We start from the raw sequence: 288,358 nt of genomic DNA on the forward strand, positions 1-288,358 counted from the left end.
GATGTATGGTTTTTAAATCGCGCGAATACAAATCAATCCGTTTGATTTTTAAATCACGTGAATTTGAATCGTGATATTTAAATCATGTGAATACGAATTGCGATGTATAACTTTTAAATCAAGTAAATACGAAAATCAATGTTTATATTAAAATTGCGATTTTTTATTTTATATATTAAAACGCGTAAATAAAAATTGCGATATCTTAATTTAAAACAAAAAAAAAAAAAAAAAAATCGCGTAAGAACTAATTGCTAAGTGTAGGTTTGACTAGGGATGTAACAAATAAAGTTGTGAAGTTAAAAAAAAAAAAAATATCCTCTTAATTCTTAAAACAAAACTTTAATGCTAACATTAATATTTTTCGGAAAAAAAAAATATCTATAAAACATTATAACAACATCTATCAAAAACGCTTTCAAAAATACAGTGTTGTCATAAAAACTGAAGCTTATGCACAAAAGTTAAACAAAAAAAAATAAAAATTCTCTTAATTTTTGAAAGAAAAATTTAAAGCTTAACACTTTTTCGCATATACAGTTTTTTAAGTAGCGCATTTTCAAAATAAAGTAATAAAAACTACTAAAAAAACATTAAAGTTTTCGAAAAAGCTACATAGAAACCGAAACAATAATCGTTCTTAATTTTTAAACGAAAGATTTAACGCTAAATATCTTAAATTAACTTTTCCACATTGCAGTAGTTTTAGGAAAAAGAATAACTTTCATTAGAAACGCTCTTTAAAAAATGCTGCTGTAATAAAAATTAATTAAAAAAATATCAAAAGACAAATAGAAAAAAAAAATTGTTCTTAGTTATGAAATATAATTTTAACCTTGAGAATCAGTTTACTAGTTAGTTATCAGTTTTACCTTACAAGTTACAATGAAGCCTATTAAAACCGCGCTCTGTTAACATACTTCGCTTTAGTTAGAACAAAAAAAAAAACAAAATAGTTCTCCATTTTTAAAACATAGAAGTGTTGAAAAATAGAAATTGACATTTTAGATTATTCTTTATTTGGAAGCTCTGATTTTGATTTCGACAGAGATGGACAGTGCTGATTAAAATGCATTACAAATGGGGTTTAATAAAGCTTCTCTGTATCCAAGGGAATCGTTTACCCTTCAGAATAAAATTGCATGTCTGAAGATCTTCAGAAGTTGACGCCGTGTTTATAGACTGCATTGCACACAGAGTCTGACTAAGGCAGGGGCCCCAACTCAAATAGTAAGTTTATTTTCGTTTCCTTCTTTAATGAACTTTTTTTAAACAAAATATCAGTACAGTGTTATGTTAGTTTTGTCATTAATCTATCGTATGAACACCAACAATTTATAATTCGTAAACCCATGGCTTTCTAGGACGGAATTCAGCTAAATTTGTGCAATACGTTGGAAAAATTTGGTCAATCAAAAGCCTGTATTTTTACATATCGCAAAATGCGATATGTTTACAAAAATACGGGCTTCTGATTGGCTTAATTGAGCTATCGTAATTGCGAAAATTTAGCTGAATTCAGCCCTAATGTCAGCAAGGATATGAAATTTTTTGCAGCTAGATGACAAAATCAACAATCAGTTATCCAATTGTTGACCGTTTTATGCATCTTTAATTCAGTTAATGGAAATCTAATAACAGTTAGATACTGTTTAAATTTATCATGAATAGAATCTGTGTACCTCCATCGTCACATATCATCAGCATTGGCACGACAGCCCTTTGTGAGCCTGGGCCTTCCTCAGAAGCTTTTCCCATTCTGCCCTTCTCCCAGCAATTGTTTTCCAGTTCTTTACTTTTAGGATGGCAAAATCCTCATCCACACAGTCCTTCCAGCTCTTTTTGGAGGGGGTTGCATTAGAGACTCTCAATGCTGTTCGTTCTGGGCTCATTCTCACTACATGCCCGGCCCATCTCATTCTACTTAATTTAATAGATTTAATGATATCATCGCCATCAAAGATTCTATATATTTCAAAATTATATCTTCTCCTCCAGTTGTCGTTATCGAGTATAGGGCCAAATATGGTTCGTAGGACCTTCACCATCGTCACATAAATACGACGAAATACGAATCAAAAATAGCGTCTGCAATACCGGACTAGCGGTGAAATTTTTTTCTTAAATCCCTTTTTATGACTGCTCACATACCTTCGATCTTATTGACCAGATTCAAAAGTAAACTAACCAGCCGGTATCCAACGTAGAACTGACGGATCTCTGAAATTACATATACCGTTGAACATTTAAAAATAACGCTAAAATCTATACCATCAGAATCACGATTGGGTTTCAACATCGCCCAGCTTGGCGATCGACCGCGATCACAACTTGGCGAGAATCAAGGGGCACCCTCAAATATAGTTTACCCAAGAAACGGCTGTGGAACGTCAAAGAAGGATGGAACATGACCGAATTTCGACAAGCAATTCTAGAGCCCAAGAAGATTAGAAGAGGATCGTGTCTCAACTAGCATAGCTAGGGCTCGAGAAACACCTGAGGAACGTCAAAGAAGATTTGAAGAGGATCGTGTCTCCACTAGCAGTGCTAGAACCCGAGAAACACCTGAGGAACGTCAAAGAAGATTAGAAGAGGTTCGTGTCTCAATTAGCAGTGCTAGGGCCCAAGGATATGAAGACAAACTTGCAGGACAGGAACACTTTAATTGTCCACTAATCTTTAGATTTCCTGCTATGTTTTAAAAAACCTTATTTGTGAAAACCTTTAGCGTGGAGGACAGCTGGACGCCTTAGGCGGCTAGTAAATAATAAATTATTTATATGAAAATGTAAAACAATGTTATTTTAAGACTTCACATTTTCTAATCATAACATTTTTGTCTAATTTCACTGATTAACTAGCATATTTAAGGTTAAGCCATGGAACCATAAGCGAAGGTTTTTTTTTTTAATGGAAGGAGTGTACAATATAAATATGGCAATTAATGTTTTTTTTCTCTTATCAGATGTTTTTTTTTTTTTTTTAATGAACAACAAATTAACAGAAATAGGGAATTTAATTGTTATATTTTTATTTTTTGTCATAATCAGTTGTAATTATTTGTATTGAGCTCTTTAATTAATTTATAATATTGCGAGAATATTATTTTACGTGATCAGCACGCGTTGTCAGAAGCTTTTTTAATTTTGCTGTTATGTTAGCAAAAAAAAAGTTATTATCTTTTCAAATAACAGCTTCCTTTAGTTTAATTTCTAATAATGAGTGATATTTATTTCTAAATTGTGTTGTTATCCTTTTCAGAGCAACATTTTTCTAACTATATCATGTTTGAAAACTTTAAAACTGAACAGCTAACTAATTTACTGAAACTGCGTTTCATTAAATTAGTTAAGTTGTCTTTACTTTTGTTTCATCTCATTTAACTGCGAATAACATAAGTATTTTGTAATTACTTTGTATTTCTAATCTACTCATAAATGCAAGATTATTAAAATTATAATTGTTATGGTTTTTGTGCAAATTTTTGATTATGCAGATTCAAGATTTGTCACAGGCATTGTTTCCCCTACATAAGCTTCTGCCAATAACTATATTTTTCAAAAGTATGAAGAACTTGTATGACTGACAAAAAAGTGTTATTTTAAATTTAGTATTTGGTGTACTGGTTTCAAACATGAAGATTGAGTTTATTGAAGCTTTGATAATTCAGATCTGATTTAAGGAAGCTATTTTTGCAAGATTACCTGCTCTACATTGTTCTAAAAAGAAATTATAGTAGTGAATAGTTTATTTATAAATTAAAATTCTATAAGTGTGCATCAATATAAAAACTACAAACACAACATTTTGGTAACCAACAAAGTCATTATACACTATATACATATCAGTAATTAGTAACATACAGGTAGTATAAATACTAGTCATTAAGGCACTGCAAAGCATTAAAAAGTACAGGCATCTGAGGTAAACATCTGAAATAGAAAGAAAATCATATTAGCAGGTATAAAATTAGGTTAAAAAAACAACAACATATAAGTGGTGGCTATTCAAATTCAGGAGTGCACAGCTTAATAACTTTTGTTTCAATGAGAAGATTCTTTGGTTTACTGTGTTAAGCCTCCTACACATACTATATACACGCTTAAAGTATGATTTTTCAGAGAAATGTGGTTTAACTGATCTGGACTTTAGTTTTGCTCAAATATATTCATATCTAGCGTCATATTGACATATTTTAATTGTAGACTCTGTCTTTACTTTTTGCGTATTTCGCAATATCTCAAGAACTGTTTAAGCGAATTGAAATTTATTTTTGCATACGGTTATAATCCGTTTATACAAAGATAATTCCAAGGTAAGTTATGCAACTTTTTATACCATTTTAAAGAATGCAATTTTTAATTGCAAAATACTAAATTTGAGCAAAATCGGTCTAATAGTTTCTGAGAAATTGTATTTATAAATATACAACTTTTTTAAAATTTGATTTCTTAGTAACTATTCCACCAATTTTGCTCACATTTTGTATTTGGCCGTATAAAAAGTGCCTTCTTTAAAATTATGTAAAAAGTTGAACGGATATCACATTTGATGAAAATTGTGAAGCTTTTTATATGGTGTGTTGTTGACTGAATAAAAATGTCTGCAAAAACTAAAGAAGTGCAAATGATACCATAGCTGGTAAAACGGAATCATAACCAGTAAAAACCTTTGCATAAGGTCTTTGGAATTCCACACTAGTCTTCTTCACACTAGTTAACAGCAATTTGTTACAAATATTAAAATTTTTTTGTTTGCTTGTCTAGTGTTCCCAATCAATTGTCTCATGGGAAATGATCTACTATAGTAAATTGCAGATTGTAAAGTTGTTTGTGGAGATTCTTTCCTTATTACACAAACAGACTCAAGCTCTAAAAACATCTAGGTTAGCAATGATCTTTTCAGTGAGGGTAACCCCATTAAAAAAAATAACCAATAATTGTTAGGTTTTTTAAAACATTTTTGAGTTAGACACATTAAATGTTGGAGAATTCTGAAACTTTATAGGATAGAAATCTGTTCAATAAAAAAAATTGCATCTACATTTATTTTTTCATTAAAAGATAGAATGCCAAAGAAATCTTCCAGCATATAATTATGAATACTAAAGGAAACAAGTAATTGTAATAAAAATGAACTAACTTGCTACACTTTTTCGACATAATTTCCTGGAAATATTCCAAATATTCCTGTGCGTACGGATGTCCCCACATACCATCCGTCATCACACATTTCAACTACATAAACAGTGTCACCTTCTGCAAGTTCCAGCTCATCTGTGTTTTGCGGTGAGTAACTATAGATGGCTCTATACCTATAAGGTGGAATATTCTTATTTCTAATTCATAAATTATATACAGTAGACACTCAATATAATGACTCAAGGTCGTTATATTATGAGTACACAAAACTACTGAAGAAAGTTATTTAAAATAATTCAGGACTTAACATGCAATACCAAAAAAAAACAACTATGAAACGGATAAAATAATTGACAAAAATATTATTTCAATGCCCACCCAATTACACACCATATTAGGTGGGCAAACCTTGATTTAGTACGGAGAATGAAAGAACATTCATGCCTTGACTGGGATTTGAACCCAGGACTTTTCTGAGAAGAGGTCAGCTCCCTGACCATGACACAGTCCGGCAAAACTTACGAAGTACAGGCTTTAATAGATACTGGCAGTTCTTGTTATTTTCTTAAGATGTCAGTTGCTCAGAAGCTTCAACCTGCTGTCAATGAATTATATGGTTTTGGAAATCAAAAGGGACCTTCAATGACCACTATCAGAAAAATTGAAGTCAATAGTGTAAAAAACAATGAGTAAAAGGAGTAAGTGTTCTGATCTTCTTATGGGATGAACTAGCTTGATCAACCATACATTACTTTTGCCAGAATTGGGAAAAGATTTCATATCGAATATCAGAAGGAAGAACCCTTTAAGAATTTATTAATTGAAGAAAAAGTAGATTGAATCTGCCTTAAAGTTCTTGAAGCAATTGAATTCAATCAAGCAGAGGATATTGAAAATGGGCTAATTGGTTGGTTACTGCAAGAAAAAAATGGAAAAACATTCATTCCTTTGGCAAATATCGGACCCAAAAATTTCAGACTTTAAAGAGGTATAATGTGTTGGAAGAGCGGAAGTGGTTGAATTGTGCTCAGTTGTAGAAGTTAAAGAAAAGATCTCAAGTTCATTTAGCTGTAATAATTTTAAAGAAAAAGCTCTCATTAAATTGTGCGACATGAAGATTGACTTAAATACTGGAGCTGAACAGAAGCAAGAATTGTTTCAACTATTGAATGAGTATAGATATTGTTTCGCAATGAACATTTCAGAGCTAAGTTGCACTAACTTAATGGAAATGGATATTAGAGAAGTTGAAAGGTCAAAGCTCATTAGTATGAAATCATAAAAAAAAAGAATGCTCCTGATGCAACAGCTATTAAAGAAATTGTGTCCAAAACAAGATCATCTTATGCAAGTCCTGTCATACTAGTGAAGAAGAAAACTAATGAGAACAGACATCTAAACAGTCAAACTATAAAAGATAAGTTTCCATTATCTACAATTGATGATTCATCGGCGCAATTACATGACTGCAGTTATTTTACAACTTAAGACTTGGTCCACAATTATCTACAAACACCCCTAACTGAAAAAGCAAAGCTAAAAACAGCCTTTATAAGCCCAGATGAAACTGGAAAGTTCAAGAGGATGATTTATGTAACGTGCATTAGGTCCATTGTACAGTTCACAAAATAAATAAAAAAACCGACCACTCAGAATAACTTTTGATCTAAAATTATTGGATTTCCAGGTTTTAAGACTCAATCTTAAAAGTTTGAGGGGGTGACCTCAAATATGCTAATTAACTAGTAGAGACGCTATTTAAGTTACAAAATCAGATAAAAAAAAAAACGTATTTTTTTCTGAATAAACATGCCTTGAACAAAGAATTTGGTTTTCTGACCCCCAAAATATAGGGGGTAGCCGCAATCTGTAAAATATAGTTCTCATAGCTTGGACCCCTTAATGTTAATTTTCTTTCTCGTGTATTTCGCTATATCTCAAGAACTATTCAAGCGAATTAAAAAAATTTTGCATCAATTTAAAGAACGTAATTTTCTATCTGAAAATACAAAATTTGAGCAAAATGGGTAGTTCATGAGAAATTTAATTTCTAAAATAAGGTTTCTTTAAAATTCGATTTCTCAGAAACTATTCAATCGATTTTGCTCAAATTTTGTATTTTGCCATGTAAAATTACATTCTTTAAAATGAGGTAAAAAAATTTATACCATATAATTCACAATTGTTTCGACCATTATTAAATAAAATAATGATAAATATTTATTTAAAGTTATATTTTTCATGGTGGATAAACGAGTTTTATAGTTACGTGCAAGCACTTTTCAATTCACTTAAAAAGATCTTAAGGTGGGACAAAATAGGCAAAGAATAAATTTATCATTAAGTGGTCCAAACTTTGGACCACTCTCCGGCCCAAACTATGGAGACCATTCTCCCAGATTGCGGCAACCCCATATCAATCAGAATTGTGAATCCATCGTAAAAAAAGTGTGTCAATTCAGAGAAAGTATGTTTTTATGTCTGATTTTGTAACCCAAAAAAAGGAACCTACCATTCTGAGAACTTTTTTCAACAATTGACACAGGTCGATATGCTCAACAAACTTGATATAAAAGAAAGGTAAAATATTATTCCTAAGGAAAACAAATTGTAATAAAACTGTTCTATTCAAAAATAAAGTTTTGAGCAAGCACAATCTGTATCTACTTTATGTTTTGTACATTTAAGAGGCACTATTTGCTAACAAAATTATTTAGTTACTTACATAACAGGTTCAATCAGATTGCTGCTTTTCTTCCCTCTACTTTGCATGTTGCTTCTTCCATTAGTTACCTATGAAATTTTTATAAAATTTCATTTGCTTATTTTTTTTTAAATATTGCATAAGAAATGTTTTGACACAAACTATAGTAAATTAGGTTCATATAAAGATTAGCCAGTACCTTTTATATCATATATAGCTAGTTTTTTAATATAGTTCATTTAATTATATCAGTTTTTATTAAAATGTATTTTAATATTTCCTTTTTAAAAATGAAAAGTTTAGATTTAAGATACTAAAAAAAAATAATTTATAAATTTTTTTTATGAATTTAAATTGAAATTCATAAATTATTTTATGTTTTACACATGAAATCCAAATTGGTAAAATCTTAAGCAACAAAATATCTTTATAGTTTCACAACAAAAAGATTAAGAGAGAAACTTACAACAGCAGAAGTTGAATGGATGGGAGAAATTTGTGATGAAGATGGAGTGACTGTTTTTAAGATTCCTTCTCTTGAAGTAGGTCTGCTTCTGAAACAATGGAATGAATACAAATTTAAACTACTTTTCTAGAAATACAATAGGTACACTTCAAAGAAATCTTTCTCAAAATGGAGTCTGGCCTTCTAAGTACAAGGAGAATGCACTTGGAATGTCCTCCAATCTGAGCATATGAAAGATCGAAAGAATTATATAACAAAAAAAGATAAGAAAAGAAAAGTATTTGTAGCAAAATTGCAGAATTGTTTACTGCTCAGATTCAATTTCAACTAATTAAAACATAGTGTAAAGTGCAAAAAAAAAGAGAACACCTTAATAATTTTTTATCTTGATAAGAACAGCGTCTACCCTTATTAATTAGCTTTTTTAAGGCTAGACTCCCAAACCTTTAAGATTAACACTAGAAAGACAGGGCTTGTGTGTTTGCTTTTCAGAATTAAAGGTTCAGTAATTCACAAAGAAAAAAAATTAAAAGCAGTTTAATTTTTGAACTTTTCATAAATATAACTATACAAGTTGTTATCTCATAGGAGCATAAATATTGAAACTTATACCTATGATGACAGCCTCTAAGGAATTTTGAAATATTATGGAAAAATTAATTTGTTTCACGGATTTACTGTGACACATTTTTCTAGTATTAAAATATAGTTTTAGATACTACATTAATTTTATAGAAAGAAGAAAGCGGGAAGAAGGAGCTTGATTGCAGATTGTTCGTGTTTTTTGAATTTATCCTGCAACTATGTTCTGCGCTCGGTATGTTTCATTAAGAAAAATCAGCTAAACAATGAAACCAACTGATGCAGGTGTGAGAACACTCTTAAAAAGAAAATTTATTGTTAGGGAAAGAATTCATACATGGAATACATGTCCAGATTGAAAAAAAAATGGTTTACAGTAAATGTGGTTATTGAATGATACAGAAATTGTATAAAAAGATTAATTACATTGCATCACTGTCATAAATTTCAAGTTTCATCAATTGAAAAAGAGTGTTTTATTTTATTTTATTTTGTTTAAAATTATTTTCTGCATAAACTGGAAACTCAATTATCCAAACAATGAAAATATAGGAACAGGAATACCAAACAATTAACACATTTGATGAAAAGGATATAATGTTTTGTTTAATCAGACCACATAAGTTGTTAACCAAATAAAAAAGATAAAAAATTTTATTCATGGAGTCTTTACTATATCTTTACTAAATGATAGTGTAGCATGTTTATTTGAGTTTAGACACATAACTGGTCTAAACTAAAAATGCCTCTTTAGACTGTCTATGAAAATGGCGATTTTTGATCATTCAAGTGTTATGTTTTATTATGTGAAAACTTGATCATTAGATAAAAAGTTATTAAGATGCTCGCCTTTTTGTGTGCACTGTATGACCTTTATTAATCATTGTTTTAAAAGGTGGCAAAATGTTAAATAGTGTCAGCACATGAGTTTTTATGAGGAGAAAAATACTAGATATTAAACACTAAAGAATTAAAATAATATTTAAAACCACACATTAAATCTTTGCAACTCTTTTAAGTTTAACCTGTTACATTGATTTAATAAATATTTAAAAACAGAAATAAATCAATATATTAGAAAGTAGAAAAAATTTTATGGTCTAAAAATGATTAGAAATTATACTTATAAGTGCATTCTATGTTGTAAAGAGAGAATTCTCTAACATCAACAAAATTAGAATTTATGTGATCATTTTTTTTAATCATTATTCTCATTATAAGCTTTTATTATTTTACATATGTTTAATTCAAATCATATAATTTAGTAGGCAAAGGTAATGGATTCTATAAGAAAATCAAGAACATTTAGTGAAATTTGTAAATGTAGTTTCAATTTGAGAATTACAAAATTATTCCCGATATATTTTTTTCACCCATATATTTCCTTTTTATTGAAAATTTTATTAGCAGCATAAAACATCGACATTATTGTGACTTTAGCGGCAAATTTAAAACATTTTCAAAATCATGTCAATCCTGCTTATGATAAGGAATGAATATTAGTTTAATAAAATAGATAAATTAAATTTGGCACTAGAAAAAAAAAACATTTACAAAAAAATAACGAAAGAGATAAAGAATATTATGTTCCACAAAATTTTCTAATTAATAGCATCATATGCTAATAGTTTTATTTCATAAGCATAATAAAACTAAGCTGGAGAATTCGGGTTGTTATTTGACTATGGTGCATGCCCTAGTTGTACAATTCAACCATTTTCAATATTAAGATAGTACAATTCAAGTATTGTCAATATTAAGATTATTAATCTTAATTTAAAAAAAAAAGCACTGGATATTAGACACAATGAAGAATCTAAAAATAACGACAAAAGTGATCACTAAAATCAGAATAAAGATTGAAAAAGTAGTCAGAAAACTTACCCTGATGAACTAATTAGCGAATTGGGAGAAGACAAAGGTGTTCCTAAAAAACAATAAGGATAATTAATTTTAAAAATCAAATAACAGTATGAACCATAAAAAAAATTGAGACATAATTTCAGTGAGATAGAAATAATAAAATTAAATTCTGTTTCTTTTTATGACTTTGCACATCATAAATCTAATAATGCAAGATTGGATCCGAAATTATATTTTAACGTTGACAGTGTTAGAAGAAAAAAACTGTCAAGTCACTTTTCTCGAAATCTATCGTGAAGCACTTACATTGATTTTTCAGCAGTATAGGCTTTGTATAATTAGTTTTAAAATACAACTTTTAGGCATGTTACAGGGTTGCCACAGCAAAAAAGGAACAAAAATAGTTGCTTTTAGTAACCTCAAGAAGGAAAATAGTTGCCTAAAACTACTAAAATAGTTGCTTGAACAGGGTCAAAAATTTAACAAAAATAGTAGCCAAATAACTAAAATTATAGCTTTTTTGTCATATACTATGATTAGGATTTTGTGACGTCAGAAATTTTAAAACGTGATACATCGCAATATAGCGATGTATCGCAATTTAGCATATGTTCAAAAATTACCTATGACAAATCTTTAACTCAATCAAAAATAAATAAAACGAAATAAATCTATTACAAAAGAAAATACTAATTCTAAACATATTCCACTATGACATCAATATCAATGCTTAATATTTTCAATTAAAATAATAAAGAAGTCAAAGTAAAAGCAAACCCAAATTTTATTTCATTCTTAAATTGAAAATGATTTATTAGTTTAAAAATAGCACTATAACAAAATATTTTACATGCTTGCATTAAAAATTAAAAGAAAAAAAAAACAAAAGTAGAAAACAAACCAAAGAAATGTTCACTTTAGAAAAAAAAATTTTTTTTAAAATTATTTGTTGAAAAAAAATCATGCTTTTGAAACATCATTGGATCCTCTGTTATATTTAAAATAATAAAAAGTAGTAATGACTAATGGTCCAATTCTGTACTTAATAAATGTAAAAATATTTTTTCTTTATTATTTTCTTTTTTGAAAATAAAATCGACTAAAGATTTGTTTGTTTAAAAATGATACTGACTATCTAAAAAATTATAAAACAAACAAGTATTGAAAGAATTTTAATACAAATTAAAAAAAATAAATACTTTAAGTACTAATGTTAAATTATTAAAGAGCGTCAAAACATTACTAAACTCTTTATTTAATTTTTAAAAAAATGATTTGTTTTAACTGCACTACGCACATGGTAGGCGGCTATAAGTACGTGTTAGGGAGGGGACTGAAAAGTAATGTTCATTTTTGCGAAAAAACTTCGCTAAGAGTAAAAAAGTCTCCCAATAGTCGCCTATTCCTGAAAATAGTTGCTTTTTTTTGCCTTTTCAGGCAAAAAAAGTCGCCATAGTCTCCTAAGGCCGAAAATAATAGCAAATAGTTGCATTTTAGTAGTCTGTGGCAACCCTGATGTTACAATTTTTCAACGATTTCCCAATTTCAGGACCATTTTGAAAATATATGAGCCTTTTTAACCTAGGAAAATTGTGAAAAAATATTTGTAAAAAAAAAAGTGCTACTTAATCCAATTTCAGCCCTGTTAGTTGTTGGGCAAAGAATTCATAAGTTTTAACAAATATCATAAAATTAGTTGCATATCACATACACAGGTTATTAAGACATAAATTACTTTTTTCAAGTGGCTCTTGCAGGACTTGTAAATAAGAAGCAGGTACAATTCCTTTTCTGTTTTGCAATTTGGCTTCATACCAGTTGGAGTCTACTCTTCTCAACAAAGTTATCATGTCATGCTAATAAATTTAAATAAAAAAGCTGTTTTTAGAGGGCAAATTAGTATGAACACCATTCATGTTCAAACAGAAATGTATTGCATCAGGTTTAAAGGCAAATTCATTATACAGTCTAAGTTCTTTAGTATGCTCCTCAATTACAATGACCTTTCCATTATAAATTAAAACAAAAGTAGATGAAAAATTAGCAATTTCGAATTATATTAATATCAAACAAGCTAATATAGGCTATATTTAAAAAAATTGTAATAAATTTTTCATACACATTTTCAAGAGAAACTTTATTTAAAATGAACATAATGTAAGAAAAATTAATTGAGGCTATATCAAGTTGATTTTTATAGTTAAATTCAAAATAAAAAAAAGTCTTAAACATCATAGAAGTTTCAAAATAAATGTTTCAAATGTCACATTTATTTATTTTGTTAATTACATAAATTTTAAATTCATGTACTTTTATTGGCTTTGTTTGAATGAATGAAACAGATTACGATTCTAAAAAAAACATTTCTTCAGTTTCTACCATTTGTCAACAGGAAATAAAAACGACCTAACTGAATTTTACAGTCACTTCGTGATCTGATCTTTAAACTTAATTCGTTCATCCATTGTGATATAACATACTATTTTCATTTCATGCGTAATTTTAATTTTGTTCTTAACATTGTCACCGGGAAGAAAAAAAATTCAAATTTTTTTTTCTGAGATTAAGACTATTAAAGCCTTACCTTTTTCACAGAAAGTTCAATAGAAGTGTGGGCAGTAAAATCATAGAGAACTTTACCCATTCCCTCAAATGAAGATTGAGGAAGAGATGCATGTTCTGGTGGTACAACCTTAAAATAAAAAGAACATTACACAATGAAATTAGGGGATCATTATTAATAGGAAAACTATAAGCAAATGCTATTAAAAGTTAGGGGATCATTATTAATAGGAAAACTATAAGCAAATGCTATTAAAAGTTACATTGTTCAATGTTTTGAACATTTAGAGTGCAGTTTCCCCTTCCCCCAATTATACTTCAGTTTAGACCAGTCACGATCTATTCCTATTTGTTGTAAAACTTTTCATTACACAACTTCAGTTCTAAGTCTTTACAGTTGGTGTTTTAAAAATAGGTAAGTTAAATTTTTTTTAGATATCTGAAGCTTTAATAGTTGTGAGATTTAAATTCCTAGAATTATATTTTAATAAATTGATTTGTATCACTGCATCATTTTGCTGCACGCTCAAAATTGGTTACATACAGAATATGCTTTGTTACATAGCCTAGTGCAAGATATTTTTCCCACCCATTAACATGAATGAAGGTGCTTCTTTAGAAGAGGAAACATTTTTTGTTTTTTTTTCTAAATGTGAACGCAATGTAGAATCAGTTAAGAGTTTAAGACAATTTCAGTTAGTCAATCAGTTTAAGAACATTTAATTAAAAAAAATTTTTTAATTGTATCTTTTGTGCAGTAAAAGTTTTTATTTGTTCAAATAAACAACAGCAAATAATAATAAAGAGCAAAAATGAAAAATAAATAAATGCAAGAGCTAAAATTTAGTAAAGCACAGCAGCAATATTAGAACATCATTGATAGACATGTACAATAAGCAATTATCTGAATGTGTGAAATATGTAAAAATATATATATATATATATATATATATATATATATATATATATATATATATATATATATATATATATATATATATATATATATATATATATATATATATTGCATCCAAATTATATAATAAGGATAAACTTCTTGTTCTTGGAGTAAAAAAATTGATGAGAAACAAATCAGTGCAAGCATTCTAGGAAAATAACTATGTAACAATTCAAATAAAATTTTATGCATTCAAAAACACTATTTCAGTGCTATAATTCTTAAAAAAATACTTTCAAGTGGACCACACTAGGAGATTTCTTTGCAGTTCAGTATGCAGCTGTTCACATTTTATTATAATTTTAAATATAGACTAAATAAATTTATACTAGTCAACTATAAATATGTGAACATTAAAAAAATAATTTCCAACTACATACCTGCCAACTAATAATCCTTTCGAGAAAGATTTTTCGCAGTGGTAGTAAAACAGGATTTGAATTACAAGTTTAGGAAGTATATATGTTGAAATTTGAAAATGCTAATGTCGAGTATCATGACAATATTGCATATCAATATATATGCTTAAATTTTTAAAAATTAGTGGTTGTCAAAAAGATAATAAATTTAGTTTATAAATGCAAAGAATATATAGAAAGCATACATTTTACTACCACTTTAAATATAGAAATAAAATTTTACGCCAACTGCGTAAAAGTTGGCAGGTATGCAACTATTTACAGAAATGTTTTGATTAATCATTACCTCAATATAGCTGATAGGAAATATTCCAACAATTCCTTGCTTTTCCCCTTCATACCAATTTTTATCCAACTGTCGTAATATTAGAACATTATCCCCTTTTTTCAGGGAAACTTCTCTGTAAAAAAAAAGTGATATCTAATTGATTATTTATAGCAACACATTAAAAAAAAAAAAAAAAACGCCATATGAATTTAGCAAAATTTTTTATTGAACTAAGTCCTACTAAGAAAACTCACAGGTTGATTTAAATTACAATGTAAAATTACTTTAATCTTTCTTAGCAGTTTTTACTGAATTTTTTTACCTTTCTATTTCTGTAGTGCTACATTCTCTAGTGGGTACTTAAATTTTCATTAGGAATGTCTTTACCACTTGAGCCACTGCAATTTTTGATAATAAAAAAGGATTTATTAGTTTATTCTTTCTCATGCTTTATTTTATTAAAAAAGTTTAAATATTTTGCTCTGTATAAAAAAAGAAAAAGTTGAAATGTGACATAAAAAGGGATATAATTTTAATAACTGGAATGTAACAACTGCTTGAAATCTTTAATGAAACTTGTCAGAGCTGTTCAAATGCTGAAAAAAAATGTTTCCAAAATATCAAAATGCAAAAAAATTATTGTACAAAAACTTTCTCTAGAGGTAATCTTGCCATAATTTATTTTTAGTTTTTTTTTTACTATTTGAAACTTCATGGTTCACTTATCTTTCTCTAAATATTACTGATATAGACGAAAGAGAATTTGACATGAAAGGTTTCTTCTCTTACGAAGTCAAAATAAATATATCATTGAAAAAATACATACTTGGGTGATTCTGGCCTGAAATCAAAGAGAGCTCGAGCAGGTATTTTCAAATCAGGTGATCTACAAGGTGATTTTAAAATTGAACGTGTAGGAGACGACAATTGACTGGATCTATGGAAAGAAAAAAAAACATGGTAACAATACAAAACAGTTTAATAGGCAGTATTGATAAAATCAAACTAAAGTACTCAGAATCTGAGAAATATTTTTTAAACAGTAACCTTAGGTAGAAATTTTATAATTTGAAATACTTTTTTAAAATTCATCAAAAACCTCTTTTATTTGAAGGATTGCAAATATGAAGATAAATTTAAAAGTGAGATTCACCAATTTGCATTTTTGCACAGCATAAAAAAAATGTAAAAAAATTAGTTTTAAAATTAAATTTAAAACTAGTATTATTTTATAAGAACTAAAAGCTAAAAAGGAAGATTTATAAGGTTTTACAATTCATTTGAACAAGGTTGAACAACTACCTCTATATAAACCCTGTTTGAAGTTGTTTATTTTGTTAAGCTGGTAGCACTTCCTGGATTGCTGGAAACGCTACCAGCTTAGCATAAGTTGTGATGTTACAACAACAAAAGTTGAAGATGTTACAACAATAAAAGTTGAAGATGTTACAGTTTAAATTAAATAATAAGCAAAGCTGTATACAGACATATACAATCAAGTTCAATAGTTTGATCAACTTAAGGTAATTTTCAAAAAGAGGAAATTTATAATAACCTTAAAAAAAAAAGATTACAAATTAATATTTTAATTTCAATAAAAAAATCTACATTTTCAAAATTTCCTATTAAAAATTGGAGATTGAAATGGACTACAGGTGGTGTAGAGCTGAACTCTCTACCTATGGCAACACTTCACATGCTTACACCATTAGCATGTGGAAAGTCACAGGAGAAGGAAGTACGTTTGTTTAAGTCTTTATTTTCAAATAGATTAAGGAATTTTAAGTTTAGAAACCAAAAACTATGTTGAACACAGTTCTAAAAGAAAGCATCATGGAAATCTAAGAAAATATTTTTTGATAGTTAAAGACCAAAAATATTAAGTAAGAGGATAATATTCAACTGTAACTTGATTGATGGGGTAAAATTTTTCTTAATTTTGTGTCTGGTTATGGTATATGGTATGGCGAATATGGTCTTTCCTTAAAATTAGTTGCTCTACATCTTTAGCCTCTATTATTTGAGCTAATAACAAAACTTTTCTGTGCTATTTATTCCAATACAAAGATAACAAAATTAATTTTCAAGCAAAGATAACATTTACAAAGCGCAGTAAAATACAAAATAATAATTAAAATTTTCATCTTTAAAAATACGAATAAGATCTATTTGTTTTAAGAGAAGTAAAGCAATAGTACAAATGAAAGGTAAACTTACGATGGGGATAATCTTTGATGCAGTTCCGAGTGAATTACTTGTCTCATTTGGATTTCGTATGCACCATTCTGTTGCTAAAAAAGTATAAAATTAACTATGTTTTATGATATATATATCATAAAACATATATATCATAAAGACATTTATTGTATTTTATTAATTTCTAAATAAATGCAACATATAAATATAATTTGTATAAGAAATAAAATGCATTTATAATAATAGAAATAAATGAATAATTTGTATAAATATGAATGTAGTATTCGGAAAGGCATTTAAACCGTTAACTGTTAGAGGCAAATTACAAGAAAGTTGTTTTAAAAACAGAGAACTTGAGGTTATTTTTCAACTTGCTAATTCTAAAAAGACATCAAAGATTAAAAATGTGATTAAAAATAATGTTTTAAATATATGAATTATAAAATACCAACATTAAATTGTAAAATATTATAAATAAGTTATGTAAGTTCAATGTAAGTAAGTAATAAGTTATGTAAGTAATTGAACTTAAAACCTATGATTTAAAAATAAGCAAAATTTAAGTTTCTACTACTACCAATAATATAATTTATAAATTTATCAAACTATAACAAATTCATGCAGTCACTCAAAAAATATCCTACTTGGCAAAGTCCATTTTCATTCACAATAGCATATTCAGATGGTAAGGTCAAAGGTCTTGTACCTAGATTGTTTTTTTTAAAAAAAAATTAAAAAATTAAGATTTATGCAAAGAGAAAAGGAAAAAAAACTTTCTAGTATAAACCCAGACAAATACATAAGTTTAATATATTTACCTTGAGTTGGTACAGTTGGGCCATTGTAGTTTAAAGGTGGGTGTGGTAAAGGTCCAATGGATGGTTCTAAAAATTAAATAATGAGTAAGTAAAAAAACTAAAATACAAAACTTTTGATCCAAGTTTCAATAAATTGAGAATTTTTTTTAATTATGTATATAATCTAAAAAAGCTTTTAACAAGACGAAACTAGAAAATGTTAATTTCTAGCTTGTTACTTCGAAGGCCAACTCTTACAGAGGAAGAAGAGGTTTGGTTTTTTAAAATCCTTTTATGTATTATATTATTCTTATATATATCACCAATAAAAATATAGATGAATGATATTAAATTTTTTAACACTGCTTAAAAAAATCAAATGGCAAATATCACAAATTAGAAACGAGACTAATTACCAGAATGAATTACAATTTATTACATAAATTTAACTCATTAGTTAAAAAGAACAATGCCCATGCTGTTAGTAAAGCATATCTAATTTATCATAATATTATTTTTAAAATATCATGTCTGCAATAAATACAATTATAGAACACGTGATTAGAAAACAATTCTGTATTCATTTTAATATTTAATTTTTTGTTACATGCTTTTACAAAACTTTTGGCTACAAAAAACCATTAAAGTTCCTCACATGGTCAACTAAAAACGGGGGTTTAGCTTGATTTCTGATACTTTTCCATGAACTTAGTGAAATTCTAATACACAACATTAAAAATATCCTGAAATTTTTTTTAACATGTAAATCATATAGAATGCTATGATTATTAATGATATGATTGGTGATATATAGATTTATTTCAATACTGTGTTGTGTAACGCTCTGATGGCACAGTTGGCTAAGGAAGCGCTCACACTACTGGCTGGAGAGCTGGGGGTAGTGAGATTGAACCTAGCAGTCGACCAAACAACCTTCGTGTATATGCAGCAAGATGCACATTAAATTTGTTGTGGCTGAAAGTCCTTTCGTTGCTTGTGGAAGTTTGGAGAGAAGGATTCCAGTTCAGGTCATCCGACCGGGGTCAAAATTACGTGATAATCTGCCCAGTGCCTTAAAAAAATGGGGATATGTGCTTGGCTATGGTTGGGTGATGTGTGTTGTATCACAATGCTTTATAAAACAGACTAGAGAATTAAAACTAAAATGGAACAAAAGAAACATGAATACAATACAGGACTTCAACAGGGAATACTCTGCATGCAGTCATGTGAAAGCTTTTCAGTGAAGAGCAGCTTAACAAAAAGAATATAGGGTAGAATCAGAGACACAAAAGAGGTCAACTTGACAAATTTCACTGTATAGTAAGAAGGTTTATATACCTTGGATCTTTTCTGGAGCAGGTTTCCCTAAGCCGCACTGGGGAACTTCCCCTCCATGTTGGATTTCATTGTACCACTTTTTTTGCTGATTGGCGGAAGGCGGATCTGGTTGCACTAACTTTTTTGTATAGTGATTATCTTGTTCATAACCATTTTTGAACTCACTGAAAAAGAGTTGAATTAAAAGGATTACAAAACATTCTGCAATGTTGTAGTGTTTCCTTTAAATATATTAATTTATTGCTACTTACTAGGAAGGTTTAGGAACATTCATGGGTGGCAGGTATCTTTTAGAACCCTAAACATAAATACACAAATAAAAGTATTCATAATTAATATATTTCAGATTGTAATTCAACAATAAATAAATAACTGGACTCATTTCGAACAAGTAAAGGAACCACAATATTTGCTCCTTACAACCAATTGCTTGTAAAAAAATTGGTTTGAGTATGAGTAAAAATAATTATGACTTCATACATACTATTAAAATAAGAAATAAAGGATTTACTTAATTTATTTTTTATTCACGTTCAGTGCAAAAGATAGTTAATTTGCTTTAAGTCATGAGTTATGAAATTGTTCTTTCGATAAGCCCAAGAAACATCATCAATATTAAAAATAAAAAAATTCCTCAATTCAAAAAATATCAAAAAGGAATTTTTTAAAAAAGCGATTAGCTGAGTTGGAGATGAGGAATTTAAAGAAAAAAAAATCTGAATCACAAAAACAATGCTCGCTAAAAGCGGGATTTGCTTGTTAAAAGGTAGCAATACTCCAATAGACTTAAAAATTGGTACAAACCAAGTATTTCCGTTTTCTTTGTTAAATCTTTGTTCTCGTTTAATCAAAGCTCATTGCACTGAACTTCAGAAAATGCAATAAACTAAGCATTTAATTTTTAGAGGGTTCCTTTATGCCTTTCTTTGGGTTAAATTTAGGAAACAAAATTGTATCTAAACTTTTTAAAATTTTAATTATGCTCCTTTCTTACAATAAAATTTGATCCTTAATTTTTTCAATAAATTTCTGATCATCCATGCTCTGTTATCAGGATGAACTTTGGCAAATTGCAATGGAAGACGCATCAAATATTTTCTTAACAGGATATTTTGTTTCACAATATTTTATATGAGTGAAATCCTGTTTCTTAATATTTTGATTCTGTACCCATCCTATTTTGTTAATACAAGATCCACTATACTGGTTATCACAAATTATAGAAAAAATTACCTTTACTTAAAAAGTTATATACACAGAATTTACCGAAATTGGCGCACATTATAGTGCATAAAATATCATAAAAAGTATTAACCAAACAATTATGATCCTTCTGAAATTAGCGTATGAAATGTGTCAGTTTGGAATATAAAAAGTATCTTAAGTATGATCATCTTTTCATCTTTAGCAGTTTTGCAATATTTGTTGCTCTACAATTCGTTTCTTTAAATTATTGTTAAAGACATGTACTGACAAAACATTGTTAGAAAACAGCACCAAACCTACAAATTAAGAATTGCTTTAAAAGTCATGGGTGATATTTTCTTAGCATTTCTTAATTGTGGGTGTCACTCTACTCCGTTCCATGTAGTTTACTGTAATATCACAGTAAAGATCAAAATAAATAAATAAAGATTTTAGCTATTATATTATATTAGTTAAATGAAAACTATGAATGTGATTTCTCCCTTTAAAAACTAGAGGTCGATTTATTGGAAGGTGTTTATTGAATGCCTATTAAATATTATATCAAATTATGTGTTGTTCTACTTAACGATAACATAAAAATATTTATATATACTTTTCAAAATAAAAATCTCTTTATGCCTTTCAGAATAAAAAATATTTTATGAAACATAAAATAACAGTTACCTTACTGGTAAAAAAATTTTAACAAATGAATGATTACTCAAACATGGGTACTAAGTTAATAATGATATTTTATAACTCACATAAGTAATTTCATCATCCGTAACAGAAGAATGTCCTGGTTCATAGTCCTCTATTAATCTAGGACGCACATTGTATGTTTCTATAGACGATTTAGCAGAGGGTGGATAACCATACCCAAAACTAAAATAAAATGAGTGTGTTGCTATATTATAATATATATAAGGGAACACATTACAATGCAAAATGTATTTAGTGAACAGTAAATTTAAAGTAATCAATTATTTTTTTGTTTAAAATGTAGTCTAGGGGTGCACAACCTTTCTGAATGAATATATACAATATAAACATTGGTATTTTAGGCACAATTCCTTTTATCAGTTAACTTAGTAATATATTTGCATTGAATTCTTTTAAATATTCATTCAAGTCCTTAAGAATACCAAACTGATATTCCTAAAAAAAAATCAATCTCTTTAATTAAAAAATAGATTTACAGGAAAAAAAATATAAAGGTTGGGAAAAAGTTACCGTTTTCGTACCACATCATGTAACAGAAAAGTAAATATTGAAATAAATTAACTGTATGTTTATGAATGAAAATAAAAATAAATATTTCATTAAGGAATATAAATGCTAATTAATGGGAATTAATTTATAATATTGAAATAAAAGCATCATGATTTTGAAAAACACATGGAAATTCGACAATAACTGCCAAAAACACAAACTAAAAGTCACTTAGATTAACAATAAAATGCACACAAATAAAGAGCTTTAAAAGTGATTACTAGAATTTGAAATTCAATTCATTGCAATTATGAGAAAATATATAGAATATTGAGAGTTGACAAAAATGTTGAGTTTTAAAACTTTGGAAATTTCTAAGGATAATCACAAAAAAGGCAGTAAAAACTACATTGATTTAGATTTTGAGTGTCTAAAACTTATATGTGCAATTCAAAATTTTCAATTATTTTTATTTTCGAAAAAACAAAAACATATATAATTGTTTATTTTTATGTTCAGGTACTGCCCATAATGTAGTCCTTCATATTAGATACGATTAAACAGGGTGCATAGTCAAATATTTCAACAAAAAATAAGCACCTTTTAAGCACTCAAAAAATACTTTCAAGCGCTATATATATGCTAACAAAATTCGACACAATTTTCAAAGACTTTACATGATTATGATAAAATAACTAGTTTCTGACAAAGAACTTTTTTATTGATTATATTAGCCACCATAAAACGATGGAAAGATTTTTCGGTTCAGTATCAGAGGGTGGAAAATAAAGTATGAAATTGAGAATATCTTACAAAATACAGCAGAGTTGCACACGAGAGTGCTAGAATCTCAACGAACCCAGCTCATCCAACGCACATGCAGACTCACAAACATTTCATAAAACATCTAAAATGATTACTGCTTTCATGTGCTTAGGATCAACGGTCTGCGAAATAGATTGTGGTTGAAGGAATCGTGAAAGCGTTGAATAGAACAATATGAAAACCTTGCTTTTGCCACAATATGTGGTGAAAATCGACATGGTAAAGAAAAAAATCTTAATTTTGGAATTAAGGCCTTTTTAAAATACCCCAATGAAAAAAGCACCTTTAAAGGCTTTTAAAAAATGAAAATAAGCACTTTTCAAAAATGCTACACACCATGTTAAATACATATTAAGAGAGTTTCTTCAAAAAAGAAAAATTAAGAAATATTAATATAAGCTTATAGTTATAGTATATTAAAATGTCACAAATATTTATTTATATAAATTAAAATAATAGAATTAATAATATCAAAGATCTTAAAAAAAGTATATTAATCACGAACATTTGCTGTAATTTTAAAGATTACAATTATGACATGTTTTAAGTTCATCTATATTCAAAAATTAAAAATTCATCATACACAAAATATTCCTTTCAATACAGTATAAGAGAGGAAGATTTTTTATTGCAAAATATTTCAAAGTTTAATGATGAGAAAACTATTTCAGAAATGCACAACCGGAAAAACATTTTAACAAATCATTAATTTAATTTCATTGGAAATAAATATTAAAGTCCCTATTAAATAACATACACATACTTACAACTATCAATATATCTAAAAAGTTTTAATTTTTAAGATATAATGCTTACTTATTGTTGTTGAACTTGGAATCATTATTGTTACTGGAACGGTTGTCAAGAGTGGATGATTTCTTTCTCATAATTTTATCTAAAAATAAAATTTATATTTTAATATAATTAGGAAGTTTAAATATATAAAATTAGGAAGTTTAAATATATAAAATAAACTAAGTCTAAGGTGTATTATACCTTTTTTATTAGATTCAGGTTCAGAACTGTATCCAATAATGTACTCCTGTGGATCTATGAAAAAATGAATTCTTTTATCATAATATAATTATAAATAAAAATAGTTATGATGCAAATAAATTGAATTAACAGTGTTTTAAATTATAATCTTTAGTCCAAAAAAAAAAATTCGTCAAAATAAATACACACATAATTTATTATGGGGAACAGTAGGTTTCCCTTTGGTGGACCCAAGGTAATAACAAATCTATTTCTTCTTTAATGAAGGCAATTTCTACATCATGCTTCCCTTGGACTAATATGTTTTAGGCTACTGACTCTATCGACACATCTATACTAAAACTGCATTTTGTGTGAATGTTTGGAACTGTCCTGCCTCACAAGACACTTTTTGGCTCTCCATCCTATTTTGGATACATATCTCTCTTCATTATAGGATTGCAAGGCTTAATAAAACAAATATAAGGACATAATTGTCACAAATGCTATTAAAAAATAGTTCAAAAATGTAATATGAAATATGATCGATAACATAGTGGTCTCTTTCTGAGTTGCTAGTATATGTTTACGTAACATTGATTAACAACAGTGGAGTATGGTGAAAAAGGACATTTTGGGATAAAGGGAAGGAAAAATATTGATAAAACTGTGTGTCATCATTTATGGACTTAGAGTGAAGCAGTAAACAGGTAAAACATTATAATTGTTATTAAATATATTGAAATCGACTGTTTACTGATTTGTTATCTTACAGCAGCCATTCTTTTTACTATTTTCTTAAAAAAGGCTTTTTGAGCTGTGTTCATTTTCTTAAATAAGTATTTCAAGCTTTTTCCATTTTTATTTGAAATACCATAATAAAAACTCACAAATGTTCAATTTATTTTTATTTCAATTGCTTTTTGATACAACACATGTGTAAATCTTTTTTTTCAATCACTAGTGGGCTAAGTCACCTGTTCGCTTACCTATTTAGATCTATTGGTGAACAGAAGTAATTTTCTAAGTAATTAATTTTTAAAATATCATTTGTAACATTGTATTGTTCAAGTAAATTTGACGAGTTCACAATCGTTATTTAATATTTTCGCTTACCAAACTGAAGGATATATTAAATATTATTTTTGTTTGTAACTCATTGTGCATGAAGCTGATCATTAAGTTCTAAATCATTTAACAGATATCTTTACATTGTGCATGAAGCTGATCATTAAGTTCTAAATCATTTAACAGATATCTTTAACTGTAATTTATAACAGTATATTTAATAACCCTTGTTGAACAGCTGACCCAATTTTTGGATTTACGGCTACTAATGTTCCACTCTGTAGCCTTGTAATTCTGAACCCAATCCAGGAAGATAAGGGATCTCCTGGGTCAAGTACCTGGAGAAATTTGCCTCCGTGAAGGACTTTTTGATAGAACTAACCCGCATTTGCGTTACATGGAGAGGAAGACAACGGGAACCTCTCACGGATAGACTGACAGCAAGGGTACTCTAATCCATGATCCGTCCAGCACTGAGTACCTATATTTTACGTCAGCATTGCAGTCAGTACAACCCAGATGCGGGAATTGTACTGAACAGCTATTGCTGAGATTCGAGCCCGGTTCACCTTATTGGATGGCAAATGCTCTATCCCCTGAGCTTGCACAAAAGTAATAATTGTAGAACTGTTAATAAGATTAGACCACCTTACTAAATTATTTTATCTTAAAATGTAGAGCAGAATTACATTATAATAATAAAAAAAAAACAATTCTCTTAGCTTTAAACTCTTGAATTAAAATCATAATAATAGCAGTACAGGAAAATAACAGTTAATTAGGGATCTAAATTTTTTTTTATAGAAAACAATACCTTTACAACTTTTATCAATATTATGCTGATGATGAACAGAACAATATGGAAATGAATGAGGGAAAACTGAATCCTAATAAATGATTTTCCAGCTAATAAAAATGCACAGACAACAATGGAAAACTGTGACACCATCATTAGATTTTTATATATAGTAAGAAACATTTTCATCAATTTTAACAAGATAATTGAAAACAAGTGTATAGTGGAAGAAATTCTGTAAAGTTCTGTACAAATGTATAACATACCATTGGAACTATCTGCTTTATGCAAAGATTTATACATAGTCTTGTACCAGTTGTGCATATTTTCTTTCTTTACACTCTAAAAAAGTAGTAAACAAGTTGAGTTTCATTTATTTTTAAATAGTTATTATTAAATTAAATCTTTAAAATAAAGTAGTTTTACAAAATATATTATTATTTAAGAAAATATTTATTTACATGTCTGGATGCATTTAGAAAAAACTGAAAGTACTTCCTAAATACATTAGTCTACATCATTTCACCAGACAAAACACAAATGCTTAATTTAAATAAATATGAGATGAGCAACAAAAAGAAAATCATTTAGAAATAACTCAAGTAATAACAATGGAAACAAAATTAATTAACTACATAACTCCACACAATTATATGAAATGTTAAAAAAATTTACACAAACAATATTTTTTAAAAATCTCTTGCTTTTCTTACAACTATAACTTTCATTGTTCGCAAAAGTTTAATATGTTCAGGAGTTACTAATTCAAATTTAAATGCCGCTGAAAAATTAAAAGATGTTCCAAACCTTAGTTAGATACCAAATTCTTAAAAAGGTTAATCATGCATACAATAGTGATATTTTTTAAGAAATATATGGAATAAATAGATAATTCACAGAAAAAAATAATTTAGAATGTAAAATTAATTAAATAGGCTGCCATCAAGCATCAAAGCTAAAGATTGTTTTTTTTTTTTTTTTAAATAACTAAGTAAATTGGCTGAAATCAAGAATCCAAACTAATTTTTTACACATATTTAATATTTAAAAAAAGAATAAATATTTAAAATTTAAAAGTAATTTTATCCAAAATATTCCCTTCAAACAAAAAAACGTACATTTCTAGGTGCAATTGGAATACCGTCTTCAGTCGGACCGATACCTTCATACTTGGGTGGAGCTGGAATGAATCTAGTTGTCGATGTTGTTTCTTTCAAAACTTCCTTTACGGGAAGAGCATAGTACTTATCTGTATGCACTTTATCTCCATCTATAGTTGTTCTCTTATCGATTAAAACAGCACCAGGAGGAGGTGGTTCATCTAAGATAAAAGAAACAACAAAATATATCTAAGCTTTGATGTAAAAAGACATAACTATCACTAAGTTTAAAACTAGATATTTTTACTTACAGCAAAATTATTTATGTTAAATACTGAACCAAGTGTGCAATTGTATGAGAGTTAGATGCGTTATGAGGGTTATAAGTTCGACTATTCTCACTTTAGTCTTTGTGACAAAGATAAGTAAATTTACAGTTTAATAATTGCAAAATGATTAAGTTACACACATTTTTCATAAAATGCTACATAATAATATAAAATCACAGGATTACTTTACATAATAAAAGATTCCCACTTATAGTATTAAGCCCTTAATTAGGAATAATGTTAATTACATCATAATAATAGTAGAGAATAATACTAAGAAAGTATGATAAAGAACTAATACAACTGGGCACACTTTTGTAATCATTGCCTAAAACAATAATGTTTCTATCAAATTGCAGTCAACATGCCAAAATACTTGGGTATGAGACTCATCTTTAATAAAGTTTTTGCATTCTTAACTTAAATAATGAAAAACAATAAAAGTTATAAAATTAGTCTTAGCACTTTTTTTTCTTTTTTTAAAAAAAGGAACAAATCTGATGATCTGAAAGATTTCTTTTTTGTAAGATTGAAATAATTTTTCTACTGTTTATATTAGATACACATTCATTATTTTTTTTTGACTAAATGTGTTAATTCTAGATCATATTTGTTGTTTTTATATTACATTATAATATTACATTTGTATCCACCATTTTTAGTGCAAAAAAAAAAACAGATTTCAATAGCTTAGAATTCATTGCCTTTCGTCAAATCGCCAAATAAATTTGAGAAATTTAAAAATAAATTTTTATTTTCTCTAAAAAATACAGAAAAATTATTACATATAATGTTTTTGAATACATGCAATTACTTAATAAAAAAAAGATCAAAGAAATCATCCCATAAAGATCACTTACGGGTAATAATGGTATTTGAAGGTTCTGCAGAACCATTATGGTAATTGTCATTTTTTCCATTCACTAAGGAAGGACTCTTCATTCTTTCATCTGGACTAAAACCATTACTATCAGCCTTAAAATAACAAGAAACATTTTAGGACACCCAATAAATATTGAAAAATAAAAAATATGTTGTTCTATAATGTCCATTAATCAAATTCTAAGATATGGAAAACTATAAATTTTTTAAAATTATTTTCTCACATAATTATTAGAATACAATTATACAATCAGCATAATCAGAAGGATTACACATTTGTCTGGTTGTAGATTTATAAATATATATAAAATATTTGTTAAATCAGAGAAAATTGATTTTAATGCTAAAATTTTTGTCTGAATGGTAATGATACAGAAACAAAAATGTATTTTAAAATCTATATTTACACTATTAAATTATCTTTATAAAGAATCATTTAAATAATTTTATTTTGCTAAATTTTTGAAAAAAATCAAGAGATGATATTACTCATTTATTTAAATCTAAATGGCATTGACTTTTCAATGGCATTAAGTTATTCAATTAAAACTGGAGAATATAAAATAACACTTTTAAAAAGAAAGGTTTCCAGAAGCATTCTTAGCGGTGTGAAAGAAAATGGCAAAGACATTTTAACACAGAAATGTTCAGAGCTGTTATAAGAGTCTGATATCATCAAGCGAATTAAAAATAAGTTAATAAACTGGGCTGCTCATAAACATCAGAATGGACGAAAAACTCCAGTGAAGAAATTTTTTGTATTAAAGCTTTACACTAGTTAAAAAAGAAAAAGGCCAAAACAATGATGTCTCAACGCTGTGGTATCAGACTTTAGAGTGTTTGAGATAAGAGATTGGTAGTCCGTGTCAAGAAAAAAAAAGAAAAAAGGTTATCCTAGAAGAATCTTCAGAAGAAGGTCTTGAGCAATGAATATATAAAGGAGAAAAAGTCCAGTTATTAATATGTAACAAGCAGGAAGAATTCCTTGGTATGGTATGCTATACCAGAAAAATTACTTAAGGGAGAGTAACAAACTCAGATTTAACTGAGCATCATATGTAATAAGATCAACAGTAGGTACTAATAAGTAAATTGAGAGCCACGATTGCTCAGGGGATAGAGCATTGGCCATCCAATGAGATGAACCGGGTTCGAATTCCAGTCGATACGAATTCCGCATCCGGCAGGCACCAACCACAGTGCTGATGTGAAATATCCTCAGTGGTAGACGGATCATGGGTTAGAGTCCCCTTGCCGTCAGGCTAACCATGGGAGGTTCTTGCGGTCTTCCTCTTCATGTAGCGCAAATGTGGGTTACCTCCATCAAAAAGTCCTCCAGGAAGGCAAATTTCTGCTAATATTCGATCCAGGAGTTCCCTAGTCTTCTAGATTGGATTCAAAATTACAAGGCTACGGAGTGGAACATTAATAGTCATAAACCCATAAAATTGGGTTGGCTGTTCAACGATAGTTAAAAAAAAATGCAAATTGAGGGAGCCGGGATAGCCTGGTTGGTAGGGCATTGGGCCCATGTAAGAGGTCATGGGTTTGATCCCCGCCAGCCGAAGAGTTAAGTCCTCCATGTCCTATAACAAATCAGACCTCTGGGGGAACTGATACAGGAGTTTGTTGTCTGGGTCAGTTCAAAACTACAAGCCAACAGAGTTGACCATTAGTAGTCGTAAACCCAAAATTGGGTCAGCTGTTCAACGACGGTTGCAAAATAAGCAAATTGAGAGTCATGATTTATGTCACCAGAACAGTTTATCGGTCATGTGCATTACCTCATGCAAACATACATTTTATTCTTTCATTTTATATCAAAACGGACTGGTAGATAGAGATGATACGACATTGATATAAATAAATTCTTAAAGAAATATCTTAATAATACAGTTCGATTAATAAGTGGTTCGAAAATGCAACAACAGACCAAACATAAATAAAAAGAGAAAACATTTCTTATTCTCCCAACCATAGCAGTGCTTGGGGGTGAGGTGAGTGTAAATCCATTTTAAGAAGCGTCTCTGTTTCTGTGACCTATATGTTGCTTTTTCTGTTATACTCAGAGGATAGTAGTAACCTGCGAGAAAACGGTTTTCATTACGCCTATGGAAGCTAGCCATTTGAACATTCTTTGCCTGTCACGCCTAATATGATTATCAGAATTTGAAAGTAGTTCAGAACAAAAGAAGCAATAGAAAATCCAAAATTTGACATTAATATCCAAAAGGGTGAGGTCTCTTAGAGATTTAAGAGTAGGATGAATAAAGGATCAAATGAAAAGCTTTTCAATATTAAATAATAATTAAATATGCAAGGAGGAGTAATTTAGTTTAAAAAAAATTACATTTAAATGAATTAAGTACAAAATTGATGCTTTAGTTCAGGAACAAAAAATGTGAAGAAAGATCAGAGCTAGTTGTCACAAAAATACTAATACAAAAACAGTCAAAATTACTGAGTTTGATGCAGTTTTCATAAAGGAGATTGCCAAACTGTATGATTAAATTTACGTAAAATCAAACATTTAAAAAATATTTTCACCTTTTCTCAATTAAATTATTTATATAATTTTAAAAGGATATCTTATGTACAAATTAATAAAAATACATCATTTATTATTTATTTTTAAACCAAATGTGTGTGTATATATATATATATATATATATATATATATATATATATATATATATATATATATATATATATATATATATATATATATATATAGAATAAATATTTATATTCAATTAAAATTAATGACTTAAGCAAGAATTCAACTAAGCTAAATAATAAGATGATTTACATCAATAAATTTATACTGTGGAACAGTAAAACTTTTGAATTGACTTAGTCTAGGCAATGTAATGCATTTTGCAACAAATAGCCTTAGTATTACTAACATCAGATTTGAACATGCAAAAATTAATTTTAGCTTGAATAAAAAAAGAAGTCTAATTTGTTGTTGTTAAAAAAATTAATAGTAAATAAGGATAATTTAAAACTCTTGCACAATATTTCTGATGGTTATCAATAAATAAGTAACAGAACATTATCTTTTTTCAGTTTAATAGTTTAACATAAGTTCATTTAACTTTAAGAAATAATTAAAAATATTATTATGTTAAGCTTATATGTTAAGTTCCTAAAACCAACAAATATTTATTGGGATACAAATTAAAGCTGTTTTTAAAGTTTGAAAAAGTAAACCTTTCAATTCTTTAATATTTAACAATAATTTTACAATTTCTAAGTTTTAAATAAAAAATACCCACAATATAAAAGTTAATTAATGCAGAAAACTTAGAGCAGCAAATACTGCATAGAAACTTAGTATGTTCTGCAGCTGTAAGGTAAATTAATCAAGGGGCCTTAACCTGCGCAGAAATAGTATTTACAAAATAGAATATTTAATTGAATATTTTTTCAAAAAATAAAATCATTTTCACCATATTATATTTTACAGAGACTAATAGAGTATATTAAAGCATCAAAAATTTTAAATTTAACTACATAACAAGTAGGGCGGAAATAGGAGTTCTTTTCAATTTAAGAAACAAATTTAGTAACAAAAAGTTCAAATTTAAAAAAGAACTACTGCAAATTAAAGTATAATTAAAAGAATTTGAAAAATTTACTTTTCTTTATCTTTCAAAAGCTTTTTATTTCACAGCAACTAAACTTGAAAGTTACTTTTTTGTAAAAATGCAAAGTGAAAATAAATAAATGTATACACGAATTACATGGGAATGTTACATATAATGAATATTTATAAATATATAATATAAATTAGATAGGATTATTAAATAAATATGTATTTAAAGTTACATATAATAATAAAATAGTTACCTTATAGATTTTACTATTCAAAGGTGAATGGCTTCTGAATCCATCATTACTTTCGTATCTTTTATCTACAAAACGAACAAAATATAAAGTAAAGAAACACAGCATTTTAAAAGTAATTTCTAAGCTAGTCTAAGAATTTAACAAGACACAAATTCACAAGAATATATATACATATTTTCTCAATATTTTAATTTATATATATAGTTACCCTGCACTTTAGATTTATCTTCAAAAATTTCTAGCAAAAAAATATACAACTAAAAACACTAAACCTGCTGAATTAAATAAAAATAAGGCATTATAACTCTCTAAATATATTAAACGAGATTTTCAAGAATTCACATATTGTGTGCCTAAACATTCAAATAAGATTTTACAATATTTTGTGAATAAAATAGAGCTAAATACATAAGATTCATTATTGCGCATAAAAAAAAAAAACCAAAAAAGTGTTTACTACAAAAAATTTATACCAATTGGAAGTATAAAAGCTTCCGGCTACCTATTTTTGTACGATCCTAGAACCATAATAATTTAAGATCAATCATAGACTTGTATTTTGTGACGTAATATAGTTAGTCCTGGACTTCAGCGTTAAGTAGGGATCGTTAACAATATAAAGCTAAGCACAAATAGCGCTAGGCTGTTGTTGTTGCTGTTCATTTACGTCGCAATAGAGCTGCGCAATGGGCTATTGGCGACGGTCTGGAAAACATCCTTGAGAATGATCCGAAGACATGCCATCACAATTTTGATCCTCTGCAGAGGGGATGGCACCCCCGCTTCGGTAGCCCGACGACCTGCACTCGAAGTCGAGCGCTTTACGGTAGAACAGTTTAACGAGGACCAATACCGCACAGCGCACACCCTCGGTTCCCACGCAGGCTGATCCAAGTGGTCACCCACCCGCACACTGACCGCAGCCAGTGATGCTTGACTTCGGTGATCTGTTGGGAACCGTGTCTTAACGATCAGTCCACTGCGGGACTGGTAGCGTTAGGGGGTTAAAATTCACAGTAAGATTTCCAGGTTACAACTTCCGACTATTTTTTTCGTATAAGCTTGAAAAAACACGCCATGGAATTACACATGTAGTGTTCACAATAATTACGCGTTCTTTTAATTTAACTTTCAATGAAACAAATAACAAATATATTCGGAAAACCTCGCAACCCAAGCATGCTATGGATGCTACCCAAAAAATAACAAGCGACTATATTTCATACAATTATAGCCAAATAAGGGATAACACTCAAAACTACCTTTACACTTTATATTGTGATATTAATTTTCGTAAACTTGTTTTCGGCTCACGACCTGTTAGAATTTTTAAATTAGAGAAAACTTACGAATAGTTAAATTTCGGGTAAATATGATTAAAAATCACAATAATAAAACTTCTTAGAATATCATTCGCGTGCAGGTCGTCGGGCTACCGAAGCGGGGGTGCCATCCCCTCTGCAGAGAATCAAAATTGTGATGGTATGTCTTCGGATCATCCTCAGGGATGTTTCCCAGACCGTCGCCAATAGCCCATTGTGCAGCTCTAGTGCGACGTAAATGAACAACAACAACAACAACATCTTAGAATATCAAGCCTGTTCACACATCGGCTCGTAAGATTAACATAAGCGGAAGGATACACCGAAGTTTTTTTAAAATTTCAACCATCCATATAAACTATTCTAATATGCGGATTTGTAGGTCATAAGCAGTCAAATCATTTTTATTAAATTTTCTTTATTATTTAAAGAACAATTAAACTATTATTCTATTTTATTATAAAAGTAAGAATAAAATATATATGACGCCAGAAAATACTAATTGTAGTGTAAATATCAGTACGATAATACGATTTCAATTCACTAGTATATAAGCCAAGTTAACTCGATTCCATCATAGGGTACTTTTTGATAGATGAAGGATGACATTGCTAATAACACTTTCCCCACATTGGTGACCCGAACGTGATTTGAACACGCCAACCTCGACGTAACATCCACTTCGACTATAATAAGTGAACTTCGATCGATGGTCCACATTGAACAGTTGACTTGCTATTTGCGACATTGATAGATGAATCGAGCTGTTACTTTTCCATTTCGATCACACACAACGAAGCCTGTCGACGGCTAATAGCATAACAGGAGCGGCCAAGCACATAATCGTAATCTTAATATAGTTCTCACCATAAGCAATAAAAAAAAATCCGGTGACCTTAATACAGATATCCCGGCCTCTCATGAAAACAGCAATGAATCAATTAGTGGAAATTATTCATCCATCGAATTTTATTCCAGATAAACTGGTGGGGGCGTAATGTAGTGTAACTACCAGTACAATAATACAATTCTAATTCACAAGTATATAAGGCAAGTTGACTCAATTTTATCTTGGGGTACCTTTTAAAAATAAAGGCTGACATTGTCGATGATACTTTCTCCACGCAAATATTTTTAAACACAATTACTTCAAAACAGTGTTTTGGTCAAGAAGTTTTTTTAGTTGATTTTTTTCAATTTCTTAAAATATTTAATTTTTTCTACATTTATTTCCATCTTGAGAACAGTTCAGATTTACATTAAACATTGAATGCGTAAGCCAAACATTAAAAAAATGAAGTTAAATAATAAATGTGGCAATCATATAGGATATTATATTAATATTCCGTAACGATATGGTTAAGAAATATTATATTTTCAAAAACAAAGCAAAAAAATAAACAAACAAAGCATTAAAATTACATAAACGTTGTCGATTTTTGAGGCAGTTTCGGCAACTTTAAATTGTTTTTCTATTTAATAAATTTAATCATTAACTGCTTTAATTCGAAGTCGGAGGCCGAAAGAATTAATATTTTATTTCTGGTGCTTTTTCAAAAAAGACATCCATATTGTTAAGATAACAGTGAAGGAGTATTTGGTGGCGAAAGACATAAAATTGGGTTCTTATAAACGTTTTAAACACGAATTTGGAAAAGGATGAATGGAAACCAACTGTTCTGTTCCCATTAAGAGCAATGACGCATAAACTTTGGTGATCAGCCAAAAGAAACACTCTGGTTATCTTTACACCTTTCCTTTCCAAATGATGATAGGTAGTTATTGCAAAGAAAGTCGGAGGAGACAGTTAACAAAAGCTTTGAAGGAAATGGTTAATCAATATAATTGGCTACTACAACGTTTGCCTTTGTAAACTCAAGAGTTAAATAGCGAACACAACGTTATAAAACAGAACATAATAATAATATTTCCTTACTATGAGTACGTACATCTTTACTAGCATAAATATTTGTTTATATTATTTTAACTACGTGAAAAAACATAAATTTTTCTTTGTAGTCTTCGATTTTATTACAGGTAAATCAGCCAATAAATTAGAATTTTCTATGTAAAAATACAAAAGTACTCATTGTATTTCTACATGAAAATTCACTTTTAATGTAGCACATTTTTAAGGTAAATGTATTTATAACATGATCCCTATTTTTTCTTTATTTTTTTAAGCTTGTAAAGTTTTTTTAAAATTATTTGGAGGAAGAGGATGGAATTAAAAAATTTAACATTAGGTAATTCGTCAGACAATTATAATCGTTTATCCCTTAGAAATAAATGCTTTTAGGACTGCTTCACAGCTCAGAAAAATGCAGCTACAGAGTTAAAATTTGGTGTACTAAAAGGACGACGTTCTTAGGTTTCTTATGACATCAAATTAATTTTTTTAATAGTTTGAAAATTCATACTTGTTTAAAAAATATTGCACTTTTAATAGGTTTCATTCATGAAATTTTTTTTTTTAAAACTTTAAATAATGAATTACAGTGCATTTTGCTTTGCTGCCCGAAAAGTATAACAATTACGAGCGTATAGCAATCACGATAAGTATAACAATTATTAAATTATTGACGAAAAGAATAGCAATTGATAAGATGTATAGAAAAATCTAAGAGAAGTACGTTGGAATAAAAAATTTTAAAATTTGTTTTCGATTCGAGACTTATATTGGAGAATACGAGACTGATTATTTGTTAAACCTGTGGCAAATAATAATATATTGCGTGTGCAGCTCTGTAGTTCCAAAAAATGTTATAAGAGAGTTGAAATTTAATGTACTGTATGAAAACACCACGCGTTTTCATTCAGCATATTTTTAAGATTTTCATAAAATTCTAAAATTTAAGAAGGATATTGTACTTTTGAATTGTTTTACTGCATATTTTTTCTTCCTTTTATAGACTAAATAATATCAGTTTATTCATTGTAACCAGAGTAAAGGGGAGGGGGAACACGAAAAAACCAGCCTAGAAAAAAGTTTAAAAAAAAAAAATAAAATAAATAAATAAATAAAATTCTTTATTTATAACGACCAATTCTAGCCATTGATTCCAAATTTAATCTAGGAACTTGTCCAATTTGTTGCGTATTGTGTTGTGATAAATTAATCATAAACAAATAATACTTTTTCAACTAACGATTTTTTTAAAAATAAAAGGTATTAAAATTATACACTTCATAATTTTTTGTGTTAAGATCAGTACTTTAACATAAGATTAACACTATGAGAGGCTATTGTTGATTGATATATTATATAAAATAATATTATATAAAATAATATTATAAAAGATTAGCAATTATTTTTTTTCCTCCAGTGCTTTTTCTATTTAATATTAGGACAACAGAATTCATTAAATGTTAAAACGTCAATAAAGCTGGGCAATAATTCGTTTTTAAATTTTTATTCTTTAAATAGTCGGAGTTGAAGATATTTTTTTAGTTAATAGTTAGTTCCTGTAGGTAAAACAAGAAAGAAATTATTTAGATAGTTATTTACAATTAAGTAAAATAAATAGTACTGGAATAAATATTATAATTGAAATGAAATTACTGATCACAAACATAACGAATCACATTTGAACATTTTTGAGCCTATGTTTAATCCAAACTAATAAAGAACAAAGAAAATCATTAGGACTATAAAAAATAAAACTTATTAATACATATTGTTAAATATTTACATAGCAATATATATTAATAAGTTTCATTTACTGCGCATAAGCTGCAAGCATATAGAACTCATAAAATAAGTTAAAAATATAGAGAAAAAATGGAAAATAATTAAGATAAATGAAAACAGAATAAGAAAAAATTATTAAAATAAAATATTTTCAAAAATATTTAAAAAAAGAAGTTTTATTAAAAAAATATTAAAAAGCTGGAAAAGAAAATAATGAGACGATATAATCTCGTCATCAGCTCACACAATTATATCCGCAAAAAGGAGTGCTTTCTAATATTGTATTAATATAGTCAAACAAAAGATATCAATATAATAGTGTGAGGAGCAGTAAAAGAAAATTGAAACGAAAATAGAACATATTAAGTAAAAAATAAACGAAGCAAAAGATAACAAGTAAAAAACTGAAAATAAAATGTAAGAAATATACAGAACAAAGCATTAAATATATTAACACTTTGGCTCCCTATTTCTTCGATCGATTGTTATGTTATACGGGTGATTCTCACGAAATATGACATTACACAGTCCCTTGCTCCAAGATCTAATATTATAATACTAAAAGATCTGTTTTTTTTTAAAAATTTTTTTTATAAATTGCATTGCTGTTAGCATTTTAAAATGACTTTGCACTAGCATTGACTGTTTTGTATAGTTAAAAAATTTAATTGAGCTTCAAAATGTCATTTTTCTGGCATGTCCCAAATAATGTTTCCAATAATAACTAGCTTCAAAACTTCCCATACATTTTTCAAAATCTATTTTTTTTTATCTTATCCCATGTAAGCATTTCTAGAATACACTCAGAGGGTATTGTTTACTAAAACTTCGTTTAAAATAATTTTTTCTGTCAATAATTTGTTTGTCCCGAGAAAATCTGTCGTTTTCTTGACTACTTTTATTTAGTGGTTTATAACCAAAATAGATAGAGCCAGCAATCAATATCTTATGTTAATAGATTGATTAGATACCCTCCTCTATGAACATGTCTTGTTGAATGCATAAAGAACCAATTTTCTGGTTCAAAATCTATTTCAAAAATTTTTTTTCAAGGTGAGTAGGTTTTTGTGTTTTTTCATTTTCCTGGCTTATTGAAATCATTAATAACATAAACTATATAGATTTATCTAAGTTATTTTAAGAAATCCTGTTGTTTTCTGCAGAATATAAACGTCTTAAACCAAAATATTAAATTAAAGTAAAGTTATATGCTATAAAATGGAGAATTTGTCATTATCCTGGCTGTCATTTACTTGGCTTATGAATGCCAGGACATTGAAGTGTTACCAGAATTTTTTTTTAACTGCTATTACTGTAAGGAGGGAAAGCAAATCTTAACCTAATACCAAGTTTATGTATGATTGTAATATGCTTGGATGTAATCAAAGTTATTTCTTTATTTAATGATTGATTATTATACGCAATTTTATTCTGTACATATCAGCAACAAATTTTTTTTCTTTCTTTCTACAGTGGATAAAAATAATTATTTTAAGCAGTTTATGGTCCATTTAACATAAAGGCTTAAGTTGAGTTACTTACTATTAACTTAAAATGACTGTTTTTTAAACTTCTAAGCTAATATGTCATTTTCCTGGCATTCAAGATTTGGTGAATTTCCATTTTATTTTTTTTCTCGAGCAAATGTCTATAAACTACGCTGCTGCCTGTAAGATATTAATAAATGTAACTAAAGAAGTATACAAAAAATTTTTAGATTATTTTGAAAACTTTAAATTTGAAAAAAATTTTTGGTCCGAATTGTCATGTTTAAAAAGAATCACCCATGCACAAAATGAAATTTTAAGCAAAGTGCCTTTTATTTTAATCGCACGTAAATAAATAAAAACATATTAATTTGGAATAACTAACTATATTAGCACATTTTGCAGTGATTTGGTGATGGTCTCAGGAACTCGGACATTTAAACTGTGGCGGAGAAGAAGATAGAATTAAAGTCATCTCAAGCAAAGAAACAAGTAAAAACTATGTCAGCAAAAATAATTGCTATAGAAAACGTCATCTTAAACGGATATTAGAAAAGGGGCTATTTTTGGGGTTGGTGAATGAACGAACGGAATGGCTGCATCAAGTGCGCTGCTGACAGACGTTTAGGAACTCTGAGAATTCTATTTAAGGGTGCTGCGTAATCTTTTTCTTTTTTATATAAAAGAAAAAGTAAGGTTATTTCACTAAGCGTTTAACATCCATCAAAGAAGAGGTTAAGAATACGGGGTGGAGCGGCACTATTTTACTAAATTTGAGTTACTAACTGTTCCACAAGTCACAAATGACAAAAATGTTCTAAATAATGGCGTTAAATGGTTGCTTAAAATATAGAATCTAGATGGAAAGTCATTTCATTGCGCTTAAAACTTGTTTTTACTGAAAAAAAAAAAGAAAAAGAAACATTAGAGGGAACGAGGTTATACGTCTGAAATAAAAGAGATAATCCTTTTAGAGTTCAGCCACGATTCATATGTATTAAAGAAAATAATATATACAATATTGTTTGTAAAAAAAATAAACTGTAATACAATACTAATTAATAAATTGGCAAAGTATGCAAATGATACATATTTTGAAAAAAATGTTAAGGGACTTTTTTCCTCTGGACGAAGGAAACGTAAGGGCAAGCAAAATATCACGATTTCTTTTTTAAAAAAATTAGATTTTTATGTTTATGTTACTTTTGCCAATTAAAGCTCTGATAAGATATATTAACAAGGCTTAATATTATTTAAAAACATGTAATTACAATTATAGTGATTAATATTTTTAACTTAAAATGTTTAAAATTATTACAAATTAATCACTGAAATCATATATATTTTTTTCCAAGCTCAATCCCGTATGAATTTGTAAAGACAAATACCCAATTTGTCAGTAAGACATCAAATAAAGAAAGCTGAGGAAACATAAGGAATCAATTAGTCTAAATTTCTCTTGAAAGAACAAGTATTTCTTCGTTATTTATAAACACAAACAAGGTATAAGTTTAAAAAGTTGTACTTGTATTTGGTATGTGAGTATAATTGAAATATGTTCATTAAACAGATAATTATTTTAAATACAGCTAATGGAAAGTTATGATTTATGAATTTCTCATTTTGTTTTTTTACATTAGGTCTTAATTTTTTTAGCTTATTTTGACCATTAAACAATAATTTACATACATTTTATCCCATTTCATTACTTCACGAAAAAAAAGTTTTATATTAATGAAATCAGACTTTAAAAAAACCACAATCATTAGTGTGTATTTATAAATAATACCTTATAAAATATTTTTGACTCTATGATTTATTTATTTTAAACCAAGTGATTTAAATCAATGATTTTTAAAAAAAAATGTCGAGTGATTTAAAACGCGATTTAAATACGGGCTTAAACCATGCCAACCCTAGTTAAGGCATGTGATGAGTTATACTATCCCAGTTAAATTTTTTCTCTTTAGCTTATCATTTAAAGATTAATTACTTTTCATAAATTGTGAAAAATGTTTATTAAATTGAAAAAAAATAATAACAAGCAGTTTGTTCGTTCGAATTCAGGATTTGTTATTTGGAACAAATTTCTTGCAACTATCACTTAAGAATGTCAATAGATTTCGGAAGAAATTCGACGTTTTCCTGCCACTTGAAGTTAATTAGGAAATAATTAATAATTACAATTACTTAAACAAAAATTTATTATTTTATAATTTGGGTTTTAATATCACAAGTATAAACAATACGGAATACACTTGACATCACTTAGTAAATGTTATTTATAATCATAAAAAAACTTTTTCATATGACACTGAAAAATAGTGCACTTATAATTAAACGATTAACGGAAAAAAGGGACAATGATAAGGGAAATCTCTAATAAGCATTCTAAAACAAAATTTTAAAAAAAAATTCGATAGCCTTGCTTATTTTTAAAGGATAAATAAAATTACTTTCACATTTGAAATTATTAAAATATAAGTTGAATACGGAATTGCTTAATAAATATTAAAACAAACAATTTATTTTCGGGAAATTATGAAATACTGTTTTCCAGTTAAAATTTTAAAAGAACCGAATATTTGATAACATTATGTAAAGATTGATAAAATTTAAAGGAAAATAACACTTGAAAATAATTTGTCTCTCTTTATTGAAAAATCATAATAGCCGTTGCCGGTATCCGATGTTTTGGTGCTCAACTTAACGTTACATTTAGTTATAACATTGCTGAGTTATGACATTGATTGTTATAACATTGTTTATTAACGTTACATTACATTGCTGAGTAAAAATTATAAGACTTAGAAATCTGAAAAGACTTAAATATGTTGAAAGATTTAGAGTAAGTACGACAGAATAATTAAATTTAATATTCCATAATTAGTTCGAAAATCAATAATTGTTAAGTTCGTAACAATTACGACGTGGGCCACTTACAGCGGCTGAAATACAACTGCAGAGATGAAATTAGACATGTTAAAAGGGCCATTTTTATTTGCGAGCTTTACGCAAGTTTTTGAAGAAAAAAAAACCCCAGTTAGTTCGAAAGTTACAGCAATTTTAAGTGCTTTTTTCGCTTTTCTCTCCCTCTCAGTTTCTGTTTTAAATAATGATTATTTATTTAGCCATTGTTTTAGGAAAATTTATTTATATCTCTCACGACATTTTTATTTTTTAGGCTAGCGCAAGAGTTGATGTCGGAAGTAACAAAAAGAAAGTAAAATATCAGATGTACACAGATAAAAATATTAATATTGAAATTTTTAATAATTAGAAAAAAACTAAATACAAGACAAATAGTTTGTTATTTGAATTGTTATAATGATATTAAATATTATTTATGATATTAAATAACGTTAGCGAGTGAAATTTATTCTCATTTATTTTTTCTAATTGAGTCATACACTTTACATTTCATGTTATCCAGGCTAATTTTTTTCAAGTGCAGTTTTTTTTAAAATTTCAAATCCAGGTAAACATCCGTTACATTACGATTAACATATTAACAAAATGTTCTTACATAAAACTATTATTATGTATTTTATAATCAAAATATTCTTTGCCTTTGGGGAAAATATTGACTTTTAAGGAAAAAAAACGAAGGTGAAGTAATCAAGCTGTTAATAGTTACAAATAATAATACTTGAGCTAATTGTTAAATATTATTCTATCGTATACCCTGTACATTTTTTAATACACATTTTCATCATTTCTAAATTCCATAGCTAATATTTTAGCGCACTAAAATGTAACACTCATAATAGAGGTTGATTGTGACAAAATTAGTTGGTACTAATAATTTAACATTGAAACAGATTTTCTAATAATCACGATTTCTATAATCTACATTTATTTCTTGAGTAAAACAGTTCTTATTCAAGAGATATTTTCTAAGTGTCGTCCTTCAAAAATAATCATTATAATTTCCTCCCTCTAGTTTCTGTTTAAAGCTACAAAGATTTGATACAAAATGGATTTATAAGAAACAATTTCTGTCAACGATTTATATTTTACTATTTGTAAAACTTACTGAATAAAAATTGTGAAAAGAACAACTACACATTTCTTAAAAATGAAACAAATTTTAAAAGGCTGAAATTGGATTTTTGGTGATATATAGACCATTAAACATTGCTTTTGTAAATTTTTAATTAAGAATTAAAAATTTACAAGATAGTTTTAGCAGAAATATCTAGTTCTAGTGAAACTAGAAACATATGCTGAAGAAAGGAAATCTTAATCATACAACGATAAAAATTATTCTGAGGAAAGGTTTATCACAACAAAGAAAGAATTTAAAAAATGATAACTTAGCTTGAATTACCAAATTCATTCAGTTTTTAACACTTCTAACGTTATCTATGACTGAAATTTTATTTAAGTATTTGAATTTGTTCTGAAAAAAATATATATATGTATTTTTTTTAAAAAAAACTTACCCTCCGTTGATTTAAGATCAGGTAACTCGATAACAGGTTCACTCATAGAACGCATTGCAACACCAGAACTTTTGGGAATCATCGTTGAAGTTGATTGCTTTTCAAACTTTTTTTCAAGTTCTAACACGACGGGCGTTTTAGGGGACGGTCTTATTTCTATTGAATGAGCAATGGGCTTTGATAGATGGGCTTGCCGATCTTGAATTTGAGATTCCAATGAACATGAACCATCACTGATTTTCCATCCAGATTTATTTACTTTTGATGATGGCGAAAAAGGTGGTGGGGGAGGTGGAGGTGGGGGACATATATCTTCAGGTTGTTTGTTATGTGCTGGGAAGTCTTCTCTAGCTGAAGACTGATTTTCTGTTGCTTCCGCAGTATCTGCTAGTTTGTCCAGTGAGGGTGGCTGCAAGACTATGGTGAGTTCCGTACGGTGCTGAACTTCATTCTTAGAATTTGCTGCAGGATCTTCCTTCATAAAAATGGTGTTTCCATTCGGGGTGGCATCAATTGAAGTACGGGATGAATCAGAGCAAAACTTATTGGCTGTTATTTCTGAAAGTTCTGCTGTGAAGACACTATTTTGGACTTGAGATGGCTTCAAACAGTGAGCAAAGTCGCAATTTCCAACTTGTTTATCTTTCGAAGTTACATCTGGAGATTTTTGAGATGGAATGACTTGGGATGCAGGATCCGGAGAATATCGGGGAGCTGATGATTTTGCGCTAATTTCAGCCAGAAACGGACTATTTAGTAGTTTTGAAGGACGTATACAGTTTGTAAAGTCACAGTTTTGAATTTTAGATGAATCATCAGAGCTTAAGTTATGAGTGTTAGTTGAAAGAGGAGAGTTACTTCCGTTGTTAGTATTGGTTATTTCATTAGAAGGCTTTGCAACTTTTGGAGTTGCATCAGAGCTTTGAGATTTAATATCTGGAAAAAGAAAAGATTCTTTAAGATAATTGTTATTAATAGGAGTGAGTATGATAGGTGACTTACCACGTGGATCCAGAACAGTATCTGTAGAAGAATAGTTGTTAGTATTATTCATGTTAAGAGTAGCATTAATATAATTTTGATGACGAGGGGTAGGCAGTTCGGTATAATTTTCAATTTCAGGTTCTTCAAATTTCGATAGGGTGGCAGTATATTTTTTGCTTTGCTTTACCTTTTTCCGAGCATCATTAAAATCAAAGTGTTCCTCTAAACCCCCTACTGTGTTAGGACTGGAGGGCATAATTTCATCAACGCTCTCACCACTAAGTAATCTATCTAGAATTACTCTCCGTATATTCGGTGCAGCAGTAACACCAGAGTTATCAAACTGCGGTTGCGTATTTCCAAGATCATCCATGACGTCCTCACTATATAAACTTCGAATTATTTCTTCTTCCAATTGATCCAAGTTTTCGCAAGAATCGAATTTACTTGCTCTCTCGAGACAAGACTCAAAGTCAGATCTAGGATTGCTCCTCATACTGCTGCGCGAACTGGATCTAGACAACATACTTTCGTTGGGATCTTCAAAACTGGAAGACACAACAGATAACCTAGGATCAATGATTTCACTTTCTGTGGTCTCAGAAGAGTTTTCAAAAAAGGAAGGTAAAGTTGGCAGTTGAACAGTTTTTACTGGCTCGCCCGTGTTTTCTTTATCATAAACGTTTTCAGATTCAGCAGTAATTTCGACATCTAATTTTGCTGAGGCCGATGACGTTGGGATGTAACTCTTTTCCCCTAAATCCAAAAGTTTATTTCCACTTTCATCTTGTACGAGTGTAGGTGTTTGTTTATTTTGAGATCCTCCATCTGCTGTCTCAGCTTCAATATTTATCTTTAAATGTTCTTCGTTGAGGTTTTTATTAACGCTTGAAGGTGCATCGTTTACGTTCGTAGAATATTCGTCTGTAATTCGTTCTGGATTGTCATCTGAGTTTACATCATTTTCTGGAATAGGTGCAAGAAAGTCTTGTTTAAGAGCATCGAGAGCGGTTTTAAGATCCGGTGAAACGTAATTAACTTTTGGAGGCGTTTGAGGGACACTATCTGGCGAAACTTTTAAATCAACATTATCAGGTTCTTCTGGTAAAATATCCAAATTTCGGAGCAATGCTTCAAATTCTTTATCGATATTTCTAGGTATGGATAATTCAGTTGTTGTAGCAGATGAATAAGTTTTGGGAATAGGTGAATAAGTTTTTGGAACAGGTGAATCAAACTTTGAATCGTTGAGGTCAAAATGCACAGTCTTAGCTTTACTTGGTTTAGGCGAATCAGTTCTGTCAATCTTCAAAACAGAGGTTGGACTATTAGAAGATCGAATTATATTATCTTTAGTTTCACTATTCGATTTTAATATCTTAACGGCATCTTTTTCGCGGTTGTGCGATATTTTAGGATTTGATTCAATGGAATTTTTTAAATCTGAGCCGGACTTTTGCGATTCATCAATTGTATCAACAGAATTTGAAGGAACACTTTTAGGATCAGCTGAATGCACAAGAGCGGAAGTTTCGTTTACAGATAAGGGCAACTGAGAAGCTGAATGCTGTAAACAACTTCCATCAGTCAAACTCTTTTCTTCCTTCAGTAATTTTGCTGACGTCGGTTTAGGAGAAGAATCAGCTGTGGCAAAAGGCGTGGCATATTTTAAGAGCTTAGAAGAATCCAACGGAGCGACGAAGGAATTTTTAGAACTTTTGTTTTCATCTGATACAAGTCCAGGAGGTTTCGAAGCAACAGAAGATGGAGACCATCTGGAGGAATAACTACCATAAGGTGAAAGAGAAAACGTGGGCCTCGTAACAAGCGGTTTTTTGTAATTGCAAGCATCATCCCACTCATTAGAACAGGTCTGGACCGGTACATCGACCGTGGAGGCGTTTTGGGTCTGAACCCCGACCTCGTCATAAAACCGCTGGTTGTCATCTGTCTGCACGTACGAATCTTGCCTTTGGGCGATTTTAGATTCTTTTTTTCGACGTTTGGAAGGCGAGAGCGAAGGTATAGATGATGAAGAAAAGAAAGGTCGCAGAGAAAAAGAGGTCTTTGGTTTCAAAGTGAAGAAACGAGGTGTTTTCTTTTCATTACCCAACCCGGTGAGCCGGTCTACTGACCCAGCGGCACTTGGAAGCGTGGCTGAAGATGACGCTGATGACAAATCTTGTTTTTTGATGGATGCGTCCACTTCAGAATGACTCACATACATGCTATGCCTTTGAGACGGGAGTTCATTATCAAAGGGTGTATCCACATAAAAACGAGATCGACTGGAAGCCATCGCTTTTTTCATCAATCAATTATTTTATTTCCATTTGACAATAATATCTATTCATTTGAACTTTCCTACAGAGACTTTTCACTGAGCACAAACATTCAACGAAATCCATTTAAAAGGTTCCAACAATTAAATTGCAAAGTAATTTTCGTAGAAAAAGCTTTAAAGTTAAAAGAAATAATCATTCATGAATGAATGTAATTAATATAATAATGTATTCAATGCAAATATTTTTTCTAAAGCGGGCGCTCCAGAGAAATTTGAAAAAAACATGTTTCGGTGAAGGAAAGTCTGATATACATCCTTCGGATGTTACCCGTCTCAAAGATCTGATCCTTTCGGTTGTCCCTTTGCTCCCCATCCTCCAAAATCTTTGTTCGAGATGTGTAAGAGCGGTATTTCGGGATCACGGGCCACGTGATTTCTTGCGGTAATGACAGCAGAAAGAGCCAAATGGGAATCAACATTTTCAATGCGGCTCTTCTCTTCTTCTGTAGTTATTTTCCGATTCGGTTTTTATTTATCAAGTTTATTTTCTGCTTTGGGTCGGGCGTTCTGCTGATGTAGACATTGCAAAAAAGGTTTAATCGACGAGGGTAGCAAAAAGTGAATGATCGTTTAAAAATGTTATTATTTCATTTATTTTTTATTTTTAAAGCGCGTTTTGCATTTTTGTTATTATAAATACATATAGCACTATTTTAGAGATATTCGTATTTGAAAATTAGATTAAAATGCAAATTTAGTTAATGTAAATAATAAAGGGAAGCATTTTTGAAAAAGTCGATTATCGACCCAAGGGGTCAAGGACGTTCAAAATTTCGTGAATTATTTTAGCAAATGTGATTAGCATTGCGCACTAGCCATTTTACTTCACAGACAAATTTTTCAGCCATATCTTTGAATTTGGGACACAGGGGATGATGATAGCCATCGCTGCGGTGGGTGATATTAAACAAATTCCAGTTGTAAATTAAGAATTTCTAAAATTAGAAGAAACCTTTGTCTCCTATATTCTATACGCATTGTCAGTAAAAGAAATGGGATTCAAAGTCGGTAGCTTAACTCTGAACTTTCAATAAATATGTTTGCACAGTTGCAGAACCATTCGATAAGAAAAGCCGAACAGATATCATCAAATTACAAGATTGTTAAGTGATTAAGCATGAAATTATGACAAATATTGATACGCAGAACAATTTAATTAAACTTTCATTTTAACGAAAATTTGGTTTTGGAAATTATGGATCAAAAGATTAATTACTTATCATTATTCAACTAAATCAACAGCTCAATCAAATAAATATTTCAATAAATCAACTACAAGCTTAGAAACTTTCAAATGTAATTCATTAAGTCAGGGATAAGTTATAATAGAACTAATCATCATAAAAGTCTTTTGTGTAATATTTTTGTTTACATAATTATCACAAGATCAAAAACATATTCGCTTCTTTTAACCTAAGGAAATAACGAAATTTAACCAACCCATGTCAGAATCGAGCAATTTTTTTAAAATTCCGATATTGACTCCTGTTAAATAATAAAAATTATAAATTAACGTTTTTTCTTTGAAGTAATAATTAAAAGTTTAGTTGGATGCGTTTAGAAACCACTGCTTAGCTATTTTAAGATATTGTGAGCGGCCGTAAAATGATAGAGTCATGAAAATAGAAATAAAATTTTATGTGTGGTTTTCATCTGAATTAAGTTTTACATATCTTTGAATTTTTTTAAGAGTATCGAAAATACAACCTCTAATTCTTAGAACAAAACTTTAATGCTAAAAATAATATTTTCCGGAAAAAATATTACATTAAAAAGAGACATTAAAAGAGAATATGTCTATCAAAAACATTGTTAAAAATGTAACGCTATCATAAAAACGCCTATAAAAAACAAACGTTATATACAAGAGCAAAACAGAAAAAATAAAAATTGATATTAAATTTTGAAAGAAAATCTTAAAGCTAAACATTTCAGTTTTTCAGTTACCGTATTTTCAAGAAAAAAGCAAAGATTAAAATCAAATAGAAACCATTTTAATTGCAGCGTTATAATAAAAACGTCTAATAGCTTTTGAAAAAGGTAAAGCTAGATAGAAACCAAAACAAAAATCGTCCTTAATTTTTAAATGAAAGATTTAACGCTAAAAATATAAACTTAACTTTTGTCACATAGCCGTATTTTCAGAAAAAAAATTACCAAAAAAGAATAACGTTCATTAGAAACGCTCTTTAAAAAATGCTGTCATAATAAAAACATTGATGATAAAGAAGAGTTAGTTAAAAAAAATCAAAAGAGAAACAGAAAAAAAAATGTTCTTAGTTCTTAAATTTAACTTTAACGTAGAGAATCGCAGTATTCTAGGTTACTTGTTATCTGCCTTACCGTACAAGAAATAAGTGGCAATAAAAGAATAAAGTCTATTGAAAATACTCAGTTAATATGCTTTGCTTTAGTTAAAACAGTTAAAAAAAACATGCAAAAATGAAACAAAAAAAATTTTCTCCACTTTTAAAACATAAAGTGATGAAAAAACGATGAATTGACTTGCCTAAATGTAATTAAAAAACAAAAAATCAGCATTACAAAACTGATGGTTTAGTATAAAGTAGTCTAGTTTTTATTCTTCGAATTTCACTCTTCCATGTGTCTTTCAGAACTTAAAAAATATGCGTAAAAACTGTTTCTAATAATGTATGGTAAAAATTACGATTTTAAATTATTCTTTATTAAATCTATAAAAATTTCCCCCAAAAAACCTTGGTCGGAAAATAATTTTCCAAATAATACTCAACAAATCATAGGATAGAATCTGATGGGGTATCTAGGTGAGAATTTTGTGGTTTTTAGTCCAGTTAACATAACTGTTAACTAGTATAACTGAGCCATTGTGGTTATTGTATTGACCCCTTCCAATCGAATCCCAACGATAACTGGTCGATACGAATTCTGCTCCCGTGTTGCTCCGACCATAGTGCCGACGTAAAATATCCTTAGAGATAAACGGCTTATGGGTTAGAATCCCTTTGCGATTGGAATAACCATGGGAGGTTTTTCTTGGTTTTCCACTTCGTGAAACGTAAATGCGTCTTAGCTCCATCGAAAAATCCTCCGCAAAGGCTGCTTCTAATGCTTGATCCAGGAATTACTTTGTCGTTTGGGTTGGATTCAAAATTAAGAGGCTACGGAGTTGAACATTGGTAGTTGTAAACCCAAAAATGGGTTGGCTGCTCAACGCCAGTTGTAAAATAAAATAAAATGATTTTAACTAAAAAAGGAAAGAAGCTAAATTTCCCCCGATGCGAGACTGGCGTTTCCTTGTCTCCTGATTAATTGAATTATAAAATAGTTACAAATTTTAACTTGAAACCCATTATCATGATAAGTTGTATGTCGACAAAGTTGAAATATAGAAACTATTCATTTGTGTAAGTACTTTTAGATGAATTTAAACTTTTTCTTCTCAATTTTAAAATTTTTGAAATTTTCTTTAAGTTTTAAATTTGGCAAGTTCAGTTACAAATAGTAATTATACGAAAATTTCAAATTAGTTAATGCATCTGTAAAAAGTGATTAATTTTGTAATAAAAAAAGGTAAAAAATTAGTTAGCAATTTAAAACATTCACAATATTATTTAATGCATCATTCATTTAAAAAAAATCAACAAACGTCAATGGAACAAACAGTTAAAAAAAAAAAAAATAGTCAAAACATCATTCATTAAATAAGAAGTTCAGCATTTGTCAATGCGTCGGTCATTTTTTTTAAAAGTACAAAGTTATTCTATAAGTTCTCGGAGTATGTTTCAGAGAGTTAACAAAATATCTAATTTGTATCTGCTATAGTGCTGTTTATTATTTTCACTTTATTATTATTATTCTGAATAGCAATTTAAAACTCATATCGTAGTTCGATAATGTTTTGTTCTCCGACGAAGTACAGTGAAACCTACAGGAACGACCACCTCTGTATAGCGAACACCTCTTTTTACGACCATTTTTGGGTGTCACGGAATTTTTTCCATAGACTCTGTGTTGAAGAAAACCTTTCGGAGAGATCAACAAAACCTTTCCTAGCAACCGGGCCAATATCCGCATCAGATGCGGAAAAGATCAAATAAGGAGACTCGAAAAAATATCAAAATAAAAATATTAACAAAACAAATTTAGAGAGTTCTTTTTGAAGATCTCTGAAAGAGATTGACAACCTCATATTACAGTCAGAGTGCATTAAAGACGATTCCATCAATGATTTAGTTTTAGAGTTAAAAGTTAAATTAGAAAAAAAATGTTATTTAAGAAAAAACTAAGCATTTCAAACAAACCTCTCATTTTTTTAAAGTAAATTAATTTTTATGATATAAAACTAAATGCAAACTTACACAAAAAACGTAATTGTTTATTTATTTAAATTAATTCTATCATTCACATAATTATATCAGTAGGGGTCATTTTTATTGACGCTGAATTTTATTCATCGACCCGGTTTCATGAAGCCAACACAAGTGACATTTCTGCACCAAGAAAATGACACTGAGGAAAATTAAAATCGCTTGTGGAAAATCATGTACTTTCGATAACATTCTGAAGTCTATGGAGGTCGGCAGCAGCAGTCGATGCGGAATTATTATTGTTTGCAAAATGATTCGAAAAAAAAATTTATCAAACGTTTAAGTCGTCTAAAATCTGGGTTCTCTTTAAAAACAAAAATAAAGGGAGGGGGGAACTAATAGTATTTGAATTTAAAAAAAAGCAAGTATTTTGAAAATTTCCAAACTCCGTTGACGCATAACTTTTCTGACGTTTCGAGTTATTTCCGTTCGTAAACACTGTCTGAAGAAGTACAGAGAAGCAGTCATAAATTTTCGTCTTAACCTCCATAAGTAGACTGGCACAAGCCCAGCCTTTATTTTTTTTCAACCCACCAAATTTAATGCAGGTTTAGAGACAATATATATTAAGTGGGCTTTTGTTATTACACGGTTTCTGATAAACATTAGTTTTCTTTTAAAATGCGCCTAAGAAAAATTAAACAAGTGAGAAAACATCTTGTTCTGTCTTTATTACTTAACATGTCAGATTACAAACGCTTACGAAGATGTAATAAGAAGAAATTGGTGTTTATTTTATTCGAAAGTGTGCTGAAAGCGAAAAAAAATTTAACAAAACAAAATGTTTTTTTTGGTATATTTTCTCATATAATGAAAGTAATATTGAAAGTTTAAAAATTCACGTAATATTAATTTGTTAAATTAGTATTTATTAAACACTTTTATAATATTGTAACATTTAAAATGAAATTAGTTATTCAAAAGTTATATTTTAATGATGGACCGAAATTTTAATTAAAGATTTGATAATAATATTGGTTGTTTAATATAGTTTGACTATTAAACCTTATTTTAAAAACATTTTGTAAAGGCAAGTTAATTGAAAGATAAATTAAATATTAAGTTTGAAAGGAATTTTCAAATTGCTTAAACTTGTATTATTTAAAATAAGGAATAAAATAAATTTTTCCTGGGCTCACGTTAAAAAACTGTAAGATATTCAATTATTGTCAATGATGATCTTTTGAAAGTAAAGGACTTTTATGATGATTGCATTTGCTTACTATGAAGCACTTCATCGCTTAATTTAATCAAACCCCATTATGAGACAATCATGAAGTAGAAAAATATAAATTGATATACATTATAATTTTGAATTTTCTTTTTTAATTTGAATGAATAAAATATACCGTATATTTCAAAATCACTTCAACGCGAGTAACAAACGCACGAACAAAAATTTTGATACGAAAATATTATTATTTTTTTAAAAGGTCAATAATATGCTTTTAAAAATAAAAGTAAACAAGTTAATAATAATAATAAAAAAAAAACCAAGAGCTACCTAAACAAATAAAACAAAACAGTGAAAAAGTTTGAAAACGTAATATCGAATTAAATACATAAGTTAAAAATAAATAAATAAATAGTCACCTTAGTAACGGTAAGTATTAAATGATTCACATACGCTTTTTATTTACTATTTGACATGGGGTTGAATTCTAGATTTCCTCTCCCCAAAATAACAAAGATTTAGATGGCCGTAAAAATTCTTCTTATATTTTTTTCCTTCTGAGTTCGAAAATTTATGTGCTCAAAATACATATTGAATTAAGATTTTTTTTTAAATAAAAAAAAATGCATTTAAGAACACTTATTTTCGTCCTTTATTTTGAAGAGAAGTAACTAATTTTGTACCGTCAATAAGAAGTTATCAAACTTAACTATTGATTAATTGTTTTATTAGCCTATCCATTGTCTAGCAGCATATGAAGGTCTCATTGAGATCTTGTTCTTTTCCCCTTACGTATGTGACAGAAGGAAATCTTTGTTATGGGACTTGAGTAGGATTTTTCAGAGGGGCGGAACTGATAGACCCCGACTAATAATTCACTTTATAACATGCGGTACAGACATTTGTGTAGGATTGAAATATTATAATTAATTTTTTAATCCCACTCATTATGCAGATGGCAAGATAAGGGCATTTACATGCTTAAAGGTGCGCAATGACACCAGTGTAGAACAACGTATTTTTTCTCTCTCAATAGTTTAGTAGTACAATATCATTTTATTGTATACACGCGTATATCCGGATTGTATACACGTGCCAATTTTATTTTATTAAGATAGTTAGTAAAACTTTAATTTCTGACTTTTAATGTAATTTATGTTAAGAGCGGAAAAAAAGTGAACAACCTAAATAACTTTTTGTCAAATGATCGTATTTTCACAAACCGAATCTCAATCCGAATGGTTTAAGGGCATTAACTATAAATGTGATGTAATGACGATATTTTACGTTACGGAAGCAGACACAAAAGTGTACTTTCTCTGAATAAATAAAATTTTTTTCCAAGGATTTGGATATTTGACCCTCAATATAAGGGGGTGGGTGGAGAAATCTGGATGAAAGGATCCCATTGTTTAGACCAGTGGTAGGAGAAACTACATTATTTTTGTAGTTTACTGCAACTACAGCTACAAATGTAGTTAACTACAACTACTTTTTTTTAAATGTAGTGACTACAAACTACTTTAGAATTGTTGTAACCACTTCACTACTTTAAAAAGACGAATTTACATTAAATGTAAGGGAATAATTAATAAATATTTATTTATGTTTACACATGAGAAAGTTAGTTATTCCAAAATATATTTTATTTTTGAATTTATTCATTTAACCTTCAACTTCTTATGCTTTTCTCGAAAGAGAATATTTAAGAAATGTGAAATTATTAAATACTTGCCATTTCTTAAAATTGTTTAATGCTTTTATATTTACTCTAAGAAATTAAGCACCTCGAAAATACGCTCCTTTCCTTTGAAATAACATGTATGCTTCACGAGTATACACATTCGCATGCGAAAGTGTCACCAAAGTGATTAATTACATATTTTTCGTAATGGTTAGTTTAAATATGTAATGGCTAGTTTAATATGTAATGGCTAATTTAAATACATGATACGTGATTTTAAATACGCAATTTCTGTTAAAGCTCAGCTACAGCTACGGGGCCATTTTCATTGCATCCATTGACAGAATAACGAAAATTTGTACCCATCAAATTCGAAACATTAGTTTCGTTAGAGCCTTGTTTCTTTACTAAACTATCGTTAAAAGTAGTTTCTAGGTAGGGTAAACCAACCAGTGAAGGAACATTACCCAGTGAAGGAACATTTCATATATATTGATTAAAAATAAGAATTTGAAAGTTTTTCTTTATATTGATTGGCAACAGTAGCTTAGTCATCATTAATAGAAGTCATCTAGCAATGTTTTGGATTACCTGGTCAAATAGACTTCTCTGAAAAAATTTTTGAATTTGTTATTATCTCTGCAACACCTTGTTTCTTTGAAAAAATTATAAGGTGAGTGTTTGTATTAATATGTTTGAAGTGGAATTAATTGCATGTAATAGTTTTATTTTTCTCACTGTGAAAAAGAGAATTCAAAATATAGTTATTGAAGTTACGTTTTATTTTTTTGAAGCATTTTTTTTAAAGCATAATAAAGTACTGAGATAAGGGGGTGTTTATTCACTGGATAAACAAACGATGAAAAATCAGTGAAAGAACAAGCGTTCCTTTCCTGGGTTTTTTTCTAAGTTAATGAAAATAAAGGATAAACTTTAATTTTCTTGTACCTTTAGTGATGTTCCGCATCAAAAGTATGTTAAAAATATGAAAAACAACTTTTAGCCAGTGAGGGAACAGGCATGTTCCTTTACTGGGCATAGATTTCCTAGTGAATGAACAGTATGTGTTAATATGTTGACACTTTAATTTTCAATTCATGATTACAAAAAAAAGTTAACATTTTCCGAGTATTTATATGTTGTAATTTCAAGAATAGGCTTATTTTTTAAATATTTGTATGGCTTATAAATTCATAAAGAGCATCAAAAATAACCAAAATTAAGTGTTCCTTTACTGAGTGTTCCTTCACTGGTAAGAACTGTTCCTTCACTAGGTCTTCTTACTACTCGTTATTTGAACCTCCAAAACTTTAAAACAATATTATGTAAGTTCTCAACACTTTTTTTACTTAATTTGCAATTAGTAACAAATATGTTGACACTGTCATTTAACTAAAATTACGAATTTTGAAATTAATATGATTTTTTAAAAGGCAAGCGAAGCTTAAGTGTTCCTTCACTAGTTAGTTTACCCTATCTCTACAAACTACTCCTTTTTTTGTATCGTACTACTTACTACACTACTTTCTTAACGCAGCTCACTACTTGAAATTTCAGCTCGATACAGTTTTAATTTAAAAACTAGTACTTTTGAAGCTTATTACTACTGGAAAGAATAATTCACATTTTATGTTTTTTGATCTAAATTAACTTATTTTTCATTTGATACCTTCCTGAAAACTCTGCTTTTTACAAATTTACATGAGTATTCAGTGCTGAGCTTGAACAAAAATAACTATGATTTTAGTTTTTTAGTCATTAGTTTGAGTAATAATTATAAATAAAATAATTTTCACCATTTTAATTATTTTAGTTATAATATTGTTTTTAAATAATGTTAAGCATTATTTAGACATTTTTTTCTGATTCGCAAATGAAAAATAATAATAAATAAATTTAAAAATCTGATTTAAATAAAAAAATTTTAATTTAAATCAATTTTTTGATTTTTTAAAAAAATCCTTTAATTAAATAATCTGATAGAATTTGACATATATTAATAAAAAACATTTAATTAAATTTTACGTCAAATATGTTTTTCAGAATGTCTATAATTTAATGTCTTTGTTGTTATCGTTCTAAAGTGGGAAGATAAAACATAGCATAAATCTTTGACATAATATTCAAGGATAATAAAAGAAAAACCGGTTTCAACACCCACAAAATATAACCACAAGAGGGCTCATTTTTGTTTATTCGTTACACTTGATCACACAACTGACAATTATGATGCATTTAATAAACAATCAGATAAAACATAATTATTAATTACAAATACTAACAGGGCGTATATATTGAGCAATTGTAATTTTTTTCTGACAATACATAACTAAAAAAATGGACTGGTATTGAATTATAATGTATAAACAAAATATTACAAATTAATGGTGCAAAAAATATTACCATTAATGGACGGTTTTGGAGAAAATATTACTAAGTCATCTAATAATATCCTTAAACTGTTTGATCGCTAAAATGTTTTTATGGCTTCAATTTGATTCGGTTAAAAGATCCTGTTTATGAGTTACAAATTTAAATTTATCTATAAAAGAAATTGGAAGATTTGAATGCATAGCAGAATGAGAGTTTAAAAATATTCCATGAATCTTATTTATGTATTTCACTATTGCTAAAAAAATTTCACACATCTTTTTTTAAAATTTTATTTTAAAAATGAATTCAAATTATAAAAAAATAGGAACTATCTTTCTCATAGTTTTAATTCCTTTAACCAAGGTTAACATATTAGTATTACTTGTCAGAAATTATTAATAGATACTGTTTTGATAATAATAGAGAGTATATAGTGAGTTGATATTATAATTATGAATGTACATAATTGTTACAAAATCTAAACTTGTATTTATACAGTCCATTTCTTAAATAAACAAATAAGAGTCATTGAAATGTGTGTTCTAATTTAGGGTTTTTGCTTGTTTATAGAAACTTTCTGTACAATTAATTATTTAATAATTTGTGTTCTGAACTGAACTAAAAAAAATATTATTATGAGACATACGTATATGAGATCCAATCATTGATTAAATCTGTTGCTTGTGACATAATCGACAAATTAAAGTCTGATTTTCTTCAGAATTTGCTAATTACATGCAGTTTTCAAACAGTTTCATGTCAAACTATAGACCGTTTTATCAAAATTATATTTAAATAAATATATAAAAAAATATATAAATAAATAGAGAAAGGCTGATATTAAAGTGTGAAAATATTTTCCTCCTTTCGATGAAAAACAATTCAAAAATTAATTATTCATTTAATCATTTATTAATCTATACATATAATAATATAAAGAATTCGTAGGTACATCGGATCGCAGTTATATCGTAGGCTCCAAAAATACGATATTATAAAAATACAATTGTAAACAAATTACGAAGCTCGATATTTCAATTATATTTTTAATTCAGAGACATTTAAGACGGAATTTTCTCATTAGGTTAGCGATAGCTATTGTTTGTAAAGTAAATTATAAACGATTCAGTCTTGTCATATATTTTAAAATATAACATCCATGACGTTTGCTAGCTTATAGCTCTAATAAAAAAAGTCGTTTATTGCGCTTTGTGTCATACTTTATGATCTTTTATTCGATATGACAGGTAATCTGAATGTTCAATATGAACGTTGTGGCATAGGTGAACTATGTGATCAAATTAGTATTGATAAGGTTACCTGAAACCATGAGTTTATTTTGCTTATAGTTTTGCTTTTAAAATGTGTTACTATAAAAATAAATAATTTCAAATCAATTGCAATACGAATTTAAAAAAAAGATTTGAACTGAAAATCAAAATTAATGAAGAAATGGTACTAATTCGTTGAGAAAAAACGCAAATGGTAATTAACTTTGGTAATACTTAGTAATTGAAGTAAAAGAAAAAGCTATGCACAAAAAGGAAATTTAATGGAGAAATGATACTTATTCGTTGAAGGGCGTGTAAAAAAACTGCACCTATTATTGATGTCGATGATGTTTAATTAACTTTCGAAATAGGTACTAATTGAAATAAAAAATAACTTATACTAAAACGCGGAATTAATGGAGAAAATGTACTTATTTGTTATGGGGAACCGTAAGAAGTCGCCTTACCATTACTGACTCTAATGATGCTTAGTTTTTAAAATATACCAAATATACTTTTATATTGATACAAAGTATTTTATTAGTAAATTTGGTGCTTCTTATACAGCTACATCAAACTGTAAATTTTTTTGACAAATGCTGAGGAAATAGGTTTTTGCGGCCCCTCGAAGATATAAGTACAGGAGGAAGTAGTTTGATAGTGGTAAATTTTAAATATGAATAGTTGCCTAGAGCAACAGCATTATGACAGATGATACGGAATACAAATAATCTTTATTTTAATTGGATGAACGACTAAATACGTGTTTTGCTTCATATGATAACGTGAAGCCATTGAGAAAGGTTACAAATAATAATAAATAAATAAAAAAAAAACACTGAAATTATTTCAGTTTTATTATTTTGTCGGTATTTGCTTTACAGTTTTCTTCATAATTTTGTAGAGTTGTTTAGTATTGATTTATAGATTCTTTCTTTTTCGTGTTGTTTAGTATTGATTTATAGATCCCGTATGAAGAACGAATATTCAACAAGTAAATAAATAAAAACTCACCTATGACAGAAGAGTCATTAAACACCAATCGCTTTTTAACATCGTTCAAGTTTCTATAGTCAATATGCTTCGGATTTCTGAAAATAAAATTACAATAAAATTTTTATAGAAAATAAATTATGATTATGCTAGAATACGAACAAAAGTGAAAATAAAATTGGTTTAAATAGGGACAGCATTGTAGAATTTCTAAGACATTGATTTTTTTTCTTAAATTTTATATATTTTGACAATATGTACAATAAGTGCAAAATAAAAAACGGACCACCCTTAATAACTTTTGATCCTAATGATCGAATTTTCACGTTCTAGGACTCAATCTAAATTATTATTTTTTTATTATTTTATTTAATAATAATGGTCGAAAAATTTTTAATAGTAAGGTATAAAATTTTTCACATCATTTTTAAGAATTCAATTAAAAATGTCAAAATACATAAAATGAGCGAAATCGGTCGAATAGTTTCTGAGAAATCGAATTTCGAAGAAGTCGTATTTTTAAAATTCAATTTTTGATTCGTCTAATTTTACACAAATTTTGTAATTTGCCACGTTAAAATACATTCTTTAAGATTATGTAAAAAACTGCATACCTTGCAATTCAAACTTTATTCGACTATAAAATAAACTAATATGAAATAGCAAACACTTGAAATAAACTAATATTAAATAGTAAACTAATAATAAAATAAACTAATATGAAATAGTAAACGCTAAAAGTTGTTTTTGCATGGAATTATCTTTGATTAAATTAGTTTTATAATTGCACGCAAATTTTTTTTAAATTCGATTAAAAATTTTCCGAGTGTGGCAAAATAAGCAAAAAATAAAATTAACATAAAGGGGTCCAAACTTTGGACCGCTTTTCTTATCAAACTAAGGGGACCCTATTTCCGAAATTGCGGCTACCCCCCATAATTTGGGGGTCAGAAATCCGAATCCATGGAGAAAAAAAAAGGTATGTTTATGCAGAGAAAGTACGTTTTTGTGTCTGATCTCGTATTTTGAAATATCGTATGCACTAATTAATTAACATATTTGAGGTCATCCCTTTGAACCTTTAAGATTGAGTCCTAGAACGTGAAGATCAAAAGTTATTCAGGGTGGTCCATTTATTTTTTTGCGCACTGTTCATTGTCGTAATCCATAAATTGAAACCCTCAAAAAATGATAAGAACACCTATTTATTACATCCTTTGCTAAGATTTTATTAAAATATTCAATTTCGAACTTAAACATAGTAAAAATATCTACCTTATCGAACTTGAAGTGAAATTTGATGTTTGACTTTTAGTGGCAATTTAACTGAATGCTAGTTTTGGTTTTTTTAGAGTATGGTTTGAGTTTAGAGTATGGCCCGCATAAGCTATAATTTAAAAGATTTATTAATAAGAATAAATTATTTAGCGATTCCATTTACTCAGTATTTTACTTTAAAAAGAATATTGATTGTTTGGATATTGTCGGTATTTCTTGCTGAATTTAGTCTTCTATATGTACCAAAACATTACAATTTTTTAAAAATAAATAGTAATTTGTAATTTTATTAGATATTTATTTTTGAAAAATTGTTGGGTGACCTGAAATTTGAAGTGAAGTGAATTATAAACCCAATAACATGAGCTATTAATTCTCCAAGTGAAGTTTGAACACTAAAAATAGTTTTATTCGTGTCATTTCTCGTTAATTCTCATTGAGAAAAGAATAAAAAAAGACTGAAAATACCGTTCCACTTCTAATGTAAGGTGAGTTCCTGTTTCTTTGATGATGTTTTGTACATCCATTTGTGAGAGATGGTCAGTAAAGACGCCATTAATCATTCTCAAGTAATCTCCTTCTTTTAGACCCTGATGGAAGGCTTTACTGCCGGGATTAACCTACAAACATCAATAACTGTTAGTCATAGTGTGTTAGACTTTTTAAGAACAAGATTATACAACAGGATCACTATTGTATATGCAGTTACATACAATTATTATTTCATAAGTAATTCTATTTAATTGTTACAAAACGACAGCAAATTTTTATTTTTATTTTTTTTATTGTATTTATATTTATTAACTAGTTTCGTCTTATTTGAATCTGAAAATAAGCATGGATCTAAATGCTTTATCAGTGATGTTTCCCTCAAATTAAACTCTTAATGTAATCCGAATTAAATTAAATGAGCGCATCGTTAATTAAAGTAAGTTTTCAGGTCGGAGACATATAAAAGCACCGGATCCTTTTTTTTTTAATATTCGATTTAGAATTTTTTTTCGAAACTTAAAATTTTTGAATGTACATTCTTGGATATGGAATTTTTTTACTTAAGAAAAACTGTGTTGAAAATCAGGATTTAAAATTTTATTAATAAAAAAAAACTATTAACGCTAAAAAATGCGACCGAAACTACATAGTGCTCGAATTGAATGACATGCCGTCAAAATTATAAATGAACAGATAAAATATAGGCAAAAATATAGAATTGCACAAAAAGAGACAGTGAACTAAACGTAACACAAGAACGAATATTTTAAAATAGAGTGCGATTGGACAAAAAGGACATTCAATTGATGGATCATTTGATAAAAACAAAAGTCTAATTATATGTGTTAATTATTTTCCTAAATCATTTAAATTATATTCCAATTTATATCCCTTTATTTTTATTAAGGTTTAATTATTATAAGGTAGATTGTTTTTCCCCCCAAGAATCCCGGAAAGAAAAGCACCCAAAAAATACACAAAAAAGTACTTGGAATTAAAATACTAGATAAAAAAACTCTTCAACTATAAGATAATTTTAACACACGATCAAGTTTGGGACATTGAACCCGAATTTAATGAATCCAAATTTTATTATTCGAAGGTAAATATTTTTTAAGAAATTAATTACTAGAGAATGTTTAATTTGAAGTTGAGTGAATGGAACTTGTCATACTTTATACATTTTATTGCAAATATATACATAATATATAGTAGTAGTATATATATTAGATTCTAAATAATCTATCAATTAAAAATAGTTTCACTGGGGGTTCATCTTTTGATAAGCTAAAAATAGTAACAAAAATGATAAAGTATTTAAAGATAAAAAAATTTTTTTTGAAAAATAATTTGTTGAGAAATTTTTTTTTTGTCTAACGATTATATCTCAAGCGATAAGTGTAATTAGTAAAATTTAAAATAATTTTAAAATTGATTAAGAGTCCTAATCACTTTATTAAATTATATGAAATGGGTTTCTTTCCGTATACTTTAAATTAATCTAATGAATTTACTGTAATTATTTTAAAAATTAATTTCATTCGAATAATTAGATTATATTCCGGCTCAACGACTTGAATTTTACAAGGTTGTCAAATTCATATAATTATTAGTTGCTCAGGACAGGAAAATAAACAGAGAACTGAAACTTGTATCTCTGTTGTGAATAAATATATAGGGTTAGCAACACTCTATCAGATTCTAACTTCTTAACACAAATCAATTCAAATAATTTTTGTTTTAATATGGACTCCTCTTTCATTACCTTAACACAGAACCATTAAGTGTTGTAAATACGCGTCGGGTTGCAGTCAGGACGGCGACAAAATGCACTACGCTAACACTTTTTATTAGCATCTGGAATCTTTCACGGAACTAATAAAATAGGTCCCACCGGGGTATGGCAGAGGAGAACGATATATTTGACCCAGGGGTTATCGAAGTAAGAGGGGTGATACAGAGAGTATTTTTTACCGTCACTTTTATTATGAGTCATATTTCTTAAGTGAAGTAACTAGGAGATGAAAATTATTAGTTTCCTTTTTAGAATCAACACATTAAAAGGAAAGAAAAGCAATGTTAAGTCTAGTGACACTCGGAGTGTGTAGAATACACTCATTAAAATGTTCACTTTTCAAATTTTTTGAATGTCCTTCGCAAGTCAGCGGATGTTTAGAGGTTTTTATTACTAGAACTACAGCAATTTATGTTATTAGAAAATAAATTTGGAATTTTAACACGTTGGAAGCCATGGGGGTGACCGGCGAAGCCAAGATTATCAGAAACACAAAATCCGAGTAAATTTTTATTTTTTTAAATATTATTATCGCTACTAAAATGGTTTGAAGAAATTAATGCAATATAGAACACACAAAAATAGTTTTGTTTACATACACAGAGATGCCAACTTGCTCCGGACAGCGAATAAATATTTTCAAGTGATAGTTTATTAATTGTGATTCTTGGTTTGATAAATTCAAATTAGTAGATTTTTATCCACCAATAATTCTAAACAATTCGCAGGCTTATATAATTCACCACTTTTTTTCAGATATGTCATGCTACACCTTTAAAAAAACTAGCAAAATCTGTCTAATATTCGCAAATTTAGTTCGTAGTTATTTACCGTGTGGCCAGACGGGCAAGCCATGTAAAATTAGTGTGGCATTCAACGTGTTACTAAAATGGCATATATAATTCGAATAACTTTAGACTTTCAATTATTTGTCTGTTTTTCATTCAAACATTTTAAAACATGGAAGTATATATATATATATATATATATATATATATATATATATATATATATATATATATATATATATATGTAATAACAGGGCTCCAACCCTGTTATCAGTGTTGTATTTAGCTTGAAATAATTGCAGTCTTAAGCCATCATACGTTCTAAACAGGTTTATTTAAATGAAGGCTGGTATTGCTAACAGTTCACGTCCACACTCCCTATGGGAGGGGCATGGACAAGACTCCGGACAATTCCGGCACAGCTTATCAGGATCACATAATGATGAAAAGGCCACGCAAAACTATGCGTTCTTACGTTTTATACCAACACAGATTTGAGGTAAAAAGGCACACTGTCGTACATTCCTTGTAACCTTACGCATTAAGGAAAATCATTTCTGCTTCCTTATATGGAAGTGAAAAAGGGAACGATTCTAAAAATAACTCTTCCTTTGAAATATAAATCTATTTATATTTCAATGGTATGTTTTCAGCCTTGAATTCCCAAAATAGAATCTCTCTACGCTTATTCTTTAACAAAGACATTTTATGAAAACGAAAGAGATTTAATTCTTTTATTAATACAAAACAAAAGTATTAACTTTTTATATATATATATGTATATATATATATTGCGGATATAATGAGAAGATGGGCTGATGAAGAGATTATATCTTTTTTTTCCGGTTTTTTAAATAAAATTTCATCCTTTTTTTTTCTTTTTTTTAAAACTGTTGTTTGTTATTTTTTTACTTATTATTCCCCCCCCCCTTTTTTTTCCATATGTCTATAATTTTTCTTTGTTTTATTCTACATTTTGAACTTATCTAATGAGTTCTGTTTACTTGCAGCTTAAGCGCAATAAATGAAACTTATTGTTTTTTTTTAACTTTCTTCGTGTTTTCTTGTATTTATTTATTTATTATATATATATATATATACATATATTGCGAGTTAATACTTACACATTTCCTCTATTTTTTGTTGTTAAAATAGAGCAGTTTTTATGCGTTTAAATACAAAAACAAATAGAATATGTAAACAGTTAAAAACCACGAGGTAATAGTCTGTCCAATTCAAGATTGTAAATTGCTTTTACTATTCTAAATAAGTGGGGAAAAAAACAAGAAAGAAAATCTATACTACATTTTTTCGATTCCATTTATTTTAATATTACTGTTACCGTGAATGACTGAAATTAAGAGAATGTCGACTTTCACCGGTGAATGTCAACAATCACATAATCGCTTTGGTGAATGTCCAAAATATTTGTTATATCCGATTTGATAGTAATTTATTCGTTGTTATTATTATCTTTATTCGATATTTTAATATCTGCTGGGGATAGATGAGGAGAAACATCAGTGTTTGGAGTATCGGGCAGGGGCACTGAACCTTAAAAAAAGCATTAATGAAGGTCATACCAGGCAGTGGCACTTAACTAGACCTAGTATATATTTCGGACATGTACCAAAGTGACTATGTGATTGTCAACATTCACAGGTGGAAGTCAACAACCACCAATTTCTGTCATTCACAGAAACATAACCACGTTTCCTTTTTTAAGGACTTTTCAAGTTTTTTATAATTTTCCTTAAAAATATTTTACAAGTTATTTTCTTCATTTGCTAAGTTATAATATAAAATGTCATTTCAAATAAAATTTTTCTTTACTCTTCCCCTCCTAATCGTACAAACATAAACTGAAATCAATATTTACATAATAATGTCTTAAATAATTCCCGAGGATTCGGGAAAAATTTTAATAGAGTATAAGTTGGAGTCAAGTTTTTGAAAAATGCCGGAGTCTTAAAAAATTTAATTTTTTTAAACTACTGATTCTACTGCAATGTTTACTAAACTATCAGATGAAAATAATTATTTTTTCGACACAATATTGCTTCCTATTTAATCATGTGAATCTTGCTGTGAAATTAGCCATAGAAATGCAAGAAAGATATTCACATTTGTTAATATGTTTGTCAGTAAATAGACACGAAGACCTTTCGGTATAGTAGAAATGATAACAAAGAAAATCAGATGATTATCAAAAGAATAAAAAATAAAAGGGGGTCAATTGTGGGCGGCGAAACTAAACGAGTAGGTTAAGGATAGGCCGAAATCCCTTGCGCACCGATGTTGTGACCAAATTTGTCTTCTTGATCTCAAAAGCGTCGTCGTTCAGGTAAGCACTCCAATGTGGGCGCTTCCCAGGGGATGGTGAGCATTTATAGATTATGGGCAATTAAACAGTGATATTTATAAGGTCACTGACACACAATTGTTAAAATTAGCCACTTGGTTTAACATCTAAAATTTATCTACAAATTGTTTTTGAACAGTGATGTTCGTATGAACTTCCCCGCATTTTACGTAAATTAACTCTTATTTAAACAAAAGCGATTTCACAAATTACCCATATTTTATATTTGAGAATTTATTTTATATTGCAAAGTGATATTTATTTTTAAACAAAATTGTTATGCGTTATTTTACAAATGAGTTTATTTTCATCAAATTTTCATTTGATATACATTCAATAACTTAAAGGTGTGATAATGGAAGTATATCATTGCAAAAATATTTTACTACTAATATGACAAAATAATAATTCTTTTCCACTACCATCTAATCTAAAAAATATTACGTTAAAGATTATATATATATATATATATATATATATATATATATATATATATATATATATATATATATATATATATATATATATATATATATATATAATATATATATATATATATATATAATATATATATATATATATATATAATATATATATATATATATATATATATATATATATATATATATATATATATATATATATATATATATATATATATATATATACTGAAATACTTAAACAACAGAAAACAGGTTTTGAGTTTTAAAATCATAAACACTGGGTATAGATAAAATAGCAATTGATACATCTTTATCTTGTAAACTAGTATCTACTATTTATTTTATAAATCTTAACCATAAAAGAAATCTGCATTCAAAGCAAAAATAGAGCAAAACATTTTCCAGTGTTACACTATCATGCTACATAAATTTTCAACTAAGAAGAGCTAAATTTATGTATAAAATGAAAGCTGTATTTATTATAAAAGTAATTTTAAACATACAATACCAGGTGAGTTCTTAAGTTTAATAGCTATTGATAAAATACGTGAATTTTGTCTGAGTTTTTCGTTTGAATGGGAAACAAAAAGTTAAAAGGATTTTACGACTTTCTCTAAAAGTAAAGTGGCTTTGAAAATCAATTCAAGGTCATTTCCCCCATAAAATGCGTTAACAACTTCGAAATGCTCTGAAATATTTTGGGAAATAGGGAAAGTAGATCTCAAAGAAAATTTTGTTAAATAGAAAATTCACTTCGCTATTTGGAAGTTATTTTAAGAAGTAATTTCCAAAATGTTCTTAGTTCCTCGAAAAAAATCGGAAAATAGAGAAATTCGCAAAATGGAAGTTCGTTAAATAGAAGTCGGACTGTGTGTATATGTATAAATATATATATATATATATATATATATATATATATATATATATATATATATATATATATATATATATATATATATGGATCATTCTCACAAAAACAGTCATTTTCATGTCCCCAGTATATTTTATGTTTGTTTTACAACTTACGAAAAAAATTTTTTCAGGGAAAGTGTCCTTCAGAATGCAAGCTAACAAAAGAATAAAAATAAAATTATCAATTTTTATTTTTTATTAATTTTAGGTAATAAAAATATACCAATATGTCATTCCCTCACTTGTCCCCACTGCTGATTTAAAAAAAGAAAAAAATTGTTTCTGAAATAAAAATTTTTTTTTTACAAATTTGTGTTTTTTAATTGAGAATATTGAAATATAGAATTCAGAAAATAAATTTTAAATTTAATTTCTGATAAAAATATTAACACAGCACTATTTTAAACTTTGTCCCCAGTGTTTCGCGTCATTCCCTCACAACAATGTTCTTATCACCTGCAATCATCTTAGAATAAAAATATTTTAATAAAAACTTCAGAAGTTAACAACTGACATCATAGAACAAAATTGCAGTATGTTTCCATCTTCAACTTAAAGAAGCTTTGCTGTGGAATAAATTTGAATGAATCAAACCAGGTAAAATTTTTTACATTTGTCATTCCCTCATGTCGTTTTTTAGAGTAAAATAAAATACAACTTCATCGAGAAAGTGGATAATTATATGTTGCTTTCTTGTATGAATATAATTGTATGTGATTGACTTCAGAAATTAATAAAGCCTAACTGTTATTTTTAAATTTTATTGAATTCGTCATTCCCTCACTAGTGTATAAAGTGAGGGAATGACGCTGAAGTGAGGGAATGATTCAAGATGAGTATATTATTAAATTTTTTTTTGTTCAATCATGCCAGCCAATTTTATTTCCCAAACCTGTAAAAACTATTAAATATATAAGACTAAATTATAATAAATATTAGATATACTTAGTATGTTATCATTTTCAAACTTTAGGTAGATGTAACTTAGATAAAAACATGTATTAAAATAAAATATCATTCCCTCACTATTAGTGTCAGTCCCTCACTTTTTAAATAGTGAAAATAATTAATTTACTTATTAATTAATTTGAAAAATAAATTAATAAATTAATAAATTGATTTATTAAACTAATTAATTTATTTATTAAATTAATTAATTATTATAAATTAATAATTATAAATTAATTATTTAAAAAATTAATTAATTTAAATATTAAGTATAATTTATAGGATATATACTTTCTTTATAATGCTATTAAATATTTCTATTAATATAGAAAGTTTCAGAGCTTTTTATTCACTTTACGTTTTTGGGATTTTATGAACTGAAAAATGACAGTTTTCGTGAGAATGACCCATATACAGGACATAGTACTTACAACATATATAGTATTGTAAATGGTACCTGTTATAAATCGAGCATTCTGTCAACGAACCTCACGCTATTTTTGTTTATCTTGTAGAGTTGCACTTATGTAATCTGGCGACTTCTTTCTTGTATATCTGAGTTTATCATTTTTTTAATCGTTCTTTTTTCTTTCTTTCTAAGTTCATATTAAATACTAATTTAAAATAACCGTCACCCTTATTTTGCTAATGATAACAACAGTACCACCTTGTAAACCCGGACAGCAAGAACAAAATAAAATTTGCGGAAAACCCCAGATTATTTTGAGCATTATTTTAAAAAGTTCAAAAACTACATAGAGAATTGCTCGAAACTTTTTACGTTTTTATGATATTCAAATAAAACTTATTTCATTAGTTGGCAAGTGCAATTCATTACATAATTATTTAAAAAAAAAAAAAAAAAAAAATTCGCGCTAGCGCAGTACATAAAAAACTTCTTTAAATATGCGTAATTTATAAGCGAATCTTTTTTGAATTTTAAAACAAAATTGTTGTATTTAATTTTAAATTGCTCCAAAAATTTAGTTCAATTTTACTGAATATTTTTTTAAGTTATAGCAAAAACACGTAAGACAAAAAAATTAGTCTTCATAAAAATGTCCATATCTCTATAAATATTTGAGCTAGAATTACGAAATTTCATACAAATTTTACAAATAACAATTAAAGTAATCGATACAAGCTACAAGCTTATTGCTTTATTTTCTAGCATAGGGTGCTTAAAAATACTAGTTTTCGTTCGTAATTTATTGTCACCCCTAAAACCTCTAAACATTATTGCAAAGTATGAAAAATTGTATGAGCTAAGCAACTCCAAAGTTACAAATTAGTCCTCTTGAGTATTTCTTGTTGAAAAGTGTTTAAAAAAATTTAAAAAAGTGAAAGGTTCTCTACCATTCTAATTCCAAAGGTTCTAACTATAACTAGGATTTAGTCATTTTATGAACTTAATGAATTTATTTTTTGAATTAACAAATATGAATAAAAAAGTATCAAAATTCGAGTATCAGTTTTTTTTTGTTAACTGCATTTATTTCATATTTATTTGCGTAAAATTAAAAAACATGACCTTCTTATGTAAATTAGTTCAGTGAATTTCCCCTCTCAAATACCCTGTAAGAAATAGTTAAAAGCGACAAAAGTCATTAACTTTAGTTAGTCTGAAAAAAAATTCATATTGTTTTCAGCTATCGTCATTTAAAAGGTTTTATGAATGGTATTTTTATTTACAAAGTAGTTTTTCATTGAAACAAAATGGATGGGATAGTACATTTAATAACGCATATTTTAATATAATCATTTTAATATAATCATTTTAATTAATAATGTATATTTATTTCTCAAATTAAATGATTATAAAAATTGCTTTTCTGAGTGAGTCTTAATATAGTCAGTGAAAAATGTTTAGAAGGGGGAAAAAAACGTGATTTAATTAATCAGGATGATAGTTTATGAGTAGACGTTCTCCAGCAATCAAGTTAGGAAGCATTTATTCACTCAAAAGTATGGTTCAACCTATTAAGGTTTTAACAAATTTGAGCGATATTAAGGTTCATCAATCTCCAAAACTTCTAACAGTGTCATGCGAATTACTAGAAAATGTGTTTAAGTTGAGGTTGACATCAATTAATAAACTAATCCCTAAATTACGAAGTAGAAAGTGAATTCAAATTTAAAACGCATTTTTTTTTTCAATTTAAAACAACGAATAAAGTGTAAAAAATCTAAAGCACCCGCATGATGATAAGCAACAGGATGGGAAATTTGGTATAACTTACAAAGGCTAGGCGTAGTTAGATATTTGGCGAGGGGGGGGGGATAAATATATCATCTTCAGTCACGATCTGAAGAAAAAACTGAAAACGCGGAAATGTTTCAGACAGAGAGACCATAAATGTAGATAGTGATATAAAAATGGTTATTTATTATATGGTGAGACAAAAAAAAAGAGAGAAAGTTTCGTGAGATTCGCTCAGGTAAATTCAAAAAAAGAGAAGAAGCACCATATTTAAATCGTTCGACTGTAAAATTAATTTTAAAGCAGTCGCAAAAAAGAAGGTAAAATCAAAAATGAATCTTATTTATTGAGGAGAATAGTTGAGTTAGAACGAACAGCAACCATTTGCCACTCTAAAATGGTTTTTAAAAATAAATAAATAATTTAAAATATTCATATCAATGCACAAAAATTATTAATTGCCTAGAGATCGTTAATGTAGGGCTATCCAAAGTTGTTCTTCAAGCATGTATAAGTTAAAAAAATTATAAAATAAGTTAAATTGTGGTTTTCAAAAAAGAACTGTTATAAACGTCGAGATTGAAGAAATACAGATATATAACATATACTGTATACTTATAGATATACATATTTACTTATAGATATATAACATATTATATAGCTATATAATACAATGCAGAAAAATAAATATATATAGAATACAGCAATATAATTCCTCATTCTTGAATTTAGTAATTTTATTTTGAATTGAAAATTTTAGTTATAAATACTGATGGAATTCTAATGAATGCACATTCTTTTCAAAATAAATTGTTATTGAAAAATAAAATATTTTTTAAAATTTCATTATAATTTTTTTTCAATGGCATCTTCTTAAATAATTTCATATAAATAATCAAAATATTAAATAAATTATGGAATATTATTTGGACATAAATAGAATTACTTCCTTTCAAAAATCATTATTGATTAAAAAAAAAAAAAAAGTCCTAACTCACAAAACCCTAGGGTTCACAGAATATAGTTTGGGAATCCCTGTTTAGAGAGTGTATAAAGGAATTATAGTTTCATACTAATTTTAATTTTAATACTTTTTTTTTGTAAAAAACAAATTTTCTTGATTTTTTTTTTAAAAAATTGACATTGAATATTAAATTGATAGGATGGATTGAAATGAATGTAATTGTAATTTTCAGAATTATATGTTCATTTCATTATAAGAACCAATTGACTTTATTTTTAAACATGGCTAAAAGCCTCGAGCACTTTATTCCAATTTTTTACATTGAATTTTATTCTAGTTATCTTCTTTTTATTATTCCATTCTATCGCCAGGCTGTATGAAGTTCAAAGTAAAAGAAAAAGTTCTTACAAGTTCTATTAATTTAGAAATGATTGTGTTGAAACTATAAAATATTTCAAAATATTATTTTTTCAAATTTAACTATTGTTTCATCACTTACAATATATTTTGAATAAGAATAATTTAATTTTCTTTTTTGATGCCGTGAAAAGTTAACAATAATAATATTATACTTCTAATTGAAAAAAAATAGAAATAATCTCATTGTTTTTATAAAAGCCATCATAAATTTAAAGAAAAAAATGAGCACATCGTGATTGTTTTCATGAAAAATAAAAATAATTTAAAACGTTAGTATACTAACATTAAGTAAGGTGTGATTCTCAAAGTTGCTACTAGATGGCAGCACTAAAGACATACGGCGGTTCCACTTTTTCAACCATTAAGCTTTAAATTTTATCAGATGCTTCTCCCACTGTTAACGTTCAGAAGAAAAACGACAAGATAATATCTATATGTATTCATGCACGAAACAAAAAATATTAGATAATTTATTTATTTTTATTTCTTTGAACTATCTATTAAGTATTAAGATCGTCGATCTATTAAGTATTCCTATTAAGTATTAATGATGATTATAAATGGTTATAGGTGTTTTTAAAACATTAGCTTACTTTTGGGAAATTTTAATAAACTGATATAGAGCCGCATTCCTATATGTCTTTTTTTTTTTTTTTTTTTTTAAATTCTACTTCTATTATGACACTTTCAAGAGTGTATTGGAGCACCATTCATTCACTGGTTAATCAATTAAATAATTATTTTTCCTCGTGAATTTCGCAGTTTCTATAAATTAAACGTAAAAAACTATTTAAGGAATAGATAGTTTATTTTTGAATCTTTAAATAAAAGTTCTGTGTACAGGATATGCTGCTGCAGCACGAAAATTACAAAATACCCAAGCATCAAGCTGTATAATTTAGCATAAATTATGCTATGACTACAAATTTAAATAGAAAATATTTCAAAATGCAATTAATTTATGCCAAGATTACTTAGAGTTACGGAGAACTCATCCTCAATTATTAGTTTGCATCTTGATATTTTGGAAAACGTTTTTTCAGCATTTGAAACTTCATGGTTTATTCTAGGTTCACCTGAACACAACTTTTGTTGAAATTTCATAATAGCAATGGAGGGGAAACAGAATTTGCATTGTAAAAACATGCAGAGAGATGTAGTGGGCAAAATAAAAAAACGGACCACCCAGATTAACTTTTGATTTAATGATCGTATTCTAAAGTTCTATGATTCAGTCTTAGGTATTATTGGGTGACCTCAAATATGCTAATTAATTAGCGCAGACGATATTTTAAGTTACGAAATCAGACACAAAAACGCACTTTATCTGAATAAACATACTTTTTTTTGTGACGGATTCTGATTTCTGACCCCCAAAATATAGGGGACAGCCGCAACCTGGGAAATATGGTCCCCGCAGTTTGGTCCAAACTATGGGCATCCAAAGTTTGGACCCCTTAATGTTAATTTTATTTTTTGCGTATTTCACCATATCTCGAGAAATTTTTAAGCGAATTGAAATTCTTTTTTACAAACAACTAAAAAATTCATTTATCCGAAGATAATTCAATGAAAAATATAACTTTAATTAAATATTCATTATTTTATTTAATATTGGTTGAAAATATTTTGAATTGTAAGGTCTAACATTTTTAATAGTATGATATAAAACCTTTTACATCATTTTGAAGAATGGAATTTTACAGGGCAAAATACAAATCGGGTGATTACTTCTTGAGAAATCGAATTTTAAAAATACGGCTTCTTAAAAATTCGATTTCTCAGGAACTATTCGACCGACTTCGCTGAAATTTTGCATTCAGCCATGTAAAATTACATGCTTCAAAATGATGCGAAAGATTTCACACCTTACTATTCAAAATATTTTCAACTATTATTAAATAAAATAAGAAATATTTATTAAAAGTTATATTCCTCATGGATTTCTCTTTGGATAACGAATTTTATAGTTGTGTGCAAAAATTTTTCAGTTCGCGTAAAAAGTTCTCGAGATATCGTGAAAGATTTAAAAAATAAAATTAACATTAAGAGGTCGAAACATTGGACCATTCTCCTGATCAAAAACTATGGGGACCATATTTCCCTGATTGCAGCTCCCCCCTTTATTTTGGGGTTCAGGAATCTAAATCCGTCGTAAAAAAGTATGTTTATACAGAGAAAGTACGTTTTCGTAATTTAAAATATCGTCTGCACTAATTAATTAGCATATTTGAGATCACCCCGTCCAACCATTAAGATTGAATCCTAGAACTTGAAGATCCGATCAAAAAAAAAAAAAAAAAAAAAAAGCCTACGCTTTTCGATTTCTTAGACGTATGACAAGCAGTGTACACATGTAGAGATATTTAATTTTCTGTACATCTAATTATGTTTCTAAATTTTATGAATTTGTCAAAGAAAATAAATAATTAAAAATAAAAATCAATCAAGATTATTTTTTCTATAGTATACGATTTTCTAGTTTATTTTAAAAAATTTAATGGTAACATACGAAATATATATAGCTTATAGCGCTATGCATGAGTTAAAAAGTTATACAGTTTCTATAAAACACACTGGTATTCGGACGATAAATTTTACATGAAAACATCGTAAGCTTCAATGTAATACGGCTCTTACAGTAATTTATAGCTCATGTCGGAGAATATCTCATCAAAAACACATTTAAATAGACAGCTAATCTTAACAGAAAAAAGTAAAGAGTTCTCATCATATATCAATCAGAATTAAAACAATAGACAATGAATTTGTCAAAAATCTGACTAGATAGTTACAACTTCTCTCTCAAGGGAATATCGGGATATGATCGTAAAGCAACGACGGAACAATAATTTCTTGAATATCAGTTTTCATCATTCGAAATACTGACTGGCCTTCGCGGATGGGCGGAGGTTTCATAGCGTAGGTGTGTGTGTTCTTAAGCATAATCTTCCTTTTGTCCGATGTTTTTTTTTTCAATGTCAAGGAGATGGATAATCTCAAGGTTGCCATGAGGATAGGAAAATCGCCAAAGTGATCGCCAAATGTTCATTGTTTCATTTTTCATCCCGAAAAGCTGATGTAGGCGTTAATGACCTAATAAAAATGAATTTCCTGTTCCGTTTCGATTAATTTGTTGTAATTGATAAAAAGGTAAAGCAGGTATGTGTTAGTGACAGAAAGAAGGATGTGAATGACAAAAAAATGAAATGAGTAAGAAATAGCTCACTTTGTGAGTCAAGTTATAAATATAAAATTTGAAAACTGTTATAAAAAATTCGATAGTAAAAACAATATTGAATCAAAATTTGCTATTGGTCAGTGGATCAGAACCAAATTTTTTATATTAAATTTATAACGGCTCATTAAAAGGCTAATATTAAATTTATTCTATAAATAAATTTTTAAATTAAATTTATAGAAAGTAATTTTTAACGTGTGGCCACTTTTTAGACAATTTTTGACAAAAAAAAAAAAAAAAAAAAAAACTGTTGAATTCATTAATGTAAAGCATTTCTCAAAACATAGTAAACACAATAGAGCTCAAATCTGAAATGAAGAAAATTTTTCTTGACCTTTCCAAGTAAAGACTCTGTGAGATGTAACTATTGTGTAAAACTTTTTCTACTAATATATGTAACATCTCAGTAAAAATTATAATGGAATCTTCATTCTAAGGAAAGATTATTTAAATTGTCTTTAGTAACATTTTAATGGATTATAACTGAATTTGAGATCGTTACCTAAATTATGGCAAATTAAGATAAACTCGGAACGAAGGTATTATATATAGGTATTATAAATATATACGGCATTATATATTATAAGTCGCACGCAATTTTATCCACTGCAAGAAAGGGGCGATTGTCAGACAATTTTTAAACCATCAGTTTTTTATATTTAGTCACGCTGTAGCCTGTATATTTTTCATTTAGACTATTTCAGATATTCAAGATAGCGCAACATATTTATTATTATAGCATTGACTTCATTAAGTATGAAATAAGATTTCCCCTTATTGAGTAATAACTTAAAGCGTAATCTTTCGCTTTTAAGAAAATAAATTAATTTTCCTATTAAGGGCTCTTGGATCAGGAAGAAGTAATTAGAAAAGTGTACCGAATCAAACCGGTTCTTAAGGTGAGGAAAGTTTTAATCAATAAAAATTCAATCCTCGTTTGCTTCATTTGCATATCGATAAAGATACAAAATATGGAGCATAAAAAGAAAATGAAAAAATTTTTGAAACATTTCATATTAAATATAAATTTTAAGCTCGAAATAATAATATTTTTTGAAAATAAAACGTTTAGGTATTTTACTTTATTTATCATGTTCCAATATAATTACGTAATTACATGAAAATACATATCTTTTTTCACAAATCTAAATATACATTCATTACTTAAGATGAAAACTACACTTCCACTACTTAAACACTGAGCTTTTGATACGTGTGCCTTACGTACACAGAGCCTTTGATACACGCGGATATTAAAAATGAAATCACAACAAAATACGTTTTTAAAGATATTTAAATGGTATACGTGGTGTTATTTTTCTTAATAAAATAATTCTAGGATGTTATCTTTTTTCTTCAAATAAATATCAAGTAATATATTAAAGAGCCGAAATCGCCATGTATAAAATTAGTCAATAAAAAAATTATTAAAAAAACTTAAAATATTAGCCTGAAATATTAACATGTCATCATCAGTCAAAAGAAAATGAATGGATAGGACTGAACAAGTGTAAGGCCATATACAGGTTTAAAAAAAAAAGGTTTAACCGAAAAATTTATGAATAATTTTTCTAATTTATATTGTCATGTATATGTTACTGTGAATGACCGAAATTGGTGGTTGTTGACTTTAACCGGCGAATATTGATAACCACATAGTCGCTTTGGTAAATGTCTTAAATATATAATCTAGTTCAGTGCCACTGACCGGTATGCATTTGCCCGGTACTCTGAACATTGATCTATCCTCTCCTAATCTATCCTCTGCGGATATTAAAATATCGAATAAATATAATAATATCAACGATTAAATTAATATCAAATCGGATATAACAAATATTTCGGACATTCTCCAAAGCGACTATGAGATTGTTGACATTCATCGGTGAAAGTCTACATTTTCTTGATTTTGGTCATCACGGTAACATATACAATCAATAACTTTATGCTTATGAAATGAGAGGAAGCAGTACTAAGTTTGTCTATAATTTGAGAAATCTGATAGATTTCTTATTATGTTGTTTGATACCTTTAAGATTTTTTATACATAAAATATACTTTCATTAATAATACTGTTTTATGAAAACTATAAAGTTAATAGTTAGACATAGTGCTTTTTTGTTGTTGTTTAAAATGACGTGGACCAATCTTCCTCAGATTAAGTTAATGATTAATACGAAATTCAACGACATAAACAGAAATAAAAGATTGAATCGCTTTAAAATGTCAGCTTCAAAATGGCTCATGTCTCCTACGGGCTTTGAAAAGAAATTTAAATTTTGATGAAGTTAAAGGCAGAATAAATGATGAAATAAAATTTACAAAAAAGTTCTTTACGGTGAGCAAAAAAAAAAAAAAAAAAAAAAAAGAACACCTCTCAAAAGAAAATTTGTGCATGTAAGAACTTAAATTATTTAGATCATAATTAAATGAAAAGCTTCATACATATAAGTTAAAAGTTTGCGGTTTTCTTAAAGAGATGTATGGCAAAAAGTGAAACTAACGATGATGGGGTCCAAACTTATGTATTCTCTATAGACCAATCCTTGGCGTATTCCTCACGTATTGTTTGGCCAAGGACCAATCTATTGGAGCCCCTTTTCCAGATTACGTCTGCCATTCGCCCATATTTTGAGGGTCAAAAATCCCTATTCGACGAAATAACATATGGTTATAACATTATGGTTAATGAAAGTACATTTTTGCTCCTGATTTTGTAACTTAAAATATCATTTGCACACATTGATTAGCGTAGTTAAGACATATATTGATTAGCAAATATATAGCTTGAAAATATTATAGCTAAAAGATATTATAGCCCACGAGATTGTATCTCAGAACGTTAGAACCCAATATTTAGAACAAAAGTCATTCTGGTTATCTGAGTACTGCACATATGTAATACGCACAAGAGAAATATTGACTTTTATCTGAGATATAAAAATGTACTATCTCTGTAGACACACAGCACGTGTCGTTAGGTGCTGTAGATTGAAGAAGAAATAAATAATTTTTTTTTATCTTGTCATCTTGTTTATCTTGTCATATATATTTAAACAAATATTTATAAATAATTAAGCAAAAATATTACTCGAATGATTCTTAAACAATTATTTAAATTATTACTTATCACAAACATCATTCCTACATATGTGAGTTGTGTCAGTGGCGTAGCGAGGGGGGAGCAAGGGGGGGCATCATCCCCCGGGCGCTACTCACAAAGGGGCGCCAAATAGTCAGCAAAACAAAAAAAATTGTTGGATAATTTTTATTTTTATTATAATTTATTTCTGCAAAAAATATTTTAAATTTAGTGCCAGTGAAATATAATAAATGTTAATTCGTAAAAAAAAAAGGAACACTAATCAAACTGTAATAATATATTCATAATAGAAATGACACGTCTTTTCTAATGGCTGGCTGACTCGACCTGTATCTGTCAGCACTTCCTTATGGCATCTACGCTGTGTGGTTACATATATTATCTCCAAATATTTGCACTGTACAAAAATCGTTTGTATGTTTGTACAGTGTATAATACAGATTTCAATGGAATAGAACTCTTTATCGAAGAATGTGACTGTAAAATGTTACTCCTTTGTAGAAAAGAAATTGAACTTAAAACTCCATTAGAATTTCTTACTTTTATAATCCCGTATGGAGAAGATGTTTTTCCAAACCTGAGAGTGGCACTTCAAATACTCCTGACTATGTCAGTATCAATTGCTAACTGCGAATGGTCATTCAGCAAATTAAAATTAATTTTGACATATCTACGATCAACGGTGGGACAAGATCACCTAAGTGACCTGGCATTTTTAAGTGTGGAAAGAGAAAAATTTGAAATGATCAACTTTGATGATATTATTGATAAATTTGCTTCATCAAAAGCGGAAAATTTACACATAGTAATTAGTTTTATAATTGTATTATAATCATATTATTAAATATATGTATCTCCTTAGAGATAATAAATATTTACTTTTTTATTGTTTTAAAACTGCGTGTTTTTAAAATATTTCTTTATAAATATGTAAAATAAATAATAGGTATCTTATGAACTAATTCTAGATGATCATATACATTTCAAAGTCTAGTCTTGTTTTCTCAACTACATTTTTTGTCTCAAATTTAATGCCTAACTTGAGCCTATGACTTTATTAATTCTACTTTATTTATTTATTACTTTGCGAGTATATTTTACTTATAATATTAGATGGATTTCGAATGGGGGGCGCTAAAAAGGTATTGTGCCCCGGGCGCGAGTTAAGCTCGCTACGGCACTGAGTTGTGTCGTTGGCTGAAATAAGAAGATAGCAAATAAGTAATTTGTACTAACATACATCTCAATTCTTTAATCAAATTAGTCCCGCAAATAAAAGGAAAATACGACGAACCAATATGAAGTATGATGTCAGAAGTGCTCCAGTTAAGAAAAGATAATTATGACATTTAATTGCAATTCTCGCCTACTAACTCATTGAAAATTCTAAAGAAGCCGTGAGCGTATTTGGCTATCTAAATAGAAGGTCACTACCAAGTCTCTTTTTACAGCAAATATACGTAAGTATATCACGAAAAGTTTAGGGTAACAAAAAGGATATTCAATTTGGAGAAGCGGGTTAACTGTCGGATGTGCTTGTACTTTATGTCTTGATGTAGAGTTGATAAGTTCAAATAAACCCACGACATACGTTGAACAAGGAAGTCAAATTCTTACGGACACAAAATGTTCTTACAAATCACAAAGATTTTAAAGATTTTTAAGTAATCTGCTGAATAAGCAATTGAAACCAGAACATGTATCTTATGTATACTAAAAAGAATATGCAGAAAGAGCGAATATGCATTTTCTAGCTTGGTACCAGAGGTATGAACCTTTTTTAAAGGATTGATCTAATCTTTTTGAGGAAAATGATTGCTCCTCTAGGAACAACTCTTGAACTATAGATGAATTCGAAAAATGTTTGTATAATAAGCAAATTATAATAATAATTTGACTTCATTAAAAAGAACTGAATGGTTCAAGGGCAAATATGCTAATTAATTAGTGCATACGATATTTTAAATTACAAAATTAGACGGAAAATGAGCCTCTGAAAAAACATATTTTTTCGATTCGTCATTTGCTTGGATATGAATATACGGATTATTCTTATTAGGTGCATCATAAAATAGATTTGATTGTATTGACGAGCAGAGTTAGACAAAATGAAAGACTTTCTGCCAGCACAAAATCTCTATTAATAAACTTTCAGCATGCTCTTGTAAGTGGTTTCAATCCTTTCGTTGCCACCTCATTTTGGCAAAATTCGTTTGAAAAATCAAGTTTTTTTTTAATGTTTAGTTTTCATAGAACTCTATATTGATTCATACCACAGGGATGAATTTGGCAAAAATCCAAGAAAGTTGAAAATAAAAATACAAAAATGTTATGTGCAAGAAACACACTTTAAATCATTCATAAAAAAACAGAAATTTAAGCAAGAAAAAAATGTTTGTAGAAAACATTTATCTACAGAAAATTACCAGCGTTTTAATAAAAATATCTTTATCATATAAAAATATCAAATATCTATATCATAATTTTATCTATTTATTTAAATTATGAATCACGCGAACACGAATCTCGACATTTAATTTTAAAAGTCGCGTTAATTCGAATCTCAATGTTAAAATTTTAAAATGGCGTGAATACGATTCTCGATGTTTGATTTTAAAATAGCGAGAAATCCGACGTTTAATTTTAAAATCGCATTAGATACGAATCTCGATGTTTGATTTTAAAATCACGTAAATACGAATCTCGATGTTAGATTTTAACATTGAATACGAATCTCAATGTTTGATTTTAACATCGCGTGAATACGAATCTCGATGCTTGGTTTTAACACTGCGTGAATACGAATCCCAATGATCGAACGATTTAATAAAAATATCGATCTGAGACTTTATTTATTTAAAATGTGTGAATATGAATCTAAAGTAGTAATTATTAAATCACGCGAATACGAATCTCGATGTTAGATTTTAAAATCGTGAGAATGCGAATTCCGATGCATAATTCTTAAGTCACGTGAACACGAATCATACCAGTGGCTTTAAAATCGCGTGAATACGAATCGCGATATTTGATATAAAACCGTGAAAAAGTTAGGGCATTGACGGATACTCGCATCTAAGTTTTTCTGTAATTGAAAAGTATTTCATTCTTAATCATGAAATAAGCAATGTTTTTTAAATAACAAGAGACAGCCCTAGCAGCAAAATAACTTGGGTTCAAATGCCCGTTATTTCTCAGATCTTTCAGATCTTAGATCTCTCTTTAGACCTTTATAGAAATGTCCGATTCAACTGATATTTTACAGCCAGTTTACAACCAATATCGGCCTTATATAGAATTGCCAGATTCACCCGAAATTTTGTAATTATTATTCAGCCAATATATGTCTTATATTGGATCTATATAGGCCGATTTTGGCCCTATATAGGACATATGTTAAAAAAATTTGAACAACCCAATATCAGTGCATGTTCATATAAGACCCATATTGAGCCAATTATTAGCCCAATTGGGGCCAAGGTGAAATTGTTGCCAAGGAGCATTCATGTTATACTTAATATAGAATTAAATGCAGCGAGGAAAAAGTTAAATTTTATAAAAAGGATTATAACTATAAAAATCACGTTTTCAATATTTATCAGTATTATTTGTTTTATTTTTAAGGTATGAGTAATATTTCATTGGTGCGAAATTTTAAAACAATAAAAATAATACGTCATTGAAATATTTCATCACTTAGATTCTTTTTTTTCAACATTTTACAATAGCTTAGATACTAGAGCAAAAGTCAAATTTCATTTAGATTTCTAATGCTATTATCTAACGGATTAATAGAGTCACATAAAATGTATCTTAAATTCTCTCTTTATTATGTATAGTGCAAGCATAAGTCAAGCAAATTCGAAACGATTATGGAAAACCAAACTCGTTTTTTTACGATTTTAAATGTAATAAATAAAAGAAGAAATAATGAACAATTCTAACTAATCCAACTTGAGAATATAAAATTGAAACTCGAAATTGAATAAATTACGTTAGAGAGGAAAAAAGAACAAAATTAATTCTTAATAACCTAACTTGAGGGTATCATCTTGCAATTTAAATATAATAAATTGAAAAGGAAATGACGAAAAAAATTAATATTTAATGACATAACTTGTAAGTAACAACTAGAAACATAAAAACTTAAGTTCCTTTAATCTAAGAGATCTTTTCTTTTCGTTAGCTCTTGTAGAATCTATCTTAAGAAACCGACAAGTCTTAAAGAACAGAATTAAAAACTACAGGACTTTAAATGAAAGGAACTGCGGTTGAAGGTTTTATATATTTTTTCTTTTTACTAAGATCTGCTATCAGCACAATTATGGGCACCCATCAACGTTAAATTAACTGTGAAGCAATGGAGAAAGAGAAAGCCTTCGACCTAATGATACTAAGTAAGCGGAACGTTCCTAAAAGAGGCATAATCAATACCACTCTCTGTTGTTTAATGGGTATTTTCTTTGTTGTACTATATTATTACATTGGAAGCCGTAAAAACAGTTGTTCTTCTTGTTTTAGGACTTGAAAAAACAGTCTTGTCATATAATAAGAACGGTGTTTAGCGTATCACAATTTAAAAAATATTGAGGAAAATAAAATTGAATTTTAAGTCGATATCTTTGGAATTACTGAAATCTTACAAATAAAAAGTTTTTAATTATCATCTTTAACAGTAATTTGAAAAAACAAAAAAAACTTTGAAAATTAAAAAGGTAAAAAAAAAATACTGATGTAGTAAAGGCTTGATCCTTGCTTCAAACCTTTAGTTCAAATTTGACTATAGCAACAAAACCTTGGATGACATTTAAAATACTAAAGTGGTTTGTAGAACCGAATAAAAAGGATTAATGTAAAGATAAGTTAATGTTAGTCTTTGCATTGGTAAAAATAAATATGCAAATATTTTGAGCAAAAAAGTAGTGAAAAAAATCATTTAAAAATATTTTATGATTTTTCATTTTAATGAACTTCATTAACACTAGAATGATGTTAAAATTAAGTGAGAGTTTTTTAAAAGAATTACAAAAAATTTTTATCATAGAAAAGCTTTATATAAAGTGCAAAAAGTAGTCCGCTATTACGACAAGTTTCCAAATCATCGTCAAAGTGGTAATACTTATAAAAAAATAATAATTATAACGAGTTAAAAATTACAAGCCTTCCAGTAATGAGACATTTCCATGCATTTTTCTGTAGTATAATCAGGCAAACTTACACTAATTTTTTTATTATTGTCATTTTAATATTAAATATGTGCAGTTACTTATAACAACAAGCCCTCTATAACAACAATTCCATCTGTTATTTTTAACTATCGTTATAACTGATTTCTTCTCAGAGAGGAGTGTAACTGTTTTTTCTTCGAATATTGAACAAATACAATTCTGCAGTTAAATATATTAAACTACATCTTACAATATCTTGATGAATACAGACTGAAATATTTTTTTTATCATGTTCAAAAGTTTGCGAAAATATTAAAAAAAAAAAAAAAGGAAGGAAAAGAAAGATATTGAGACACGTATCAATTTCACAATTGAAAAATAATCTTCTTTGGTGTTCTAAGAAACACTTCAATGCTTTTAAAATGGATCACACTTGCTAATAATTTAAAAGATCCGAGGTGTGACAATTTTCAACAGCCATTTAAAAAGATGATGGCTTTTCTAAATTCTTTAGTGTTCTAAAAAAACGCAAAATGTTCGAAAACAAGTGACGTAAGATAAGAAGCAATTGAAGAGCGTTTTACTGGAAACATAAGATAAATGTGAATCTATAATTAATCATTAATTATTATTATTCTGTCAACCCTATAAAGTGGGTAAAAGAAGCTTCCATAATGACCTTGAGCGTAAAATGAAATTGCTTTTCCTGATGGTGCGTCGCAATTGTTTATTATGTAGCTAGGACTTGATTATTATTTGAAAATTCTTGGCATTAAATTACCCCACGCAATAAAAGGCCTTTTTGAGTGTTACGCGAACATCCTGGAAGTGGCTAGTCAAGCCGTTATGTTTTTCTTCTTCTTCTTCTTCTTCAAAATAATAACAACATAATATGACCATATGATGTACAATTTTAATCATAAAATATTGTTTTGATTATCAATAAGAACAAGTTCTTATGTAATTATCGGAGAGTTCGACATAATTATAAATTTAACTTGTTTCTTTTTAACGGAAAAATTAACATTAACTCTGTGCTTTCTGGAACTGTTGCGTAGTTATATTGGAAAATAAATAAATGAATAATTAAGGAAATAAATAAAAACTTGAAATTTTGAAGGTTCGTAATATTTGGAATTCATTAAACTGTATTGACTCTGTGCTTTCTGGAACTGTTGCATAGTTATAATGGAAAATAAATAAATAAAAACTTGAAATTTGGAAGGTTTGTAATATACGGAATTCAACAAAATAAATAAATAAAAATTAATGAAATTAAAACTCGCAGCATAATTTATCCGATAAAATACAGTTTAATTCTTAAAATGTGGAACAAAATAAAAAAAAAGTTCTGGTGTGTGAGAAATAAAGTATTGTTTTTAGAATTTCATTTTTAAATAAAAAAAGTTATTGGATTCTATACGTTATTTTATAAGGAAAATGTTTTACTTTTTCACTAAATTCACATTGTAAAATACAATGAATTCTTCCAGTAGTTTTACGGTAATTTTCATCCGCAGTGTATTCGTACTGTGAAAGGCATTGACTTTTAGAAACAAAACCTTTCAACTCAACAGTGAGATTTAAAGTTAGAAATTCAATTTAAGGTGCAAAAACAAAAATTTCCAAAAAATATTTTGTAATTCTACAAAATTTAATCGAATAAAATATTTAGTCATGATAAACGCAAATGGTATTTATTGACAAAAAATTACACCACATCTATTCCATTAAAATGTGTTTAAAATATGAAATTAACAGCTTTCGGTCACGATATTATTACGTAAATGAAAAAAAAAAACATATATAAAATGATATATTTTGCTCACTAAAAATAAAGTAAAGAATGTAAATATTGACTAATAATTTCTTTTCGTGTAAATTCCAAGGTCACATTTGAATATTCTGTTTGCATTCCAGGCATAGTATATACTCGTCTATGCGTAGGTACAGAAGCATATTTTAGATGTCATGAACAAGGCACGACAAGAAGATTATTCAGCGTGGGCAATCTACAATCACGCAATCTATTCGTTACACCTGCACACATAGAATAGGAGGAATAATTTAAACACAAAATTTACTACAATCTGGTATTTACCGGTTAAAAAGAAGTCACTTGTGTCATTTGATTCTAGAAATTGCACACTTTAATACTTGTAAGCTCATGTATCGATTTAGTCGAACATAAATTAAATCAGATCAGTATATCTTGAAATATACATAATGGTAATTATTTATCAATATACAAAAAGCAAACAAACATGCATTTTTAATGATATCTGAAAATCTGAAACTGTAAAATAACGATAAAATGTTATAATTTTTGTTTAAACTCTTTAAGATTAAAAGGCAGCACACAGAAGTTAGAAAACCTTGGTTCTGAGTCAGCTCGTTTATGAGTTTTTAAGAAGCCGCAAAAATATTTTTAGAAAGCAGTTCTATTCCTCATAATATATAATTAGCAACATTCACATGTGTTCTTTAACATCTCTTGTAGCAGAAAATAAAGGAATTTCAATTTAATACTTGCACGCCAATGACATTCCTTTGCAAGATAAGAGACATCTTATATATTGATGTGGCAACTAAGCCATTTTTGTTAACATTATGCAAATCGTTAAAAGTCTATGTTTTGTTCTATTGGAATCCATGCTTTGTTTTTAAATTCTTTTTGCTTTTCATCAAGGACTAAAGGCGACAAAGGTTGCTCGTATATGTATGGAGGGGGTGCACCAAGATCATAGAACCGTTCCAGATGGGTATGCCACGTTTAGAAAATTTTAACGAAGACATACAGAGATACAACCCTGAATAACTTTTGATCTAATGATCGGATCTTCACGTTCTAAGTCTCAATCATAATGGTTTAAAGGGGTTACCTCAAATATGCCAATTAATTAATGCAGACGAGATTTTAAGGTATGAATCAGGCATAAGAACGTACTATCTTTGAAAAAGCATACATTTTTTTTGACGGACTCGGATTCCTGACCCCCAAAATATAGGGGTAACCACAATCTAGGAAATATGGTCCTATTGGTTCAGTCAGAAGAGCGATCCAAAGTTCGGTACCCCTAATGTTAATTTTAGTTTTTGCGTATTTCGTCATATCTTGAGAAACTTTTAAGCAAATTGAAAGGTTTTTGCACTCAGTTATAAAATTCGTTTATCCAAAGAGAATTCCACACAAAAATAAATTTCAGTAAACATTTATTATTTTATTTAATAATGTAGAAACATTTTGACTTGTAGTTTTTTAGATAATTTTAAAGTGTCTAATTTCACATGGCAAAATACAAAATTTGAACGAAATCGGTTGAGTAGCTCCTGAGAAATCGAATTTTAAATAAACTACTTTTTTTAAAATCCGATTATCCAAAAGAGCACATTCTACAATCTTCGTAATTGTAGGATGTGCTCTTGACGTCCATTTGTGAATGACGCCATTTGTTTTACCAAACAATATGGGAAAATTTTTAAAGCTTTTAATTGCAATTTGATTTAAATAATATAAATTTTGAACTATTATCAATTCGCAACTATTAACAATTCGAATACTTCGCATTATAAATTAATAGCGTTTTACTTTGTGTAGTGTTCAATGTATGCTTGATTTTAAATACTTAGTACAATAAACTTAATATTTGGCACTTAAATCTAATAGTTAAATTTAATACTTATTACTTCATTTGAATATTTGCTTATTACCAAAATTAATAGAGCGCCATTGACGTCAATAGTACGGCGATTTTTTTTATTTCTCACCTAAATGAATTGTTACCCTTTTTCCATTAATTTTTCTCCTTAGTACGTAGTTCATTTTTTTAAAATTTCATTTTTAAGTAGTAGTTTATTTTTTTTATATTTCAAATACCGTTGATTTTAAACAGATTTATATAAATTTTTTTTGTTGTAATTATACATTAGCATAATTAAAAAAAATTTTTTTTGGTGGCGTAGTGCATTCATGCTACCACGCTTACGCTACGTTGATTATTGACAACAGTTCATCTGACAAAACGAAAAATAAAATTATTAAATATCTAAAAACATACGAAAAATTTCTTTTTTGATTAATGAAAGCTAAAAGGTAACAAACGTCACTGACACTGCCATTAAAATCGTCTCCAGTTTCACTTATATCAATGGCGCTAGCTCAAAACCAATGAGAAAATTCCACTTATTAAATGTCTTTGATGAAGATCTAAGTGACATTTTCGAGCATTATTTAGGATCTGCGGCTAAAATTGTCCCTTTCACCATGAGTCCAAATTTCAGCACGCTAGCGCAAACGATTCACGTAGTTATTAAAGAGGCACACACAAACTCTTAATTTTATTATTATAGTAGATAAAACAAGAAAGTGTTAGTGAAAAAGTGTTAATTTAAAAAGTTTTGCACTTTTTTTTGAAGATGCAGAAACTTTTAACATGTTCTACACTGAGTTAACTAATCAAAGCTTCACAAATGCAGACACAAAATACTCATTTAAATACGCATAGAGAACAAAAACGCGATGTCTATAACCTAAATAAGCAGTAGCAGAAGAAATGAGAGCAGAACAGCTGTCAAAATAAAGAATTACTGTTTATAAGAGGACCAAACCACACGAAGTAGACGGCAAATCGAATGTTGAATGCTTTCTCTGTGAGTCACGTCGCAGCAGTGTTCGATTGCTCGCTCACGCTGACATTGAAAAGCGAATTAGATCTTCATTTCCCCCCAGACAGTATATTTCTTTATGGTTATTCTTATGCAATATCTTTCTTCATTAAAGCAAATGGATTCTCATGAAACTAGAAGGCACCGTTAGAATGAAGTAACCTTAAGCAAATCGCTCTAGTCCAGGTGTAAGACCATTTTAAAAGATTTTCGGTTGAGTCCTTATTTGAAATGTTCGACTTTCTCGGGATTCCCAACTTATACTCAATTGAAATTTCTCAGAATCTCAGGAAAGCTTTAAGATTAGTATTAGGTCATTGTTCATTTCTAATTATATGCTTCTTTTTTTACTGACTATTGAAGTAAAACTCAGTTTTTTTTATAATTACACTTTGAATTACAACATATAAATTTAAAAAAAATTAAGAAAATAAATTAATAAATAAATAAGAAATAAATTAAAAAATATATAATATTTATAAAAAATGCTGAAATAGTGCAAAACTTTTTATTAGGAAAAGAACATTGCACACAATCATATATATATATAAGTAACCTATCACAAAGATATTGTTTAGTATAGTAGTCAACCATTAGAAATGATACCTTTAATTTATTCGGCTGTTTATTTTAAATTTAACTTGATAACTTTGTTAAATGAATTTGGTTTATGAATTATACATTAAAAATAAATTTTAATTAATTATATATTAATCTCGATTTTCAATAGTTTCGATGATTTTCTGTGTTCTTTTTAAACTGTTAAGTGAATAATAAGCTTAAAACCCTTCACATGTGTAGAATTAAGTTTATGATAAGTAATAATTTAAATAATTGTTTAAAAATTATTCGAGTAATATTTTTGCTTAAATAATTGTAAATATTTGTTTAACTTTTTATCAAAAGATACCTTTTTATTTATTTATTTCTTCTTCAATCTACAGAACCTAACTTTCAACTCACAGGATTCGGAGTGAGAGCAAATTTTTCTGATTTTAGCGAAAAATGTCTTTGAATCCGATTTCACAACCTGATTTTTCGAAATTGTTTTTTTCACCAACAATTTATAATATTCAGATGTAATTAAAATTACAATATTTGTTTTCCAAAAATGTCATTTTTAATCGCTATTCTTTTCGAGAATATCAATGAAAAATAAGACGCAGTTGGTGGAATGGAAAAAAATAAAATAAAAATATTCAACTCAAAAATTGATTATTCGTTTTTATTTATTTATAATTTATACAGAATTTACCATGGAAAAAAATATAATGGATCAGGATCCATTTTTCATTCATTGATATATTACCAATGAAATTTGAATATTAAAACTAAATTGTTTCTTTTCCTTATTCAGAATTTAGAAAACGCATCAGCAACGTGATATTTAATTTAGTTTTGAGAAGAACGCTACATTTCAACTATTATTTAATTATGCGTAAGTTTATTGAAAACACATTGAAAAATTAAAATAAAAAAAACTCTTAATTTAGAAAAAAAAAAAAATACTGTGCGGTATGAGACGCAGTTGACTACCTTTTAAAAATCTGAAACAAAATTCTATTATTAATTAAGTATTACAGTTAATGTATTGAAAAAGTTATTTTCATTGTCATCTCATTCAGACAAAATTAAAAAATTTCAAATTAAAATTTAAAAAAAAAGCTTAATTTAAAAAAAAATAAATTCTGTGCAGCAGATATGAGACGCAGTTTACAACCTTTTAAAAATCTGGATCAAAATTATTTTATTAATTAAGTATTACAGTTAATGTGTTGAAAAAGGCATAGAAGAAATTAAATAATTAAAAAAATTCACCATGTTTCTTTAGTTAGATAAACACATATTTCTAAATTTCTCGGAAAATTTTTTCCCTTCAAATTTCAAAAAGGGGACACAGCGCCTCCTATATATCCTGATTCCTCCTATATTATAATATTGCTATCTGAAGAAAGGGTTGGATTTACCAAGTAAATATTTAAAGTATTTTCTATAGATTACAAAAATCATTCAACACATTTCAAAACTAACATTTCATTCAGGAAAAACATACTAAATATCGAACTCGACATAAAACCGAATTATCATAATAATAAGTGCCTTTTTTTCAGGAAATTTAAAAATTTTCTACGTTTCCAATATTTTAAAATAAATAAATTTGAAATATGAAAACAAGCATGATTAAAATTGCATTACTATTCACTATATTGTATTGAAATGTATTACTTTTTACTATATTGTATTGAAATGTATTACTATTCACTATATTGATTGTATTGAAATATACATGAAATATACCTCACTCATTTTCAATTTAATTTTTTTTAACTAGTTTCATATCTCGTTTTCAGTCACTTTGGTTTATTTATCCGTGTTAATAACAAATTATAAACATTTGAAACAATGATTCTGGTTCAATTACAACAATTCGGTTCCAATTTACTATAAAATTTAGCTTTCAGAAATCTGTTCAAGATGTGCATAAATTGAAGTAGAGAAAAATGAGATAAAAAAAAAAGAGAAGCCATTTCTAATATATTTATTTTTATAGAAGGCATATTTTCTTTATTTTTGAGAATATAAATATGCTTTATGAGATCCCAAGGAAGGTTATGTGAATTTTAAAAAGTGGATGTTGTAAATATGTAAGAATCTTAATAATGGCGACATCTACGACAACGAAGGTTGTCGAATTACATACAATATAAGTTTAGCAATGCTTTGTATGTTTATGTATGGTTACAATGACAGGAAGGGTGAAGATTTTAGTCATTGCTTTTATTTTACGCAATAATATGGCGTCACTCATTTCATGACAATTTCCGAAATGTTCTAGGAAATATGCTTCATTGACTTCCTTTAAAATAAAGAAATGGTAGTAATATATTCCTAAAATGCTGTTACTGTTTACTGTCCTTACGTTTTTATTTGCAATAAAATCGGAGCGTAATACATTTTTGTCAACAAATTTTGGGTAATAGTTAATATGACAGTTATGTCATTTAAATTCCACCCTTTAAACTTGTGAAACTTTAACTTGTGATCACTTTAAATTGTTTCACTTTTAAAAACAAGATTCTTTAACGTTGGAGTTTTATTTTAAATTCATTTTAACCGTAATAGTTGTAAATGGTTTCGAAACCGTAAAAGTAAAAAATGTTCTTTACCGTAAATTTTACGGTTAATTGGATGAGCAGACTACTGCTGCCGGAATTTTAATAATCGAACAGTGTAAGAAAGGCGTTAAAGATAAAGAAAAGTTCCAGACAGATAAATTGTAATTCTGAAATACTCGAATTTTCTTCAAATACAAGGCTTATGAAGCTTTGAAAATTAGTGTGTTTTTCTTCAATTAGCTTCGTCAATAGATTAAAAAATATTCATGCTCCATCAAATTTAAAAAATACTAAAATCAATAAAAAATATTTGCAGACAAATAAGTTTCAATTACAAGGAATACACACACAAAGCTAGCTAAAAAAAAGCATGACATAAATATGCCAAAATATATTATTGTTGTAAATTGACGAAAAAAATCGTCAAGTAATGTAGACAAAATATTGTTTACGTGGGAAACACTCAAGTTGAAGGGCTTATTTGTTAATCGAGAACAATGGGTCTAATTAAGGATTTATTAAAGTTTCGTGTTGTAATACACAAGATGCTTGAAATCATGTGTTCATTGGATGCGAAAATAATGTAGGAGCAATTAGAGAAAAGTTTCGTAAGGCAAGTTTCTTTTACAGCGGATAGAATCATGGATAAAATCGCCAAGGAAATTTCTTTCAACTCTAATGAAAGAAACTATTTTTTCAAAAAGAAATATTGAATATTAACACAATCTTTTTTAAACAATTAATAATTGTAGTTTATATAATAGTATTAATTTCCAAGCTATTTAATATGTACTTAGCAGGGCCCAAGCTAAAGAATTCTCATTAGCCAAATTATTATTAGCTGGTAAAGGACAAATTATTAGCCAGTAAATTAGCCAAATATCAAAAGTATTAGTCAAATTTTACAATTCTTAACCAAAGGAAAATCTTAAAAAATTTTTTTTGATTGATTTTTCACAGAGAAAACTTCAAATTAAAATACAAATTTACTATTAATTGAATTATTTAATAAATGCAAATTCAAATCAAGAGTCATTTTGCAGTTGGGGAGGAGTAAAGGAGCAATGAATGAACGAGGAGAGGATGAAAATTGTAGATGTTTTTAGGATGAATAAGGATTTTAAACAAATTTAATAACGAAGTATTTAGGTATTAAAATATTGCAGAGAAAGATTAAAGTTGGAAATAATTTTTTACCGTAGAATATTTTTTTCCATTTCTACTGGAATTTTCATAAAAAATGAAAATAAAATTTGGATTTAGGTATTTATGAATGTATATCTTTCCAATTATTTGCCAATCCAATGATTATATCCTTCTTTGCAACTAACGAAGGAGTTGGTTCCAGGATACGATATCATCCTCAATTGTATCGTAACTTGTTGCATGATAATTTAACTTCAGAATTTAAATTATTATTTTAATTAATTTATTTATTTCATTGCTTTTTTTATACTTAATTGAAAAAGGTTTGTAGACTGAATAGATTTCCTCAACATAATCTTAATATATTCATATTTGCTTGTAATCCCAACGTAGTTACTCAAAGACAATAACCAATTTGATACAAAACAAATTTTGCACGGGTAATTAAATCCAATCTAGAAACTATATCCAATAAAGTTTATGTTGATAAAAATTAAAACCTGTTTATTAAAATTCATAAAACTTATAAAATAAATCCCGATACAGCCAGGATCCAAGCAATTTTATTTTTATAAAGAGAATATCTTCGAAATTTTTGAAAATCCATTCTCTTTAGCTAAATATCTTGCTTTGTTTCAGATTATAAAAGTTTTTAGACAGTCCAAAAAATCTTTGCAAAGGGAATAATATGAATTTGAAATTCTTAGTGAAATTTAGTTTTGTAAAACCAAATTTTAAGAAGATGTCATTTAGGAACTTCCGGTTAAACACTTTTTTAAATTTCTCTCAGTAATTTCAGTCGTTTTTTCCCCCATGCACCCGAAAAAATAATCTACAGATACTGCGATAATCTGCATGCTCACGATGTGCTTAGTTTTTCATCTATGCTACTCAAACAATGAAACTAGGAAGTTTTTAAATATGTTAACTTCATTTAACTCGTTAACAAACAACAAAAACAAAAGCAAATTGCTAATAACTATAAGTTGACTGCTAATAATTAACAATTTATTGTTTTTAAAAATTCCTGATAAATAAAAAATATTGTATCATGCTGAAAAAGTCATTTTGTTACACACACACAAAAAAAAACAATTTTTTTCTTTTACAGCTGTTACATAATTTATCAACATTTAGAGGAAACTAAGTACAAACAATTGAAATTCTACAATTTAAAAGACAGAAAAAATTAATAAAGTTCATTTTATGCTGTGTGTGACCGAAATCCAAATGAAATAGATAATAGTGAATGCATAGCATAATGAGTACATCAAAATTATTTCCTGTTTAAGGCAATGACACAAGAAAAAAAGAAAACCTCAACCATAAGCCCCGAAGATATGGGATTTGCTTCACTTGATCGGGTATACCTCCATTAAGATAACAAAAACAAAAAATTGTTTTTTTGAGTAAGCCGATGGCAGACAATTGGTGAAATATGAACGACTACATTTCAAATTTCATCCCATTTATTTTATTCAAAAATGTGAGAGCATAACATGCAGTGTGTAAAATAAAATAGATAACACCTTGATAATTTTTGATTTAGTCTTTAGATTTTCACATACTCAGATGTAATCTAAAATGATTCGAAGGTCTTATGCTAATTTAATTGCTTAGAATGATGAAATTACACACAAATAACTCTCTTTGTAAAAACAAAGTTTTTTTTAAAAAAAAAGAAAAAGAATTTTGGTTCTTATTACACTCAAAGTATGAAGAGTAGCAGAAAACTGGAACATAAGATCACAATAGGTCAGACCAACTGAAATGGTCAACTTATTTTGGAAAAAGTGCCCCTGCCTGAAGAACATTGATAATGAGTGCCATTACCAACATTTATAATGATAAAAGGAAGAGTTAGTGAGTGTCTCTCCAGAATCGTCGTGAAATTTGAATAGCCAGTGGAAGGATTAATTTTTGCTCCCGATCTTACAAATTGTTCAAACATTTCGATTAGATCGTTTTAGCGAGACATTTGAAAAATTATTTTTTCTTTTGGTTCAGCATTAGGCATTGTTATAAATTAAATTAAATTGCAAACGATCCGATCTTTTCAAATATTAAAAATATATAATATTTTTCTTAGCTTTCTAGCTCACTTTAATTAAAAAAAGGGAGTTTAGTGCACGTTATTATTTTTATTATTAATTATTTTCTTTAGTCGTTATGTCACATGAATTCAATGATTTACGTGGATGGCAAGTAAGGGCTACATTATCATCAAAGTCCTCTGAAACCATGGTTATATTTTGTTAATATGTAACGCTTTTGAAACATGTTTCTAAGAAATTAAATAATTTTTAGCTTAATAAATTTAAATTTAAAAAAATTGTCAATAAAAAATACATAATTGTAAATAATTTAAATTTGAAAATAATTTATAATTTAATTTAAATTAATTGTAAATAAAAAAATAATTTGTAAATAAAAAGCCATTATAGACATCACTCTTTTGCTCTCTTTGCGTATTTAAATGAGTATTTTGTGTCTGCATTCGTGATGCTTTGGAAAAAAAAAACTATAGTATGTGAAATACTATAGTATTATAATATGTAAAAATGTTTATACCGATTATAGAATTTTTATGCAAAGTTTATTTTTACGCAAGTCTTCGGGAGTTGTGGTGAAAATTTAAAAAATTATAATATTGATGTAAAAAAATTACTAACTCAGGTTTTAACATTAGGTTTAACATTTTTAAAAGATTAGTCAGTTTTAAGCATAAAATGATAATGAATAACTTGAATCATTTTATTAAATAGTTATTATCATTTTATTAAATAGTTATATACGCTATTTAATTACATTGGTTTTTGAGCTTCTAGTTGTTTCACCAGGACTAGTTCTTAAGGATGACAGTAAATATATTGTGTTTTAGATTCACATCTTGAATGATATGTGATTTTTTTTATGTTTATAAACAAAATTATTTGTTCACAACTGAGTGTTGATCCAAAAACATCTGAAAGTTACTTCGTTTCAATTCGGAACATCAATAGTTGGTACAACGTCCTGAAGATGATACTATTATTATTATTTTTCTAATAAGTAGCTTAATAAAAAAAAAATTTAAAAAAAACAATATAAAAAATTGTTCCATCTCCACCACAGAGTCAGATAAAATGAAAATCTTTCTACAAACACAAAAGCTGAGTTAAAAAACGTGCATTCATTAACTCGAGTAACTAGTTTCAATCCTTTTGGCGCAACCTGATTTTGGAGGAATTTCGTTTGAAAATTCCGAATTTTTAAAATTTTTTTTAAAAAATCTTTATAAAACTCTACGTTGTTTTCTACCACATGGATAAGTTAGGGAAAAAATTAAAAAAGCCGAAAATCACGCGAATACGAGTCTCAATGTTCAATTTTAAAATTGCGTGAATGTCGATGTTTGAGTTTAACGTCGCATGGATACGAATCGCAATGTTTCATTTTAAAATCGCGTCCATACGAATTCAGATGTATTATTTTAAAATCGCGTTAATACGAATCTCGATGTTCGATTTTAACGTCAAGTGAATACGAATCTCGATGATTAATTTCAACATCGCGTGAATACGAATCTCAATGTTTGATCTCTAAACCGCGTGAATACTAATCTCATAGTTTGATTTTAAAAACAGGGGTCCTGGATGGTTGCGCCGATGATGGAGGTGTCTTGATTTAGTTATGATAAATATTCAATTTTATTAATGATTTCGATATTTTATCTAATTATTTTGTGTTAAAATCTTATCACTGCTCCAAGCTCTAAGTTTTGGAGTGTCTACACTTGGTGAGTTGAATTACAAACGTGTTGTAGCTCATCTGTCAATGCGTGTATATTATATATTAGATGGAGCCCGAAATGGAGATAATAAATAAACAGCTGACTTTGATTGATTGATGATTGCTATTTATCCCAATTGATTGAAGAGGAACTGGATCAGTAGATGTTGAATCAATTACTTGCAACCGCGTTAAATCTGAACTGAGGGATCAATTTGAGCTTTGCGTTGATTTTTTGAATAGCCAAGAGACTACTGATTTTCGACTGTTTTTTAATTTCTGATTAAATTTCTGAAACTTTTGATTTTTTTCCAAATTTTTGAATTGTAGGGCCATTGCCAAATGCGTTGAAGGCGGAATTGGATCATGATAAGACAGATATCTTAGATGCTTCGGGATGTTTCCCATATTGCTTTTCTGATTTTAAAAACACACGGCAATGCAAATCTCAATGTTTCATTTTAAAATCGCGTGAATACGAATCCCAATGTTTGATTTTAAAATCAAGTGAATACGAATTCCGATGCATAATTTTTAAGTCACTTGAACACGAATACTAGCGGCATTTAATTCGAGTGAATACGAAACGCGATATTTGATTAAAAAATCGTGAAAAGCGAAACAGGAATCGCGATGTGCGATTTTAAATGACGTGAATATAATTTAAAATTGCGTTTGTATAGGTAGGAAAAACGATTTTTTTTCTCGGGAATTAGGAAAAGATAAAATTTTTGTTTGAAGAGCTGGATAGTTTTTTTATTTATTTCTTAGTAAAAATTTTCAGCGACGGTGAAAATGTTTCAGCGAGCGGTGTTCGCATATATTATAGTGGTAGGTGCGACGGCCATCTATGTTTTAATCAAAATAGCGGCTGAATGTTTGGATCCCTTTCTGACAATTGTTTTGTTATTGCATAGTTTGCCTTATTACAATGGAACTATTTAAGTGATTGCGTATTTCGCTATAACTTTATAGAACAAGTGAATTAAACACTTTTTGCACATAATTATGAGAACTCTTTCCTTCAAAAATAATTTAAACAAATTCTAAATTTTTTAAAGTCATTCATTATTTTTTATTACTTCAGTTAATAACGGTTGGAAACATTTTTGTATTGTAAAGTATACCTCATTTTAAACTATTTAATTTTGTTAATTTCAAGATATAAATAAAAGATAAATAAATTGAACTTCAGGGAAATGAACTTTTGAATAGAATGGAACTCAAAGCAATTCTACTTTCAAAATAATCAACATTAAAGGTTTTTGCTCTCACTTAAGGATAGTCATTGCTCATCAAGAACTTTATAAGAATTTGTTCCCCTTTTTCTTAATGGATGCGCAAGAAGGGAAGGAAGTTCTCTGACCAATCCGCTTACTTGGACGAAAGTGAGAGTGATTGAGGAAATGAATGAAGAGCATGTTTGGGGTCATTCATATGTTTTTTATTTATGTATGGAACGCGAAATGCATCGAATGCAAACAGAAATTATTTTTACTCAAACTTAATCTCTTCTCAGAAAGAATTATTTAAATTCTATGGTACAGGGGATAATGGTTAGCTATTCTTTTTTTTTAATATTATATCCGGCATTGAGGAGTAGAACCATTTTTGGGTATACAGCCATCAATATTCATATCTGATGCCTAGTAATTTTGAATCTAACTCAGAAGACAAGGGAACTCCTAAAAAAGCATATGGACAAACTGGCCTTTGTGAAAAACTTTTTGATGGAACTAATTCAGACTTGCGTTAAATCAGGGGTCTGTCCAGACATTTTGTGAAAGGTCCGTTTTTGTAAAATTGTGAAACAATTACTCGTAATTTGTGAATATAAAATTCACGTTAAGTCACATTCTTTCAATCAGGGTCCGTTTTATGAGAATTTGTGCAAATAGGGTCCGTTATTGCAAAAAAAAACGTTTCAAGGAGTTTTTAAATTTTAAAGACATATAAGATTAGCTGAATTCAATTTTAAAAAATAAACAGCAATTGCAGCTATTGAATTAGCGATTGCAACATACAAATATTTGGTATTTAGCCTATACTGTTGAACGCAGAATATTCATTTCGGACGAATAAAGGAAGAAGCGTCTGCCGAAGACAAAATTTAGTTCGTTTACATCTGTCCTTCTCCCCCCCCCCCTCCTCCCTTCCTGGGAAGGGTTTATTCGATTAACAAAACAATAATGAAGATAAACAAATTTGTGAAGGGTCCGATTAAAAGATAAATTATTTTGAGAAGGGTCCGTTTTTAAGTTAAAATACTTCGTGAAGGGTCCGTTTTTATGAAAAGATATTTTGTGAAGGGTCCGTTAACGGACCCAAATTTCATCTAATAATACTTGGAAGGATACTTCCAAGGATACTTGGAAATGACATTTGAAACAAAAATTTTTTAGAAATCTCCTATATATCCGTTATAAATTTCAGTGAAACAACATAACAGTTTTAAGTAACTTATTTCAACATAAATTCTAAAAATGAATAAAAAGCAAAGAGAGAGATCAGAAAATGAGAAAAAGCTTAGCTTACCGATATCCGTTTATAAAATGCATTTATTACAACGTTGATGTGTTTGTTCATTATGAAGATAAAATTTAAAATTCATCATTAAAAAATAAAATTTAGCTTCGAATTATTACTGAACCTGCGTCAATGAGTTAGGCAATTTAAACAAAAATATTGCCAACTCAGTTTGTTTATGTAAACTGTTTGTTTATGTAAACTTTTCATTTTTCCCAACTTAAGCTTAGATTGATTCAACATTTTGTTGTCCACCAGAAAAACATTTTTTTTTCTTGAAGTTTTTAGGCTGCCTACTCACTCGATATTTTAGTTTTAAAATTTTTGTTGCCAACGGGAAAAAGAAATTTAATAAAACGTTTGATAACAATATACCTACATACATTTTTGAAGCCAAAGGGAAAGAGAAATTTAAAACGTTTGATAACAATATACCTACATACACACGCATCAGTGTTTTATGTAATCCAGATAGATTGTTACTTACAAAGGAATAGAATTAATCCTAAGGCATTTTCCGATGTGAAAGTCCATCGAACTTTAAGTTTTCCTGCACTTTCAGAAAAATCGTTTTAACGCAGAGCCATAATATCTGAAATTTATTTTAATTTCATAAATCGACTTACAAAAACTGTTCAACCGAGTTCAAAAATATTGCTTTTCACGATTCTTCATGACAACCTAATAGAGAAGGATCGACAGCATTAAAAGCGACTCATTACATGGGATACCCCTAATATGAAAACTTATGAGCAGCGCGCAAAATAAGAAAGCATCCTAAATAACTTCTGATCTAAATTATCGGATTTTTACGTATTCAATCTAAGGGCATAACATCAAATATGCAAATTAATTAGAGCAAACTATATTTTAAGATACGATATCAGAAAAGAAAATGTTCCATTTCTGAATAAAAATATCCTTTCTTCGAGGTATTCCGATTTTTGATCCTCAAAATATAGAGGATAGCCGCAATCCTGAAAATGAGGCCCCTATAGTTTTGTCGCGACAGCGCTCAAAGTTTGGTGGGCCTCTAAATGTTAGTTTTATTTTTGCATATTTCGCTATGTCTCGAGAACTTTTTAACCTGATCAAAACATTTTGCTCACATTTGTAAAATTCGTTCATCAAAGGATAACTTCATGAAAAAATATTTTTTAATAACTATTATTATTTGTGAATATTTTATTCAATAATAGTCGAAACAATTTTGAATTGTAAGGAATACAATTTTTGGCACCATTCTATAGAATGTAAATTTAAACGAAAAATTACGAAATTTGAACGAAATCGGTAGAATTGCTCTTGAGAAATCAAATTTTAAATGCACGACTTTTTTAAAATTTGATAACTCAGAAACTATTAGACCGCTTCGATTGCTTGTGAATTTTCGTTCGCTTGTCGAGGTTTTCCTGCTACAATAATTACGGAAAATAATAGAAAGACTTTTAACTAGTTAATTATTTTGACTAAGGAGTCTACAAACGTTGCGTGATACTTACGCTCGATGCCAGATTATATTTAGGTTCCTTCGGAATTGAAATTTAAAAAAAAAAAAATGCCCGTAGGTGGCTAAGAGTTATACATTTCGAGTTGGTCCTTTTCTGTGATGTTTTTTTTTTTTTTTTTTTTTTTTTTTTTTTTTTTTATAGTTTCTCGCGGGCCGCTACCCGGAAATTGCCAAGATTTGGCGATTTTTTTCCAGCAGACCACGATAAGGAAATCTCCCCCTGATGCTTCATTTAATCTATCCTCAGCAGATATTAAAATATCGAATAAATATAATAATACCAACGTATAAATTAATATCAAAATCAGATTTAACAAAAATTTCGGACATTCACCAAAGCGACTAGGTGAATGTTAAAAATTCACCTGTGAAAGTCGACATTCTCTTGATTTCGATCATTCACTGTAACATAAACATACCACTAAAAAAAACTCAATTGCCATTAATATTTTAATCTTTGGTTCTTGATGATTTTACATTCGGAAAATATTACTCAAAAAATATTATTTAAGAGTGTTAAATTTATTTTTGTTTCAAAAATAAACAAACCAAATATATAATACGTATCATACAAGACTATTAAAAACAAAAATATTTGTTTAAATGATTACAAAAGTAGTTTAAATGAAATACAAAAAAAAAAAAAAAAAAAAAATTTCAAAATTTAAGACTGAATAAATATAAATAAAAGTACATCCGGGTAGTCATCCCTAATTTTCTGATTTTATTTCTAAGAAATCTAAGTTCAATTAAATGATAAAAATGTCAATACTCAATAAAAATAACAATTTATGATAAGTAGTTTAAGATTCCTAATTTATAATAATATTTTATGTTCTTAATTTAGGTTATTTTATGTAAGCAAATCTTTTCGCTGCTCCTCTTAAACTTTAATGCAGCAAGAAAAAAAAAAGTTTTAAGCATGAAGATGATGAAAAAAAAAAAAAAAACATTGAATAACTTGAATTAAAAGGATGGTGTCAAAATGTATTAAAAAAATAATACGTTTTATTAATTAGTATTTCTTAAGGACTATATGTGAATTAGAAGGTTAAAAAAATTGGCTAAAACTATACATTGTTAAAAAAAATTTTTAATTAAGAATTTCTTGTTGCATGAATAAAAAAAGACAACCTTGCATTTTTATTTAAGCGACAAAAAATATTTTATTAAAAAATCTTTTAACCCTTTAAAAAATAGTTTTCATATAAATAAACCCAAATTTTTTCATGTAGACAAAATACTTATTAATTTTTACAAATAGTGACTTTTTCCAATTTTACAGTAAATATTTTGTTACAATTCAAGTTCTCCTATCTTACTGTATGAGCAACGGTTTAATAATTAGTATCATGCAATTATTATAAATTGATCAATTTAAATTTTTTTCATTAACAAATAAAGAAATACCTTTCAGAGGATTAAAAAAATATAAGGCATGCTATAAACTAATATTGGGGTTGAATAATTATTAGAAGGCTTAGGGGCCACGACCGTATGCTTGAAACCGTGTTTCGAGAGAACTTTAGAAAATAAATATATCTTAAACGTCTTAACGACTTAAACATATCTTAAATGACTTTAAATAAAATGTTCCTTTCTCTGCCATTTAAAAGCATGTTAGTTAAAATATTTGTTGAATAAAGTTTTCTTTCAGCAATAAACTTTCCACAGCTTATTTATTTTAATATGTTACATTTTTTTATGACAGTCACTAAGCCATTAATGTTTGTATTTTGATTCCGAAATCAAATCAGATAAGAGTATTCTGGAGTACAGTGTTTCACCAAAAATGGGAGACAGCAATGAAATTTTTAAACCAACGAACCTAACATATTGACGTATATTTATTTATTTATTCATTATGAAAATTCAACCTATGAAACATTTTTTACAAACCTAAAATTCCTTTTTAAACTAAAAATGCGATCATCATGTAAACGTAAAAAATTATCATTCGATTTTCAAGAACACGAAATTAATTTAAATTTCATCTCGTAAGACAATGATTTGATCAAGCGTATTCAGATCAAAATATCAGTAAAAGTAGGTTGATAGCGAAAAAAAAATTTTTTTATGGTAATTTTATTTATGTATAGATGAAATAAAATATTTTAATACAAAATTGGTCGAAAATACGAACAATAAAACTAAATTTGTAAATAAATGCCATTCAAAAGTTTGCAGAGAATCACCTCATTTTTTAATAGTACGAATCTTATTAATAATTAGGAGTAATAAATTAATTACTTACAATTAATGAAAAATATTAAAAAAAACAAGTTAGTTTTGAAGGAAGTTTTTTTAAAACAAGAAAGAAAAACTCACTTTTGATAGTCGCAAAGGCTGACCAGTTCCTCTTCCTCCTTGTATTCGAAAACCCCAGGGCGAACCCCCAACAAGAGTGACAAATATTAAAGGCATGTTCAAATTTTCATGGAAAAAAAACAATGAAAAATCACTAATATATTAGATGTCTAAATGCACGTGTTACATATGAGTGACATGCGCACTCTCTGATAGTTCCTTACGATTTGAAAGTTAGTAAACAAACACACCGCGAACGATGAGAAAAAATAGGAAGCAATTAGGGAGAGAAAAATCCCTTTTTTAGTAGCCTAAATTCGAGAAACTCGCCAAACCTGATGCAAACGTAAGTGCACGCGGAACACGCCCAAACATTACAGCAAAACGGAGCCGCGTTCTTTTCTTTCTTTTCCGTTTTTAGTGTTTTATATTATGAAATTCACACAAGGTTAGATGTTCACGTGACTTTGATATGTGGGCGTATTTTAAAGAGTTAAGCGTGACGCAATGATTGAGTAGAAAAATTTTACGTCTGTTTCGTACAGTGATAATGCTTGCGCCATCTATCGTAAGGCTTTTAAGAATTACTTTTAAAAATTTTTAAAAAAAATTTAATTTTAACTAAGTAACTCTTTTTCTTCTTCAAATTATTTTTATTTATTTTTTTTAAACTTTCTACGGCAAAAATTATTCTGGGACTCTCCGAAACTATCACCATTTTTAATTTTGTAGCCTGCACCTCTAACTTTTGATCAGTTTTAAATTATTACAATTGTAAAAAAAGGAACAATATTGCAGGTTTGCTTACTGAAAGGCTGTTTTCAGGCACATGATAAAATTTTCACAAACTTTATAATTGCTTACTGAAAGAACTTTTCAGGCGCATGATAAAATTTTCACAAACTTTAGAATTGTTTTCAAACCAATCAAGTTAAGAAACATCTTTTAAAAAATATAATAATAATATTTTTTTTTTTAAAAATTCGATAAAAAAATTTCGTAAGTATATAAGTATTTTCGATTAACCGAACCGAATTGTGTTTGACTGAGTCTTGTTATATATATATATATATATATATTCGTGAATTCCCTTTGAAAAACTTAGAGTAAACCAGGAAAATTCTAATGCTCAAATATTTTTTCTTCTTCAAAATATGAAAATGATATAATCCAGTAATAATTTCAAAATTTAACTTTGTAAAATTTTTTTTCAGCATTTGAAATTTAACGGTTTACTCGAAGTTTATCTGACTAAAACTTTTCTCTATAATATATATTTTCTTTCCTTTATCTTTTTCTTTTTTTTAAAAATTACCAATAGAAGTAAAACAGCCATAAAAAAGAAGAAAAAATTGAATATAATCTTATGTGGTATAGAGTCGCTCTCTTAAGTGACGTAGCGTAGCAACCGTGTATTGTGTTAAAAATACTACGAGCAAGATTAGACTACACAAAATTCAAAATTAAAATACTTTTTATTTAAATTTTAAAAGAATCAATAGAAAAGTGAAGATATTAAACTCCTACCTCTTATACGCTGAATGATTTATAATTTTTAAAAATAAAACAAGCACAACGAAATTAAAAAAGGAAAAGGTGTTTAGCACAAACAGAGAGAAAGAAAAATAAACTTCGCTCCATATCACTGTCGGATATGGGTAAACGATAAACTGTAAAAATTAAATTTTATATATAGTGTAATATTAAAGATAAAATGAGTTTAAAATTAATTATATTAATATTTGCAAACCATGTTAGTATTTAAATTATTACATTTATTCTTAATAATGAGATAATTTGTCAGGTGGGCGGTATTTTATTTATTCTTATACATGAACTATTTATGTACTTTCTTTATAATTATTAATATTTTTATTGATCCTGCAAATAATTTCAGAAGTTTTTTTGAAAAATTATTTACACGCCTCTAAAAGTAGGAGAAGTTTTCTAATATTGGGGTAATCTTCATAGGTATCAATGTAGTATCGTTGTGAGAAAATTCGATAAATGAGTGAATCATAATAAATTTTATTTTTTTCATGATATTGATTTGTTCATTCAACAGCAAATTTTCTAGCTTCTTCCATTGGTGAATAAATTTCTTCTGACAAAGCGTGTATAAATTTGACAGTGCCAAACATTAAACGAGTTGGTGGAAATTAAGTAACAGAGTGTGGAGTAAAATTATATTCTTCAGTTTATTAAATAATTTAGGCAAAGGAAATTCTTTTTGAAGAATCATTAATTTTACATTTTAAACGTGTAAAATGATTTGTCCTAATCGTTCAACTTTTCCATTAGTTTTCGGTCTGTGGGTGATAGTTACTAATTGTTTGATTTAACTATTTAAGAAATTTAAGAAATGGGAATAAGTAAATGCTGAAGGAATGCTTCTTTCAGGAATTCAAAAAATTTGGTACTAAGAGTCGATATAAGTTTCTGTTCTTATTGACTGAGATGCAAAAGACCACTTTTATCGAGTGTGAGGATGAATTATTAAGATAAAATATCTTTTAGTGGAATTATTATAAATAAAACCACCTTATCAATTGGAATTATTTCAACTGGTTTGTCGAATTGTCGGCATTGTCGAAAGTAAACCAAATTACTTTTGTCTAGGTTTTTTATTTCTCTGACAAGTATGGTAATGTATATTAAAATTTGTGCTACATAAAGTAATATTTTCCCAATTATAAAAAGGAGTATGTAAATTAATTATTATTATTATTTTTTTTTTTGAATTCCTGGCTGACCAAATTTCTTATAAATAAATTTAAGTAATTTATGTCTTAAAGAATATGGAACAACAATTTTGGTTTTACCCTGGTTAAGCCTTTTTACCTTGGTTAATTCCTTCCCCTTGGTTAACGCTTTTTTGGTCAACCCTTTTTACATTAACATAAATTATTATTAGTTTCAACAGAATTTCCCGTTAAGTTTTCATTTTATTGGGACTCGCGAATTTAGTTTAACGGCAAAATATGTGAAAAATTGATTTTATTATTAATATCAATATTATTACTTATATTATCAAGAATATCCCAGCGACAACATGTCAGCATCAAAGTTTAAGGCGCCTTTTTTGTAATTTATGTCATAATCATACGTACTAAAATCAAACAGCAGAATAGCTTTCCTTTTAAATTTTAAAGTGAAAACAATGCTGAATTTTAATGTCAAAATAATGGGGAATTTATTACCAAATAAATAGTGAGGAACGTGTTTTATGCATCAACAATAACAAGACATTCCAATTTGGTGATAGCATAATTTTTTTCAGATTCCCCTTAAGAATGCTATTAGATGTAAGACACCTGAAACATTTCGCTGTTTCAATATTGCTCTAATACAATTTTAACTTGCATACATTCCAATACCATTTGCAATGAAAAAGAAAATATTTGGGGATAGACTTATTACCTGTGCAGATAGCAATGTTAGAGGTCAAACTCAAAACAAAAAATCCTCCTATAACTTATCAAATATTATTTTATTCGAAAATAAAAAATATTTATACTATATACAATGTATAAGTTCTACTAGCTTAGTGAAAACAATTGTCAAACATAATAATTAATCAAACATACCAACTTAGCAAATTGAAGATGAATTGTTCCTACCATATTTTGTATTAGTAATAAGCAATTCATTCGAATTTATTATAGCAACAATCTATTCCAATTCTAGAAGAGCAACCAAGGAAGGATGACAAAGCTAATGACAAAATATTCGAAGTGAGAACCAAAAGAGCCCATGGTGGAATACCTTAAACTAGCAACATCGCCATTTTAGCATGATTAAATATAAATAATTAAAATTCTGAAATAGTTCTTTTAATACACAAATATCATTTCAATATATGAACTATTAGTTTTATAGACTCGTGTTAGGTCTTATTCAGTTCAAAGTAAAAGAAGAAAAAAAAACACTTCGGAAACAATACCTCACTTCTTTCGATAGCAATGTCAGATGCGTTAATAAGAACAGGTAAATAGGCGCAACCCCTTCTTGCCGAAATTAAACTCATGTACCATTTTACCGCTTACTGAGAGCAGGTTACTAAAACACTTTGCCGCTGGTTATATATTCTATTTTTGTATTTACGAGTTTTGATGATATTTAAGTTGCCCTTACTGTACGACAATAAATTCCGAATCGTTACCTGATTTCACTGTTTTTCAAAGTTTATTTCATTGATTTATATTATTTTACAAGCATTTTAAGGTATTCTTCCAAGGTATTCCATTCGCAAAACGATGCTATCATTTTTTTCATGTATTACGATACTTTTAGTAAAAGCGGCACCATATTATGGAAATAGAAAATCGAATGTAACAAAGTGCACAAACAAAAAAACCTTTAGAATTGATTCCGAAAAAAATTGACCCTAGATTTATTAAAACTAATTGTATAAGAACTTCTAGAATAAACTTTTGAAATGTTACAGAGTTCAGATATTATATTTCTTTTATAAAACGTACATACTACATTTGCAATGTACATTCTACTGCGTACATTTGTTATTTTTAATTGTTTTTCTTATCTAATGTAACTCTGAAAAAGTTAACTCGAAACTTTTAAATTATTTAAAAAACTGTCACAGCAAAATGAACTTTTGTTTAAAATATATTGTAAATAAGTAAGACTATAAATTAAGCCATGCGTAATGAAATTGCACCAGAAAGAAATTTATCAAAATGAAAGCTAATAAGTTTTACCACGAACAGAAATTATTCATTTAATTCGTTGAGTCTTTTGGCTACAGCGGCTACCAAAGCTGCACCTCTCCCGCTTCCATCTTCCGATAACATCAACTCAAATTCATATTTAGGATCAACGAGTTCCTTAATCTTGTCTTCCATCTTCGATTTAAACAAAGGATGATACCGATAAACAGATCCATCCACGCCAATGGTTGTAAAATTCTGTTTTCTCTTATTTAATATAGTTGCTACACCAGCAGATACCAAATGAGCAGCTCTAGTAGATACCAAACAACAGACAAGTTGTGCAATTGAGCAATCTTTCTCAGAAGGTTCCTTTATACCCATTTTCATGAGAATTTCTTCTGTTGCCTGTTCACCTCTAACGTCATGTTCAATAAAAGAAAGGTACTTTGTTTTGAAGGCATATTCTTCGGACAATTTTTCAGTGACGATGCCATTGTTAAATTCACCTTCATTGGCTAGTTTGATAATAATTCTCCGCACAAGTTCACCCATGTACATTCCAGATATCATTTTTTCAAACAACTGTTCTCCAGGGTTTATGGATGCCTCATCTACCTCTTGATCAAATGGAGTACGCAAAAAATCAATGCAGCCATTGTCGCCAAATGCTCCCCATTCGCAATTGATGATGACTTGCCGTGGTTCTTCTGTGTCTTCTTTCCATTTTTCAACGTTTTCCAAATTTTCCATGTAGCAAGCGTTTGTACCGGTGCCGATAATGACACCGACTCTACAATTTTCATTTCTATGGGCACATGACATAAGAGTACCAGTTGTATCGTTCACAACTGCTATAATGTCGATATTAACGTCCCCTCGCCTACTAATCGCATCGCGAAGCAATTGCACCACGTTTTTCCCTTCAACACCGGGACACCGAAATCCCTTTGTCCAGCGAATTAGAAATGCCTCTGTTAGGCCTTTTTGCACACATGGAAAGCTAAATGTAAATCCTAAAGGTAAAACTTCTCTGTCCAACTTGTATTTTGTTACGAATTCAGCTAAGCAATTAGCGATGCTGTCAAACAGAGCTTTACCTGGTCCTGTCATTGTCGATTCTGTTAACTCAAAAACTTCGTGAGTCGTTTTGAAGTTTCTTCCCTCTAATTCGATAAATAAAATTCGAAACGTACTCCCTCCTAAATCTAATGCAAGAAATTTTCCTTCTTCCTGTCCGTTTGGTATATCTCTCACGAAACTCGGCAACATTTTTACACTCGAACTTTTATCTTTAGATAATCCTTTATTGAATTCATCGAGCAAGATGTCTGATACTCTTTTAAGCGTTTCAGTGGAAATTTCAAAACCGTGCATAACTTCATGGACCCTTTCTCGAAAATCACTCATTCCTTTGAGTTATGTAAATAGAATATAGTTTAAAGGGAAACCAAAACAACTAAGACTTTTTAATGTTTATTGATTGTAATGGAAAGTGTTTTTGTTGTGTCTTAAGTAGCTGCTTTTGTCTCTATTGTTATAAAGTTGCAAACCATAATTCCTTCGGTTACCATCGGCAGATATTTTTTCTACTGTAAAGTTATCTCAGCTCGTGTAAAACTTTATTACATGACCTTCAGGAACGACCTGAAGTTGCGATATTACTATTTTATAATAGGTTTTGGCGGAGTACAGTACAGTATTATGTGCAACGAGAAGAGCGAAGGAGGCAATCGCTAAATGGAGCGAGCATTCACTATTATTTTAAATTTTTTTACCCCAGAAGAATTCATTTACATATAGCGAGTTTAAAATATGGATTTAGATTATTATAAATGCATATCTTTAAAATGTTTAATTAAATCGGCCCCTCGAATGATTACTCTACTCTTTTTTGTGACATCTAAACAAAGAGTAATCCACACACCTCTGTACGCCACACATTTATGTACGCCATTATGTCACACATTATATATGTCACAAATGTACGTAGAAAATCTCTTTTTAGACACTATAAATTCCGATGTACGCCATTATGTCACACATTATATATGTCACAAATATACGTAGAAAATCTCTTTTTAGACACTATAAATTCCGTCCCCCCCGAGTCGCTATTTAATTAATAGTTTTAAATATTTTTTTGCTTTCTTTTATGAAAGAGTATCTTTGTAAATAAAATAGGTGACTCATTTTTACGCAATTTTCCCCAGTCCTCCTCTTCCCGCCTTGCATAGTTCGGGCAAATTTTGCTTTTTCCATACCAATACGTTTCAATAAAAAGTTGCATTATACTTGCGTGGGGATCAGCAAGATTTGTTGATACCATGGTAACAGGGAAGAGAAAGTTGTGGAAAGAAGAGAAATCATGTAGCGTTGAGACTATTCTACTAACAGTATAATTCATGAGAGTATAAAATCATAATTGTTCCTCACCTAACATCTGTCACAATAATTTTTATATTTATTTCTTGGAACAAATATCATAATATAATGCAATTTCCTTTTTTTAAGTCTTCCACCTTTTACTTTGCTAAATTGTCACTTAGTACACTAACTGCTTTTTTCTTCGTTATTATTTACCATTTCAGTTGTCACATTCATCATTAAAAATTAAAATAGTTCGAAAATTAATCTTACCAAAAGAAAAGTTGACTATTCAACTCGTGTTGATCAAGATTTACCACAAACACAATTTTTCTAACCATATGACAATTAGTAAGTTTCATTTCATTTTATTAATTGACGTTGGCCTAGCAAAATTTAAATTTATAGAAACACGTTTTAAAGTATAAATGTGAACAATAAGAACATGCGTTTTCATATTTTTCTCAAAACCAAATTGGTTGATTTCATTCATCTCTAAATTATTCATGTTAATTTTATTTGTAATTATTTTTGGCAAACAAAAACATTGCAGAAATCTAACGCAGGTAACCAAGGATAAATAATAATTAAAAGCATGCGTTAAAAATTCCATTTTCTGTTAAATAGAGATCCGGGTTAAAATCCCAGCGATGGTTGGCCGATACGAATTCCGCATCCGGCTCGCACCGACTTCAGTGCTAACGTAAAATATTCTCAACTATAGATGAATCATCGGTTGGTGTCCCCTTGCCATCAGGCTAACCGTGTGAATATTTCGTGGTTTTCCTCTTCACGTAACTCAAATGCGGGTTAGTTCTATCAGAAAAGTCATCCAGGAAAGCAAATTTCTTCCAATACTTGATGTAAGAGTTCCCTTTTCTGCTGGATTGGGTTCAAAATTACAAGGTTACGGAACTAAACATTAGTAGTCGTAAACCCAAAATTGGGGCGGCTTTTCAACGACGTTTATAAAAACAAACATTTTGTTTTAAATGTATAGGTAAGAGAACGAGTGACGAGAATGTGAGCTAAATAATTATTTGAATTTATTTAAAAATATTAAATGAAGACAATATGTAATAATTAAGTAAATTAATGACATTAAAATAATAAATTGAATTTATTTAAATCAGGATATTGTTTTGCAAACTTTTTATACCACGTTTCCTTAAAAATAAAAAAAAAAAATAAAGAAATGGGTTTAATAATTTTATATAATATTATGGGGTTAACTTATACCGTGAACGATCGCAATCAAGAGAATGTCAACTTCCACCAGTGAATGTTAACAATCAACTATTTATTATCAAAATAGTTTACTCAGTTCACAGAAGCTGCATTTTTTTAAAAATATCTTTTTAATAGTTTCGTATAAAATGTTTTGCTTTTTATTTCGCGGTTATTGGTAATAAGAAAATACTTGTATAACATAATTTAGCTTAAAAAGGCGAAAAAACATATTGAGTGCAAAAATAATTCATAATATTGCAAATTTCACTGGGTAATATGTAACAATTTGAAGGAAACAACTTTGTTTGTTCGAGATAATCTCTTGTTTTTCTTAGTTTAATGTCGATCTTATTGGTATAAATCTCGAAATTCGATTATTTTACAGAAACTTTTAAGTATAATAATTACTTAAAGAAATTAATTCTTTAAGGAATGAATGTCGAATGTCAGTAATATAAAATGTTTACTTCGATTATTCATAAAACTTTATTTTTCACCGAAATGTAACAAACTATTGTAGATATTAAGAATTTAGTTTCTATATAAATTTTCAATGAAAAGTGTGCATTTTAAATTATGCATCGGGTGTTTATCTTTTTATAAATGATTATATAAATTAGTGATATAATGAAATTCATTTATCTTACAAAAAGAAACAGAGGGTATGACTTTAGTGTTTCCATGCTCTAACAGATGGCGATAGCAAACTTAAGACACGAAAACTCGTTGCTAAGCAACACGTCTTTGGGATCTCTAGGATCTACTAGTAAATAACAACTGAACATGATTGTTCCAATGGGGGTTTCGTAATGGTAGAGAATGGCCGAGTCACGGACTGAAGAGGTGCAAGATCGGAGTTTGTCCGATGAGGAACAGCATTCTTCTACATCACGCCATAAATCCAAGCCCCACTCCCCTCTCAGACGGGGCTTGACTAAAGTCTCGAAGTGGGTACAGGTCGCTCGAAAAGCGTTAGTGAATAGTTCCGGGGACAATACAATGGGGCACGTGGTCTCTACTTCATGCGATTCGAGTCAGGATACTTCCAAAAACGCAAAGGATGCACCGAATTGGAATTTATCTATTCCTGAGTTGTTAAATGAGATTGAGAGATTGAAGACTGAGCTTGAGGAGAAGGATGTTATTATTGCTGATTTGAAAAATGAAGTTATGCAAATGAAGGTAAGTTGAAATAGGATTAGAACGGAATGGGCAATATAATGATAAGCTATATATTTAAACTTTTCCAGAAAGCGGATTTTTATTATTTTTTTTATTTTTTTGTAGACAATGAGATATTCGAGTCTTTTGTGTTGTTATAAATTGGAATATAAAGCATCTGTTTGGAAACAATACGAAAGAACAGTTGGTTGTAAAATGTTACGCATTTCTTAACATTGTCTAAGACTTTCCATTGATCTAAAAATGTGCATATATACATTGCTTGTTATAAAAAAACTTCCTATCATCGTAACGTGAATACAGTTTTTGTTTTTAAATTTCTTCTGATGAAGCTAAACTCAACAACTATATTCCCCTCTAATTTTTACTTGAAACAGCCTAAAATAATTCAATAATAACTTTTTATTAACAATTGAAAAACGAACGAGAATGAACTACATAAATTAAGAATGAAAACGTTTAAAATCAAATAAGATATTCCGTTTTGTAATAAATTCACTTCTAGCAGTTTTGAACAAATATTTGTTAGTTTGAAAGATGAAACTAAATAAATTATAAATTTTTAAATAATCTATAGTTCAAATAAACAAATAACTTTTCAGAATTTCGTTAGGTCATTAAATATAGCTTTCCAAACTCAAGAAAATCTCAGTTCATATAATTTAGGACGGTCTCCAAAACATATAGTTTATATAAGCATTGTTAAAGAATAAAAATTGCTTATAAATTAACTAAGTGTATTTGAGAAAAAATATTTAAACTTAGGTATACAGAATGTATAAAAAATAAAAAAGTAATAAAAGAGAAGTAATTTTAATTAATAAAAATCTACAATTAAATATTGGTCAACAATTGGAAATGGAGTGGAATTTAATAATTCTTGAGTCTTTTATATTTGTTTAAAAAAAATTAATCAAGTCTTTCAATATATCTATCATCTAACTAATTCTATCCAAACATGGTTCTGATGACCTTAATATTCCCTTTTTATGGAAGATCTGACCATTCAAATTTTCTTAGAGTTCAGCTTTTATCCATACCTAAAAAGATAAGTGGAGTTGTTAATTTTTCCTTCTCTCAGTTTGTGGTCAACACCACAAATACATACATTTTTTAAAATGTTTATTTAATATTTGAAATTAGGATATTCCTACACAAGATTGCTGAGATTTGGAACTATTTTCATCTTTTTGGGGATAATCGACCCTTATTCAGCAAAAATGTTCTTAAAAATACTGAAGTCCTGAACTTCAGAATAACGACCATTGCGTCATTTTCTTAAATCGCAGTAAACTATACTGAAATCTTTAACAACTTCAGATTAAACCTTTTTCTCATAAAAAAATGTGTCAATTTTTTTTTAATATTTCATGTTTTTGAATTTTTGCATTTTTGAAGTGTTTATAGAAACTTTCTATTTTGAAATTTATTTGAACTGTGTTATAATGAAGGATAATATTTCTTAGTGAAAAACTTTTGTCGTGTCGTGTACTTCAAATAAATGACTTAAAACTGAACACAAACTGAAACAAGAAATCGTAAAAACTGTTAAGAATGAAATTCAAATTCTTCAATTTATTAGTCGCTACTGTAACAATTTTTTCTACAGCATTTTAATCGTGTTACATTTTTATCATTTTTACAAAAATGTGTGTTTTTTTTTCATTTTTCATATAACTATTATATACTGCTTAGGTTAACATTGCGAATTTTTAGTCTTTTCATGTTGGTTGTGGTTCTTTCGCAGAGAAAGTATTACAAATAAATTAAATTTTTAAAAATTTTTTTCTAGATGGTTCACATTTTGGGGAGAGGGGATGTATCATAAGCAGCTTTAACAAAACTTTTTGGGTTATTTCTTTGTCTAAATTCATTTTTTTAAAATTCATTATTCAAAACGAAACCCGTTCTTAAGGACCAAAATTGGTGAATGTTGATTTCCACCGGTGAATGTTGACAGTCAAATAGTCGCTTTGGTAAATGTCCGAAATATCGAAATATTTACTAGGTCTTGTTAAGTGCCACTGTCTGGTATACATTTGTACCGTATGCCCTACATCAATGTTTTTTTAAAGTCAAATGCCACTGCCCAATATGCATTTAACCGGTACTCCGAACACTGATGTTTCTCCCAATCTATCTCCAGGATATATTAAAATGTCGAATAAATATAATAATATCAACGAATAAATTAATATCAAAGTAGATATAACAAAAATTTCGGACATTCACGAAAGTGACTATGTGATTGTCAATGGTGAAATTCGACATTCTCTTGATTTTTGTTATTCATGGTATTTTGTTATTCATGTTATTCATGATATTTGTTATTCATATATATATATATATATATATATATATATATATATATATATATATATATATATATATATATATATATATATATATATATATATATATATATATATATATATATATATATATATATATATATATATATATATATATATATATATATATATATATGTATTCCATTCAGCCTGACATAACGCATTTATGCATAATTCTGCATAATGACTGTAAAACTTTTAAAGCAATTTCCCTTTTCGTATGAAATTTCATAAGAAGTCTATGAAAATTTTTCTTTCAATATAACAATTTTTAAGGAAACAATGACTTTTTTTCAGACTACCATTATTTTCATGAATACACTAATTCTAATTATAAAAGGAATGCGTTTCATTCCCGAAAGAATTTCGTGATTTTGAAATGCGGATGATTTTTAACATGCTCTTGTTTTGATTTTATATGCTGCATGAATTATTTTTACCCGCAGACGGGAGTTAAAATGTATTTCGTTCTGCACAAAATGTTTTGTTTATTCTGCAAGCAAAAAACAAAAACCATCGTTTTTCGGTACAAGAAGTTATTTATTTAAAACTCTAAACTAATAGTTTGAGCTTTGCTGTTAAAATAATCTCTTTCAACATAGAAAGTCAGAATTTTTTGCAAAAAGTGCTTAGAATTTTTTGAAAGCTTACGGAAATAAAAATAAAGCATAGGAGACTTATTCTTTTTGTTAATATTAAAGCACAAATGTAACAAAAGATTGGGTGAATGATTGTTTTATTAATTTTAATTTAAAGCGTTCAATAGTACATATTTTTCCATTCAGAAGTAAAACAAATACCTGAATTTTTGTGTTTACATTCAGTTATAGAGTTTTTCAGTTATAGAGTTTTTCACTTGTATACTCAATTGATTGATACTTTCATCCTCCATTTCACTATTTCTAATTCACATATTTAATCATTTACGAATTTTTTCACCTATCTATACATACTTATTTCTCTTACGCAGTGATTGAATACACGTTCACGTTGGCAACATTTTCGCGTTATTTACGAAGTTTTTTCGCATTATATACAAATTTGCGTTCGTAGCATGGTAGCAAACCACTGAAAAATTAAACTAATAAGCGTTCATACTCAAACGAACATGTTTACAAAATTTCTGAATGAAAACTCCCACTAGATTCAATAAAGTGAGCAATAAATTAGAAGGAAATGAAAGATTAGCAACGAACAGTTCACAGCAAACTGTATTATATATTTTATTATTAATAAGTAAAGTAAGTAACCTAACAATTTTGTTTTAATTAGGCTTAGTAATTGACACAGAAGACAGATGCATTTTATCACCAGAAATAAGCCAGAAATACGATACCCATTGATTTAAACTAACGTTTTTGTTTAATCCTGATATATTGCCTATACTAGCCGCCAAAGGCGGCCAGCTTGTCCGCCACGCTAAAGGTTTTCACAAATAAAGTTTTTTAAAACATAGCGGGAAATCTGAAGATTAGTGGGCAATTAAAGTGTTCCTGTCCTGCAATTTTGTCTTCATATCCAGTTCTGCTGCAGATGTGTTTTAGCTCTTGAGGATGTTTGAAAATGTAACTTTGCTATGGTAACCTAAGGCCTATGGTAACCTAACCTATAATATAACTATCAGGTGGAGACTTGTGTTTTTTTTTTTTTTTTTTTTTTTTTTTTTTAATTTTATTTTTTTTTTTAAAAAAGGCCTCAGAAATTGTAAAAGCATACAAAAGTTGCTTTCGAAATCATCATTGGCCAATAGCTGAAAACCTCTTCTAATCTTCTTTGATGTTTCTCTGATACTTCTTGGGCTCTAGAATTGCTTGTCGAAATTCGGCCATGTTCCATCCTTCTCTGACGTTCCACAGACGTTTCTTGGGCCCTTCTTCTTCTTTGAGAATCTCTTAATATCTTTTTCTTTGACAAAATACAAAGTTTTTCGGAAGGCGGTTCTGCCATATCAGTAATCGGGATTTTAAGAAGTCAACGAATACTTTAGAACAACAATTACTATGAAAGCAAATCATGAAACTTCAATATTAAAATCTAAGTGCTTACTTGCAAACTGAAACTTTCTGAAAATAACTAATTACAGTTAATAAAAACTGTTAAAATAAAGAATAGAAAAACCAAAGAGATCCAAGATAAGTGTGATCGTTCCTTCAAAAACAATTAAATTCCTATTTTATATATTATATAGCTACAACGGTTAAGAAAAAAAACTAAAATGCTAAATACATGAAAAGAACACGAAAACGAATTAATTTTTTATGGTACTACCTATTTCTATATCGCTACAAAAGTTATCGTCCTCGCTTAAGGGAAAAAAAATAGAGCGTGGAAAGAAGAAGAAAAACTTATTATAACAATTATGAACAGCGACAAATATATCAAAGCGAACCGTTCTATTTACGTGGCAGCATATTCGATAGAATATGCTGCCACATTTTTAATACAAAAGTTAAACTTTTCTCCACTTTGATAAATGTAAACTAATGCGAACTTTACAATTAAATTATTAATTCCTTCGTATATTAATGGCTTAAGTTGTCGAAAATTAATATTTCAATTGTAAGGTTCGCATTAGCATAAATTTATAAGAGGGAGAAAAGTATATGCATTTTTTAATAGTTTTTTGAATATGGCTCTTTGAAGACGAAAAAGTATAGATTTTCTTACAAAATGACTGATAATTAAAAAACTAATCCAAATTTTTGAAAAAGAAAAAAAATACTTCTTCATTATGTCAAAACACAATTTTGTGCCGAGTTTCGTGCCTGGGCGAGGTTTCTGGGGCGATACATTGTGATTACAGACACACACACACAGCCGCGTTTATTATTATGTAGGGGAGAGTGGGATCAATTGTAACACTTTTTACTTAACTATTTTTAACTAACAAAAAATCCAATATATTATTAGTATTAATTGACAGACGAGTAAAGTAGACTATCCTCTACTAGAAGAAAATAATAAAAACCTTATTTTAAATGTTATTATATTAGTTATTAACAATTTTTGACAGTCGTGCACTTGTTACAATTGTCCCCACTTACGGGGTCAATTGTAACAGTTCATAAATTCAACTAAAACATAGTTAATTATACATATTATCATAGTTGAGATATATTTTTTTATTGATCAAAATAGTTGTGATATTTTAGGAGTAAAAATAATAATGAGCAGAGACCTAATGGGTTAAACTTTTAACTTTCAGGGGTTAAAAATTTCAATTTATGCTGTGAAAGGTGACAAATAAAATAATGCACATGCAACATAATATAAATGATATAGGAAACTATTGGTGGTTCTTAAAGAGTTAAGTAATGGTTTGTAAGCATAAGAAATGGGGCCTAAGGGGTTAAACAATTGCAATTGAAACTATGAATTTTATTTTCAGCTGTTTCAATCGTCCCTTTACTTATTGTTACAATCGTCCCCAAGGCGCCATTTCAGCTTCATTTGTTAAAAACAATGCTAGTTAATTAACAAAGCTAGTAATTTTTTTTTGAAATGATAATTAAGGTGCCCACTTACATATTCGGTTAATAATTTTTGTTTGTTTGAACAAAATTACTTTGTTACAATATAATATTCTAATACCAAAAAAAGTACTTACGTAGCGTGAAAATATCTTTTGTGATCTAACTCTTTCAAAATTAAATAAATATGGTTGCCAGCAGGTGTGTACATGTAGATTTATTAAATACACCTTGTGCGCCACCTAGGAACTAAATCTAGAACCAGACACTCGAAATTTGTGCTCTGTTACAATCGTACCCTGTTACAATTGACCCCACTCTCCCCTATAGATTACCCGCATTTTATCTATTTTGTTACAATGATGTTTTTGTTTTCTAATCCTTTTCTTTGGTTTTAATACATTTTGCGAGTTTATACTAGGATAAAAGATTAAAAACTATTGTGTCCCCACATACTGAAATTTATTATATTGTAAATAGGGAGATTCTATGAATATCCAATTAGCATTATAAACATTGTAAAATTTTTTGGAACTTAATCTTAAAAAGAGTACCAGAATGCAAACAAGCCAAAATATAATAATATATAACAGTATAAAATATAATAGTATTGTACAGTATCCAATGGGAAAGCGAACCTAGATGAGATTGCGAAGCAATCTGAAAGGAACTGCCAAAGAGTTCCAGGGGTTAGGGAGCACAGCAAAGCGGGAGTAGAAACTCATTTCTTATTTGAAAATTATGTAAAATTTGAAAACTTATTTCATATATTTCTTACTGAAGTTATCGCAGAATTTACCGATACAATCATCTCTAAATATTAATTAATTATAACTTATTAAAGCAAAGTTAAGTATATTACAACTTCCATCGCGATGGACGAGATAACTCGTCTTCCAGGAATATTCGCTGCGTCTTTTGTTGTATAAGTGTATATGGTTAATGATTGCAATTGATTATTATTTTTTAAAGTGAAATAAACAAGATTTAAATAAATTGCAATTTGGTTTCAATTTTAGTACTGCGGGGGAACTCTGAGCGTGGAGGGTAGGACAAAGACGCGTCATTGCCGCGATAAAAGTGTTAAGAAGCATTAAAATCATGAGAAAATTAATGCTGTAATTTTGCATAAAGAATAATAATCTGCAAGCAAGATCATCTAAGAATGGTAATTAAATAAAATTTTAATTTCAATGATTTTTCCTTAATTAAAACATCCCGGATTTTATAAAATATTTGTATATTCTTAAGAAAGTTCTATTGATAAAGATAATGTTTTTCAGGTTACTTTAAAACTTATCGTTCCTAGTAAATTTGTATATTACCCAGATAATTTGAGAAATGATACAGTTTTCTAGCTATCCTAGTTAATCTGCACATTGGGCGGAAAATTTTTAAAATAAATTTTTTTTGTACTTTAGTAGTAGCATTTTCTTTTTAAAAGACGTTTGCTAATGGTACGTAAAGACATTTTCTGAAATATTTGTATATTCTTAAAAAAAATTTGATTGATAAAGAGAATGTTTTTCAGATTATCCTAAAACTTATCGTTCCTAGTTAATTTGATAGTTGGAGAAATGATACAATTTTCTAGCTACCCTAGTTAATCTGCACATTGGCTAGAAAATTTTTAAAAGAACAAATTTTTGTACTTTTGCAGTAGCATTTTCCTTTTAAAAGACGTTTGCTAATTATACGTAATTACATTTTAAATACTAATATTCGTTTAAGTATAATGAATACTGAATCCGAAACAATAATTCATTCAAAAGTGTATTTTTAAGAATATATTTTGAAGAACATAACAAAAAAAATGAGAGGGAGGCTTCAATATAATAATGTAATGGTATATCAAAACTGAAAAAAAAACATTTTTCTTTTGTAATAAACTGAAGAACTGAAATGTATAGAGTTTTTGAGGATATCATTGCCTTAGAAATCCATTTGAAAGAAAAAAAATTTCCTTAAAGCTTTTTAATATTTTGCAAACAGAAAAATATGTATTTCTCTTGAAATGACATGTTTGAACAAGCTATATTATGCGGAACATTTTACTTCAATCAGCTTTTTGTATTCCCGACTGCTTTTGAAATACGCAGTCTTACGCGATCAGAAATGATAGAAAAGGTATTTTTGTTCCATTTTACAACTGACGACCGATGAAATTGCGATTCTTTTTTATTACTTTCCCTTTTGTAAAGAAATGATATTTTGAAGGTATTAATATAGAGAGAGAGAAAGAAGAAGAGCTGAATTGTTTGTGCCGTAAGGTAAATGCAAGGTATAAATATTAACATTTATGAGTCTCGAAGGACTTTAAATCTGTTACAATAAATCATTGAAGCGCAATTTTAATTATTATTGAAAAAATGGTAAAATATGCATTTCGAAATCTTATTGAATAATTTTTAAGTACTCAGTAATATTTTTTTAATATTTTCGCAATTTCATTCGGAGTTTATATAATAAAACGAATACAACACAAAGGACATTGTATTAAATTCAGTAACAATTCAATTCTTAATTTAGTCTTTAGAGTTTTTTTTTATGTGGGATGACGATTCAATCACACGGTATACATTAATGAAACAGTTCAATATGATACTATCAACGACATTTTTCGCGAAGTTCTGCTAATTTTTGCAGCAGAAATTTAAAAAAAAAGGACGACAATAGGAATTTTAAAAATTGCGGAAGAATTTCCTTTTGTTAGGTGGTCACCCACACATTGCTTCAAAAAAAAGAAGGGGGGGGGGTTATTAAATTGCAATAAGGAAGCGATGTTCGCTTTTCTGCATTGAAACCACAAGGTAAAAGAAGTCCGAATCAAATTGTGGTAAAAAGTACCGGCACTCATGGTAGCGGTACATTTAAAAAAAGGCAGGCAGCAAATTTTAATTGGCAGCAAAATTAAATTTTAATTTTTCCATTAAAATATGCTGCCGGCAAATTTTAAAGGAACAAAAAATCTGATAATATTACAGTTATATTTCCTGAAAAATCTCGGAATTACGGAAATAAAATAATTATTATTGCAAAAGTTATGGCTTAAAATTTTACGATAAAAATGGATTTATGAATGCTGCACTCAGGATGTCATTATTTTTCACCGTAACTTGATCTGGAATTTTTTTACAGGGCAAAAATAAATAAAAAATTTCTAGTTTATAAAACTTTTTCACTAATATTGCTCCCTTAAACATCAGAAGAATGTAATTCCTTGAGAAATATAGTTTGTCATAATAGTTGAATACTAATTATTTTTAACTCGTTATAAACCAAAATTTTTTAGAATTATTACAAGCTGAAATTCCCTCGCTGCAGAAGGACGTTCGTTTGACATGCATGTTTTAGGCAGAGAATAAGCTAAAAAATCTGATATTGTTAGCAAACGTTGGGAAAATTTCTGGCATAACCGTACTCTATGACATTTCTGGTTAAAAAAAATTAAAAAAAAATATAATACAGATTAATAAAACTTTATGAAATGCGATATTTAAACCATCTAAGAGGTAATTTTTCGATTCATATGATAACGGTTTACCGGAAATTTTGGTTTTTAAAATTATCGCTTTCATTACCACACATTTAGTAAAAAATATAAACTTGAAAAGTATATTTTACCAAATAATTATTTCTTATATCATGCTAAAAAGTATCATGATAAAATTGCCAAATTTTACCACAATTTACAAATTCTATTACATTTTATAAAACCACATTTTTTTGTTAAATTTACTAAATTCAGTACTATAGCGCTTTTTGGTGTTTCCATAGATCGAAAAACAAGGTAAATTTTACCACGTTTGAGTGAAAAAAATATCACATATATAATAAATATATGCATGCTATTTGCAGCAGGAATACACTTTGTGATCAAGATAATATTAACTGGGTACTTGCACTTTAAGAAGAAGAAGATCACAGGTACCCACACACGTGACCTATGAAGTCAGCACCAACTGATTGAAGCAAAATGGCGCTTTAAAGTCGACTTAAGTTTCTCCCACATAAGTTAGAATGTTAATTAAATATAAAGCCGTATCGTACATCGAATTTGTTGAAATATAATTCTTCCTCGTCTACGTCTTTTACTTAACTTAGATTTATTATTTGTTTATATATTTTATCGTAACCGTGATATATTTTTATTTCGTGTACCTGTCAACTTCGATGCATAATAAGTTTGTTTATGTTCTACATAGCTTCATGCCTGTTTTTGTGTTAAGTCAGAAATATATAGTGAAAAAATTGATATCTTTGTGAAAGAATATAGAATGTATTTAAGACTTATTAATAAGACTTATCACGTATACTTAAGATAATTGAATCTTGACGGACTTGGTTTACTCAAATAGAAAGGAAAAAAGAGTTGCAAACGTGAAAAAATTCCACGTTTTAACGACCAATTAGAATCGTGATTCCCGCATTACGTCACTTGCAGGTATCCCATTTCCTAACATGAATAAATTACATAGTCATTTTTTTGTAATAATTTGTCATTTCCATTGTTTTCTTTTTTTGAACTTTGACTGCCCTATTTTGAAATTATGTCAATAAAAATAAAGACCACTTTTAAGTCAAATAAATTGTCATTGGAATTTTATAAAAAAAATTTATTTTTATAAACATTTTCAGAAAACAAATATATCTGATAGCCATTATTATCTTTAAAAAATACGCTAATTAATGGACTGATTCGCATTTCAATTTCAAAATACATCTTTATTGAATTTATTTTAGAATATAAGTTTTATATATTTACTGAAAATATCAGTAAATTTCTTCTTTACTGAACTTTCGAATTGGAATAAGAATAAAATTGTCAAAGATGTTTCATGTAAGAACGGGGACAATTTCCACGTAATTTTCTGGTTTAGATAAATATTTGTCGTATTTGAAGGTGTTTTGCCTTTGAAGCAAAATAGAATCTGCTTTGTTTCCAAACTTAATTTTTCCTCATTTTCTTGATAACTATGTATTTTCGAACAAATATCGTGCAAATTTGCTGTAATCATTACATTGCGTTATGTTAAACCGTATTGTAGAGTAGATTAAACCATCTTAAACTTTAGTACTTGATAAAGTAAAATTGACTAATAAATTTATTCCACATCTTATTTCAATTCTATTGCATAGCATTACAGGGCTAACCATTAGACTGTTAGAATTTCCATTCTAAAATTATGTTAAAATAATCGGCACTATAGTTCGTCCATCCGATTAACCGTTAAGTTTACGGGGAAGAACACTTTTTACTTTTATGGTTTTGAAACCGTTTACAACTAGTATGGTTATAAAATCATGAATACAAAACTATACGGGTTTTTAACCATTTAAAAATAGGATGGTTTCAAAACCGTCCAAAATAAATTTAACTGGGCAAAAGAGTTAAGCTTTTCGTTAGGTAATGAGCATTGGAAAGTACTGGACCCAAATTTCATGGTTCTCTGTGTCATGAGATTGACAGTTTAGCCCTCTCGTCTATAATAAACAGTTTTTCTCACAGTTAACAGTTTGAATACCATATTTTTTTAAATTGTTATTTGACTGTTTTTGTGGAATACGGTAAAATAACAATTAAATAAAATGTTATTTAACAATTTTGTCCGAGAAATTTCGAACAGTTTTCCAGAAAGTACTGCGAAGAGCTCAAATTTTGCATACAAATAGGCTTTGAGGAAAGGAAATATTATGGGAAATGAATTTTGAAATTTATGCAAGAATAAATTAAATTCGAAAACAAATTTATTCCACATTTAATAAACTGAACTCTTGCAACTTTATTGGCATTTAATGCTCCCTATTAGGTTTATTTCGAACTTTATTAGCATTTTAATATAGACCAATTTCGTGTAACTATGCTTAAGAAAGCAAATGAAAGAAAGAGGAAGGAGAAAGAAAGAAGAGAGAGAGAGCGAGATGGAGAGAAAGGAAGAGAGGGTGGGAGAGAGAGCGAGAAGGAGAGAGAGAGAAGGAGAGAGAGAGAGAGCAACATTTACTTATACATCGTAGAAATTTATCAAATGAAGCAAGTTATTTATTCTATCAGTAATAAATACTTTTTGAAGAAAGCCCATTACTTTTAAAATAGATGAATTTATAAAACTTATATATTGACGAGATTTTAAAGTTATGAAAGATGAATTCTGAAGTTGTTGCTTCTAATTGATTTTTCTAAACTTTTGTTCTCGTTTGAAGATAATTTTTATTTATTTAAAAATATTTCATACCATGATATATTTACGCTACATTTTATCTTATAAATAATTCAACAAACAATCATTTTTAAAAATTCCCGAAAAACATTACTACATTTTATTTTTCCGCCTCACTAAAAGTTGTTATCTGCAAACAATGCCAAGATATAAAAAAAAAAAAATATATAAATGAGTATCCTAAACATATTTCTTCTTGCATCTCTTTGAAGAACATTTATGATCTTATATGAAACGCTGTTGACATACTTAATCGATACTGTGACGATAGTGAGCCAATCGACTAGACTTTTCCTTTCATAAACTTAAGTGCAATTGTGTTACAAGCGTAAAAATATGAAATTGGAAGTTTTCATGTTAGAAATTCCATTTTATTGAGAATTGTCTTCAGTTTTTTTTTCAAAAGGAAGTCCAATAAACAAACAAACCGTATTTAAATAATTCTTTTAGATAGTATTCCTAGCCAGTTATTTGTACAGAATTACCATTTATTTTCCAAACAATTTTGTCTTCAAATGAATTTAATAATAGAAAGAATATGTATACATTGATTTATTGACTTGACGTCATTTTATTCGAACGTTTAATAGTACTTTAAATAAAAAGGAATAATTTGTTCGGTATTTTTTTTCTACTAAAAATACATATTTTTACACTAAAAACATACTTTTTATGCTCGCGTATACATTTAGTTGGATGCTATAGATAAGGATGAACTTATTTCCATTTTAACTTCGTTTTTTCACATTAAAAGTAGGAGCGAAATATTATTATTTTTTCAATATGAAATTATGTAAAATAAGGGATGTCGCTTGTTATAGTTTATAGAAGTTATAAGATGCGACCATTGCTTTGAATGTTACAATATTATAATGCAAAGCCTTTTAAGAAAAATCGGTTCAGCGTTGAACCTCATTTTGTCACTCACTTTCACCATAATTTTGGTTATATTTGCTGCTTCAATAATTAAGGTGTTAAACTGAACTATGTTTCCGTTCATGTTGGTTCATAGTATTGTAAAATCGGTCCTCAAAGTACGATAATATGTGTCAATTTAGAGCCCTAATAAAGGTTGCAACCGCTATATGAGTTCAAACTCTAAACATTCTAACAGTTTAGCATATATGCATTTATTAATTGTAGAATATTTTACTTTTTAAAAAACAAAAATGTTTTAAAGCTCTTTTCTTTTTAGGTATGGTATCAGAAATAAGAATAACTTAAAATTCAGGTTGAACGATATTTTTTTTTCGTGGAAAATACAGAGTGTAACACTTTGAAAGGATTTTCACGCAGTCAATGAGTATTAAATATTATAGTCGCCTTTGGTGATCCGCCTTTTTTAAATTAGTATAATTTCAAGTATTTTGTGATTTAAAATCGTATAGTCAAAAATCAGGACACTAACTTTGTAAATGTAATAAATTCATATTGCTCTATTTAATTTTTGCCTCCTACGTGTTAGCATGGAATCGTGGTGAATTAGTTATTAAAATGTTTAAAACGACATACGATAACATAAAAAAAAATGCTAATTATCTCAATGGCGTCTTTCATGGGTAATATATGAAATTAGAAGCTTGATAAAAATCAAACTACGCATTGATTTTCTATTATTAATTATGCGAGCTAATGAATTTTATTTGTAAGAGTTTTTTTTCGCTAAAACAAAGCGAATTTTAATTGTTATAAATTTCTTCAAGTTTAAATAATACACAGATCTCAAGCAGTAAAATTTTAAATTTTAAAGCACAAAATAAACTTTAAAAAATATTTTAGCTTCATGGTGTTGTTCAAGAACTAAAAGACAGCATAACCGAGTACTTACGTTTAATTGAAGAAATCAACTTTTACATTTACTTGTCTAGTTTAATTGTTTATTAAAATGGACTTTAGCCTACTAGTTTCCTTTAGCTCTTGTAAGCCCAGGTTATTGCTATTTTGTAAGCCAAGATTATTGCTATTTCAAACTTTTCTTGTCTTAATATTGAGACTCAGGAGTTTGACTTACGCGATCTAAAACTTCAATGCGTGTACTTAAATACATAATTATGTATGTTTGGGGCATCGATCCGCTGTTGTTTTCCTAATCTCTCAACTTATATATACTTATCAGTTGAAAGGACTATGCGTTGATGACTGCTTTTAGAGTCGTCACCCATACAAACATTATACATTTACGACTCATGAGTACAAAGTTTAATTTCGTTGTGCATTGCCAAAATTATATCTCGGTATTTTCCTAATTAATCTGATTTTTACATAGGTGTCAATATTTTTATTTCCCTAATAAAATTTGGCAACATTCACAATAATATCGTATTCAGTAATTACGGCTTTGTATAATATTCACAATATTGTCATATTCAATGCAACTATGTGTATTATAGGTAGGTAGAGGCCTGTGTTCATCAGAAGCTAGAATGTTTTACTTGTTGGTGAATTTTGCGTCATGGTACTAATAACCTATAAGTACTGATTTGTTTGTTGAATGCCGTTTGGAAAATCAATAATATAAGGATATTTACGTTTAACATAACCACTGACGGTGAAATATAATATTTTTTCAATTTTCGATAACTTATATGTTAGCCAGCTTATTTGTTTCTAGCACGCTTTACAACTGCACTTAAACTATGACGTTAGAGAACTTTAAGGATATCTAAATTTTTCTGGTGCTTTCTATTTTTTAAATACTTTGCAAAAAAGATGTTTCCATGAAAGCGCACATTTTAAACTATAATAATAGTTTGCATCAATAAAATTTCGTACATTCAATACTCTGTCCGAAGTACATGACGCCTGAAAAAGACCTACAAACCACCCCTTAAACATCTACAGCTAAAAACTTAACAGCTGAAAAAAAAACATGATCCAAATTGGTACTTTCGTTCTTGAGTTATTAGCAAACATACATAAACAGACTGACTCAAGCTTATATTTATACTATATAGAGAAGATGCGAATTAATTTGTTTAGAAGGTACTTACGATACGAAACCAGGCACAAAAACTTGCAACAGTACTTTTTATGAATAAACACCTTCATAATAAGAGATGGGAAGAAGAAATCTTATCCTGAAAATATGGTCCCGATTATGAATAGTAATGTTTGAGATTAGTAAGGCTTGTGAGTATATCTCTAGATGTTATGAATCATTTTTCTTATGTTATATTTTCGTGTGTGTGCTTTCTTATGATTATTCATTATTATTTATTTTAATAACGGACGGAACAGCATTGGACACACTATGGATTATTAAATCATATATATATATATATATATATATATATATATATATATATATATATATATATATATAAAGAAAAACTATTAATTAATAAAATATTTTTAAAAATTTGAAAAAAACCTTAAACCCCCCTCCCCCCCCCAAAAAATTCCAAAATATATCAATACGAGGGTTGCTATTTATATTTCTGGCCTTGGCAACAGTAAGTGTTGCTAGGCAACTGCAGACGATTTTAATCGAAAGTTTGATATTTTTAAACATAAATTCAGCAGACGATTTACCATTATAGCTTCATTTGTGTTGTTGACAGTAAATTGAAAAGTTCTTCTCTTTCAAAAAATGGAATTGAATCGTGAACATTTTCGCGCCATTATTTTTCAAAACTTTCGACGTGGATTGACAAGACAAGAGTGCTTCGATGAACTTAATTCTTTATTCAGCGATAAAGCGCCATCCTACAGCACTGTAAGAAATTGGTATAACGAATTTAATCGTGGTCGATGTTCGATCCAGGACGAATCCCGTGCAGGTCGTCCAAAATCCGTTGTGCCAGAAAAGATCGATGCTGTGCGTGAACTGATAAAGCAAGATCGTCATGTGACATACCGTGAGATAGAGGCGTCTTTAGACATTAGTATGACAGTATGACTAGCATCAATAAAATATTGCATGAACATTTGAGCGTAAAAAAAATTTGTTCGCGTTGGATCCCGCATAATCTGACAAACGCTCAAAAAAAGGCTCGTGTCGATTGGTGCAAGGAAATGTTGGAAAAATGCGTTCAAGGTACATCAAAGGCTGTGTATAACATCTACACAGGTGACGAATCATGGATCTATGCATATGAGCCGGAAACAAAACAGCAATCAACTGTATGGGTCTTCCAAGACGAGGCAAAACCAACAAAAGTGGTTCGAGGAAGAAGCACATCGAAACAAATGATTTCCTGTTTCCTCGGCATTAACGGTCATGTGGCAACAGTTGCGTTAGAGCAACGCAGGACGGTCAATTTTGAATGGTACACGACCATTTGTTTGCCAGAAGTCATCGGAGAAATTGGAAAAAAGCAGAAGAACATGCGAATCATTCTTCATCATGACAATGCGAGCTCTCACACATCGACTCAAACAAAGGCATTTCTGACGGAACGAAAGATCGAACTGATGGGTCATCCGCCGTACAGCCCTTATTTGGCACCCAATGACTTCTTCTTATTCCCACACATCAAAAATAAATTACGAGGACAACGATTTTCGACCCCCGAAGAAGCGGTTGATGCATTCAAAACGCATGTTTTGGAGTTACCTCTATCGGACTGGAAAAAGTGCTTTGAAAATTGGTTCAAACGCATGAAAAGTGTATTGATCATCATGGAGAATATTTCGAAAAACAATGAAACCAATTTCTATCCCACATATTTGTTTTTTCATTATTAGGCCAGAAATATAAATAGCAACCCTCGTACAATATTATGAGGAGCACCAAAAAATTGAATCGAAAATGAAGCAAGTTAAGCGAAAAATACAAAATGAAACAAATCAAGCAAGAATAAAAATGTAATAAAATTACGGAAAAAAAACACTAAATGTAACATATCAAGCAAGAATAAAAATTTAATAAAATTACGGAAAAAAAACAAACACTACATGTAACATATAGTGCGAGTAGCGAATTCAAATGTCTTTCCACTTACCGGCATCTTGCAAAAATTATTTAAAATATTATGTTAACAAGTTTGCCAGTTTACAAAATATGAAAATAAAAACGTAAATAAAGGATAGTGGGATGTTTTTATAACGCGTTCTTACTGTAGTACAAAAACATATTTGATTTGTCAGTTGTTTTGGATCGGGCAGAATCTGGATGTGCGCAAGGTAATTTTATTATACTGGATAATTTAAAGTTTATAATTAAGGAAAGGTCAAATTTTAATTATACAATTTTAATTTTGATAATCCTTAGAGAATTTATTAAAATTTATTGAAAAAAAAAATGTTTCATTAAATATTAGAAGATTTTTAGCAATGGATTCGTCTGAATTGGATTTGCACACGGTATAAATACAAATTTAGGGAACAAATTTTTTTGATAAATCCAATAAAAATTATAACATGCAATTAACTTAAGGATTTTAAACAGAATTTATTTACATTAGTTGGATATCCATTGCTTTTTATAATTTTTATTTGTTTTTATTAATCAAATTTCGGAATTGTTTCTTTTTAATTTCATTCCTTTTTATTTGTTGTTTTGGACAAATAAACATTGCTACTAATTCTTTTAGTTCTAATTATTAAAAATAGTATTTAAATAAGTATTAGAAACATTAGAATTCCATGTAATTAGCCTATTTGTACTCAATTTAAAATCATTCCTTTTAACGTACAATTCACCAATGAAAGATAAAAGGAATGATTTTAAATACTGATATGTTCTATTTTAATACTTAAATCCAACAAAATTAAAATTAATATGGGCGTCCTGATTACGAAAGCAGGATTAATTCCTAGGGGTAAGTATTATTTAACAAATTTGTAACATTGAAATTTAAAAATAATTAAATCATCAATAAATCTAAAAACAAATTTAATATTAGGAGTAAAAATAAGTTAGCTAGATGTAATGAAAAATTAGATCTTAGAGGTATTCTATCTGTTTAAACAAAAGTATGTTTTCTATTTATATAATTAATTATTAAGACAAACAAATATTGAATAATTGAATATAATATATATATATACATAAAAGCTATTAACTCCTTAACTTACTCACTTTTTCCCAATCAAGGTAAAGGAATCGTACAAATCGAGGCAAACGGGGATCAGGGAGTAATAAAAACTCTCTTCATAGTAAAAAATTAAATGCAAATTTTATTTCTAGCAGCGAAAAAGATTTTAATAAGCGCAGATAATATTAAACCAATGAAAGATCTTGTTTTCTCCCTGAATAATAATAATATATATGAGCTTTAAGATCTTATTATTAACTGTTCTTTTATTAATTTACACTTCAAATTTCTTTGTTTCGATCTTGTAAAGGCTAAACTGAGAGTAACATTTCACCAAATAAAAGGAAAAATTTGGATGCTTTATAATTCGTTATTAATTTTCAAAGCCCTATTTCTGATAAGATTAAATTTCATGACATTTTTGAAAATTTAAAAAAAAATTGTTTCCATTAAGAGATTTTAACATTATTAAAAGCTTTAAATATGATAAATCTCTTGGCAAAACTATTTTTAATTATAATAATATTAGAAAAAATTTGGAGAAAATTAATATATCTTATTATGAATGTCTCTGTGAAGATGAGAAATATTTTGAATATTTTGCTAAACATTATAAACTTATCATTAGTGGTTATTTAAATAATACAGAAAATTTAGAACTTCAGAAAGTATATTTAGAATTTTATAAATTGTTATATGGTAAATGTTTTTAAATTTTGTGCCTTTTATCATTAAATTCTTAATAATCTCTTCGTTTTAAGATATCAAATAGATTCACTTTACCTTTAGGTATGTTAATAGAATGGAAATGGACTGTTTATTGTTACTTTAAAAACTTTGTTTTAACTAATGAGAAAAATTTAAATAACAGTGACAATTCAATAAATTTTTCTAAAGTTGATCAATCAATTAAGCAATTACAAAATTTTTTTTATTACCTCCATAGATAAAGCTAACAATAATTATGCAATCTTCAGTAAAAAATTCTATGTTGAACTTGTTAATAAGGAATTCGAAAATAGTAAAAATTTTAAGCTTAGTAATTGGAATAATAATATTATCAATGTATACGAGAACAGTACTATCACTAATAGAAAGTTTCTTAGTACCATGAAAGTATATAAAATTTGTCATAACATCCTTTCCAGAGGGAAAACGTGAACCTTTTTATTGATTCAGTAGGATATACAATTAGTCATTATTACTCTTAGTTTTGCCATTATATTGCGAAGAAACAAAACAAATTTCTCTTCAGGTACATTTTCAAATTGGTAGCAATCATTAAAAATTAAAATGGCTATTTTGTGTTTCTCTTTTTCGACATCAACGAACAGCAAATTCGACATTTGAAAACAACACATGTTCATGAAATAATGCTGGTTATCACTGCTAAAGTCACGGTTATGATTCAGTAAGTGATGTTAGCAGTTACAATTAAAGTTTAAAGTTACGACTAAGGTACGATAAGTAATGATAGTGTATTACCTGATTAAAAGCTTCAAAAACACATGGGAAGTAAGTTAGGCGAAATGCTTCAAGCACTTCAAAAATCGGTGCCCATCTTCAAGACTTGCCAGATGTCAATGAGAAGAAACAAAAATTTTTTGAATAAAAAAAAACAATAAGTTGCGAATAAAGATTTAAAAATAAGGAGGAGAAACAAAACTAGAAAAAACACAGTAACAGAGAGAAAAAGAAATCACAAATGGCAAATCAAGGTATTATTGGCTTTTTATCTGTTTTTGATGCAAATGAAGCCTTATATTATTATTTCACAACTTCGATTTCTTGGGATTATTTAAGTAATGCTTGTTCTTACAGATGAGGTGGTTTTGAAGTCATATATAGAGATATAATTGTATTACATAAAGAAGTTTAGTTTTTAATTATTCTTTTATATTTAATTATACAATTTATTATATTTCTTTTCATTTTTAAAGGTGTTAGAAGTCTATTAATAATCAAAATAAAATATACAATTGATTATCATTTATGTTTTCGATTAAAATTTTTTGCATGTATCACTGTAATTTGTGTGTCCTTGAGGGACCTCTCTTAATTGTTTCCAAGTGAGCTTTAAATAATAAAATAGGAGTAAAAGAAACTTTTTAAGGGTGAGCTCTTTAAGTATATATATATACATAAGTGATTATCAAAATAATGGAAACACTTGTGAATAAAAGGGACATTTAAGAATTCGCTTCATAAGCATTAAAATATAATCTTATCTACCAGTTTTTTTTAATATAAAAAGTACATATATTAGGTGGTATGAGAGAGCTTCAGAGTTGTCTACGTTTTGATTTTTTGTCAGAAGCGTAAAATGTCAGACCTCACAGATCTTCAGAGAGGCCAAATTGTAGGAGCCCGACTAGTTGGAGCAACAGTGACCGAAACATCCCAGCTTTTAGGCGTTTCTAGAGGTACGGTGTCTAAAGTCATGACAGCATACACACAGCGCGGAAAGACAAGCTCAGCAAAGCAAAATAGTGGACTGAGGGAGAAGCTGAGTGAAAGAGACTGACGGGTATTGAAGCGGATTGTAATGTCTGAAAAGAAAGCAACTGCAGCCAAAGGGACTGCAGAGCTCAATCAGCATCTGGATTCTCCAGGGTCAACAATTACAGTTAGGAGATACCTTCATAAAGAGAACATTTACAGCAGAACAGCAATTCCCAAGTCTTCAAAATCTAGGGTGTTTCCATTATTTTGATAACCATATATATATATATATATATATATACAGAGAGAGAGAGAGAGAGAGAGAAATCTTTCGTGTTGTATTGTTAAATTAGAGTTCAGTTTCCTTATTTAATTTAGTCATTCCGTACCAGAGAGTCAACATTCTTATTATGATTAAATATTCCAAGTTGCTTAAAACCTATAACAGACTTTAATAATTAATTCTATTTCAGGATATTCTGAGATCGTCTTCTTCTTCGATGCTTTCGAAAGGTCCTGACATTCTAACGAGTATTGTAGACAACAATAAAGAGCTTCGAGTTTCGAATCGTTATGGTCGACACATTCCACTTACAAAGAAACAGGGAGTTTCTGGAGAAAGTGCTTCGTTTGAAGACTTTCAAGTTCAGAAATATGACAAAGATTTCAGGTATTGATCTCGTTTCCTTTTTGTTTGACACTTTCAGAAATAGCCATGGTTAGTACGATTTGTACGTAATTTAAATAGTAGTTGCTTGATTTTTTTTAAATCATTGATTTAAATTAACTGATTTTTTTTTGTAAAATAAAAATTCTTGTTTAAAAAGTTTTTAAGTCACAAAATATTTTATCTAAATGTAATCTTAAGGTTGAAATTATTTCTGATTCTATTTATAATGAAGGCAATATCCAGCGAACTAATGAGAGTTTAGTGTATGTAAAGTATTATTCAATGTTCACGATAGACAAAAAAAGGACTAAATGTGGATTATGTTCATGTTTAACTTGTAAGCTATAACTTTCCCTTGGCTGTACGCAAAATAATTTACATTGAACAAATGTATTTCAACTTATAACAATTTAGTTAATTCCAATGAGTTAATTTCAATTTATTACAATTGTTTATTTAAATAAAGGTGCCTTTAAAATTTATAGAACATGTAGATTATGTATATAAATGATGAAGAAAAATTGTTTCTGTCAGGAGTAATTTAGTATAAATGATTTTTTTTTTATGTTTCCTTGATTAAATAATTTAGTCTTTATATGATATCTAACTTGCACGTTGGATCTTCGGATCTTAACTTGTTGTTTAACTCCTAAGTCTTAATTTCCGGAAATATTTTGCTTTTAATAGACGAGACAACAGCAGAAATGTTCGGTTTTTGTCTTTGCAAATTCATGAAAGTAATTAAGCTTGAATAAAAATAAATAGTATTTTTTTTTCAGAAATTAGTTTTCATGTTAGCATTTAGTTTTATGTTTAATTTTTATATGATTATTTTAATCATTTTAGCTAGTCATAATAAGTATTTTAATTGTAATGTTGTTTCTAAATAGTATTAAACATTATAAATATATTTTATGAAAGCTTTGATTGATGTATGTAAATAGAATATGTAAATAGAATAACAAAAATCTGATTTAAATTAAAAAAATCCGATATGAATAAAAAAAAAATCCAATTTTTTGCATGTATCTATAACAATGTGCGTTTAAAAAAGTAGTGCGATACAAAAAAAGTAGTTTGTAGCTATTCCTGGCAATTACTTTTAACATTAGTTTAGAAAAAAAACAAGGTTCAAACTCAACTAATTTTTTGAATTTGATTGGCAGAATTCCTCGCGGGTCTGTCAATAAATGCAATGAAAATGATCCTGTGGCTGTAACTGATCGTTAACAGAAATTGCGTACTTAAAATCAAACAGGACTGATATTTAAAGTAGGAATTACCAAAAGTAGATAATTAATTACTCTGGTGATGCTTTCGCATGCGAATGCACACTCATGAAACATTGATGTTATTTCAAAGAAGGGAAAATATTTTTCATGTACTTAATTTCGTAGAGGATTAAAAGAGCATTAAGCAATTAAAAAAATGAAAGTATTTGATAATTTCGCCTTTTTGAATTAAATATTCCCTATCGAAAAAAAATATAAAAAGCAAATTCGAAAAAAATTGTTTTGGAATAACAAACTGACTCCCGTAAATACGAATAAATATTTCTTAATTATTCCCTTGTAAGCCTCTTTATTCAAAACCATTTTGTACGAAAGTGTAAAGTAAATTCTCCAGCAAAGTTCGCCTCCTTAAATTAGTGAAATAGTTATTACAATTCCGAAGTAATTTGTAGTCACTACATTTGAAAAAAGTAGTTGTAGATGTAGTTAAATACATTTGTAATAAAGTAGTTGTAGTAAACTACGAAAATAATGTTTTTCTGACCACTGCTATAGATCTATGTAATTTTTTGTACGTATCTATGTACTATTTTATTTGTAGAATCTATGAGTACTATATCTGAAATAGCTCTGTAGCTCTTAATTTTACCCAACTTAAGCATTCTAGTAAAGCAATGTAAAAAAAAAAAAAAAAACCCTTACGTGAAATTGTCTGAATTGACTCCGGTTTCTATAATCATCCACCGTTTTTTGGAAACGAATTTTTCAATTATTTTTATTACCAAAATTTGATCTGAAGGAAATTTTATAGTTAAATTTTTATGAAATTCTAGAGGTGTAAAAAGCTCTGAAATATGAGTAGAAAAGAGGGGTACTTTGGTAGGACTTCCCTCCTTAATTTGCTACAAATGTTAAATTTTTTTTTGCAACTATTTAACTTATTTGCTCCATCTTGATATCACTTTTTTCTTCCAAAAATAAAAAAAGATTCAGTCACAATTTCGATTAAAAGCAGGTGAGGATAAATACAATGAATCCTCCAAACTATCTCGCGAGAGAATCAGGACCTTTCTGAAGAGAATGAAGGATTTTTTTTAATCTTTAAATTTCTTCTGAATGATTAGAGAAGTCAAAACTGTAGACAAATAAAGAATTGTAGCAATCAGGAATATGTCGGTGAGTTTATCTCCCTAAAATTTGAAAATAAAATTACGAAAAATGATTGAATTTCTAGCTTTGCTTCTTCTCTTCCAATCAGAAAATATATTTAGAAACAATTTTAACAAAAAATGAGGGAGGGAGGATAGTTCCGTAATATATCTGTAATATTGTTCCCCAATTTATTGCTTGGGGGCAAGAAAAGAGAATAAAAGTTTGAATATTTTGAAAAAATGTTTAAAAAAATTGTAAAAAGCACAGAAAAATATTTTTTTTTAAATTTAAAAAAAAAAAGGTTTTTATTTTCAATGTTTTTTTTCAGTTTAGGGATAAAATTTTCCTCCTTGCTACAACTGTCGATGAATTAGAATTTTTTACTTCTCTATTCGCTTAGAAGGAACTTCACGATTAAAATAATATTAAATACGATAAAATTTCCCTCCCCAAAAAAAGTCTTTTTGAATCTCTCGAGATGAAGTTTTGTAGATTAACTGTAGAAAAAAAATTTCCTGATCTCATCCCCCTCACCTTAATTACAACTGAAAATTTTTATTAGAAGATGTTTGGGAGAGAGAAAAAGAGGATGCAATCCCCTTTTATGCATAAAATACTTTATACGTTGAAAATAAATTTAAAAAAATGCGAAAAAATTCCCAGAGGGAACTATCATTTGTAATGGTTTGTTTATAATTTAGGAGGAAAAGGAATCCTCTTAAAATCCTCCTACTTGCTATAACTGTTCATGTTTTAGAAATTTTCACCGCCACAGAATTTTAATAAGAAAAATAATCCTTTTTCAAATCATAACAAGAGCATTATCGAAAAGTGATTAAAAAAAAAAAGAGGGGGTGGATGGATACTTCTCGAAATCCGTGGGAGATGAAGAAAATGGGGTTTATAATATAAACCCCGATTTTGGTAGAATTACGGGGATCATAAAATTATTCAGCATAAAAATTAGTAGGAATTGTGTCAGAGCCTTTCTTGAAGCAGCTTAGTGTTATTGCCTAAAATGAACCTAAATAAATATTAAATTTTTAAAAATTATGTTTCGCAGTGATAAGCTGAAAATCATTTTTATCAAAAATTTTTTTACTACAATTTTAATTTTTACAGTGCTTTTTTCAAAGTACTTAATTATTTTTTAATGAAAAAGTGCATTTTCAAGAACATTTTTTTCTATTCTTGCAATTATTTTAAAAGTTTGCTTTCGAATTATATCTACTGCAACAATATTCCTTTTTGAAATAAAATAAATCTCAAAATTTAAATTATTAAAAATTTGAATTTTTAAAAATATTTCATACAGTAAATGCATAATTTGCATAAATCTATTTTTGAGGGGAGAAAACAATACTAAATGTTCAAAAAACTGAAATGAAATTTTTAGTCGTTGGAATACTTACTGACAAAAGATAATTTTAATTTTTTATAATAATTTTGTTCCTAAGCACTTCTTAAAAAAATTTGCAACGAAATTACAATAATTGATATGAATTACCAATGTGCTGTTATCATCAAAAGTGTTGTTATTCCAACGGAAGTCATATTCAAAAGAAATTATGAAGATTACATTAATAACGAAAATAGAGCATTATATAACTAAATTGAAACACTGTTAAAAATTCCTATGAAAAAATGGTTGAGTAGCAATTTATTTAATTGGTACTTTACCATATTTAAACATAGTATATTAGCCATAAATAAGATGGTATTCAAACTGTTAACTGCGAAAAAAAGTCGTTTATTAACTGATTTCACCTAATACTGTTAAACAACCAGAATTTTATCGCACTAACTAGATCCACTTAATGAAGCCACTTAGTTCTTCGCAGAAGGGTACATACAATAGCCGAGAGGGTTAATCTGTTAATCTCACGACTGGCAGAACGGGCGCTTGAGCCCCGGGGTTAATGCCGTAATATATCCATTCCCTTCGACGATTGATGATTTCCCAGTGTCCTGCACTCCCCAATTTGTGCCCTGGACTGTTGGAATTCGATACTCTCATTCCCGCATAGGTGGCAGAAGTATAAAGCTGCTAACTCTCTCCAATGTAGAGTTAAGTTTCATTCTTTACGGGTTTGAAACCATGCTAGTTGTAAATGGTTAAAAATGCCATATAGTTTTGCATTCATGTTTTTTTAACCATTCTGATTCTAAACGGCTTTAAATCCGTAAAAGTAAAAAAAATTGCGGTTAATTGGTTGAAATAATTTACCATAATTTCAGAATGGAAATTTTAAAAGTTAATAGAATAAAAGAAACCCGAATGCAATGCAACAAAAGAAATATGATGCAATACAGAAATTTTTCAAGGAATACCTGCATTCCTTTAGTATTATAGCTTTTCTGTGAATAACTGTTTTGCAAAAGTATTATTCGTGATTTGAAGCCTAAATCTCCCTCAATCCCTGAAAAGCAAAATAATTCATAAAACATAAATGATCAAACTATTCACAAGTAAAAATCTCAATAAACTCACGAAAAAATGACATACCATTCCAAGGCCTGTAAAAAATTAAAATAAGCAAACGAGTCAAAATAGCACTTCTAAATTACCGTTGCCAGCAGATAGAAACATTTGCGCCGCCAGATCAAAATAATAAATTGTTTCGATACCAACCAAAATATAATTACTCAGTGCTGTCAAACACTCTGTTGTAAATATTAAAATTATTTTGTTCAGGTCGAAGCAGTTGATTAAAGATGCTATAATGGAGAACGATTTCTTGAAGAATTTGGATAGTTCTCAAGTGAGAGAAATAGTGGACTGCATGTACTCACAGTATTTCAGCAAAGGGACTCAAGTCATTAGGCAAGGAGACGTTGGATCTCATTTGTATGTCTCTGCTGGTAAGCATTTTAAAACATTTGCAGTGTGTTTTCTGAAGATCGACCTTAATGTTTATTTTTTTTTATCAAAAGGGAAAACAAAAAAGTGCACATATATGGTTACAATATTATCTTTAAAATACAGTGAAATCTCCAGGAAAGACCTCCTCTATTTATGACCACTTTAGGCAGGCACTAAATTTTTTCCATGGACTTAACTTTGAAGACCATCAAAACCTCCTCCAGCTATCGGACAAACCTCTGCGCCAAATAAGGAAAAGGTCAAATAAGAAAATACAAAATAATATAAAAACAAAAATATTAACAGAAAGGAAAACTAGATTAAAATTATTTTTGAGTGGCCCTTATTTAGAGAGCTCTTTCTGACGATCTCTGAAAGAGATTGTCAACCACATATTGTAATCAGAATGCACTAAAGACGATTCTATCAACGATTTATTTTTAGAGCTAAAAGCTCAATTTTAAAAAAAAAAAAAACTTTAGAAACTCAGTTATTCGCTTCTTTTAAAGCTAACTAATTTTTATATCAAATTAAATGCAAACTTACACATAGTTGTTTATTTATTTAAAACAACTTTATGATTTACAATAGGTAAATTTGGTTTTACACGCAATTTTATCAGCATTTTTTATTAATTTTATCATTTTTATGGAAGCTAAATTTTATTCGTTGATCAGTCTTTTCCTGATGCTAACAAAAGTGGAATTTCCTCATCAAAAAAATAACACCGAGTAAAATTAAAATCTCTTGCGAAAAGTCATGTCAACATTTTGAAGTTAATGTAGGTAACCCCGAAGAACAACCAACCTCCATTAGCGACCATTTTACTGTGGCACAGAGAGTGGTCTTTCCCGAGAGTTTCCACTGCAATAGTCCGAAAAATATAATATTTTTGGAGTACAAAAAAATTCGGAGCCTTTTTATTTATGTGTTTGGTTAAAAACATAATTTCCGTGTCGTTAGCAAAGTAAACAGAGCATGAAAACTATTGAATAACAACAAAATTAAAATATATATTAAAAATCATATATTAACAGTTTAAAGGTGTGCGTATTTTTTGTGTCAACAAAAAAAAAGCATTCATGGAGTTTATTACTTGTAGTTTCAAAAAAGTCAGGGGGGGGGGGCAAGCGGATACTTTCACGGTAGAGAAATGTAACAATCACAATTCGACAGAGCTCAAAATAAAGGATTTTCGGAAAATTTGCAAAAACTTACACACTTCAAAAAATAAAAAAAAATAGCTAAAATAAGTAGAAAAAACTAATATTTTGTTTCAAACTACATTAAACTATAACTATAAAACTATAACTATATATAAAACTATAACTATATATAAAACTATAACCATATTATAACTTCTACAGTTACGTATAGTGACACAAGATGAAAAAAAATAAAACTTTTTTCTATTTACATCAGGGTTGGAGTTTTTGCCGGCAAAAAGGGATTTTTGCCAGGACAGTGGCAAAAACCTGGTAAAAACCGACAGAAACTGGTAAAAACCGGCAAAAACCAAATTATCTAAATTGCTGATTAAATATTATTACAAAATACTTGAAACAAATTTAAATCAATCATAAGGAATAATAATTTTGATACATTACATGAAAAAATTATTTTTAACATATTAATAATTTATATAAAGGCAATAATTTTTAAAACATTGTGAAAGTTTTTGACCTCTTTTCTTTTTAGAATCCTTAAATAAATGTTTTTTAACAAATAAATAAATATTATTATTTGTATAATATTATTATTATTATATTATAAAAAATTATTATTTGTACAGTAATTAACTACACATCTTGATAGATATTTTATGCTTTAAATTATAGTTATATTAATTTAAAATAAGTTCATTTCACTGGAAAAAAGAGAATATTCGCAAATTTTCCAATCAATAATGTTTTAAACTACTAAAATGATATATTATTACATTATGATTTAATTATGGAATAATAATTTTGTTAATTATTTTTATTTATATTATATATTTCAATTTTAGGAATAATTTTGTACCAAAAATTTGTTTTTGACCTCTCATCTTAGAAAATATAGGTTTTTGCCACTTTTTGCCAATTTGCTTGGCAAAAACCTGTTTTTGTCAGGACGGTTTTTACCGGTATTTGCCATGGTTTTTTCCACCTGCGGCAAAATCTTGACAACCCTGGTTTGCATTGATACGCAATAAAAACTTTAGAATCCTGAATTAGAAATTTATTTTTTAAAAAAGTGCTAGATAGTTGCAGCTTTGCTAATTGGTGGGACTCCTCTGTAATTTAGTCGCATTCCAACAACTATTGAAATTGCTTTTGTTCATAAGGAGTAAGCCTGTTTGGATGGAATAAAATGTCTGTCTAGAGACTATATAAACATATCTTTCCTACAAAGAAACGTAACGTCATGTTCACAAAGCTACTTCTGTCGTTGTATTTATCCAGATATATTAGACTGTTAAAAAATATTTGGTATTAAGTTCCCTTGCCAGCCAGAAATTTAATCTAAATTTCACAGTTTTTTCTTCCCCAAGTGATGAATAAATTTCTAACGCTCATAATTTTTTATGGCTGGAGCTATTTATTGAATTTTATTACCTTTCCTTGCTATAGAATACCAATTAGAATTTTTTTTACAAAATTTACTCTTTCTCGGATGGGTAAATTTTCTCATATCTCGAAGCTATCTGAATCGAAACAATTGACCATAATCTAATCAATTACGAGTGGTTGGAAAGCAGCAGTAGGTAAATTTCAAAAATAAAATTTTGTGTTGATCTAGCAGGCGCAAAAGAAATGAGCAATGAAGCAATGCATGAATAAAATAAGGAAAAGCAATGGAAGTGAAACAGCTGCTAAATCCGCTGTCAATTTGACAGCGATGGTAGTTCTAGGTTAATCCTATGCACTTATTATATATTCTAATAAAACTTTGCTTTAATGCTTTTGAAAACCTCAAAAAGTTACGAAAGTCAAATAAGCTGTTATAATTATTTAAGTACTTAGCTTCTCTCAAATTTGAATCGCAGTCAAAATGACCACTCCTCTCACTCTAGTGTTAAGAATTAACGGTCTTTATTAAATAAGTTAAATTTTGATTTGGTGAGCGGCCTTGTTTGTTGCGAAATGTATTGCCGAATAGAGCAAATATCTAACATCAGTATGTTAGTTAAAAAATTAAATAAATTCGGTAAGAAATCATATCTAGGATTCCTCGGCTCTAGTTCAGATCGATCGGGAGGAAAAATCTTTCTTAAGAGGATGCTATACAGCGGGAGAAATTCTTTATGGCAAATTCTCATTCCCTTACGTGATTAATTTAAAGTTTTGAGAAATGTGAGTTCATATAAACTTAGAGTAAACCATGCATTTTCAAATGATGCAAAAATGTTTTACAAAATATCAACATGCAAACAAATTATGGCAGCATTATTCAGGATTACACAATGAGAAGTAATAAATTGTTTGCGTGTTTATATTTTGAAAACAGGCATTTGAAAAATTTTGGTTTATGAGAATTCACTTTTCTCTAAATTTTAAATAACTTATGTAGTCGAAATATAATTTGCCATAAATGATTTCTTCGACAATGCAGCGTTCTCTTAGGACTTAAATGTTAGACAACAAAAATCCTCATTCCTTACTTTTTCTTCAAACTAAGCGTCTCCTTTCAATAATTCGATGAAAATATTGTGAAAATGAAAGAATTTCCCGCCTATTTCAAAGACAGTATTCATCTTCGAAATGCTTTTCATTCAATTGAGTTTGCGAAACGTAGTGTGGAATAGTGCAGTATGCAAAGTTTCTTTTAGATTGGAATTTACTTAATTAAATCTACACGTATCTGCAGTTGTAAGAGAGATGTTGTGTCTCCTTTTATCCAAGAGGGAGTAATAAAACCTTTCAAAACTATTGTCGCTGTGCAAGAAAATTCTTTGCTTTTTGTAGGATTCATATATAGACATTTCAAAATGAAAATTCTCTTTCTCCAATAAAAATAAGTCTCTTTCGCTGTCTAGAAAAACATACTTAAAATATTCCTTGTTTTAGTAAATGTAAGTAGAATCGATATTTTTTGTTAAAGTTCCATTTTTGTTCTGGGCTTTTTAAAGGTAAGTTAAAATGAGGCTCAGTAAAATTTGAAACTAAATAAGAGCACAATTTAAAATAATCTGGATAAAGATTATAAATTTAATCATTAATTGATAAAAGTTTAGTTTGAAAAATATTTGTTTAAAAGGTAAAAAACCCATTCACAATCGAAAAAATTGTATTGATAGTTCCAAAAGAAAGGTTTTTATGTTAAAATAAAAAGTATACACATATTCTAAAATTATTTTTGTTCTGTACTTCTTATAACTTTCTTCCTTGTAAGGATTTTATGCATACACATGTTGTTCACTCGTTTTTATAAAACAAAAATGAGATTTAAAAATAATGGGAGTTAATAGCTTTTTATTTTGTTCGTAACAATGTTTCAGTTCAAATCCCTTTATTAATTAAATTTAGGTACGATATTAATTAAATAAAAACTCAGCTTAAAAAGTTTTTTCGTTAGATTTTTGTCTTCTTAAAAGTATGTGAATAACTATAATTCTTAAATATTTATTCCCCCCCCCCCTCTCTCTCTCTCTCTATACATATATATATATATATATAAAAGATAAAGTATTGAGAAAATATGGAAAATAAAATAATAATGACAAGAGAAGAAAATTATTAATTTTTTTTTTCTTCAAAAGTATTTAAAAAAATATAATTTTTGATATCTAAGAAAAAATAAAAAAAATAAAGAAAGAAATTAAAAATTCGGAAAACAAAACAAATAAAAGATAGAATCTCTTCATCAGCCCACACGATTATATCCGCAAAAAGGATTGCCTTCTAATATTGCACTAATATAGCCAACACAAAATATATCAATACAATAGTGTGAGGAGCAGTAAAAAAAATTGAAACGAAATTAGAACACATTAAGTAAAAAATATACACGAAAAAACAAACAAATATATCAAGCAAAAAACAGAAAATAAAATGTAAAGAGATTAGAGAAACGAAAGGAAATCTACATAGTGAGGAGCGAATAAAATGAACTTACGCGTACCGGAATCTTTCAAGAATGATTAAAAATATTTTCGTAATAAGATTGCCTGATTACAAAATATGAAAACAGAAGCATAAATAAAGTGATATCTTACGGCACGTTCTTACTGCAATACTGAAGCGCGTCTAATTTGTTAGTTACCTTGGGTGGGCCCGAAAATGGATGCGCGCAAGGTAATAATATTATACAGGATAATTTAAAGTTTGTAATTAATAAGTTTGATAATTAAAATAATTATTTAAAAAAAAAACAGGATTTACTCGTTTTGAATTGATTTTTAGCAGGAGCCAAATTATTATTGCTGCTGAAATCCAAAAATTAGGCTCAAAGAGCAATGCCCTAAACACACGAAATTAGAAGACCGAACTAAAAACGGAAACTAAAAGAAAACGAAAGTAAGCTAATAGTAGATAATAATTTTTAGCGCTTGATATTACCTACTATTAACATACTTTCGTTTTCTTTTTGTTTCCGTTTTTAGTTCGGTTTTGTTTTTATTGAGCTATATATATATATATATATATATATATATATATATATATATATATATATATATATATATATATATATATATATATATATATATATATATATATATATATATATATATATATATATATATATATATATATATAATATTTTATTTTGAGGATCTTCTTATACTATTCTATTTTTCCTATAAATAATTTTTAACCTTAAAATCTATTGAATTTAATTTTTTTTTCTTGTTAAATTTATATTACTAGCAAAACTGTCTTCGAAAACACGGTGCGCCTTAACCAAAGTTAAATAAAATGCTCTTACACCTAGAAAATTGGAAGAGATTCTGAATTTACAATGTTAACAGATAATAAATATCAAGAAATCAAAATAATCTGTGGAGAGATTTTTAAAAAAATCCACTTTGAACATTTTTGCGCACGATTTTGAAAAATCTGGCGTTGTTTTATATCAATAGAACGGAAAGAAATGATATAATAATTATTTTTCAGTTGTAATTCTATTAAACTTTTATTATTTAAACATTTTACTACTGATAAAATATGAAAATGTAACATAATTTAATTATAATTACATCAATTTAAACATGTGAAGCATTGTATCTACAAACAGCGCTCGAAAGGTGTTTAGAATAACCGGGGTGATTTGCAGAAACCTTATTAATTTCCCAGGAAGACTTTAAGAAATCAAAATGTACGGACTCCATCGCCTGCTCCCAAAAAAATGCTAATCCTTCATCGTTTTTGTCACAGAACTGTTCAATGTGAAAAAAAACTGCATGAACCTTTGGTGTAACGCTGACACCTAAGTCCATGTAGCTCTTTTTGAAAGCTTCTATACATGCTTTGTAGTTTTGGTCAAGATTATTTCCGAAGCAAGCAGAAACCACTTTTTTGAAGTCGTCAAATACTTTAACGTACTTCAGTATTGCTAGATTTTTAAACTGGTGCAGAAGTTCTTCTTTATCCAAAAGTGTTTTGCATGCATTTCCTTTAAACCCAGAACATCCTCGTCTGATTTCATGCTGAACGTGACAAGCTTTTGTCCATGTCAGCGATTCATTTTCACACTCTTTCAACATATGCATGAAAACAGTGTTAACAACACCAAGCATAAGGTGTAATTCTGGCGGCGGAATAATGTCTAGGAATGTTTTTCCTCCAACAGTTGCAATTAGAGGTGGATGAATGCAGTTGAAATAATCTTTCGCTTTGATTTTTGAACCTTTTCCTTCAGTCAGCCAACTTGTATAATACGATGAAACATTTTCGGAGGATCTCAATCCACCACAGCTGCTAGCTCATCTTTCTTGGCATAACAGTAAGTGCATGGATATGCGCTGCTGTGCGACATTATACCTGCTAAGACATTCGCTAACCTCAAATCGGTTGCAATTGTGCCGTGGAAAGGACTTATATTCAACGTTGAAATGAGTTGATCCACATTCTTATAATTTTCTTGTGCAATCGGAATGGCTGCTAGAATGAATAGTCGTTTAACTCCAGAATCCTTAAATTTCCTTGCAGCTATCCCCTCATCATACTTAGCACGCTTACCGCTGCACTCGAAGTCCAACTCATTTGATTGTACAGAAAGACGTATTTTTAAAAATCTACCTCCTCCATCAATACCCATTTTTAAGTGAACATCCAGTACATCTCGTTTGTTTTTCACATACTGAACAAAAGCAGGAACATCTTTGCAGTAAGCTCTAAGCGCAGGAGCATCCGAGACTTCATCGCCTTTTATACAAACGAAAGGAAATTCCTTAAAATCAAAATAATCGTCGACAGAATGAGCTGTGATATTAAGTTTTGTTTTTTATCCTGGTTCGTTTGCTATTCTACGGGAGCTGCCATTTTTAAAGTCACAGTGCTTGTGCTAATTTCACAGTGCTTGTGTCGCTAAAGTCGATTTAATTTTTATTATCTTTGTTTTTAAAATAATGGTTCATTGACTATAATTAACAATTAAAAAACTTCTAATAATTATAAACTTTATTATAAACGGTTATTATAAGTATTTAATACAAATATGTCATTTTTTTCTTCTATTTATAAGTATAAAATGATGCTAACATTTTTTAAATATCGTACTTCGTGAGCAAAAATGTTCAAAGTGGATTTTTTTAAAATCTCTCCACAGATTATTTTAATTTTTCGATTTTGATTATCAAAGAACATTGTAAATTCAGAATCTCTTCTAATTTTCAAAGTGTAAGAGCATTTTATTTAATTTTAGTTAAGGCGCACCGTGAAAATTCAGACTAATGTAAAACTTAAACTTACTTTTGTAAATCAAAGTAAAACAATTCATCAAAATTTTATTTTACTTTAAAATGATTATTTCATTTTCTATTCAGAGGTTTCTCATTTCTAACTGGAATGCCAAATAAAATTTTGTCTAACTGCCAAAATCAAAAGCAATTTTTTTATAGAGTGAGAAATATGGTTCCGGTGTCATGCAATTGCCATTCATGCCTTATATCATACTATAAGTTTGCCGTGATTCAGGGGATATAGCTTTCGCCTCACAATGAGGTGACTCAGTTTCGAACCTCATTGATGGCTGGTTGATTCCTATTCTACTCCTAACTCGCAAAGGAAAAAAGGCACAATGCTGACTTAAAATATCCTCAGTGGTTTATAATATCTATGTTGGGCTAACCGTGGGAGGCTTTCCTCTACATGTAATGCAAATGCAGGTTAGCTTTTTTTTTGTTACAAAGTCTTTCGAGATTCCTAGTTTAACCCGATACTTTTTAAATTTTTTTAAAAGACGTTTTATAACCGTTGTTGAACAGCCGATCCAATTTTTGGGTTTACAACTGTTGGTGTTCTACTTCGTAGTGTTGTAATTTTCAACTCAATACAGAAGACAAGGGAACTCCTGGAACAAGTATTGGGAGGAATTTGCCTTCGTGGTGGACTTTTTGAAGGAACTGACCCGCACTTGCGTTACATGGAGAGGAAGACCGCGAGAACTTCCCATGGTTAGCCTGGCGGCAAAGGGACTATAACCCATGATCCGTCTACTGTTGAGGATATTTTACGTCTGCACTGTGGTCAGTGAGAGCAGCTATCAGAATTCGAATCTGTCAGCTGGCGCTATGTTCGAACCTAGTTCACCTCATTGGGAGGCGAGCGCTTAATCTTCTGAGCCACCGCGGCTCTATTTCGATATTTCATACAGCAGTTCATTTATCTTCTGGGTTCGGTTCAAAATTACAGGGTTAAGGAGCAGAACACTTCTTAGCCTTGTAATGCAAAAATAGGTCGGGATAGTATGACATAAATTATAAAATAAATTAAATTAATTTATATATAGCACATTACGTGTAAAAGGCTCTTAAACGAAAAGTGTTTTGTTACTTAATATTTTAAATTGTATGCGAAATTAATTTTGTTCGCTTGGTCTATCATTTTTTCGAATATACAGGGTCTTTATAATTAAAGTTCCATTTTGAAATGGCTATAAAAATAAAACTACCCAACCAAATGTCCTCAAACTTGGTAAATGTCTATAAGAGGTCATGGGATTTTAGTTCCCGCAAAAAAAGAAGAAAAAAAAGTTCAAAAATTCACCACCAGCGGAGAATGGCGCTGTATGCAATAGTGTTAAACAAATGTGAAATATGTAAATTTGTTTTACACGGCTTTTACCGTAAATTTGCCGTAAACCTTGCGGTGTCATTGGACCTCGGCGTTTTCCTCTTACAGTACGGAACTTTTGTAAAGCCCTCCGTTCATTGCTGTCACATTCATAGTAACATTTCACGAGCAAAGCACGGTCTTGCATGGTAACAGACATTGTCGACTCAGAACACTGACAGCTCAGACAAGGCTCCTCACTTTTATAACTGCAAAGTCACATGACGTGTAAAACAAATTTGCATATTTTACATTTGTTTAACACTATTGCATACAGCGCCATTCTCCGCTGGTGGTGAATTTTTGACCTTTTTTTAAAATTTTTTTTTTGCAGGAACTAAAATCCCATGACCTTTTATAGACATTTACCAAGTTTGATGACATTTGGTCGGGTAGTTTTATTTTTATAGCCATTTCAAAATGGAACTTTAATTATAAAGACCCTGTATTACGAATAAATTCAAAGGAAGATGTTCTGCCCGTACTGTGTTTTTCTCATTCCATTTAGCTCAGCGAATAAGGTTTCCTAAATACTACACTTAAGAAAAGCTCATAAACACTGTTCATATTTAGGATCTGGCCGCTTAGAGATAGAAAAAAAAAACCCATTCTACTTCGGAATAAAAAAGAGTTAGTAAGAATGGGAAATTAATCTATTTCATTTCATTATCATAGTGTAACTGGAATATTTTTTCTTGTTCTATTAGATGGACGGTAGGAATAGGGCGGCTGTTTCGTTTTCTCTGTAAATATTTGCCTCAACATTTGTTGCTATTCGAAGCCAGGAAGAGATTCAAACGGTTCTCAAAAAAGTCTTACTTGTAGAGGAACAATGGCACTTCAAAACTGGCATTTGTTTAGATTTTGGCGAGGAAAATATTTACGTTTTGGATGTAAGCTCGATTAGCAATTGACTGCACTAAGTAACAAAAGGTAAAGATGACAAAATATGTATGCAGTAGATACGAGGCAAGGAATCTCTTCCATAGTTAGCACGTGGACATATCATCGGATCGCAGGATGGGAGTTTAATATGCTGATATACTGAAAAAATGTTACTTGTTTCATATCAATTACATACATTCACTAGCTGTTCTTGGGATTTCAATTTGGAAGAAGTCCTGTATCCAATAGGTGGACAACTAAGTTACAACCAATATTTTTAAAAATGTTTTAAAATTTCAAACTGTGGGAGCATTCTATTTTCTCTGACGTTTCAATGTCGTTTGTTGCGAAGTTATGTACAAAAGTTAGTTCACTCACTTTTCATCGAACTCAACAGGGTAGCCAGAACAAGGTGCACCTTTAAGGGAAAATAAATTCATTTTTTAACTTGGAATAACCATCACTGGCAGTTTTTCAGCTATGGCACCCTCTGCAATCTGCATACACATAGCAAATGCCACGAGCAGCTTTTGGGGCCTTAGAACCGTGATTAAGGCAAAAAGTAGGAATATTTTCATATTTCTAAGCTTGAAATTCCATTAATAACATTATTTTTTAACTGATCTGAAATATTGTTCCAAAAACACAGAACGTTAAAATGTGAAAAAGAAAAGATAGTGGGAACTTGGATACCAGCTCAACAACTATATCTGAGAGATGTATTTATTCTGAAAACCGTTGATCAAGTTCAGGCTCACATGATCCTGAACAGGCTCACATGATCAAGGGAGTTTTATAAGACATTCGTTGATACGACAAAATATTATACTAAATTTTAATCAAAACTTAATAAAATATTTTGCTTATCTCAGGCATTAAAAGAAATAGCATAAACCAATCCATTTGTATTAAAAGGCAAAGTAGAAAACATTGAATTGTATGAATGTCGTTGAAATAATAAACTAAAACATTGTTTCTTTGTAAATCAATAATCGTAATTAATTAAATGAGATCTAGAATTATGGACAAAAATTAAAAGATAATTATATAGAATTAAATAAATAAATTCTTTTCATTGAAATGTTTAGTAGTTCAAGAATAATTATTTCGTTTAATATTATTTTGTTTGATGATAATTACTATGTTTGTATTTGAGAAATGTATTCACATTTCTCTTCCTTCAGGATCCATTATAAAATGTTCTGAAACAGCTATAAACTACTTGAATTTATTACTTGAGATTCTTTTCCTCGCCAACGTATGATGCGATAAAATATTAATATATGAGGTAGGAGAAATTAATTACTCTTCGCAGCGCGAGACAATTCAATTACCCGGCCTCTTAAAAGAGGCGTTGGGAGCTTTTTGCCACGCTGAACTCTTTGGCCGGTAGTGGATGCATACTGCTGCCATCTTTTCATTCTCAAATAAAAACTAATACGTAAAAAAAGTTTAATAAGCTTAAGTTCCAAATCTTAATAAGTAAATTGTTACCACAAATTTATTTGGTTGTTATTCATTTTGAATCTTTTGAGAAAAGTGCTGTATTTGAAATAATATCGCCTCTCAAAATATTAAATTGCTGGCAGATTTAATGATCACGTAAAATCGTTTAATTTGGAATAAATAAAAAATAAATAAATCATTCGTCTGGAATTTCAAACACTGTTCAGACGAATTTTCTTCCTTTCGATATCGAAATTTTTAATGAAAAAGTAATTTGAAAATTCTCAAGTACTCTTAAGTTTTTTATTTTTTATTTTTATTTTTTATAACGTATACTCGCAGCATATGCGCAGTAAATAATACTTAACAATTTTCTTCATTTTTCTTTATATTCTTTTTGTCTTCCTTGTACTATATATATATATATATATATATATATATATATATATATATATATATATATATATATATATATATATATATATATATATATATATATATATATATATATATATATATATATATATCGCTCATGGGCTTCAATAGCGACACAATTCAAGATTCGACAAAATATCAAGATTTGAGAAAAGTGAGTTTAAAGTTTTCATTGCTATGCAAAATGCATAAGAAATGCTTTTGTTTGTTTAAACGAAGATTACCTTCAAGTTGAATTATGAGTTGTGCAAGTATTGCTGTTGAAAGAATGTGTATTTTTCTATTTACACCTGTTCTTAGTCCAAAGCTCGTGCTTTTCGAGTTGTGCCACTATTGTAGCCCATGAGCGATATATATATATATATATATATATATATATATATATATATATATATATATATATATATATATATATATATATATATATATATATATATATATATATATATATATATATATATATATATATATATATATATATATATATATATATATATATATATATATATATATATATATATATATATATATATAGCTCGTGTGAAATATACGCATTTCTGTGACAGTAACTTATGTGATAATTGTATGACAATGCGTGAAAAACAAGGTAATCAATTAAATAGAGAAAAGTGTGTTTTCATTTGTATAGTTGTTGGAAGAATAAGTCATTATTTTTTTTTATCAATGATGTATTTGCTATCGACAATGTGTCGTTGTAAACAACGGAAGTGCATAAAGAATAAAAGAAAGTCAGTAGGGTATTTATATACATCTGTGTTTAGATATTTAAGCATAAATTGCAGCTTTTAGAATAAAAAAAAAGGTATGGTTAGAGCCTTTCTCATTTTAGCAACTAGACAGAAGAAAAGTTTATACAAATAATTTAAATGAAAAAATAATATTCTGTAAACATACACTATAAAACTTTTATGTGTAGCTTCGCACCAAAAATGATGGCAGCCAAAATTGGGGTTTTTGAAAGAGAAAATAATTCAAAAATGGTGTGAATGCTTGTTTTAGGATTATTGTTCATTATTGGTGTTTGCATTTGACTACTGTCTCTTAAATGTAAATGAACGTTTAACTTGCTCTTGAAATAAAGTGTTCTTTTTAACTCCAAATATATTTGAAGGAATACTGCGCTAAAATTTTTACATTGTATCTGCATTGAAGAATGTAAAATCTAAGTTATGTTCCTTTATGAAGATGGATTATTAATAAAACATTTTGATTACAGTAATTTTAATACCCTTTCCCTCACGATATGAAACGATATTATTTTCCGAACATCTCCCCAACGATATCGAACAATATCATAAGCAGAGTTTGCCACCTGTGATATCATTTACATAACCCCTTCCACTAAGTGGTAACCTTTCGTAAAATACCCCATTCCACAGTTAATTTACAATATAGTCCACAGTTGTATAGTAAACAAGTCAAATTTTATTTTATGTATTACATGAGTATGGCTTTTTTCAGTTTTTATCTATTATGTTTATTTTAACAAAACAATTTCTTTAATAAATGGAATAAATTAAAAGTAAATAAAATTAGAAACTAATAAGTGTTACGACGATGTTAAAAGATATTAAATGACAGAACTCTCTTTAGAGAGAAATGTGTAAACAATAAATAACAAAAGTAATTGAACAATAGCTAATTAAAAAATGCATGTATGCCTACGCTGCATTTAAAGTTTATAGCATTTAAAATTACTATCATAGTAACATGGTGAGTAATATAGCGAGATAAGCAAAGAGTGAAATAAAAAGAAATGGCCTCGAATACTTGATCGCTCTACGGACTCTTTTATTGGAACCATCGTGTGACTTTCTCCCACATTTTGATGGCCAAAATTCTAAATCTGTCGTCTAATTTTTGTTTCTGACAGCGTATAAGTTAACTAACCCTTTCTAAGGTCATGACTTTAAATGTTCATGGAAACCATTTTACCACTTTTAATTTTTGCTGCTATTTGTTAATAACTTCAGTTTTGAAAAAGTAAGTTCGAATGAAGTTAGTAACCATGCTCAAACCTTAGGAGATAATACAGGCGTTCATGTTCTACTGAGGTATATGAAACGAGAACATGACATACGTACACATATTAATAATGTAATCTATTTATCCATGTTTTTAAAAATTAATATCGAACAGTATTTTGTAATTTTAGTTACATATAAAAAAATACAGCTACTGTTGTACTTCTAGAAATTACGAAATTAAGTTTATAAATAAAAGAAAAAAAAATTAGTTGCTTCCCGACTATTTAAGAGCCTCAAAATTTACAAATACGCTTGTCAGCCAAAAAAGTAGCTCTCAAGTAATTTTATCTAATGATATGAATTAACTTTTTTTTCAAATTAATCTCAATCACAAAAATATTTTAAATAACATAAAATGCCCCTCCATGAAGGTAAAAATTTCTCCCAGTACTTGATTTTTTTCAAATTAATATCAATCACAAAAATATTTTAAATAACGTAATATGGTCCTCCATGAAGGTAAAAATTTCTCCCAGTACTTGATCCAGGAGTTCCCTTGTCTTCTGGATTAGATTCAAAATTACAAGGCTACGTAGTTGAACATTAGTAGTAGTAAATCCAAAAATTGAATTGGTTGTTCAACGACAGTTATAAAATAAAATAATAGAAATGATCTACTTAGAGCTTAACTAGTTAGAGTACTTGAGGTCAAATTTCTGAACCATACTCTGAAAATCCGATCAGTCAGGGTGACATTTAATATTTTATTTTGGATCACTGCACATCTTACAAATAATATTTTTTTGGTAAATTTATTAATTCACTCGTTTAATTTTCTGAAAAGAATAAAAATGAATTCAGTCGATCCAGAAATGTAAAGCGCTAAAAATGAAGAAAACTTCCATTATTAGTATTAGGGCTCCTGAAATATTTTCCACTTTTAAAATGCTTCTACATTGCAGAAAATTTTTATTTAGAAATAATTTATCAGAGAGAATTCGAGTGTTAGATTCCAACTCCGGATTTTTATGAGAGTCCAAAAACAGCTTCGACCCAGTAAAAACAACCACTATATTCCCCCAAGAATGCTAATATTACGTAATTGTTAATTTTTGCACTTTTATTTTTTATATACTATTAAAACTAAGAGTATCTTAATTAAAATTTACGCATCTTGTTAAGGAAAAAACTGGACATCAACATTCCACACTCGCAACGATATTAATTTCTTGTGACGAAAATTACTCAGTGGATATTAATGAACTAAGATACTATTATGAATGATATATTAGCATATTTTTAATTAACTTAGTTACTTAGCTAAATAAGTTGGGTGAGGAATTTTTTTGGTTAAAAGATAACTAATTAATAATTCATTTACTGATATATAGGGGAGAGGGGGGCACATGTGAACAATTTTTTTTATTTCTTCATTTTTCAAAAAATATCATAAATTTCTCACAGTAAAGAAGTTCATATGTTTAAGTAGTCTTTTCTTCGTCTTATGGAATTTTTTGAGATTTTTTAATAAAATATTTTTTTACTTTATGATATTTTAAAAAAATGACTTCAATTGTTCACATGTGCCCCTATTGGGGGCACATGTGAACATGCCTGGGGCACATATGAACAAGATTAAAAACACAAAGCAATCATCATATTTCAAGGGAAAAAAATCTTTAATATGACAGATATAGATACGTATTATACTGAAGGGGTTGTAGCTTACTATGCGAATTTAAACTGTACAACAGTACTGTCAATAAGAAAATAATTTTTCAGCTGTACAATAATTTTTTCACTGTTGGGTTTTTCGCAACTTCATGTTCCTCAGGAGTTGTAATGGGCCTTTTTCTTTCCTCTCTGATACTCTTTCATGCTTTTTTTTCCATTTTTCTATCTTTTCATCTGTAGTTTAGCAATTCTATCTTTCTCAGGTGTATCAGTTAATATGCGTGATGCGCGATCAACCATTTAATAAAAAACATTTTTTTAAAGAAAAAAATAATACATTAATTATGGAAAATTAAATAATAATAATTTTAAATGCATACATATTTTTTAAACTTATAATATCATGAGGATAATAATCTTAATACTATGTAGGGGCACATGTGAACTGTTCACATCTGCCCCAGATGATTTGTTCACAAGTGCCCCATCATCCTTCTTAAACCTTACTTGAAAAATAAAGAACTTTTAATTGAGTAAAAGAAAAAATGAATTGTCATAAACTTACCTGAATGTTCATATAATGGTCTGCAATAGTTAATTTCAGTTTATTTGTTGATTTATACTATGCTTTCACTTGAAGAAGCTAGTGATTATAATATATACAACACCAACTGATACAAAGAAATTGTCAGAATAGAACAACAAAATGTCTCATTGTACTGAAAGTTTCGCAGAGAGGTAGGACTAGTACTGCCATCAATTGAAAATTTTTCAAGATTTTTTATTTCAAATCATATTGGTAAAACATACCATGTTCACATGTGCCCCCTGTTCACAAGTGCCCCCCTCTCCCCTATATTTTTCAGAAGTTTTACTAATTTTTGTTTTCTTCAATAGTGCCATTAAGCATATGCTCAAAAACGGTCAAATACGATTCAATAATTTTTTTAGATCATTCAAATAATTATCTTAATATTCAGTAGAGTAATAGTTTTGTTTATTTAATTATAGATATTTATCTAATAATTTTCACAAGATCAAAATCTCTATTTTCCTTTTTATTTTCCTTTATATTTTATTTCCTTATATATTCTGTCTATTTTCCTTACCCCACTAGTGGGGTAAAGCCAATTACACATGCCAACTCTATAGAAAAATTTTGAAATATTAAAATTTCAGTGAAAAATTCACAGACATTTCTATATTATATGACATGTTATTTATATGTGTAGTCAAGGCCATACTCATCAAAGAGGGACAATTGTCTTAAAACCCAGGTCTGCTGAGAGCCCACCCAAAATTCTTCACAGAAAATATAGTGATTATTAATTATTTTCTTTCAATCTCTCTCTCTCTATATATATATTTGTTTATATCTATACAACGTGCGTGTATAAAGGGTAATTTTGTATAAAAGGTCCACAAAAATTTTGTAAAATATGAAAATAAGGCTTTTTGTGCTTTGAAGAATAAGCCCGCTATTAATTTTGCCCCGGGCCCGTAAAACCATTTTTTCAGCTTTGGGTGTAATTGTCTTCTTCCTCCGTTGTACAGCAGTTTTTACTGGCCCAGCACATGCACACATTAAGGGTGTTACAACGAGAGCAGACGTTATCGAAATGAAGCAGGACGATATCCTTATTGTTTTTAAGGGTATGAATGTTTAGTAAACGTTTAATTAGCTGGACTAGATCACCGGACATTTTTTATAGAGACTTTCCCCAGATCGTATAAGCTTATAATTCTTATAAATCTAAATTTAAATAAATAAGGATAGCTTCAAAACAAGAGAACATTGGAGAGTTGACATAGTGAAACAAACTTATCAACACAGTGGCTGTGAATTAATCAACTATAGCACGTCAATATTGCAAGTCCTTCTTGAAAAGAACTAGAAAACATAACTAATTTCCACATAATTGACCCCACTATCCCCTATGCATTTTTGTGCTTTATCCACTTTTAGCTTTATTCAGAAGTTTCTTTTATCTAGTGCAGTGATTCTCAACCTTTTTTTTGTGGCGGCACACTTTTAACGATTTCGAAATTTTACGGCACACAATGAAAAAAATTAGTTTAAAAGTTGTTTACTTACATGTGTTAAATAGTTTGTGATAATAATTTTGAATGAGAAATAAAATAATATGTACTACAAAAGCACGTTTATTAAGGGATTAATTATTTCTTCCTACTAATTTTTTGTTAGTTAATAACAGTTATTTAGTTTTTTGCTAGTTATAAATTGTTAGCTTGTTTTCTATAGTTATTATATGTTCGTATTTTTACATAAATTTTTTTTTTGTGATTTCTTGTTAACTAGTAGTTTTGCTAATTATTAATTGTTCGCTTAATTTTTGTTCGTTATCCTTTGTTAATTTGTTTTTATAACTATTTATTGCATAGCTTACTTTAATGATTAGTTTTTATTTCCGTTTAAAAGTTAACATTTAGCTTGCTTTCCTTTGTTAATTAATAATTTTAATAGTCATTAAATTTCCTACCCATAATTTCAACATTTTTTAAAATTGTCAAAGACAATTTAAACACTTCCTTCTTATTCTAACTTATTTTAAGATTGTCTGAGACAAGACAATCACCGACAAAGATGTTCACGCGGTGAAAGTAATGAAAAATTATAAAAAGCATTATAATTTTTATTGCATCATTTCCAATATTTGGTGGCACATTTTAAGAATTTGGCGGCACACAAAAGTGCCGCGGCACAGCGGTTGAGAATCACTGATCTAGTGTATGAGTAGTTAAAGTGTGCATTATTTTATCTCTAAAACTTATGAGTAGCTGCTTAGATACTAGAAGAATAAATAAAGATGCACTTACTATAAAAAATTTTTTTTTTCTATGCGTAATATAGTTTCCTTCGCTAGGGAAAACTCTACACATATCTCATCTTTCCGAAGTGATGGATGGTGTAAGATATTTCGGATGCATGTACTTTTATTACCTTTCTATCATACACATAAACATGGATTTTTTTTATAGAAATGATAAAGTTCTTGCATGGTAGGAAACTGAAAAATGTTGTTCAGGATAAAATGGATTCCGATTATTCGAGTTATATCTAGTAAGAATTTTTATTGCTTATAAGATCTGGGGAAAAATATTTTTTTTCGTTTTCAAGACTATGAAATTTTAAACATTTAAAATATTTAAATTTAAAATTGTTATTTTGAAGCAACATAATCTTGTTACGGCGCTAATTTCTTAAATCTTCCAATGATCTAAAGGGTTGGATAAAATGGTTCATTCACTTTTAACTCATAAGCATACAATGTAAAAAATTGCGAGACATATGGAAACATATATACCCTGCATACTAAAAATCTGCATTCTGGTGCATACTAAAAATGTTCAATGTGAGCATCCTTGGTCACCCGACGCACATCTAAATGGAAAATCAGTTAAATCAATATATTCAAGAACATTTTTCTACAAATGCATATCACAGAAGCAGTGATGCAGTCCTGTGCTGTTGTTGGCATAGATATACAGTGCGCAAAATAAAAAATCGCAACATGCTGGCTATAAATAGTAATTATCATATTATTTTGAGAAAGTTTTAATTTCTTTTTATCCTTTATCAAAAACTTACCCCAGATTTGTTTCTGAATTTCTCTAAATAATTAAATTTCGTGAAAAATAGAATTCTCAGATATACAGTCTCTACTCATTCCCCAATACAGCGAAACTTTGACTAGAAATATTGATGCATAAACTTCCGTTTGATACTACATAGATGCAATGTTAATTTTACTGTTCGCTATAAGGTCCGCACTGAACTGTTCATCGTAAAATGGCGACCAAAATTCAGCAATTTGAATTAAAAAACGACGAAATTGTTCAAACCTTTATTTCCATCGAAGTTATTACGCAATAGATGTAAAACATCTTGAATTTTCTTTGAATGAAGGAAGGGTGACATGACCCCCTGAATTCTTATCTAATGTTTAAAGTGATCGTAATTTATGATTATCCATAATCAGTTCACAAGATGCAATAAATTTATGAATCATACTTTTCTTGTTTGAAAATTGCATTCACTCTTTTCGCGAAATGTCAGTCCCTTAAAACACGTGGTCTTCTTCGTATCTTAGTGCCTGTTATTCATCGACGATAACATCCCCAAAACAATCTATTATTTTTAATGTATTTTTCACCCATTAACTGTTATTTTAAAGGGTGCTTTTATGTATGTATTAATATAGAAAAACAAGTACGTTATTACCATTTTTTTAATTTCCGAATCCCTTTTAAAGCAAAGCACTTTTTTGGTGTATTTTGGGTGGTGTATTTTTTTTTTGATCAAGTATTTACAGCATTTTTGCATGATTTATCAATGCAACGAGCACCGACTGTTATTGTATTGAGTGCAATATTTTGGTTACTTCTGAATAATGTAAAACAAAGTCTATATTGATCAAAACATTTTTCTTTCAGAAGGAGAGCTGAAGGTTTTAAAAGACAACAAAGTGATTGGTAGTGTAGGTCCTGGAAAAGCTTTTGGGGAATTAGCAATATTATACAATTGTACGAGGACTGCAACAGTAGAAGGTGAGGGGAAAAATAATTTTTTTTCAACTTAAGTTGTTAATAACTTCGCATTGAAAAAACAGTGAGAAACTAAGGCTTATAAAATAAAATATTATAGTATTGATAAATTGTGATTTTAATAATATTCAATTAATACTGATAAATTAAGATCCTAATAATATTCATAAAAGTAACAATTTTGTTAAATAAATATTTGACTAAATAAAGACCAAAAATTATTTTTTGTCTAGTAACCTTAATTTTTCACTAACCAGGATCAAAATCGATCGAATTTTCTTGACTCATTTCCCTTTGACTTCGATTCTGACTTGGCAGCTCTGATAATAAACTGTAACTAAACAGTGCAGAACTGATCTTCCCAATCTTTACTTGATTTTTTCTTAAAAAATATTTTAATGCTACCTTATATCATAGATTCTCAAGCGTTTTTGGAGAATCACACACTTTCCGAGACTAAACTTCTTCAATGCCTCCTGAAAAACACTTTTTTTCTTAAAAACAAGTTTCAAATTTTCTCATAAGATGCATTTTTAAGCATTCTCTTAATTCATAAGGTTCTATGCATTTATATCAGATACTTCATATCAGATATAGCAATTTTTATGAATGTTGTCGACACTTAATAGTGTTTGCAATAGTAATAACAGTATTAATAAATTCAGTATATCACCATAAAATTTGAATTAATTAATGTTAAAGTAAATAGAGATTACAATACCAAATACAATGATGATGAACAAGAACTTTCATTCAATTAAATTTTAATTAAAAAAGAGTGCTGTGTTTTATTAAGTCGACGGCAATTATAAGGGCCTGTGAACTAAGGTTGAATGTAAAATAAATTTTAAATATTATTATAAAAAGTTCCATACCTGCACTTTAAAGAAAAATTAAATTTAAGAAAGAAAATTGTCAGATGGTGTATCAGTATAACACCAGTTATTTCATAAAAAAATGCTGTTATTTATAAACTATTTATAATGCTAAAACTTTTTTTTACCAGATAAGTAAAGTTATTTTAACTAACAAATAAATTATGCTGTTTAAAACTACGCTGCAATCCCTACCAGGAGTTCTCTCAGCTACCGCAGCTCTAGTAGATGGTGCAAAATCTGTTTTTTTTTTTTTTAAATCCTAAACGTCTTTCTTATTGAAATAATATTTAACTTAAAAACCATAGTTTTAAACTACAGTAGGCCATCCATATAAAAATGCCTGGCAACTTGACTTGTCGAAAAGTTATACCTAAAGAAATATAATATTCATGAAGAGTATCAATTTAACAATAAAATTGAATCGCAGTTTTATTCATGCAATGTTTAAAACAATTAAATGAGTTCTGAAAAGTACAAGCAAGTATAGAAAATAATCGTAAAATGATGTGAAAAATGTCGTACGGTTATCGTACTGTAAGCAGAACTACAATGCAAAAAATAGAGTTTAAACTGACGGTTTTAATTCGTTAAGTATTTAGATAAAAAACGGAAAAAAACTCTTTCGTCAACACAACAGCTATTAATGGTCTAATATGCAGAGAAAGTCAGTAAAGTGAACCGGAATTTTTTACGATGTGTGGATAGTGGTTAAAAACAGAAAAAAAATCTGTATTTTTCTTTAAAGTATTTTTTTTTTGTTTAAAATATATTTTACTTCTATTGAATTTACCGTTATTTTTTTACAGTGTTCCAGTTTTGGCACTTTCAAAAAATATTTTCGGAAGTGGTGGTGAAATGTAAATTAAAAATTTAATAGCTAACAAATATATTTTGCAGAGTTTAAATCGCACCAACTTAAGCTTAATTTATTGATCAGTTCGCGGATCTGTACTGCAATCAGCGTGATAAATTGAATGCAGCTATCAAAGAAAAAAGACCAGCATTAGCGTCCAGATGAGGAATAGTGTTCCACCACGACTAGTGCTCGCCCGCATACTGCAATGGTGACGCTACAAAAACTGAATGCATTAGGATGGGAAATCCTTAGTCACCCATCGTATTCACCTGACATTGCACCATCTGATTACCTGACATTGCACCATTGACCTGTTCAGATCTCTGCAAAATTATCGAACGGGAAAAAATTCAAGCCTTTTGAAAGGGTTTCTAAGGCAGTTTCTGACTATTTTAACTCCAAGGACGAGAACTTCTACAAAACAGGAATTCACAGGTTACCTGAAAGATGGCAACAGGTTGTAACAAACGGAGCATACATAATTGATTAATATTAAACACATATTTTTATAAATGAATTCAAATATTTTCTTTAAAATACGGCAGAACTTTCCCTCCAACCCGATACATTTGCTAAAACATCAAAATGGTAGTTGGCGCTTAAGAAGAGCAAAAGACAAACTGTCTTAGGCATTCTAGAGTAATTTGTTTTGTGTGTAGGACAGCAAGTAAAGTAACAAAATTGTTTTTACTTTAAAATTTATTATTAATCTTTCACTTAATAAATTGTAACAATAATGACTGCTTTAATAGAATGTGATTATTCGCAGAGTTAAAAATCTAAATGATATTCTAATAGAGAAAAAAAATTTAAGTGTACTCAGTATAGCACTTTCTTTTAAACTATTACCGACATTCTAGATATTATTAAAACCCCACATCCTACTGGAGGATGACAATGTCAACAGTGAGAACTTATCTTTTACTTCCCAGAAAATGAGAATTACATCTCTTAAGCCAATAAGCAAGAGGTAATAAGCAACTGACAAATTTGGATCGGCCCGTTGCTTATTACCTCTTAAGCAACGGACCGATCCAAATCTGCTTTGTTACACATTTTACAAGCTTATTATATTCATTATATACACTTATAAGCTTATTATATTCATGGCAATTAATTTTTGGAAACAAAATTTATTTTTAAAATGATATTCACGATTTATTAAGTTAAATTGCAATTCTTCATTTATTAGAATTTGATTTATAGTGTATTAAATTTAGATTTTAACTCATGACCTACAATTTTTTAGCTTCCGAAGATGCAAAAATTTGGGTAATGGACCGAAAAGCTTTTCATACAATTATGATGAAAACAGGGCTTCAAAGGCAAGAAGATAATATTAAATTTTTGAAAAGGTAAATATAGGATGATACATTTATGCTACACTTTCAATATCTATTTAAAAAAAAGAAACCATGAGGTTTTTTTTAATGTTCCTCTTGTGTTTTAGATTCAGAATAACTTTCAATTTTTATATTAGCCTCCCTGGAGTAAAGTTACTTCATTTGTAGACTAATTGATAAAACATTAATTCATTAAGTTTCCTTAAATTACATACATTTTTACAAAAAAGTGAGGGGGTTGTACTGTTCTTTCTGTTATAGCTTCAAATTGAAAGTTTTTATTTTATGATAGCTTATTTATCTTTCAGATATCCTAGTGTGTCCTTGAGATACAGATAGAATAATTGTTTTGCGAATAGAATTGTGGTACTTTAGGGAATTTTTTTTAAGCAGTTGTTTTTAAGAAATAATACTAAAATTGTTTCAAAAAACTGAATGTAACTTGATTTATGTAGCTTAAATATTCTAAGACATATGCAGTTTTTTTTATAGTTAATAGAATGCAAATTTCAATATATCTGAAAAACAGACTTATGAAGTCACAATCAAATGGATTTATTCACCTTTAGCACTTAAAACACTGTTATATTAACTCTTATAGAATCTGAAAATTTGAATTATATGCATGGCTAGTATATGCTTGCATGGCCATGCATACATGTATGATTAAGCACATTGGTCATGCTTTTTGAATGCATGGCTAGTTTCTTTTTTCATTCATGATCTTTGTTTTAAAATAATTATTTTCAATTTTAGTGTACCCCTTTTAAAAAATTTGAAGGATGAAATTCTAGCTAAAATAGCAGATGTCTTGGAAGTGGTAAGACTTCTCTGATTTTTTTCTTTTCAAACTTTTTCTATCTGTTTATTTAAACAATAAAAAAATTCATTGAAAAAGTAAATTATTTAATTATTTTAATTGAATTTGAAAAAATATTAAAATAATTTTATTTAACAATATTTGTTTTTAGACTATTTAACATTTGATATAATATATTAATAATAAATGCAGATAATGCATTTGGTAAATACATGAAATTCAAAGTTTTTTTTTTTCATTATTTTTTTTAATTTTTGGTGAACAGGTATTCCAAAAAAAATTGGATTTATTGTAATTAAGTCTTAGCATCTCTAACCTTGCAAATTTCTCAAAAAGCGAGATCTTTGATTTAAAATAATGGAAATTTTCACCTGAAATAAAATCTGAAATGGATTTGACCCCTAATCGCTTTCGTGGCATAAGAAATGTTCTAACTATTTTCTCCATTCTATTCCTTTTTTCAACTTCACGCAGTCACCTCTATTCATTCTAATACTATTTCTTAGCATGGTGCCAACCAACGTGATGTAGCATTCCAAAATCTAAATTGTCAAATGAATTGAGTTGTTCTGTAGAAAGAACAATTTAAAACGCAAAGTGCTTTTTTTGTATCAGAACTCATATTAAAACTCTTTCCGAAAACGATCCAACAATATAAATGTCTGGTCGTTAAAGGCACATTATAAAACATAATGTACAATTTTTATGCAATAATATTCAAACAAATCTACCATGAATAAACTAAATGACAAAAATGCATAAAATGTTATTAAAATTATTTTTTTTTTGTTGCATGGAATTGTCTTTGAGTAAACAGGTTTTATGATCGCGTTCATAAGAATTCCATTTCACGCAATAGAAAACGAGAGAAATACTGTAAAGTATGTAATAATAATAATAATAATCTATGAACTCGAATCGTCGACTGAGCTTCTACTTATACAGTAACGTGACCATAATTTTAATTTTCTGAATTGTATCAACTCTTCTCTTATTGTTTGGGGTGAGCTATGTTACCTAGCTGGCAGATTGTTTACATAAGTGGTTAAAATCAAAGACTACGTATAAAACTCAAAAAGATCTAACATATCATTTCTTAAAATATGAAAAGACCTACAGAAAATGGTAAATAATATTATTTATACAACTTTTGCATGAAATAAATTAAAGGTTTTAAACCTACTCAGATAAATTAAGAAAAAAAGTGAATATTTACCATTTCTTTGAAGAAAAAAACCTTTCAAAACATAATCAGCATCTTTACTTTTCAAAATTTCTTTTTTTTAATTGTGATATACAACCTTCACAGTTAATCTACTCTCGATTTTTTTTAAACATTTTTTTCATTTTCCCCCTCTTTTATTTTCCCCAACACCCCAGAATTTCTCACTGGCTCTCCTTAAAAATTTAACCCTCTTAGAAATTAAAAACCAATCACGTTAGGTTAGAAGTAATGTCTCAACCAAAGTAATATAATGTAACCAATCACAAGTATTAACGAAGAAATATATAGCCCACCAACGACTGTTAAAATCATGTAAGTTATCTGAAACCCCTCAATGGGGGACTCTCAATCGCACAAAAATTATGAAAAGGGTCCCCAAAATAGGGTCGTACCTGAAATCCATTGAATCTTAAGAACCTCTATCTGAAGTAAAAAAAAACCCCAACTAAATAAGCAAATAAATTAAAATAATAATTGAATTAATTTAGTTGAATTAGAATATGAATATAATCCCGGATACAATCAAGGTTGATATCATAACAATTAATAGTCATAGCCAGTGACGCGAAAATGTCATTGGAAAAAAACAACAACGTAAGTATGTTCATGCTAGCAAGTAAAAACCTAATTTTTAGCTCCTTTGCGTACTCAACATGAACATTAACAATTGTATAAGTTTTTAAACATATAAAACTGACTTCTTACATTTTTCTATTGTTACGTTTGTATAAATTTGTATATAATTGTTTAAAATTATTACGATTGCGTACGTGCATTCATTGAATTCAAGATACGGATATTTCATAACATTTAGTGCGTATCATGGAATAGAAAGATGTACAATAAACAGATTAGATTTATTTCAATGAAAAAAAAATAGTTGTAAACAACTACCTTAACATGAGAGAGAGTTTTTTGAAACCGTTTTGAAATTTCTTACCTGAAAATAAACGTCGATTTTTCTTACAAAATATTAGTTTTACTGTTTCGAGTAAAGAAGAGCTATATCATTAAACTCTTTTTCAAATATTGTTTCTTTACCTTTCAGCTATTATTTCCTCTTTCGTAACTACTCAACATTTTCAAAATAAGTATGTCAACAAAGAAATATATAAAGTAAGATGTTTTTTATGTCAAGGGAATACTGTTGAGTAGAACAGTAAATGCATCTCCTTAGTTAAAAACACACATACCTGGATATATATATATAGTACAATAAAGATAAAAAGGACAAAAAAAAGAAGAGAAAAACGAAGAAAATTTATAAGTTCATTTACTGCGCATAAGCTACATAGAACTGATAAAATAAGTTAAAAATATAGAGAAAACACGGAAAATAATGAAGATTAATGAAAAGAAGAGTCTCTTTTCATTAATCCTTATTATTTTTCGTGTTCTTCTCTCTCTCTCTCTCTCTCTTTATATATATATATATATATATATATAATAAAAAAATAAATACAAGAAAACACTAAGAAAGTTAAGAAAAACAATAAGTATCATTTATTGCGCTTAAGCTGCAAGTAAACAGCACTCATTAGATAAGTTCAAAATGAAGAATAAAACAAAGAAAAATTATAGACATATGAAAAAAAGGGGGTGGGAAATAATAAGTAAAAAAATAACAAACAACATATTATTTAAAAAAAAAAATAATAAAAAAAAAAATAAAAAAAAAATATATGAAATATTAGTTAAAAAACCTGAAAAAAAGCCGGAAAAAAAAGATATAATCTTTTCTTCAGCCCACACGATTATATCCGCAAAACAGAGTGCTTTCTGATATTGTATCAATAAAGCCAAAGCAAAATATATTAATACAATAGTGTGAGGAGCACTCAAAAAAATTTTTATAAAATAACTACGAATGATTTAAACATTTTTAAATCATTCTTAAAAAATATCTGTCCATGTAAGTTGTTATGATTTTGCTACTCGCTTTATAGTCCCCCCTTTTTAATGTTTTTTCTTTTTATTTTATTTTATTATCTGTTTTTACATGTTATTTTTACTTTTTATGATCTATTTTTATGTAGTTATATTATAAAAATTTTTTTGAGTGCTCCTCACACTATTGTATTAATATATTTTGCTTTGGCTTTATTGATACAATATCAGAAAGCACTCTGTTTTGCGGATATAATCGTGTGGTCTGAAGAAAAGATTATATCTTTTTTTTTCCGGCTTTTTTTCAGGTTTTTTAACTAATATTTCATATATATATATATATATTTTTTTTAAATGTTTTTTTTTTAAATTTTTTTTTTTAAATAATATGTTGTTTGTTATTTTTTTACTTATTATTTCCCACCCCCTTTTTTTCATATGTCTATAATTTTTCTTTGTTTTATTCTTCATTTTGAACTTATATATATATATATATATATATATATATATATATATATATATATATATATATATATATATATATATATATATATATATATATATATATATATATATATATATATATATATATATATATATATATATATTATATATATATATATATATATATATATATATACACCGAAGAGCAATTACATTATGACCACCCTGCTAATAAGCATGTAGGACCACCTTTAGCCCTGAAAACTGCTAGCACTCGCCGTGGCATTGATTCCACAAGGTGCTGATAGGTACCAAGCGCTCACCAACTGGTCCTGCAATTCCCTCACATTGCGAGGGGGTAGCGTGGCAGCACGAATTTGGTTTTCCAAGTAGGATCACAAATGCTCTATTGGATCCTTATGACATTGGATCCTTATGACAGAGTGCATTATCCTGTTGGTAAACACCATTTCCCGCAGGAAAAACTGTTGCCATGAATGGGTGAACCTGATCTGCAACTATGTTCAAGTAGCTTACAGACGTCAGGGATTGTTCTAGGAGGATTATGGGTCCTAATGTGCCCCATGAAAGCATTGTTCCTGGGCGAGAAACCATGAAATCCTGGGCGAGCCCATTGTTATAGATGGAGGGTGGTCATAATGTAATATGTCTCTTCGGTGTATGTATATATATATATATATATATGGGTCATTCTCACAAAAACAGTCATTTTCATGTCCCCAGTATATTTTATGTCTGTTTTACAGCTTACGAAAAAAAAAAATTCTGGGAAAGTGTCCTTCAGAATGCAAGCTAACAAAAGAATAAAAATAAAATTATCAATTTTTATTTTTTATTTATTTTAGGTAATTAAAATATACCAATATGTCATTCCCTCACTTGTCCCCACTGCTGATTTAAAAAAAGAAAAAAATTGTTACTGAAATAAAAATTTTTTTTTTGCAAATTCGTGTTTTTTATTTCAGAATACTAAAATATAGAATTCAGAAAATCAATTTTAAATTTAATTTCTGATAAAAATATTAACACAGCACTATTTTAAACTTTGTCCCCAGTGTTTCGCGTCATTCCCTCACAACAATGTTCTTATCACCTGCAACCTTCTTAGAATAAAAATATTTTAATAAAAACTTCAGAAGTTAACAACTGGCATCATAGAACAAAATTGCAGTATGTTTCCATTTTCAACTTAAAGAAGCTTTGCTGTGGAATAAATTTGAATGAATCAAACCAGGTAAAATTTTTTACATTTGTCATTCCCTCATGTCATTTTTTAGAGTAAAATAAAATGCAACTTCATCGAGAAAGTGGATAATTATATGTTGCTTTCTTGTATGAATATAATTGTATGTGATTGACTTCAGAAATTAATTAGGCCTAACTGTTATTTTTAAATTTCATTGAATTCGTCATTCCCTCACTAGTGTATAAAGTGAGGGAATGACGCTGAAGTGAGGGAATGACGCTGAAGTGAGGGAATGATTCAAGATGAGTATATTATTAAATTTTTTTTGTTCAATCGTGCCAGCCAATTTTATTTCCCAAACCTGTAAAAACTTTTAAATATATAAGAGTAAATTATAATAAATATTAGATATACTTAGTATGTTATCATTTTCAAACTTTAGGTAGATGTAACTTAACTAGATAAAAACATGTATTAAAATAAAATATCGTTCCCTCACTATTAGTGTCATTCCCTCACTTTTTAAATAGTGAAAATAATTAATTTACTTATTAATTAATTTGAAAAATAAATTAAAAAATTAATTTATTAAATTAATTAATTAATTATTGTAAATTAATTAATTATAAATTAATTATTTAAAAAATTAATTAATTTAAATATTAAGTATATTTTATAGGATATATATACTTTCTTTATAATGCCATTACATATTTCTATTAATATAAAAAGTTTCAGAGCTTTTTATTCACTTTACTTTTTCGGGATTTTATGAACTGAAAAATGACAGTTTTCGTGAGAATGACCCATATATATATATATATATATATATATATGTAATACAGAAATTAAATACTTTTGTATTAATAAAAGCATTAAAACTTCATTCGTTTTCATAAAATATCTTTAGTAAAAGATAAGGGTAGAAATTCTATTTTGGGACTTCAAGGCTAAAAACATGCCAATGAATAATAATTAAATTTATACTTCAAAAGAGAAGTTATTTTAAGATCTTTCACTTCCATATAAGGAAAGATTAAACGATTTGCTATCAGTAATAAATAAATTGATGAGGCGTAAGAATACAGAAAAAGGCATATGACTGGGCCTCTTTACAATTAAAAATCATCCTATAAAATGCAGGAGCAATGTTTTTGCGTGGCTTTTTGGTGTATAATGTTTACAAACTAAACTCCGTCGGATCTGACTGGAACTTTGTCCCCCCTCTCCAGCCGGGAGAGCGGGGATGTGACTTCGGCTTCACGATCTATTTAGTAAATAAAATCTTGTGCACAACATGTTCTCATTATTCCTGCTTTCTTGACAAATAAATCCACCAAAATATAGGGGTTGTTGCCCTTATATTAGAAGTCGGCAGCATAGTTGCTTGCGGAGGAAATTTACGCATTTCTATCTCAAAAATTAAGATTAGCGGAGCCCGGCTGGGACTTTGGAAAAATCAGCTGTGAAAAAATGCATCGAAAATATCGAATATCTCATTCGCATGGACAGTTGAAAATTTATCAAGTCAAATTTTTCTGCAACTCATGGTAATTAATAATTCATCGAGTATCTTCAACAAAAAACAAATTCTTTAATCGTCAAACTTTTCATTTGTTTAAATGATACCTACATCCAGTGGTACTTTCCGTTCGTGTACTACCTTCCTGTTGTGTATGCTAACGTTCTGAAGGCGAAGGATGCAACTAGAGAGTTGAGCTTCAATATTTCACCACCCTTGGACTCCCCACTGCTTTGGATTTAATCGTCGATGAAGTGTTTTCTCAGCCCGATGGTCTACTTTACGATGGTCTACTTAGGTTTAATGGTTTCGACATTCTCTCCCTCCTTCCGACTCAAAACTCAAAGAAAAATAAGCTTCAATTTCTCCTTCACTCTAATTTATGAATCATTTTAACGAAAAGAAAAAAGAGAAAGAAAAATTTTTTCCTAACAACTTTAAATTGATGTTGTGGCTTTCAAGATATGTTTTGGATTAATTCGAACTTTATGCAGCTTTGCATCCTTTAAGTATTTTTTTCTAAAACATTTAGTTCTTTGATTTTTAATGATTAAAAGAAGAAGAAAGTGAAGTGCGCGAATGATTTTTTTTTTCCTCTTCGTCAAATATTGAAGAAAAAGTGATATATAAATTATTTTTTTCCTCTTTCTCAAAATTTATGATACTGTTATGATTACATATTTTAGTGATCAAAAATTTTTTTTTATTCTGAATAATTGAGTAAATTATTAATGTTGGATTGCATTTCTTATATTTATATTCGTTTCATTTTTAAATTATGATTTTTTTTCCCTCTTCAGCGAAATTGATGAAGGTCGACGTTGAAGTTTAGAGTGTTCATATTTTATTGAAATTAGATATGAGTAATGATAAAGCTTTTTATTATGAATAATTTAATAGAATATTTTTAAGAGTTGCATTTTTTGTGTTTATATTACTTTTTTTTAAAAAATATGATATTTTGTTTTTATAGTGCATTTAAAATGTTTTTGAAGGAAATAAATGCGGCTCAAACGTCAATTAAATTAGTAATGGCAAACAAAATTAAGTTTTTTTTTTAACTTTTGTTTCCTAATGATTTATCACGATGAAATCGAAAAAAAAATAAAAAATAAAAACTTAAAGAAAATTTGTAAAAATTTTGCTTTTTCGGACTTGGTCAAAACTAAATATTCCTATAAAAAAAAATGTAAGGAAATAAATGTTACCCAAACAAAAGGACAGTTAACACTTAACAAAATTTGCGAGTTTCCCTTATTACGATAGGCGAAAATTTTAACTCAGTTAAGTTTTTATACTTGATACTGATTTACCATATGCTTTAGTAGGGTTGTAGACTTGCAAAGATTTTTGTTTGTTTATTAATTGTGTCGGGCCAGTTGTTACTTAATTTGGTAAGAGATTGATCACCTCTGCTAATTCAAACAATGACAACTTAACTTTGCACATTAGACAGCAAACTTCTAAAAATGTTAAGGTTAAAAATTGTGAAAAAAAAAATTGATGTTTCAGTAAAAGTAAACATCGAAAAAATAAAAGGTTTGATGTTTCGATAAAAGTAAACATCGAAAAAAGGAAAGTTGAAGATGCTTCAGTAAAAGTAAGCATCGAAAAAGGTTTGATGTTTCAGCAAAAGTAACCATCGAAAAAATAAAAATTGAAGATGTTTCAATAAAAGTAAACATCGGGAGAAAAAAAAAGGTGAAGGGTAACAAAAAAGAAAAGGAAAAATAGGAAAAAGATAGAATGACCAAGATTACAAAAAATAAATAAATAAATAAAATAAAAATGTAAGAAAACAAAATTTTGAAATAGTACAAGTATCAAAGCCTAGGAAATATCACAGCCCACAAATGTTAAAATTAAATCATGAATAATGTTCAAAATAAATGTTTTTACTTTCTTCAAAGGAAGAAGTAATCCCTATATTTTTGAGAGATCCGAATCGCGTGTGGAGATGTTTGGCGAGGAAACTTGAATTTTTTTTCTCAACACAGTGAAAAAAAAAAAAAAACTATTTTTGTTTTATCCAGTCTGGATCTCTCAATTTCACAGTGCTTCATGAAACTCTGTTTTCCTCCATTTTAACGGGGAATACAGAATTTCATCTAGTAAATACCCCCATTAACCATACAGAATCTTAAATTCTGATTAAATGACACTTGTTGTCCAAGTCATTTTGCATAAAAATTTTGTATATTTTTGTGTGGAAAAATTTTTGAAAAGTTTAATCGAAAAGTTATAAATTTATGTTTAATTTTTCTTTCTGTTTAGTTCACTAAACAGATAAATTTTATTATTATGTTTTTATTGTTGTTACTGTAAAATAATTTTTTTCACATGTTGAAAAAAGGTTATTTGTAAGAAAGAGGACAGTCATACCAACATAAAGTTTATATATTCATAGTATTCTAAAATTTTCATTTTGGCTTACCAAAATTTTTTTTGGGGGGGGATGTAATACAGAAATTAAATACTTTTGTATTAATAAAAGCATTAAAACTTCATTCGTTTTCATAAAATATCTTTAGTAAAAGATAAGGGTAGAAATTCTATTTTGGGACTTCAAGGCTAAAAACATGCCAATGAATAATAATTAAATTTATACTTCAAAAGAGAAGTTATTTTAAGATCTTTCACTTCCATATAAGGAAAGATTAAACGATTTGCTATCAGTAATAAATAAATTGATGAGGCGTAAGAATACAGAAAAAGGCATATGACTGGGCCTCTTTACAATTAAAAATCATCCTATAAAATGCAGGAGCAATGTTTTTGCGTGGCTTTTTGGTGTATAATGTTTACAAACTAAACTCCGTCGGATCTGACTGGAACTTTGTCCCCCCTCTCCAGCCGGGAGAGCGGGGATGTGACTTCGGCTTCACGATCTATTTAGTAAATAAAATCTTGTGCACAACATGTTCTCATTATTCCTGCTTTCTTGACAAATAAATCCACCAAAATATAGGGGTTGTTGCCCTTATATTAGATATATATATATATATATATATATATATATATATATATATATATATATATATATATATATATATATATATATATATATATATATATATATATATATATATATATATATATATATATATATAAATGTATTTATGTTTAATTATATCGAAAAATAAATGAAAATTAACGATTTCACATTGATGATTGGTACTTATTATCACACACTACTTTTTTAAATACGAAGGTTTAAATTTTCGGGAAATTTTCCATGTCGGAATTCGTAAGAGCAATAATTTTCCTTTACATTTGTTAGTGTAGTCTCTAAAATATTGAACATACTGATTTCCAAATTAATATTTGCAAGGGCATATTTACTTCAGCCCTCAATTCCGATTCATTTGCATATTTATTTCAACAATCTACGTTTTGATTAGTTTTTGAATAAATTAAAGTGACAACAATTCTACAAACATTTAAGTTTAAAGCAAATTATTCAATAACTTTGCCACTTTTCGCGTTGCTAACAGTAGAAAAAGAAAATAAATCTGGGAATAAAAATGTAATATTGTGAGTTTTTAAAAAGTTTGTTTTTTGAATGCAATTGTTTCATTACCGTTGGTTTCAGGAAAAAGAAATTCAGCCATTTCTCTTATATACATAAATATTTGATAGATAAGTTATTCGATTGTTTTGGGAAGATGGTTAAAATGTTAATTTTGCACAAAATGAATTTCTTGAACTTTTAATTTAAAATTCTTTCCCTTTAATGAAATTTCTACCATCATCTAATTAAGCAAACTCATCAGAAATGAAACTCTATGTCCGCATTCATAATAAAGTTTTTAGAAAAGCTCAAAGAAGAAATAATTTGACATTTTCTTTTTCTTTTCGACTGAAGTTTCGCCAAAATTTTTCTCCAAATTATTATTATCATTATGTATAAGTATTTCCAGTCCTATATGAACATAAAGATAACTGCTTACAGTTATTGCAATTGTACGCTCTTATGATAGCTTTTTTTAAGGCTATTTTATTTAAATAAATACAAGAGAATTATTTCATTTTTAAGAAATCACTCGTTCTTTAAGTATCAGTGGAACACAAATGTTTAAACTGTGCATCCATTAATTTATTTAAAAAATTAATATAATTGAGATTTAAACTTTTTAAACATTGTAGTTTTCCCTCAATTGTTTACTTTAATCGTCTGGCATTATTTATCAATGTGATTTCAATAACATACGAAGTGCTATCGAAAAATTGTGATTGGAATGCAGATTAAATTGATTTAACGTTTTAATCGTGCACGTGTTTACCTTTCTCTCAACAATCAGCATTAAATAAACGTTTACTTTAATTAAACATTTGCTATTCAAATAGAAGGAGATTATTCAATTAGAATTTACTCTGTATTCGATATTTTAAGTTTTTTTAAATAAATTTTGTTTTTAAAAAGTATTATTTCTTTGTTTGTTTCATACGGTTTTTTATTAAAAGTAAATCTTAGTTTTACATTTTAGTTTTGAATCTAAATTTAATTGATTTTTCGAACATATCTTCAAGATCTTTCTCATATCTTTTTTTACGTGGAAATTATTTATCAGGAAGAAAGTTTTTATAAATCTCTGAGTTTTTGTTTCCAATATTTGAGTCTTTCATAGTTTCAAAAACTATAATTTTTAAAAACGATATAAATTTTAATTTTTATACCTGCCTACATCTAATCTCTCTCTGCTAATATTTTTAAAATAATTATTTATTCTTTTTCTTTGTTACTTCTGACATTAAGTCAAACGCGGACCTAGAAAATCAACATCTCGAGAGAGAGAAATGTTTTTACAATAATGGATAAATAGTTATTATTTGAAGCAAAAAGGTGTGAACGAAATTGAAAAACAGCATTGTCGAACATATTGAAGTTTCGAAAACATTCGCACTAAAGGTATAAATGAAAAAGGTCATTTTAGATAGTCAAATTTCAACTTTATAGTCACATTTTAACGGGCCATAACGGGCTACAGTTAGCTTGAAAATTCTAGAACTACTAATCTAATTTTTTTTGTTTTTAAATCGTACTCCTTGCACAGTCACATAGGGTTTACGCAAATAAAACAAAATCAGACCTAAGTAAAAAAAGAGGGAATAATTTTTTTTCGAATGCCTTAATATTTCAATAACTTTTTAACAAATTCAAATTTCGAAAAAAGAAGAAAAAACTCCTGTTATTTTCATAAACAAAACAATGGACAAAACTTTTGATCTGTTTACCTGTCTGTGGCCTGCAGAGTAGCCAGCTTTGCATTGCTAGTTACAAGTTTAACTATACTTTATTCTTGAACTAATTTTCGAATGTTAAATTTTTTATACCATCATGCTCCTTGTATATTTTTTTACACCTCTTAATAGTTTTAAGTTTCTAAATCTCATCGTTTTTGGGCAGCAAATTAAAGTTCAAATGTAAGAGGAATGCGCAAAACAGCGCTTTACAGATTAATATAGGCAGATAAAAATCTGTCTATAAAAATGGGATAATTTAATTATGACAGATTTTTTTGTAGACAGATTTTTAAGTATTAACACTTCGCTCCTTTACAAGACAATCTGTTTGACGAAATAGATAATCAAATTTTAAGTAACCAAAAAATAAATATGAGTTTAAAAGACAAAATTGTAGATGAAGTTACCAATACTAACCCAACAAAAGAATTATATTAAAATTTTATTCCAATAGAGCCGTGAACTAAATATTTATGACACCAAATCTGTATTAATGCAATAACACATTTCAGAATTTTTCAATCGGGTACTTGCGCTTCAAGAAGAAGAAGATCTTGGATTACCCACGCATATGGTCTATGACGTCAGTTTCTCCATATAAGTTAGAATGTTAATTAACGTGAAGTTAATTAAATAAGCGTCATATCACACCTTGAATTTGTTGAAATATAGTTATTTATCGTCTACGTTTTTACTTAGGTTAGATTTATTATTTGTTGATGCTATGTTTGTTTATATTTCACATGGCCTCGTGCCTGTCTTTGTGTTAAATTATAAATATGTGGTGAAAGAATTTAAATCTTTGCGAAAACTCTTTTGGAAAGAATCTAGATTATCTAACTTAGAATTGATACTTGATGAACTGACCGAAATAGAATGTAAAGAACAGTTACTAACGTAAACAAATGCCACGTTTCCACAACCAATAGGGATCGAGATACCCGCACTACTTCCCTTGCTGGTAGCCCATAGAATACTTAATAATTTATATATAACAATCTGATTATGGTCGACACACGAAAAATATGGAGTAGCAATCTTTAGTGAGCACAGTTAATAGAGGTTGGAGCATCTTAGTGACAAAATGATGAGAAAATATATATATAGCTATAGAATAACATTGTAAATGTAACTATACTCCATAAAACGTTTTCTTTTTTAGAAAGATGTTCAGTTTAAAAAAAAATTCAAATTATCTGTCTTCACAATGCTTATTGAAAGACAAAATAATAATAAAACAAAAAAGTTTCTAAAATCTATTTTATTTATTTAACTAACAATGCAATCACGAAGGTGGAATTGAAAAAAGATGAAAAATATTTGCAACCCATTCCAAAAAATGTCTATCGTTTACTTTTTGATGCACTCTAAATCCAGAAATTCTACAAACTTTATAACTGATGCATAAAAAATTCATGAGAATTTTGCAATGCATTAAAATATAACTTCATTTTTTTCAAGTCAAATAACATAGCTACCCAAACCTTATTTCTACAAATATTTATGTAGTAATGAATAAGTTATTTTCAAAACATTTTTATAATACGAGTTAAATCTTCTAGGAAGAAAGACCAAAATATGGGCTTGCTACGTTATTTAAACTAATATTTCCATTAATTTAATTTAGTATTTATTTTTTAAACCTGTTTTTAAAGAGAATTTTTTAGCAAAAGATTTAGAAGTAAGAAGAGTTGCTTAAAATTAATATAAATGTTATGTTTTTATAGTACAGTGAGCAAGGAAAAGGAAATAAACAAAAGATTATTGATTTTGTTCAAATTTTGAATTTTGTATTTTAAAATATACTGAGATTAAAGTGGTGCAAGCATTTGTATACCATAAATTTCAAAAATGTTTCGACAATTATATATTATATTTTTCGACAATAAAATAACAAAAAAAAGTAATTTTTAAAATTCTATTTTTTACGTGGAATAATCATTGAATGATAAAGTTTAAAAATTTTTATTTTTCATCTTAAATATATTAATAAATCAGTAAAAAGATATTTTAAGTTACGGAATATAATTTCTTTGAACAAGCATATTATAAATTTTTCCATGCATTCATATTTTATTTTTAGGAATTTTTCGTCGACTCATTTCTTTCAAGCTTAGACTTTTGCCCTAAAGTTGCTTTTATCTCGATTTGATTGGTTTTTACATGTCGCACGTTGGTTTTTACATGCATACGAGAGTTACACTGATAGGCACACTGCCACAATTTTAGTTCGGTTATCAACTGGGTCCCGCCCTCTGTTTTTGTATGCGTGGACATTTTGGTGCCATTAAATTAAAGTGAATTTCGTATCACTAAGAGACATAATCAAAGAAAATACAATCCGATCAGGTGCCCAGTTTTTTGTATGGGAAATAAGCAATTTTACTCTGAATCACTAAAAATAAAAAATGCATTTCATATTCATTCGCTATACCATCTAAATAATTTTAAATAATTTTGGATGAAGTTAATTCAGTTACATTACTACTGTTACATAGAATTTTAGAATGAAGGAAAATTCAGATTTGGATATTATTAGAGGATGATTTCATGCCTATGTTTCGGTTAAATTTGGTTTTGCTGAAGAAGAAAGTTACACAATCTTTGTCATTAGCTCGTACAGCTTCTGAAATAGTTTTACTGAAGAATAAAATTGAGGTAATTAATCGAGAAACGATTCAAACTGCTGATGCACTATGTTTTTAAAAAGTGAATGCCTCCCTACCAAAGCGTGAGCAAGATTCAAAGTCGTAACAAACCAGTGCTAAAAATTTAATGTGAATGCTTATTTAACAGCATATATGAATTGTATTTGAAAAATTGATTAGTATCAGCCAAAATACTTATTCTAAGCACATATTTATTAACGTTTGGGGAAAAATTTAAAATATAGAAAAGAACTCTCAGGAGAAAATACTTTTCCTTCAACGACATTTATGCATATTACTTGAATAAATCGTCATGTTTAACATAAAATGATTGAAAAATTTCATATACTTCAATAAAAGTTTTGCTTAAAATATGTCTGCACGTTGAGCTATTTTATTTCATTTTGTTGTTGTTGTTGTCTTTGGCCATTAAGGCAGAGGGGATGCGATGGTTCTTGTTTTCCGGCGGCACCATCTATGGTCAAGACTTCGACTTCTGCCACACCCATACGTCACGTCCATTCATATATACATCAATTCATTCATCCACAGATCGTAATTTTGACCTGAACCAAAGAACGACCGATTTCCAGTTCAGTACCCCCAGAGCTATAATTTGCTATTGGAACATGGAGGATTTTGTGCCCCTACAGATTTAGCTTGCAATAGTCACCATTTACTATATGGGGAGACTTCGGACTGCTTGACTTGAACTGACGTTTTCACGTGTTGCATAACGGATCGTATAGCAAAACGTTTCAAATGCTAATAGTTCATAATTTCTAAAAGTCAATAAAACAATTATATATCCATGAATATTATAATATTTTTTTTCCTTTTGCAATAATATAAAAAAAAGTTAAGTAAGTAAACGGAAAATAAAGAAGTAAAATAATATTGCTGAAATTAAAAGGAAACTATTTCACAAAGGAGGCAGTAAAGTATTGTAGCAGAAAATAAAAGTGAAAACATTTAAAAAAATATAAAAGCAAACTAATATTACAGAAATTAAAGAGTAAAGTACCTTATTTTTTTCCCAATAGGCTTGCAAATGTGTTCCTATTGTATGTAAATGATATGTTTTGTATTCAAGTTCAAAATGACAGCTTTCGCACTTGTGTCATTTCTTATAATAAACGTTTTTAAAACTAAATTGTTTTTTTTCTTCGATCCACATTGATTTTCTGTATCTATTCTAGTAACTTAATATTTAATTTAGTAAAGAAATATATTATGGGTGCGTAAGAAGATCGGAAAATAATGAGAAGGGAAATAAAAAAGAATGAAATAAAATAATAAAAAAATTAAAGAAGAGGTAAAAATTAATCGCATAAAAACATATTCTCTAATAAAAGGTAGAAAAATAGAAAAAGTATTTTGAACATTTACTGTAGATATTTAAAATGAGGATATTATTTTTTACACTAAAACTTACAATGAGATATTTTTTAATGAAATAATTAATTATTTTAATTTATTACAATTTATAGCTAATTCTTATCCCGTTTAATATTATTTTATTACATACTTGTTTATTTCTGTCAGAACCTTGTTTAATTTATATATTTTTGTATCAAAGAAAATCAAGCAAAAAAAAATTACTTTGCTCTTGCAAGATTGCGTAGTTCAAATATTAAAAAAAATCCATTGCTCTACGCAAAATAAAAGAATAGTGACAGAGAGAGAATTATATGCAAAAATATATGATACAATTCCATAAAAACACATTTTGTCTTATTTGACTTATTTTTTCCTATCTTCCTATCTTTTTTCTATCTCTTTAAAGTCTAGTACACTGAAATTTTATATCACATAATAAAAGATAGATATTAATCCTTACCTATTTTTGTTCTATCTAGTATATATTTCAGTGTATTTGATAAGAATCTTTATATCAAATTAAATAAATGAAGTTACAGAAGTATCAAGCGAAAATACTTTTTTTATTATTCTTTCAATTTAATTACTTTTATATGGATAAGTGAATTGTAAAAAAAATTGGGAGTTGAATTACAATCATTCTTTCGTGCGATTTTGTTACACTTCTTCGCTTCGGAATTATTTGGTGTATAAATAAGTTTCCGCCTTTTTCCATCAAAAATTAGCAGTTTATTGTGGAAAAAAACGTCTTAGCGACTTACTCTTATCTAACAGCACTACAAGAAAAAACTTTTAAGTGTATGAAGAATTTAATAACTGTACTCATGTTGTTCTAGGACAGAATAAAGTGATCTTTTGTTCCTCAATACAGTGGACTATATCTAGTACTATCTAGGTCTTTAAAACACTTAACAATTCAAGTTGGATACCGCAAACAGACTGTTAGCATAGACGGATTAAAGTCAGCGTTTCAGCTCTCTGAATTAAAGATTAATCACCCGAGAATTTGTGTATGACCAACTTCTAGACTGCTTTGCGGAGCCCTGTGGCGGTAGGGGAGAGTGGGGTCAATTGTAACAGGGTACGATTGTAACAGAGCAAAAATTTCGAGTGTCGGGTTCTAGATTTGGTTCCTAGGTGGCGCACAAGGTGTATTTAATAAATCGACATGTACACCCCTGATGGCAACCATTTTTATGTACTTTTGAAAGAGTTACATCACAAAAGATATTTTCACGCCACGCAAGTACTTTTTTTGGTATTAGAATATTATATTGTAACAAAGTAATTTTGTTTAAACAAATAAAAATTAGTAACCGAATATGTAAGTGGACACTTTAATTAACATTTCAATAAAAAAAGATTAGTTTTGCTAATTAACTAGCATTGTTTTTAACAAATGAAGCTGAAATGGCGTCTTGGGGACAATTGTAACAATAAGTAAAGGGACGATTGTAACAGCTAAAAATAAATAATCTTATGTTTACAAACCATTACTTAACTCTTTAAGAACCACCAATAGTTTCCTATATCATTTATATTATGTTGCATGTGCATTATTTTATTTGTCACCTTTCACAGCATAAATTAAAATTTTTAACCCTTAAAGTTAAAAGTTTAACCCTTTAGGTTTCTGCTCATTATTATTTTTACTCCTAAAATATCACTACTATTTTGATCAATAAAAAATATATCACAACTATGATAATATGTATAATTAACTATGTTTTAGTTGAATTTATGAACTGTTACAATTGACCCCGTAAGTGGGGACAATTGTAACAACTGCACGACTGTCAAAACTGTTAATAACTAATATAACGATATTTAAAATCAGGTATTTATTTTTTTTTCTAGTAGAGGATAGTCTACTTTACTCGTCTGTCAATTAATACTAATAATATATTGGATTTTTTGTTAGTTAAAAATAGTTAAGTAAAAAATGTTACAATTGACCCCACTCTCCCCTACTGCTACATTTTGCATTCTTGGTATGAAGCGAACAGAAGTTGTTCTGATTTTTCTCGTACAAATTACTGCCATCAATTTGCTACTTTGTTCTTCTTTCAGTTGTTCGACAGCTGTTGATAAATAAACAAGCTGGCCATGTATTTTGTTAAATTTGATTATTAAAGTCAGCGTTTCAGCTTTCTGAATTAAAGATTAATCACCCGAGATTTCGTGAATGATCAACTTCTAGACTGCCCTGTGGCGATACTGCTACATTTTGCATTCTTGGTATGAAGCGAACTGAAGTTGTTCTGACTTTTCTCGTACAAATTACTGCCATCAATTTGCTACTTTGTTCTTCTTTCAGTTGTTCGACAGCTGTTGATAAATAAACACGCTGGTCATGTATTTTGTTAAATTTAATTATTAAAGTCAGAGTTTCAGCTTTCTGAATTAAAAATTAATCACCCGAGATTTCGTGAATGATCAACTTCTAGACTGCCCTGTGGCGATACTGCTACATTTTGCATTCTTGGTATGAAGCGAACTGAAGTTGTTCTGACTTTTCTCGTACAAATTACTGCCATCAATTTGCTACTTTGTTCTTCTTTCAGTTGTTCGACAGCTGTTGATAAATAAACACGTTGGTCATGTATTTTGTTAAATTTAATTATTAAAGTCAGAGTTTCAGCTTTCTGAATTAAAGATTAATCACCCGAGATTTCGTGAATGATCAACTTCTAGACTGCCCTGTGGCGATACTGCTACATTTTGCATTCTTGGTATGAAGTGAACTGAAGTTGTTCTGACTTTTCTCGTACAAATTACTGCCATCAATTTGCTACTTTGTTCTTCTTTCAGTTGTTCGACAGCTGTTGATAAATAAACACGTTGGTCATGTATTTTGTTAAATTTAATTATTAAAGTCAGCGTTTCAGCTTTCTGAATTAAAGATTAATCACCCGAGATTTTGTGAATAATCAACTTCTAGACTGCCCTGTGGCGGCACTGCTACATTTTGCATTCTTGGTATGAAGCGAACTGAAGTTGTTCTGACTTTTCTCGTACAAATTACTGCCATCAATTTGCTACTTTGTTCTTCTTTCAGTTGTTCGACAGCTGTTGATAAATAAGCACGTTGGTCGTGCATTTTGTTAAGTTTGATTAATAGATGGTTTTGTTTTATCAAGAGAAGTTTCCTTTATGCTAAACTGTGGAAAAATTAATAAGACCATATCATTCATTGAACAATAAGTTTCAGCTATTTAAATCATCAGTTTTATGTGGGTGCAAGATAAAGATCGATAACAGAATAAGACATGCAGAAAGTTTTTCACGTATATACACAAAAATATACGATTTGTTTTGTGACCAGCTCAATCCGAAAAATACCTGTTTAGATTTATATACGTAATTCGTTATGAGCCATGAAACTCTTTAAGTAACAGCAGTTCTCAATTTGTTTGAAAAAAAAGTTTTTTTTTGCTGAGTTTGAATATCTAGATGTTATTTTTTTTTATATCTCGAATACAATTTCTGTAAATGAATTGTAATGATTTTGAATGTAAACGATTGTAAAAGAAAGTAAAGGAATTTTTGTATGTTAATTAATAAGAAATATCTTTACTTGTTTTCTTGTTGTTCGGTTAAGTTTAGATTCATATTAATATTCAATAAAATTGATTAAAACTTTTTTAACACCTATAATTTTATTTAGAATTTTAGCTCCATTATAGAAGTTGATTGTCATTATTGACAGTTATTTGATAAAATCATAACGGAAAAAACCGCGAATGTCAAAATCACGCAGCACAATAGCACGGGTTGTACAATACCGTGAAGTAAGAATAGCAACAGAAAAAGCGATATTGCTGGATTCATGATATACATTCAGATTAACAGTAAATTGGAAGATTTGTTACACGTGCTGAACCGTAAAGTTTCAATATACCTGTAATTCTATTTTTTTCCACAATTAACAATAAACAATAAACAAATACAATAAAAAATTAACAGTAATCAATCTTCCATATGATATTTTAAAAATCTTAAAAATATTGCTGGAGGAAATACTGTGTAAGTGCATAATGCCAGGAAATAGCCCAAGTTTTGAATGTGCATTTATTCCGATCAATATGCTTCATATCTTTATTATTTTTCACATACTGTAATACCAAATTGCTTTATTACACTGATAACAGAGCAATAGTAAAGCTAATATTAAGTTGTTGATTCAGTTCTAATCAGAATTACAACTCGTAAAAAATGAATTTTTTTATGAGTTATTTTTTAATAAGAAACCCATTTTGTTTTATAAGAAACTTAATAAAACTTTAATTTTGCTAAAGATTTGTTGCTGAACAGAAAATATAATCTTGAAATTTGAAACAACAATTTTTGAAGAACACATTTTATGCTTTTGGGGCTTGAAAAATGAACTACTTGATTTTTATTTTTTATTTTTTAATATATTTTAAGTAAAAAAAAGTCTTTTCAGCAGTTACTAAATAATGAAAGTAATATTATCATTCTATTTAAGATAAGTGACTTGTTAGAAAATATAATTTAATAAGAACATGTACAAACATTTGCTTATAGTGTTAAGAAAAAGGAAATTTATCTCAAGAATATTAATAATTGAGAATCTTTTACCCAAATTAAAAATCGCGTATCTTGAGCAAATTAGGTTCACTAAAAAAACTGCAAGAAATGGGATTTAACAAAGATAAATATTAATTTATTATCGGCGTGATTTTAAAAAAAATGATATTAAAAGAAAATCGTAAAAGTAAAATATATGTCGAAAGTTTGCCGACGTTAATTTAACAAAATTTCATAAAAAGATTTAATTTTTTTTTGTTTCGTAATGAATTTGACTTTAAAATAAATCCTACTATATTTTCTTTTTTTTAAATCTTTTAGATTTTGCCAATAGAAAAACAATAAAATAATAAGAACATCAAAAGAGATTTCTTTTTCATTTTAAATAACTAATAAAGAGCCAGGATTGAAAAATAAGCTTTTTAGCTATTCATCTTTAAAGCACAAATAAGTTTGATTATTTAAGAGACTAATATACGAAAAAAATGGAGATTCTTAGGTTTAATCTGATATTTATGAGATGTTAAAAAATTTCACATTATTCTACGTTTGCAGCCTTATACTTTTAAATTGCAGTGATTGTTATCAGCAAAGTTGAAGCATGAAAGAATTAGGATTTTACACACATTGCACACATTACAAAAATAAAGCCCTGTTTTGCTTTCTCTTTTTTCTGCCAAATGATCATATTTATAGAAAGCAAAGTATATAACAACTCTCGCATTTCATACTCAGCTAAACATTTTTATAAAATGTTTACAATGTCAGCTTTTTTGTAGGTAACATATTCCAATGTTTATATTTTATTTAATTCAGTTCTAAATCAATCATATTGAAAAGAGAACGTATAAAACTTTCATCTTATTAGATTTTAACGAAATACCCTGTCACAGAAATATCTTGAATTGCCGAATAATCGATGATAACATCAATTTGTAATGATTGATTTTACAACATTCTGTTAAATTTGACACTTTTCAAATCATACTGGTAGACTCGATTCACCAATTCTCGTAATTGCTTCTCATTCACCTATTTTTTAAGGTTGATATTTCATAGAAAAACACAAACCATTTTGTCTACAGTAGCAACAATTATTGCAGATTCAGGTAAGAATATTTTGTCAATATGTAATAGTTACTATAATAGTTATTATAAAATGGATTATTATATGGATAATCAACTGGGCTGAAAAAAATTCACACGAGGAATAAAAGTTGTGATGACCGAAGGAAAAAAATTAACGAGAAGTATTTTTAGTTCTTGACCACGCATATAATAATTCAAATAAATTTTTATCTCTCATGTATTAAGTTTTTTTAAAAACTTTTATTGCAAATATTAAGACAGTAATTTTTCCTTTATTTTTCGTTACTTTTGCGATAGATACTAACTTTAGTGTGATTTATGAAACAATGATCTCGAGAAAGAAAATAAGTCTTTTATCCAACAATGGATAAATAATCAACATTTAAAGCAAAAAAAATATTTTCTTTTTATGAAAATAGAATTTAAGTCAGTAATAATTTTCAAACAAATTGGAATTTTGAAAGGAAAAAAAACAAGGCGTTATGTTTATAAAACAGTAATAAAAATGGCTCTTTCATCATGTCAAATTTAAACTCTGTAGTTGCAGGTCCGCGTAGTATTTTTTTTTACCTTCCTGGTAAGTGATTCTCGAACTAACTATGGAACATATTTTCTTCACTTCATCCTATTCTCTGTACTTTTTAACACACCTTCATTGTATCGAGCTTCTAAGTCTAATAGTTCTTGATCAGCAAAACAAAATGTAACTTTAAGTTGAACACTTAAAACAACGGCGGTGTTTACGTTCTTTTAATATAGAGAAATATAATCATTACGATTTGACTTCATATTATAAATTTAAACTATTTCAAAATGAGGTACTGTATCAACTTAAAAAATTAAATAAAAAAAATTTCTCACTTATTCAACGATAGCAAATTTTAAAAGTTGAAATATGTCCTATTTTTGTTAAAAAAAATTCATTTGAAGCAATCTTTCATAATTAGACTGTTTGCATGACAAGAAAAAAGTGAAAACTGAAAAAAAATTAATTCAAAGTTGCTGAATTTTGTTAAAATATTACTTCACATTTTAGTTGAAAAAAATATTTTTATGAATTTTCAGGTTATGATTTACTTCTTTTCAATTAAAAAAATATTTAGTAGTTACGAATACGTTAGAACTTTTACAATATTCTTCTCAATTATGCTACCATTAATATTTTTTACACTGCAGGCTTGAAAATAAGGCATTCATATTAAGAGCTCTTCATCCACAATTATCTCAAGTTTAGTAATTTATAATATTCCACTTACTTAAAATGATTATTTTTAAAGATACGGTAGAAAAATATTTATTATTTAAGTGATGTTTATTTAGCAGAAATGCCATCTAGCTTTGTAGTTGACAATTATCTTCAGTTTCAAGTTTTTTATAATTTACCAAATTGTAAAAAGTTTCTGGATTTTCTATTATAAGATTTAAAAATTTTTTTCAATTAAATTTTTAAATGATTATTTTAAAATGTAATAGTATTAAAACTATTATTAGTTAAATATTATTTTTATTTAATCGCTTCAATGAGGAAGTTTTTATCTTTATTACGATGCAAAAAACGGCTTAATTTTTCAAAAATGAGTTAGCTTCCTTTTTGCATATTTGTTTCATTTAACTTATTCAAAGCAGTTATTTAAATTAGGAATATGCTGAATAACATTTAAAAAAGCTTAAACTACATTCACCGTGTATATAAGGTAGTATTGTATATATCTATATATATAGCACAATAAATAAATACAAAATACAAAAAGGATAAAAAGAAGAAGAAAAAAATTAAGAAAATTAATAAGTTTTGATTATTGTGCATAAGCTGTAAGTATATGGAACTCATAAAATAAGTTCAAAATGTTGAGTCAACATGGGAGATTCCAGAATAAGAAGAAGAAAATTATTAAAATAAAATAAAATAAAATAAAATAAAATAACATTCTTTAAAAGAAATTAAATATAGTTTTTTAAAAATAAAATCCAGAAAAAAGTGTAATCTCTTCACCAGCTCACACGATTATACCCGCAAAAAGGAGTGCTTCCTAATATTGTACCAATTTTAAGTATGTTTTTTTTCTGCTTAGGATTTTTATCCATCGGGTGAGTATATCATAAGAGAAGGAGGAAGTGGTGATACTTTCTACATTATTAGCAAAGGAAAGGTAAGAGTCTATTTTAAAATATTTTGAACCAAAATTGTTTATTCTTTTATTGAAACGTTCATTGGTATTTCAAAAGATTTATGAAAAACCATGAAAAGATGACAAAATTATTAAAACAAAAAATTCCTTACTTGTATTCTCGAACTTAGATTTTCATGCAAAAACATACCATTAATTTGAGCCACATTGAAACATGCCTCATTTCTTTTAAAGTTAAGATATAGAGTAGCCTAGAATTAATTAAATAAGTAATTAAAATGAAGCTATTTTGATGCCAAGTCAATTTCGAAAATTCGATGTTTTAATTATTTTCTGAGTTTTGGCGTCAGGTTTCCACAAAGGGGTTTAAAACGGGGTACAATCGCAGTGGGTACCTACAAAGAGATTCAAAACTGGATGCAATCGTATCCTTCTTGAACTACAATGTATTAAAAATCATATTTTGTTTTTAAATATCCTTCATTTTTTTTCTTATTTTAAAAAAATACAAGGACTCTGATTGTGTTCCGACTTATAAAACGAAGTTAATGATAAAATTAACAAATGTTTTTCGGTAATTATAATTAACTTCAAAAACAACTGATACAAAAATTGAAAAAAGTGAAATAGAACACTGGAACTCATTGTTTTTCTCTTAGTGTTCATGTACTATTTAACTTACATAAAATAATTAATAAGGAAATCATTGTTTTTTTCTTAGTGTTCACGTAATATTTAACTTACATAAAATAATTAATACGGAAATCATTGTTTTTCTCTTAGTGTTCATGTACTATTTAACTTACATAAAATAATTAATAAGGAAATCATTGCTTTTCTCCTAGTGTTCATGTGCTATTTAACTTATATAAAATAATAAATGCAAAATTTATCCCGATTTTTCGCATTTTAAAATTTAAATAGTCATAAAACTATAAAGTATAATCAAAAATTATTATTAGATTTTTATAAATTTATTTAAATTGTTGATAAAAAGTTGGGATGCTCACATGTCAAAATATTTTTTTTCAAATGTGAGAAAGAAACTTCTGCTTGATTTTTGGAATAGTTCAATAAATATTTATATTGGTTTCCAACGGTGGACATTCCTACTGACGAGAGAAACAGTAACACTCATTCGACCTTGATTTCAGATAGTTAAAAGTTCAATTCTTTAAGTCAATTTGTCTTTGAGATTACAAAAATTCACAAAAAAAAATATTCCTACATTTTTGTGCAATATTAAAATATTTCTCAAAAATTTATGAATATTTTTAAAAACGAACAAACATATTATACTTGTAAGAACTTTATTTTCGGTCACACATACACAATTAACAATTTTTCAAGACTCTTTTTATTTTTTTTATATGTTAAGGTTTGTGTAGGATATAGAGCATCATTTAGGATTAACATCGGCCACAGATGCGACTAAGTATAAAATACTGTGATTAAAGAATTTGTTGTTTATCGCAGTTCGATAACAATTTTTTTCGCCGTAAATGAACTCCCTGTACTCCAAAACACGCATTATTAATTCTTCTCGTATCATTAATTACACCTTCTCGTATTATTAATTAAACGGGAACTTAATCGTCCCCGGAGCATTTCAATTATTCTACACTAATTCAACAGGGGAACTGAATCTGGCTTTCTAAGGTTGCATTCAAGTTAATTTCATACTACTATGTTTTAATTTACCGCCGATAGTAGTTAAAGGTAATCAAATTTAATTCCATCATTATGGTTAGAATTATTTGAAATATATTTTGTAACTAATAAATTGTATGTTTGTTTATAAGGATATTTTTTTAAGTTGCCTTATTGGTTCAAAAACTCACACCTTAAATTTTATTATTCGAAAGAGAAACATACACGTAGAAAAATCAGGTAAAATTACGTACAGTACGGTAATGGCATTTCGTATAAAAAGAAACCACATATCTGGTTAATGAAACCAAAATTTACGGTATTTAAATCATTCAATTGGTAATTTTTCCGTTCATAAGATATCGGTTTATCGGAAATTCTTTATTAACTAAATTAATTGAATAAATGACTTTTATTTCACGCTGTGAGGTATCATGATAAAATGATTTAATTTTACATTTGCCTAATTCTATAACATAATATAAAACTATAATTTATTGTTGATTTCATTAAAATCATAACCAAAGTGTTTTAGTAAAAACTACCGAGCTTTCTGGTGTCCCCATACAGCCAGAAACACAGTAAAATCTGTGGATTCTGGTAGTTTTGCCCATATTTTATTTTTTATCAGTGTACAATATTTAAATTATAAATAAACATACTGGAAGAGGTCAGGAAAACTTTTCTTTATTTTAGAAATTAACTTTTGTTGCTTTTTTTAATCACATTTTTAGAAATGCTTCAAAAGAAATGCATTACATTAATGACATCTAAATTTTTTTAACAGTTAAAAAAAGTGATCCCTATTAAATATGCTACTACCTTTCTCTGACATGTAACAAAATGTCCTAACTTTGCCCTATAATGTGAAACCTATAATCATTTCGAAAATATATAAATATGTCTTAATAATATCATTTTAAACAATTTTATTATTTGGCATAACTTCTTCAAATAATAATAGGTTAATGTATTTGTATTGCTAACAAAGTATTTATAACTTTAGTTTGGCAATAGTATTGTGCTTGTCTCTTCTCATTATTAATGAATTGTATTTCAGTTATCAATCAATTTATAAACTACAATATTTTACAGGTGATAGTGACGCGACGAAGATTTGACATAGAGGAAGAAATCAGATGTTTAGGAAAAGGGGATTATTTCGGTGAAAGAGCTCTACTTAAGTAATGTTTGAATTTTTTTTTTATGTATTATATTAAGTTACATGATTTTGTGATTATAGTAAATATCTTAAATATCAGGGAATGCATCTCTCGCAAATCAGGATAAGTTCTATCGTTTTTTTCTCATTTTTTTTAAAAAAATTTATTAATTTATTCTTATTTACTTTTTTATTTACTTATTTTTTTTAAAAACATACATGAAACGCCTTTTTCGCATTGGTTTCAGAAACTTGAAGTTTGGACAAAAATATTTGTAAAGAACCTAGAAATTTCTCCAAATTCGCTATAAATAATGCAGTTGAAAAAACTGCGTTTAATATAGAGGTGGGGACATGAGGCTACAGTGGACTTCTTGAATAACTTGTTTAATTTTTGGAGAAAAAAATTTCTGGAAACTAATGCTGTACTTCCATGCGCAATTGCATAATCACACAATGAATAATACTCTATAAAATTTATGAAAGGATGTTTTAAGGTGAAAAAGTAACTTTAAAATTTCTTCTTTACTCTTTTATTAACATATTTTATTTTCAGAATTTCAACAAAAAGGGATAGACTATGGGGTTTAATATCTATTTTGATATTAGTTTCAATATATAGTTGCAATTCTTTATATATTGCTCCTATCTATTGTTTCCCTTATATAGTTTCAATTAACCAGCATTAAACAATACATAACCATATGTTTTCGTGGGGCTTGTGTTGACATATGGTTAAGGAGTAAACATCTCAAAACTGGCCCCATTCAACTTACAATCAAAAAAATATGAGTTTATTATAAATGTAACACATTTGATGTTATTTATTTCATTAATTAGAATCATAATATACCTTTACAAATAGTGGTTTCAATCTCAAGTAAAAATTTTGGCACGAAGCCTTTATATTACTCAACTTTTTGAAAGTTTTAAGAGAGTACAAAGGATATATCGTATCAAAATTGTTAAAAGAGTATAATTTAATATAGATGAATTAAGAAAAAAACAAGATTTTTAGCATACGTTTTTTCCCATACATTTAACTGAAACAGAACATCAGTGCTCTGTGAGTCTTTTCTTTTCTCTTTTGCGAGTTGGTGAGTGCAATATCGATAAGCCATGCAATCCACGTGTTGTCCCTTTCATCATCAAGTTACAACTTGTTAAAACAGCAAGAGTTAAGTTGAAACAAGCAATTTAATTTGAAATTGGATATGTGTTTTCAAATAAATGACATTAAATAATGCATTAATTTGAGTTCAGTATCTCCTTCTCAGAACATTGAAATGCTCTAATACAAAATAATATTTTTCATTAAAATATGTGAATATTTAATCTCCAATAAGGATTGGATTGAAATAAATTCCATTTTTTGCTTTAGATATAAATTTCTGAGTTGTAATTGATTATCAAATAAGTTTTTAAACATTTCCTCACTAGCTATTGTGGATAAAAAAAACTTTTAAAAATATTATTATAAAAAAACTAAGGATCTTTCTAATTCCAAATAAATTAATCTTTTAGTCGTTTAAAACACAAATAAAGTCTACAATTAAAAAGAAAAGTCATAAGTGATAATGACTTTTTTCGTCGACTATATTCTTTTTCTGTGGAATAATTGACGTATTCAAAATTGCAGTTTCTGATAATTTTTAACTGAATAATTACTTCGAAATGGACAAAAAAATTATTCATGATCTGTCAACCTAAAAACTTATTTGTAAAAAATTTCAGCTCGATTAGTGAGTGACATTCTGTCGACCTTTCTTTGTAAGTGAACTCCAAAAATAAAAATATTTACTTTTAAAGCAAAAAAAAAATATTTCTTTGAAGTTATTAAAAATGGCACAAAAGAAAATAGTGAAGCTTTTTATTTATTGTGAGATATGCACTGAGAATTTTGACTTAATGTTGACATGCATCTGTTAGTATCATTAAATTATGTAAAATTTAAAATGAGGAGCTTTAATGGATTGATTTTGAATAATTGAAAATCATTTTATTAAAATTTAAAAAAAAACTTTTATTTTTTATTTTAATTTAGCAGAAATAAAATTTGTTATAAAGAAAGCAGTTTGTTTTAATGTACGTAATATATTAAATATATTTTATTTTAATCTATAATCCAACCTAGTAGGTAAAAGTAAATATTTTTTAATCTACAAATTATCGATAATTAAAATACAATTTATATCAAAGAATGTGTTACTTCTTATAATTTGCTAATAAAAATATTATATTGCACATTCTATTACAATGAAAAGCTACAAATATTTATAATGAGTCTCGCTAATCATAATACTTTGTTATTTTAGGTGGAGGGATTACTTGTTTATTAAAAAAAAGTCAAAATCTAACATTAAAAGCGAATAACTGACATTTAAATATTATATCGTATTGTAATGCAATATTATGTTTTAAATAGATTCTAGTGTATTGTAATGATTATTTTGCATTGTAATAATCTAACATTAAAAATAATATTGCAGTTATGTATGTCAATATAAATTATGGATTTAAAATTGAAAACTTAAAAAATGACTATTAACAGTAAAATATTCCTCTAACGCAAATATTTTCCCAAAAAAGCTCATAATGTTGTACAGAAAAATAGGAAATTATTGCACAAAATATTTGGTCATAATTCAAACAAACATAATTTGCATACATTTATCAAAATAAATTAGAGCGTAACTAAACATTTTTAAGTTACAAGATAGCTTGTTAGTTTCTGAAATCATACATAAAATTTATTTTGTTCATTTTGAAGCAACCTTTAAGTTATAAATTATCAAAGACTGTAATTTTTACCATGAATACGTCGCCAAGTTTAAATATTTCCGCAGACGATGAGCATTACTGGATATTTAAATTTTTATTTTTAAATTTAAGACTTCTTAGTCGGAAGTCATGATATTTGCTATTTAAAAGAATGAATTATAATATAAAAAAATCTTGTGTTGAGTTATAAATTCCTGCACAATTCTGCATTTCACAGGCATTTTTATAATAGAAATTTATTAGCAGTACTGAAATTTATTAGTAGTATAATAGAAATTTATTAGCAGTACTTTAGTTGATTTTGAACAATAAATTGTTCGAAATTATTTTTCTAAATCTTAAACGTAAGTCATCCTGCCATATCAGTTATCGCAAACTTGGCAAATTTCTGCGATTCTTTACAAATCTCTTTGTACAAGCTTACATTTCCAATAATTTATGTTTCTATTATCATTGTAAAATAGACAAATGATTATAATATACATGATTCCATAAAAAATAACTGTTCAAAAAATTCAGCTTGATTTGCGTATGACACTTCGAATAACTTCTCTGTTTATAGTTTTTATTCATTACTATTATTAATTGATAATTTCTTTTCTTGTAGTGAAGACAAAAGGACTGCAAATGTTGTCGCAGCACATCCGGGAGTTGAATGTTTAGCATTAAATAGAGAGTAAGTTTTTAACTACATTTTTAAATCACAGATTTTTCATAAAATAATTTTATTATCACTTAAAGAGAATTCCATTTTATTGTCAGGTCTTTCAAAGAGTTAATCGGTGACTTGAGAGAACTCCAAGATAAACAATACGAATACGACGACCAGAGTTTTAAGTAAGAATGGTGACTTTTTATAATTTTCAAATAAATATATCTTAGAAAGGAATAATGAGAAGAAAAGGTTGAAAAATTATAATGAACTCCGACCGGACTCCACATTCCCATTGAATAACATCATGCTGGAAAACTAAGAAGGAAGCCTTTACAGTAAAATATGCCATTACCGTAAAATACTATCACAAAGAGCAGCGGCTCACAACCAAGTGGCTACGGCTCACAAATGGGCCGCAGGCAGCTGCGTACAGAAATTGTGGACTCTGGACAAGAGTATAAGTCAAGATAAATCTCTGGGTCCAATACCAGCTTTTTGGGAAATCGGAAAAATCTTCGAAGGATTTCGTTTATTTTTTAAAAAAAATCTTTTTGTACAGTATCGTATATTAACTAACTAGTTGAATACCCATTTTTGGTGTTTACGGAGGAAAAAAAACCATAATAATCAACACTACGATATCATGCACAAAACTGAGAGTGTAACAAAACATGCATCGGTACGATGAATTGAGCTAAAAGAATTCAATTTCTTTAAAAGTTATTTGCTGCCCTTCCTGGTGGCTTTATGTTATCAGACAAAACAAAACATATTTTTAAGATATTCCGTATCATTTGCCATAATACTATTGCTCGAAATCAACTCCTGATTATCATAATCAGCAATTTTCTCTGGTACTTATCCCCTTCGGAGGCAGTACAAAACCTATTTCAACACTATGGTAGGTATTTAGGTATCAATATTTCTACACTTATTGCCTATTAAAAAACCCAATTAACAAAATACTAGTAGTACCTATTAAAAAGGTAATTGAGCATCATTGGCACCTATTATATTATGGCAGTTTTTTATAATTTTCTTAAATGGAAAAGTGTCTTTTTCCCATTAATTTAGTTTCTTCATACAATTTCTCAAGTAATTTGAATTCGCAAAAACTTTTAGTAACGACATTTGCATGATTTTGACAAACGAGCGAATAACGGTACTTATTTCGAAGGCCGTAAAATATCGCCAAACAGTTCTTGACACCAGCGATGATTAATTAAATATAGTATTAAATACTACTGGCATTGCCGTTATATGTATTGTGGTAATGAGAACCTGTTACACCATTATAGAGGCTTAATATAGGTATAGTAGTTTTTCACAACCTTGCGAAACGTAGTATACTTACCACAATATTACTATAATACACATCCTTTATTTTCTTTATTACATTTTGTATATTCCAATACGGCTGCATATTATTAGAGTTACTATAATATGAGTTAGTTAAACTCATCAAAAGAAAGATTAACTATACATATAGTATTATTACTCACACTTTACTACAATTTTCCAATAGCTTAATTGATAACTTCAGTTTTATACTATTAGTTCCTGTTTTCCATTATTTAAATGTATGGAAGCACGCTATTAAAGCATAAATATTAGTATAAGAAACATGTGGTTTCATATTAATATGAGAAACGCCATTAAGTATAAGAAACATGAGGTTTCAAATACTTTTCAAAATACGATTTTGGGGAAGTTGTGAAATTGTTAACGCTCCATTCCAAATAACGTGACACCATACGTTGCAAAATTATTAACGTTGATTATACCTGTGATATCCTAATATAGGAAACTGAAGATAACTTAGAATAATTCATAAAAACGTGCGATGCAACTAATTTTTAATTGATTAAAGATGCAAGCTAGCAAATCACTCATGTTATAAAATATTTTATTTTATAATCAGCATTGAGCAGCCGACCGAATTCTGAGTTGATGATTATCAAGATTCAACTCCCTTAAAGTTTATTTGTATTAAGGTTGTCGTTTTATTTGTTAACGATAAACTTACGTTATTACTTCAATTCAAATAGGGAACGGTTTTCTCTTGAATGCTCTACTTAAGTTTTTTTAAAAATATTTTTAACTATTTCAATATAAGTATTAAGATGTTACATATAGCAACGTCCTATCTTCCTCCCTCTCCTTCGATGTTACTTTCACCATCAGCCTAAGTATTATCATATAAATAAAGATGTGGAGAGATAAATAAGCTTTTTTTTTACAACAATGGACATATAGTAATTATTTAAAGCAAGAAAGGGGGAGAAAATATTTGCAAAAGAAACAGTGATAACTTTCGTTCGAATTAAAGTTTCGAAAAAAATCAAGTGGTTCAGTGCATGATGAATAATGGGCTTTTCAGCACCCGAAATTTCAACTCAATGATTGCATTGTTATGGGGTATAGAATGCCCCCTAAGGTACGTTTTTATTACAAGTTAATTATTGTCGAACTAATTATCGAATGTAAATACCTTTCATACTTATCTTGCCTATCATACTTCCTGCATATATCTTTTTTGAGTCACCTTTGCAATTTGGAGTTGCTAAGTACCATGACATTCGCTGTGGCATTCCTCTTGTTCAAATTTTTGACAATGAAACAATTGATTAAAATACTATGATCTGATTTTGGAATGGAATCTAATGGTCAATTGACCTTTTAACTTTCTATGGAACCCTTTTTGTAGCATTTGCGAGATAAGACCTAGGGCTCCCGGTTTCATCCCAACTGTATAAATATTCCACAAATGATAAAGGAAACCAGAACAGGAGAACAACGAGAAACAACACAAGCTCACTTTATTTACTATGAAAGGCAAGACGGTTTCTATATTTATGAAATTAGTATAATATTTAATTTAAGTTTAAATATTAGACAGATTTAAATATAAATAAATATCCTAACATTATTGTTAAACATGCTTTCAAATAACAAAACCGTCACATTAGTGACTGCAGCAAAGCAAAATATAACGTAAAACTGAACTTCCAAAATAGCGCTGTTGCTTACGATTTTTTTATATAGAGATATGTCGTCATAAAATTTTCAATAAATTAAACCTTTCTTTTTGTAATACTCTTACACACCAGATAAATGATTTTTTTTTCAAGAAATAAAACCCTACTTTGTTATTCATAAATTGTGTCAATTGTTTTGTAAATATATTTAGGAAATTATATACTTTCTACGTTTTGTACTAGAAAAAGCTGGTTTTACTCTATTCATACAGCCTTGAAACCGAAACATACGAAGTTTTAAATACAAGAAAAAGTTTCGTACGAAAAATTACAACTCATCAGCTGGAATAGGAAATTTAATAAACCAGAAGTACATAATGTTTGTTCAGCTTTTAAAAGGCTTAAAATGAAGTTCTCGACGCATAACTACTCGTTAACAGTATTTTGGAGCATTTGTAACTTTTTCTCTTTCAATACAATGATTGTGTTTTAAAAATGTTCCTGCTTTAAATAAACTTTTCTCCTTTATATTCATCAAAGTTTCATCGAAAAAAGGAACTTCTAGTATTTCAAAAAAGCTATTTTTATATTAACATTTTTATTCAATTTTCATTTTATGAAAAGTTTTAAACCGCGAAGAGACAATCATGGAAGATTGATTTATAGTGTTTAACACAAATAACAATTACAGTCAGTTTTATTTATCCAATACTTAAAATTTTAATGTCTTATGTAATTGTTGATCAATAGCTGTTCATAAATATTTTAAATAAAATATTTTAAACATTATTATAAAGCATAAACTTTGCAATCAATTTAATAATAAAATAAAGAGTTTGTGGGCGTCTCCCTTGTAACTCCAGAACAGTTTGTTCTATCAATCTAAAATTATAACCGTTGCTGCAAGGGAGAATTTCAGCCCTTGATTCGAGAATTCATTCGAAATTATCATTTATGTAGTTCGGGATATTCTCAAGGGGTAAGCGTCAGCCTTTGTTGCTCGCGGCTTTTCCCGCGCGGAATTGCTTTGATTTAAATTTTAACTGTTTTCAAGAGAATCCGCGATTATTTTCAAAGTATTTTATGCGCGGAATTTTAGCAATAATTTAAAATGTGTCTGGCAGCCATTAAGTCACACAAACCACCTTAAGTTTGAGTTCGAACCATCTCAGTATAATAGGCAGCAGAAGTATTAAAATATGGAAAATTCATCCCAATACTCCATTGCGTGATTGTACTTAATTCCTCACGTATCTTTCGAGCCATAATTTAAGTATAATTTAATATATAAGGGAAGTCAACGACCATACAGGAGATATGGCTTTGTTAATAAATTGCTACAGATACAGTTTCCGATGAAGCATTTTAACTTGTTCTTCGATTCAGACAATGAATAACTTTTCGCGACAACAAAAAACACGTAAAATTTTATTGTTTATTTTATTTAGGGATCAAATATTTTTCCTGAATTAAGTATTTTTTTGTTATATAGGTTATTGTTTTTTCAACTAACTGGAATTTTACACCCATGTATAAGCCCATTTTAGTTACAGAGTAAAAGTAAAGGGGTATAATGGTGGAGTGACACTTTAAATTCGATGATGAGTCTTTAACTTTGGAGAGAACCACTTTTTATTTATGCATATAGATATGTCAAAGATGGCAAGTTTTGAAAAAAAATTAAAATATGGTTAAAATCTTGTAAAGTGTCTTTCATTTTCACTAATTTCAATTATCAAAAGGGCCATTTTAATATCTGCTACTGAAACAATCGAGTTTTTTCTGAATTTAATCAAAAGAAGAAATAAGTTGGTTGTGAAATTAAGACCGGTGTGTAGATATTCATTTAAACTTAACTCTCCTCCATGTGATCCTGCAACAAAAACAATCCATGCTTTGCTTGTAGCCTTGTCAGTAGAAATAACTGCTCTCTGTGGTAGACAAAATATGTTTTTCTGCAAAATCTCCTCTTCAACTGGGACACTTTCGATGATATACTGGGAAAGATAGTCTTTTACAATTGATCTATATTCACTTAATAAAGTAAAGTCCTTTTTTAAAGGTGATCTTAATTTTTTAAATCTCTTTTCTGCCACATGTTTATTATTTTCCAACCACAATGCCATATACAGTTTAGCGTTTATTTTCATATGAAATTCCAGCTTCAAATTCTGATATTACATCGTTATCATTATTTAATTCGTCAGATATCTCTGCCTCAATCCTTAGATTATCTTAACTCCGAAATTCACATGGATGAGTGGGCATGATCGACTCCTTACCAATAAAATAGTTACTTGTAAACAGTTCCTAGCAACTTGTGCTCTACCCTTGGAAAGACCTTCCCCACAACGTTTAAAAGAACTTTTTTCCTCCACAATTTATAAATAATTTAAGCAAATTTTAATAATCAGAAAAAGGAATGATCATTGGCTTTGATAAAAACTTTAGAGCTAAGACTTTATCATAGTCCTATAATAATTCTATTTTCTTTTAAAATTTTAGCTACAGTTTGCTACCATTGACTAATGTGTTTCATATCGCTTTTTGACAGTTCACTTCATCACAAGGGGGCATAAAATAGAACAGAGAAGCAGTAAAAGTTTAGCAATTCAACAATTTAGAATAAATGAACAAGAAACATTTGAATTAGTTTGAACGAACAATAAACATTTGAATCAATAAACATTTTAAACAATAAATTGAAAACAACAAGTCTTTAACGATGATGATCATCGGTTTAACATATTTGTTGTATTCAGGGTCGCTTAAATGCATCCCCATTTAGCCACTGCAAGTCATTGAGATTCTACCTTTCGCTTCTGCTTTCACATGGTTGGTTAAATTTCATTTATTATCCCACCTAGATATTTTGTACAATTACTTCTACTTAATGTAGCGTTATCCCTCTTCAATTCAAAATCTGTCTGAAGTTTTCTAAGGGAAAAGAATTGGTATACAGTTTTGTTCTTGTTTAAAAACATATTATCAATGCACCAAGTTCAATTACTTTCAAAACTTCATTCATGTACCTGCGAAGATTTGTTTTTGGTTTTGATATTTTCTAGGGTTTTTTGCCAGATCACCAAATCGTCAGCAAACATGAAGACATTAATCCCGAGAATTTCTTTTAATTTTTGTATGAGGTCATTAATTTATGTGTTAAAAAAGAGCAACTACAAACTGCTCCTTGTGGTAAGTCATTTTTATTTTGACGGAATTGGGATTCTGTGTCATTTCATTTACTTCTCACCTATCCCATGAACTAACTTCCTTATTGAGTTATTTGTAGACATATTGCTTCTAAATCTTGCCTGTTCTTCGTGGATTAATTCTTTTGACTCCAGTAAAAATTTGAGTCTGGAAGATATCATTCTTATGAATGTTTTGGCTAGAATGGATGTCAGTGATATTGGTCTTTATGACTCAGTATTTTCTTTTTGTTTCCCCGGTTTTTAAATTGAGATAAGACTTGTTTCATCCAGTCAGCTGCGAAACTAATATTTTTCTCCAAAAAAGTGTTATAAATGGAGAGAAGAAGAAATTTGGCTTTTTCCCGTAGATGCTTAATGACCCCAGGGAAGACTTTGTCTGGTCCTGATTGTTACTCTCTCGGGATGCTTTCAATTGCTTGGTTGAGTTCTGCAATTGTGAATTTATTTACTAAAATGGAATCTAAAACATTTATCTTTGATAATTTGATTCTAAGCTGTGTCTTCTCCCTTTTCTTTTGTTCTTAGTTTAAGTAGAATTTATTGAGATAGTAGTCGCTGAATTTTTCAGCAATTAATTTTGTATCTCGACTATCTTTGTCACCTATTCCAGCTTCGTTGGATGGTTTACTTTTGGGGTTATTTTGCTGTTGAGAGTGTTGATCAAACTATAGGCTTTATTCTCATCTATTTGACAGTTCATCTTTTGAGAAAATTATTCCAAGTTTCTCTTTTGACTTCAGGTACATTTATTTTCATGACAGCATTTTCACGTCTCCATGCAGTAGCATTTAGGCGGCATTCCACGGCAGTTTTATGATAAATTTTTTCAGCTGTCTGCCTGGTTTAATCTCTTTTGTTGAGTTCGTAATTCCAAAATGGCTCGCATGTTTTCATTCCTCCTCGCGGGATATTCTTTTTTGCACACTGAAGAAGAATTATTATAAAAGTCGAAGCTTTTTTGTATGGCGAAGTTTCATTCATTAAGTTACTTATTTTTTCTTCAACATCTTTGGTAAATTCATTTCACAAACAACCAGGCTTTTTCTGTAAATCCACATACTTTTTAAAGGAGCCTTAATAGTTTTAGTTGAAATCGAGGTCTTAATCGTTCTACCTGGATCGTCTAGCACAGATCTTTTGCATCGTTCAACTATGTTTGCAGAGACCATACTTAAGTTTGCCTTGTTCGAACTTCCTGAATAGTGAATAAAGGTGTTTGGATCATCTTTGACCTGTAATAATGCCTCGATATCTATAAAATCTTCCACACTTTGCCTTACCTCATTTTGATAGATGTAACCCCAGTTTGAAGATGCTGCTTTGAAATTTCCTATAATAATTGTGTTTTTTAATGAAGTCAACATATCTAGGTTAAAATGGCTGTTGTTTGGTGGGCTATAAATACCGGAAAGTTTGAAAGCTGAATTCCTATTTCAGAAGTTAATTTTTAGAATTTCTAATGCGTCATTACTGCTAATCTCTTTCACCACTTTGTAAGATGAAGCTAACTTGTTTTTAATTGCAACAAGAATTCCATTGGAAATCTGTCTGGATTTATAAAGTCCATATATAGTGAAATCTTTCTTATTACATATTTTAATTTTTTCTTCAGTGATATTTGCCTCTTGTACTATCAAAATGTCAATATCTTCTTCAAATACTATTTTCTTAATTTCCACAAATTGGATGGAAAGACCGCCAACATTCCATTGAAGTACAGAAAAACAAACAATTTTTATCCCCTGAGCTTTACTGTGAACTGCCATAACCTATAGCTGTTACTCATTTAGCCCTTCCCGGGTGGCACGTGTGAATTAAGGAATTTCACGGACGGAGGTAAAATTACCTTCCTCATTGATCCATGTATTTTCCGCAAAATTCATATGTTTCGAAAGTATGTAATAGGTATCATATATATTAATATTTGTACCTATGATATATTAGGTAATTATTAAAACTGCTCCATAAGAGCAGTTTTAATATAGATACTGCGGAAATACGTGTCTTACAGCCTCTCGAAAGGAATAAAACAGGAGAAAATTTCTTGATATAAATTACTTAATTTTTAACTATCATGAAATTGCCGAAATCAACAGCATCACGCCAAGTGATATTGATTACCGTTAATATTTATTCTGATGAAAATTGCTACAAAAGTTGTTTGCTTAATTTATTAACGTAAAGCCACAAGGCTATACAAATAACAAATGAGTAATCGGAACTATTTTAACTTTACTATTTGTGTCAATATAAGCCTTTTAATTTTGTGCATGATTTCAAAGTATTGATCAATACAGATTTATTGATTCTTTTTTTTTCAATTATTCTCTCCGTTGAAAGAACGCGCATTCATCAAATAGTCAATAAAAATCAGCCATATAAACGGGTGAACTTGGTGTATACATAAATGGTGAAATAATTCCTTTGTAAAATAATAGTAAAAGTGAAAAAAATAGGAATGAGAAATAAAATATAGGTATGAGAAAAATGTAATATAATTCGTATGGTAATATCAAAAGTAATTAAGATTTGTTTTGCTAAACCCATTCCTGCGCAAAGCAAATTTCGATTGAGCAAGCAGCAACAGTGACAGTAGATCGTGAATTCAAAACAAAGGTTTATACTATGATCTTTGAAAAATAGCTGTTGCTAAACGTTTAGAGGAAGACAGCTTCCTATTTTCAGTATACTAATAAATATTTTAAAATATAATGAAATTTTATAAAATATAATAAAAATATTATAAAATATAACAAAAATTATATAAAATATAATAAAAATATTATAAAATATAATAAAAATATATTATAAAATATAATAAAAATATTATAAACCATAGTTTATAATAGGCCTATTAGAAAACTAAACTGTAAAAAAAAAATCTGACTGAAAAACAGACAAACTTCATCAGCAGAAATTCCAGAAGAAGTCCATACAAAAATGTAAATATTAAATAACGAATCACCCATAATTTTACAATGTGGTAAATATAGGATCCACCTGAAAAATTGGCAACATTGTCCATCAAAAAAACAGTTGCTATGCAAAAGAAACTTGGTAAAAGAATGGACACCGTCCGTAAAATGAAATTCTAAACGAATGGTATGATTATAGAAATTTGATCAACATTAAACAGATACCATGTTTACTTTCTACACAAGATGATATCCGTTTGTCTGATGCTGGGCAAGGGAGGCTCAAGCCGTCACTAGAATCGAACCCCAGTTTTCCGTAGTGATTACTCAGTGCCATTGATAACTCAGTTATAGTGGACATGCAAATTGAAAATAATTAAGTAGGAAATGCGAAATAAAAAAGTACTTAAGAAATTTTCGTGAGATATATATATATATATATATATATATATATATATATATATATATATATATATATATATATATATATATATATATATATATATATATATATATATATATATAGCATAATAAATAAATACAAAAAGGACAAAAAGATAAAAAATGAAGAAAATTAAGAAAAACTGTTCTGTTTTTTTATATTTTTATTTACATTTTATTGTCTGTTTTTAAGTGATATTTTTACTTAATGTGCTCTATTCTGTTTGTTTCAAAAATGTTCTTTGAGTGCTCCTCACACTATTGTATTGATATATTTTGCTTTGGCTATATTGATACAATATTAGAAGGCACTCCTTTTTGCGGATATAATTGTGTGAGCTGATGAAAAGATTATATCTTTTATTTTCTGGATTTTTATTAATTTTATTATTATCATTTACTTTTTCGCTTTTTTCAATGTTCTGTAATTTTTTCCATGTTTTCTCTACATTTGAAACTAATATAAATAAATAATGGAAGAGGTCGGATGGTTTAAACAAATAATTATTGTTCTTAAACTTTGGCTCCGAAAGCAAACTTCAGTTGGAGAAAGTTAATTGAAATTTTCTTTATTGTTTAGTTTTCAAATTAATAATATTTCATTTCTAAATTTTATTTTAAGACCAAGTCAACCGCCTGAAGAAGAAAAGAATGAATTTGAAGATTTAACTCTAGAAGATTTGGAAGTTGTAACAACGCTTGGAATTGGAGGCTTTGGCCGAGTAGATTTAGTAAGTTATAATATATTCCTTTTTTCTTATCTTTTTTTTAATTTGTTACTGGCTGCAAATAGAACTCCAAAATTTTTGAAAAAAAACTAATGAACTTTGAAAAACAAATTAGAATAAAACTATAAGTTTTCCAGTTAAATTACATTGATGGTACGAAATTGAAAAAAAAATATTACGAAGAAATTCAAATCTTGTTTTACAACCTCTACTTAAAATATGTAGAGGGGAATATCAGGGTTACTTTTGAAGCCGGAAATTTTTTTTTCTCGTATATAAAGAATCGAAAGCTGAAGTCTAATGGATTTTTTTTTTCGTAATTGAACTCTAAATTATTCAATAAATATGTTAGATGAATGACATCAGCAGCGGATGACACAATGAGTTTTGTTTCTAAATAACAGAACTGTCATTCAAAATGTTATCTCTACTCTGAAAGAAAACTAAGGAATAAGACTTTCCATGTTAAATATTTTTTAATGGAAACTTCATACGGAGTAAAGCCTATTCTAATAGTATATTGTTCGACCTGAGCCTGCTTCATTTCTTTCTGTTTTGTTCAAAAATAATATCGAATTTTAAATTGAATAATTTAAATAAATAATTTTTTGAAAGATTAATTCATACTTAATAGTATCCAGGGTGATATGAAAGGCTCCAAATACAATTTGATGAAAAAAAAATTACCTGAAAGCATTTGCTCCATCAAAATGAATTGCTTTCATCTCCAACAAAATGTTCCGATAAGCAATGAAAAAATAATTTTTTAATGAGGAATGTGTGAATGAGGCATTCTTAATTGAATAACATTTGAAATAATGTTGCTTCCTTAAATAATATGAAGAAGAAAGTTTATGAATACCAGTATAATGTTAACTAAAAACAGTCTAATGTAAATATTTTTATATTAGGTTCAGTACAAAAATAACCCAAGCCAAACATTTGCACTCAAGTGCCTGAAAAAAGAACAAATAGTTTCGATGGAACAACAGCATCACGTCATAAACGAAAAGAAGTTCATGATGTCTTGCAGGCATCCTTTTATATGCAGGTAAGGATTCTCATTTAGATATTTTATTAGTTATTCATATTATTTTTTATTGTTTTATTTAATAACAGTCGAAAAAATTTTGAATTGAAAGGTATAAAATTTTTTACGTCGTTAGTCATTTTGAATAGCAAATTATTAAATTTTAGCAAAATTGTTCGAACAGCTCTTGTGAAATCGAAATTTGAAAAAGTGATATATTTAAGTTACCCCCTCATACTATTAAGATTTAGTCCTAGAATGTGAAGATCCGGTTATTAGATCAAAAGTTATTCGGGGTGGTCCTTTACACGCTATTCTCTTAAGTTCAGTATGTCTTGAAATTACAGTAACCTATTTATAAAAACTCAACAGCTGATAGATGATGAAAATAGATTTATCACAAGAAATCCAATTACGTGTCTGTAAACCGCGTCTTTAAATATTGAGAGAGCATTTTTATTTTTTCAAAAAATATTGAGCGACGAGGCAGTTTTAGTGAACAATTTAGCTGTTTAAAGATAGGCTTTACTGACTCATTGTGTTGGAATCGTCCCATGCATTGTATTGTTTCTAAAAATAAGACGATGCAAATTTTTATAATTGTTTTTGTTGTCTTACTTAAGGAAAATCTCTTATAGTGAGGTCATTGTGTCTAATGAATTATACGCTAGACATAAACAAGTGACACTAAATTAAGTTAATTTTAGAACCTCGTGTGTTAGTAAAATATGTTTAGTTCGAATTATTTAAAATTAATTATATTAAAAATATATAAAATTAAAAGTTTTTAGACACTGTAATATAAGTTAATTAGTTTAAAATGCATATAAAACAAAATTTCATTTTTATTATTTATATTAAAAACAAGTCTATGTCAGAAATTCGGTTACTGTCTTCTTAACAGAAAAAAATAAATTCTAAAGGTTTTTACATCATTTTAAACAACTTTTAAAGCTTATATTTTCTGGTAATACCTAATAAACATTTTTTAAAAGAGTCCTGGATGGTGTCCACATAAAATTGGAAGTTAGTAACAAAACTTGTTATAAAACTTATAATATGAAATCGCAAAAACATCTCATTATGTTTATCATTTCATTAGGTTTAATTTCTTTTTAGCTTTAATTCTAAACTATGCTTGTTGATAGATCTTAAAACACACAAAAGCAATTCATTCTAATTGATTTATTCTTCAAAAATGCTTGTCTCTTCATTAGCATGTTTCGAGTAGTAATTTTCTGCTGTATGAACTGCATTTCAGATAACGAGACCTGCTGTTCTCAATTTTCCTAAGTTCTCAACTTTCTAATCGATTCCATAATAGGAATGAAAAATCTTTCGAAAGCAATTAACGTCATTTGCGCCTTTTATTGTAGATTGTATCGCACGTTCAGAGATAAGAAGTATGTATACATGCTGATGGAAGCTTGCTTAGGAGGAGAGGTTTGGACTTACTTAAGGGACAGGTAAGAGTTTTAATGGCGTGCAATAAATTAAAAATCATTCAATTCCTTACTTTATTCATTGTAATTTTTGCATGCACAAAATTTTTTTTTTGAAAGATGAAGGTAATGTAATATTATCTTCAAATAACCATCTGTATGTAATAAACGAGAAAAATAGAAGTAACTTAAATGAGCGAGATTTAAATCAGTTCACTTTAGTCTCTATGTAACACATCGGCTGCTAAGTTTCCGGTCTGACATACAGATGGCGCCCTAAATGCAGAATTAGTATTTTGTTTAGCAAGTCCTAACCTTCAAATAAAAGGTGTCAAAATTTTATAACGATCTGCCGATTGATTTTAAAGTTACAGTGATTTTAATCGAACACCAATTTATATTATTGAAACAATGGATAAAAAATAATTTCCTGTTCTTATTAAACTTTGTTATTTAATGGGAAAAAACACGGTAGAAACTAAAGCTTGGCTCGATAAGTGTTATCCGGGTTCCTCACCTGAAAAATCGACCATTATTGACTGGTTTGCTGATTTTAAACGTGGTCGTACAAATGTTGAAGATGCGCCACGCTCTGGACGTCCTAAAGATGTGGTTAATCCGGAAAACATAATAAAAGTTCACAAAATTGGTATAGAAAACCACAAAGTGAAGTTGCATGACATAGCTGATACTCTAAATATGTCAAAAGAGCGTGTAGGCTTTATTTTGCACGAACATTTGTTTATGAGAAAGCTGTTTTCGAAGTGGGTGCCGCGTGTGCTAACAGTTGACCAAAAACAACAACGAATTGATGATTCCGAGAGCTGTTTGACGTTGTGTCAGACACCTCCTATTCATCCGCACCCACCCTATTCACCAGATTTGACTCCTAGTGACTTCTACTTGTTTGCAGACTTGAAAAAAAATGCTCGCGGGCAAGAGATTCAGCACGAATGAGGAAGTACTGCCGAAATAAACACCTATTTTGAGGCCAAAGATGGTTCTTTTTTTAAGAAAGGTATAGAGATGTTAGAGAGGAGATGGAGTGATGGTATCTCCTAAAGGAGACTATGTTGATGAATAAATTTGAACTTTACTAAAAACGTTGTGTTTACTTCATTAGACCGGGAACTTATCAGCCGATGTGTTAAGTTGATGATCTTTCAATCAAATTTCGAGCACTTTCCGACTAGCTAGAGCACTAAAATCTCTACTGGAGCTCCCATTTCCTGATCACTATTAGGGGAAAGTTTCATCATTTTATCACTAATTAAAATTTATCAATCATTTTCATGCCATCTTCCGACTAATTAGAATACTTAAATGCAAACTGGATTTTTATGTCTGATGTCTGTAAGAATTCAAATCGTTTCTTTACCCCTAAAAGAGAATTTCTCCTCATATTTTTCCCAATTAGATCTTATCGTCCGTCAAATTTTCAATCCCTTTCCAAAAAGTTGAAAGAATTAGAAGTAAACTAGTACTTTTATTTCATTCACCAATTTCACTCAAATGAAGCATGAATATTCGTGATGAGCAGTTAAAAAAGTTTCAAAGATGGTTTAATAGTTTTAATTACTAACTGAAATGAAAATATGATATTTATTTAAAGTTTCTTAAAGAGTTTTTTCCTCATTAACTGAGTTATTGTACTACCTTCAGAGAAACATTCATTAAAAATAACGAATGATGTTTTCTCTATTTTCTTAGAATAAATAAATGAATAATTATGTTTAATATTTTTATTTTGAATACTAATTGCGTACATTTGATATTGTTGATATTATTTAAATTGGTATTTTTCCAGAGGAATCTTGAATTACTTAGAATTGATAAAGCATTTGAGCAATTATCTACGAAAAAAATTCTTTAAACTAATACTTAATATTCTTTTGATAATTTTTCACTCGGAACTTCTGCTATTAATAACTATATTTTGAAAATGTAGACGATAAATGGAATAATTCATTACTTTGGTTCTTATATTTCTTAAACCATAAACGTGTTTCTGATTTTATCAAAGTTCATAAAATTTTTAAAAATAATGTATTTAATTCAATTAGAATATGTGGATTAAATTATAAAAAAAAATGCGAAACTAAATAATCTTATCTTCGCGAAGTGTACTCCTTATTTTTAACTGAATAGAGTTATTATCGAAATGGAACATACGACAGTAATTTATCGAATAGTCTGTGAATAGAATAATCTAATTTTAATTTTTGAAGACTATTATTGATTCGCAAAACAAATAAGATTAAAAGTTGAACTGATTAATTTAAACAAAGCAAATAAAAAAAATATTTTAATTTAATAATTTAACAAAAAGAATAAGATGAGACATATTAATTGGATAATTTAACAAAACAACAAAATGACAAAAGGAGAACAGATTCTTGACTCATGATTTTCTAAAAGCAATTGTTATTATTATTATTTTTTTTAATTTTACCAATCCAAATAATAGATATAAGACAATAATGCTTTGTGATTTTGAATCATTCTCAAATAACGACGGAGCTCTTTAAACAAACTAGACAATAAGTTATTCACGTATGATGTCTCTAAATATAGTTCCATTTTATTTAATTAGAAGTCGATTTGATGATTCAACTACGCGTTTCTACACGGCTTGTGTGATAGAAGCATTGGAGTATCTTCATTCAAAGCATATCATCTACAGAGATTTGAAACCCGAAAATCTAATGCTCGACGAAAGGGGGTACGTGAAACTGGTAAGTTCATGATATTTCTTTCTCTCTCTCTCTCTTTGCTTTCCTTTTAATAAATCCGAATACAAGTAAAGTGAAATCAATTAAATAAAGGAAGCGAATATATTAAGCTGGTTATAATATTTTTACAAAAATAGATCTGTTATTATGAAAGTTTAAAATTTGTTGCGCATGAAATAGATATAGTATGAGTAGACCATTTTTTTTAAAAACCTAAATATTTCGCTGAATAATTTTCATACGTGTGAAGTTTTACTGATAACATAAATAACTTAAGTTAAAATTAAATTTTTTTTCCAATGACCACTTGGAGAATGACCTAGGTCATACAGGCATCTGAAGGGCAGATTTGTTGAACACTCTTTCAGGGACACCATATTAGGTGGGCCAACGTTGCTCCCACAGTAAGCACAGATAGTACAGAAAAGGAAGGAACATCCATGCCTTACCCGGGATTCGAACCCAGAACTTTTCTGATTCAAGGGCAGTTCCCTAACCCCTACACAGGCCGGTCGGCTAATTAAATGTAGCATTAAGTTAATTTTAAACCACACTAAGTTAAAATTAACATATTAAAAAACATCAGTGTGTCAACAGTTTAAGAAATTGTTAATATTTAACGAAATGAGGTTCCATATTTATAGAATCAGAGATAAATATTTGAATTTTCGAATTGTCAAGGAAGCAAATGGTGGACAACGAGTTAATAAAACGGCGTAGGACTACTGGTCTCAGTTGAACGAAAGGATGGTAAACAGAAAACAATGACAGAAAAATGAAGACTGACTATAAGAATTTCACTCACAGATGGAATTTTTCGCCACCATTTAATTACTTGTCTTACTTTTAAGCAAATTAAGAAATAACAAATTAACAAAAACAAACTCACTGTTATAAAGTGGCCAGGAGATTCCTGATTTTAATTACGTACAGAACATATGGGCTATTTGAATACAAAAATAGCCTGCAGAAGGCAAATAGTTAGCCTATCTATTTATTAATTTAAGTATAGTATAGGACTGAAAAATTAATCAGAAACAATAAATAACTGTTAGAATTTATACCAAAACGAGTGAAGCTAGATCAGAAAACTTCGGAATGATGAAATGAAAACTTCGTATTTCCACAACTAGAAGAGCTTCAGATACATGTCTTTTTGTAACAAGATGGTGCACCACCTCATTGGGGTATCATCGTTCGTAGTTCTTTGAATGACCATTTCCCAGGAAGATGGATTGGACGAGGAGGTCCAATTCCTTGGCCACCCAGATCACCTGATATAACGCCGCTGGATTTTTTTCTTTAGGGATTTATAAAGGACAATGTTTACAGGAGGATCGTGTCGAACATTGATGACCTGAAAGCCAGAATTACAACCGCAATAGCCTCTGTGGATGCCGACATGCTCGCCGCTACCTGGCGTGAAATTAACTATCAACTTGATATTCTCCGTGCGTCGAAGGGGGCACGCGTGGAAGTTCATTGACAGGGGTCACGAAACTTTTTGAGTCTATCTAACCATTTATGTTATTAATTTCAATCTATCTTTATTATTTAATGAGTTATTAAGCTTCAAAGTGGGTCCGAGACTTTATAAACACCCTGTATTAGTTATTATAATTATAATTATAATTATAATTATAATTATAATTCTCTAAAGAATATATAATTATATATTCTTTAGAGAGTGCATAATTACACCATTTTTTCGTGAGATTTATAGTGTTTCGATATTTTCGATTGAGTGTGTACATCTATGAAAACGGAATAAATTTGGTTTCTATCTAACTCACTTTTAATGACTCTTGATATGCTTATACTAAATCAGATACAACTGAATTTTTTTGTACTTCTTCAAAATACTATTGCTATGGTTGACTAAACAATTCATGAGATCATTGAAGGCATTCGGTATGTAAGATGTTCGTAAATTCTGTTACAGTAACGTAAACAATTATTGTTTACATGGCTAAATAAGGCTGTTTAAGCACAGTTTCAAAAATCGTTAGTTATATTTAAAGCACTTTTAATGTTTCATTGATATCCATTAAAAAGACGAATTTCAAATTTCATTAAGTATACTAAACAGTCAACAAAGAACTGCTCACGACTACAAAATAATGTAGATGGCCCGATGATTGCAACCTTCCCCTACGTTCGCAAACGAATTATTTCCTAAAATAATTTTAAAATATTTCAAATAATAGATAAAATCACTAATATTACAGCAAACCAATTTGCCATTTTTGTTCCTTGGGATATCAATGATTGTCTCTTTTTTCGTTGAGTAGATAAACTGAAAAAGAAGAATGGGGGGTACTTAAAACACTTTGAGTAGTTCTCATTTTTAATGAGACTACTCAAAGACGACTCTATTATAGAACTGAAAAAGATGAATGGGGATCCTTAAAACCCTTTGAGTAGTTCTCAGTTTTGACGAGACTACTCGAAAACTACTCTATTATAGAACTGAAAAAGATGAATGGGGCTCCTTAAAACACTTTGAGTAGTTCTCAGTTTTGACGAGACTATTCAAAGACTACTCTATTATAGAACTGAAAAAGATGAATGGGAATCCTTAAAACACTTTGAGTAGTTCTCAGTTTTGACGAGACTACTCAAAGACTACTCTATTATAGAACTTAAGAAGATAAATGAAGGATCCTTTCGACGCTTTGAGTAGTTCGCATTTTCAGCGAGACTACTCGAAGACTACTCTATTGTAGATCTGAAAAGATGAATGGGGATCCTTAAAATGCTTTGAGTAGTTCTCAGTTTTAACGAGACTACTCGAAGACTACTCTATTATAGAATTTAAGAAGATGAATGGAGAATCCTTTCGATGCTTTGAGCAGTTCGCATTTTCAACGAGACTACTCAAAGACTTCTCTATTATAGAGCTCAAGAAGATGAATGGAAAATCCTTTCTACGCTTTGAGTAGTTCACATTTTCAACGAGACTACTCTATTGTAGAGCTGAAAAGATGAATGGAGGACCCTTTCAACACTTTGACTAGTTCTCATTTTTAACTAGGCTTTAAATGACTGACTCGTAAAGAAAATTTGACACAAATGGAAACAATTCCCTGATAACTCTTTCAGTCACTCTTAACTTTGACTCATTTCTCCTCAGATCTGTTATTGTTTTTTTTAGAGAAAACCAAACGGATTTTTTCTTAATCTAATTACTTGGTTAATAATTTTAAGAAAGTATGTCCCCTAAACTCATTTTCTAAAGATGCAGGCACGCATTTCTCTCTTGTATCCTGCCCTTGTTTGGATAACAAACGAAAACTTTCAATGTAAATAATCATTACAAAATATTATAAAACCTAATTATTCCGAATGAATTTATAGCAATTGATGTATTTCGAAAATTAACGTGATTGTTCACAACGAAAATACCGTCGTATTCCACATCGACAAGCGATTAAACCACTTAAAATGTGTTTTTTTCTTCTAATAATCCTTTTTTTTAAATATATACTTGCTGTATCAATTTTTATAATAATTTTCAACACCGTCAATAAATACGACACTTGAAGTAAATAATAAAGGCAAAAAGGGATATTCAATGTAAGTACCAACATTTTTGTTCGTCTAAAAAATATGAAGTAACCTAAAAGCACTAATTAAAATACTTATCTCGATAGATTTTATTTTAGAAAAATATGGATTCGCAATTTTGAAGAATTTTTATTTCAATTTTCCCTAAAGGGATGAAAAAATATTAACAACGGTATAAAAATAAAAAAACATTGATTCGCTAAAACCTGAAAACTAATTTCATAAAAATTATTTGCATAAAACAAATTCTGTAAAGAAAGAAATCATTAAAAAGCTTCTGGAAAATAAGAAAAGAGAATTTAATACTTTTGAAATGTTAATATTGTATTTTTTTTCATTTATACTGATTCTTTCTTCAAAAAGTTAATGGGGAAAATGTGATATTCAATAAATAATGTTTTTGAAACTTTAATAGTTTTTCTTTTCCGTAAACATTTTCTGAAAGTTTATTTTATAGTTGCGTGATGACTTTGCGAAATTGATTATTAGTTTCGAAATTTTAATAAATGATAATATTAAAGTTCACTCTTCAGTTTCTATTTTTAGTAGCTTACGGAGTTATTTTATTTTCACTAACATTATTATAACAATATGACTGAAAACTTTTATCTAAGAAATAAATTTTGAGAAAATTTAAATGAATTACATAAAATTTTCATACTTTTTAACATTAGAATAAAAAATGGTGTGGAATCTCTATTTTTATACAAAAGTGTTTGAATTTGTTGTCTTAAATTAATTTTTTTCCCAAAACATGAAAGCTCATAATTTTTTGTTGCACTTGCGGGATTTCGTAGAATGTTAAGTTTTATTTATTTTAATGAAGGTGAGCGATATTAAAAGTTCCAAACAATTTTCTTTGTTTTAAATGCTTATACTACACTCTTTCATTTTAGTAAATCAGGTTTTGTACACACATAAAAAATATTGTATCTTAGGTATGCACGCAATCATTTGTCATATTGCTGTGATACTTCGTACGGTTGCATTTTATTTTTCGAATGCTATGCAAATGAAATTTCAGTGGCAATCAGCAATGGAAAGAAAGTTAATGAATAACAACATATAGAAAAAGAAATCTATAAATAATTGTAAAACGTATCGAATTCAATAGTTAAAATAACTGTAAAGATTTTGGTGCGGTTTGCATGAAACATTATATAATCCGAGTCAAACTGAAATATTATGAATACAGAAACCTTAAATATTTATACATAATTGCGTTCTTATAATTATATCATAATTATATTCTAAATTACAAGTAATCTAGCCACTTATGGTGCACCAAACCAGTTGATTCACCTTTTTAAGTAAATATACATTCAAAACCGTACTGTCAAAAGTCAAAGCACTATGTAAGTATAAACTCATGTTACTTAAGCGAGAATGGGTTTAATTTTTGTCTCTTTAATTTTGTCTTTAAAATGTTCAGTACAGCATATGAAATGCTAACATTTATTAAAAAAACACGCTCAATTTTTCAATGGCACTTTAGATGAATGATAAAACTAGTCAGCAATTATTAAACTATGTTCTTATATGATGACGTTAAAATCAAACTACGCTCTTATTTGCTATTATAAATCGTGAGAAGCAATGGATTTTATTTGTAGAGGGCTTTTTTCGCCGAAACAAAACAATATAAATTTCTTTTAAGTTAAAAGAATTCTCAGATCTAAGAAAATAAATTTAAGAAAAAAAATTAGCTTTAGGGCACAGTTCAAGAACTAAAAGACAAGAAAACCAAGTAAACCAGGGTTTATGTTGAAGAGTTGAAGTCAGTTTTAAATTCATATGACACGTTTAATTAAAATGAACTTTGATTCCCAATTATTTTTATTGAACTTTTTTTTGCCTAAATGAAGAGTTCTTTGCTGTTAAAATTCTTTCTCTTCTTAATTCATCGAGACGGGGGTGAGTCATATATGCATTTTCATTGTGGCGATAATCCAAGTGGAAAAAATATTGGTAGGAAAAATATTTCTAGAGCAGCTCTTTTTTTTTAGGGGGGGGGGAGTTTGAGTTTAGTATTACTCCTTTTTGTATTTTAATAGTTAGATTTACTTTATAACAATATTTAATTCAAAATAAAAATTATACATATTTAGACTCTGAATTATCATTAATTAGATATGTTACAATTAAAGTGAAAGCAAAAAATAAGACTGTCAGATTAAAAAAAAAAAGAAAAAAAAAAGAAGTCATTCCCAAATTTAAGTAACTACTTTTTATTTTTTTCCATCCTGATTCTGATTCCGCACGAATACATTTATGACTCGAATCAAGGTTTAAAATTTAATACAACTTTAATGTGAGTTTAACGTTTAATGCATCTAGTTGCTATTGGTGCCCAGCATCTCTGCGATCAAAATTACAATAATTTTTATGATGTTTTTATTTAAAGGATAGTAAAATACATTTAGAGAATCAAAATTTTTTGTTTAAAGAAGACAAAAATAATTATTAATAATATTTGAGCAACAAAAAGTTTCAGCATTAGAGTTTTAAACGTTTTCAAACTGAAATGCAGTTTGGGCGAAACAGAATGAGCACATTTATGTTCAAAATTACCACGGACGGTTAAATATAGTATTTTTTTATTTTTTGACAATTTTATTTTGCCTGCGTATTTGCTTGTAATACGCGTTTGTACTTCATAGTTTAAACTATGAGCTTTGCAAGCTTTCATTAGATATTTCATTTTTTCTCGTCTGCTTTTTTAAGCATTTTGTAACGATGTTATTTTCATGACAGTGTAAAATTGAAATAGTGAAAAAATACATTTTTCAATATTGCATGCGAAAAACTCAACGTAGAGGGATGGAAAAGATCACAAAAATATCCAAAAAATATTAGCAATCTGTAAGAAAAAACAGCCACGTCAATCGGTAAAGCCATTCAAAAGATAAAAAAAAAGTTGAATCTGTAAGAATGTGTTTAAACAATGCAATTTTGTATTTTCAATGTTGCGCCTGGACATGCTGATGACAAAAAGAGGTAATTGTTTAAAAAACACCTCATAAAAATTTGCAAACTATAGAAGAAGAAAAAGACGATCCAAAGAGGTGCTCCCTTTTTCGAGTTATTAACGAACATACATTCAGTCAGCCATTCTTTCGCTTTTATACATAGAGAGATATGAGTCATTTTTAGTTAACTTTAAAATAGTGATTTGGTATTAGAAGCCCCTTAAAACTTATTCTCTGAACAAAATGAGCCATTTTGGGTCAAATTTAATGTAGAGATTATTACTGGTTTATTTCTAAAACTTTATATTTAGTGACAAAGTAAAAATGTTAGAGAAATTTACTGGTAGACCTATATTTTTATTTTTTGAGAGTAGACATGCATTTTTTTTTTACGGGTAGACCTACAGGTGAGAGGGGAAGTAGTGAGAACATTTTTTACTAATTAGTCATAAAATCATATTTATAAATTTATTATAATTTTTAACTCATGAAGTATTGTTTGAACAATAATTTGGACGTTTATCTATATTCTAGGTTATATCTAGAATTACAAGGCTGTTTAGTTCTTACAAAGTAATTTTTTAAAGAGGTTGTTCTTAGCCACACTAGCACTGATGGACAAATTTTATATCTTAATTAGTTATTAGTACAACGCAGAAATGTATGTCTTAAGTCAAAATGAAATTAACTTTAATCTTCTTTTTGGAGAATAAGTATTCACATGAAAAAATAAACATATGTTATGTTCTTTAATTCATGTATATTAAATTATATTCTTTTCACAAACATGATAAAACATACCTTTTGAGCTTTCTTAAATCCTTTAAAAAGCAGATTAATATAAAAGTTTCGTGCTAAATATTTTGCTTGAGGTTGATACCACTAATTTTAAACAAAAGATATTCTACGAAATTATTCCTATTTATAAAATAAATAATATCAAATATGCTTCAATGGTAAAAAATTCATATTTCTTCGATTTGGAAACCAATGGGGCCAGTTTTGTAAAATCGCTCCACCACCTTAAGTCTATACTTACCACACGAAGAAAGTTGCTTATTTATGCTTAATACTTTTTAATTTAAACTACACTGTAAGAAAGTTAACATCGAAGTTTATACCAAACAATACAGTTAAAAACCTATCATCTCTTTTGGGGAAGTTTTGAAAATAAAACACGTTAATAAAAGAGTAAAAAGATAATTTTAAAGTTTCTTTTGAACCCTAAAAACATTCTCTTATAAATTTCTATTAAAATATTCCTTGTGTGATTTTTAATTGAACATGAAAGTGCAAATCAGTGTTGCCAATCTACATTATCTTTATTAAAAATTTGTCCAATATGTCATTCAAGATGTCTCTATAAGTTGCATACTAGTTTTATGATGTTGCAAATTGAGTAATAAAATATAATTTTAAAGGTAGATTTCGGATTTGCAACAGAGCTAAGAAGTGGTAAGAAGACATGGACTTTCTGTGGAACTCCAGAATACGTCGCTCCAGAAATAATTCTGAACAAGGGCCACGATCGATCAGTTGATTTTTGGGCAATTGGAATACTCATATATGAACTCTTCACCGGAATGTAAGTGTCATCATATTTATTGAATGAATTTTTTTTACTTCAGTATTGATTCATTTTACCTTTCTTAACTCGCAGGCCACCTTTTCGGGCTTCAGATCCCATGCAAATTTACACTATTATCCTGAAAGGCATCGACATGATAGATTTTCCTAAGTTAATTCCCAAAACTGCACAACATTTAATCAAGAGGTTATGCAGAGATAACTCTACCGAAAGGCTGGGCTACCAGAAAGCTGGCATTGCTGATATAAAGAAACACAAGTAAGTTTAATTGAATGTTTTTGTATGCTTTACATATATTGGGTTGAGTGGTGACTTAATTTTCGCATAAATCAGATGATAAAAAATTATTTTTATTGAATAGTGCAAGCCATTTGATTTATATTTTGCTTTTTAACTTTTTGTAATGTATTCTTTTGTGTGTGATAGTTATGAATCCGAAAATAACTTTCATTTTCAATTTTTTTTTTCAAATTGAAAGTTTTAAAATTCGAAAGTAGTTCTGAGACTTCAAACTAAATTTAAAATGCTTTTTCCAATATTTTTTACCTTAAACAATAGGATAATCATACTAAGCAGTTAAAGGGTCTGAAGGAAAAATGGAGTGACATTGGTTTCTTAATTTTTAATGAAAATATTCACAATATCATATACACAACATTCATCAATATTCACATCACCCAGATTTTGTAAATTTGAGAAGTTAAGTTTCAAATGTCTGAAACAGCTCTATATTTTATTTTAGTTCATATTCGGAACAATACAGCAGATAGAAACATACTAGCCACTTCTAGGTACTCCTCACACATTTAAAACCTTTTTAAGACACCAAAATAATGCATTTATGTAAAATAGCTTTTTCTGATGGTTATGTATAATGTCCAGACATCAAGAGTTTACAGTAAAATGAAAAGTGGTTGTTAAAGTAGCTGTTTGGTAATTTCATTTAAAATATTTTTAAGTGGCATTTGTTGTATTTATATTGCAAACTTAAGAAATAAGGGTCATTTGACATTTAAAAAAATACAACTGCCATAAAAAGAAATATTGCTAAAAGAATGGCGAATTTTAGAAATGTATGCCTTTTTTGAATGATTAAGAATGTTATTTTCTTTTGTAGGTGGTTTCAAGGTTTCCATTGGGAGGGTCTGAGAAAACAAAATCTTACTCCACCTATAGTTCCAAAGGTAGGTTACAATACTTCAGGGATGTCGGAAATAAGTTCGTTTAATTTTTTATCTTTTTTAATTACTCTAAAAATCTGTGGTAAATGAGAAACAAGGAAAAGAATAGCTGGACTGTTTTTATTGAAATTTTCTAATAAATAAAATGATATTTAAAAAAATGGATTCTGAAATGTTTATCAGCAATGCGGGTATGCAATATTATCGGCATTTCTTATGTAAAATGACACAGTACGATAGGTTTAATTTTAATTTGTTACTGAAATAAAAATTCGCGACTTTAAGACCTAATATTTTTTCACCCACAATAAAATATTGCAAAATAACTATACTTAACATGTGATTTGTAAAAATACAAGCTTTTTTAGTAAAAACTTTGAAAAACTACTTGAATACATAATAGATATACAGAGTAGCGTAGAGAGTGGCTCCTCTTTTTCCATCAAACAATACGTAACAACTAAATTCAACTAACAAATAATAGCATTTAATCATACATTTGATAATTTCAGAATGTGGAGTAACGGACACATCAAATTTCTTCACAATTGCACATTTTTAGAGACGCTAACACATTCATTTTCTTGCGTGAACAGTTCACTAGTCTCTTCTCACAAAAGTTTTTATGTTTTTCAATTTTAAAACAGAAATGATGATGTGAAAAAGGCAATGTTTTTATTGAGGATTCATTTCGCAGAATATTTCAATGCAGGAAATAATTAAGCATTAAAAATCATGAAACGACGTTATCTAAAATTAATAAATTTCTAAAAATATATTATAAACCTGCAATCATTTAAATGCTTCCTCGTAGAAATGGAATAAGATTGAATATAGTTAACTCATGACTTATTATGGTATAAGATGAAATGGTATTAAACAATGATGTTCAAAGTGTTAATCCTCTCAGGGTCATCACAAATGCACAAAAATTGTTTCATTCCTCTTAAAGAGCATCCAGGATCACAAGTGTATATAACATAACAGTTCCGGTCGATTAACTGTTTCCACGTTCCCAGAAGGTCATCAAGACATGGATGCCTTTTGATGGTCACTTACTGCTTCCATTCAATTTCACAAAAAAGTGTAAAATTTGTACCTTATTAAATGATGCATTTAAAAAAATGTTAGAAATTTAAAATTACATTTAACGCCTTAACGATCGGTTAATTTTCAAGAAAACGGTCATAAAAGTGCCTATTTTTTATCCCTGAAAATTATATAAAAAAATGTGTATGAACAATATATACATTCATTTTTAATTTTTTATTTGTTTTTAGCTAGAAATTTAAAAAAAATTAAATTTTTAGAAAAATTACTTAATGTTGGTTTTCCAGCAAGAAAGGAAAATTTAAAAAATATGTGTTTTAAACATTAAAAAAGAATTTTATTAAACTTACGTATAATAGTATAAATAAAGATTGGTAATTTTTTCTTGTGTGATAAATTTCAAAGCATGAGATACAGAGGTCAACGTCACAATCAGGACAGTAGTACCGAGTTTCCTTCCTACATCTCTTATTGTTTTCATCTCTTCCACAATTACCTTAAAAATATCCTGGTACTGCCATCTGGTGTGTAAAATGAGAAATGAGATGTTTTCCATTCAAAAGAAATTAATTAGTTTCATTCTTATTGGCGTGTTACTACTGAACACTCCAGCCCGTCAATATCACGGGAGCGAGAAAAAGAGGGCGAAACCTCACCCCGTCATTTTCACGGGAGCGAGAAGGAAAGGGGTTAAAATCTAAATCAACCAACAAATGCTAGAAAATAACACTACGCTCCATACGCCATTGATTTTAATCATTCAGTTATTGTTGAAGTTTAAGAATCATCTCTGCAGAAGAGATGTGTATACACTGTAAATAAAAAATCGTATACCATAGTTACTCATTATTCTATTTAGTCCTTCAGTATTATCTGCAGTATGAAATACTCTTCATTAAAAGATAGTTCTTAAGATTTTTTAACAGGAATAATAGTTTTTCGACGCTTTACAGTAGATATTCTAGTTTAATTTCAATAGATTTTACGTTTATATGAATTTCAAAGTAACAATATGCAAATGAATAACTATTGCCTCTCACAATTTTTTAAAAAATATGACTTAACTAGTTGATCATAAGCTTTTCTGAATTTTTTTTAAATGATTTTTTAGGTATGTGGTCCCACCGACACCAGTAACTTTGATACATTTCCAAGAACTTGTGATGAACCAGCTGATGAATTGTCAGGATGGGATGCAGAATTTTGAGTAATCAAATCCCCAAAGTACATAAAATTATTTTACAAGAAATTATACTTAAAATTTATATCACCTGCTAATGAAAATGGGTAATGTTCCACCAAATTATAATATCGCCAATATTATTCCTAGTTTTAGTCATTAAAATTAGATAGGCGAAAATGCATTTTCGAGATTGAAAGTATATCAATCGGAATACGCAAGTTGTAATGAATTAAGAACCTAATGATGTGAGAAATAATCATACTTTTTGTAAGTAGAACAAAAGTTGTTATGCACTGGCGTGGGGGAAAAGCAAGATTTACATATAACATGGTTACGGACAGAGGAAAAGTGCAGAGTGTGGTAAAATCTCGAAAATTTGAAGCGCCTATTCTATTTACAAAAGTATAATGATCTGCTCACATGGTGTAACGTGGTTAGGAGATTTTTGATCAACCAAAAATTGTTCTTTATTTGAAGAATTTGAATTCTGTATGGAGCTTCGATAATTCCCATATTCTTAGTTTTGACACTTTCATTCTGTCCAATAAATTAGTAGTAGCGCGGTAGCAGTTTTTATCCATGTGGATTACTTCAATTTTTTTTTTAAATTCATTTATTTTGTATGATATCAGAAACACTTAAATATAAAATAAATACTTTCAAACATTGCATTTTAACTTCAAGAGGAAAGAACTACCAATTTAATCGCAGCATTCAGTGTGCTTAAATATTTCCTGCTTCATGTTCCTATTTTAATATGAAAATTGAAGTAAAAAAAGTATTCTACTTTTTTAAACTAAAAATATTAAAAATAATTTATTTAAATTTTTTTAGTAGACTTAATAACTGTCTAAAACATAGTAAGGTTATAATTTTGTGGAACAACTAGTAAATTTAAGCTTACATTATGAAGTATAGTTTAATATTTTTTTGTTAAAAATTAAATGAACTTAATTTTTCCTTACAAATTTTATCTTTCATGATGGTTACTGTCCATCTGCAGTAGTTATTGCCCACAATGTTTTAAGAACTTTGTCCAATACAAAATGAGTTAGAAGTATTTCTTTAAATTTGTTTAAATAGTTGAAACTAAAAAACGACTCACTTTTGTGAGAAGAAAGTATGATAGAAAATATTTGAAAAAATTTGAATAAAAGAAAAAAAAAACTTCACCAAAAGTTGGAGGAAAAAAGAATAACTTTATGCAAGTGATATTTAAATAAATACATTTTTACAACATTATTTTTCGATGGAACTGATGAAAATATAATCAATTTACATCCAAAGTCAGTTAGTAAGAAAATGGGTTATTGTTCACATCTCTAAGATTAAAAACTAAGCTCAAAAGAAAGAACAACACTTTAGCAAACGTCAACAAGAGTAAGAAACATTATGAATCTAACGAATAAAGCAAAACAACGGGTATAAAGCATAAATAAAATTGTGTTTTATTCACGTTGCTTTTCTTTATTTACACGAATATACCTGATCTTCATTTAAATAGTAAATATCAGAATACATGTGTTGAGAGTGTTTAGAAGAACGCTATACCGTAGGTGAAATTTTTCTCCTTCATTTTCATAGATATTTTATAATTTAGTTAAAAGCCAGCAAAGGTATATTAAATTAAGAAGTTACAAATGCTGAATTTTCTTTCTTCAAAACAAACGTAAACAAAAGAAAACTACCCCACCGCTTAAGTAATCCTGACATAATTCGTTTTCATTTTGATATTTGAATAAAGCATAAATAAAATTGTGCTTTATTCACGTTGTTTTTCTTCATTCACATGAATATATCTGATCTTCATTTAAATAGTAAATGTCGAAATAAATATGTCGAGAGTATTTAGGAGGACGCTATGCAGTAAGGAAAATTTTTCTGCTACATTTCCATAGATATTTTATAATTTAGTTAAAAGCCAACAAAGGTCAATTTATATTAAATTAAGAAGTTTCAAATGCTGAATTTTCTTTCTTCAAAGCAAAAGAAAACTAAACCACCGCTTAAGTAATCCTGACATAATTCGTTTTCATTTTGATATTTGAAACATTTTTAATCATTATTTAAAACTTCATGGTTTACTTCAGATAAACATGAATTTTTTACACTTTAAATTTAATTGCAGCAAAGAAGATTTCAAATCTATTTCTCGAAGTTACAGAACTTTACCCCACTAACTTGTGAGTAAAACAGAATTGCATATACTCGTTTAATGCACTATTATGTTTATAAAGTAAACATAAGAACACTACTGAATATAACATGTTAACTAAATTTTTAAGCTATTAATTTGACTTTCATTCAAAGCTGTAAACATTTAACAAAATTTTTTTTCTATGGATCGCGACCGACCTATTGATATTTTGTCCCATTCTTCGCAAAAGGAATTTTTCGAATGAATAGGGAGACAAATGTGTTGGGTGTGTTGCCTCAAGTTGCCGTCTCACCCCCCAAAATCGGTTGAATTGGTTGAAGTCGCTCCTTCAAGAGGCTGCTCAAACTCTGTCATAATGGCTATTATTATTTCTGCAAATCAGATTAACTATTTAAGAAGCCTTGACAACTTGGAATTTGAATTTTTCTTTTCTTGATTTTTTTTTGTATTTAACATGCTATTTAGGATCTAATATTATTCAACAGCACAACGATAGGTGGATATTAAATAATTGCTATTTTAAATTGGAAGAAATAGCGCTTCATGATATTTCGAACTCCTAAGGAGTTTATATCTCTAATAAATATTTTGATACTTTAGAAAACACTATCAAATTTGAAGGAATATTTCTGTCCTAAAACAGTCACTGAAATCTAAAATGAAATAACACAGCTTTACTTTTGCATGCTAATTGGTGTTTTTTCCCCCCAAAACATATTTTTAAAATCTTTTTAAGATACTAAAATACAAGTCTATATTTTTACGAATAGATTTTTAAAGCTGAATTTTTTAACAATAACTTTTATTTTTAGAGTTTAAGGTGAAAAAAAATATTATTTAAACAAGTTATGATTTTTTTGTTGATAAATGTAACATGCACCTAAATTAAAATTACTTTTTAGCATAGATTTAAAAAAAAGTCGAAGTCAAAAATAGGTGCTTAAAGCCCAATCTTTTATAAAACTCAGTGACGCGACAGCCCATAAAGGGCTAAAGCCTACTGTACCCATCTCAGTTTTCTTGACCTTGGCTCTGACACTCAGCCACTAGCATCTTTTCCAATCTTTTATACAAAGACATTTAAACTCATGATGTTCTCTGCTTTAAAAATACATACTTGCTATGTTTTGTTTAAAAATAAAGCATGCATCCAAATTATAATTCGTATTTAGTATAATTTTTGGAAAATTCAAATGATTCTAATATTTATCAAAAATAGAGTGAAAAATATTATTTTCGGATTTTCATATTTATGTACATATTTTTAAAAAATTCTAAAATTATACATTTTGTAATTAATGATTTAAGGTATTTAAATAACTGAAATTATGACTTAATATTTTCATATACGTTGCATTGACATATTATTTCAGAAAAATAAACGTTTTAGCGGTAGTGCTGCTTCCATAAAAGATAATTCAAAAACTTGAAAAACATAAAAAGTAAATGTTTGAAAACGAAATGTAGAATTTTTATAAAACATTATGAGCGTAAAATTTTATAAATTAACAAAAATATTTTAAGAAAATTTCACAGTAATATTTGCTATTTTTATGACTAATATGCATCAAAGTGTTTTTGAACTGCTTTTAAAACAATATTTTCCATATTTTAGACATCTTTATGATAAAATAAACATAATCGCTGTATTTATCAGCTTTAGATATTTGTATTTTTTGTTTTAAATTATACATGACCAATGGAAAAAGATCAAAAATATTTATCTATCAAATGTACATACATTTAATAAATGATTATGATAATAGCGTAATTTTGGTTCATTCATATAGATAATATTTCATATAGAAAATATTTGGTCCAATCATTTAGATTAATAGGTAAATTCATATAGATAATATTTATGTGCAAATTGTTTTTGTATTTGGATCTTACACAGACAAAATAAAACATACTTTAATCTTTATTTTAACGGGTATATTTTTTATCACGCTTTCAGTGTTGTGTTTTTTTAGGAAATCACACTAGCTTGTCATTTGGAATACAAACTTTGGTAAATTTTAAGGTACTGCTTACTTTAATCGTTTATATATTTCGCGAGTTAGACGCAAAGTAACAATTATTTTGTAAAGAGAAAGGATATATGGTGTAAAGCATTGCACCCTTTTACATAACACTTTTTGTCTGCTTTAAAAACAAATAGTAATTTTAATTTTAAAATCAAAATATTTTTCTTTTATGTACTACCGCTTGACTGGCTCGGGAACTGCTTTCGTGGCGAGAGCTCGCTTCGTTCCGTTTAAATCTGTTTTAATGCTTCAGCTGTTATACTTTATATTAAGTGAGATTAAACTTCGCTGTTGCTTGCTATTCTTCAGAGCTGTCCGTGCGCTGTTCCAATAAGATTTCTTCACGATCTGGGATAAATTACTGACAAAGCAACAAAAAAAAAAGAAATCTTATTGTTTTTGAGATAATTATGGTGTATTCATAGTAGATACAGAGGGAGGGGAAGAAGTCTACCTTCATTGACATAATGTGAACTAGTCCCCCAATGGTTAGGTGTTGTCCTTGAGAACAAAGGAAAAAACAACATTTAAGGGCACAATAGCAGCAAACTGGTTTGCACTTTCCTCTCTCCTACCCAATACTGGGTATTTGGGGTGCAGAAGAAAAGTTTTCTCTTTTATTTATCGTTGGGTTGTTCGGCATTTTCACATTATTGATTAACAGTACGGTACTCTTAAATAAGATTTTTCGTTGAATACATTTATGTCATTCATGTTAATTAAATATGTTAATATATTTTGATATAGAAAGAAAGAATAAAATGACGGTTGGTGAAAAAGCAGCGTACCCAATCATGCCCGGTTGTCCAACAATCGGTTTAGAGGTGACGTATCTTCTGACTGTCACTTTGCTTCATATGTACACGAGCTGGAACTCAGTTCAAATGGCACTCTGTTAAATCTGAGTATGTTGCTCACCCTGTAAGTTGTTTTTCTGGTATAGCATACCACACCGAGCAGTTCTCAGCGTTAGGTACGCATTCAAAGAGCTGAACTTCTTCTCCTTTTTATATTCTTTGGTATAGTTTCTACCTGGAAAATAGGGTTCCAATAGTTTAGTCGGAATAGCGGTTAAAAGTTCTGACAGTAATCTCATTTGTAAGGTGAGTTTGTTTACTAACAAACTCTCGAGTTTGTTATGCTAAATCAATTCATTTGTATCAATACAATTTCAAGTAAAAATAGTTTTTAATAATAATGTAATATTTTTCATTATTTTATTTAATAAGTATCAGAAAATTTCAAATCTCCTTTTCATTTTCTTTGGGTGTATTTTCGAGGGATTCCTCGCCATGAAAAATTTCTTGACTTTCTTAAGTTTTCTAAATGAAAATGCACCGGACACACTTCAAGGATCTTTCCCTAATTGTATGTTCTCGAATCATTTGAGAACTCTATCCATGACAATGGCATATACAAAACTAATATGTCTTAATTTGATTTAATCGTTTTATTCAAATATTCTGCTTTGATTATTCAAAAATACAAGTAAAATTTAAGTCTCTTGTCTTTTAGATCATATTTATTTTACATTTATTTGCCGAATTAATTATTCCTGGCTCCTTATCTTTAGCCTGATAACATGGCTCTTACGGTTACAGTTACGGCGGTAAAATTTCGAAAATTTTAAATGTAAGAACACCCCTTTCTTGAAGAATTTTACAGTTAAAAAAAATGGAGTTGGAAAGTACTTTTTAGCACAAGAAATTGCGACACTAGACTTTTGCTGTGACCACTAGCGAAAAGAGAATGAAATAAAGAAAAACTTTTGAAAAGCAGAAAAAAATTACAAATAAAGCATTTAATGTTTTAAAATTATTGGACATGTTCATCCTTACTTAAGTCCGACACATTCATGGTTTGTTCTATGTTTTTATCACAATCTCTACTACTCGTTAGTGATCCGGAAAAATGGCGAAGCTTGACAAAAGCCTAATGTCACAATTGTTTGTGTTAAAAATATCGTTCGAAATCCATTTTTTTTTCTTTACTTTAAACAATACGTTTCGAATAAAAACATTGGGTGTTTCCATTTGAAAATTTCAAAATTTTGTCACTAACTGTACCTGTAAAAGATACGTAATCGTTTTTTACAAAGTTCTTGAGCGTCTAGATCATGATTCTTTTTTAAAAAAAATTTATTTGGCTAATTTAAAGGGTATGCTTTTCAAAGGGTCATATGTCGGCAAAGTTATTTTATTATCAACCTGTATATCCTTTCTTTTTTCTATCACTTTCTTTAAATAAGGGAAGTTTCTATCTCTGAAGGGGATTTAAAAATACAATTGAGAGTAATGAAGCTATCTTTATTCTCGTTTTTTGATTTCATGTCGTAGTGAGTTGGTACAGGCATTGTTCGATTTCTTTATTCTTGGAAAAGAACTTCCAGTCAAGTCTTTTTCTTTCTTATTTTTTAATTTCTTATTTTTTATTTAAAGGTCGCAGAATACACTTTAATGCTAGATTGAAAGACGTTTTAGTCTATGAATGTAATTTTAATTAGAATTTATTAAAGAACCCTTAAAAAAACATCCATCTGTTCTTAGTAATTAAAAAAAAATGTAAGTCTTGAAATGAAATGCAGAAGCAATTACTTTGTTGAAACATTTATATCAAATAGTTTCAACAAGTTTTAGCAACATTTAGATTTATGCCGAACAATATGACTGTTCTTATGATGTGTGTTGTGTTGCATTACATAAATAATTATTTTAATTACTTTTGTATCAAAAGCCTCTTTCTTATATTTATTTTTGTTTTCGTGGTATTTTAATTATAAATAACTTTTAGTGCGATTTCCTTCACCAATCTGTGCCCAAATTTTTTATTGCTAATTCCAATACTTATTTTTTACAATATATTTCTTATCTGAAATGCTATTAAAAAACGCACAATTTTGTGAATATTTTTTAATAATTGTCTTCGTTTTTTTTAATGAAATTGTTGTTTCTCGCCAAAAATATGCATCTATTATTTATTGTATTATTCTAAGTTTCTTTATTTTTTGACAAGTTGTAAAAATAATCATATTCAGAACTCATTATATATAATATCACTGTTGTAAAAGTCATATTTTGATGAGGATGTATAATAGTCCATTAATCGTTAGTTGCATTGTGTTAGATTTTATGATTTTGTTTAATAAAATTCATTCATAAAAGTGTCTGTGTGTCTATTAGTTTTATATTTCATTCACTATTACTACATTACTTCTGCTATTTGAAATACATTTATTACCAAAAAATGTATTTTGAAAAATAAACTATGGTATCCCTCAATTGTCTTTAAATCGTATTGCAAAATGTTCGATAGCTGTCATTTATTTTCATCATTTTTTAATAATTTGAATGCTTTATTATCTTAAGATCTGGAAACAGTGCTCAAAAAAGTGAACAAAATTTTAAAAAAAATCAAAATATGTCATATTTCCCGACGTCCAACGGAAAGTTACGACATATTATAATTCAAACACTTTCTTCTCGAAATTTATAAGAAATAATGGTAAAGATTAAATTTAATAAAATATTATTTTCAGAAACCAGATTAACTTCAAATGAAAAAAAAAAACGATAAAAATATTATTCTTTATTTTATTACTTTTTGTAACACAGAACGATTTTCGCATTATCAAATAAAATATCTCAAACATTAAGTTGAATCAGATTTAAAATGAACTGTTATTTTTATTTTATTTCATCAGACTGATTTCTGATAAAATAAAATAAAAAAATTATGACTATTTTACAATTTAAATAACAGGAAAAGGATTGTAACTGAAATAATCCTTAAATTGAAAACATATTTTCTCAAGTCCAAAAAAAACGAGCAATTATAATTAAATAATGCAGAAATAAAAAATAATCTTTCTCACTATTTACCTTTCTTTTCTTTGCTTAGATAATTTTACTCTCATGTGTTTTAGCATTAAATTTATATTTTTACAATTTATTATTTAAATTACAGTTATTTCTTCGTTGCTGTATAAATATAGTGATAAAAAAGGACAGCTAAATATTCAATGTTTTATGCCAATTGTTAGAAAACGATATGAAGTTGATTTCAATTTTTTTCTTCAAATAGCAAACAAATATATTTCTTTTTTCTTCGTTTTGATTATATATTGATATCAGATATACGTAGCAATTACGATAAATTTAATATTTCATGCTTTCTAAAAATTTTTCAAATTACTTTCTAATTTTTAATTAAAAAATTTGATAAGTTGAGAACATAAATAAATATCTTAAAATTTCATGCAATTATTTTTAATCACAACTATATTTAATCATTGTGGACTGGAATGCTGAATTTCTTGCTTCGCCTCGGTCGCTTTGGACGAAAAGGTTCTTTCCATCCATTTTCCACCGTTTGCAATGTAAATTCTTTGCAACTGATTTTAAATTGACCCAAATTTTAACAAACCATGGAAATTTTAAGAGATATTTATTTCGTTTCCATCTGCAGACCAGTGGAATTTGTGCTTGCGGTGATGCTGATGAAGATGCTGAACATATTCTTCTTCATTGTAGTCTGCATGCGAGTGCCCGAATGAATTTAAAGACTGATTTGAGACGTCTTTCTATTTGTTGGCCACCTGTCTTGTCAGAACTGGTCAAAAGTATTGAAAGCCTTGCGGAATTTTGTTTTTAATGTAAATTTGCAAATTTTTCTTCTTTTTGTTTTCTACTTGCAACTGTAAGCCTCATGCTATACTTTGTGGTGCATGAGGAGTTTTAAGTCGTTTAAATAAAATAAAAATAAAAACTATATTTAATGAATCTTTTACTATACCGGGAGAATTTGCAGCTGAAGTGAAATTTTTTCTATGCCTTGAATGTTAAAGACAGAGCTAAAGAGCATTCAAAAAATAGTTGCTGACAAAAAATGGACACATTTCTAAGGTCCTCAATCTATTTAGACAATAGAAATGCATTAATTTAAAATAATTTCAATTCCTTGAATAGATTGAGAATGGATAAATGAAGTTTATTTTTCGGATTTTTAATTTTTTTGTTTAATTAAAATTTTTTAATGAAGTTGAAATCTTCACTTCGACATGATATTTGTTTGCAAATAGTTCACGAATATTCCATTTATTGTTAACGATTTAATTGTAATTCTCAATGATAATCTCTCACCTAGCCATGACCACGTAATATGTGCGATCCCGTAAGCAGAGATTTGGGCGAAAATGCTTTCTTGGTTTCATTACAGCTGCTATTAAAGTTTATCAAACAACAAAATAATAATTCAAATAAATGAAAAAAAACAAATGTAGTCAACATATTTGTTAGTGAATATTGGTTAGTTTATCAAAATAATTAGTTTAGCAAAAAATATTCAGTGTTTTTTTTAAACTATTTAATGGAATTGGGAGCAATTTCTTCCAACCAAACTTTTGTTTTAAGAACTGAAAATACTAAATGGGATACCTGGAAGTGACGTAGTGTGAATATCTCGATCCTGATTGGTTGTTAAAGCTTGGCATTTTTTTACGTTAGCAACTGTTCTTTCCATTTCATTTCGAGTAAGCCAAGCCCGTCAAGTATCCATTCTCTTAAATGATACATTCTAAATTCTTCCGCAAAGATTCTTTCTCAAAGATTTCAATTCTTTCACTGTTTATTTGCACATAGACTTAACACAAAGACAGGCTAGAAGCTAATAAATAGACAGAAGCTAGAAAATAAACAAACTAACTGCGCATCGAAGTTACCAGTTTCAGCGTAAAAGGCATGTTACTGTTATAATAGGTGAAAGCTGGAAATCATTTAAAAAGTTTCGGTTAAGTCCAGTATAAATTTAGACAATGGTTTTTGTTTGGGCCGGGATAGCCTGGTTGGTAGGGCACTGTGCCCATGTCCAAGAGAACGTGGGCTCGATCCCCGCCAACCGAAGACTGTCCGTGAAGTAAGTGGTGACTGATTCATGTTAAATCTGTCGAGTACTAAAATTCTCCATGTTCCCGTATAAAATCAATACCTCTGGGGGTACTGAACCAGGAGTTTCCTTGTCTTCTGGATTGGCTCAAAATTACAAGGCAACGAAGTTGAATGTTAGTTGTCGTAAACCCAAAATTGGATCGGTCGTTCAACGACGGATATAAAATAAAATGAAAAGATTGTGTTTATTGAGGAGGGGGGGGGCAAAAATGGGTAGAAAGTTAACATCATGAGTAAAAAGTTGTTTATCCAAACTTAAAAAATATTATTACACTTTTAAGAAAAAACTCGTGAGTTTTTTTATTTGTCCCCCACATACTTATGCAGTAAAAAATACAGTTATAAACAAATGTCTTCGATTTCACATGCTAATTAAAAATGTATGTGTATTTAGCCTATCATTTAAAAATAAATGTGGCACATTGATTTCGTAATAACATCAATAAAAATGGATTATTTTCATTTCATTTTTTCGTTTCTTATATAGTTATTTATACTTTAAGATTCAAAAGGAAACTGAATAATAAAACTCTTTCTAAGCATACAAATATTTTGCTTTCGTCAGGCGTTAAAGATATTTTCGTAAGCTAAATCTCGTATATTTTATATTTAACAGTAAAAACTTTAAAATAATTGATTGTGTTATTACCGTTAACATGTAATTGATTATGCTAGTTGACTAAGTAAAGAGCAAACAACAAAAGAGTAAAGTAAAAATTGCAGATTAATGAGTAAATATAGTCTCATATTAAAAACACATTTCTTCTTATTAGTTAATTCCTCAAGTTTGAAAGTCACGAATGAAATAAAATAAAAAAGTAAATAATAAAAGCATTAAAAATTTACTATTTTAAGGAAAAGTTCAGTGAAAGAACATATCTGATATAGTTTTAAATTATACTAAAGTAAAGTGGAATTTTAATTATTAGCTTTATTTTCTTCCTTCATTACTTCCCTTTCAATGAAGATTGTGATTTTAATATTGTAAAAACAATGTATTCGTACAAAAATCCAAAATTGAATTAGATAAATGTTTTGAAAACTCTACAATATATAACATAATAATTACATAAGTTTTTTTTTTCTTATCTACATTATCTGATTAAATAACCGCAGACATTTAAGTACAATTTAATTATAGCTAAAAATTAAAGCTAAAATTCAATGACGAATTCCGACAAATAAAATGAAAAAAAAAGAAGAAAAAAAATTCAGATTTCGGTTTTAAAAGTTCGTGAATAGTCAAAGATGGTACTTAATGCTTAAAAGAGTTATTGATGTTGAAACAAATGATAAGAAAATTTCAATCATATAAATAAGGTTATTTTCTGTAAAATACGTAGATTGAACATTTCATTTGTACATAAAAAATAGTTATGATAAGAAAAACATAGTAGTTACCTTGGAGAGTTTAACTTTCGATTGTATACTAGTATACAAAAACTGAAAAACCGAGAAACTTTAGAATTTTTTTTTCTTCATATTTTCGTCATCGTCTTCTGTATTTAGATTCACTATCAACCATAACTTATAAGGTGTAGTTTTTTCTTTATATTCTATGCATGTAGGAAAAGAGACATTTAGTTTAATTAAAAGCACGCGATTTGTTTCCGACTCCTTCTTTCTTTAAGTCATAAGCGCATGCGTAAAATGTTCTTTATCGCCAATCTTCAAGGAATCGCCAAAGCGATCGCATGATGATTTCAAATTACGCCACCGGTGTTCTATCTGCGTAAAAACTATCTAAACCAGTGCTTTCCAAACTTTTTGTACCTGCGCCCCCCCCCCTTTGGAAAAAAAAATCTGTTGTGCCCCCCTTAATTTTTCTAACAATCCAATTTCATAAACACTCATCTGATATTGTAATTTATTTAATGGGCTACAAAATAATATACAATATTATGTATAAAAATACATGAAAAATTATTATCTATTTTAAGAAATAATAATATAATGTAATAAAAACAAATCTTACAAAAGTACAAAAAATAGAATTCAACATTAATACAACATTATAAAAATTTAATGTGAAGGGTGAGCTTGTTTTTCAGCACAAATTTTGTCTAACCGTGGTATCATTGAAGATATCGCGGTTCTCAGTTCCTTTTCAATCTTTAAGCAAGATCGATACTTTGTCTTTAAGACAGCTACTGCAGAAAACCCAGTTTCACATAAGTAAGATGTTACAAAGGGCAATAAAATTTCTAAAGCTTTATTTGTTAAAGTAGGAAACTCGTCCTTTACTCGTAACCAAAACGTGACAATATTATTTTTTGACACCTATTCGACTTTTTTGGTTTGTATTCGAAAATGATATTTTGGAATCAGCTGCGTGCCCCCCCTGCAGCAGTCTCGCGCCCCCCTAGGGGGGCGCGCCCCACAGTTTGGAACACACTGATCTAAACCCTAGGTTCCTTACAAAGAACTGTCTCCGTTGTCCTGCTGAAGTTTTGCAAAAGTTTTCCTTGCTGAAGTCTGAAACAAAATCTGATAACACACCGTTGCTCTTTATTAATGTCACACATTTTTAAAACTCACTAGGATTTCGCAGGAAAGACGACTTCGGACTTCACAAGTGTGAAGAATGTGTAATAGATGTTTATACCCTTCCAAGCTTAGTGAATCCAGGATATAAAACGCCGCCAGTTTCAATACTAATTAGCAAACTCCGCATTTGATTTTTGGATATGTTATACTACAATGAGCCGATTAATGCTGCACTTCCAGCCAATGCATTCCAAGGAGTCGGCCTACTTCAATTAAGGACTTTTAAGATCAAACGGACATTACGGACCTAAAAGCTCCACTTTGATTCCAGTTTATACTCAATTAAAACTTAAACAAAACTATTTACGTTATGATTAAGTAAATGCTGATCTCATATCATATATTTCTTTTGTTTTACGATTAGAAATCAATTTATTTTAAATTACATTTTTGCATTATAGCATTGAAGAAATACATTTTAAAAAGCTTATTTATACAAAATATTAAAATCGTAATTAGGAAAGATATGTCACACGTTCACATATAAACGTCTTTTATGGCGAATTCAGTGATTATTCATGAATTAGGAAACAAATGATACATTTAATTATTTAACATAAAACATTTAATATTTTTGCTAGCTCAGTAACTTAACTAAATAAATTTAGTTAAATTAAAAATAATTAATTACTAATTCTTTTATTAACGTCAAATCTTTCACACTTTTATAATTTTCTATGTTCTTTTCTAATACTTCATTTAAATAAATGTCCAAAAGTGAATATTTGAATAATTACTTATGTTTCTTAATTAATTAGAAGGTGATTATTTAAGTTTGACAATTTATAATTTTCATAAGATTAAAAATAAATTTTATTGGACCAAAATAATTTTCATAGGATCCAAAACTTGTGCTCCTTACTTTAAGCTACAAGACTTAAACTTTTGATTAACTGGACTAGAGATCAAATTATTTCAACTTTGACCCCTACTTCACAGTCCTGATAATTAACTATGATCGTTGGACTGAACAGTTTTTAAATTATATCCATAATATAAATTATTTATTGTGTTTAAACTGCGATATATGCATATTGTATTCATGAACTTACCTTTGTTTAATTTTATTTTGCAAGCTAGCTTATTTAATAAAAATATGTATACGTTATGAATGAGTTAAATATGTTAAAAGTTTTATAAGTATATTATTATTATTATTATTATTATTATATAAAATATATTATAAAGTTTTATACCCATTATATGTATTTGTTAAAAGTTTTACTATATATATCTCTAAAAATGTCTTTTTTTATTTAAATTTTCTCAAATCTTTAAAATTTTACTTTTATCAATTAATAAATCATAAAAATAATTTAAAACACATTATCTAAGGCTTTAAACATATATTTGGTAATAGATAGGCTCCTAATAACTTCACTAAACAGACAATGTTAACTTTAAATTAAAAATCATAGTTTTATTTAACCAAAACTGAAACATAGTTTTATCTACATTAATATAGAGTTAATGTTCGTTTTTGCAGAGTTCAAAAAGTGTTTTACAAATATTTTTTTTTACGTGGTGTTAAACCGTTGCTTACGTTAAATTCCCGAGTGAATTTTGTTTCCAAGTTAATGGAATATTTTGAAGTTTGGAGGGGGGGGGAATCGATTTCTTTAAGTAAACACTGAAAAGCTTGTGAAAGGTTCATTTTTAATTTTCTATTAAAAAAGGATTCACTATGCTTTTGAATCTTGTATGTATGAAATTAAAATATAAACGTGAAAACTTTTTCCAGAAGAATATTTTTTTTGCAGTCTTTACAGGTGTAAATTCTTGCACTTAAAACTGCAACTTTTCATTAACAAATGCAAACATTAACAATGTCTTTGAGGTTTAAAACATTACAAGACACGAAGTTTAAAGAAACCTAGAAATTATGCTACACATTCTTTACTTCATAGACGCCCGGTGGCTGAGCGGTAGCGCTTCGTGCTGTCGTGCCACAGGTCCCTGGTTCGATCGTCGGGCCGGGCAAGGTTGACTCACCCTTTCATCCCTTCAGTGGGTCGATAAATGAGTACCAAGCATGCTTGGGAACTAAACACTGGGGTTTCCGCGGTTGGCTGACCACCTGACCGGAACATCTGCTCCTGCACCCCAGAGTCCAAGGTCAAGAAAACTGAGATGGGCACAGTAGGCCTTGGCCCTCTATGGGCAGTCGCGCCGCAGAGTTCAGTTTTTTCTTTACTTCATGAAAGTTTGGATATAACGCATGAACAATAACTTAGTTACCCTTAAAAAAGCCCTTTTATAAATGCTGATATGTATAAAACATTATCGAGTCTGCCATAAAAATAACCGGATAATAAAGATCAAATTTATATTTTGAAGTTTAAAAAACTGCTTATTTTATATTCTAGAGTTTTTGAGTTAACAGTTGCGACTTTAAGCGTAGTTCGCGTTATTGAATATTATACTGTAAACTGCTGGGAGTGAATTTTGACATTTTATTTCTTTCATATGGAAATATAAACCGTATTTCATTGTTAATTTTACCAAAAAGTCATTACCAAAGCTCTTCGGTAAAAATTACCAAGTTTTTTTGATGTTCCTATGCAGCCAGAAACACGGTTAATTTAACCATACTTTTTTTCTCTGTGTACTAACACATATGTAGCTTTCAGAAATATGATAAAACATACTTTTAAATATATAAATTAATAATTAAAATACTTAATCTATAAAAGATATTTTTTTTATTTCCAATCACGGGGAATCTTTCAAGTCACATAGATGGCACACCGAATGATCATACTCGTAAATGATGCAAAACTATACATAACTCAATTATTATTTAATTATTTTTTTAATTAAAGCATAAAAATGATAATTTTTAATTTTTTAGAATTTTTTTACATCTTATAGGATAATATAATAGCGCATTTCTTGGTCATGCAATAAAACTCACTATAATAAAATCCACCATCATATACTAAAACATTTATTTGCCATAAAAACCATGCAAAGGATTATTGGAATCAAATTTCTTACCATTTATAACTTATGGTTGCAATTAAAACATTTTGTCCCCGAGAATAAAACTAGTTATTCTTTTCCAAAGGCAATCGCTTAATATAAAGAAAAGAAAAATCTTAAAATATGATTAAGTGTTGTCGAGACTCAAGAAATGAAAAGAAGAAAATGAAGTAGATTTTTCTCAAATTTTTTAAGCTCTTCTTTTTTTTCCTTCCGTTTCGATTCTTATGCATTCTTCTTATATTCTTATATATAAAAACTTTTAATGAATAACAAAGTCTTTTAAGAGAGAATCAATCATGAATAAATATCAATTTGTATTTTATAAAACAATTTATTTCTTATAAAAATGAGAAATAAATATTTGATTTCTGATGAATAGCTTTCAGTGGTTTTACATTTAACAATTAGGTTAAAATATTACTTTAATTCGAAGGAATCACGATAGCTGAGAAAAGAATTTTTCTTTCTAAACTTACTATAAACGAATTTCCTTTCAAGTTAATTCTAATTTTACTCCTTTAATTTATGTAAAGCTGACCTCTTATTCCTCTCCGGTTTTTGAATTTGATTTTCATTTTTTTTAGTCTAATTAAATTAATGTTGGTCTCGGTGCAAGCCGGTTTTTTATAATTTGAAAAAAATTAATTAATTGCTTCATAATTAAATCTAAGGTAATCTTCAAAATTAAATTTATTATGAGTTTCTTGATTTTTAAAACTTATTACCAAGGTTATAAGAAATTGCGTTAAATAAATTGTGCTCAAGCTTGAAAATGTATTACGATGGATGAAAAATGAAAAAGTTTATTGATTTTTTTTAAGTAACCTTTATTAAACCAAATCTTTTAAAATTAATTTGACATGTTGATGAATTGAAAAATCCATCCAGTTGATGGATATTCATTTTTAAAAAATGGAGAAAGAAAAAAGCATTAAAATAATAAATAAAAACTCATTTGATGAAAATTGTATAGAATACTGAAACTTTTGGCAGGAATAGAATACTGAAACTTTTGGTACTTTTGTTTCAAAGTAACTTCATTGGTGTTTACTTATACTCAGGAAGACTTCGTTGAAAAAAATTTTATATTTTATTTTATAAATGTCGTTAAACAACCGACCCAATTTTTGGATTTACGACTATTAATGTTGAACTCAGAAGACTTGTAATTTTGAACCCAATATAGAAAACAAGGGAACTTCTGGGTCAAGTATAGGGAGAAATTTGACTTCGTGGAGAACTTGGATGGAGTGGAACTTACCCGCATTTGTGTTGCTTGGCAAAGAAAACCACGAAAAATGCCCACGGTTAGCTTGACGGCAAGGGGACACTAACCCATGATCCATTTATAGCTGAGGGTGTCTTACGTTGCACTGTGGTCGGTGCAAGCAAGGGATTCGAACCCTCATTGGAAGGCGAACTCTCTATCCCCTGAGTCGCCACGGCTTATTTAGAAAGATTTGAAATAAAGATTACTTATTGGGAACAATATCCTTCTGATTAACTCCAATAATAATAATAATAATAATATATCCTCCTCGATAATAATAATAATAAAAATATAAAAAAGCATGGTTTTGCATAGGACACAATTAGAAAATATTGTTTCCGTTCAGTTGTAGCATTTTCAGTAGCTTCCACTTTTTCAAAAATAGAAAATTTTTAACTATTTAAAAAAATCCATTGATATTATAAATGTAAAGTATTTTTCAAAATATAGTAAACACTACAGGGTTCATTTCTTAAGTCATGAAAGATTTTAGTGACTTCTCCAAGTTAATTTAGGTAAAATTTAAAAATTGTGAATAACGTTTTCAACTGATAAAAGCTAGAGTTTTTGTGCCAATAATGCAATATAGTTTTTATTATTTACGATTTTTTAACACTTTTTATTTATACATTTTTTTTCGAATTGTAGAATTTTATTAATAAATTCTTTGTAGAATTTAATTATTTTACGCTACGTAAAAGCAATTTAATTAAAGAAGCTTTTTAAAGACACAAATGAAAGGAATTAGCATTGTTGGAAATGAAGTGAAATAAAAGAATATCACATAGTATAGCGCAACTAAATATATCTCGAAAATAAATACTTCTGATATATATATTCATATTATTTAATATATATTATTTCATACATTAATACTATTTAGTAATCGTTATAAAAGAGTGTTTTTTAATATAACTACATAATGTGTTTTTTCTCAAGTATTTGAATCACATATTTCATCGTTTGACAAAATACAAAAAATTAACCATATTTTGTGATCTGCAAACTAATTATAAAGAATATATTTTAAATAATTTGTGCATGATGTCAGTAAGTAAAATGCTGTTTGAATTCGCAATTTACTTTATATGTTCCTTTTCGCGTTTTATTCCATATTTTTCTCGAATTTCAATTTTTGCTTGATATATTTTATGTTCCATATTTTACTTGATATGTTTTATTTTCCTTTTTGATTTTTTGGTGTTTCTCATTCTACTGTATTGATATATTTTTATGTACTACTGTATTGATGTACTACTGTAGGATGTCTACTGTATTGATATATTTTGCTTTGTCTTGATACAATATTAAAGAGCACTTTATTTTGCGAATATAATCATATGAGCTGACGATGAGATTATATCTTTTACTTATTTCAACTTTCTAATTTTTTAAAATTTTATAAATAAATTTTATTTATCTTATTTTGATAATTTTGTCTCCTTTTCTTTGAAAAAGTCTTTATATTACATATTTGCATTCTTAACCTTCAAAATATAGGGGGTAGCCGCAATCTGGGAAATATGGTCCACATAGTTTGGTCAGGAGAGGCATACAAAGTTCTGATAAAAATAATTTCATGCAAAAAAAATGCTTTTTAATACTTATTTATTATTTTTTATTATTTGATTTAATTGAGAATGAAAATTTCTTAATTATGAGGTAATATTTTATATAATTTTAATCTACGTATTTTTCTATTGAAAAATCTAAAGTTTCAACTGCAGAATCCGAGAAAAATTAAACTAAATTATTTTTAAAAACATAATTTGATGACAATGAGGAAGTATTTAAATGGAGCGATTAATATTTAAATGTGATTTAATTACGAAAAACTTAACTTACGAGCGGGTAGCATAAAATTTCATTCGTATTTTTTTCGTTAATAACCGATTATATTTTTTTTAATTCGCGATCGCAACGAACTATAGGGGGCGTTGTTGTATGAGACTAATACCTGCGATTTCTGTATGAACAGTCATTCATTTACTCTAGAGACGTCTTTAATGTAGCATGTATAGCATTGCAACGTTCCTTCTTTATCGTGGCTAATTAAATTTAAAAAAGAAAAACGCTTAATATCCTTCCTTATGCTAACGAAAACAAAAGGGTATCTTTTTTTTTAGAGAAGGACATCCAAAACACATCGGAAAAATATTTGCACATAAATAGAAAAAAATATGTATATTCTTATAAGAGTTAAAACCTAATGCCCGAGAAACAGTTTTACTAAATTTAATGATATAACATGAAAGGCCTATTTAAACTTTACATTCCATAGTTTTAAGAATCATATTACTTCAAAAATTAAAATGAATAAAAAGTATACATAAGCCTCATAATTTTATGAAATTTAATTTAGTAAAAAAAGTTTTTTGACAACAATTTTTATCAAAAAATTTCAAGTTTCAAGAAAAATCATTATTTAGAAACTAAAAAGCGTAAAATAAAGAATGCTTACGATACAAAGCAAGAAAGAAAAAACCAATTCTAAAAATTCCTTACATTAAAATAAACAACTTTCATGCTTTTTCTTTTTTGATTCATAATCGGACGCAGAAAACCATTCTATAGAAAACTATCATCAAATAAGAAAAAAACTACTTAAAAGTAAATTTTTTATTTTATAAAAATTGACACTTACCTGCCTTATAAGTCAGAAGAATTCCAAAATGATTTCGATCTTCGATTTTTGTTACCATTTTTTAGTGCTACGAAAATGCGTCTTTGGGATTTGCCAAAAATAGAACAAGATGCAATTTTATTTTTTCAGGAGCGAAATATTCTGCCCATTGTCCACCGAAATCCGATAAACTACTTTGATTTTAAATAAAGTGTTTCATTTTATGATTTGACACAAAAATTTTAGATGTAGATAGGCGGCACTTAAAAACCGCCAAATCTGTAGCTGCTGTGGCGTTAATGCATAAGTACCGAATTTTTATTCATACTTTTCTGAATCATATTACTTGAAACATGAGAATATGCAAGAAGTATACATAAACACATAATGTTATACCATTTATGTTTTCAAAAAAAGTATTTTGACAACTATTTTTATCCAAAAATTATAAACTATAAAACGGAAAATAAAGAATTCTTTGGATAAAAAACGATTTTAAGAATTCTTTACATTGAAATAAAAACTTTCATACTGTTTCTTTTCTTATTATTCTTATAGTTCTTAGTCAGACGTAAAAAACCATTCTGTAGAAAACTATCATCAAATAAGAAAAAAAAATTACAAGCTAATTTTTTATTATAAAAATCATAACACTTACATTTTTTATAAATCCGCAGAGTTCCAAATGAAATGTTCTTCGTTTGAAAGTTTTATTTTCATATAATATGTACATAGATTATCCCTTTATTACTTTTAAATAACGCACCACACATCAAAATTTTATAATTGTAAGATCTCGATATGAATTTGAATATGTAGCTTAAAAACAGAACAGCTGAATTCTAGCTGAAATTATCTATTCTTTCAAAACTAAAAAATACTTACCAAGAAAACGACAAAAAATTTATTAATCATCAGCACAAATGACACTATTTCAAGTAATTTGGTTGATTCTTTAATGTTGTTTTCCGAATTATATAGATACAGAAATATATACTGTTCTATAACAAAGAAGAATATTCTATAACTATTGCAGTTCTTGACGTTCTGAATTCACATTTATTTATTGGAATGACGAAAGCAATGTTGACTTCATTTTAATTTGTAATGAATTGAAGACAGAAAAAATTATTTTACCATAATATACACATTTGTAACAGCAAGTGATCATCAAATTGTAAGTTATGTTGTTGGTAATAGAAAGGTAAAAATTATGGAGAAATTGTTCTTCAAATGCTTGGCGTGTTCTGCTTCAATGTTTGGCATGTTCTGGTTAGTTTTTCAAGTTCTTCAGCTTTTCCTTAGGGAAATTTTAATTTTTATTTGCTGCTAAGAAAATGGCGTCCATCATGGCCAAGGATTTTGATGGAACTAAATGAAAACGTGATAAATTAATGTCTGATATTTTACAGGCTCCCGCTAGATGGCGCACTCGAGCGTAACGATCGCGAATATTTTATTTAACGAATGTCGAATTTTATAAAAGCATGTTTCTGATAGAATGAGATTATACATCAGATTGTGATTATATTTAATATCATTATATTTTATTTTTCAGTTTATTTTTTCAATAATTGATACAATTTCAACAATATATATACGTATGCATAGATTTGGAATAATATATTTATCAATTTCTTCAAAATATATTTTATAATTATTAATACGAATACGTAGTCTAAGTTTTTAAGCAGCTTAAAATTTCTCAACATCTTATTTATCGTCTTAATTTTAAAATAAAATTTCTTAACTACCTGTTCATGCGTGTTTAGCTGCCATTTATATAAATTTTTACCATTTTACCAATTTTTAATTATTTACCAGCCATTTATATGAATTTTACACCACTTATATTATTTTTCAATAACATACTAATCAATTCTTTAGTGCTTTAATCTCGGTTTTCCTTTAAAGTAAAATTCCCTTAAATTATTTTCAAATTTTTATTAAATTAAAACTTAATCATTGTCTGCTAGCTGATGATAAAATCTTGTTAAGAAATTAAAAACATTCTGGTGTTTAAAATTATTCGATGTAAAACATTTGACTATTTACTAAGCATACTGTTTTTTCGAAAAATAAAATTAAAAAACGAAAAATTACTGAGCAAAACGGACTGATCATAGTAAATAAGTGCACCCTTTTCTCTAAGATTGAACAAACAAATTTTTTATTTATTTACTTTATTGTTTTTTTATTTGTTTGGTTTGTGAAAAGTAAACACATATTAGAACCACACATAAAACCACAACTGCTTTCTTTGTTTTTTAAATGAACAAAATTGACGGGCAATTTTATTTTGACGTTTAAACTTTTATACTACACTGTTAACTTTAAGAAAGTAGTTCTTTCAAAAAATATGTTAAAAAAATTTACCTTCGTTAAAATTATTTTTCAACTTTAGCACAATTCCCAATATATTATTATGGCATAATTTGTTATTAGGAAAATGCCTTATTGTGTTAAACAGCAAATATTGAATGTTGAAATTTGCAAAAAGATTCCGAAGTCGTACCAATTTTCGAATCGTCATCTGATTTGAATAATCTAGTAGAAAAATACGCTATTTTCGAACTTATTTTGATTTTAAAAAAAGTAAGCAGCGAGTAGGTTAGCATACTTTTTATAGAAACTTTCGAATACCAATTTTTCCTATATTTCTTCATGAGGGGATAAAAAAGATATTACTCCAAGGAACCTACTGAATTTCGTTATCAGTTTCGTCACTGAAATATATGCATTTTATGCTTGTAAAAGTAAACATATGTATTTTAATATTTAAACAGGATTCATGTGGTTTTTAAAAAAGTAAAAGCACCGTAGAATCAATATTGTAACTATGAAGTTATCTTTAACTTCAAAATTAAAATTTTGATTTAATGATATGGAATATTTTATCTTTTAAGTTTTTGAGCCACCATTTCGGTATCTTAATGACCTTACGAACTATGCTTAAAAGAAGAGTATCGTATCAGATATATATAGGAAAGCAAAGAAATCATAGAATCGGTATTTGGTGATTGATGTAGCTTATCATAAATGAATAACGTGCGCGACATTTTATGGTGAATTTGCAAAAATAAGTGTATAAAAATGTATCGAAACATCGGGATGCTATTTGGAAATTATCTTTGTCTAAGGAAAACCATGCAACCTAAATATCTGTCAGAATAAAGCGATTTTTTAAACAATGATTCATACAATATGAATCACAATATTTCTATATGTTGTTTTTCAGCATTATATATTTCAATGTTTTTAAAATTCATTTAACGTTCAGCAATTCCTTCAGTCATAGAAAAAAGATATATAGCAAATTATATAAAACCTTGTGAGTGTGCATTAGAATTACTATACGAACTACATTTTTCTCAGGCCCTTTTATTTGTTTCTTTAAACTATCTTGCCTAGAAGACTTGATGGAAGCTGTTAAAATGATTATCTCTAAAATTTTGTATATAGTTATAATAAAATATGTAAATTTGATTTTAGTAGGAAATCCTCGTATGATTGAAGCAAAACAACATATAAAAAAAACCTACGAATGTCAGATGAAAAAAATCATGTATTCCAAATCTAAAAGCTTTTTGAATTAGTCCATGGGTTATCTTAAAATAATCATTTTCGGCGGCGGATTAGCTTGACTGTTTGTGTTTTGCGACTATCGCCAGATATCGCCAGCACTGATTGGACTTATCCTCCTCCAAATTTATTATCCAATCTTTTCGAAATTTTGTCTACTCAACCCCCATTTTGAGGATCAGAAATCCAAAGATGTAAAAAAAAAAGTGTTTATTCAGAGAAGGTGCTTTATTGTGTTTATTTTCGTACTTTATTAATAGTTAGTGCTAATTAATTAGCATATTTGAAATCACTCCTAGAAACCATTAAGATTGACACTTAGTACGTAAAAATCCGATCATTAGAACGAAAGTTATTCAGGGTGATATATTTTCTTTTTTTTTTTGCACACTGTACGTAAAAAAATATTTAGATAAAGAAGCTCGAGGAAGCTCTAAATGTTTACCGTAACTAAATTTGAGTTTTATTACTTTTACTCATGGTTATTGATATTAAAAAAAATCCCATATATAATGGCTTTCGTAAAATTGAAATGCTTATTTTCGAGGAATTAATTCGAAATTACGAAACGTTTCTTGAATTTATTTTTACCTAATTTCCCTGAAGAGCATTTATTTAATTAATTAATATAAGTAAATGTAATAATGAGCGAAAAAAAATTCTATTTTTGTAAGAGGTAGAATTATGACTCTATAAAGGATTTACTCTACTTACTCTAGTTTTTTTTTTTTTTTTTTCGTTTTTACTTTTTTATAGGATTGATCGTCGGCTGCTGGTTAAATGCCGCAGAGACGGGCGTAAGATAAAAGATAAATAAATAAAAAAGTACTTCATAAGTTCATTTAGAAGGAAAAAATAGAAAGATATGTATGTGTATTAAAGAGTAATTTTTTGCACTTTGTTGATGAGGAGAAATATTTTTCCCATTGAAATTTTACTAGTAAACATTCTTTTATCCTTATAAGCATCATTTGAAAAAAATTATTCACCAAAATTTGGAAATAAAATATTTTTTTCTGGAGTTTGTTAACTGAAATGGACTTTTTCATAAATAAAATAATTGTTACAACATGGCCAAAAACATTCAATCTATCAATCTATTAAGTTTTTTTGATTATCTATTTCATTTATTGCGACATAAAATAGTTATAATTTTCTTATAGTCACTTATCTAAATTAAAAATTAAGAACTTTCGCAGGTATATATATATATATATTATTATATATATATATATATATATATATATATATATATATATATATATATATACGCACCTGCCTACTTGTACGGTTGCTGAAAAAGATTTTACAAAGTGGCCGTAAATGAACAAGTAAAGTTTGAAAGATATTTTATTGATTAAAATAATTAAACATTGAAGAGCTAAGTAAGCTAAAAAATACATCATTTTTGATATATTTTTGAATTATTGATTTGTCGTGGGAGGCTGAAATTATTTTTTTAAAACTTTAAATTGAAGACTTAATACGTTCAACTGCTATAATGTGGCTACTACTAAGAAGTTTTTTTCTTAACGGTTGTACAATTTTGCAGCTATATATATATATATATATATATATATATATATATATATATATATATATATATATATATATATATATAGAGAGAGAGAGAGAGAGAGAGAGAGAGAGATTTTGTCCTCCAAACCCTCCCCAAAATTACGCAACTGACAACGTAGTCAGTATTAAGCAACAGCCACCGTCACTAAACAGTAGTTTGAAGCGATTCCTGGCAACTACGTTTAACGTTAGTTTAGTTACGAAACAAGGCTCTAACGCAACTAATTTTTAGAGTTGAATAGGTACAAATTGTCGTGAGTCTGTCAATGAATGCAATGAAAATGTCCCTGCATTAACAGAAATTGCGTATTTAGAATCACGCACATAACTAATATTTAAACTAGCCATTACGAAAAACAGATTATTAATCACTTTGTTCATGCTTTCACTTGTGAATCCACACTCGTGAAACATCGATGTTATTTCAAAATAAGGAAACGTACTTTTAATGTACTTAATTTCTGAAAGGAAATAGAACAGCGTTAAACAATTAAAAAATTTCAAAGATTTGATAACTTCGCATTTGTTAAGTTAATTATTCGCTGTCGAGAAAGGCATAAAAAGATGAGAGTTAAATGATTCAATTCGAAAAAAAATGTTTTGAAATAACAATCTGGCTTTTGTAAAACATGAATAAATATCTCTTTATTATTCCCTAACATTTTACGTAAGTTCATCTTCTTAAAGAAGTGAAGTAGTAACTATATTCCAAAGTAGTTTGTAGTCACTACATTTGTAACAAAGTAATCGTAGTAAAATACAAAAATAATGTAGTTTTTCCTATCACTGCTTTTTACTAAATAAACGTCGTTGATTACCTCCAAAAATATACTATTATATTTTTGGTTCAACAGAGACTTGTATAATCATTAGTTCTGTATGTTAGTAGCTGTTTTGATGAATATATACAAGAATTGCTGTTTCTAATGTAAAATTTATCATATGAATTTATTTTTTCTCTTATATTTAATGGCCGTTGTTGAGTCAACAGCTTTTTTCCGTCATATTTTGTTCAAAACTAATCAATTTTTTAATAAACAATTATGATAAATTATAATGTAGTACGAATGACCAGGTTTCCACAACTTAATCTCGGTGGTTCGATGAACTAACCTTAAATGCGCGAATTAAATAGAGAAAAGAATATTGTAAGTTATAAAATTGGACACAAAAACAATTTTTTTTTTATTAAAATATTTCTTATTTTCAATTTTTATTGGATTTGAATTCTTGACCTTTAAAGGAGGGTGGGTAGAAGCAAGCTGGAAAATATTATCCAAATAGTTCAGGAGAACGTTTAAAAATTAAAGTCTATTAATATTGATTTCGTCTTTTGCGTACTTATAAAATAAGTTGAATTTTAAATGTTTTATTTCTCAAGAACTATTCAAATAATTCAGTTCAATTTTTTTTTTATTTTGGCATTAAAAACTACCAACTTTGAAATGTTATAAAAGTTCGCATACCTTACAATTCAAAATACTTTTGACTTATTAAGTAAAATAATAAAAAATAATTAATCATAAATTTTTTTCAGGAAGTTATTTTTGGATAAACTAATTTAATAATTGTGGACAAAAAATTCCGTGATTTGCTACAAAAGTTCTCTAGATATAGCGAAGCCCTTGTAATGATTTCCTTACTACGCTACTTCACAATTGCTAAGGAACAACTAATGTTTGAAAAGTAGCCGACAGCCGACCAATAACAGTAAAATCAAGCGCAGAGGGCATGGTAGAGCATGAACCGTTATCTGTATAAAAGACTGTGTATACAAGCCCTTTATTCATTCTAAAGCTCATGCTGTTAAGTATTTAACCAATATAGGGACTATGAAGAAAGATTGCCATTTATATTGGTGAAGATGATGGAATATCAAGGTGTGGTTGGAGGTTGTATTTGTATGGTGTACAAGTTGAAGATTATTGGCAAATTGAAGATTGCGATGAAAACAGAAGGGTGATGAAAACAATAGTTGAGCCGGATTAGAATTAATAAAAAAAGAAAGGCTTTTATTTAGTTGTATATTTGCAGAGCTCGAGTTACAAAATATAAAAATCATTCATAAGAATTTCAGTTGAATCAATTTTGCATAATAATATTAATAAGGACAGGCCGTGGGAGACAAATCCCCCATAACCTGCCTAATCAAAAGCCAAATTAAAAAGTACATGTAATTTGTTCCGATCGGACACAGAAGCATGGGTAGGAGATCCAAAATTGGCGATCTATTAAAATATTACATAGCCAAAACAAAGCCAACCAGCCTATCAATATGGGTTTAAAAGAATACCTTGGCGATCACGAGTCGCCAACAAATTTATGAGAATTATTACAACCATGCAACCGAAACATTTAGCCGTTGGAAAATTAGAATAAAAAGTTACAAATAGATTTTTGTTTTCGATAAAAGGCGACAGTGAATTTATAAGTCTGCATTAGTAATGAAATAAAAAAAAAGTATCCGTTACATTGATCTGGAAGAGAAGAAATAATTATTTTATGTTTGTTTTAAAAAGATTAAGATTGTGATTTATTTTAAATATAATTCTATTAATAAAAAATCAGCTTAAGAAATCAAAGATATTTTAAAAGGATAGAAAATAAATATGTGTATGCCAATTGTGGCATCACAGGGACGGAGGTTGATGAACTTATTTCTGTGAAATTCAGATGGTGTTGCAATAATTAAGCCTAAAATATGAACATCATTTGAGTTTTTATGATCGTAGGCAAGCAGTTGGACGACTGGAAACAGGTTAAAGTGTTACCACTGTAGCCACAGTAATGGTAGTGCCAAAAAGAGTTAACTCTCTTTTAAAAGAGGTCGATGAAGCTGGAAATTCTATGTGAAAGCATACCGGTAGTCTTGGTGGGAGCACAACACCTCAAGAGGATCGATATGGATCCCTAGTAAAAAGGAACAGGAATGCCACTCTTGGTAAGATGGCTACAGACCTCGCAACCACTACCGGTACCTGCCGAAACAAACTCACTGCGATTATATTAAGCTCGCTTGTATGCACGAAAGTCTGTTCAATGCATCTGGTCTCAACCACGCCATCTTCGAAAAAGATTAAGCTGCTGTAAGGAACGTATTGGTTGGGGTCACCAACAGCGAAGCAGAGTGATATTTCACGACGAATCCCATTTCTCTTTGACAAGTTATTCTGTCCACCAGTTAGTATGGAGAGATAAGGGAACACGTTATGCAATGCTTATAAATATGATAAATGTGGCCCAGACATGTCGGAACACCGCCTCACATCTTTGACTAAGGTAGCGCTACATTCAAGAGGTATTGCAGAGAGCTTATTCTTGATCATGTTCGTCTTTTTAGAGGTGTGGCAGGTCCACAATTTCTGTTTATAAATGACAATGCGCAGCCACATAAGAGTGGTAAAGGTATCGGACATACTAGGAAATGAAGGTACTGTTCGTATGCAATTCCTGTGAACTCCCCGGACTCAGAGTCAGACTGGGATGCCCTTGGAAGGTGTTTTTCACAAAAAACACGCCCTCCTCGAACTGTGTAAGGACTGATAGTTTCTTTGAAAGGGTAGTGGGACAATATCGAAAAAGGACACCCCAATAGTTTAGTAAACAACATAAATAACAGATGCAAAACATGCATTAGTGTCCGAGGTAATCCTACATCTTATAGAGATACTCGTACCTGTTTCATTCTGCTAAGAAAACCCATTTTTCATGGCTGTTTGGAAATCATCAAAGGAACATATTTTTTATATTTAATTTGACAATATTTGTAAACAATAACAATATGTGACAATATTTGTAACATTTTGCATTATAACAAGAGTGAATTGTCTCCCCTAAGTTAGTTTCATTTCTTCAATATGTCTATTATTCTGAAGAAAATGTAAATGTTCCTTAGCAATTGCCAAGCAGTGTATACCATACAACTGAGAAAAAAGAACTTGGTGAGTTAGCAGAGAGGAAAAAAAACAGTGGAAAAATTCTCGAGGAATGAAGAAAAGAGAGGATAACTTGCTAAAAATTGAAGAAAGAGAGTCATAGTTTTCTTCCTCATGTATGATGGCGAGTAACTAGTTACTTAGCAATTCCAATTTAATCTATCAAAATTCTTCGATTATGCTCAAAATTACATTTTCTTATTTGTAATTAAATGTTTTTGTTTCATAAAATTTTATTAATCGTTTATTGATTCAGGATGACGTCAAGTTGAAGCATAGAAGTTCTATGTCAAGTTTCCAAAAGAAAAAATCTTTAGACCCTGAATCTAAATCCGTTGAAAAACTGATATGTTTATTCAGTGATAGCACAGCCATAAACAAAATAAACACGTAGTTTCAGATTACCTTAGAAACGCTACTTGAGTGACGTAGCAACGATCCACATGCCATTTACGTTGATGACTTAACTTGTAAAAAAGAATTACGCATTAAAGAATATGCAATAAAGTCTTATGCCGAAACGTTTATAATTTTATTATAATTAACGATTGATAATGCTAAATTAATAGTCTCCTTTCAAGCAATACTCCCAAATGGAATAATTAAAATGTTTAATTTATTTTTCGGAAAGGGGGATAAAATTGCTATCTATGTCCAAATTTCAGAACCCTAGAGCCAACTGTTCCGGAGTTATAAGAGATTCAAAATAGCGTTCTGTGAAAAAGGCAAAATACTGAGTAAATACCAAAGTTGAAAAAATGGGCAAACCCAAATTCGTTTAGTGTAATATAAAAAAAAAATTGAATGTAATGAAATAGCATTTACAATTATGAATTTAAAAAATTAATCTGCATATAAGGTAACTTAATCCTAAGCTAATTTCGCTTTTACAATAAAAAAAAATTATATTTTCTAATAAGTTGTCGTAAAAGCGAAAATGTATATGGAAAACGAGTCAACATCATTTTCTCCTCAGATATTGCTTGATTAATTCTTTTATTCTTCCGTTTCCAAGGGAATGTCACATTATCACTTCTCTGGTTGTAATGCAAGCACATAATTTATCCGGATATGCCTTTTAGCGAATTTATAGCCAGTTAATCAATAAAATTCTCGCTGTTGAAAGAATGTTAGTTTAATGCTATTAATTTCTATATTTGAGAAAGATCACATCATACTAAAAAAGATCCATTAAAACTTCTTTATATTATTTACTTTATTTAAGTTATTTAGTGAATTTCCAGAATAACAAAGTTAAATTAATAATGTAAAAATATTAGAGTGAGAAAGCATCAAACATTCTAAGCAACATAAGGATAAATATTCGGTTTTGAAGATAAATTGGTTAAGATAAAACATCCGATATATGGCCCTTCGGAGCACGGGTGCGGGGGATCGGTTGCTAACGTCGTAGTTACTATGTATTTCACTAACGTATATGGTACTGAAACACATATTATTCTAGTGTTTTCTAACTATTTCAGGGAGATTTGAGTTTAATTTCACTAAAAACTCAGAGATGTATTGAGGAGTTTCTATGTTGCAAAAGTAAGTTCGTGAAAACATAAAAGGGGTTTTCCATTAAAGAAGAAAAAAAAAAGAAAAAAACTTTAAAAAACAACACTTTTTCATTTATATAGCGCTAGATTATGACGGAAAAATTCAAGACGTTTTCCATTGATTTATAGTTCTTTATTTGATTTTTTTTAATTCTATAACACACTCGTTTTTAAGGATGTTGAATTTTGCAGAAAAAGAACAAAAAGTGGGAGGGGCAATGTCTGGACACCAAAGGGAAAATATGCTTAAAATTAAATATTTCAAAGTCATTTTATTTTTCTTATTCTTAATTAAACTCATCTTTTATGTTAAAATAAATTTAGATTATTGACCTTCATTATAAGTCTTTTTAACTATCTATTGTATAATTTATTATAATTCGATTAATTCTTTCGCTGTTTCTATAAGATTATGCAATATTTAATGCTAATAAGAATGTAGTATATCATTTTTTTTAAAAATCCTAATGTCATTAAACTTCAGACATGCGAGTAGGAAAATATTCAATAAAAATGATTGGAAATTAACGTAAATCACTGTAAATATGGCAATAATGTAAATTTTTTTTCGGGTTTGTTCATTCTTTCAAGCCTACAGCTTTATGTTTCTTTTTAAAGTAAATAAATTGCTCTACCACAGCTTAATAAACTAAAATTTTAAAGATAAATGCTTTTGCGCCCTTGCGGATTCCAAAAATTTTCATGGATAGATTATGGTCAGTAATAGGAAAAATGTGTTCCAATTATTAATCATAAAAATACAGGTCTGTCCGTAAATATTCTTCGTAAAATATACGGTCACTGAAGACACTGATTATAGTTATGCTCGTAAATTTTAAATTCAGTTCGAAGCAGGTAACGAATCAAAATTGTTCAGTGCTACCAAAACAATTTTATATTTAAAATTTGATTTCTCAAGTACTATTAGACCGATTTCGTACACATTTCGTAATTTTCCATATAAAATTAAAATTTTTAAGTGATTTAAATTTTAATATCTTATAACTCAAATTTTTTTGGATATTACTTAATTAAATGATTAAAATTAACAAATAAATTATTAAAAATTATTTTTGCATGAAATTATGATAGGATAAACGAATTTTATAATTTTGAGCAAACATTTTTCGAATTCCTTAAAAAAATTTCAAGAAACAGTGAAATACACAGAAAGTATAACTAGCATTAAGGAGTATAAGCTTTCGACAGCTTTGTTAACCAAACTATTGGGGACATTCCCCCCTGCTACCTCGTATATTTTGGGGGTCAGAAATCCAAATGAATAGGGAAAAAAAGTTATGTTTATTCAGAGATAGTTCATTTTTGCATCTGATTTCGTAACTTAAAATGTCGTTTGCACTAATTAATTAGCATATTTGAGACCACGCCTTGAAACCATTAAGAATGAATCCTAGTTCATTGCATCGAGAATTGAATTCGAGACCTTTATACTTTAATTACCCTTTAAATTAATGATCAAAATTAATAATTTTGCCAAAATTCGCTACAATAGGGTTTGTTACGATTGTTCATCACAGTTGAGAATTGGTTTTTTTTTCTTAAGATGTTCTTTACAATTACGGATACTGAGTCTCAACGATTGAAACTGACCCTATAAATTAACGGATAACTTTTCAAATTTCATGGAAATATTTTCATGGTGTTGATTGTCCTTAGTATTATTCGAATGTGACTAAACAATTGATATAGTTAGAAAGGATAGTCCAAATAAGAAATCGCAGTCCAAATAAGAAATGTTTTATTAGATTCATACATGAGTCAAATGCCATCATTTATAGTTCGTCCATCAATTTAAAAATATTCAAAGAGGAAACTTCAATTAAATATAATTTTTTACTCAATAATAATGGCCCTCAAAATCGTGATCTAGAGTATTTATTTATTTAAATTTCGAATCTAAGCATAAAAAAGAAGAAGAAATCAAATAATGGCAGATAAATAAAATTATTTTTATCTCTTATTTTCCATATTAGTCCACGCCACAATCATTACTTTCAATGTATTGGATAACGGATATCTGAATTAAAGAAAGAAGTTTGATAATGACTTTTTATTGTTCAATTACTTACAAATTCCTTAATATATTAATTTCATAACTATGGATATCAAACTCGTGCAAATCTTATTTTTTTGAAATTCATTTAAATCCTACTTTTTTTAATATTACAGGCAGCAGGTAATTTTTTTTCGTAAAATATATGTAAGTTATGCTAGCAAAAGTTATCTGCATATCGGGACTTACCATTTTTTAGCATCAGGCAATTTGTTTATCGGTTAAGGGCAAACCGTACCACGAGGCGAAAGATAATAGTCCTGCCATCTGTCGATGAGTTATGTAGTTACGTGTTCACAAATGCAGTGCGAGTGTGAAAGATACCTTCTTTGACTCTGACTGGATTTAAACTCGACACTACCGCGTCCATAGCTTGATGCTGTAATCACTACTGAATATATTTATCTCGAATTGAGTAAGGAAACTTTAGATAGTAACCGTATAAATTAACGGTCAACTTTATTCATTTTACGGAAGTTCGTTCTGATTGCCAGCGTTAGACTTTTCTTCCTCTAAAAGGAGATTTAGCTCTTTAAATTAACGGTTAACTCTACTCATTTTACCGAAATTTCTTTGAGTGTAATAGCTATAAAAACAGCGTGATTTTTTCAAACGACTCATATTCTCGTAGATCCATTTTAATAAAATTGTCCGTTCATTCGATGGAAAGTAGATCGAAATTCTGCTAAATGATTCATATTCTCGTAGATCCATTCAAATAAAATAGTCAGTTCATTAGACTAAGAGTAGATCGAAATTCTGCTTCCATAGACAGTTTTGGACTATCTCAGCGTAAATAAAGCATTTGGAAGATGTTCAGTGCCGCGGGCGACGAATTCTGCATTTGACCTTAACTTAATTGGAGCGTCGGCAGATCTCCGTCAACTGGAAAATAGCTCTAGACCATGGAGACTCCATCAGAAAGATTTCCTCAATGTTTTTGAAGCTTTATTTGAAATTACATAGATGATTTATTTACTTTATCATTTAAAATAAGAGAAAAAAATGATGTATTAAAACTAAAAATTTATTAAGCAAACTAAATAACTGAACTATATGAAAACTGCATATATATATATATATATATATATATATATATATATATATATATATATATATATATATATATATATATATATATATATATATATATATATATATATATATATATATATATATATATATATATATATATATATATATATATATATATATATATATATTATTCGATTTTACTCATGTAAAGTTGTGCCAATTTACATTTAAGTCTATGAAATAAGAATATTACGTAAATGCTCGCATTCAGGAAGATCAGGAAGATTCACAGTTTGCTATGTAGATAAGTATTATAATAATCCTGGTGTATTTTTTACGCTGAATCACATGCAATCATGCCTAAGTCAATAAAAATAAAATTTTCAAATTATAAAATTTCTTATTTATAAAAAAGTAGGAATGAGGCGTTTCTCAAGAAGTTTTTATCTTTTTTTTTCATAACCATCGTTGAACAGCCGATCCAATTTTATGGGTTTACAACTACTAATGTTCAACTCCGTAGTCTTGTAATTTTGAACCCAATCCATGAGAAAAGGGAACTCCTGGATCGAATATTTGGAGAAATTTTGCCTTCGTGGAGGACTCTTTGATGGAGCTAGCCCTCACTTGCGTTACATGGAGAGGAAGACAACGAAAACCTCCCACTGTTAGCCTGACGGCTAGGGGACTCTGACGCATGATCCGTCCACCACTGAGGATATTTCACGCCAGCACTTTCGTCGGTGCAAGCCGAATGCGAAATTCGTATTGACTGGGATTCGAACCCGGTTCGCCTCATTAGAAGGCGAACGCTCTATCCCCTGAGCCATCGCGGCTCTTCTCAAGAGGTTGGAACATTTGTGTTAACCAGAGCTAAGATTAAATTCGACTGATATTTATATTATATCCATTAAATATTCATTACTTACGCAAAACGCCTTTTTTATTTTGAAAAACTATCAGCATTGCGGTCGTTATTTGCGTTTTTATGCCAATAAAGATTGAAGAGTTGATCTAAAGTATTTTTTATGTAAAATGCATACATCAAAATTTTCATGCATGAAACTCTCTTAACTTCTTAATTAATAGCTTTATCAACTAAGATTTAGTCTCAAGTGATTCAGTGTAAAAAATACATAGGTTCTTAAAATTTTGCTTGTAATTATAGCAATGTTGGTGTGTTGATATATGAATGCACTGTGTTGATATATGTGTTGGTGTGTTGATATATGTGTGTGTTGAAAAAGTGCACTTATTATATTCAAGAATTTTTATTGCTTTTAAACATTTAGTGAACTGAAGTGTTCCAATCCATTGCTTAAAAATTTAATTGGAATTAATACCTCACATGCCTGGAGGGCAGTGCATAAGTGTGTTTAAATCAGAATTTGTTCTTTTCTATATAAATAACTTCTTAAATATTGATTCTATCGACTTAGGCTTGATTTCATTCGATTTAAAGAATAGATCGAAATAATTATATTACTTGACTAGATAGCAAAGAGTAAGTTTTGCCCACACCTCAGTAAATTCCAGTTAGAGACGAAAGCGCTTCACGAGAGGTTAACCTCAGTAATTCATATTGGACCCATCACATTTTTTAAAACAATATACTACTTTCCCTTCTGTATTCAATTACTCACGTACAGGTCTCTATGTTTAGATCCTTATTATACAAAAGTTGAATAAGAAACCATAGACATGTGACTTTCTGCTTTACTTAAGTCTGCTTTCCCAAAATATTACACACTTATTCACTAATGACGAAGACAGGTGACAGACATTGAAAAGATGTATAAATTTTCGATTTCTTACAACTTTAAGGTTAATTTTAAGATCACGCCAAATGTCCACCACACATATTTGATTATTTTTATGCATTTATTGTAATATATACATTCTGTGTTTCACTATTGGCTTTAATAGATTTTGATGGTTAAAATCTTTTTCAACAAGTAATTTCTTATAGCAATTTTATCGCTGATTTAAAGCTCTCCTACTATGTCTCGCATGTGATGGTTATTCTCTAAATTTTGTTTCTGATGGTGATACAGCCCTGTTCACAGATTAATTTGAGTCCTTAAAAACGATGTGGTTTTCTACAGTTCATTCAGAGTAGGGCGTTCATAACTGCAATCGATAACATTTGTAATTATCTACATATAAATACAACTATGTAATCGATAACTTCACGATTACAAATAATCATGATCTCCGATTACACGTGATCATGATTAATTATAGTCATAACACGAAACGCTTACGGGTAATCATGATTACATTTAATCAAAATACACTACCTTACAATAATGGAAGAGACACTTTCAGTTTTTTACACATTTTTAAAATTTCTAAAGAATTACTGAGAGGAATATTTTAAAACTTTAGACGTGTTTCGTTTACGAGATTCTCATACTTTGCAGTATGATTTAAAGTTTTCAAAGGTTGGAGGGACCGACAATAAATTACGAAAGGAAGCATATATTTTTGAACACTCATGTCAGAAAATCAAGCAATAAGCTTGTAACTAGTATAAATTACTTTGGTTATTTATTTCAAGAACTACACAAAATTGCATAAACTTAAATTAGTTATTTGTGGTAATTTCTAGTTTAGAGCTTAACTTAGTTAAAAAAAATTTGAAAATGTTTAAGATCCTCAAGAAGACAGCGACTCTGCAACTAAAAATTATGTAGTTGGTAACTACAAAGAAATAGAGCACATTTTTATGAAATCTAATTATTTTTGCTATAACTTTAAAATATTCAACAAAATTAAACAAATTTTTAGAGCAATTTAAAAGTATTAGCAAAATTATTGTCTTAAAATACGAAAAAAAATTCATTCGAAACTGTGCAAGTATTTAAAGTATTTCTTTCATACTGCGCATCCGCAGAAATTTTTTACGTTTTTTTTCTTCCTAATTTTGTAGACAATCGTATTTTCCAATTAATGAAAAAAGTCTGATTTGAATATCTTAAAAATTTAAAAAGTTTCAAGCAATTTTTTAAGTACTTTTTGTATTTTTTTAAACAAAGCTCAAAATGATAAGGGACTTTCAACAAATTTTATTATATCTTATGAAACAAGATTTATTAAAACGGAGAAGCCTAACTGAAGTATGATGTGTTTCAAAAATTTTCTTTCCTTATAGAATCGCATCTTGTTGTCTGGTTATTCAGTGTAATTTTCAATGATAAAAAACGAAATTTGTTGAAAACCCTTGATTATTTTGAACTTTATTTTAAAAAGTACAAAAACTATATAGAAAATTGCTTGAAACTTTTTTCATGAGTGGTCAAATACGATATACTAAATTATAAAAAACAGTAACATATTCAAATATTTTTCATGAATGTGCAGTTTAAAAGTACTATTTTAAATATTCTTATCTTTCACAGTTCTAAATGATTTTTTTTTTAATTTTAAAGCGACAAATTTTTTTGTAACTAATTTTAAATGCTCCAAAAGTTTTGTTAAATTTTGTTAAATATTGTAAAGCTTATAGCAAAAAACCAAAAAAAATTTTTTTTAATATAAAAATGTTTATATTTCTATGACTATTTGAACTCGGTTTGCGAAATTTTATACAGTTAATGCAAATAATAAAATAATCTATACAAGTTACAAGCTTATTACTAGCTTAGGTTGTTCAAAAATACTTGTTCTCTTTCATAATATATTGACGGTTTCCTAAACCTTTGAACCTTTTCGCTAAGTATGAAAAATCGCAAAAACTACACACCTTTAAAATAACAAAATAATCCTTTCAGTAATTCCTTAAGTTAGTCTTTAAGTAGTTATATAACAATTATAAGTACAACTAATTATAAAGTACGATTACAGTACTAATTACAGTAATCTCTGATATTAAAAATTACGAAGATTTTATATTTTATTTTTATATTTGATCAATTATCTCCAGAACTACTGGACAGATATTAATAAAAAAGTCTTGAGCATAAGTTGATATAATAATCTTTGAACAATTATAATACACACGAATAATCGTGTGAACACTCATCATAGTCGGATGGTATCAAAGGGTGGTTACAGGTTCGAATAAAAGCAAGAGTTTAAAGAGGGTAAAGCTTCATTTTGCAGTCATGATGCAGGCCTCACAACTCGATTTTCTTTTGAAAATAAGGCAGTTTATGAGTTCCTGAAGCAGTTAGTCCTACTCGTTCAATAACATTGTTTTCAGACACTGGATGATACTCAGAGGAGTGTTGTCTGTTGCAGTTGCTCTCCCCGAAGCATCCCAGACATTCTTTATGAAGTATAGTTTGTTTATGGTAAGAACTCCCCCTGCCACAAAGGAACAAGAATAGCGCATTTCAAGGAGGATAGCTTCTCTTCACTCTAGGGCTAACATAGTAGAGCGAAGAAAAAGTTTCCCTTTGACTCACTGACCTGAGCCGAAACATGTCCTAAATAATTATCCCACATCCCTACTTGAAATAGTTATGCCTCGTTGCCATAGTGACCGCCACTTGTCCTGATGAATGGCAAGGGGATTTTTACTTTAGACAAACTATAGAGATCTGAAGATCTGGATGGCCAATGAATTCAGCAAATATTTTCATGTTTCAGAAAATGATTAGCTTGAAGTGCTTTCTGCTGTGTCGCATTGTTATTCGTTAAAATTAAATCAGAACCCACACGTGTCACTAAAAAATCGTGACACGATATTTTAGACACAAATAATTTTTACAAGTGTCATTCGTTAAAATTATTTCGCGTTCTTTAAAGTTGAGTTAGAAATTTGTCAAAAAATAGCTATCGAAAACTCATATCTTTGAAGGAAAGGTAACTTCATTTTAATGTTATATAAAAGAGACTTTAAAAGTTAATTTAAAACATTTACATTGACATACCTACATTGTTTAGTAAATCAACGTACTAATATTTAAAAGCAAAATTAAGACTGCTAAATGAAATAGGTTTCTTGCCCTAAATAGTCATTAAAGAAAGTTAATTCATTATTATTATTAAAGTATGACTTAAACTTTCGAAGGGTAAAATTATAAATAGTTCTTTATATAATAAAATTATACCGAATTTATTTCTGAACAGAACATTAAAATGAAATGCACAATTTATAAATTAAGGTTTAAATGCATCAATGTTTTTGTTATATTTTTGTCTTAAATCTGTAAGATATTTTTGAATTTAATTTTAATAGAAAAAATTCTTGAAGGTATAAATCATACTGTTAAATATTTTATTTCTAACAATTTCAGATTTTTTATTATCAACCAGGATTATTTCTTATTGGGATTTATAAAAAAAATACTTTTTTTCTCAAAACCTTTGCAAACACTAAGATTAATTAAATGCAAAATTTACATTTCTTTAAAATCAAAAGTGTATTAATTTTATTGAACTTAAGGTAGAAACCTAAGATTTTTATCTATTTAATCTTAAATAAAGTATTAAACATTTTTTCTTATATTCTCTCGAGAAATGCTCTCATTAAATGGATTAAAACTTTATTCAAAAGTGGTTCTTAAGTACTTTTTTAAATCTTAAATAAATAAAATGTTAATGACTTGTTCGTAATTAAAATACGATGAAATTGTTTTTATTTAGTTAAAGCAGAAAATTTAGTCCACTTAGAAGAAGGTAGCTATTTTACTTTTCTTAAAACTATTATTTTCCTTAGAACTAAATGCAAAATTTGCGTGACTTATTTGTTTACTAATGTATTTTCTAATTAAAATTTTTACGGAATTAAAATATTCGTAAATTTTTTAGCAAGTGGTGATAGAATATATTAGAGACTTATTTTAATGGTAATTATTATATCGGTTTACGCATTTTAATTTTAAATTGCTTAAAATCTGAATACAAAGAAAAAATATTTGAAAAATTCATTGAATATTAAAATAATCGATTAATTTTAATCGAATTCATAATTCATATCAACTATTTTTATTAACTTAAACTTCGTTTTTCATTCATAGCAGTTTTTGTACTAGAATCTTCAAAATAGTTCGCATTAGTATGAGGCCATGTCTCTATATTCCCCATTTTTAACGGCGAATCTTATCGTTAACGCATGCAAGAATAGGAATGTAGAAAGCAACGCAAGAAGATGGGAATAGAGAAAAATAAGGAAAGCCATTAGCAGGGTAAATGCATCTTTTATTAGTTTTCAAAATTATGTAATTTCTTGTATTATTAAAATATTCCGACTCTTTATGACTAATTCAGTACTTTGAACTGAAAATATAATTAGAAATTAAATTGCAAACAGAGATCTGATATGTGTTTGATCAATATTGCATCAAGTTTTGGGACAAACAAGATAATTTTGGCTATTTGTTCTATTAATAGTACACCAGATGCCTATTAGTGGAAAACTTATATTTTATTTTAGAAAAAAGGAATAGTTTTTCCAAAAATATTGTGTTGTATCCATAATTTTGAAATTTTAAGGTTTTCAAGGTTTCCAAACTGCAACATGAAAACTCCTTTTTATAGGCAATATGCGAAGCAAAAATTTTTAAGATGTTGCAAAAGATGTAATATATGATGGGCTAAATCATGTAATTGAAAAATATCAGTAGCAACAAAAAACACACAAGACAAATTCATTTTGTAAGAAATGTGAGGTATTTTTATATTTTCGCACAAAAAGAAATTGTTTCAAACAAAATAATTGTAAACTGTACTTAAAATAAATGTTCTCATTTTGCTTAAATTTAACCTGTTGCTAGAACAATTTTTTAATTAGTTTGGTAAACTGGCAAAATGCTATAATATTTTATTTTTATGATGCTTATATATAGTGCCAGCCATGGTCTTTTTTATCGGCCTAATTGTTTCTTAATCGGCCTAATTGAAATTCCTAATTGAGAGAGCCGAATGGATACGGGTTGAAAATAAAATTGTTTATTGTCATTTTGTCAAATTTTCGTCAATGCTCATTTAATGTTCGGTAAATCAACTGTATCAGGTTAAAAGCACCAGGACATAGGACATTTGGTGCTATTGTCCTGAAGAGTACTGAAGCACATATATTAATGTGATCAGGGACTAATATAAGATATATTTATGCCGCTCTGAATGTGATTGGTTCACTTTTGCATCGATGGCAACCTACACGCTTCTGGGGGGACTTTCCGACAACTTTGCGGCAAATGACCATTAGAGTTTGTTACCTGGCGTCCATCACAATTTTAGGGAGTTCTGGTGCTGAGAAGGACTGATTTGACTGGTAATGTAAGCAGAGTTCAGTTTCGTTCTCAGGGTGTTCAATAAAATTTAGACATAGCCTTCTGCAGCAGTAATCTTTCAGACGGTATTCTTAATAGAAAAATCTGCGCAGACTATTTAAAAAAGGAATCAGTTTTGCTCATGAACTGAACTTCTATTACAAAAAATACTTGAAATTTAACTTACTTTAATATCCAATCATTTGATATGGTGGTTAGCAAGGAATCAATACAAACTTTTAATGCCCGTTAATTAAACAGATTGATATTTGTAACCACATTCTTGTTTTTACTAAATTTTCTTTGAGCTGGATATTGTGCTAACTTGTTTACTTTCATAGTACTCGGATCGGACTACTTTATTTTATAATTTTATAACAGTCGTTGAACAGCCGACCCAATTTTTTTTCGGTTTAGGATTACTAATGCTCAACTCCGTAGCCTTGTAATTTTGATCCCAACCCAGAAGACAAGAGAACTCTTGGATCAAGTATTGGGAGAAATTTGCCTTCGTGGAGGAAGTTTTGATGGAACTGACCTGCATTTTCGTCAAATGGAGTGGAAAACCTCAAAACCCTTTGGTTAGCTTGATACCAAGGGACTCTAACACCCGTATTCACCAACACGGATTACCTCCGGGTAATCTATGGGTAAGAGTAAAATCACGAGTTTAGTGCGAAACGTTATTCTCCAGCCGAAATTTCGCCAAACTCGCAGATTTCATCGACAGTTCTGACTCTCCGGGTAACCCTCCGTTTTTGCCGAGTTATCGGAGGGTAACCTATTCACGAGGAGCTTGTAAACAAAAAAGATGGAGGATTCTATCGCTGCGTTTGAGCTTGAAGATCTTGAATTTCTTGAAACTGTTGAAAGAAAGGAAAGATATGACCCAACTATCAGAAATAATGACCTAGAAGAGTTAGATGAAATAGACTTTTTTGAAAGATATCGTTTCTTAAAACCGACGATTGAAGAACTGATCTCCAAAATTGGCAGTAAGTTGGAATCTGATACAGATCGGAACAATGCCTTAACTCCAACGGAAAAAGTTATAACTGCTGTAAGATTTTATGCATTTGGAAACCAGCAAATAACATGTTTATATTATATAACAGCACGTGTTTATATTATATACAAAGTCACATGGTTTTACCTTGCCCAATTAAAGGCCTCGTTATATTTCCTCCAAGAGTTAAACTCGAGTTGTGAAATCCTCTGTTGAAAACGGTTGGAGAATAAAAAGCGAAGGTTAATCCGAGAGTAACTCTGAACCGTGGATATTCCGATACCCGAGTTACTCTTGAATTTAACTCGGCGTGGTGAATACGGGTGTAACCCGTGATCCGCCTGCCACTGAGGATACTTTACGTCAGCACTGTGGTCACTTCAAGCCAGATGCGGAATTCATATCGACCAGCCGTCACTGGGATTCGGACCCGTTTCACATCATTGGAAGACGAATGCTTTATCCCTTGAGACATCACGACTCGATCGGACTACTTTTAAGGAACCGTGAAGAGGTTTTCAATTATAGGAGGCGATAATGGAGGTCGGGACTCCGAGAACGCCAGTCCAGTTTTGTATTTCGCCAAACCATAGTTGCGCAAGTTTCTATAAGTGAATGGACCTCTCTCTAAATATTGTCTTAGAGTAGAGAAAACAGCATTGTTCAAAATATGATCTGAGTTCATGTTTCCAACAACAGGAATTAAAGAACTTAAGACCAAACCATGAACAAAAGGAACAAAAACCTGACTACGATGTGTTTTAGTTGGGTATCCGGATACATTTGGTCAGATAGTGTATGATGCATTCTCTAGAAAGTGTTAAAAGGGAAGCTTTTAGAATGTATACGACTCTCGAATCGCTATATTTAAGCATGCCGATTGTTTTACAGGTCCCCAGGTACCACTTGCTTTATAAAAATGTATTAGGTAGTAAGAGAATATAGTGTGATACATTTTTATAAGAAAAATTATCACTATATTTTGACAGTTGTTTGATAAAAAATTGTCTAATTATTAAATTTTTATTGCAAAATTTTGATAAGGTGGTTTTTTGACTAGAAGTTGCATTTTAAGCAAATCAAAACTAAATCTTCAGCTTCATTAAAGCTTAAAAATGGTTTATCCTTCAATTACTTCAGTCCTATATTTTTGCATTATTACCCATAGTAAAGAAAATTTCAATTACGTTTTTAAAACATTCCATATGTCTCCAAAATACATAATGTTTTTAGTCCCTGCTGCAATAGTACATGGCTTTGGGAGCTTTTTGGATGAGTTCATGGACTTGATTTAATGCTTCTATTGGTCAAGTGGACATAAGAAACAACAGCAACAACATGTTTTTAGTACGCTCACAAACACATCTGTGTAACGTTTTCTTGAAAATATATCATATACTTGAAATCTGAATCATTTCTGCGATTCACTTTTACTTTTGAAATAAATAATTTTGTTTACAAATATAATCATTTTGAAATTCACAAAAACATAACTCAGAAATAATCGGTAAGCACTTTTTGTAATACTAGAAGGCTTCGCTCTCCAACCCTAGTGGTTTCTCCTTATTCGTCACTGTTATTTTTTCTCAAAAATTATTAAAAATGATAATTTTGCTCATGCAACATACATTTATTATAATTCTATGGGGAAGCATTTTTTTAATAAGTAAACTGTAACGAAATGAACAGACACACAAATTTGAAGAATAGTTAACTGCACTTGAGAAAAAAAATCATAATGCAGAATATCTCACTCAATAAGATGTAATAAATATGAAGAGTTTATGACGATCACGTAATATTACGTAACAGTTCAAATTAGAAACATTATTTTTCTATCTTAAGCTGTTTGTATATTTAAAAATTTCAAAACAATTATATTTGAGGGCAATATCTTATCTTTCATTCTTATTTTTTGTCATATTTTGCTTCTTTTAATATCAAGTAAAGCGCGAGCTTACGAAGATCTTGAGAGAGATAAACTTTATCACTTTATGTAAAAATAGTCGTTATTAGAAGAGAGAAAATGAAAAAACTCGCAAAAAATTCACTTGAAATTACAATAACGGACAGTGGATTTTGATTAAGTTGCGTTTGCTAGCAGAGCGGCCTGCGTGGTAGTTTTTACAACAAGTTTAGCAGTTAATGATTCTCTAACTTAATATCAAACGTTACTTGATTTTTATTCCATTGTATTACCTGTATGAGTTTCTAAGCCTCATAATTAAAAAAAATACGAAGTGTAATGGTGAAATTCACATCAGACGACATAAAATCAGTTAAATATTTTTTTTTTTTTTTGCATCTTTTCTCTTTACACTTAAGGAAAGATAGTTATATATATATATATATATATATATATATATATATATATATATATATATATATATATATATATATATATATATATATATATATATATATATATATATATATATATATATATATATATATATATATATATATATATATATATATATATATATATATATATATATATATATATATATATATATATATATATATATATATATATGCTTATAAATGGAGAGAAAAAAAAATTCTGCTATGCAGGAAATTAGGCAGAGAGGAAAGAAAATGCATTTTATTCATTCAAACATGATAAAATATATGGATGGGTTATCAAAATCTAAACTGAAATCGATGTCCTTTAGCTTATATATTAGGAATTTCTTAAGAGCAAATTTTGAAAGGCTTTCCAACCACGTGTTCCATAAGTGATAATTCAATAATTATAATGGGCCAGAATAATAGAGTTTTCCCCTCTGGACTCCTTATTTCCTCAAAGGAAAACCTTATTATGATAATTACAGCATTCTTTAATCTGTTTTGCCAAGAGGATGTAAAATATGTGAATTAGTAATTATGTGAATGGATTTTGTTCTGAATAATGAATTTAGAAAGATCATTTAGACAAAAAAATAATGTAAAAAGATTTGTTAAAGCTTTTTATATTACACGCATATACATACGCTGATCAAAAAATGATATTTCTGGAGCGATACTAAAGACTTATCACTTCAAAATTATGTTATGTGGATTGAAATACTAAACAATTGCGGAAATACATATTAATCCTAGAGTAAAAGTTTTATTTGTTATGCGGGTAGCTTTTTGCATGTTACCTTTAAGGCCAGTAGTCTTTCATTTCAGCTATATACTAACTATTCCTTCCGTATAACACGAGAGAAGCATAAACCCAGTTCGATTGTTTTATTTGCAGAAGTTCAGCGAGTTTAAAAAGTAATTCCTTTTATCAGAGTCAGGATAATTGAAATTTGGAATTACAGAACTCTTTTGAGAATTACTTTCGGAAATTTACGGAAAAGGAATCAATTCGGAAATGAGAAAAGCTTCTGGATTTTGAAATACTCTAAAACAGCATTTCAGTTTCTTTAATTCAGTACGCAAAAATTCTATTTTCAAGAATTAAACCTATTAAAAATCCCCCCGCAGGACTTCAAAAAGAAAAAGGAAAAAAAAATAAATAGAATATTTGTTTGATGATTTTGAAGAAGAAAATGGGTTTTATTTCAATCTTAAATCAACTTCAGAGTATTGAACGCATCATGTAAAAAGCATTTCGTCTTCTAGCTTTAAGTCTTTCGTAAATGCAATTTTTTGGTTGGAAATTAAAGATTGAAATTATCTGAAATGATACTAAAAAATAAAATTTAATTTAGCTTTAATGTTTTTTTTAATGTTAATTGCTGATTACCACATAACCATTATATTTTTGTCATAATAATACTCCTTAAAAATACTCTATTTTCTCGTTTTATCCTGTCATTGCTTAAAAAAAATAAATTAGTTAAATATCTCGAAGTTAGCATTGATATAAAAGGCTAATATTACTTTACTTTGAGTAGGTTTCATTGGGTAGGTTTCTATTTTTGATTCAGAAAGATCGGTTTCTGCCCAAAAATTAAAGTATTTTAGAAAAGAGTTCCAGGAAATAATGTCGCTGTCGAGCATTTTATTCTGGGCTCAGTACAAAATGCGTATTAATGGGATGGTATCATTTGATATCATTTTTCAAACTTCTCCTATGAAAACTGTTCCTTTTTTCAAAAAAAATTAAACTAAACAGATGAAATTAAATTTGTAATGCAATCTCGTCCATTACATCACCTAGTATTTTTTTAAAAAATTATTGGAAGTCATTTACACGCTTTATGTGAACAGTTCTTTTTACAAGATTGTCATAGGTCTTAAGAATTTATTATAGTGGAATTAAATTGACGTTGTACGAATTTTTATTTCTTGAAATCATTTTAGCGTTAAATAATTTGATTACGTAAAAATGACCACGAACATCTGTAATATATTCGGCCATCCTAACTCCAAAATCTGCCCTGAAATGATTATGCTTAGTGTTTAAAAAATAAGCACGAGTGCTGTGGTGTCTAATCATTGATTTATTTTATAGTAAATATTTTTGTAAATGTAGATAGAGAATATATAAATTTTGTCATTCATTCTTCATGTCATTAGAGCAGGGGTGAAAGCGAGACGGAAAATAGTAAAGGCTGGCAGTGAAATCTTTTCATTTATAGCTAGTTTTGGGGAGGAATTTATTCATTCTTTTTTTAAATTATTCAACAATATCTACTTTATCTTCGAAAAGAAGCAGTTTTATATACATGCTAATATTTTAAAAGAAATCTTGATAGTTAAGATATTTTATTTTTTTCGAAAAAAATGCTGGAACGAAATGACTTATGTATCAGGTTTTTCTCTTTTCCGTCTTGCTATATAAGGGCTTTCACCCATGCATTAGAGATGAAAAAAATTAAACATCGAGTAAACACTGTTGCTGGCCTATAAAATCATTCCAAAAGACTTATATCGCTCATGGGCTGAAATAGTGGCACAACTCAAAGAACACGAGTTTTGATCTAAGAACAGGTGTAAATAGAAAAATACACATTCTTTCATCAGCAATACTTGCACAACTCATAATTCAACTTGAAGGTAATCTTCGTTTGAGCAAACGAATGCATTTTTTACGCATTTTGCTTAGCAATGCAAACCTTAAACCCACTTACCTCAAAACTTGATTTTTTGAGTTGTGTCGCCATTGAAGCCCATAAGCGATATGAAAGAACTTAGAACACATTCAATTGCTAAACTACACTGGTGCTCAAAATTAATTGTAGCTACGAGAGAATCTACGAGAAAAGTTTGTTTTGACCGATTAGAAAATGTTATCCCATATGTTGTAACTCTCCAACGAAATTAGATAGCAGGAACTCTATTTCAACTCGTACGAAGAATGGGTATTCATTTAATAACAAATGAAAAATAAGCTACTTTTTTGAGATTTTTTTTTAACACAATGAAGCATACAATGCTTAGATATTAGGCAGCTTTAAATAAATAACGAAAATTGATTGCACTATAAATTTTTCTTTTATGCACGCATTGTGTTTTGAAAATATTAGAATCATTAAAAAAATTTACTGCATCATACGTACAAGAAAAAAAATTTTATTCTGGTATCAAAAAAAAATTCGAAATATAAACTGAATATTAAAATATAAAATTGAGAAAAGCATCCATTCCTATTTATACTTTTGATTGGAACAAGCATTATATATTGATTAAAATTTTTCTTGAAAAAAAAAGCAGAGAAATTTTTAATTAATTTTTTCTGTAATTACATTTTTGAGATAATATTTTTAAAAAATTGCCGAGGTAGAAGCAAAATCACTATAGAAACCCAACGAATCTCAAGGGAGCAGAGGTAAAAAAAAAAAAAAAAAAAAAAAAAAAAAAAAAAAAAAGACCTCCCCACTAGTTTGATTGCCTGATGATCCTTGCAAACAATATTTCAACAATTTTTAATCAACCTGATAATCTAATGGCTTTTAGTTTTATCAGTTTTACCCATTCTCCTTAGTACTGATTCTTTAGAGTTTGATAGTGCATGTGTTTTTCTTGCTAAAATATTAATTTGAGACCCCTATAGTGCATACTAATTTGATTTCATAGAAAATCTTATAAATATGCATGAAAACATTTATGGAATGCAAAACCATATATACATACACAAAAAAAACATAATTTAAAATTATAAATTTTACAAATTTTAGTAAATATTGGGAATTAATAAAACCATGATATTAAATAATATTATTTTTTAAATTTGGTATTATGTCCATTAAATTTATATACATTTCGAAGGCTCTCTCTCTCTCTCTTTATAATTCGAATACGAATGCATATATTCCTTTTTGGAAAAAAATTTAATGATAGAGTTTATTTCTTTCCCAGTTAACATGTTCCACATTTAAACAAAAGAAGAAAAAAATCTTGTTTTATTTTAAATTCATCAAACATCTAAATTATAAGCAAATCATCGAATACTGCTTATAAACTGTTATATTTTCACTATCCAAGGAAAATTAATTTTTTTAATAAAATTATTCAGCCATTAACATCCAGTAGAACTAATCTCGTTAAAAGCATTTCAAAACACCGCAATTGTATTTAAAAAATGAAATTCAAACATTCCAATTACTGATTTTTATATTTAATTTGTAATTACATTTATTTTTATATTCTAAAAGCAAAATCAGAGCAAGATTTTTAATCCTTTTATCCTTAAATCCAAAGATCAAATATATACCAGGAATTTTTTCTTCTGCTTCTTTTTCCTTTAATTACTTTCTCTCAAGTAGATCAAACTAATGACAAGAGCACTCCCTTTAGGATTAAGGGTTACTTCGCCTTAATTAGACCTCGGATCCATTTAGATGTTGTTTCAAAGACTCTTGAAAAGAAGAATCGGCAGCATTGAGTTTAAAACAGTCAAAATGTTTACAACTAGGAAAATATTATTATAATATTTTTCTACTTTACTCTTGAATTCCCAGAAGATGCGTTTCAGTTTCCTATGATTTTTCATGGAAAATGAAGTTATTTTTTTCCTTAAACTTTCAGAACAGTTTAGGAAGAGAGCTATTCTAAAAAACGAGGACATGTTCTTAAACTGGGCCTATTTTAAGCTTTGAGTTGAACAAGGTAATTAAAAAAGATGGACTTAGTTTATCTGTATTTGTTGAGATTTAACTTACAAGTGAACAATTTAAGTACTAATGAAAAGGATAAGATTCAACAAATGTTCTTAACAAAGTTAAATGCGTCCCCCCCCCCCCTGTCTACCTTACCTTACATGTGAAGCGACCGTGACACAAACACCATCTAGCGACCTTTTATGCAACTAACACCCCGAGTGGTGTTAAACTTTGGATTTTGATCATTCTTTCAGACTGTTCATATTCTATTTATAATTTAAATTAACAATATTGCATCCATCTTTTTGTATAATATTTTCTATTTTCGAATGAAATATAACAAAGTTGAGTTATGGAGTTAAAATAGATTTTCATAACCATCGCGTACAACAAATATTAATAAACGTGGTAGCCAAAGTTTCCCATAGGATCGGGCCAATTCACCCATAAGAATTTTTTTATGAAAATTATCTCTAAAGTCAACTTTTGTGAAATACTACCAAAGAATATACAGGGTGGTCCCGAATTCATGGTACAAACTTTAATGGTAAGTACAGGACATTGTAACAATGATTTATTGTATAGGAATGTATAGTCGCAAGTGACGCGGTGAGGCGTAAACAGAAGAAATAACGGCCGAAAGGAAAAACAAAGATTTTATTGAAAGCGTTGTTGACAAGTGTCATGTTTACAGTAAGTGTTCAAAATTGCGTCCACCAGAAGCGATACATGCTTGACAGCGTCGGTGGAGCCATTGGCGTACACGTTCAAAGATGCATGGTATTTCACGCACACCTGCAGCAGCTACAGATATGCGAGCGACGAGATCCTCATCTGAGTCAACTGGAGTCTCAAAAACAAGATGCTTTAGATGTCCCCATAAAAAGTAATCGAGGCTCGATAAATCGGGAGATCGGGGTGGCCAAGGGATTGGTCCACCACGCCCAATCCATCGAGCACCAAACTGCACACTACTGCCCTCTACCGGCAATGATACCAACCGATCACTCCATTTCTCTTTCCTTTTATTTCCCCTGTTTACGCCTCACCGCGTCACTTGCGACTATACATTCCTATACAATAAATCATTGTTACAATGCCCTGTACCTACCGTTAAAGTTTGTACCATGAATTCGGGACCACCCTGTATATAGGGGGAAAAGGCTAACTTCCATAAGCATACTGTAAATCAGTCCTCCAAGATTTGGTGTGGTCCCTGTGTATAAAGGGAAAAACATCCCTTAGGGGTACGCAGCAGAAGTTCTTGGAACTGGTTTCTACCCTCCTCTCCTCCCAAACATTAATAGGTTTGAGGAGAAGGAAAGTTTTCTCTTTTCATTTATTATTGGTTTGTTCCGCAATTTTCACTATTGATAAACCGTATTGTACTGTTAATAAAGATGTTCCTTTGAGAATACATTAATATCATTCATGTTGATTAAACCTGCTAACACAGTTTGACAAAGAAAGAATAAAATGACGGTGCGAGTGGTGGTAGCGTACCCAATCATACATGTGGAGTTGCCAAACAACCGGTTCACAGGTGACGTACGTCCTGACGCCGGCTTCTTGTGCGCATGAGCTGGATCTTAGTGCATATGATGCTCTGTTAAATCCGAGTATGTTGCTCACCCTGTAAGTTGTTTTTCTGGTATAGCATACCGAACCGAGCGATTCCCCTCGCTAGTGACGTATTCTAAGAGCTGGACTTCTCCTTTCTATATTCTTTGATATACTATGCTTTGGGTAAAAATGAGCAAAAAAATTGGCAGGAAAATAAAGGTATAAACATTCCGAAACCATGGCTCCTTAGTGATTATTTTATACAGTGTATAACACTTAAATTAAAAAAGTGTCCCTTAGAAATAAAGACATTTTTAAATATATTTAAAATAACCACCTAATCTATATAAGACTTGAAATATGCGATTTTGCTTACCATTTACCAAAACCTGAAGGACAGTTGCATCAATATTATGCTAGGTTTCAGTGACAGAGTAGCCTTCACTTCTGTCACAGACTGACCTTTTTGGTGCATGCATCACTACTGAGGATGGCCCTCGCGTTTTCTTGGGTATTGAAGGTAAAAAGAAGGTGATGACGTTCATGGCAAGCACTTTGGTATTAAAAAAAAACCTCCACTGGGAAAATTCTTCGAAGTTAATTGAGATATTATCCTGCTGGAAAATTTGGTTTGAGAAACCGATTATCTCTACAAATGTCAATAAATAGGCTTTTAAATTTTTCATGCTAATTTTTAGACTCTTGGTGGCATGGGGGAGTGAAAATGCATAGTTAACCACTATATCTGTAGCAGAAAATTAATGTACCTCCCCACCTTGCTGTTTTATGGAGAATACTTTCTTCTCATGCCGTGCCAATTGCACATTAAGCTATCTCCATAACCCAGATTTGTTTAACTTTTTACTTTCCCATGCTTGAAAATAGCCTTCAAAATAAGATACTGTTTAGTTCTTTTATGCAGCAAATTGATAAATGTAATTTTGCTGATTTATAAAATGAAACAGTAGATGAGAAAAAAAAGGAGGAAATGTTTTTCAGAGATTCTTTAATGGTGTATGAAGACTTTGGCTTTGGGGGCAACTTAACGTGGTTTTTTTTCCCAGACTGCATGAAAATTATAGATTTTGAAAAAATGCTGAAAATCCATTTATGGCCATTTGTTGAGAAAATAGGTTGCTCAAACCTGATTTTCCAGTAAGATATTGCCTCAATTTACTTTGAAAAATCTTCACACTAGCGTTTTTTCGTTTTTTACTTTTTTCCTGTCCAGGTGGACAGGGAGTAAGATATTCCCCGTTAAGATATCTTTGAATATCGACTTACTTAATATACATGTTTGGTTCCCATTGCTTTTATTTGCTCCAAATTATGGCACAAAGTCAATGCATCTTTATTTAAGTGGTTCAACATATTGAAGTGCACAATACAAGTAGAAAGAGTGTGAAAAACCTATACCAACTACTCCTATGGATTTGACGAATCTAAGGTGTTAAAAGAAAAAAGATGTATAATTCAAATCACAAAATTTGGATTATTCCCCTATTTTTTTTAATCATTTTGAAATAATTTATTTACGCAGTAGAAAGCAAAAAAAAAGAATGATGATTTGCAGCAAAATGATGTATAAAGTTTTATTTAAAAAATTGCATAAAAAATACAAAATGAAAAAAGAAACTTTATTAGTAAATAATGCTTATGGAACTTCCTCAAAAACAAAGCCTTGCTTCGAACTCGCTAAATCAAACAATCTGGGCATCTGTTTAATTTCATTTCAAAAGAAACATTGTTTTGGCCGTCAGAAATCTTTGGTCGGATACTGAAGGAGAGAGTTAATTAATTGCATTTACGTGTCGATAATTATTTTCCCTTTCTTATTAGGCTGGCTGAAAATGAACCCTTCTTATTTTGAAGAAGGAGAAATTAATTAACGGAAATAAAACAGCTTGGGGAAAATCAATGAATCATCTTTTATCATTTTCTTTCGTTATTTTGTTGAATAAATGTCTTAAAAAAGTAACTAAGATTTGTAAATACCACATTTTTCTTAATTTTCATAATAGTAGATTGTACTAATTCGCATTGAAAGCTGTGCAAAAGAATGAAATAATTTAAATAAAAGAGGTTTTTAGGATTGTAGTGTGTGGCAACTATAATTAAACCCTTAAAATCTTTTCAAAAGTGTTAAAAACTTGGGTGTGTCTCAACATCAGAAATGATGAAAACTACTTTACAGCGTAGTTGTGTAGTTAGACAACGCGTAAAACTCTCAGTTTTTGGGGTTTTATGATACCAACTACAACTTTATACCGAGTAGTTTTTTAACACCACTTGGTATAAAGTAGACGCCACTATTTTCGCTATTCAGTAGCACAAAAATTTATAATTATAATCATAATTAATAAATTTATAATTTATAATTATAAGATACGATACACAAAAGGTCAGGCAAAATAATTTATTTGATCATCTTCAAATGGATAACGAGCGAAAAGTGAAGTTAACTTCATCGACTATCAGTCTTTCTGGTAGGGAAAATCTTGCAAAAAATCCGAAAATGTCTCTATTTAGGGAAAAGAGGGAAATCTTAGAAATTACTATTGGTTTATGAAATAGGTCGAGTGATTCCCACGAAGATTGAAGGGAAAAATGTCTTTACTTATAATTACGCATACTTGAGGTAAAAATAGATTTAGGAACAGGATGTGGCTTTTTAAAAGTATGAGATTGAATAATTAATGATTTGAATAATTAATTAGGATGAAGTTTTATAGCAGAGAAAATAACATAAAAAAGTTAATTGAAGCTTTTTATGTTACATATATATGTTACCGTGAATAACCGAAATCAAGTGAATGTTAACTTTCACCTGTGAATGTCAACAATCCCATTGTAGCCTTGGTGAATGTCCAAAATATTTGTTATGTCCGATTAGATACGTTGATATTATTAATTTTAATATCAGCTGAGGATAGATTAGAGGAAACATCAGTGTTCGGAGTGCTGGTTAAATGCATACTGGGCAGTGGCACTTGACATTAAATAAACATCAGTGTAGGGCATACCGAGAAGGGGCATTGAACGTTAAAAAAACATTGATGTAGGGCATACCGGTCAAATGTATAAAGGCCAACGGCACTTAACTAAACCTAGCATATATTTAGGACACTTACCAAAGCGACTATGTAATTCTCAACATTCACCTGTGGAAGTCAACAACCGCCAATATTTTGGTCATTCACAGTATCATATATACTAATTCTTAAAATTAGTTTCTTAATCAAACATACTCAGAGAGAATATTAAAATTTATTTGAACTGGTCTTCACAAAACATAAGCGGATAGAAATTATATATTATAAAGCTACTAGGAGGCTCCGCCCCCTGCTCGCTAACGCTCGCCATTCCCCGAGAATTGCTACGCAATCCTATGTGGTTCACGCCCTGAACCATGGCTCGCTGCGCTCGCTCGCCAATGAACACAATGTTCTAGCACAAAGACATAATATATTATCATCAAAGACATAGTATTTTATCATCACAGACATAGTATTTTATCTTCTAAGACATAGTATTGTACTTATGTAGAAGAATTCTACCAATGTTCTTATTGGCTTTTAAAAAAGTATATTAGCTATTTAGATTGTACATGGTGAAAAAATCAAAACATTAATAAGAAACATATAAGCAAAATAAATTATCAAATATTGCTTCACTAATATTCTGCATTTTAAAGCGTGAAAATTCAATGCATAAATAAACGCGAAATATAAAAAAATTCAATGCATTCAATACAAACACTTAAACGTTTTTAAGACGTTTAGGTAGCTTCCAGTAGAAAAATATCAATTCAACAGCGGCCTTTTAAAGCATTCTCACTTCAATTAATTAATTAATTCCTAATTGATTTTAAATTAAATATTGTCATGTTTTCAGTGCATGAATCTGAATTGAACAACCTGATAATGCTCACTCTGGTTATTGTTATCTGGTTGCTCACTACGTGCTCTTGCGCGCCGAATCCAATCAATTAAAAATGAAAACTGTTGCCAGCGCGAGAAAAGAAATATCATCGGTTTTATTGATATATACATACATACATACATACATACATACATACATACATACATACATACATACATACATACGTATTAGCGTTTTATATAATATAGATAGATAGATTTAATATTATAATTTGCAGTTATACAAAAATAAAAATATATTTATTCTTATTACGCAACTTAAAACATTCGTACATTTTAAACGATGACTTTTTGTCTTAGTAGTTACTTAGTATTGAAGCGTGGAAAAAAGAAAACTCATACTCGATCGTAAACAATTTTTTGACGATATCCTAAGTACAACAGCATGTCTCGCAAGCTAAAATAATCGTGCAAATTTTTCATTGGTAAGCACATTTTTTTAATATTTTAAGTGCCGAAAGCTTTCGTACACCCTTTAAATTGTAAATAAAACCTCGAGCAGGTGTTAATTTGAAATAAAGGGTTCCTTCTTGCTTGATTTAATAACCACCGTCGAAGACTTGTGTATTTGATTTATGTTCTGATTGGATATGTTATTAAAGAAAAAACTCATTAATCTAATGAATGAACAGAATTATATCTTTTATTGAAAGATTGTATTCACGGGGGAAAAAATTTGTTCGTTTAAATGTTTTAAAGAACAATTCATACATAATGTTTTTTTTTAATTATTATTTAATTTGATTTTCACTAAACAATAATTATGTATTTTATTAAAAATAAAATAAAAGATTATATTGTTATTGAAATTTAAAAAAAACTCACAGAATATTTTTATTTCTTTCAAAAACTGACATTTCATTTCTGAAATTAAAATAGTTTCAAATTTTGATATGAACGTAAATGTATGCTCCATATTCTTCAGAGAATTAAATTTTTATCGCATATTAAATTTTTAATAAATATTTTTTTTAGAATTAGACTTCAACAAAATAAAATATGGGTTTGAGGCACTTTTCAAAGTTTAATATCTGAAGCGTATTTTGTTTCTGACAAGTTAGAAAATGTGTAAACTTCTACGAATAACTATATTTTTCTTTTAAATGAAAAATTAAACGTTAAATTTCTAACATTTTATAGTGTATTTCAACTCTTAGATGTTCGAATTTTAAAAAATAAATAATTTTAATATATTTATTGATTTTTATGAAAATGTTGAACATCGAGATGAAATATGTGCACAATATAGCCAAAAAGGATAAATAGAAAAGAGAAAAATGCAGGAAATGTATATATTAATAAGTTTTACGATATTAAAGAAAGCACTCCTTTTTGCGGATATAATCGTGTGAGCTGATGAAGAGATATATTTGTTTTCCGAATTTTGAATATTTTTTTAGATAAACACAATTTTTTTAAATTACTTTCAAAAAAATGTGTGCGTGTGCGTGTGTGTGTGTGGGGGGGGGCAAGAGATAAAAATTTTTTTTTTAGAGATTTTGTTTTATACTGTTTTTTCTTTTTCTTTTACTTTCTTTTCTGTTTTTACCTGTTATTTTTACTTATTATGTTTTATTTTATTTGTTGTAATATTGGTAAAAAAAATTTTTTTTGAATGTTCCTCACACTATTGCATTAATATATTTTGCTTTGGCTATATTGATACAATATCAGAAAGCACTCTTTTTTGCGGATATAATCGTGTGGGCTGATAAAAAGATAATATCTCTTATTTTTCAATTTTTTTTAAAAAAAATTTCATCCTTTTTTTTCTTTTTTTTTTTTAAATCAGTTGTTTGTTATTTTTATTATTTTTTTTCATTATTATTTCCCCCCCCCTTTTTTTTCATATGTCTATTAAATTTTCCTTTGTTTTATCTTCATTTTGAACTTTTATATATATATATATATATATATATATATTATCTTAGAGATTCCGCGCTTCGACTATTATCAAATCTATTCGAAGGTTGAGCCACTTCGGAAAATTGAAAGCATCTCTTGTACCCTATTTTACGTGAAGGACTCTCGAAATTTTATAGCGCCTGCTCACTTTCTAAACTATGCTAATATGCAGAGCAAGATGATATGTCTTCATTAAACAATTAGAGAACTTATTAAATATTTGTCTTCAGCTTTATAAGGAATATTTCTAATGTACGCAATTCTCAGATTTTCTCTAAAAATATTTTATTAAAGTCGTATATATTCTTGCTTCCAATAATAAAATATTAAAAAGAAACAATGCTTCACATTTTAGCTAAAACACTTTCTTTTTAAATTTTGCATAAAGTATTAACTATTTCAGTAAAATAACTTGTAAATGAGTTGGAAAGAAACCATAAAAGATTTTAATAAATTAATTTTTCGAAAATATCTCATATACCGAAGATCTATCCAACGAAGATACATTTTAAATCCATAAAATTAGTATCTTTATCAATTTTATGAATTTCAAAACATTGTTTTAGGTATTACATTCTTTCAAACCATTCTATGAAAAGTTAAAGTTGATATTTCAAACTTGTTATTTTGTTATCCAACCTATAAAATATATTTAAAAAGAAATTTCTTTTTCAGTTTAATTTATTAAAGAAAAATACCTTTATCTACAGGTGGTTTTTCTCTGTCAAATTTTTGCAATTTTAAATGTAATATGTTTTATTTTGAGTAGGAGCCGATAATATACTTTTATTTTTTAATTGAGAACCTACTTTAAATTCAAGTTCGAAATTGATTTAGATCTGAGTTAAATTCCACGGAAGTTAAGTTTTTTTTTCATTCCTTCATTTGAAATGAATCACTTGAAAAAAAATTCCCTACTGTTTTCCATTCCTTGTTATAACATTAAAAATATGTAAACCCTTTTGTGGGGCGAGGAACTTTTTTTCATATGAAAAGAGATTTCATGAATCTGGAGTTACCTTAGTGACCTTTACGGTTTTTCTTATTTTCAGTATTTTAGTTTTACATAACGCACAGTTCTCAGCATTGCTTTATTTTTTTATTGATTATTCAGTGTTTACGTTTCGAGATTTATTTATTTAATCATATAAAAATGAAGAAATAAACAATTCATAAGAATGTGAGATAAAGCTAATTCTCGATTGATTGGAGCCATAAGCTAGCCATAAGCTTTATTGATTATTCAGTGTTTACGTTTCGAGATTTATTTATTTAATCACATAAAAATGAAGAAATAAACAATTCATAAGAAAGTAAGATAAAGCTAATTCTCGATTGATTGGAGCCATAAGCTAGCAAATCACATATATTTAAAAATATTAATCAAATCTTATGGAAAACTCATTCTTTAGGATATAGCGCGCCAACCATAGAAAGTAATTTTAAAGTAGACCGCCTCTTCAAATGTATTTACACCGTATATGGTGAGGATTAGTTCCGGATTTAAATAAGGTACAAATATTCTACTTCTTTAAATAACAATATAATTGTTGAAAGATTAACAATACAAATATCTTAATTATTGAAAATGTAAAAAAAGATATCTAAAATGCACATTTATAAGCATCTCATGACGATTTATTAGAGTATATTCTGGAACCTGAAATGAGATTTTCAACTGAACAAAATAAATTTAGTGAAATTTGTGCACTTTTTCTTTTAAATATTGAATCATACCTTCCAATTTAATGCATTAAGTTTGTCGCAATATTATTTGAGTAATATTTTGGCCACATACTTATTATAAATATTTTTCTAAATAATTTTTATGCGAAAAACAAGTCCGCTTGTTCTTTTATATAACTACAAGAGCCAACCAATAAGTATTCTATAAGACCCAACTTTTAAGTAACCGGAGTCGAAGAAATGCAAAATGTTCTTGGACTCCACATCCCTGATTTAAAGTAAGTGCTTCTTTGAATAGAGGCAGAATAGCCTTGCAAGCCTTAACCTTTAGAATTACATAATAATTCTTTATTTTTATACCTTGTTTAAATATTTGTAGCCTCACATTATTTTTTTTTTCTTCATGATTAATACTTATAAAATATTTTATGTCTAAAAAGCGCACACTTTTTTATTTAGCACTTATTCATTTCAACTATTTCAATGCTTTCTTGCACAGCAAGTATAATTAAAAATATAAATTTTTTAATTTACTAATTTTGCGGAAAAAACGACAATATTTTTTAAGACTTAGGCTGTCGCTCAACTATTTATTATCTTCATATATTTTTGAACTCTTTAGCCACCAATACAAATAAAAAAATTTCTTGTATAATTTGATTTCATTCTTTAAATGCCACGCTGAATAGTAAATGCTTCGAGTTTTTTTCGATCGAGTGAATATCTTTCATGAATTTTTTTAATAAAATAAACGTTGCGAATATCTAGAAAAGAAGAAGTAATACAATTGTGAAAAGAATATTTGTACTTCTTTTCTTATGTTTAGGAAAAAGTTTTTATTTCTCTTTTCATGATATTATTGACATTGCCTATGGCTCCTGTATCCAAGAAACAATATTTTTCTTTCATTAGCAAAAGCAAAATGAAGTTTTCGTCTTTTTGAAATTCCCTTCGAAAATCATTCCAATAAAGCTTGCGTGTAATGTTGTTAGCAAAATTATGACTCAGAAACAAAATCAAAAATTATAATAATATTTACTTATTTTAATGAAATATTTAAGTTTTTCAGATAGAATTCTGCATGAGATAAAAAGCATGTTTAAAGCTACATGAATATAGTAAAATGTACCGTGCTTCTGGCTCGATGGAAATACTAAATAATTTGGTAATTTTTATCGAAGAGCTTTGGTACAGAAACAACTAACAATAAAATATAATTTTTAATATGTAACAGAATTCGGTAAATGTGGTAAACTTTGGTAGTTCTATCATGATACTTTACAGCATGTAATAAAACCATTTATTTGGTTGAATTAACTTTTCAGCTTCGTATTTTTTACTAAATGTGTGGTCATAAGAAATATATTTTTGAAAACTAGAGCTTCCGATTAACTGTTACCAAATGAACAAAAAAATTACCAAGTGAATGGTTTAAAAACCGTATAGTGACTGTCAGGAGGTACGTCATCTATGAACTGGTTTTTGGACTACTCTATAAATGTATGGTTGGGTACGCTGCCTCCCGTCAACCACAATATTTATTCTTTCTTTCTTTATCAAAATGCATTAGCAGATTTAATTGACATGGATGATATAAATGTATTCTCAAAGAAAAATCTTAATAAATAGTACGTTACTCTTTATCAACAGTGTAATAAAACCATTTATTTGGTTGAATTAACTTTTCAGCTTCGTATTTTTTACTAAATGTGTGGTCATAAGAAATATATTTTTGAAAACTAGAGCTTCCGATTAACTGTTACCATATGAACGAAAAAATTACCAAGTGAATGGTTTAAAAACCGTATAGTGACTGTCAGGAGGTACGTCATCTATGAACTGGTTTTTGGACTACTCTATAAATGTATGGTTGGGTACGCTGCCTCCCGTCAACCACAATATTTATTCTTTATCAAAATGTATTAGCAGATTTAATGGACATGGATGATATAAATGTATTCTCAAAGAAAAATCTTAATAAATAGTACGTTACTCTTTATCAACAGTGTAATAAAACCATTTATTTGGTTGAATTAACTTTTCAGCTTCGTATTTTTTACTAAATGTGTGGTCATAAGAAATATATTTTTGAAAACTAGAGCTTCCGATTAACTGTTACCAAATGAACAAAAAAATTACCAAGTGAATGGTTTAAAAACCGTATAGTGACTGTCAGGAGGTACGTCATCTATGAACTGGTTTTTGGACTACTCTATAAATGTATGGTTGGGTACGCTGCCTCCCGTCAACCACAATATTTATTCTTTATCAAAATGTATTAGCAGATTTAATGGACATGGATGATATAAATGTATTCTCAAAGAAAAATCTTAATAAATAGTACGTTACTCTTTATCAACAGTGTAATAAAACCATTTATTTGGTTGAATTAACTTTTCAGCTTCGTATTTTTTACTAAATGTGTGGTCATAAGAAATATATTTTTGAAAACTAGAGCTTCCGATTAACTGTTACCAAATGAACAAAAAAATTACCAAGTGAATGGTTTAAAAACCGTATAGTGACTGTCAGGAGGTACGTCATCTATGAACTGGTTTTTGGACTACTCTATAAATGTATGGTTGGGTACGCTGCCTCCCGTCAACCACAATATTTATTCTTTCTTTCTTTATCAAAATGCATTAGCAGATTTAATTGACATGGATGATATAAATGTATTCTCAAAGAAAAATCTTAATAAATAGTACGTTACTCTTTATCAACAGTGTAATAAAACCATTTATTTGGTTGAATTAACTTTTCAGCTTCGTATTTTTTACTAAATGTGTGGTCATAAGAAATATATTTTTGAAAACTAGAGCTTCCGATTAACTGTTACCATATGAACGAAAAAATTACCAAGTGAATGGTTTAAAAACCGTATAGTGACTGTCAGGAGGTACGTCATCTATGAACTGGTTTTTGGACTACTCTATAAATGTATGGTTGGGTACGCTGCCTCCCGTCAACCACAATATTTATTCTTTATCAAAATGTATTAGCAGATTTAATGGACATGGATGATATAAATGTATTCTCAAAGAAAAATCTTAATAAATAGTACGTTACTCTTTATCAACAGTGTAATAAAACCATTTATTTGGTTGAATTAACTTTTCAGCTTCGTATTTTTTACTAAATGTGTGGTCATAAGAAATATATTTTTGAAAACTAGAGCTTCCGATTAATTGTTATCATATGAACGAAAAAATTACCAAGTGAATGGTTTAATATACCGTATAGTGACTGTCAGGAAATACGTCATCTATGAACTGGTTTTTGGGCTACTCTATAAATGTATGGTTGGGTACGCTGCCTCCCGTCAACCACAATATTTATTCTTTATCAAAATGTATTAGCAGATTTAATGGACATGGATGATATAAATGTATTCTGAAAGAAAAATCTTAATAAATAGTACGTTACTCTTTATCAACAGTGTAATAAAACCATTTATTTGGTTGAATTAACTTTTCAGCTTCGTATTTTTTACTAAATGTGTGGTCATAAGAAATATATTTTTGAAAACTAGAGCTTCCGATTAATTGTTATCATATGAACGAAAAAATTACCAAGTGAATGGTTTAATATACCGTATAGTGACTGTCAGGAGGTACGTCATCTGTGAACTGGTTTTTGGGCTACTCTATAAATGTATGGTTGGGTACGCTGCCTCCCGTCAACCACAATATTTATTCTTTATCAAAATGTATTAGCAGATTTAATGGACATGGATGATATAAATGTATTCTCAAAGAAAAATCTTAATAAATAGTACGTTACTCTTTATCAACAGTGTAATAAAACCATTTATTTGGTTGAATTAACTTTTCAGCTTCGTATTTTTTACTAAATGTGTGGTCATAAGAAATATATTTTTGAAAACTAGAGCTTCCGATTAATTGTTATCATATGAACGAAAAAATTACCAAGTGAATGGTTTAATATACCGTATAGTGACTGTCAGGAGGTACGTCATCTAAGAACTGGTTTTTGGGCTACTCTATAAATGTATGGTTGGGTACGCTGCCTCCCGTCAACCACAATATTTATTCTTTATCAAAATGTATTAGCAGATTTAATTGACATGGATGATATAAATGTATTCTCAAAGAAAAATCTTAATAAATAGTACGTTACTCTTTATCAACAGTGTGAAAATACAGGATAAACCATGGATAAAAAAAGAAGAGAAAACTTTTCTTCTTCACCCAAGCGCTTCCCCATTCCCAGGATATGTGAAGAGGAAAGGAGGGTGCAAACCATAGAGTAATAAATAGAGTAATAATCTTATTTATAACTCCATGGTGCAAACCCGTTTATCGAACCTCTGCTGTTGTGCCCTTAAATGCTGTTTTTTCCTTTATACACAGGGACCACCCCTAAACTTGGGGCACCAGTTAACATTATGTCAATAAAAGGTAGACTTCCTCCCCTATATATATTCTTTGGCTTTACCTTATAATTGGGTAGTCAAGTATTTAAATCCGTCGCAAAAAATTCAGAGAAAGAGCGGTTTGTGTTTGAATTCATAAGTTAACATGTGTCTGATTTCATAGTAGTTTCATTATCTATTTAACATAAGTTAAGTCAAATATTTGAACTATTAATATTAGTTCTGAGTTCGAGAAAATCCAATTACGAGAACAAAAGTTATTTAGATGGTGTCTTTATTTATTCAATTGTCTGCTTATTTACATATTTTTGAACTACACGCTACATGGTAATACATATCGTACTTTTATTTTCATTACAGGTAAAGAAAATGCGCGTATTTTTACTTGCAATTTGTTACCTTAAGAAAAATCGTTGCTTTCTTATGTTCAAAGTTTTTCCTTTGTAATTTTGCAGAGAATCTTCTTTGAATGTTCTCTCTTGCTTCATACTCGAAATGTTTATTAAGTTATAATTTGAATAACGTGAAGCTCAAAAACATGCTGTAGATGTAAACCAGGATCCCGGAGACAATAATTTGACGTGTCATTCAGAAGATTCTTGAGCCAGCAGAGGAGGCAACTAATTTATGTAGCAATTCCAAGCATAAAGATTAAGTGAAATAAAAGAATCAAAAGGAATGTGTTCATAAACTCCGAGAAGTTAAGGCAGCAGCAAAAAGTGAGAAAATCCCAATGGAAGCTGAGAAACGCTAACCACAGATATGTGTGTGCTCATTATATATTGACGGTTTATAAGCCTTTGTTAAATTGAAAGACAGCACAAATTATAGAAGGACATCACTAACTTGACAAAATCCACGCTAAAGAACGTTTTGCGGATCAGAGAAAGTACTCCGCCAGGGAAACACACCTTGAAAATATCTCTCAGGCATCCTTAAAAAACACAATGCTGAATAACTGCCATCATCAGAAACTGGAGTCTCCAGAGTTTACAAGTTCAATCAGAAAGTCGCATTTTCTTCTGGCGGATGCCTTCTATCATCTAGATGAACATTATAATCTGCAACATAAATTTAACCATTGAAGGGCTCTTAAGACTCTCCACGATGCTTCGGTTTCTTATGGATTTTTCTTTTCATGAACTTCTGCTGCTCCGATTATATGTTACTAAGAAAACGTTAAAAAATAAGAACAAATTATGCGTGATTTTAAGTCGTAAAATGTTTTTCCAGGAAATAAAATATTTTTGGAGCTTTAAAGACTATTCACTTTTATGTAGAAGTAAAGATATGTCGCATCATTTGGAAACAGAGAGTAGGCATTTCAGCAAAAACTATTCTTTTAAGGCCTAATTATCTCGTAAAACAAGCTTCGTTTGATTCAATAATTTTCTCACTCATACATTCATTCAGGAAATTTCCCTTGAGTTGTAGTCTTAATGAGTTGTAGTTGGAAAAAATAATGTAGGGGTCTTAAGGGTAGGGGCGGGCCAATTCGTTCAATGAATTTAAGCTGAGATAATTAAATTATTAATTATTAAGCTAATTAAATTATTAGCAATTTAAGCTAATGATATGAGTTAGGTACAATTATCTTGTTCAATTCAAATAATTTATGTTCCGAATTTTAGACAAAATTTATCTTTAACTTTGGAAGTTTCATATTTTTTTACAGTTGGATTTATTTTATTCCTGACTTTTTCCAAACAGTTCTTGTACTGTTACATTGTATTATTACAAAGACCGTTACTTTTTCTTTTTTAAAGTAACATTCCCATGCATGTATATGATAGCTTTAGAAAACTGCAAATAAAGTAAAAGATAATTATAAGTCATTAGTTTTTATCTTATAAAATATAGTTTTACACTTTTTTACTGGTTGAGTGATCTTGAAAAATCTAGCCCCAAAAGAACTATACTGTTTATACGTTTAAGAAGCGTAAATAAAACTTCATGCGTAGTTATTAGAAGATTTGCTGTTAAGAAAATTAGAATCGATAGTGTACTGAAGTGCTTTTTAATTTTAAAATACACATTTTCTTGTTTCTGGCATTGATATGAAAAACCAAAATCAGAACACTTTTTTCTGTCCATTCCAAAATTGAATGGAACAATAATCAAAAATGTGGATATTTTCTTCCTCTTCCTGAATACAGTGGCAGTCAAAAGTATTCGTACACTTAAATTACTAACTTCAAAAGTGAATAAAAATTGAAATTGCGTAAAAATTAATTGAAATTTTCAAAAAATCTTAATGTTTTTCAAGTTGTTGCATGAATGATTTGAATTTTTAAGAGGAAATTTTTTAATTTGGTCATAAAAAGCTCCTCGATAGAGTGAGAATTTGAATCTCACCACTAAACCTCGTGCTTCAAAAGTATTCGTACATCCACATTTCAAGTTGTAAAATAATAAAATTAAGACAATTTGTGCGCCAAATATCGTTTGTGGGAATATATTTGGCGAGATTTTATATTATTCTTACTTTTACCGCTTTATCTGTTTCATTCTTATGTTTACTAGCTTTGAAACTCGCATTTTTTGTTGTCAATCATACAGCTTTAAATTGAGATGGCTCGGAAGGGAAAAGAAACTTCTCTCGCTGAAAGAAAACTGATAATGAAACTACATAATAACTGTAACTCTTTAAGAAAGATATCACTTGCTATTGGAAGACCCCGATCTACAGTGCAGAGTGTTATAGATCGACATTGCCAACGCAATACTGTTGAAAATATTCCACGAAGTGGATGCCCAAAAATTCTCAGCTTTAAGCACAGACGCTTACTCGTAAGATTGATTAAGAAAAATCCAAAATTGAGTGCCCCGGCAGTTAAAGCAGAACTCCTCAAACAGGGAATTTCGATCTCGGTAAGTACTATACGCCGCACTTTTAACGAATCAGGATTCCATGGTCGAGTATCTCGAAAAAAAAATTTTGTGTCTGAAGTTAATAGAAAGAAACGAATGTCTTTCGCCAAACAGCATGTTAATAAAAATCCTGATTTCTGGAACAGGGTTATATTCTCGGATGAGAGCAAGTTTAACGTGTTTGGATCTGATGGCAGACAAATTGTGTGGCGTAAAAAGAATACAGAGCTACAACCAAAAAATTTGAGTGCGACAGTAAAGCATGGCGGTGGTAACATTCTAGTTTGGGGATGTATGAGCGCACATGGAGTGGGTAAATTGCACACCATTGATGGGATTATGGATCACAAAAAGTACATTGACATTCTAAAAAGTAATTTAAATTCTAGTGCTTCACAAATGGGTCTTCAAACTAACTATATATTTCAACAAGACAACGATCCTAAGCATACAGCTTATAATGCTAAGCTCTGGGTATTATATAACACTCCCGAAAGACTCAACACACCTCCACAATCACCAGACATGAATCCTATTGAGCATTTGTGGAGTATTTTAGACGACAAAATCAAAAATCGAGGAGTAAAAAATAGAAATCAGCTGAAAACCGCCATATTGGAAGAATGGGCATCAATTACACCAGATATTACAAAGAAGTTGGTAGATTCAATGCCAAGTCGAATGAAAGCAATAATTAAGGCGAAAGGGTATCCTTCTAAGTATTAAACTGTGATATACTATATAATTTTAGGGAAATTTCTTAAGTGTACGAATACTTTTGACACAAAAGTTTTGATAATTAATTTCTATTTTTTATATTTTTTTTCTGTAATTGCTTTACAAGAAAACTTCTTTTGATTAAATTGCTAAAAAATAAAGGATACAAGGCCTGGTATCTGTGTTTAGTGACGTAGTATAATTAATAAAATACTATGAAGCGATGAGCACTTCAAAATTCATTGTACGAATACTTTTGACTGCCACTGTATATCCATTATCTAATTTAAGTTTAAAGCAACACATGCCTTCGAAATGGGAACGAAAGAAAACTTTTTAGTCTGAATAGTTCTGTCGATAAATATCAGATCTCTTTTACATTCCATCGATTTTTTTTTCTTCATCATTTTATCTGGTTATGTGAAATACTTGAAGCTGTGTAAAAGGAAATCAGACTGAAAACAGCAACAAAAAAAAAGAGGAAGAAATCGGAGAAGTTCTCTCTTTTGGCAAAAAGCAGTGAAGCATGTTTTGATGCCTGCTTTAAAAAGCTGTGATTGAATAGATGGCGAAGGAAAACTTTAAACTGAAAAGCACGCTTTAAGGGATTTTCCTTTCCCTTTGATGTTTGTCTTCTCTTTTAACGAGCTTCGACAACTTTCAAAGCTGACTTCCATTTTTACATCCATAAATGTTTTTTCACATAAATTATCTTTAAATTTTATTATAAGTCCATCATTTTATTGTATTTATTAAGCTCTTTGTGTAATTTAATTCATTTTACTATTTAATGATTTTTAATAGTTTTTTCAAAAGTATTTTTATTTTATAAAAATGATCTAACAGTGTATATTCATGGTATTGAATGTAAAATTTTATAAATTAAATATATATATATCTATTTCCAAGCAAAGAAAGAGCTAGCTTCATTTGAAAAGAAGAATATTTTATTTCCATTGTGCATTTTTTTAATATATTTTATTTAATATAGCTTTTATATTTTGTTTATTATATTGCAATATTTTTCATGTAAAAGTAAATACTCTTTCTATTCCTCGTTTTCTATTCAATTTATTTCAAATTAAGTTTCAAGATGAAAATAATAAAAATTTTTGATATTGTTGTTGTCATAATAACAAAAGTTTGCTATTAAATTTCATACGAGTATGGAATATTGAAATGGAGGTTATCTTCAGGCAGAAACGATGCGCAAAAAGCAACGTGACTATTTTTAATCAATTTTTTGTTAAACTTGCTTAGGATCTAAAAACAAATGTTTATTTCAAATTCCGGAATTCCTTCGAATATTATTTGACCATTTTTTTAAAAAATTTCTACATTCATTCAATAAATAATAGAAACTTTGAAGTATTAAAATTCATGTTGCATTTTTTCTTCTGGATAAATTGCTTTTATGCAATGGATTGGATAATGAGCAGGGCGTTTTACTCTAATAATTAATACTCTAATAATTATTACTCTAATAATATAATTTGGTTTGCTATTGAATAAAAAAATAGTAACTAGTTCATTAAAAATAATTTGAAACAATGAAATTCTCTTTGAGTAACGAAAACACATAATTGAGTACAAAAAATGTTCTTTCTTTCCTGCAATCTAAATGAAAACACAAAGATTAAGATAATAGATTAAAAAATCTTCTTGCTTAAACTATTGGCTTCTTATTTTTCGAAATTTGTTTTCACCCTATTTTTGTGTGTTCTAAATTAGAATCAGGAAGGGATAAAAACCTTTGGCTGCTTCTGAAAAAGTTTACCTGGTGTGATGACAATCATTAAATAATATTACGCGTGGTACAAGGAATAAAACTTAGTTCCTTGCATATTTTGTTGAATAATATCACTTCGAATATGGTGTTGAAATATCTCCAAAATAGTGATCACAAATATGTTACTTAGGCAAAACAAGTGGAAATATTTATAATTTATATTTATAACCGTTGTTGCACAGCTGGCCTAATTTTGGGTTTACGATTGCTAATATTCAGCTCCATAGCCTGGTAATTTTGAACCAGATCCAGAAGACAAGGGAACTCTTTGATCAAGCACTGGGAGAAATTTGCCTTCATGGAGGACTTTTTTGCGGAAACTAACTCGCATTTGCGTTACATAGAAAATAAAACCACGAAAACTTCCGACGGTTAACCTGACTGCAAGAGGACTCTCACCCATGATCTGTCTAACATTGAGGATATTTAATTCGGCAGTGAGATCGGTGTAAGCCGGATGCGAAATTCATATCAATCAGCCATAGCTGGAATTCGAACCCGGTTCATTGGAAGGCGAAAGCTATCTCCTGAGCCATCACGGCTCAGGCAGAAATAATGTGTGTAACATATCGTATTAGTATGTCACATCAAGGATTCCTTTATTCTTTCTTTTTCTTTATTGATTTATCAGCTCTTTGTAGGCCAAGGCCTTCTTCAAAAAGTCAAAGAGCTCCAGTTGATCACTCACAGTGTCCTCATCCATACAGTCGTTTCATTTCAGTCTGCTTCTTATTCGCGTACCAATTTCAAAATTGAAGACTCTGTTTGTCAAAGAAATTACTTCCATTCTGCAAGTGTGAATGTCAAATTTAACCCTCTAAGCGTTGAGTCCCTGTATTCTATTTTATATTTCATATAACTATCTTTGAACAACCGACTTACTTCTTGGTTTACGACTTCTAGTGTCCAACTCCGTAGCCTTGTAATTTTAAGCCCAATCCAAACGACAGGGGAACTCCTGAATCAAGTATTGGGAGAAATTTCCCTTCGTGGAGGACTTTTTTGATGGAACTAACCCGCATTTGCGTTGCATGAAGAGGAAAACCACGAAAACCTCCTACGCTTAGCCTGATAGCAAGAGATGGTCCGTCTAAGTAAAAAGATTTCAAAAATAGAGTTATTGATTACATTTCAAGAACAGTTCTAACAATCTTCAATACTTTAAGCAACTTGATAATTTATGAAGCACGAAAAGCATACTTTTCACCAATTTTATTAATTTTAAAATTCAGATAAGTAGCAGTTATTCCCCCCCCCCCTTCTATAATTTGAATGACTACCTGCTTATAATTTTCAAAAGTACAAAAAAAAGAACCAATTTATTTACATAAAAAGAGTAACAGTAAAAGCTAATGTGGATCAAAAAGTCAAACCAACGTTGTAGCTATAAATGCACAATTTATAAATTCGGTTATTTAACAGCTCAAAATTTTAAGTTTAAAACTCTGTTCTGAATTTACTCTTAATAAAATTTTATAAATTATCACTCCCCTCCCCCCCCCTCAAAAAAACTACTTTCCTAAGAACCTTATTAGTTTTAGGTAATTAGCTGAATGAATTTTTAATTATAAATCCTTATCATTCCCCAAAATATTTAGACACAACAGTACTAAAAATAATGCCCCTAAAAAAATTTATATTGATGTAGTGTTACGAAGCAAAAATGTTTTAACTATTACCAAGGCTAAAGTTAAATGGAAATCAGAAACACCGAACTCTTTGGAGAATTTCAATTACTGGAGAGAACTTTAGGAAATTCGAATTGGCAAGCAGGAGTTATCCAGTTTTCTTTATAGAATCTGTAACAAAACCAATTTACATGGTTTTAAGAAGGTGTCAGAATATAAATCTAAGAGAAAATACAGTGATCTCACCTGTTACAAATTTTTGATTTTCATCGCAGGGATAAGTTGAGCAATTTTCAGTTCTGCATTTTTTCCTTCATGAAACTCCAATCACTGATATTCATTCGTATTACTTCAGTTCGATAAAAAAAATTGCCCTCAGTAGTCATTTTTACTATGACTTTTGCACAACACTTGAGAATATTGACTGTTCATTTAAATCCAAAGGCTGTTTTATATGAATTCAAAATCACTGGCTATCTATTGCAAATTGGTGACAAATTCAGTAAGTAATGGTTATGAAATTTTTAATTAATAACTATACACATACTTACAAATAACATACACCATAGTAAGCTCTAATTAACTATATTACAACCGCGATTGACTAGCAGGATAAATAATTTTCAACTAACTAATGAAAGCGTTCCTCAGGAGAGGGAGCTGTTGTACTGACAGAAATATGAAATCAAGGTTCCAAGTAAGATCTAACATTCACTGTACATTGGAAGAATAAAATGTATGGTCAAAACTATCAAAATATGGTAAAATTATTTTCTGGCTCTATGCGAACAGCATACTCAACGTGTGTGTGTGTGTGTGTGTGTGACTAATCCCCTCACTGTCTAGCGGCAGCTAGACATTATTATTGACTCCATACACTCTTAAGAAATCCAGGGCAAGCAAAGGGTCCGTCGCAAAAGTCTCCTTAGAAATGTGAAGACATGCCAGAATGTGCTCCGGGGACGCACTCTCCACTCCGCACTTTGCACAAACCGGGAAAACCCTGTTGCCATTGCAAAAGGAGCCACTCCTCAGGTCGCCGCTGGCAAATCTGGACAGCTTCCGTCTGGTCGGCTCGATCGCAGGAAAGGCCAATGGAGTCCCCAGGACATCTCCGCCAACACCAATCATGGGATGGAGGGACCCTCCAAGACTTTAAGTCATTGTTTTTTCTGATGGAGTAAAGCTCGTCGAAAGTCAATGAGGCAACTGAATACAATAGCTCTACCGAGCCCTGCTTTGCCAAGTCGACAGCGACCTTATTTCCGTATATCCCCACAAGCGAGGGAATCCATTGGAGGTGCACTTCGTGAACCACAACAATCTGTCTAAGTAATTATACTCAACGATTATTATACCATGGAGATTTTGTAATATTTTTTAGTAAAATTACTAATAAAATGTGCTTCTATTATCATAATGCTTGGTAGTAAGCCGACCGGCCTGTGTAGGGGTTAAGGAACTGCCCTTGCATCAGAAAGGTTCTGGGTTCGAATCCCGGTCAAGGCATGAATGTTCTTTCCTTCTATGTACTATCTGTCTTTACTGTGGGAGCAACGTTGGCCCACCTAATATGGTGCCCTTGAAAGAGAGGCCAACAAAACTGCCCTCTAAATGCCTGAATTGACGACAAAATGTTAACACAGGTGGGCATTGGAAGAAAAAATATTATTTATCTACTTGTCGTTATAGATACGTATGCAAGTTTGTGATCTGATTACAAAGCACGATTTATACGCCGTTTTCAAGTTTACAGATAGCACAAAATAAAGAGGAACATGAGAAAGATGCATCCAGATGTAAATTGAAGCGGTTAAGTCCGCTTTCGGGGGTTAAATTTTTGCAATGTCCTTCACTGACTTGCGCTACTCGTTCTTTAACTTGATAGCTTATAAATCGTAATTTTCTATGATCACACAAACTTG

General features: G+C 28.8%; 3 protein-coding genes across 6 annotated transcripts; 1 reads left to right on the top strand and 2 right to left on the bottom strand.

The window, feature by feature from the left end:
* Positions 1 to 3,730: 3,730 nt before the first annotated feature.
* LOC107436706 (uncharacterized) lies at positions 3,731 to 101,239 on the bottom strand. 4 transcript variants are annotated; one of them, XM_087162566.1, is made up of 25 exons: positions 100,818 to 101,239; positions 59,388 to 59,539; positions 57,663 to 57,739; positions 42,470 to 43,405; positions 31,525 to 31,589; positions 27,651 to 27,765; positions 26,480 to 26,682; positions 25,628 to 25,703; positions 23,519 to 23,572; positions 23,339 to 23,417; positions 21,250 to 21,370; positions 19,549 to 19,595; positions 19,298 to 19,461; positions 17,978 to 18,043; positions 17,804 to 17,865; positions 17,181 to 17,254; positions 15,790 to 15,900; positions 14,982 to 15,096; positions 13,341 to 13,448; positions 12,492 to 12,612; positions 10,778 to 10,820; positions 8,312 to 8,399; positions 7,867 to 7,934; positions 5,143 to 5,314; positions 3,731 to 3,932 (listed from the first exon to the last, which is right to left on the bottom strand). In XM_087162566.1, exons 1-24 carry the CDS (start codon positions 100,911 to 100,913, stop codon positions 5,146 to 5,148), a joined length of 3,210 nt encoding a protein of 1,069 aa, XP_087018692.1. In that variant the 5' UTR covers positions 100,914 to 101,239; the 3' UTR covers positions 3,731 to 3,932; positions 5,143 to 5,145. The 4 variants fall into 4 exon arrangements, with proteins under 4 accessions (XP_087018692.1, XP_015903991.3, XP_015903992.1 ...); XM_016048505.5 differs by lacking the exons at positions 57,663 to 57,739; positions 59,388 to 59,539; positions 100,818 to 101,239 and adding an exon at positions 43,472 to 46,877; XM_016048506.5 differs by lacking the exons at positions 42,470 to 43,405; positions 57,663 to 57,739; positions 59,388 to 59,539; positions 100,818 to 101,239 and adding an exon at positions 43,472 to 46,877.
* Positions 101,240 to 104,381: 3,142 nt separating this feature from the next.
* LOC107436704 (hexokinase-2) lies at positions 104,382 to 106,918 on the bottom strand. Its single transcript, XM_016048502.3, has one exon. It carries the CDS (start codon positions 106,871 to 106,873, stop codon positions 105,527 to 105,529), a length of 1,347 nt encoding a protein of 448 aa, XP_015903988.1. The 5' UTR covers positions 106,874 to 106,918; the 3' UTR covers positions 104,382 to 105,526.
* Positions 106,919 to 109,818: 2,900 nt separating this feature from the next.
* On the top strand, positions 109,819 to 217,397 carry LOC107436702 (cGMP-dependent protein kinase 1-like). Its single transcript, XM_043045989.3, has 18 exons — positions 109,819 to 110,242; positions 131,175 to 131,371; positions 136,451 to 136,617; positions 156,756 to 156,869; positions 159,850 to 159,955; positions 160,700 to 160,763; positions 184,033 to 184,110; positions 186,835 to 186,923; positions 190,290 to 190,358; positions 190,445 to 190,519; positions 200,509 to 200,617; positions 201,526 to 201,665; positions 203,021 to 203,110; positions 205,680 to 205,821; positions 213,776 to 213,939; positions 214,015 to 214,200; positions 215,060 to 215,126; positions 217,285 to 217,397. The coding sequence occupies exons 1-18, from the start codon at positions 109,880 to 109,882 to the stop codon at positions 217,378 to 217,380; spliced, it is 2,316 nt and encodes a 771-aa protein (XP_042901923.1). The 5' UTR covers positions 109,819 to 109,879; the 3' UTR covers positions 217,381 to 217,397.
* The last annotated feature ends 70,961 nt before the right edge of the window (positions 217,398 to 288,358 follow it).

Source organism: Parasteatoda tepidariorum, chromosome 1, assembly GCF_982258835.1.
Source record: "Parasteatoda tepidariorum strain Cologne lab strain chromosome 1, Ptep-v5.0, whole genome shotgun sequence".
Taxonomy (NCBI): Eukaryota; Metazoa; Arthropoda; class Arachnida; order Araneae; family Theridiidae; genus Parasteatoda; species Parasteatoda tepidariorum.

Excerpts from the sequence above, each read along its gene's own strand:
- LOC107436702 (XM_043045989.3), top strand. The coding sequence starts at position 109,880 with ATGGCCGAGTCACGGACTGAAGAGGTGCAAGATCGGAGTTTGTCCGAT. Across the intron at positions 190,520-200,508 it reads TACGACGACCAGAGTTTTAA|ACCAAGTCAACCGCCTGAAG; the intron begins GTAAGAATGGTG and ends TTTTATTTTAAG. Across the intron at positions 213,940-214,014 it reads TATGAACTCTTCACCGGAAT|GCCACCTTTTCGGGCTTCAG; the intron begins GTAAGTGTCATC and ends CTTAACTCGCAG.
- LOC107436704 (XM_016048502.3), bottom strand. The coding sequence starts at position 106,873 with ATGAGTGATTTTCGAGAAAGGGTCCATGAAGTTATGCACGGTTTTGAA.
- LOC107436706 (XM_087162565.1), bottom strand. The coding sequence starts at position 45,764 with ATGAAAAAAGCGATGGCTTCCAGTCGATCTCGTTTTTATGTGGATACA. Across the intron at positions 27,766-31,524 it reads TGAATAGTAAAATCTATAAG|GCTGATAGTAATGGTTTTAG; the intron begins GTAACTATTTTA and ends TGTTATTTTAAG. Across the intron at positions 25,704-26,479 it reads TTCCAATTGCACCTAGAAAT|AGTGTAAAGAAAGAAAATAT; the intron begins GTACGTTTTTTT and ends CTACTTTTTTAG.